General features: G+C 34.6%; 4 protein-coding genes across 5 annotated transcripts; 1 reads left to right on the plus strand and 3 right to left on the minus strand.

The window, feature by feature from the left end:
• Positions 1–5,430: 5,430 nt before the first annotated feature.
• LOC111504189 (protein O-mannosyl-transferase Tmtc3) lies at positions 5,431–217,353 on the plus strand. Of its 2 annotated transcripts, XM_074169908.1 has the most exons (10): positions 5,432–6,034; positions 57,503–57,639; positions 113,892–113,973; positions 119,100–119,199; positions 129,796–129,911; positions 142,866–143,291; positions 156,950–157,337; positions 157,890–158,254; positions 163,070–163,537; positions 215,221–217,353. In XM_074169908.1, the coding sequence occupies exons 1-10, from the start codon at positions 5,849–5,851 to the stop codon at positions 215,716–215,718; spliced, it is 2,766 nt and encodes a 921-aa protein (XP_074026009.1). In that variant the 5' UTR covers positions 5,432–5,848; the 3' UTR covers positions 215,719–217,353. The 2 variants fall into 2 exon arrangements, with proteins under 2 accessions (XP_074026010.1, XP_074026009.1); XM_074169909.1 differs by lacking the exon at positions 163,070–163,537 and having other exon boundaries at positions 5,431–6,034.
• On the minus strand, positions 145,453–147,210 carry LOC141480104 (uncharacterized). The gene is made up of 2 exons (XM_074169910.1): positions 146,776–147,210; positions 145,453–146,362 (listed from the first exon to the last, which is right to left on the minus strand). The coding sequence occupies exons 1-2, from the start codon at positions 147,055–147,057 to the stop codon at positions 146,117–146,119; spliced, it is 528 nt and encodes a 175-aa protein (XP_074026011.1). The 5' UTR covers positions 147,058–147,210; the 3' UTR covers positions 145,453–146,116.
• LOC141480103 (uncharacterized) lies at positions 190,138–191,174 on the minus strand. The gene is made up of 2 exons (XM_074169907.1): positions 191,011–191,174; positions 190,138–190,947 (listed from the first exon to the last, which is right to left on the minus strand). Exons 1-2 carry the CDS (start codon positions 191,160–191,162, stop codon positions 190,236–190,238), a joined length of 864 nt encoding a protein of 287 aa, XP_074026008.1. The 5' UTR covers positions 191,163–191,174; the 3' UTR covers positions 190,138–190,235.
• On the minus strand, positions 191,199–197,116 carry LOC141480102 (uncharacterized). The gene is made up of 2 exons (XM_074169906.1): positions 195,847–197,116; positions 191,199–195,785 (listed from the first exon to the last, which is right to left on the minus strand). Exons 1-2 carry the CDS (start codon positions 196,403–196,405, stop codon positions 192,502–192,504), a joined length of 3,843 nt encoding a protein of 1,280 aa, XP_074026007.1. The 5' UTR covers positions 196,406–197,116; the 3' UTR covers positions 191,199–192,501.
• Positions 217,354–279,460: the final 62,107 nt, after the last annotated feature.

Here is a 279,460-nt window from a genome sequence, read left to right on the forward strand (position 1 = left end):
AGATGAGACTCGCACCATACCACCAATGGAGAAGACGACAATCAGAACACGCAGGGCGCTCCACAGAATTAGGCCTCTGATGCCACAAGAACTGGCTTGTTTGGATGCGGAGGTTCATAGTGTTCTAACAGAAGAGGCTGACATCTGGTAAATCAACACCATCTTGTGTACGGCGTGTACACAAGATGGAGGCTAAGATCACGTCGGCGAGACAACACGCGTCTCGTATCTAATGTGTGATGGACTACAGGGCGGCCAATAGGCCTTTCACGCCCACAGTGCCGCGAATAGCCGCCAATCTACGACGTATCCATCACACTCTGAGCCAAGGCGTGCTGTTGACCACCAAACAGCACTGCCTTGATAGAATACAAATGCTAGTGGCTGCTAAGAAGTCACTAGTGAGATGAGCGAGAAGTATCGCGGAAAATCTTAGGTTCCGCGAGAAACCTTCTCGCCTATTCCAAGAGCCTCCACGTGTTGTGGATAATCCGCCGACTGCTGATCAGGTGGAATCCTTCTGGAAGGATATCTATGAACACCCGCAGCCACTCAACTTAGGCACTCCAGCCCTGTCGCAGTTCGAAGCTTTCAACAGAGAGCTTTGACAGCCTGAGCTGAATGAACTGCGCAACCCGATAACCCCGGATGAACTTCGACAGATCTGGTCATCGGAACTGTCGGGAAAGAACAAAGTTGTTGCAACAAATATGCTTGCCGTTCCAATCTTACTCTACTCATTTGGAGTAGTGAAGTGGACTCGGGAGGAGCTGTATCAACTCGACGTGAAAACCCAAAAAACTCTATAAGAGTTTGCATCCTAAATCGTCTGTTCCACGGTTGTACTTCCCCCGACAACAGGGAGGCCGTGGACTTTTGAGTTTGGAGTGTCTACATGACAGAATGGTGCTGGATACAGCCTGTAAAGTCATCAGGAGTTCGGATCCCCTTCTCTCATGCTCCGTGACCATGAGAGAGCAGGAATCGGAGCATTTCTCATTAGGGCAGCTGCTCGAGCAACTGATGAACTCGGTATAGTTTTCGACTCTGAACGAGGTGACTACAACTCTGTCACCGAGTTGGAACCCGTTCAGCAAAGAGCTCAGATAAATACCGCAGAGATCACCTTACTTCTGCGGAGACACAAGGATAAGCCAATGCATGGGGTCTTCTCCAATAACTTTGGAGACCTTGGCTTATCAAAGCGCCTGACCCTCGCTTTTCTCAGGTCGAGTGGGCTGAAGTCGGAAACTGAGGGGTTCATCATGGCTTGCCAGGATGGTGTCTTCAACACCTTAGTCTACCACAGTCGCGTGATGGGTATAGAGGTTCCTGACACAAGGTGCAGAGCCTGCCGCGAGGCGCTCGAGACCCTAATGCACTTGCTATCAGCATGTCCAGCATATGCGGTCTCGGCCTATATCCATCGACATAACGCGGCCCTAAGAGTGCTATATTACCATCTACGGCACTCTTACGGTATTGACGAGACACCGGTGTTGCCCTACGCTCCGGGGGATATTGAATCCGTTGTGAGGAACGAGAAGTGCCGAATTTATGGGGAACTACTCGTTCCCTACCCTCAGGCTCATACAAGCTAATAAGCCTGATGTAGTCCTTCTCGACCACCAGACCAAAACGATATTTGTCGTGGAGTTTTCAGCTCCTGGCGAGACGAATATCGTCAGAAAAGAAGATGAAAAACGGATAAAATATCGATATTTTCTCTTCGAACTCCGCAGACTCTATCCAGATCACTCTGTCAAGATGGTTGTTCTGATTATTGGAGTCCTTGGTGGAATGATGTCCTCTCTGCTCTCGAATCTCAAAATCATACCCGCTTGCCGCACTAAGGCAGAAATCTTAGCCGCACAGATGCAGAAGGCTGTCATTCTTGGTTCACTGCGCTTGCTCAGGGCACATGATTCTCGGACCCAATGATCACTTACCCCACGGTGTGGGGAGTGGTCATTGGTTGATAATGCTGGCGCGTCCTCTCGAATGTATCGGGGCTTCGGGGAATAGGGCCTGACCAGCGCACACTACGGTGAAAAAAAATACATACAGACACAGAGCTAATAGTACAGACAGACAAAATGACAGAGACAATAGGGATTACGATGACGAAAGAAAATGATGATATGTACAGACATAGGAGAAGTAGAAGCGTAGAAGAAATCAGACAGCTAAATAATTTACAACGAACACACGCTACGAATGAGGTACAGAATACTAGTGATGAGGTTGAAATTACAAATTGTTTTTCGGTATCACTCAATGAATTTTTTTTGTATCAATTTTCAGCTGTATTCAAATTCATTTAAGTTTCATTGAAAAATGTATCGTAATGAGTTTCTAATTATTTTTGATATACATACTCTCACGTAGGGTTCGAGCCATCCTCAAAAGTTGTAAAACCGACAATACCTATTGAATTTAATGCAATATTTTCATGGAGCCAAGTTCTCAACAATCACATCAGAACTCTCCATAATTACCAGCTCCTCAAAACAAATAAATTTAGCAAGCAGGGATCGTGTGTCAATATGTCACATTTTCATAAGTCCCTCAGAATGATTCAAAAGATAATACTTTATTGAAAAGAGTTTCTTGATCGTAATACAATGAAAAAAGAAACAAAATGAATGGAGAAATATCCAATTGACTCATATACGTGCATTTTACATATTTTTCTTATACATTTCCTTCTGCTAGCGTTTCATCTTTAGATTTTCCATTCTTCGATAATCTCAAATTGGACAAATTGAATTATTTCCCGCCAACGGAAAATTCTCCTAACCCGACTGTACACCTCCCGTCACTCCTCATTTCCGCTCTGAAGAGAACGCCGTGAAATGATAATGCATTCAGGTGAACTATGAAGAAATCCAACGACCGAAAGCCCGAGAGCGTTGAATAGCTCTTGAATGTAGCATAAAACCATTTCTGCATAATGTGACGGATTACGGACACATTTCTAAAAATCGCGACCTAAGCGTTCACGCAAAAATCCATTTTGCATATCTATACCTACATAACTTCAAGCACTTTTGGGAACTAAAGTAGGCCTGTCTTTCTCGCTTGCTGTAAGTGACGTAAACATTCGGGTGGATCTCTGGAAAAAATTGATAATTGAGGAAAACGACTGTTCCAGAAAAGGTGAATTGAAATATAAATTCAAATTCATTAGTAACTGTGCAATATTAAATAAATATGTGTAAATATAGAAAAAAATATTTTAATACAGTCTTTTGAGTGTAAACACTTGTGTTCGACTGGGTTACTTGAAAAATAAAGATTTTGAAAACTGTTAATAGATAAAGTTCATTATGAAAATAGAAATGAAAAGAAGAAATAATGTAAGTATCATCAATAGTAAGCAAATCTTCAAGTTTCAGTATTATTCAATATTCAATTGTGTATTTTTTTTTCTAAATATGTACTGTCAGTCTCAACTTTTTATTTTCATTATTGGAATTATACTGTAAATTTCACAAACAATACATATGGAGCGTTTATACCTTAAATGTAGAGTGAACTTCAATTTGCAAGTATTTATTGGTCTTTGAGCTTGTGCTCGAATTAATTTTCATATGCACCACTCCAGGCTATGATTCCTTAGGTCATAAAATTGGAAAAAATTGCACGATTGAACATTATTGAAGTTTTTACTTTGAATACATTTCACAGAAGTCTGAACTTATGACAAATTTATGTTAATTCAAATAAATGGGAATTTGCTATGAAATACTTAACATATCAGATATGCCTATCAAATAAGATCTACTTTGGTCTTCTTCCAAGACTCCTATTATTGCGTTCAGGGTCGGTATATCTTTCTATAAAAAAATTAAAGTAGTATTCTTCTTATTGCAAGTTGGTAGATTTCATCAACAGTCACAGATTCTCTTCCTGAAGATGATTTTGGTCATTTCACAGTTTTATATTTTCTTTCATTCTTGATTTTGAAACTCCCGTTATTTGAGAACCCAGTTCCACCAGAGTATCAACGGTGTACGAATAATTTTGGTGTATGAGAGCGTTATATACAATGACAATTATAAGGGAATCGATAAAAATAGCAGCTCATTTGCATTTTACTGGAAAGAAAACTCAAGTAGCAATTTCAATTCACACACTAACTATAATTCACTAATAACAACACTGACAAAGACACGAAGGCTCTATCAGTCATTCGTATTTTTCAAGTAATCAAAGGACAATTAGATGGGATCGAATTATGACGTCATTCTCTTTTTCAACCAGAACTGAAAATATCCCAGGAAGGTATGCCGGTAGTTTCTTGTTTCGTCGATTCGTGTTTCATCAACTAGGGAAATTTTACCTGTTATGTCACTTCATCTTTGCACCTGCGCTAGTGATTAAGAGGCTTCAATTATGCATTTTTTATTTTCATTTTAAAAATAATTAAATACGGTTTAAACAATTCGATTCCAAATAAAGTCTAGAAATTGGGAAAGTTTGCCTTCTTCAAACAAAAAATCAAATCTTCTCTCTTTATAATATTAGTGTAGATTATTGATTAATATAATATTATTTTAAATTAGCATTAAAAATAATTTAGGTTCACGGACATTTATGGCCCTAGTAGTCCCAGTTGACGAATGCGGAATAAATTATTACCTGCGGAAAGGTCAGAAAGGTACAGGTGACGAATCACGAATTGACGAAACAAGAACAAATCGGTATGCCTGATTCATTCGGGTAATCTCTGCAGGTATTGATAGTGAAAATTGCTTTCCATAGAAAGTATTGATAATTCATTTCGAAATCCCAGAGTGAAAACAATTATGGGTTATTGATCATTTGATAATTATCAATGCAAGTGTTTTCCATATTTTTTTTATTCACTGTATACGTACAACTATAAATAGACTTCAGGGTTTTTTGAACCAAATACTCATTTTTCACTTCCAATTCGACTCAATTATGTAAGCCTATGGAACAGAGACTTGAAAAAAATGTATTACGTATAATTTTATCATTTCATCATTTTCCTTTTATTTTTTCACCCATACATTTCAACGGTATTATTCTTTTATATATTGAAAGTTCGAACTTATGAAAAATCATCATTATTCGTCATTAGCACGAGTATCAACCGTTAAGAGTGCCACGAGAGAAAAAACCTTATGAAACTGAACAGCTTCTAACGGAACAAAAAGGCGGCAAACGTCAATATCTAGGAATTATTCCATCTCAAGAGCACATCGCATGCCTGCCGACCATACTTCCCGAAACTGTTATCCCATAAAACTCTCCTAATGAGCAAATACCCCCACACAATATCAGAATACACATTTTGATTCCCAATCCGGCATTTATCCGTAGGTGATCTCACATTGCCCGAGCGTTGCGCCTGTGCACTAGACTACCACCGACACGGGTCACGTGACGCACAGTCGCACTATGGCGGCAGAACAAGTCCAAACCTCTATCGAAACATTGCAAGAACTTCAGTATTGGTGCCACAATCCAAGCGAGTGGACGTGCGTTCAATCCGAGGATGTGCAAAGTGTCTCAACGAATGCATCACTAGCCGCAAATTGATCTGTACCCAGCGAATCGAAGACTGTTCATCGACCTTCAGCTGTTTCTGTCACCGGCTCGCGGAGATGTGAAATACGCGAGGTCAAGATCAAGCAGGTGAAGTGACTGACCCATTTGTCAAACATCATCCGTGAATAATGACATTACCAGCAGATATTCGTTTTCGCCTCGACAGAGCCAACTCGGAAGATGGGAGGGACTCGTTTTGATATGTTGCAGTCCAGTCTCCGATGAACTTGTGAATTCAGTGATCTTAATAGCTTAACATTGTGAGAAAATGGCACTTAATCACGCTCTCGGTGCTGTCATCGTATTAACTTGCTTTCTTTGTTATTACAATAGTTACTATTGCGGTTTCGTATTTGACGATATCAGTGCCATCAAAGAGAATCGGGATCTGAGACCACATTCTCCGTTGATGAATATTTTCGTCAATGACTTTTGGGGTACCCCAATGCACAAGGTAAGGAAAAGATCCGCCCCTCTCATACAATTATACCTAAACCAGTAAAAATAGCTTTGAAAAAGCATGCTCCAGCAGAATATTTATTATCATTATTTGTCACAACCTCAATATAAGCAAGTGAGTTTCAACACAAGTAGGTATTTAACCTTTGCCAAGAAAGTCTGCATTTCCCAGTAGTGAGCAGAAAAATACCTTAAACAGAACAAAAGTGGATTAATGAATGAATTATAAAATGATTGATCATATACATCACAGAAGAGCATGCTGAAAAGGAAAATAATTAGATACTCAGTTTGAATACACGCAGAAACTCAATTCCAAGTATAAACTATCTGTGTTAAATTATTGAATTTCCCAAATCTTACCCAGAAGTGAGATGGATACAAAGAACTTTCAAAACTGTCTTAGCGAAGTATAGTATGCTGTACAGCATTTTGCAGTGCCCTTCAAAAAATATGATTGATATTATACCTAAGTAAGGATGTTTTTTGATGCAGTTTGAAATATCTTTCAGCAATGTAGGTACTTCTTGACTCAAAGCATTGGATCAAATATCTATAATCACATAAAATGATAAATTTAAATTCTATATCATATACCTATATATCTATATTTAGAACAGATCAGGTAGTGATTATGAAAGGTATTATTGATAATGAAATAAATTAATAATAATAAGTGGTTATATCATAGTGTTAAACTGAGTGGACTGAAGAGTTTAGGAAATTCAACTTCAATATTCTTTGGAATTCTGTGGAAAGAATACATGTTCAAAACGTACTTATTACTTGATAGACAAGTTTTTCTATGACTACTCAAAAAGACGAAATACACCCTACTTGCAAAATAAGTATTTTCATGATACATTGATTTTTTTGTGAGTAATCTTCAGGCTTCCTACTCCTACACTGATTAAAAGAGTGAGACACATGCAATTCGAAAAAAATCCAAACGTGCAAGAATATTCAGTTTATGTGCAAAGTTTTACAAACAGTTGAGAGAAAATGTTCAGCAAATATTTGTAATAGAATGGAAACAAATGTCATTAAGTAATGAGAAACCCTACAGAACATAATAATTGAAGTAATAATTCAAAATTCATTCTCAGTAGGAAAAAATCTGAATATAATGTGATGAATTCCATGATTGAAAAATATGATGGAACTCGTGAATTGGGAAAAATTGTTGGCTACTAGACAACTTGGTGAAAACAACATTATATATATCCATATCTCAAAAACTTGAAACCGAGAATAACATTGTAGTTCCAAAATATTGACTGATAGCGAATCTCAAATATTCACTAACGATTGCTAATTGAATGAATGTCATATCAATAAACAACTCAAAAAAATATTCTTCACTCAACGAATGAACACGATAGATAGAGCAAAAATTCGAAAGAAAGATGATGAGCTCAATAATTACATTCGATAGAGAATTGGATGGAATCCTTGGATACTCAAATAACTCCAATTGACGCATGAGTACCATTTGAACTTTGTATTAAAAAAAATCGATTTACATGAATTCAAAGAGAAGATGACAGATAATCGTTAATTGAGAACTCTCACAAGATTTAGACAGGAATAATAACAACAGTCTCTTAACTCGATTGCAAGCAATTTTGTGAAATGACAACAAATTAATATACACCTTGTTGAAAATTGGAAGAAAAGAAAAGGAAAATTCAACGACATGGCTTATATTCATATCTAGATGATATGGGAATAAAAACTGAAAATGAATCTGACAAGCGTCGACAGTGAATACAATTTATAACGTTAGTCATATAAATATCGTACTCCTTGAATGTTGACTGATATTCTACTCATGAGTTGTATTTTGATTAATATGTCATATAGTTTCATTTCTGATTTCTAACCAATAACACCGTATCAATTGATATCAAAATTAGGTTTTTTTTTGTTTTCAAAAATATCACTACTCAGACATGCCAAAAGTTCAATGATCATCAGATTGAACATGGCCTCCATACGAAATAAAAGATTGAAACAGTACTGATTGGAAAAATGCTTATTGTAAAAATGGTATTTGTATTTCAACTGCTTCTGCTTCACCTAAAATATATCTTCCCTCTCAATTTTAGCCTGAATGTGTACGAACAATTTTTGACGATCAGAAGTCGCCATGGAATGAAAGTTATAAACTTTTTTAAGTAGGTAATGTCAGTTGTAGATCATACTCGTACACCTGTGGATCTACTTGAATATTCAATGAGACTCATGTAAATATGTGATGGAATTGGCCGATATTCGATAAAAATCCATAACGTATTCACAATACTTTGTGAGATTGCTACTGAATAATTCACAAAGCCACAAAAAGTATTTCGTATACAATAGCTCAACATTTTCATGTTGCGGTCTTGTGAACTGTTGCTGTTTTGTAAGCTCTCCGACCGCAACACGTGTTTTGCCATACAATAGCTTGAAAACGCTTGAGGAAGCTGTTGTATAACAAAACACGTGTTGTCGTTTTGTAAACTGCCTAGTGGAAATCTCACAATGAAGCATCACTTGAATACTCACAAAATCATTTGAAACGACAAAATGCAATAGTCTACCTAACCATACTACCCAATTCAATTATTATTGAAAGTTGAGATACATTCATAACGAAGTCTTTTTCATTATGTTCTCCTGATATTGACGTCTCAATTCTGAGTTTCAACTATAATACTCAATATGTGTGATTTATGACTTGTTTACTTTATGGTAATTCATTCTTTTAAATGAAATGAATAAAATTGTTTTGTCTAAATATCACTGGATTTATTACTTGATGATGGGGTCAAACCCGAAACCAGTCGTATAAATAAAATCTACCAGTAGTATTTAGACAAAAGTGTCATTTATATAATACTCAATACTGTTACTGTTCATGTGAATGATATGCATTGACTGGAACATTCAACTATTCGAGTGTTCCTTTTTGATACAATAATTTTTTGTTATAAACCAAACCAAAAAATGACATTAGTTGTCAGCATTAAAAATATGTGAATTCTTGGAGAGAAAGTTATAAGCTTTCTACTTATTCATCTTTTCACGAAAAAAATTAGGGAAACTAATATTTCCTGAAAATACACCCTCTGAATTCATTTGTGTATTCTGTTTTTCCAAAAATAATATCGTAACATTTTTTCTGATGAGTCTGTATACAATGATTGACTCACTAACAAGTAACTTTCGTACGTACATTTTTTTTTATTTTCAATTTTCAGTGCTAAGCTTGTTGAGTACTAGTTTTTAGTTCAGTGTTTATTGAAATCCCCGCATCTCCCCAAACGACATTTTCATTCATTAGTCTTTATCTGGATTACGGATGAGGCGACACGTGCTGGATATGACAAAAATATGGCAATGATAATATTTAACCAAGATTATCTATTCAAGAGTGGTATTATTGGTACAAACAATTCAATTTCGATAAAATACTAATTGGAATTCCACAATGACTTACTATAAGTCCCATGTGGATGATGCGGGAAAAAAATATAATAATTACTAAAGCTGTTTTGAAATTTATCCAAAGTTTCAAGGATAGTAACAAGAAGTTATAATTGTTTGTGTTCTTGTGAAATAGTTTGGAGGTAGTTAAACAGCTAATTGATAACCCACGTCGGGCCCATGAGAAAATAAAATGATTTAAGTAGGTACCATTTCTATGCTTTTCGGAAAGCAACCAACTTGATTCTAAAAATTTTCAAGGCAGATATGTTTTGTTTCATTATCACTCGATTTCATAATTCACTTTGAGTGTTTCGATTTGAAAACTTGTCGGGAAAGTCAAAGTAATGAGGTTGCCATATGGACAGAATTGAGTATCTTTGTTGCATCCATGGTGGAAAAATTTATCGAAATGAGTTTTCACATGACCACACAACGTTCAAGCTTGAAATTAACGTGGCGTTACTTTTAACATTCAACTCCTAGCACCGCTATAAATCGTGTTTCCAGATCAATGTCCATCTGCATTGTGAATCTATTCTAGAACAGATCTGAATTCCAGCAATAAAATAATGAAATCACTTTTCATTGAATAAATTGTGATATGTACTTGATATATTTACTATTTACCACACAAAAAAATAAGGTAGATGACTTTGTATCAATTCACTTCATTAGAATCTGTAAGTATTTGACAATATATTTATACCCATGAAAATTTGAACGACGTTATGGTCTCGATTTTGAATCTGATATGCGTAGGAAGAATACCAATACTCAGAAATATATTATCTGAAAGATAAAAATAATATAATATGATGGAATATCGAAAATTTGTATTTTTTTCAAAGACAAAACACAAGCACTACAGGAAAATTCTCGAAGCGCTGTAAGAGCGGTGCCTGTGCGAAAGTAGTGATTCATATTGGTATAGTGTCATCCCCAAAGAATGCACCATAAGGGAAACTTATTTATTAAGGGTTTTTCGACAAAAAGTTATTCTTGATAAAAATTTGTGCATCCCCTTAAACTGAACATGCACCAACAAAATACATTACAACACCCGTAATATACGAGGAGCCTTCAAATATTTAATTTTGTGACAAGAGTAAAAATAAATATCGGAAAATGTTATCTAAAAAAGTTATTCAGCATTGAAAATCACATTTAGATTTGAAGTAACGGTCATCTAAGTGAAGTTAAATTTTTTTACCCATTTTTTGAAATGGGGACTACGAAAAACTAATTTTTGCTAAAACGATAAATACACAGGATCCCGTAAACGACGGTTCATTTTGAAAGCTTGTAATATTACAATTTACCGTGTTAGTCACGGTGAATTTTTTTGAAAAGTAAATTAATTTTCAAAGTTTTTGGTGAAAAATTATTTTTATGTTTTGTTATCACTGAAAATTACTCAAAATTATAGAGTATTGTGACAAAAACTCAATATTCAATAATAGCAAATCACAAAACATCAAAATAAAATAGGTATTTCTGAACAAACTCATTGATTCCCTGGAGATTTTCTTGTCCAAAATAAGTGTTATAAGTTGAATCTCCAGAAAATCAATGAGTTTGTTCCGAACTGCCTATTTTATTTTAATGTTTTGTGATTTAATATTATTGAATTTTAAGTTCTTGTTGCAATACTCTATGATTTTGAGTAATTTTCGGTGTTAACAAAAAGTAAAAATAACTTTGCACCAGAAACTTTGAAAATTATTCAACTCTCGAAATAATTTGACCGTGGTTAACACCATAGTTGTGTATTTTGTAATAAATATTACAGGCCTCTGAAATGAACCATCGTTTACAGGATGCTGTCTATTTATCATTTGAGCAAATTTTATTTTCGTAGTCCCCACTAAAAATGTGTAAAAAAATGAAATTTCAGTTACATGGCCATGACTTCAAATCTAGATGCTGAACAACTTTTCTAAATAACATTCCCCGAGATTTTTCCAAATGAGGGTACTTTACTCCTGTCTCAAAATCAAATATTTATTACGTGTGTTTTGCTGTATTTTGTTGGTGTATTTTTAGTTTTATGGAATGCACAAACTTACTTGATGAACATCCATAAATAACGTATTCAAAAAACACTTCATTGTGAGATTTTCACTAAACGATTTTACAAAAACACAACACGTGTTTCGCATTACAATGGCTTCTTCGGGCGTGTACTTTATACCTGAAGAAGCCATTGTACGGCGAAACACGTGTTGCGTTTTTGTGGAAATGTTTAGTGGAAATCTCACAATGAAGTGTTTTTTGAATACGTTGATTCACATTGGATTTGAATCGCTGGAGATTAAATCCATTTGGAAACACGTTCTCAGGAAGTGTATTCCACATAAACGTGTATTCTCCAAATGAAAGAGTTCTCAAACAGTAAAGTTCGAGGTATGATGAGTTAAACCTCAAAGTGACAAGCAGCTATAGTCCGTCGCGTATTTCTGATATGTACCGCTCTTGGTTGACTCAAATGTGCCAAGTCACTTGAACACTTTCCGTAAAAGTATCTATAGGAGAGAAACATATCCTCAATCCTTCTTCGATGTTCCAGACTATCAAGGTTGCAAGTGATGTTCGCGTCTCCAGTCTGGCGGATGGTTCTTTTCTGGGTGGAATCCGGCAGCTTCGGGGTATGCTTAGAGGCGGAGCTCCATACATGAGAACAATACTCCAAAGAAGGTTTGATCTGAGCTTTATAAATCATCAAAAGTTGCTGAGGTGTCTACAGTTTTCTGTTTCTACACAGTGTTCTAAGCTTTTGAGAAGCAGGCTTTGCAATTCCAGCGACATGATTGTGACAAGACACATTGGTGTCTATTTCAACCCCCAATAGACTTATCGAAACAAAAAGCGGAATTGTATGACCGATGCCTGCGTTTTTGTGGAATTGAATTGAACCTCGTTAGTTTCACCCCAATTCGAAATTACTTATAGATCCTCATTAAGATAAGCAACCGCCTGCTGCCGATGAAGATGTGCATTCGCAGCCGATGTCCTTGAATCCAAATGGAATGACGTGATGAGTGTGCTGTTATCAGCAAAGCAATATATTGGATTCTTGTTTTTTTTTTCAATAAGTCGTTGATATACATTAAAAAAAGGGTTGTAGACATTATGGATCCTTGGGTAACATCAGCGTTGATGGTAAAAGTGTTCGAGAGATATCCATCGACGGTTACTTGCAGGGAACATTCTTTCAGGAAGCTGAAGAGCCACACAAAAATGATCCGACAACCCATAGAATTCGTGAAATGTACCATTAAAATTGCAGACCTGAGGAAATGTACTATGAAGTTGGGTTCATCACATACATACAAAATACTGGAAATGCTGGCATAAGAAAACATCCTAGATATTATCCAAATTACTCATTTTCTATTTCTTTATTCCAAATTGCCCGAAAATAAGCATTCACGATAATAAGCAAAATACCAAAATTTCTCCTGTCGAATATAAAACACCTGAATTGGTGTTCAATTATTCTAATGACACCAGCTTGCTGGAAGGAATATGAGTTAATAATATTGTCATAGAACTGCAAAAAAGTAATTATAAGGAACTTTGAATGAAATTCAATATTTATAATTTCATGATCATCAATTTCGGAGACTGAAATGAAACGGAGAGTATTATGCTTTCAATCCTGAGTATTCATTCTGGCTGTGAGAAAATATTGGAAAATGAAAACTTCAGAGTTTCCTTCCAGTCTCCACTCGTTTCTGCATCAACCACAATCACAACTTTTAATGAAATTGGGCGTTGATGAAAAATCACACTCCGTTTCCGAAATTTCAGCCACATTTGCTTTCCATCCACGCCAAATCAATCATCTCGAGGTCGATAGGTGAAAAGCAATTCATCATTGCCTGGACACGCTTATCTACCAAAACGCCACTAACTTTCCATAACAAAGTTCGGGAGAATAACAAAGCCGTAATGCCTATCGATTCCGATTTGATTTTGTTAGCGACATCACATGACGAGATTAGACTCGTTACATAGAATTAGATAGATTATTGGAGTACAGGATGAAATTGTTTTCAATTTTGTTAAAAAAAATGTTGAAAAATAAATGAAAAATATTTTTTTTTTTCGGTACGATAAGGTATAAAATATCGTGGTTGAGTTTTTGAATAGGATCGCAAACAAAAAGCTTTTATTCAAAAAAACATTTTTTTTGTTATGTTCTCTACAAAATATTTGAGTTGAGGTGAATGACACTTTAATAGAATTCCGCAATTTTCAGCATGCAACGATATTTAAGTGAAGAAATATTCACTGAACAGAACTGAAACCAAAAAAATAGTATTAAATTAAAAAAATCTCAGAACAAAAATGTCTCAATGTCATATTATATATGAGCTGAAGTAGGTGTCATGGCAAAACCGATATATACTACATTTATTTAATGCCCCTCCCATTTTATTTTTTGAACGGGTCAACTCAAAAAAATTGAAATTTGGATAATGAAATTAATGCACTGGGCGCCATCTGGGAAAAAAAAATTCAATGGAAAGAGGGATCTTGTGACACACCATTTTGAATCTTCTGACGAATATTTCACAATCCTAGAATATGAATTCAATATCTTCACCTACTATAAAATGGCGGAACATTGAATACTTTTCTAAAGACAAACACATCATATCGATATTTCTGGATTTTTTTTTATCTGTAATATGGTAATTCCAATAACCCGATAGGGTTTGTTAAGTTATTTTTTGTTCATAAAAACGACAAAAAATATCAATACGACAATGAACATCATTATTCAGCTAAAATATTCTCATTTAGTTTTCGGTTTTACTAGTAGAAAGGTACCACGTCAACAATATTTAAAATGGTCAATTCTCTTCCATTGGAAGAAAAAATTTAAGCGATTTTTATTTACGGTGCCACGCGTAACTTTCACGAGACCGAAAGGATTTTCAATGAACGTTTTTTGAATCGTCCTATCTGTAGAAAATATCTTAAGGAACTTGTAGCTAAATTCACAACTACCGGTAGTTTAGTTGTATATGACAAAAAGCCCCCAGGTCATTCGTCCATTACGGAAGAACAGCAAGTGCAAATAATTGGTGTGATGGTAGTAAGTCTTGAGCAGTCTAATTATTCCGTCGCGAATGTTTGTAAAGTATCTCCTTCTACTGTGTGGAGACTTTTGAAGAGAAATATGTATCATCCATACAAAATTGAAATGGTACACCAATTAACTGAAGATGACCCTGATCGAAGAACAGAATTCTGCGAAATCATGACGGAAACCATTGCAAGGCATCCTACCTATCTCCACAATATTTGTTTTTGAGACGAATGTACATTTTTTTCAAACAGCAATGTACACAGACAAAATTGACTTTATTGGAGTGACACCAACCCTCACGTTTTCCAGGACCTCTATTTATTGATCAAAATTCCACCGGAAAACTGTATGTGAATGTGCTGGAAACTACTGTTGACCCTCTCATTAATGAAATCATCGAGGCGACTCCTGATGAAATCGATATGGATATTGTATTCCAACGAGAAGGATCACCACTGCATTACTCCAGACAAGTGAGAAACCATTTGGATACTATTTTTCGCGTCTTCGAGGTCTTCGAGGTCCTACAGAATTTCCAGCCCGCTCACCAGATTTGACACGTTTGGATTTTTTTATGGGGCTATTTGAAGCAAAAGGTGTACGAAACTGAACCTGCTTTAATTTTAGATAAACGGCAGAGAATAATAAATATTTGTAGAGATATTGACTTCACTGTGTTCGAAAATGTTCGGTGTGAAATATCGAATAGGCTTTTCATATGTCAAGAAGTTCAAGGCAACCATTTCGAGCATCTTCTGAACAGACTTCAAGCTTATTACCTCATATTATGTAGTTAAATGCCAATGTATTCAGGCAATTATTAAAAGTTTCGCCGTTTTGTAATAGTTGAAGATATTGACATTATATCATTGGTTAGGAGCTTCAAAAAGATGTACCTTACCACATGTGTATTTATCACACTCTACTTAATATGATATATAAAATGATACTATTCAAAATTAATGAAAAGGTCACATCAGTTTGTTTCTCGATATCACAAAGGATTCTGAAATTTCATACAGATAAGATAAAAGTAAATAACTCGAAGATCTTTTTGAAGCTGCAACTGTTGGAAAAAGTTGACTCAGTTATATCCACAAATATTTCGAAACATACAAAAAGTTCCTTTCCGACAGATTTTCTTAATTTCTTTTCCATAGTAAGCTATTCGTACCGTTTCAATTATATTCAATCACATGCAATCAATCAGTGATGTCCATCCAGAACGCAATGTAATTTGCATCCGCAATAATCACAATCGCGGTAATAACGTCACACTCTCATTAGAATCTCATTAGCATGACGCGAATCAACAAAATATATCGAGGTCCTCAACATATGTTTATATAATGAATGAATGAATGATGTGTCAAATGTGTCAAAAAAAAAATTCAGTTCGTACATCAATTAACCTATCGTCGTTTTTTTGTGGTGTACAAAATGTGAAGAATATCGATTCTGCCAAATCTAAGCTAACATAATCCACTGGTTTGAAAACACTGCACAATGAAAATTGAAGGTAAGGGAAATAAGAACCAAACCAAACCTGAAATTAAGGTGTAGTCTAATCCAACAATAGTTTTTTCTTTGGTGGTTTTTTTCTATGGATACCTAAAGTGGTTTCACGAGTTCAACAAGAAGTCCATGAAGTAGCTAGGGGTAAAAGATCAATCACTTCGGAACCCTACTGTATCGTAATGAGGAAACTTTCGACGAGATGGTTCCCGCAACCACGAAGTTTCCGTTATTAACATTGAGATGACTCAGAGCCGACCTGCATTCGGAGCCAATCTATTAACTGAAAGTTGCTGATATTCTTGATAAATTTAAGTGTTGAAATGAAGAGACATGACTTTCTCACACGAAACCTGTAAGTGTTCATTGGGATTCGAAGATTTGGATAATGGTACTGTTTTCCATTTATTTTCTGAACGATTGACATTCTAATTTTGGTAGACGCTACCCGAACAGCGATTTTTTTTCCATTCTAGAAAATTTTTCAGCTGAATGTTATTTGGTGATCTCTTTGGCTTGCCTCTACTCAAGGCATTGATAACACCGTTCATTAGAACATCTTGTGTTCTGTATTCTTTGTCAGTTCATTTCAATTTCCAAAGCCAATAAACGATTGTCCTTTCAGAGGAAATTTCTAAATGCATTTTCAATTTTGGTTATCAGGAATTCATTTATGACTCCATTCTTAATAGAAACTAAAACAATATTGAAAAATGCTTTTCTGAAAGGACTTCTTCACAAAATATAAGCTGATTTCTGAAAATCAAAGCAGATTTTGTACTGTCATCCATGCAAAAATGCAGTTTTGTTCTATAAAAAATGAATTATCATAAAATGATATAATTTTCTCCAAAATGACTCACCTATATGACATGTGAAATGTAGCCTTAGTTTAGAAAAGTTTTTTCGTTAACCAGCTATTGCACCCCTACAAACGACAACCCTCAAAAGTCGAAACTTGCGTGAGCTAAGGACTAACGGGGTCTTATCTTTCAACATGTGATTCCTAACACGGGTTGGACGATAGCAAGTAAAAATAGAGCGTTCAGCCTGGGGCTTGAACCATCGACTCACGCATCAGCCGATTGACAGAGTGAATAAAGCACCCACGTTGAACCGCCCGGCTACCGACCTTCTTAGTTGTACCATTTATCAGTAATTTTTGTTTCACTCAGATAATGACTGACTAAGCACACTGTCATTTCCTCACAACTACTACCAGTCAGTAATAAATCATCTGTATCTATTTAAAAAGAGGTTTTCAATATTTCATCTGGATTGAATGCTGTTATCAATTATACCTCCATTTCAAATGATAATAACTGATTTTTTTTTCTGACATGAGGAAATAATTCATATTGGACCATGAATAAAACAAAGAAAATTTTTTCAGATTAACTGAAAAAACAATTGAATGTGATAGAATTACATAAAAATGAATCGAGTAGAATATAGGTCAGAAGCGCAGAACAATCCGTTGAGTTTTTGACAACAGAATGTATCTCCCAATAATCAATTTCAATAGAAGTAAGCTACGGCAAAACACCAACATTTACTACAAGTTATTTTCTCAACCAATGAGTGACGCTGCAGTTAATATTCATGGAATAATATGTGATGGAATCGGCTGATACTTCATGAACTAACTCAATTACTAATTTATGAGCTTATTTATAGTTTATGCGAATGGCATAAAACCCAAATAGTTACCGAACGTCGGCAGTTTCTCTGTATGGCAGTTGAAACTCATTAGTTCAAGTTATGAGTCGGTCTCAATCCAATATTTGGATGAATATGATATAGAAAAAATCTTGAGTGTGTTTTACTCGATGAGTGAAAACATAAAAAATTAACACACATGGTGGTACATATTTCACTTCTACCTTCAATCCCCTCTATCTCGTAAGTTTCAGATGTTTTTCAAATAGTTTTGATTATCAATAATTAGAAATAAATGGAAACGTAATTGTTGGAAGATTTTCGTTGAATTACCTATCGACTGATAAGTTTTCATAATTTTTTTTTCTGGAGTTTCCAAAGATACTGTGCAGTTATGTCCAAATCACCTTCTTCTATACCAACCATTCAAATATTTCGCTGTATCATAGAGAACTGCAACAGATAACAGATGGCATTTCAACAATGTAATATACTATAAGAACCATATTCTAAAACGAAAGCTTCCTAATAGAAGCAAAGACCGCAATATCCATCACAATGTTATTTACAATGAAGCCAGCGGAATGATTTAATCTTCCACAACAATGCCTTGATGCAATCAAACCGTAACGTTTTGCAAATCATTCTACTGCCAATGAAGAAAACATCGCATGCGAGAAATACCTGGACTACAGTTTTCCTGTTCTGGATTTCAAGCTACTGTCTGCGAGTTGAAAGCTGTTTCTACTCAGTTTATTTTCGATAATAATCTTCAAATGACTGTAAATAGTTGAAATTACCAAGTATCTATGAATTATATTTTCTACACGTTTTATTAGTTAAACGGTTTTATTCAGCTTGCCCTGTTTCTTTGTTTGGGTCAAATTTAGTAATTGCAGTTGGACCCTCTTCCTGTCGACAGATTGTCCTGAATTCGGAAGGTCCTAGGTAGTAGCATCACACTACTTTCCTCAGGAATCTACAATATTGATCAAATAAAAAAATTATGAAATCGTTGGGTGTAGTATTTACATATTTATTCAGATGATGCTACAGCCCTAACGGTTTTATCATTTTTTATCTGATGAACACCGTAGATTGTGAGGAGAGTGGTATGATGACTGCTACCTAGGACGTTCCGAATTAATTTTCAGTTTTCAGTAACTTATCTACATAATTATTTATTTTTTTCAAGAAAACCGTTCAACATGGATTTTTTTCACTAATTGTAACGAATCTGAAGCCGGCCCTGACCGATATCTCGGCCAGAGAATAAACGCATGACATCACCGCGAAAGAAGCAGTCTGACTCGCCGGGAAAATACTAGGCGAGTACAGAGAATACTAGATATATCTAGAACGATCGTTACCGATATATAAGCCCTGCTTCCCGTCCAGAGAGGCAGTATGAGTTCAGAAAGCGAATTAAGTGGAAAACAAGGAATTCAAAAAGTGAAGATAAATTAAGCGTTAGTTGCTAAGTATTGTAAATAAATTAGTTTGCGATAGTGAAATATTTTTAGAAATAAATTTGTTTAAGACAGTAAATTCTTTAATTCGTTATAATTGGTAATCAGAAGTGGATTTGTAAAACAAATTTGTGAGCGCGTGGTGGACAATCCTTGTATTACGGTGAAATTTACTATTAAGACTCATTTGTTCGCGCAGATAGACTGGTGATTCATTGAGTTTTGCGAAGTGGACAGTACCGGATTACGGAAACACAAACTGATAGACCTTTCTCGCGAAAAATAAACTTGTGAAAATAAATAAGTGTTTCGGACTCGATTAAAATAAGTGGACATTTTCAGTTTTGTGGAAAATAGATAATAAGAGACAAAATGTGTTCAAGGAAAGTGCGCCTAGGAGACTTGAAAGTTGCCGAATTGAAGCAAAAATTGGAGGACATAGAGCTAGATTGTTCTGGAAAGAAATTAGTACTCCAGAAGAGGCTGTGGGATAACTTGACGGAATCAGGAAAAGATCCCGAAACATATTCATTCGAAGTTTCTGGGGGTGATTTGAGTTCAATAATGAGCAAACTCGATGAGATTACCAAATCGCTGAAAGCTAAACTTCAACAAAATTTGAAGAGTTCAAAAGATGAACTTCAACAAAATTCGAAGTGCCTGGAGAAGTAGCTTCTGGAAAATTCGAAAATTTTGAAAGATAAATTTTTAGAGAATTCGAATAGTTTGAAGGAAGAACTTCTAGAAAATGCAGAAGGCTTGAAGAAAGAGCTTCGTAGTGTGGCGAGCCTACTCGAAGAAAGGATAGGAACCATCGAGACAGAGATCTAGATAAAATCAGAAAGGAAATGAACACATAAGTAGAGTAAATCAAAGGCGGAGTTCAATCAGAAATCAGCAAGATAAAAGAAACCATTAGCAATTTGCAAAACCAAATCATAAATTCTGCCCACACCACAGAAACTGTTACCGAAAACTCAATTCCGGAACTGAGTTTCAACATGGAAGAACTTCAAAAGGCAAAGAAAGATGTCAAAGTCAGTCCTGAATCAGGAAAGCTCTCCATGAAGCCGCCCCAGTTCGGGGCGGCTCCATATATTACGAGAACAGAATCCTGAAGTCGGTGGAGTGCTACAGTTGAAGAAGGTTCAGAGAAACATTTTCTACTTGGTGACCAAAAAGCATTCTCGAGATAAACCGTCCTAAGAAGATGTCTGGAGGAGTCTTACTAGACCGAAGGACACGACGCTCGACCAGAATCTCATGGCAATCCCGAAATTAGCCTCTGGGCTGAAAGGCTGGACTGGAGAGTTGTGAGAAGTATGTTGAAAACGATCTTCAGATCCAGCGGCATCCAGATTTTGGTGTGAGGTAACCATATTTCACGACCGAGCATGAAGACTGTGGAGTGTTACTTCCATCGAACTTCACAGTGCAGATATAGGGAGTCCTGCAGGTATCGACACATGCCAAGTATGACATTTCGGGGCGAAACGTCTTTAAGAAGGGGGCAATGTAACAAATGTGAAGCCAGCCCTGACCGATATCTCAGCCAGCGAATAAACGCATGACATCACCGCGAAAGGAGTAGTCTGACTCGCCGGTAAAATACTAGGCGAGTACAGAGACCACTAGATAAATCTAGAATGATCGTTACCGATATATAGGCCCTGCTTCCCGTCCAGAGAGGCAGTATGAGTTCAGAAAGCGAATCGAGCGGAAAACAAGAAATTCAAACATTGAAGATAAATTAGGCGTTAGTTGCTAAGTATTGTAAATGAATTAGTTTGCGATAGTTAAATATTGTTAGAAATAAAATTGTTTAAGGCAGTAAATTCTTTAATTCGTTATATTATTTTATTTTTTGTATCGATCTACAGCTTTTATGACACAAAATGTACTGCTCAACATCAAAATGATCTGATAACACTGATCGTGATAGTATGCTTTGACTTTGTGCTTCATAAACACAATATCAAAAAACTAAAATAACTCAGATGATAAGTTGACAAAACATTCAATAATACTGAGGTGACATGATGATTGATAGGTCACCCAGTACCTTGTGTCAAATTCTTTGACATATTCACCTCATTATTGAAATATAGATAATTGAGAAAAAAATGAAGAAGTGCTATTAGAATGTTTTCAACAGTGAGAAAATGAATTTCATTATGTGCAAGGCCGTTCGAGATAAACGTGATCATATGGAGATCATATAACTATACAAACAATAATTAGGATGTATGTCCCCCAATAGGGACACGACCTTGTATATTTTGAGAAATATATGGGAGGAAATGCTTGTGAAGAAATTCATTCTGTGGAATAGAATCTGTCCGAATTTGCCAGATGAAAACAATTTATATTTGATGAAGTGATTATGATTTTCCAGTGTTCAGTGTTCGATACTAAAAACCCACTCCTGAAGCGGCATTAGTTGACGAGATGAGTTGAATCCTAACTAGGTCGATCAGACAATCGGATCATGCCAAGATTTGAGACATTCCATATCAGTGTAATTCAATTTTCATGTCGATGGCATTCTGTAATTGAATCGCGAATCTATCTAACTGCATATCTGCATAATTACCATAACCTAGTTTTGATCTGAAGTGAATTATTTCCTACTCAATACAACCACAACGTGCCTTGTGTTGAACGCTTCACATAATTCCTTTTCCCTTCTCTGGCCTAGTCAAATTATTCAAACGTACTTTTCGCTCAACACAATATCGCTTATGTCAGGTTTTGGATCGTTGTAATGAGACTACACGGTGCAAAATGCACCAAAGTCGCATTATCACCTCATTAGATCCATGAAAATGGCATTGGAAGTTAACTGAGCTTTACGGAATAATGAAATTTCGTTATAAATTATTGATGTGGCAATTATGTGGATTTGTGTTTGATGCAATAGTTATGGTTACGGAAAATTTTTGTGGTCGGCGAACTGCTGGAGTTTGTTGTGGTGAAATATATGATGGTGAAGTTATTTTATTTAAATTCAGAGGACAACGCGGGAGTTATTCATTTATACAGTGATCATTCTGACAACCGCAGGTGATTACATTCAGTTGATATTTTTCGAACAGATGTGAAAAATCAAGAGTCATTTTCAATCACTTCCGTAACATACACCCTTCCTAACTTACCTAGGTAGTAGGATCTGGCAAATTTTAGCTGAAAAATAACCACTTCTCTGACTTACATATATGACAACATGACTTACATATAATTATAACCGATGAAATGACATACAATAATAGGCAAAAAATGAATCTGATTAAAATACTACCATTGTTGAATGACGTTATTGCCAAATGTGTAAGAAATCTTATCAATAGTGTTTCCAATGCTACTATTAGTGTTTTGTATCACTCTTGCTATTCTGAAAGACGCTAATTTTATCAACTTGCCTAGTTTGTTGAAAGCATTATTTTCGTGCGGCATACAAGACAAGAATGTTAAAACAAGTCTAGTCATCATGGTTGGTTCCAGCCCCTATGTTGTAAATACGTCTAGGCATCTTTTCTGTATGATAGTATGGTACTAGTACTTGTGTCATCTTTCCTCGCCAATCCCAAAGAAGCATATATTTTCATGAGTACAGTAACCATTGAGTATAACATCGTGTATGACTTCGGCCCCATAGCCTCAATGTAAGTACATCCAGATAATATATTTGTATCATCTCTTTTTGAAGTATCCAAATCCTGATACCAGGTCAGTCTGAAATGACTAGAAATTCTCGATAGTTGCATCTCTCTCCTTACTTTCAACATATATTCAATCCACATGCAGCTAGCATCGTCGATCACTCTTTTCATGACGCCTGGATGATTGATTCTAAGGAAGTGCATTCGAATTCTTTCTAAATATCTGATTGTTCTCATAAGCATATTCTGTTTCTCTGTGACAGAACATGAATCCGTTTTCCCTTATTGATTTCACGTATATTGATCTCGATACGGTAGTCTGTTAGCCGGTAATACGTCAACTTCAAATCAGTACCTAGTGCAAATAACACCAGACAAATTTCCAATGTTTCAGAATGAAGGTGGCCTCAATCAATTCCACAGACGCAATTACTCTGAGAATTACATATAATTTCCAAAGTAGAACTTCTAGAACTTCTGGTTCTTTATGAAGCATTTGATATTTTTCATATTCACGATTCCCTTTGCCACCAGCCTGGATGCTTTATTAGGGACCTCTAGTTTTGAATTTCGAGCTCTCGTTTGGACTTGAGGCTCCTTCCAGAATATGTTATATATTAGAATCTAGCACCTGCTTATGTTTGGGTTTACTTCACGTGCGTATCTATGATTTCCTTAGGCCTTTATTTTCTGCCTTCTTGGATGCTTTTTTATGCCAGATCATCATTTTACCAGAAAACGTTCGTGTTTGACCTGAGTCCCTGTTGGTGGTCGTCACCCAGTTTCCTCTCAATACAGGTAAGTGATATCGCGAACTCGTTTCAACCCTTGGTGCCTCTATCTTTATTCTGGGCTTGGGACTGTCTTCGCGACAGACTTTACTTTCATGATACTGGAATATCAGAGGCAGCTTTGAAGGTGTTTATTATGCTATTTCAGAAAGGAAAGCTACATATACATGTTCATGGAGCTATAATTAATCCGTCTGTTCAATACAGTTTTCCTTATCCCAAAGTCTGATTGAATCAATATAGTTTTATTCTATAAAGACGATTCCATATTGAAAAGTTCCGATCATAGGGTATCTCAAGTATGTAATAAAATAATACTTTTTCAATGAAACCTAATTCTGTCATATCGTTTTCAGATTACTGTTTTTCCTTTCAAGAAAATCTGGTTCTCAACATCAAGTTGTACACTTGAATACAATTATATCCATTACAGTAGATGCGCGTGTAAGCACTTCCTATGCGGATTATTATGTTGGAAAATGGAGTCAACCTATACATACTAATATTCATTAATGGGCTATTCCAAATTGCAATTTTCCGTCTGAATAAAATCGTTAACTGTTTGAAACAACTATCATATAATCCCATTAAGCCCAATTATTCGAGACTGTTAATATTATGTGGTCACGGAAGGTTCATTAGTGTTATCAGTGAAGATCACACTTGATTAAAACGATATGTGATGTACCTTGTTGCATATATAATTATTGAGAACGATATGGAGAAAACACAGCTATATAGCTCCTCCCTTTGTTAGTTGATTCAAGGAAAGCAGCTCTTTTATATTTCAAGACAGGCTGAATCAAGGGTCTCATCATATACGCAAAAGTGCAGCAGTTGAGTGATCATTGAACATTCAACACGAGCTGTTTTATGTTGAAGCTCCTGATGACCCATACATTATCTATGGGTCAATTGAAAACTTCAACGTTAGATGAGCCGAAGTTTGTATGATCATAGGCAGCAATATACTCAGCAATATATCCTCTATGGGATCAATATAAAACACAACTCCCTCAATATGTCCATACCAATAAAACTGGTTATCTTTCATTTTGTCTTCTATTTATTGATTTAGTGATGCTATTTTGTATATGCTATACGTTCGTACAGTTATTTCAACTTTCATAGACGTCGCCTTACAGCAAATACAAAAAACTCTCGAATGTTCGATAGGTGAAAAAGGCTTCAGACCTCAAATGCCAGTTGAGTAGTTAATTTTGTAGAGTATGATCATAAGTGCTTCATTAGAACCATCAAAAGGTGGTAGTTGGTTTCCCTAATATTTCAAAATTATTTCAAAACACAACAGAAATGGAAAAAAAAGTTTTTGGCTTTCTACTACTTCATCTTGATACAAAAATTAATCACTTCTAAAAATATAACTCCTTCATTTCAAACAACAGAAATATTCAGGAGATACAGAGAGAAACTAATCTTCATCAGAATTTCCAACAAATGAAGTTGGAATGTATAAGAATATTACCAATTCAGAAAACTTCAGGTGCTATGAAAATCAAATTTTCTGTTGTTGTCTTTTGTTATATCCCTGATAGTGTACCCGAAAATGTTTTCTTGTTTTTCAAATATGTTGAAATATAACTACTAAGTGATAGTTGATACTCACCTCTGTTTGTATATCACAATCCTCAATTGTTTATACAAAACCTTCAGATGCTGTTTGCTATACTTGAAATTCATAGAGTGAGATTCCATATTCAGCTTTTTCTCTTCTGTTGAAAGTATCTATATTTTTGTGTCGTGTTTTCGAACAGAATCCTGTGTGATTTCCTTCACTGAGTCCGTGCTCCGTCAACCTTGTTTCCATGGATCTTTTGGTGGTTCCGATGTATTCCTTCCCACAAGTGCATGCTATGCGATAGACCCCTGCTGTTGATAGTGGATCTTATTTGTCTTTAGATGACCTGAGTCTCTGTTGTAACTTCCTTGTAGGTATAGAAACAGTTTCAATATTGTGTTTCTCAGGAGTTTTCCAATTCTGTCTGTGACCCTAGAAATATATGAAAGATACGCATGTGCAACCTCCTCTCCGTTTTGAACCGTGTAACTCTTCAGTTCCATGGCCTTGTTGATCTCGGGTAAACTGACTACATTCGATCTCAAGGTCATTTGAATACGTGCCAATCCTTCCTCTAGATGCTCTGGTTCACTACTCAATGGAATAATTGCCCTATGCAATTATTCCATTTTTCAGCTTCACTAAAAATATTTTCAAGACCACAAAATTTGAAAGTAGCATTTTTTGGCTACTTAGTTTTTTATGGTCGCCCAAATGAGCTCTATTGGGTTGAGCTCGCAGTGGTAAGGGGGAAAACGTATTAATTATTCTATTGCTTCAGCAATTTCGTCAACAATGTTTTACTTATACCTATTTGGATTTATGTTCATCCACTATCCCTGAAAGTTCTGCTTTTACCATGTTATTCTCGAATGGTATACTTTTCAAACGCTTTTTTGTAGCTTTTTTGTAGCTGTAAGTCAGTTGAGAGACCATCTTAAAAGGCATGTCTTGAAGAAGATATTTAATCATCAACCCAAATATTGGATTCATTGAGGCCTGCGTTTACCCAAGTTTCATCCAGGTGAAATATTTTTCTATTCTCTCTTTGTCTCCATAATAGTATTTCTGGTTTCTCGAGCAACAAACAATTTTTTGTTGTTGTTTCCAATTCAAAACTAATTTTTTCAATAATTTGTGTAGTGCCGACCTTTTGAAAGTTGGTAGATCAGGATCATCGTTTAAAACTCTCAGAACTGAATTTATTGTTGGCATTTCGTTTCGAAAAAAATGATGTACTCTTCTTCTAATCGCATTTAAATCAAAATCTACTACCTCATCAATTATTTCCTTTCGTGTGGGATATGGTTTCGGTGTCAAAAAAGAATGCCTAGAAACATATCTGACCACTCCGACACTAAGCGATATATCCGAAATAATGAATTCCGACAGCCGATTGCAATTAAATCTGATTGGCCAGCATTAGGAGGCACATTTATTCAACTCATTAGATGCGAATGTGCGTGGTGACCATGCTTTGATCACGCACATATCGTTGTTAAGGTTGCTTTGCTTGTTGCATGAACAGTGTTCAGGAATGTTATTCGCTGATGCTGGGGTATTGAATTAGGATTGGACCGTTCCTTTCATGTTTCCAGATGACGAAAATGTCATCCACATAACGTAGCCACAAGGTCGGTGTCGAATGCTTTCTCTTCAAAACGTTCTATGAAGTAGTTGGCTATCACTGAGCTAAGTGGACTTCCCATCGCCACGCCATCTAGTTTTTTATAAAGTTACCCTTTCATTGAAAGAAACTTCTTGTGAAACATGCTCATAAGATCTCTCCCGATCTTAGATCTCAACCGAATATGGGATTATTCTAGGAAGTTCAAGAATACGAAACAGCATAACAGAAGGTAGAAAAGGGTCGAGAATTTTGTTGACAATTCACCTAATCCAGGTACAGGTATTAGAACACCAAACTATCGGAGTCAATAAATACACTTCACGCAGCCGCGATAAATTATTTGGAAAACTGGTGAAATCTTTTGGCATTTCGACATGATGGTTAAGGCTTTCGCGGCCGAAGTTTTCAGTATCACTATTATTCGGGTTCGGAGGCCGTGGAATTTCTTCTTGACGTTTCGCTGGCGCGAATGACCATCTTCTTCAAAGGTTCATGCATCCTGAGTTAATATCCGATGACTGGACCAGCAAACTTTAAAGCGACAATAAAAAATTTAATAATACAAAACTGTTTTTATTCGATTGACGAATATATGAGTACGCCAACTACTGAACTTTTGAAATGACTTGTATATTTTTTAAGTATTAGTTTTAGTTGTTTTACGACAGTGTATGTTCCTATATACATGTATATATGTGTGTATATGTGTATGTATATGTGTATATATGTGTGTGTGGGTATATTTATATGAATTTTTCAAGAACACGAGTGTGAATATGTTCCTATTTGACTTGCTACAAATATTTCATGTATATAACGTAGCCAATAAATATCTATCTATCTATCTATCTATCTATTACGGCTGTATAACAAGTATTCATGTTAACCCAGGTAGTTTGGTGTGCTAATCCCTGTACCAAGAACAGGTAAATTCCGTAAAGTGTATTCATGTTGACTCAGGTAGTTTGGTGTGCTAATACCTGTATCAAAATTAGGTAAATTCCGTAAAGCGTGTTCATGTTGACTCAGGTAGTTTGGTGTGCTAATACCTGACCAAGATCAGCTAAATTCCGTAAAGTGTGCTCATGTTGACTCAGGTAGTCTGGTATGATAATACATCTACCAAGATTTGGTGAATTGTCAATAACATTAATTGACCCGTTTCTACCTGCCGCCATGCGGTTGAATTCAAAATTCATTAGCTTTATCAAGCCTGAATATCTCAGACATATGACATATGCATTCTAGAACTCAAATTATTTAACATATGAGATTCAAGGAAAAGTTTTAAATCAGTGAATGTTATCACAATAATATTCAGTTGATTATATTGAAAAATTTCATTTTATGTTTTGTGATTTTAGATATCATAATCATCAACGACAAATTATCGTTTAAGATTTTTGGTACAGAAAATAAGTGAATACAGTGAGCATATAAGAATGAATATTCGATATGAATAATTACAATGAATAACCTCATATTCCCGTATCTCATCATGAACAAATATTATAGGGAAATTCATCAGTTAGTGAATAAATGCCTCCACAATAGATATAAATTGGAGCATTGCCTCAAATCCTGTCGCAACATAAATATGAAACCCTCTGAACGTAATTATATCCTTGTGGGAAACCTTACTGTCTATCTACACACAAATTAGTTGCTGAAACTGAATATCTTGTTAGATTCACTTCGTTGCGTTGAATTTTAGAGAAATATACTGTTAATTAAAACTTTTTTTGTATTATACAGGGAATTTTAATATATTTGTGCGATTCATATATTCAATTTGTAATGGATCTACAAACAAATTCAATAATGCAAATTCATATGCATCTTCAATGAATCACATGATCCAATATATGTATATATCCTAGACAGGAACATTTGTTCAGGTTGAATCCTAATGATTGAAATTAATTAAAATTCTTACTACATTTATTTTCAAATTCATAAATAGATGATAATTTGGATCTAGTTCTTTTAGAAAAACATGATCTCTACGGGCCATATTATGTACCGTTCAACTATGATATTTATAATTTATTGTGATTAACAGAAAAACATTTTTCAGAATGTTAGGATGAGAATAGAAAAATATTTCAAAATTTCTTTCGGTTAATTTTGTTGATCGAAATGAATATTCCCGGGGATGATGATAATAGAGATATAGTTAGTTTTTTCTTCATCTTCAATGAATATCAACTACAGTGTCCACGTGTGACTATCGCCAGTTTTTTCTTTTTATCTTTCTGAAATATCGTACAAAATGAAGTTTATTTTAATGTCAAAGACGCCTTTTCATAAAATTCTTCAGTGTTTTTTTATGAGTACTATTTGAATTTTTGGTGTAAAAAAAAGCTTTCGAAAATATTTTTCCCACATCAGAACAAAAATACTGTCTCTTGACGCGAGTTCCACTAACTAAATTGGCACTTACTGACTCAGTAGACCCAGTCATCTCCTTTTAATGCTAATGCTTCGAGGAAGAGTATTGTTATTTCCAATAGAGTCAAATCTCTTCAAAGGAAAATATTGATGTCCGTTTCATTTTTAAAATAGTTTTGAACAACAAACAATAAATTAATTCAAAAAAAAATTTGTTCATCGCATATGATTAATATATAGAAACACACATATGGTACATGTGGTGGTATGGTACCTGTAATTATTTTATGTATGAATTCCAAGTCAAATAAAGTTACTCATTTTTGAAGAGAGTGATTTTTTTCTACTGCTATAACAATTCTTTCCTTTCCAAGATATTTGTGAATTTCATGCAAAATAAACAAACATGCAGAACAAAACTTACATGTTCAGCTTGTTCATTTATAAAGAAATATCCGCACGTTCACATGATATATCCAAATGAAAAACACTTGCTTTGAATATTGTGTGAAAATCATAATGAAATTCAGATGTTTAATAAAATTTTAAGGGAACAAAGTGGAAATATTTGATTCATACATGTGATACAAGACGGGTAAAAAATCATGATGGGATACTAAAAAAGTGACATCACTTTTACAATCGATAACCTCCACACAAGTTTATTTTATTTTCGCATGCTACAAGCTGAAGAAAAATCCTCAAATATCATTTATGTGATCTATCATCAGCTTTATACCATTTGGATTTTATTTCAACCGGTGTCGAGAAAATGAGAACAAACTTTGATTTATGATTTGTAAAATGTTTACAAATTAGGTGTTACTTGAATATATTTTATCTCCAAATATTTGTCAATTTTCTGTAATACAGAAAAAACGTTTTCAATTCGTCAGCAAAAATGAAACTGTTCGTTGATTAGGAAAACGTGTATCTTCATCAGGTCAAAGAAAATGAAAAAATGTATATATGATATCCAATAACGAATGGCATCAACATAATGATCAATCATCTGTAATCATCTCATCAGGCAAATAATTGTGAAGAACTATTTTGGATGTCTCACGAAAGTTGTCATATGATCGATATTTTTTACCGGAATGATTATAGCGTTCAGGTATATATATTTGTTAGATCATCGAATGAAATCCCTTCAAAATACGATTCGCTGTTTTATCACCGAGATTGTAACCAACAATCACCTCATTTAATAAGCTCAACTCTTATATCCTGAAATTCTTATCATTTCAAGTGTGGCGTTCGATTTTGTGCCATTCAATTACGCACTCCTAAAAACCTCGACATCGCACAATTCGTTCGAGTTTATATCATAAATTGGGTGGTCCGCGGGGAGACTATAAAAGTTGCTTGATTATTTCGAGCTACCATTTTTCGGAAGAGCGATTTTAAGGGCGAAGGGTGCGCTACAAATCAGTATTCCTGATACGTTTTCTAAAACCCTTCGATGAAGGGACAAGTGAGCAAGGGAAAGCCGTGTACAGTTATAATCGACTTACGTTGTTCGTTTAGGTATTGGCATGAGAATATTTCGAAATATTATTTTTTTGATTTGTTCTGGTCTGGCTGAATTGTAAATTGACTGGAATTCATGAATTTGTTCAATTAATTCCCAGTAGATGTGGAAATAATATCTCAAAAGTATTACAAATCTAGGTTTCTTCTATATCAATTCAGAGCAGTGATTCCCAAAGTGATCCACATGGACCCCCAGGGGTCCACGAGAGAATCGACGGTGGTGTAAGTTGGCGTGACCAAAAGATAGTGATTCACAATTCGTAATTGGGGTTTCACGAAAATTCATCTGGTTTCGATAGTGAAGCACTAAAATGGTAACTTGACTTTACCTATTAATATAAGCAGATAATATTTAAAGCTAGCGACTGTTACATGTGAAAACTTGTTAATTACATATTCAGTTCAACGTGTAGAGACTTGCAAAACGCCTTCGCCGCCGACCGCAACGCTTGTTCAGACGTGCAGTGGGTACGAAATACAACTCGTGTGTATGCTCGCAATTGTGCATAAACTTGTCAGGTGAATCTTCACCAATATAAATATTAAGGAATGCCAAGGAAAAACTTCACTCATTTGTTTCCGGAATTTCCAAATGAAAATTAAAGTAAAGTGAATCGATTTTAGTGTTTGCTAGTGTCGGAAAAAGTAAGAATCCATCTGCCTGTTTATTATACATACTAGAACTTAGCACTAATGGGGAGCGGAAGGTGAAATTTAAAAAAGGGTATCAAACATTTTGGCTCCAGGCATAAATACACGAAAGCTTTTGATAGCATTTTCGTCGTCATATCTTATCGAAAAAGTTATAGTGTCGTTACAAACGTTTCAACAAAAAAAAAGGGGCAGATTGAACATCAGAGAACGGGAAAATTCGAGTCTATTCCTGACAAAACTGAAGCCAAATATTGATAATTTGCTGTCAAACCATCAACAAGTACATCCCTTCTATTGAAATTCAGTATAACTTCGTAACTGTCATTTTAGTCTCATATTCAATTTCAATTGCATTACGACTGGGTAATAGTGTATTAATTACATATTTGGATGAATATAAAAAAATTTACCATTTTCATTTTTACCACACCGAATGAGGAGTTTTCTAAATAAAATAAGTAAGATTTGATTGGTTTATTGTACTATGAGTAGATGTGAAAAAAAATAAAGTTGGACAGGAACAATTATTTGATTGCCCAACTTCACAATTTTCGACATCCATTCACAACAAAATCAATTAATCAATTTACCAATCAATTCTCACTTTCTATTCGAAAACTGATAATTATAATTCGTGATTGGAAGGCAGCCGTAACGCAAATTTCCATAGTTTGATCGAATTTTAACATTTTCTGTCGAGTTTCGGAAATATGGTAGAAATGTAGCTGCGCAGGGGATCCACCGGAACCCGCAAATTTTTGAAAGTGTTCTATGATAAAAAAATGGAAAGGAACCTCTGATTTGAAGTTATATGTTGGAAACAGCTAAAGAATGGTTTCAGACTGAATATATAATTTTTAATTTTCCATCTTTATGGTAATATGTGAGAAACTTCCAAAAAGGCAGAAAAAATCAAGAAAGATAAACCTCTCTTGAAACTACTACTCTCATTTTTTATTTTCATATATATCATAAAGTTTTCATATATAATATTGTGTATCTTTCCTGTATATGTATATTGGATTCAATTCCGCAACGAATGTTTGAAGAACAAACTGAATAGAAATTAATGATTTTTGTATCATGCCACTATTCACGTGGTGATTTCGAAAGTATTTCTTTTTCGAATAATTCAATTTCGAAAGAACTTCTTCTTCTAATCTGTATCTGAAAGTAAATTCTATGCAGTTTCATTGTAGTTTCTCACGTTTCTCGTATCAAGATGGAGAAGTAGAAAGCCAAAACTTCTCTTCCCCGACAACAACTAATCTCTCCTGAAATACACATCGTTTCAATTGGAATCATATTCATTATTGAAACTGAAATTCAATTAGGTTCACAACTAGGCAAGTTTTATAGTTCTCTGTGAAAATGAAATCAATTACTCAAACACCAACATTGAAGTTTCACTTCACTGTCGTGATAGCTTTATATTTGAATTGATTATAATTGACCTGATGGCATGATCGGAGAAGGAAGAGGCTATAGGACAACATGCAGAAATGTGCATGCCAGCGATTCTCGAAGACAGGTTTATGCGAAGAATACTATATCATTGACCGACACTGACACTGAAAGTAACAACATTTCATGAATGTCTTCCAATTTAAGGTCACCAACTTTCAACTGCCAACTGCCTTATATATACCTAATCTCAAGTAGAGATGATACTTCGTGAGGAGAAAATACTGAAACCAGAAAGCTGTTAGTGGTTCGCAGATAATATTACCTTTAGGTTTCAGTGCAGTTGTATATAGTTGTAGATCGAGAAATACCAACCTGCCTGAAACTATACGACTGCCAAACGGCTTTGAAAGCGCTTGTTCCTCAACGACCAATATCCTAATTAGTAGTGAACTGCTGAAAAAGACTACTTACTCATTAGCAATATTCGATAATTATCTCTGATCTGGATCCCTGGCACCACTGACTCGATAAAGGCAAGGCAATCGATGCCTTGCCTTTATCGAGTCAGTTTCATTTGATCAGAATTTGTCACTGTCACTGACGGTGAGAAAGTTATCGAAGTGCTTGAAGAGGTGGTAGTCGATTGGCAGGAAATCTGGAGAGTATGATGTGTGAGGCAGAACTTCGTCGCTCAATCCGTTTAATTTTCGGACTGAAATTTGTGAAAAGTGCGAACGGACGTTGTCTTGGAATAGGATATGACCCTTTCTGTTGACCAGTACCGGCTGCTGCTGACGCAATTTCCGTTACATTTCGTTGTCAAAATATGACTCAGCTGTGACGGTTTGGCCCGGTTGAAGAAAGTTACAGTGAATTACACCAGCCGCTGATCACCATACAGTAACTATGGGCCTTTTTTGCGCGAAAGCTAAGGAGAGCCGACCTCGAAACGTGACAATTTCCATTGATAGCTGAAATCGTAAGCCACGTTTCAAGCTTTCTGACCTCTCCAATAAATTTTAAACCATCAAAAATCGTATGAGGACTGGGTCTTTCTCCATCTCACAATATCAATTTATTCAGATATGGAGTTACCAAAACACATGACATCAAAACTGACGAAACTTTTGAAGCAACCTAATAATAACTCCTTCCGGAAATGTCAATTGAATAGTAATTGAATACCTGCTTGTTTTGAAAGCCCTATATTCTCAAATGTTAGGTTCGTGGATATTAGCATTTTAGTGTTTTTGCTGTATTGGATTTTCCATTTTTTCTTCGTTTTTCATATATTTAACACATCAGCATGTTTTTTGACCTTCCATTAGAAAGTCTCGAAATATTTCAACAAAACTTTCAGAAAGACTATACCGGGTGTCAACGAATCTATTAGACTAGACTATTAGGAGAATTGAAATGAGATTTGGTATAGTTGAATGGTATGTGGAGAGGAATGTTTTCACATATTTTTCACTTTCCAGTCACTTCCGATTTCAGCGGAAATGGCTCCGGTTCTGAATTTTTTCGGAAAGTGCTTGTCAAAAAATGGTCGCCATTTGAAAAATAATAGTTAGACACGAAAATGTTATTTTGTAAACTTGTCTCATTCATATTCAACACACTAATCACTAAAACTCCGCTATTGCAATTTTCTGATATCACCTGAGGTCCATAGATTAGTTTACGTCTGATCATGGCCACCTAGATGCAATTTTAAAAGTGACTCTGAAAAAATCAAGTAGGCTGAAAAACTTCCGGAAATGTCAGTTTCTGATCCAGAATTGTCTCAGAAATCCAAAAATGTTACAATATACAGGGTATTCCATTTAAAAATTCGAACCGGAGCCGTTTCCGCTGAAACCGGAAGTGACCGGAAAGTGAAAAATATGTGAAAACTCTCCTCTCCACATACCATTTATCTGTACCAAATCTCGTTTTGATACACCTAATAGTCTAGAAGTTATGACTTGTCTAATAGATTCGTTGACACCCGGTATAGAGACGTTTAAATTTGATAACTCTGTTATTTTATTTGCCGACAAAACGTGATAGATATTCGATAGCATTCACGACTGTCTAAGGGATATTACTTGAGACATTTTTCTTGCAAAGTACTATCGAACTTTACAGTTTCAGCTATGTGTTTGCTGGGCTGAACTGCAGGGTTTCAGACAATCTACCTATTTTAAAGCATCTGTAAATCCGTGAAAGTATGTTATTAAACAATTGTCAGACTTCAGCAGAGATAACGTCTACTTGCAGACAATTGTGTTCTGAATCGAGGTCTCAGCCATCATATGAGAGGATTGTCAGAAGACAGTGCGTTTCGCCTTCAAAAGATGATATAACAACAGATCACATATTCAATCTTGCCATTTGACCTGAAAGATCATTCAGCAAATACAGTTATTGATTTTGTTGAGAAGCTGTACTCACTTGGCTCAGTTTCGAAAGATATGAACCTGAATTGGGATTTTCTGGTTGCAGAGGACGATTAGATAGGTTCAAGTCTTTTTTCACCTACCTACCCTCCTGATGAGTTTTCCGTCACGAGTTGCTTGCTATACAGATGAATTCCTGATAGCTCAAAATTATCATTCATATGGTTTGACGAAACATATTTGCCATATTTCTATCTATGTATGTCATTAAAAATTATATGTGCAAATTGGAACAAGTATTCATTTCTAAACCTGTTCTGTAATTGATTCAGCAATGAATTACTATTCATTGAGTACTTGCTTGCTGCTTTCATTGCTGTACCCCTCACTTCAAAAATTGTTTACTCGCCAAAGTTTTCCTGCCGAAGGGTCGCAAATTGCATCATACCGTCCTTACGCAATAAAAGCTTTCCTTTCTCCGAATTCGCCCAAGAAAAACCGCCGACCTTTTAGATCTCTCTTCCGCACCAGTAAATCGCAGCTGATTAATCTATCAATCGCTCAATGTACCGATAACAAAGGAAACCTTCATTCGATTTGGGTTTCAGATTGCAGCGTAGACTTGTGCTTAATCTGAAAGTAATTGATGGCAGGAAACATTCGTCATGGCATGTGATACGTACAGCATGCGATCATCGTAATGGATAGTAATGCTTTCTGCAAAGTGCGATCAATATGAATGGGGAGGGGTGAGCGGCTGTCGGACAAGGGTGGTCGAGTTATTCGCGTATTGTGGAGTGAAAGATGCAAATGAAGATGTCATGAATGATGAAGTAACGACCAATTAGTTATATTCGCTGTATAATAGGTTATGATAGGTTCAGGGTGAGTAACCCCCCACTACGACTCAGGGTTTATAGTCCGGCATGATAGTTTTTTCATATAAATTATTAAAAGAAGTTGTATGTCGCGTTTTTCTGAACGCTATGAAACCAAATCTCATGGAACTCTGAAAAATGTCAAGAGCTGATCAAGTGGAAGGTTCATATCAACTGTTCTGGATAATCGGCAGACCCAAATAAACTTGTGATTTACTGTTTGGAACCTTTCGTATAGTAACGAATATTACTGGAGTTTTTTCCCAATAACAAACCGTTATTTTAACACCTCGACACATGTTTCGATCACCAAGTGATCATCATTAAGAGGAAGATCAAACTAATCATACTTACAAAGGTATCCTTATTTGTGATATTGACGACTTATTTATTTTGTGAAAATTCATCTTTGATTAAACGATATAGATACAGAAATAAAATATTTGAATTGTAGGGGTTATATTTTTAGGAGTGATTAATTTTTGAGAAAGAAAGTTTTTGGCTTTCTACTACTCCATCTTGATACAAACAAAAGGATGAGGGAATCTTCCAAAGAAAGGAAGGAAGTAATCAATTTGAAAATAAGTAACTCTATACATGGATGTGTAGATCATGCAAAGAAGTAACTTTCAGACACAAACTGAAAGAAAGTCCTCCTGAAACAGCTACGTTCATATAAACACTGAATTACACGAAAGAAAAAAAATATTTCGAAACAAATATTTCTATATGAACACTGAATTATACAGAAGATACTTTCCTCTACTCAGTTTGAGTTTCAAACATTCGTTGTGGAATAAAAATCAGATAGCATTCACATGAGTTCTACTTTAAATGAATGGTAACAAATTGCACTTACATGGAACACTGTCATCCTCACTGGTATAGATCGATGTTTTGCCTTAAGATACTTGCCATAAGGCTCTTCAGTACCAAATTGGATAACATTATAGAAAATACACACAACTCATTCATGAATTACGATTTTTGATGTCACGGAATAAGCTTGATCTGCTTATGTCATCGATGACATCGTAATGACATTCATTCATCTATTTGATTTAATCCCAGCCAGAAGGAATCTTATTTGAATTGAAGGGGTTATATTTTTAGGAGTGATTAATTTTTGGGAAAGAAAGTTTTTGGCTTTCTACCACTCCATCTTGATACAAAAAAAAGGATTAGAGAATCTTCCAAAGAAAGGAAGGGAGTATTCAATTTGAAAATAAGTAACTCTATACATGGATGTGTAGACCATGCAAAGAAGTAACTTTCAGACACAAACTGATAGAAAGTCCTCCTGAAACAGCTACTTTCATATAAACATTGAATTACACGAAAGAATAAAGAATTATTTCGAAACAAATACTTCTATATGAACACTGAATTATACAGAAGATACTTTTCTCTACTCAGTTTGTATTTCAAACATTCGTTGTGGAATAAAAATCAGATATCATTCACATGAGTTCTACTTTAAATGAATGTAACAAATTGCACTTACATGGAACACTGTCATCCTCACTGGTATACATCGATGTTTCCTCTTAAGACACTTGCCCCAAGGCTCTTCAGTACCAAATTGGATAACATGGAAAATACACACAACTCATTCATGAATTACGATTTTCAATGTCATGGAATAAGCTTGATCTGCTTATGTCATCGATGACATCGAAATGACATCCATTCATCTATTTGATTTAATCCCAGCCAAGAGGAATCTTATTTGAATTGAAGGGGTTATATTTTTAGGAGTGAATAATTTCTGGGAAAGAAAGTTTTTGGCTTTCTACTACTTCATCTTGATACAAAAAAAGGATGAGGGAATCTTCCAAAGAAAGGAAAGAAGTAATCTGTTAAAAAAAAATCTGTTTTTTCGTTAACCAGCTGTCGCACCCCTACGAACGACAACCCTCAGAAGTCGAAACTTGTGCGAGCTTAGGATTAACGAAGTCTTACCTTTTAAAAAGAACAATTTGAAAAATAAGTAATTCTATACATGGATGTGTAGATCATGCAAAGAAGTAGTTTTCAGACACAAATTGAAAGAAAGTCCTCCTGAAATAGCTACTTTCATATAAACATTGAATTACACGAAAGAAAAAAATTCTTTCGAAACAAATACTTCTATATGAACAGTAAATTATACAGAAGATACTTTTTTGTACTCAGTTTGTATTTCAAACATTCGTTGTGGAATAAAAATCAGATATCATTCACATGAGTTCTACTTTGAATGAATGGTAACAAATTGTCTGTTTTAAAAACCATCTTCATATCTATTTCCTTGAAAATCTTTTCAAAGTGCCAAGTGTTTCTTGTATCTTATTTTAATAGGTCTTTTTGTCTGTCCATATTATTTTGCATCGCAATCCTTACATTTAATTTCGTAAATTCCACACTTTTCCGCATTGTCGACTTTGTCTATTGGACTCCCCAAAAGGCTCTGTAGTGTATGACTTGTTTTAAAAACCACCTTCATACTTTTTCCTTTCCTTTTCGAAGAAATAGGTATCAAGGTGGTTGTCAAAATAAGTCATATATTACAGAGGCTTTTAGAAAGTCCAAAAGACAGTCGAGAATTCGAAAAATTCTGGAATTTACCAAAATGAATGTAAGAACTGTGATGCCAAATATTATGGACAGACAAAAAGATTTATTGAAATAATATAGAAGGAACATTCAGCATACTTAAAATATGGAAGAACTGAAAAATCAGCAGTCGCCAATCATATTTTGCAACAAAATCATTGCATAGACTTCAGTTCGTTAAGATCAGTTAGACAAGTTAACAGCAACACGCATCCAGATGCCTATGAGAGTTTAGAAATAAGTTAACATGATAATATTATGAATAACGATGGTGGACCAATACCTAATAGAATACTATACAGGGTGTAACATGAGTACATTAAAATATTCAAGTGACGTATTCCTGAGACAATTTCAAGAGAAAAAGTCTATTTCCAAGACAGATTTTCTTTCAATTTAATAAGGCTCACCTACATTTTTTGGAACACGAGCTTCCCCAACTTATGGAAGATGTTTCCATTGGTTTCCGAAATCACTCTTGGTTTATGCACAATGGAGCTCCTGCTCATTTTAGTGTGATAGCAAGAAGTTATTTAGACGTAGCATATTCCCAACGATGGATAGGAAGAGGAGGCACTGAGCATTGACCCCCGAGGTCACCGGACCTCAATCCCGTCGTTTTCTTCTTTTGGGGATACCTAAAATCACTAGTTTCTGCTAGCCCCATTGAAAACGAGGAAATGTTGAGGGATCTCATCATAGCTTGCTGCGAAACGATAAGAAACACTCCGGGCATTTTTCAACGGGTGCAGAATTTTTTGATGCGGAGAGCTGAAGCTTGTATCACTGTTGGGGGTAGTCACTTTCAACAGTTGTTGTGATGGTTGTTTCGTTCAATTTTTATATGTTTATTTTCCTAATAAATAACATGAATTGTTTTTTACACACTCCGAAATGTAGCACTTTCTAATTGAATAATTAAACCTGACAATTTTTTTAATTTGGATTGAATAGGCAGTTCGATAAAGCATGGTTTAGAAGGAGTCTGTACGGGTATACTGCGTATAAAGTTTGATGAAAATAACTATAATTGCAAAAAACTTGACAAAAACCTTGCATGTTTTGAAAAATTTCAACAATCTGTATTTAGAAAACGAATCATTATTCGTTAAACATTTTACAAGAATGAGTTGTTTATTTTGACGAGATTCACCACATACTTAGTTTTTATAATGTTCTCAGCAACTTCACTTAGCGCCCTAGGAGCTAAGTAATATGCATCGATATAGAAAATTGTAAATATCTCGAAAACAATCACCTCCAGCGTTGTTGAGGAAGTGTACTTGAAAAGTACCAAGAGTTCACTGTCAAAAAAGTTAGGGCAATTTGAAATAAATAATGACAGCGTACCTATTCAGTGCCCTCTAGATGTTACATGAAAATTAATACAAAATTACGATTTTACACGTCAAAAAAACCCCGGGTACCGAATTTAGTGCAAATAACTTATTTTTTGCAAGAATGATTTTTAAAAAGCGAACAAAAAAATTCAATTTCAACACCCAGTATCTCCGGAACGAAACATTTTCGGACGCAAGTTAATATGGACATTTTTTCTTAAAATTGTCTCACGAATACGTCACTTGAATATGTTAACGTACTTACCTGTATAGCTTGTTGAAATAATATTTTATTTATTAGATTTTACCTGACTGTTACATAAGGACACATTGTTAAATTAATTTAAGACTAGTAGATAGGACAATATCCTGAATATAATTTCATATAGCTTATAATATTTTAATTATTAGATTCACCTATCACATAAGGACACATTGTAAAATAATTTAAGACTAGTAGATACGGCAATATTCTGAAATTAATTCAAGACACTCAAGACGGAGGTACCTAAAATAGGTATCTATGGTATATAAGGATGGCTTTGTAAGTATGATGAGTTTGATCTTCCTCTTGAAGATGATCACTTAGTGATCGCAACACGTATAGAGGTGTTAAAATAACGGTTTGGTGTTGGGAAAAACTCCAGTAATATTCTAACCCTAATGAGTTTTCAACTGATATACGTTAGAGTTAGATGTTATAACTTCTCATTATGATAGTCTAGTTCAGAAGTGGCTAGATCACAATGAGTATCCAAACTGGTGGATAGGAAAAAGTGGTACTTCAGGAACATGTATGACGCATCTGATTGGAGAGGATACGTGACATCTGAAGTGTATAATACAGTTTGTTTCAGAATTCATGTATGATTAAAAATAACTTGCAACGAAATTATCACGAAGATATTTCTGATGTAAAAAATAAACTCATTCCACATACTTCATTATTGCCAGTCAGTGAATATTTTTTCATCAATTCACTGTATAATCTATTGCTCACAGATTTTCGACATGAATATATAAATGATAATTTGAGAAGGTGATATATCATTGGATAGGGAATTGAATCACCCAAGAAACGAGGTTTCTCAAGACGCCGCTTTTCATTCAAAAAGAGTTGGTAACATTATTAACTTTCTGATGAAAATCACCAAATATAATGAAAATCATGAAAATAAGTTAAGATACGTGGTTTTTGAAGAACAATTCGTGATTTGAATCCTCTCATAACTCACAATATTTTCTACATACTTACCATTTTGAACTTCATGTCTATCTGGAAAATATGAATGGAAATTTATAGTTTATGAATTTTGATGTGTGCATTTCTCGTTCTTCAAAAAATTTCAAAAATACTGAGAAGTTCATGTTATGTGCCAGTGAAAGAGTGAAAATCTCAAAGCTGCTCTACCTATGATGAATTAATTACTATTTATTTTTGAAATATTTCATAGTACAATAGGTACACTACAATGTTAAACTTTTGGAACTATAACTTCCTATTGAAAAGTTCATGAAAGATGAAATTTATAATGGCATTTCAAAAAAAAATATTGAAATGGACGCTTTTTAGTGAGAAACTCAATTTCTCGAAATTTTCATCAAAAACTAAGCGAACATATTTACATAGACACAGTCATAGTGCCGACATTTTGAACAGAAATTGCCTCTCGTGTTGAATCGTTTTTAGTAACAATTATTGACTTGGTTCAAATTCCGGTCAAACCGGAAGGGATTTTCAATCGTTTTATTGTCAGAAATATTGACTCGAGTGGCCTTCAACTTTATTTCAAACTTCAATTTCCTAGTCTCACAGACAACTGACTGTCGGAATGTGAAATGATTTCGTTGTCACTTGGTGTATAGATTATGATGAATTTTTGATAACTTGCTGTCTTCTGATTTTACTAGAGTTGAAAGTTCAAACTTATGAAAGAAATATCACCAACTCACTAAACGGCCATACTAAATTGATAACCAATTTTCACATTATACAACGGATTCAACAATGGAGAAGAATTCAATTATATTTGGTCATTCAGTGATTTTTTTGAATTCCTGAATCTATTAATTCCCAAGTATTAAGAAAGATTTGTGGATGTGGATGGTGGACAAATGTGGGTTTGTTATTTACATTCAAGGTATACTTCTGATCTATCCGAAATTGAAGCTTTCGCCTTCATTGTTTTCGATAAATTTGCTTGAATTATTATTCCATGTTATGTCTTGCTCATATGGTTTTCCCTTTGTCACACTTTTGTGTATGTTTCGGTATATATATATATTGCCTTATTTAAGCTGAATTGATTTTTAATAGTTACTTTAAAATTTATAGCCTTTGTTTTTTTCTTAGTTTCACAAAGATTTATGAACTACTCACTTACCAATGTATACTAGATAATTATTTTCATATTTCTATATAATACATGCTATATCATAGGCTAAGTTGTAAAACAGCCTCGGCTGAACTTCGCCCTTTTATTGATTTTTCTACCTACTTTCTCTTCATAAACAATGTATGTCAATGAATAAATCCCATTTATTATCATTATTATTATTGTCACTTGTTCTATCCGCGCCTAAGCCTTTAAAAGAGAAATCTAATAACTAGGTTCACCAACTTATATCATTGTCGTATGATGTTCATTATCGTTTGTTGAAGTGATATAGATCTGGTAAATGTGGTTGATAATATCAACCGTTGTTGACATCAATTTGTTTGATAAAACTCAGACCTCTTGGAAAAATTATTTTCGACCGTGGACTTTTCAATAGTGTGTGAAGCATATTGCTGAAATTTATTCCTTATGTTGATAGAAATGTGTTGAGGAACTAAGTATGACAATATCCACATAAGATGCTTCGTGAAAAATTATCAATCATATATTCCAGTGATAATCAAGTGAAGAAAATTTATTGGCGAATTTATGGATTTAACAAATTCGACTAGCGCAACTGCAATTCTGTTCATCTATCAATTGCGCCAGAGGAAACTGTAATAGTTATCATAAAATATAATATCTTTAACCTATTTTACAGAAACACATGTTGCGATTTTATAAACTGTTCAGTGAAAATCTTACAAAAAAAGTTCACTCCAATATATTTATTGTACTGTTTGTATAATTCATTACTCGGTTCTCACTTTCGTTATCTCCTGTAAATATCAATTCAATTATTCCTTATTCAACTTTTTGAAATCAAAAGTCTCCACAACACATCCATCAACATGAATAATGAGATTGTCACAAAACTTTCAATGGACCATCCGAAGTGACGGGACTCTAACCTCTCGCGAAATTCAAAGATAAAATGAAATGTTGCAGAAGTCATTTCAAAGAAAAATTGATATTGCAGGGTTTTGAGGCGGAAGTAATGCGAAAACTAAGAAGAGTAGAATACAAAGTTTCGAATCTCAAGACATATTTCCCGTTGGAAGTTTCAGAATAACACAGATATACATTGTAAGTATTGGAACAAGATTACACCGAAGTAATCCGATGTTACATGGAATTTCTATCACTTTCCGGAAATATTTCTTTGTTGAATTCAAACAAACTGAGCAGTGAATGAAAGCAAAATGATAAACATGAAAAGTTTAATATTCTCAGTTTTCTATCTCACTGTGATTCCTGTAATTTCCATTGATAGAATGCCAAAAAATTCACCATGCCCCAAAACATTTGAATTGGGTAATGATGATATATGGTATGGATGAGCATCAGAAAATTCAAGCGAGCCAATGTTGAATCCAGAGGGACACGTGAGTCTATAATATATTCAAGTACCACTCAATAGTGGGGTTTTCAATTAACAGTTTACAAAACCGTAACACGTGTTTTGCTATACAACAGCTTCATCAGGCATGTTTATTCTTACCGAATTCTATGTAACCTGTGCTTTGGATACTGTATTAATTTTTATAAAGTATTGGACAAGAACCATGAGCCAATTTATGAACTCCTGATCTATCCGACCCTGAAGTTATATTCGTTAAATCACATAGGAAAAATAATATACAACATATATGTTATTCATTTATTGCTTATTTATTGGTATAATGAAATATTGAGAAAAAATGCCAAATTTTGAAAAAGTACCTCTGTGAGATACATTAAATTCTATGTTTCGATACCCTGAATATAATACGCTATGTATGTTTAATTGCATTTGATGTCATTCCACCACTTACCATCAATCAGTTCTTGTTTGCAATTCCATTGGTGCTTCAAGTGTTCTCTGAGATTCCTGTGAATTACAAAAACGAGGCATAAATAACCTAACATTCTTATATTGAGTTCTTAAAAATATAAATTAACATCACTGCTGAATCATATTGGCAATCTGTGTCACTATATATCATTGAAAGGTTCCATCAAAAGGGTTCACCTGTGATGTCATTGGAGGTGCTTTTAGTCCAAACGGACCGTCTGTGACGTCAATACGCATGACGACCAGACAACCGCAACAATTAACCTATTTCGTGGAATTGAGAAATATAGTTGACATCAATTCAAAAGAAGGAAATTCTTTTCATCATCATGGCACATGGCTAGAGCTGAATTAAAGAATTGTGCTCACATCTTGGATGAATTTGCCATAGGGGGTGAATATAAGAGTTTCTTTATTCTTGAGAAAAAGAAAGAAATACTCAAGTGTATTGGATTTGAATTATTCTATATTCCTAAAATAGCCGTACACGTTGAATCCACTTCAAGCCACCCATCATCTACAAGTACATCTTTCGCTAGCTCAACTATTGATTGAGAGATATCTTAATAGACACTTCTTTCCAGTAAATCTAGAACTTGACGCTTTGTACGCTTACCCTTCGGTTACGTCTTGAAGTTTAACGATACTACAAAAAGTCTCTAGTAACTAAAATATCATCAATCACAACTGCACCACTAACCACAGAATCTCAAAGATCATGTATGAACACACCGGATCTCTATAGGGGGTCGAACGACGTCATCAGAATTTGTTTGGAATTATTGCCTTCATGGTTAGGAGTATATATTGACCAAAATTGTCCAAGTTCAGTGGAAACTTTTTTAAAATAACACCATCATACATTAATAAATATATTCTGGAAAATTCGGAAAAATTCATCTTATTCTGTTTTTCCGTTAATCAGTTGTCGCCCCCATATGAACGACAACTCTCAGAAGTTGAGAAACTTGTGCGAGCTAAGGACTAACGAGGTCTTATCTTTTAACGTGTGATTCTTAACACGGTTGCAGAATCATTCCAGCTTTAATCAGATACATTCTCTCGAGAATCATTTCGTAATATCCTGAATGAGAGTCTTTAGACTTTCAGATACATAGATGTCTTTTATGAGACTTCTGAAACATTCGATGTAGTCTAAGTTGTCTTCAAGACGAGTAGCCAATGATTCATTTCTAAGGAGCTTTTCGAAATACATTTTTCCTAAAAAGTCGTGCATAACCAATCTAGCATGTCTTCCAAAATGTGACTCTGAAGCTTTGGATAGGAAATTGCAAGTTATACAGACGTGCAAAAAGCTTTTGATCAAATAGATTTCTTCCTTTTTCTCAAGCGTCTATCAGAATTTGGTTTTTCAGTCAATTTGGTGAAACTGATGTCAAATTATCTACTTGATGAAAAACAGTATGTAGAGTATGAAGGTTTTGAATCTGCTTTGTATACTCTCAGTTCCGGAGTGCCCCAAGGCTCGAATTCATTACCTCTTTTGTTCTTGATTTTCATTACTGAATTAAGTAAAATAATAAACAATTCAAAAACTGCTCTACGCCGTAACTTTTCTCCAGAATGGAAAGTGAAATACAATGTACTTATGAAGTCGAGTTAATGAAATGAAAAACCTTGCCATTAACTTTGATCAAAAATTCACTTTTATTTGACATATAGACCAAGCTGTATCGTCCGCTAGTCGAATATTGGGCTTCGTAATGAGGAACACTAGACAATTTAGAAATATAAAGGTAATAATCACCCTATTTTGTGCAAATGTGTGAGGCCCAAACTAGAATATGGGGCGATGATCTGGTATCCCATTTATAATTCTCACATACAGCAAATTGAAGCTGTCCAAAGAAAATCCTTGAAATTCTTGTCTTCTCGAGCTTCAGTCTTTCTTCCAGAGGGGAATTGACTATTCTGTTCTTATGAGTCAGTTTGATATTATATCATTAAATACACGTAGACTCTTCGTTACGGTCACATTTCTATAGAATTCAATAAATAATAACATCTCCTGTGCTCTGCTCCTACAAAAAATAAATTTTTATGTACCACGCCTCAACTCAAGATACGAAAAAACATTTCTTTGTCAGAGTAGTCGAACGAATGTGATTCTCACAGCACCAGTGAATATAATGTGTTATAATTTTAATTTAGTATGTAACATTTGTGATATTAATGGAAACTTATAGAATGTTCAGTTGTTTTATGTCAACATTGTGAAGGCTAACTCACTTATAATAAGTCAATTCAATCGTTACAACTAACCGCCTGACGGTCGGTAGACGTGGGTGCTTTGTTCACTCATTCGAATTGACTGCCGTGTTGGTCGGTGCTCCAAGCCTTAGTCTGAACGATCGATTTTCACTTGCTATCGTCCAACCTGTGTTAGGAATCACACGTTAAAAGGTAAGACCCCGTTAATCCTCAGCTCGCACAAGTTTCGACTTCTGACGGTTGTCGTTCGTAGGAGTGCGACAGCTGATTAACGGAAAAAACAGATATCAAACAGATTTTTTTATTTTTTCAGCATGTTTCCTGTAATTAGGTGTATACCTGTTGGAAATAAAGTGCTATCTATCTATTTTTCTATTCAAGATATAAGTATATATGATGATTTTTTTGAGTTCACACCTGTCAGAGTGAGGTTCATTTGCAATTATTCCCGTCTTGTTCCATTCAATCCCATGTTCACCTCCTGATTTTGAAATATGTCTGACAATTTTGATCCTGTTAATTCCTCATTTCCGATAGTTTCCAAAATATAGCATTCACCACAAGAACACGGTATCTTATGAATTCAGTTTTTTGTTGTTTCTCATGCTTTGTTGGGTTTTTCATATGTGAGTACAAATATCAGTGTATTCATTACTTTGTAAAAAGTTCTGACGTCATATCTGCTTCTATTTGTCTTATCCTTTCAGATAGTCCTGAAATATATATGGTATGACACGTTTTTCGATTAAAATCAGAAAAGATCCTTGGAAACTCGCATACATTTTTTATACTTTACATTGCGATTAAAAAGATTGTGGTTTACGAAATGATACACGAAAACTGTCGAGTGAGGACGAACCCTGTCAGGACCTTAAAAAAGATCTCCCAAATCATAATAGGATCCCACACCATACTCAAAACCCAATCAGCAACACAAAGGAATTAATTTTGCAAGCTGATTAATTTTCCGTTTAATCCTATGTCGAATTTAGCGTTGAAACGAACAGACCAAGTAAATTGGTTTATTCAAAGCTAGAAATTGGATTGAAATCCGTTCAATACTATTTATTTGACCCCTTTCTGTCAGAAGCCTGTCTTCCTGTCTCGTGGGGTATTCTTCCCTGAGGACAACGGAATCTGAAGGACTCAGTGGGTGGTGGTGATCAGGGTTCAAGAAGATAATTGAAGTTTTCAAATTAGGATTCTGATATTCATTATTGTCTTAGATTAATAATTATCTTTGTTGAATGAAATTTTTGCTGAAATGAATGAGAATGAATCGACTCCCTCCTGTATCATTTCTAAAATAGATTTTTTTATGTTTCTGGAATATAATGAAGACTCGTGTTAGTTTGACCAATCATAGGTCAAGATTGTGTTGATCGATTTCCATGATTTTTGATATGTTGGATTCGTCCCTTGCTAGAATAGCATTCCAGCATAATATATTAACGATGCTCATTTTGTTGAGTTATGGCACTTATGGTGCACGCAAGGACAATTGAGGTTATCACATTCGTGATTGTGTTCACATAAATAATAACTATGTTCTAATGAAAACAAAGGCATCAATAAACATCAAAGGGTTATTAACAATGCAACGGACGAAGAGATCAAATTTTTCGCAACAAAGCCCTGATGCAATCAGACTGCAAAATATTGCGAAATAAGAATAAGAAATCGCAAAATATTGCGAAATAAGAATAAGAAATCGCAAATTATTCAGTGTTCACTTAGTTTATGATTCATGGTAGACGTGAGTGGTAAAAACAGTACAGAAGTACAGAAAAAAAAGAGAAAAACATAACTTCAATAAAACCTCTACACAAAAATTTGTGGATGAAGCACAGAAAATCATTTCAGATAGGTACAAGCTGAAAGGAAAAATCGTTTTGAAACAACTACTTTCACATGAATTACGATCTGAAAAAATAACTTTTTTCATGTGACTCAATGTTCATATTGAAGTATTAGTTTCGAAATTACGTTTTTCTGTCATATCATCAATATGATATCATATCACTGATTTTTTATTGGTCTTTTTCTATATAGAATACTCTTTTTCTCATGTGATTCTATGTTCATATGAAAGAAGTTGTTTCGAAATGACGTTTCTATTGTCATATCATCAATTTTTCACTGGTATTTTTCTGTATAGAAAAATCACTTTTTTTCATGGGATTCATTGTTCATATGAAAGCAGTTTGTTCGAAATGATATTTTGTTCTCATATCATGAATATGAATATTACCGGAGTTTTTTCCCAACACCAAACCGTTATTTTAACACCTCGACACGTGTTTCGTGTCAAGAGGAAGATGAGTTTGTTTTTCCTCTTGAAGAGTTTTCCCATTCATTTCATCAATTGATTAAATTTTTTTTATCAATATGTTACTCATTAATTTGAAACATTGTCAATCATTAACTATATATGATTTTGAAAATTGTGTCACTTCAAATTCTATCTCAAAATTTTAAAAATATCAAATTTATTTTCAGTAAATTCAAATAATCCGATTTCGAATAGCAAGATTTTGGGGCTCAAAGACCATTATTTTGTACAAATCCTGAGATTTCAGAATTAAAAAAATAATGATTGTTCTAGATTGTTTATAGAATTATCATTATTTCTATACCATATTAATTCACAAATATAAAATTATTTGTTATAGTGTAGTGAATACATGTGAAAAAAAAATTTGACGTATTACTACACATGGGACAAATATTGAATAATTTAACCCGTTATTTGTATCAGTGTTCACATATTATAACAAGTCCTTCTGCATAATGAATACGTAGCTAACTACAAAGATATATTGAAAAATGAGAATTGAAACTTCCTATGTTTTTATACCACTTGTATGTAGCTATTTTTATCCAGGGCTTTTCTTTAATTTTAATGTGGAACGGTTCATCTCAAACAAATTAAATTTGGAGTAATGAGATTAATGCATGAATACTTTATTTTGAGATGAAATTGACAGGTGAAACTTTCAAGATAGCGACTGGGCGCCATTCGGGAAAAAAATTTAATGTCAAGGGGGGTCTTGTGACAAATGCTCCTGACAAATGCTTCACAACCGTAGAATATGATTTCAATATCTTCAACTACTGCAAAATAGCGGAAATTTTAATAATTGTCTGAATACATTGATATTTAACTACATAATATGACGTAATAACCTTGAGGTCAGTCAGAAGATGCTCAAAATGTTTGCCTTGAACCTCATGACATATGAAGAACCTATCCGGTATTTCACGCCGAACATTTTCGAATACCAGTAACGTCAATATCTCTACAAATATTTAGTATTTTATGCCGTATATCCAATATTGAAGCAGGTTCAGTTTCGTACACCTTTTGCTTCAAAAAGCCCTATAAAAAAAATCAAAAGGTGTCAAATTTGGCTAGCAGGCTGGCCATTCTGTAGGACTTCGACGGCCAACCCAACGACCGGGAAAATTAGTATCCAAATAGTTTCTTACTTTTCTAGATTATTGCTCCATCTTGTTGGAATACAATATCTAAATCGAATTCATTAGGATTTGATTCGACGATTTCAGTGATGAGAGGGTCAACAGTAGTTTCCAGCATATTCAAATACAGTTCCCCTGTAAAATTTTGATTAATAAATAGAGGTTCTACAATATAGTTTCCCAATATTCCTGCTCAAACGTTGATTTTTTTCTGGATATTGGGTATCTGTTTCCCGGAAAACGTGAGGGTTGGTGTTACTTCAGTAACGGCAAGTTTGTCTGTGAACATCGCCGTTTGAAAAAATGTACATTCGTCATTAAAACAAATATTGTTGAGATAGGTAGGGTGCCTTGCAATAGTTTCCATCATTATTTCGCAGAATTCTGTTCTTCGATCAGGGTAATCTTCAGTCAATTGGTGTACCGGCCTTTTGTTATGTACAAATATTTTATCAGTGTGAAAGCAGCCACGAGTTCTAGCCATGGATTTGTCGATGCTAAGCGAGAGATCCGATAATCAGTGGCTCCCAAAATACGAACTCCCAAAATACGAACCAGATAGGGGTCTTTTCGAGTTCGCTAAAATGAATACAATTAAAGGAGAAATTCCCAATTGAAACAATATTTGAAAGAGTTATGTATTTTTTTCAAAAAATTATTTTATTCGGGGTTGGGGTTGATTTTCTGCCCGACAAAATATTTTGACATAGGCGTCTTTTCGAGTGCGCTAAAATGAATACACTTAAAGAAAAAATTCCCAATTAAAATAATATTTGAAAGGGTTATGAATTTTTCTTTGAAAATTATTTTATTCGGGGTGGGGGTTGATTTTCTGCTCGACAAAACATTTTGACATAGGAGTCTTTTCAAGTACGCTGAAATGAATACATTTCAATAAGAAAATCCCAATTGGAACAATATTTGAAAGAGTTATGTGTTTTTTTCAAAAAATTATTTTATTCGGGGTTGGGGTTGATTTTCTGCCCAAAAAAATATTTTGACATAGGGGTCTCTTCAAGTATGCTGAAATGAATCCATTTATAAACAAATTTCCCAATTCAAGCAGTATTTGAAAGAGTTATGGATTTTTTTTAGAAAATTATTTTATTCGGGGGTGGGGGTTGATTTTCTACCCGATAAAATATTTTGACATGAGGGTTTTTTTAAGTACGCTGAAATGAATACATTTCAAGGAAAAAATTCCTTTCCGAAAAATAATCGAAAGAGGTATGGATTTTTCTTTGAAAATTATTCAATTCGAGGTGGGGCTTGATTTTTCGCCCGACAAAATATTTTGACATAGTGGTCTCCTCAAGTACGCTAAAATCAATACATTCACAGAAAAAAATCGCAATCCAAACAATATTTAAAAGAGTGACGTGGAACCTTTCTACTAGTAAAACCGAAAACTAACTGAGAATATTCAAACTGAACAATGATGTTCAATGTCGTACTAACATTTTTTGTCGTTTTCATAAACAAAAAATAAATTAACAAATCTTATCGGGTTGTTGGAATTGCCATATGGCAAATAAAAAGGAATATTTCTAGAAATATCAATGTTAATGTCTTTGTCTTGAAGAAATTATTAAATGTTTCGCCATTTTGTATCAGGTGAAGATAGTGACTTCATTTCCTCGGATTGTGAAGTATTCGTCAGAATTTTCAAAATGATGTGTCACAGGACCCCCCTTTCCATTAGATTTTTTTTCCAGATGGCGCCCAGTCGCCGTCTTGAAAAAGTCATTTGTCAATTTTACTTCAAAATAAATTATTCATGCATCAATTTCATTATTTCAAATTTCAATTTTTTGCTTTGACCCGTTTAAAAAATAAAAGGGAGTGACATTAAAGAAATGCACTGTGTATTAATTTACACGAAAGAAAAATACTTGCGAAACAAATAATTTGGAAATTATACGAATTATACGAAAAACACTTTTTTCATTCCGTTTATTTGGAAAACAAACGGTATAGAGAAAATCTTCCAAATAAAAGTATTTGTTTGGAAAGTATTTTTCTTTCATGTAATTCAATGTGTATATGAAAATAGTTGCTTCAAAACGACTTTTTTTTCCATACTTTGTGTCTAAAAGATATTTCTTTGTATAGAGTTAATTTTTGAAACTGATTGCTTCCTTCCTTCCTGTGGAAGGTTCCCGTTTATTTTTTGTTTCTAGAAGAAAAAGTAGAAGACTAAAAACGTACATCTACACTAAAATGAAATTTATCAAAACCAGTCAATACAGTTCTCCCAAAATATCGAGCTAGAAATTCAAACTCATTTCATACCTTCTATGCCTCCACATCCGCCAGTGAAAGAGAGACTCGAATTTCTGAACGTGGAATCACATTCACTCTCTTCTTTCATTTCCTCTCATTCGATTCTTTCCATCTTCCCAAATATATGAATATTGCTCCAGCTCCTACTTCGATTTGACTTTACGATGATTCTTCCAATAGATATTCAAAACGGAAGTAATTCGAATATAGGAAATGAAAGTGAAATGGAAAAATAAATGGAATTGGAAACCCTTGAAATATAACGAGAAAATGCACTTTGGATATTGAACCGATGCACTGAAATTTTTCCAGCGATTTTCGGCGTTCGCATTGGAAAGTTATATCTGGAAAGCCTGTCATTTCCGAACAAGTATCTGTGTTTTGTTTGAGATAAAATCCAAACAATGGGCCACGTTCAATTGTTGTTTTGTCTCTGTGAATACACATAGCATTTCAAAGGTGAAAGAAGTAATTGAGTTGAATACCATTATCATTCAAAGTTTTCGTATAGTTTGTGAATGATTGGAAGCTTTCAGTGGAAGAGTAGAGCTGAGTGGAAGAAGATTTTTTAACTAATGTGTTTCATTATGGACGATGAAATTCGCCCTTTATTTCAATTGTAAATTTGAATATATGTTATGTTGAGTTCTCCTTTTGTTTATGACACAATGAAGGCGTTATTATTATACTACTATTATTATTGTTTGTTGATGTATCAAACGAAATATGTCCTCATTCCTATTCTAACTACTTGATACAATAAATAAAAATCATAATTCATATCACTTTTCTATTGTTCTATATCTCTGAAATATTAGTCTCTCTCAATAAATATGACCGTTTTAGAATTAATAACAAATCAAATATGTTTCACTTAGAATGTTGGTGATTTTAACTCCTATCGTTCAAAAATTCATTACCATCTTTTTAAATTTTGAAATTTGAAATTTGAATGTGATACTGAAAATACTTGGAAAGAAAAATTCCGAAGTATTCAAGGTCACACAATGAAATATAGAACATGAAAATCCGAAAGCTCTAAATGGTCAACATGGAGACTACAATATCACGATTTCACCTGCAGACTAAGTGAATGCAGAGGGGCGTTAGAAGAATATTGCACGAGATTCCTCTGCATTAATTTATGGATATGTGTACCAGACCTTTGAAAATCAATTTTTTTTTCTGAAAAATGAGGTCATCACCACTTTACAGCTAACTCCGTTACCTCTTTGGATCACTGATATCAGTTATATCACTACTTGTCCAGATTACTATTTACAATCATTTATTCACAACAACAAAATTTCCCGAGGAATTCACTTTTTTGAGTTATCAGAGTTATCGAATTCAAAATAAGTCATAGTCATCGTGCATATATAATAGAATAATCTGAGAATGTGAAGATATTTTCATTATATGAAATCATGGACTGTAGCTACTTCCATAACAGAATCTTCAATAACTTTGAGGAAGGTATCTCAACATGAATTTCGTTTCTATACAGTATATAATATGATGAAGGAGATCACATACAAAACTTGAATTGTGAATTCAATCACAACAAATTAATGAAGATAGCATGCATCCGAACAGTGGATTTTTAACTAAACTGGACGAAAAAATTGTGAAACAGAGCCAGAAGAGTTAGAGTCAGGAAGCAACAGTTATTCTGTGAGAAAAAAATTCCATCAAAACCAGTGCTGTTCTGATCTTATGTTGGAGATCCACCGAGAGGAATAAGAAAAATTGTGTCAAAATATAATCTCATAACTGACTTCAGATCAAATTAGACATACCGTCTATAGCAGCATCAAGAAAACTAAGAAACCAGAGACGTAAAATACTTGATTTGCGTTTACCACTTGAACGCAATTTGGGGTGATCAAAGGGACTTTCAAAGTCTTCATGGCAAGCGTTAATTAAACACTTTGTGGAGGTTAACGAACAAATAGGGAATAGTGAAAGATATTTGGATCGACTAACATAGTCCAAAGCTAAAATCACTTGCAGGGATAATACTAAGTTCAGGAGAATGTTTAAAGAAGATGCGACGCATTGAGCCAGACTGGTTCAAAAATCTCCAACAAATATGAATTTATCCAAGCGAAAAAACGATCTACGGTATGGTGAACCGAGGAGCTTGTGTGACAGGGGTGTTGTATAAGTGACCCACATATGATTTTGTTTTTTTACTGACAACCAAATAATCCTGAAGAATCTTGTTTTCAAGTTATTTTCAATTTTCATTATTAATTCTAACCAATAATTTTCATCTCCTGTATCATTTTCTATTATTTGTTAACATATTCATTATTTCATTTCCGGTTCAGATCACAATTGAATTGGATTTTTCATCTATCGTGTTATTTATCAGCTATTTTTCATAATCATGCCGCAAGGGCTCCTGAAAAATTGTAACTTCTACAGATATGGAATAATAGTATATTGAGAATTGTCAAACTGAAGTTATCTGGAAGTGAACATCTTTGATCACCCAGAGTTCATTTCTTGTAGAAATTACTGCGTTTGAAGAAAATGACTCGGGAAAATCGACAGAGGAGAATAATATTGAACCTGATCCTGCAACTAACTGAAAAAAAGAACGTGGAGAAACAAATCTCAATTCGATATGGAAGCGTGGTAGAAGTTCTTATCACAGTAGAATAATACAACCAGTAGGCTATCTTACCACGTGATCCGCATGAGTTGTCAGGGACCTCATCCAAAGCCATCAGTGCTGTAATGTTGAAGGATTTGACGGTACCACGGACATTGGATGAGTTATAATAAACGGTCGAAAATTGATATTGTGTTCAGTTTATTCGCTGTTGTTATTATTGTTTTCAGTTTTTGTAGTTGATTATAAGTAATTTACCACAAAATATTCTATTATAACCTTAAATTTCGTTTCCATATAAGCGCACGCCTATAGTAGTGGGAGTGTACTTACTGGTTGATTTTTAGTATGTTCTTATCATGTTGTTTCATGTAATCATTTCATATTTGAATACTTTTTCAATAACTATGAAACATTATGTATATTTGATTGTTATTTAACAAAATAGTTTGAATTGACAGTTCGTAACGGAATTTGATTCAGAAAGTGATAATGAAGTAATGTTTTTCAGTATGTTCCATTACTACTTTCTACTTACTTACTACTTTCAATCATATACGCAATAAATTAGTCAATTGCATTCTCTTTCATATGCATCTCGAAACATATCTGCAAATTGCATTGTATCTGTATCGTTCAAGTTTCATGAAGTAATCAAATAAATTTATCTGTCATTCAAACCGTTTATATTGTATCACGTGCCAAAAAAAAACAAAATCACTATGTATCAAAAGGTTAGAAAGTTTTTGAAGGGTCCGGTAACAGTCGCACAAGAGGCACGCTCAAAAAATTGCATGGCAGCTTAGTCGGGTATAAGTTGGGAGACTCGCGCTAGTTCTGTTTCCCAGAGCCAACAAGAATCAATTATAAGTGCAAACCTCAGTAAACCCTTGTTTCCTTTGCGATTTTGTGTATATTTGAGTTTTACGAAATAAGTTTAGACATATCTACTAGAAAAAATTCAAGAAGATTATACTACTCATCCCAGTCACTTTTCTTTAAGATCGTAGAAATGAATAACTCAAGTTGTATCGACCGTTATCACCCCTACGTGATCACTTTGAGTGTACACTTTCAATATTTTTCAAGGCCAAAGGCTCTTAAAGTTAAAACGAATGCAATAATCAAATAAATTTATTCTAAATATTTGTTTTTCAGAACAACAAATAAAAAGTAATAAAATCATGCAGCTTATCTGAGTAATTGATGAAAAGAATGGCTCCCCTGTCCTTTGGCACACGGTATATCAGTCACAGCCATCCGATCCGTGTCCACGTTACGAAGCTCGATCGCTTACAATTTCTCGGTACTGCCTCGAACGACCGGTAGTGGAAGATTGTAAATATAATCGTATGGAAGTCCTGTTGGAATCTAATGACCGAACGATCAAAAGAGTGAAATGGTAATGGTTTAGTAACTGACGGTAGTACTTAAGGACAGGACCAACACCAAGACCAGAATCCTAAAAAATAATCACCATGATAATACTCTGTAGAGTGAGGGTATTTTCGATTATCGAAGTTTTGCTGGATTACGTTAATCCTTCCCAAAGAAGATCACCACAAAGTGATGGAACGATATGCGATTAGCAAAAGTGCATTCATCCACAAGAACTAGCACTTCAACTTGGGAAATCCGACATTTTGATTTCTCCCTGTTTCGTACGGATTTTATAAATGAAGTTAAAATATCCACCTACCTTTCTTAACCTAATTCAATCCCATATTTGAAAAAAAAAAAACTGATAAGTAAATTATACTCGGCAACCGGTGAAACCTCATGAATACGACAATCTTAGCTGTTCCGCTATACACCAAGAATATGCAACCCACTTGGCGTTTTAATGTTGACATGTGGCTTCAATTCTGAAGTCAGTTATACAAACAATTTACGACTCCCAATGAAAATTAACTCAACTAAAACCGAATATGAGGTTAAATTTATTTTGAACCGTTTCAGTTGAAGTAATTGGAAAACTTCAAAATTCGGATGTGACAGAAATGTTCATGAATTTAAAAAAAAACACTCGGATGTGTTGAAAAACAATTTATGGATTTCACACCACGATAATGCACCTGCTCATACTTTATTGCTTGTATGTGAACTTCGTTCCAATACCCAAGCAATTGTTTTCGTCAGATATGGGCACCTGTGTGTTTTTCTTTTTCCAGCAATGAAGAGAACTTCAAAGAGCCGTCATTTCACAATCATGAACGATATTGAAAGGGCATCGTTATAGGCTATCTCAAAGATCGAGTGTGAGAAGTGTTTCGAGTCGAGTCGAAGATGCGCCAGCCTGAGTATATAATCATAATAGGGACTATTTTGAAGGCAACAACATCAATATAGACGAGAATTTTTTTTTGAAAAAAGTAAAATTGGAGAAATAGGTTTTTTGACACCAGTTATTCATCAATGAAACAATACCACTTTTTTCATTTTTCTCACAGCTTACCAATTATTTTGAAGTTACACCTTTCCTTTCCGTCATTAACAACTAGCTCTCAGACCCGAGTTTAATCTTCCAGAAAATACCCGCAATCGCAGAACAATTCCTCAAAAGTATTTCTGTTGTTTCAGGAACAAAGCCACAAATCGTATCGACCGCTGTGCGTTCTAACGTTCAGATGGAACTATTTGCTTTGGCAATTAGAGCCGATGGGATACCATCTGGTGAACATGCTTCTCCACTCTGTGGTCTGTCTGATGTATTTCAGGTAAGTGAACTGTCGAAATGCTCAACTCGAACTGAAATATATTTTCACATCAATCCAGTTGGGGTGAGTATTATTGGATTAGTTGCTGTGTTCGAAGTGTTCCAGTTACAGCATCGCCAAACTTACTTCGGGAGTTATTCATCGATGTTTTCAATGCAGTAGAAGATCCAATTCAGAAATGACCCTCACCCATCTGTTTAATCGCCGAAATTTAGTTGTTGGAAAATTAATAGCAAGTGGGTTAGTTGGAGAAAACTTGGCTTGATGATCAATAAAACATTCCAAAATGACTCTTTACTTAGGCTTTTTTCAAAACCTCATATTAATTGGTTGAATGGACAAGTTTTAACAATCATAGGTATAAACAGGTGCATGGATACTTGTGATTTACCCTGTTCAATAATTGTTTTTTTATTATTTATTTATTTACAGTCGCATCGACCTCTAAAGTCATTAGATATATTACATGTCCATGGAAGAAAACTTAGAGAGTATGTAACAAATTGGTATTTCCTAGTCGAGCTAATGAATTATTATTATCACATTTATCTCCTGATATTATGTCCTTTATTGATGGTGGGAAGCCAAAATCTTTCGTTGTGATATAGCACGCACTCGGTGAGAATATGAAGACTATCACACACTTCACATACTGGGGGTTCTTCTTCATATAGTAGATACCCATGTGTGAGACGAGTGTGACCTAGACGAAGACGTGATAAAATGACCTCGGCTTTTCTTTCTCATTGGGGGTATTTTGAAGTATTATGAAGTTTTGCTGATGAACTATTTCATTGGGATTTCCAACTGCTTGTATAGAGATTTCAGATCCGTATGAATGGCAAGTGACACAGTATCTGTTAGCGGGTTAGTAATTGCTTCTTCTACTGATTTGTCAGCTCTTTCATTTCCAACTATGCCATTGTGAGAAGAGATCCACATAAACTGAATGAGAATGTTTTTTGATGTAGTGAGTGGAGAGGCTGTTTTATAAGAAGCAAGATGGGATGATTGATGTATATTTGTGTAATTGCTTCGAGAGCGTTCAGTGAATCTGTGACAATCAAGCATTTTGGGATGTTCTTTTTCTCCATGTACCTTAATGCTCTCCAAATAGCGTATAATTCACCTGTGATTATTGTGTTTCCTTTCGATAATTTAAATGAACAGCTGAAATCAGAGCTGGTGTAAGCTGCCCCTACTCCATCTTCCGTTCTAGATGCATCAGTGTATAATAGAAAGGAGTCTTTCTGGAACAAGAAGTTTGTTGAATATTACATTGATCATTCTTTTTGTCAAATTGTAGCAGCCCATATTCAATTTTGGATCGAGAGATTATCCAGGGGGAGTATTGGGTGTATTGAGAATTGAGAATGTACTTGGTTGTTTGAGTTGGAGACTCTTAAGATACTGGTTTTTAAAGAAAAATTATAATTAAAATAAGAGCTGTTTTATTGTGATCAAGATAACATAGTTTTGTCTCGATGCCTCATATGCCTGAATAATGGAATAATGGTTGGCGACCTTTTGATGTCATGTATATAAGAAGAGGATTACGTGTATTACGTGCTATTAGTTGTTATTACTGACAGACTAGCAGTACTGTATTCCAAAAACACTTTATTGGGAGATTTTCACTAAATTGTTTTACAAAAACGCAACACGTGTTTCGCCATACAATGTCTTCATCTGGCGTGTCTTTGAAAGACACGCCAGATGAAGCCATTGTATGGCGAAACACGTGTTGCGTTTTTGTAAAACAATTTAGTGAAAATCTCCCAATAAAGTGTTTTTGGAATACGTTAGTTATGGATTTTCATCAAGTATCGGCCGATTCCATCATATAGCAGTACTGTATTCTGATATCAGATTCATTCAATAAACAGATGGGTGTGAATGTGAATTACTAGTATCAGTTCACTTATTCATACTCACTAAGCCATTAGTTATGCCAAAACAACGTTTGTATATTTTGTAGGCTCCATTTGTTATTTGTTATTTTTAAGAAATGAGTATGATATTTGGAAAGGGGTAATTTTGAATTTCCAGTCTATCGTATGATTTTTTTCAGCTAGTCTACTTGATATTCATTCTATAATAATGATTATAATTATTTTATTACTCATTATCGGTACATAATGTACATATGGTAAGTCAATAATTGTAATATATGTTATATACATATTAAGAATGAAATAATAGTCATACTTGAATAACAAATTAAAGAAAAAAGATAAAATATAAATATAAAAACATAAAACATATACATATAGAACACACATATGAAACATATAACACACTGAACTTCATATGAAATACTTTTCGTCGATTGAACTGATGAATGAAGATAAGTAGTTCCCAATTCGTTGGACTAATATATTTCACTTGATGAAGAGTGTATAACGTAAAATACTGTTAGTATCTTCACCAACTGTTAAACGCAACGAATCTGATATGTGAGAAGATTTATTCGAAAATTAAGTGGTGTTTTCCCATTTTTCCACTCTATTATATCCCATTCGAGAACAACACAAGGTGACAAGCTGAAAATCTCAGCCAACCGAATGCAATGTGATATTTGAGTTTTCAGTTGTTTTTTCTATTGCTTTTCGTCCAACAGTTTTCAAAAAACCGCGTTCCAGGGTTATCAGTAATATAAGTATACAAGAATTGCTTGCACTAATAATAACGCTTTCCAGAATATTATTCAAATAAGAATTACTGTATCGAGTCAACTTTCAATTGAAATGGTCGAACTGGTGAAAATAGTTTTAAGAGAAGTAATAAACTTTCAATGACGGTGTATTAAAATTAATGAAATGGTATATATTCAATCATGGAACTGGCTGTAACTTGAAGAAAATCCATATTTGAACGTTCTAATTCAGTTTATTGTAAGATTTTCACGAAAAAAAGGTGACTCGTGTTCCACTATACGATAGCTTTTTTAAGTTTTTCCATTCCTGCTTGGAACCTAAGACCGTATGATCTTAGTTTCCATCTTGTGTCCAGTATTTAAGAAGTCAATTCGAATGGCATAAAACTAAATAGTTACTGAACGTCGTCAATTTTTTGTATGGCATGGGCGGCGTGGTACGAAATTATTGTAATCTAATTATTATTTTCACATGGGAGATTTTATAAGGTATTAACAAGTGAATTTATCAGACCTGATCCATTGGTCTTTCATTTAGCTGTTCGGATTGACTTCGTATGGACATACTCATCGTTCAGTCTTTTGAATCGCTAGAATTGAAGATATTTCGAAAGACGTTGTTATCGGCGCTGTTGATTTGCCAGCCTCTTCTGTAAGAATAACACAAAACTTCGCATATAAACAAGCTAACTGTTGTGGTTTCAATGGTCTAATTTGGTGTGGCGCCCTGAGTTTTTCTAATATTTCAAATGATGCCATGATGGCATCCAGCCGCAGCAATATGTGGTGAAGCTGCCAGTTTTACCACTTTGTTAGCAGACTGGGCAGGAGCTGCATAGTCTTTCCACCGTAGATGCTCCCTTAGGATAAACCTACAGATTTCGTAGAGTTGTCAGTGAACTTGAACGTGGTGAAGCTGATGAAAAGAAGAACAAGAACATCCGGCGTGGAATAAATCCTAACCAAACAACGTTCCCAAATACCAGAACTGCAACACTCCTTGACGCATGTTCCACTGAACGAATTGGCGTCTTTTGGAGATGAAATAGATGAGTTTCAAATTTTAAAACTGGTGTCTGTTTATTTACTACCAGCATACCATTACACTTCCTGATGCACATCCATTATTTTGGGAAGACTATCGTGGAAAATTTGTACAGAGCGTTTCATATGTAGATGAACAATGAGCTGTTTGAATTGGGCTCTTTGTCACTGTTTATAGTTCTGATGCCGCTATTTCTAGACATGTGCTAGATGTTCTTTGGGACCAGTTTCAATAGCTTGCTTGGTCCGTCACAGTCTTCACAACTCATTTCAGCTCACAATTTCTAAAGCAAGCAATGAGTTTTGAAGGTACTTTCACGTTCAACTCTTTCAAAATGCGAACAATCCGTTGGTATTTCTTGGTTTGTGAGGGAGAACAAAGAACTAGGAATTTTCCGCTACGTGTTTTGAAGACACCAACTTGGTTGATGAAACTTGCGTCAAGAAAAGTGTTTGAATTCTAGTGTTTGGGAACAGTGCTCGTTACGGATGGTGAAGCTGGTTTGATGTTTGGTAGTGTATTCTGTAGGATTATATATCGTAAAAATGACAATGATCACCTCTAAAGCAGAAGATGTAGGTCACAGGAACTTGACACATCAACAAAGTATCGCCAGAAGAGGGTAATTTCTATGAGGCATTTTAGAGGGTTGAACCATGAAGGACCATGAAGTCGATGGCATTATCTATATTTATAAATGCGTAAATCACTCACTTAACACTCATCATTCATCTATGTTTCTTCGTACTTGTAAGTCCTAAGAAACTAAAATTTAGTATATAAGTGCTTCATAGATCTTAGATCCGTACTGAGAAAGGATTTTCAAATATTCCAACTGAAGCGCCCTAGTGAGGATTGTAGGGGAGTATTACATATGAAAATTACTTTTTCATCACTGTTTTGAAAATGTGCAATGAGAAAGGATTTTTGGATATTCAAACTGAGGCGCCCCTGGAAATAAATGAGGTGCTTTTACATATAAAAATTACCTTTTCATCACTATTCCTCCATACCGGTTGTAGGTTCGTTTTATATTTCAGATATACAAAAAAAGGATTTTTAAATATTCCAACTAAACTGCCAGCCGCATGGAAAAAGGCGAACTTCATAAAATTACATTTGATGTATCCTTCAACTTATATGTCCATAATATGATCAATATGCCCCTTACAACACGTAATTTGAATGAATATATTCGAAGATACTACAGATTGAAAATGCAGGGACAAATAGGTTGCGGCGGTACCGGGCCAATTATATGTCGCTCTTTCAAGAGTAACCTCTAAAGAAAACATGTTTGTATTGCCCACTCACAAAAAAGTTGTGAACGTTCTATATACATTCTGTAGTATATTCAGTATCAGCATCATACCCGTGCGGAGTCGGGGCGGTTCGTTAGTTTCAAATGAAGTAGACTCCTCTGATACTTTGATTTTGTATTGATTCATGTCAAATTCTTTGAAGATTAATGAATAATTCAGAACTTTCAGTTGCCCTCTACATTATGTCTAGCATGGTGTCAATCATGCTTGTCATCGGTTGACAGATTTTTTTGAAGGTTAACTCCGTAGATATCAGTAATTTTTCATATGAAATAAATCGACTCTTGAAAGCTTTGAATCTAAATCTTCTACGAACCTTGATTGTAGCATATCACAGTCTTTATATTTATAGTCTGACAATTTTCATGACCCCATTATATTATAAAATGTTATTTTCTCATAGTGAACATGCAAAAGCTTTCTTGGCGAATGTTTAATGTATTTCCTTCGAGTACTTAACCGAAGTTTTCCACTCGGGAGAAGAGTTATTGATTGTTTTAGGAAAGTTCTTCAAATATGAATGGCTGGGTAGCAACACGTAAATTAAAACCGCTTTAAAAGCCCTCGTTGCCACTTCCAGCGGGTGAAGTTTCTGCTAAAACTTATGGATGAGCCGTCATTGAAAATTTGTTGGGAATTGATAATGTTTGTGCATTCTGCTCTGCTGCTTTCCACCAATAAAGATTGATTATTTCCTTACGATCGGAAAATTTCAAAATAATGACCTTATTATAGCAAAACCTCTATAGTAACAAGACATTTTCAGTTGGATGATTATTATGATTTTTGTATTGATAGACCTAGATTCAGCCGACTATGTTCATTAGGAATCTCTGCGAGTTGGAAGTTGCTAGAAACTTGTTTGAAAAATTTTACGAAAACATTTTCTGGTCTATCAGTTGGTTAACTCTCCCTTGGAAAGAAAACAATATGATATATAGATTTTTTTCAGATACCTTTCCTCCTTCAATAGGTACATTTTCAGTCACACTAACCTAACGGAAGATGATGAAGCTGTTCCCTCACAAGGGAGGGCGGTTTCATCGTACAAACATATGTCTTTTGCATCACTTCATGTTTTGTCTAACGAACACTGAACTGATAATATCTACCAGGAATGGCCTATTTCAAGGCATTCATACATTCCACAAACTAGATCGGAAACGATTTTATCATTTCCAAACTATCACGACATATTTCGCTATCACAATAGCTTTTCAGTTGTGAATTACATATATACTACTACATATTCACCAAAGGCTATTGTGATAGCGAGACATATCGTGATAGTTTTGAAAATAAAGTTTGTGAAGATCAAATCGTTTTCGATTTAGTTTGTGAAATTTCTAGGTATCTTAATCGAGTAACGAGCGAATGAAACAGCAACTGATTTATATATCATAGTATAGAAAAATGTATAGTAAAGGAAATAAAATTATTTCAATCATGTAATTTACTTATGGTAAAATTCACGAGCACGACAAGTTACTGATTGAGTGAACTCATTGAAATATAGGTGTATCACGCAGTAACTTTCCAGAGCAAACTTTATTCTTCATTACATTTGGGTTAATTCTCTGTTGATGTATATTCATTTATTCTTCAGACTGTCGAAGGTTAGAGACCCAAAACCTATCAAGCAAAATTTCTATGTGCATATCCATATCCACCTTTCATATTTTGGAAAACAAAGTGAAAATGTGCTGAAATCTTCGAACCCTGCGAAAATTATTTCATGCATGAAATGAATCCTGACTTGCTTACATTGCAGAAAAACAACAAACTCAAATACACAGTCCGGAATAACTTCCGCAATTGCAAGTTTTTCTCGAACCATAAACTGAAACATTCACGTCTTTTTTCGGAGGTGTCGCGCTTTCTGCTTTATGAAGATTAAAATAAAAGAAGAACTGGAGTGTGAAATAATTTAGCAAGTGAACAAAATGCAAATGTGGCTGGTGTCGGGGAAGCGGTATCTTGATATCGCGCTGTAGGATTCCAGGACCGACGTAATTAACATATAATGATTTTATAAAGGACAAAAACTCTCATTTCGGTGTAATGGTGTTTGAAAAAAACAATTTTGTTTACAATTCCAGCTCAGGATTGCTTTGTAGAACGCTACCATTCTGAAAATGAATCTCAAAATACCCGCATTATTACATCGAGTCACTGTTCAATGAGTATTTCTCCTGTAAATGATAATACATTTCTAGAATATATGTCGAGGATTTTCATTACTTCACGAAAAACAAGTAACTTATAATTATTTCAAGGATTTATCATAAGGGAAAGTATTTCATAAACAAAATATTCAGGGAAACCACTTTTGAATGATTCTTCTGAACATGATTTAGAGCTGAATCAAGTTAATATAACCCTATGTCATATGGAGAAAATGTCGATGTCAGGAACTGTTTTGAATGATATTATGTATCATGATCAGAGATCGAAAACTTTTCAACCGATACGGCGTATCAATTCATATTATTCAAGATTTTATATACATCCCTATTGAGAAGGTAGAATTTTGTTTGAAAGTGAATGACAATATTTCATGATGAATTTCATTAGTTCGGACTTCCATTGTCTAATATTATTCAAAATGACTTGAAATCCCTGAAAGAAATAAAAAAAAATACGGAAGAATACCTGAAAATAACAATTGTATTGAGCAAAAAAAACTCTGAAATGAAATAAGAGTGGAATGAAATATAACTAAAAATAGAACAATTAAATCATGAATGAAAATGAAATAAAAAAACTAAGAGATTCCAAGCCAAGATACTTCGCGACGTTTCGAATGTTACTATCCACAATCGTCTTCGAGTGATGACTGGACTAATTCCTCCAAGAGATTACTATTCATGGGTCATTGGAGTACTTTCACTCATCTCCGTTTTCCTTTTTCCCCTTCACCGGTTTAGCGGGAGATGACCGTTTGGCGGGAATTGGCCATTTTTTGCCTGATAATGGGTTTCCATATGTCGCGTATCTTCACACTAGCTTGACTGAATACATTTTTGGACAACATGTATGCGGCTTCTGTATGCTATTCCTGATTTGCTGGTTTCCCCTCGCTGTGAGTGTTTCTTGTGCTTGGCAATGCGGACTTTCAATGACCTCTTAGTTTTACCGATATAGGATTTTCTGCACTCAAAGGGTATCCTGTAAATGAAATTCTTGGAATCGCAGTCCGCCTTTGGTGACCTGGTTTTCGTGAGGCTGCTACAAATAGTATTTCTTTCTGGAATCTTACAATAATTTTCAGACCATAATGTTAGGCTAAGTTTGTGCTCTGTTATTATTTTTTTGCTCAATGAGATATCAGGTTTTCTGCTACGGTTGGGTTGTTTCGGCTCGACGTTAAGCCAGTTGAACTCAACTACAGGAAAAATATTTCATATTAGCTGGTATAATACAAAGGAAATCCTTCAATTTTTAAAAATTCTGACTGATAATTACTTGAAGGTTAATTTTAGGAAAGGAAGTTTTTGACTTTCTACTACTCCATATTGAAAAAAAAAATCCAAAGAAAGAAAGGAAGTAATCAATTCTAAAATAAGCAACTCTATACATGGATGTTTAGATCATGCGAAAAAATAACTTTCACACACAAAATGGTTTCTTCGTCACCCTATTGAGCAATTTTGTACTTTCTGTTTGAATGAAATATATGGATTACAACGTCAGGCACACATGGCAAACTTTTTGCCAAATTTAATGAAGTTTGGCAAAGATGAAAATATAATACTACACTTTTGGAAAACTATGAACATTCAATAAAGTCATTCTTATTCCAGACCAGGGGTGAGCAACCTTTCTAATCAACGAGCCAATTTAATTTTTGAAATGGTTTGGTGGGCCGCACATGAAGTAACAGTTATCAACAATTTATATTTATTTATTCATTCATAATAAACATTAGAATAAAAATATATAGAATATAAACGAAAAGGAGATTTCATGTGAAAAATGTCATGCAAAAAAAAACAAACAAGAATAAAACAAGAAAAAAAATTTACTTGGAATTTTCAATGAGAAATGTGATATTATTTTTTCTATACAAGTTGATCAATATCAGCCAAACTTGATGAGGTAGCTACACGTACACAGCTTTGTGATCGTACATGCCTCAGTCTTGATCGGCAGTCTTTTTGATTAATTTCACCGTTGAAAATAATGTTTTCAAACATATAGGTCGGTAGCCGGGCGGTTCGACGTGGGTGCTTTGTTCACTCTCTCAATTGACCGATGTGTGAGTCGGTGGTTCCAGCCGCAAGTTAAATGATCAATTTTCTCTTGCTATCGTCCAACCCGTGTTAAGAATTACACGTTGAAAGGTAAGACCTCTTTATTCCTTAGCTGCCACAAGTTTCTACTTCTGAGGGACATCATTTGCTTTGCATTTTTCGTCAAGAGCGGAAATGTCTCAGAGCTCCCATAAAATTTGTAGAAAATTTCAATGTTTACTGAGAAAAATACATTTTTTAAATCGGTAATATTCTGCATGTCAACCACTTCCATTTGAAAGTTTATGGAACTGTATCCACATCGATATTAAATGGCAAGAAAAACATTTTCATTTGGAATCGTAATTGAAATTGGTTGATTGCAATGTCTTTATGTGTGCGTAGTTTTGGAAAGAAGTAACGTTTTCTTTTTCTGAATATGGAAAGTAAGACTCATTATTATGCAAAAGATGATGTTTTCACAATTTTAATTTGCCCTCAAAGCCCTGAATGTTATCATACAAATTGTGAATAAACTATCCTTGAGTTCCAGATGAAGATCATTGACATGCTGAGACATATCCATTGGAAACCCAAAACCGCACATCCATTTTTCATTACCAACACGGGCGACTCAATAAAATTGATTAGTTCAATTATTGGTTCTGTGACATTTGGCAAAATCAATCTCTTGGCACACAAATTTTCCTGGTAAATTCTGCAGTGGTTAACGAATATTTCCCTTCCTATGACCTTCTTAATGTCTTGAAATAGCCTTCCCGATACTCATAGATCAATGCTCCACATTGCTCGTGCTCCATCTGTCGCTATGCCAATAATCTTTTCTAATGAGATCGAATAATTTTCCAACACAGACTATAGTTCATCGTACAGGTCACTGCCGGTTGTAGTCCCTTGTATTGGAATCAATGAACACAATTCTTCAGTGATATTAAATTTGGTGTCAACATCATGTAAAAATATAGCCAGTTGTGCTGTATCCCTAATATCGTAACTCTCATCAAGTGCCAAAAAACTGTATTCGAATTTTGCAATGCGTTCACGAAGCATTGTTGCTATGTTCACGAACAAGTCTTCAGTTCTCCTTGCAATGGTGAATCTTGATAAACTAATGTTTTATCGGGAAATGCAAAAGTTTTCATTTTATGCCAGTATTTGACTGACAATAAAACTAGACTTCACTGCCGTAGATGATAAAATAACTTGATTTTATTAAAAGTAGCCTGTTGCTTTTCCAAGTCTTTCTCCATTTGAATAAATTTATCTATCCGGGGTTGTCCTGTGTGTTTTCAAATTGTTGTTGATATTTTGTATCTTAATGCCTTTTTATGTTATATACTTTTATTGTTGACCTATTCTCTGAACATATTAAGCATACAGCTTTATTTTTGACAAAAAAGAAAAATTAATCAAATTTTCACTTTTTTGGGAAATGCAGTTGCTTATCCACAACCTTTTGTATTTCTGTTCGATTATTCAACATGCTATTACGGATTCAAAATTTGACAGTTGAAAAATTTGTACGGGCACCTAATTTTGAATAGAAGAACTCTAATATTATCCTTTCCACAATAATATTGCACTTACGCCTTTCGAAAAACACAATAATTGATCACTTCAATGAAGTGCATCTGAAGCAAATGAACTTTAAATGTTCAAGCCAGTTTCGAATATACCTACACAGTAGGTTTAATGGACTGACGCCTATCAGAAAACAACTACCCCCCTTTCTGCATATGCAATTGGCAATACAACTGAAAGAGTCAACCTTCAATTCTGGAACGGGCACACTTGCAAACCGGTTTCGGGCTTATTATCCACTCATCAGTGCAAGATAGTGACCATCATCGACCTAAAGTCAATGATATTCCACGATTGAAAATCGCAGAATGTCATCTTCATTTCTTTCAGGTTTGGAGTCTAGCTCTCTCACCCTTTCGACTGATTGTTGGTCTCGAGAAGGACCAATGGATTCATGACTGATTGATGACGGCATGAAGTCCTTAGACATCAGTGCCGCTCTTCACGGGATTCCCCTACCTGGCTGGGGTGGGATGGATGAGAAAGTTATTCATCCGTTAACGGGGGACATGAGGGCCTCATTCGACAGAGTGTCGGGGCCTTCTATATCAGGAGGGGTCGTCTACAACATAATCTGTGGCTTCCCTAACTAACGGGTTTTCATGAGTTTCCGTTCTTTCAAAAACTCTCTCATTCCTCGACTGGATGGACTGCCGAATGGAAGACAGCTGCAAATCTCTGCGGATGGCTTCATTCCGCACGAACCAAGGAGCATTCACAATCATCCTAATTAGCTTATTTTGCAACCTTTCCAAAATGGAAATGTTGGACGGAGCCGCTTATCCCCAGACGCCTGAAGCATACATGATGACAGGCTTGAACATCGTGTTATAGAACATGATTTTGTTCTTCGTGCTCATTTTTGATTTTCTGTTGATCAGAGAGTACAGATTGGCTATCCGATCCTCGATCTTAGACTTAACGTACATGATGTGCGGGTTCCAAGTGAGCCTACGGTTTATTAGAAGGCCGAGGTACTTTACCCGCGCTTGCCAGTCAATCTCCCTTCCAGAGATTCTCACTTTTCAGGCCGGAGAAGATAGTAATCTTCCCATGGTTATCGCCTGAGTCTTTTCCGGGTTCACTCGGATCTTCCAATCGAGGTACCAGCGCTCGAATTCGACCAATGCACGTTGCATGTAGACGACGCCGAGCTCTCGACTCATGGAAGATGAGAGAAGAGCCGTATCATCGGCGTACAGGGATATCTTCACTCACTCGGACCTAGGCAGGTAGCTGGTGTAGAGTGAATACAGCGTCGGAGAGAGCACGGCCCCCTGTGGCACTCCAGCGAGGATCTCCAGAGAGCCCTCTACTCTGACCTGAAAAGTTCTGTCTTTCAGGAAAGACCCGATCCACCGGATCAGGCCCCGAGGTAGGTCGAACGCGTTCAGCTTGTACATAAGACCTCCGTGCCATACTCTGAGTGATCTCTCCTGAAGCCGAATTATTCGTTAGGCAGAACATTTCGGTCCGCGATAGTACGTAGGCTCATCTGGTCCGAGCACAAGATATTCATGCCTGTCAACATGCGCAAGGAGCGCTTGATCGTTTCGATTTGTGGCTCTGCTCCAAGGTCTGTGCTTGGCATTGAAGTCGCCAGCAGCAATTATCGGAATGTTGCTTCCCATCAGCAGTTCATCCAGAGATTCTGGGAGTAGATGAATGTTCGGAGGCTTGTAAACCGATATTATTCTGTGATAACCCCTGCTCAGTTGAATTTCGACCCCCCACGGCCTCAGTACCGTGTAATCGCGCACTGTCAATGCCGTATTGGACACACTGTAGGGATCGTTTGGCAAAAATACCAACTTCCCCTTCAGCACGTCCAACACGTTCTCTGTGAAAGAATCTGTAGTTTGGAATGACAATAGATTTGTTCCTCAGATGTGTCTCCTGGACTAGAGCCACATCTATGTTGTTCTCAGTTAAAAAATTTTCAAAGTCCAGCTTCTTTGAACGAATGCCATTAGCATTCCAAAAGACTATCTTCAGAGATCTAGGCAACGTTGGTTGTCTAGACATTGGCAGTTCCGGTCAACACGTTAGTATTCACCGTGAACATTGTCTGTAGCACGGGGAATTTGACGAATAACTTTTTCATCTGGTCCAGTGCGGCACAGATGTCTGAAACTCCCTGAGGCTGAGGTGAGGGTTCAGGTCGAGGGGAGGTGGGCTTTGCAGAAGTGCTTGCACCTTTGGATGCAACTTTTGCAAAGCTGACCCCCTCCTGGACGCGTCCAGACCCCGCAGGTCTCCCTGAGGAGGCTGGTTTTCTGGATGTAGCCTGCCCCTTTTTCTGTACCTTTGGGTACGCGGGGCAGTCGCGGTAGTTGGCTGTGTGAACCCCCTTACAGTTATTGCACTTCTGGGGGTCAGCCCTAGCCTTTTTGCAGGCACTAGTTAGGTGCCTGCCAGCGCATTTGACACAGATGGGCACTGCCAAGCAATTGCGTTGGCAGTGACCAAAGCGCTGACATCGGGGCGCTGACCCCAGAACAAGGACCAAAGGCTTAGGTTTGCCAGCGCGCTTCATGCGCGTGACGCTGGTGAGGTCAAAGCCCTTTTCTTCGAGCTCCTCATGCACATCGTCGAGGCACAGGGGAGTGCCAAGTGCTCTGGCACTCCCCTGAAAACGGCTCGTATTTGCCGTTCCTCAGGGAGCGAGTAGGTATGGTGAGGGATTTTTTTCTTCTTCTTGACAGTCGCCGATAGTCATCAGGAGACTCCAGCTGGACTTTAATACCATCATGTAGATTGACGGCTTTTGAGAACTTCATATTCTCTTGAGCCGTCAATTTCAACATCGATACCCATTTGTCCTTCTGTCGAACAACAATGGGTGGGATTCTGGCCTTTGAAGACCTTGTTTCGGAGGGATGGGGGGGTTGGCTCCTCGTCATGAACTGACCTGATGGGGCGTCCTGTAGTGGGGGCACCATCATTTGCATTTACATCGAGTGTTTCCATCTCGATTTCAATCTCATTTGAGCCGCTTTTAGCACTTTCGCTACGTGCGGCCATCTCGCTGCCTGACTTTGGGCCACTTGACGAGATGAGGTCTCAGACTCGGAATAGTAATTCCGAGTCTCGACCTTGACGTTCTCAAGAACTACCCTTTTTTAAGGTTTTTTTCCTTTTTTAATGGTACTTGTTTGTCTGACTTTTCTTGCCGTATCCACTCATCTATGCGGCGTTTAGATACAGATGGAAGCGGTGGAAATCCATCATTAAAACGTCTCTTCTTAGAGACCGAAGAAGAGAAGGAGGCTACACTATCAGTGTCACTGAAGTCACGTTCGGAGGCTGCTTTCCCACGGTTTGTCGGAGCCTTAGCCACTCCCTGGTTACAAGCTGTCATAGACTGGCAGTTGTCCCCAGGGCCTGGCGAAGCTCTGCCAAGCAGATCCGACTGGGACAGTCGGAAATTAGTTGGCTTATAAAACCAATAATTTCGCCCTTCTCCTTCTCTACCAGGCTGCATAGCAGTTCCTCCATACTGCTGTGGCTCAAATTAAGTTTTTGAAAAACCAGAAACAAGTTTGAGCACCAAAAACGTATCGGAAATGAAATATCTGAGCGTAACCATCAAAAGTGTAGTCGTCTGCTCACTAACAAAAACGAACACACTATCAAAAGCGGGAGAAATATCACACCACTGCACAACTGCAACATTCACAAGTAAAACCGGCAAAAACACAATCGATCGCTCGGACAGTTCTGCACACTACAAGGGTGAGCAATCGAATCTCATGTGTTTGAAAATCGAAATTCTTTCAGAGTATTTCATTCCTCTTCCGAAGTTGGAGCGAACATCACAAAATGTCACTCCATCTAGTGGACGAGGTACTAGCCAACTGCATATCCGGAATTTGACCGATTCCTCTGAATAAGGAAGAAAAACTTTCTTATTAGTCAGTGGGCTATCCTTGAAGACTGGCAGTAAACAAATCTAAGGCAAATGAACTTTAAACGTTCAGCCAGTCTCGATATAGCTACACAGTAGGTTTAATGGACTGACGCCTATCAGAAAACAACTACTCCCATGGCTATTACCACGAAGGGCGTTGGATTATATCCGACAGGCGTCAGTGCAGGAATCTTCTCAGAAAATTTCCTGCATACTGATTTCCTGATTCCTGACATTTTGTGATGTTCGCTCCAACTTCGGAAGAGGAATGAAATACTCTGAAAGAATTCCGATTTTCAATTGTGGAATATCATTGACTTTAAGTCGATGATGGTCACTATCTTGTACTGATGAGTGGCTAATAAGCCCGAAACTGGTCTGCAAGTGTGCCCGTTCCAGAATTAAAGGTCGACTCTTTCAGTTGTATTGCCGATTGCATATGCAGGAAATTTTCTGTGAAGATTCCTGCACTGACGCCTGTCGGATATAATCCAACGCCCTTCGTGGTATTATCCTGGGGAGTAGTTGTTTTCTGATAGGCGTCAGTCCATTAAATCTACTGTGTAGGTATATCGAGACTGGCTTGAACGTTTAAAGTTCTTTTGCTTTAGATTTGTTTACTGCCAGTCTTCAAGCATAACCCACTGACTAATAAGAAAGTCAATGATGTGAATTGAAACACTTTTGTCTAATTTCCACTAGGTATTTAATTTTTACGACCGTTTTGGGTTTAGCCCATTATCAAATACTATACTACTAATACTTTTGATATCTGAAAATGAGGTTATATGAGTAGTTTGTATGTACGCTGGAAAGAGATGTAGTTCAATCTATTTCGATTAGGTACTGCTGTGAAAAGAGATGCTTATAACATCCCATATTTTATTTCGATAAATTATTCTACTTATTGGTTTTTCTCTTTCATTCATATATTATTTTAATCAAAAACTTCTACCGCAAACTCCAAACACCATTCTATAAGTGGAAATTCAAACTGAAAACTTCATCCGCTTGTTCAAGCGCTAAAAATAACTTCACCAACTGGGTTATTTCAGCTTCGTGAAAATGACTATCCACATACCACCAGACTTTAAACTTGACGAAGAAACGCTGCCGCATCTGGCGAATAAAATCAACTGGGTATATCAAGCAACCTAACAGCCAACTTCGATTAAAGTTGAGACATCAAGGTTTATTATACATCTCAACTTCCGTTTTTAGTCCCTGTGAGCTCAGCTTGCCTTATTGTTCTTTTCCTCGTTATAAATTCCCAACTAGTAACACCTCGAGACAGTCGACTGTCTACTGAGACTGGATACGGCGTTGGACATTGTTTTAAGTTATTACAAAACGTCTTGCTCAACCTGGAAGTTATATTCCCTTGGTGCTTTTGGTAAGAGAACAATGCTTCTACGAGGGAAAAATGGACGGCGGATGTAGAAAACAAGGAGTCAACTGCAAGTTCATTTCAACAGTCCACAAGGGATGTGGAAATTCAACTTCGAAAAGGAAGAAAAGGCTGACGGTTTTACTCTGAAATAATTTGTATTTGTTATATAACAGTCATAGAGGTGGGTCGTGAAAATGACTTTGCTACACATCCTTAGTTTGGTGAAATTTCATCACTCATACCACAAATTTTTCTGCAATCCACAATATTGATTTTTTTTCCAGCCTTATGATATCTGGTAGGATTTTGGACAAAATGAAACCCCGTTTATCATGTGGTAAAATTGCTATATTCTAAACCGTAACAGAAACGAAGACGATTAAATGGCAGAAAAGGTAACTGTCATCGTGAACAATGGTCGAAAGAAATTTACGTGGACTCTCGCACTTCTCGAGTTATACGGGGAAAACCAAAAATGCTGTTTTTCGTTTTTTTTTTTTTTGAATGGAATTGTTATTTCGAAAAATATCAAAAAATGGAAAGGAAAATGAAAATGTCTGATAATAACTATTCGATAAAACGTTTCGTGTCCCCATGGCCACCATCAACTTTTTTTAAATACGAATCTTTTTTTTTACAGATATTGATAAAGCAATAAATTCACAATCCAAGGGTATATCACATATAATATTTTTATAGGGTTTCTTTTGAAATAATTCCATCATCAGTGACTACAGTCAACCAGAAAAACAATATATTTCATCGTGAACTTTTGGGAAAAGAAACCAATCCGGAAAATCAAAACTTTATGGTATTCTTCATTAAATGCTCGAATTGACGACCTTTTTTGTTGAATGCACATAAGTTGTCGGTCCAGACAATTTCTGTGGCAATTTTCTAGTATAATATAGGTGTAATACTAATACATGCTTCTCTTATTTTTCATTTGAGATGGTCGATATCTGTACTTAGTGTTGAAAAAAATGTATCTTTTATGTAGGTACCTATCCCCAGACAAACAAATCTGAAGGAGTAAGATCTGGGGATCGAGTTGGCCAGTTAATTGGTCCATTGTTTCCGATCTATTCTCTGGGGAATATTGCATGTAAATGTTCCCTTTGCTATATTATAGGGATGAGCGCCTTCCTGTTGAAAATATGGTATTTCATGGCTGATATTCAGGGCCAATTCATCTAGGTAGCCATCGGATTCATTGAATAGAAAATGAAGATACATTCCACTATTCAAATAATCACCGCAAAAAAAAGATCCAAGTATATTTGTTTCCACAATTCCCAACCAAACATTTATTCCGAATCTTTCTTGGGAATTGGTTTCCCTATGTGAATGTTCATTTGTATTATTCCACCTATAATGGATATTTCTGTCAAATCAACCATCGTTGGTGAATTTTGATTCGTCCATCCATATCATTTTTTTACAATTATTTCCAACTTCCGTATTTCTACGTCTCAACCACTTCGCAAATCGTACTCTCCTTCGGTAATCCATTTCATTGCGTATCCTGTAGCATTTATATTTTTTCTTTTTCAAATTAGTTATGGTGGATTTCACAGAAATCACCATTTCGTGGGCAATTTCTCGTAAATAACAATCTTGATTGGCATAATTTTTGTATCTTGCAATCCTAAATAAACAAAAAAAAAGATGTTCTCACTGTGTAAATTTTTATGTGGTGATATTTGCTTGCCCATTTATTTGATTCCTCACACTTCCAGTAATAACACATTTTCTTGTTTTCTTTCTGTCAAATGCACCATAGTCCCTCAAATTTCTTTCTAATCTTTTAAACATTTGGATGTCCGGAATACGACGATTGGGGTATATAGCTAAACATATATATTCCTTGCCAAAAGAAGATTTCTATTTGATTTTGCATAACTAAATAGCATATCAGTTCTTTCATCATATGAATACATCTTTGATATGTTCATGAACGTCTGACGGTTCTCAACAGATATAAAAAACGCACTCATTTTGCCTGCCATAGAAACCAAGCAAAGCCTACGCGTTTAAAATGGTAAATGAATTGAGATGCTATTTAATCATACCAAATCATGCAACAATCGAATTTTGACCAAAAACTGATATTTTCGTTACTTTCAGGATTGATGATTATAAAAATACATACTAGGAATTATAATTGATTAGGGAGAAATGAACCTTGAAAGAAGGGTTACTGCGATATAAAAATTTCCAAAACGTGAAATTACGAATTTTCATTGTGTTAGGGTACCTACCTGTCTAATTTATTGGGTTGTCTGAATTATATTTCAAAGAAATCGAAACAATTTACAAAAGAAGTAACGACAGGACCGTAATATAAAATTGCTGTCACTGATGATGGTAGTTAATTCAAATGAAACGCTAAAAAAAAATATCAAATGTGATACATCTTTGGATTGTGAAGTTATTGCTTTATCAATATCTGTAATTGAAAAGACCGGTCCGTATTTTAAAAAAGGTGATGGTAGCCTTGTTAACACGAAATGTTTTATCGAATATTTATTATTACATCGTTATAGTAGACTTCGAATATAATAACATTTTCCTTTTCCATTTTTTGATATTCTCCGAAATAACAATTACATTGGAAAAAACTATAAACAGCATTTTTGATTTTTCCCATATAACTCGAGAATGGCGAGAGTCTTCGTGAATTTTTTCCGACCATTTTATTGTTCCCGATGACAGTTACCTTGTTCCCTTTTAATCGTCTTCGTATCTGTTACGGTGTAGAATATAGCAATATTACCATATGATGAAACAAACGGCCTGTATATCGAATTTAACTTTTTGATCACATGTCATCAGATATGTTATCAGATCCAACCGACGATTAAATTTCCATCAGTTCCATCTTACTGAAGTTCATCTCATGAGTCACTTTATTTTCGATTGAGATCGGCAGGGAGCGTTGAAATGAAATCACTTGAAATTCGTTTCGAAAATGATTTCCAGAAACTTAGTCCTGAAAGAAGCCGCTCTCTAAATAATAGAGTTTAGGAAAAGTGTATTTCGAAGTGTATCGAGTCTAACTATGAAACGAAGAGCAGCGGTATTTTGTCACGTATTTCTCTCACATATCGCTTCCAGTGGATCCAAGTGAGTTAGGCCTGTAAAAACTTTTCGAAAAAGTAAATGTACAACCAAAACACCATACACTTTCACAAGATATACTTAATTTTTAAGACATTGTAAAAATTCTGATAGTTTGCCCCTATAACTTTGGCTTGGCTTATACAGGGTGTCCCTGGACTTCCTCTTTTCCTCTCGGGAATGTATAGATGGGGTCAAAATATCACCAGTACTTCATATAACTTTTTTTCCTAAAAGTCTTCGTAACCAAGTTACGGGCCCTCGAAGTTACAAAATGAAAAATGTTTTTCTTTGATAACTTTTCAAGTGAATATTCAAAATCATCCAAATTTTGGTAATTGACTGAACAAATGAATTCCGTCGATGGGCTTTCATGCAGGAGTCAGTTGTTTTGCTACAAAGTCAGGAACGGACTACCCCCGATGGTCCACACCCCAAAACTTTGAAATGACAGATATTTTTCAATATTTTTCAACAAAATAAGGTTACTTGGACAATTTTATGAATAAAAGTACTCGTGTGGAAAGTCGATCGGAGCAACGAGTCTTGATAAAAATGTAGTTCTACTCGACGACATCAAACCCGCTCGTCCACCATTATTTGAAATGAATAATTATCAAAGCAGAAATAATAATGATAACGTTAATTCAACAACATTTATAACAGGAATAATACAAAGTATGCTAAAATGAAGTCGTAAACAAAAAGTACAGTACCTATATGGAAGTTTAAGTCACAATTGTGATAGCAGATATTTTTTCAAAAGAAATATCAAGTTCTGTAGATTCGTGGTGTTTTTAAACTAACAAGCTACTCTACTATGAAATATCGAATTCATTCCATATTTTGTATGTACATAATACGTGTGGAATAATCACGTTTCGTGTTGATCAGTTATCTGAATCTCATGAAACTCAACATTCGAATGTTTCAAATTCTTCTTCACAGCTAAACTGTTGAGGAGTTTCACTGATAATTATAATTTTATGGGAGAAATTCTTTAACACGAATCTAAATTTAGCTGAAAAAACGCACATCGGAAAAAATATTTACTATACTAATAAAAAGCAAACGAATGAACTACAAAAACGGCTGCACATGATCAGGTGAAAAATATCCAGGGAATAATTATGTTCCATTTCTTTCACAGATGTTGACAAAAAAACCTTTTAGAAAGTTTTGATAAAAAATGAGAAACTGGAATGCGATTTTGTTTTGTTGAGTGGTGCGTTGTCATATGACTATCATTGTATTGTCAATATTCTATAGGATATTTTGAATTTTTTTGATATGGCCGAACAGTTTACATTCAATAAATATGCAGATATGCATGTATTCCGAGCATTTTCCCAATCGAACGGTACCGTCAAGAGAAACATTCGAGCGTGTCGATCGCAGCTTGAGGGAGACAGGTATGTAATAATTGATAATTAATTTGAGCACGTTGTTTTATTTCGATATTATTGTAGGTACAGTTTTGTCAAAACGAGGTGGTGAGGGCGCTCCTAGGACTGTACGTACCGTTGTATTGGAGGAAAATATTTTGGAAGCCGTCGCTGATGATCCTTCAATGAGCATCAGAAATCTATCAGAACAGTTCCATACATCCAAGTCCACTATTCATAGAATAATTAGGGAACAACTGCTCCACCCATTTCACATCCTGAAGGTACATGCCATGACACCTCAAGATTTTCCAGCACGACTGGAATATGCCAATTGGTTCATGGATAGGCAAAGAGAGGATATGACTTTTATTAATCGAGTTTTATTCACTGATGAAGCAGGTTTCAGTAGAGATGGAGTTATCAACTCTCATAATCTCCATATATGGGCCGAAGAAAATCCCCATGGGATATTGCAAACCAAACACCAACGGAAATTCAACGTGGATGTTTGGGCTGGTATCATAGGAAACCATCTTATAGGACCATTCGTTCTACAGGACCGATTGAATGGAGAACGTTATTTGGAGTTCATTCAAAACGATTTGAATGGACTTTTGTAACATGTTCCATTGCAAACCCGAAGAGATATGTGGTTTATGCATGATGGCGCTCCTCCTCATTTTAGTTTGATTGTGCGTGACCATCTGAACCATATTTTCCACAATAGATGGATTGGTAGAGGTGGACCATATTCATGGCCATCGCGGTCTCCGGATTTAAATCCATTGGATTTCTTTCTGTGGGGGCATCTAAAAAGCCTTGTTTACGCTACACCTATTCACACAAGAGATGCATTGTTGAATAGAATAACATTACATTGTGAAGCCATACGAAACGACCCTGGAATGCTATTTCAAGTACAGAGAGGGTGTCTTCGCAGACTAAGAAAATGTATAGAGAGAGAAGGTGGTCATATCGAGCAGTTTCTGTAGCGGATTCTTCATTTCTGTTTGCTCTTGAGGCTCTTGAGTTTCGTTAGTTAAACGTGTTTGCATTATAAAAATTCGTTATGAACATTTTACCTATCATTTCCATTTTCCTTAAAAACTAATATTTTCGAATAATGGTAGACATCTCAGGATAAATGTTGTTGAATTAACGTTATCATTATTATTTCTGTTTTGATAATTATTCATTTCAAATAATGGTGGACGAGCGGGTTTGATGTCGTCGAGTGAAACTACATTTTTATCAAGACTCGTTGCTCCGATCGACTTTCCACACGAGTACTTTTATTCATAAAATTGTCCAAGTAACCTTAATTTGTTGAAAAATATTGAAAAATATCTGTCATTTCAAAGTTTTGGGGTGTGGACCATCGGGGGTAGTCCGTTCCTGACTTTGTAGCAAAACAACTGACTCCTGCATGAAAGCTCATCGAAGGAATTCATTTGTTTAGTCAATTACCAAAATTTGGATGATTTTGAATATTCACTTGAAAAGTTATCAAAGAAAAACATTTTTCATTTTGTAACTTCGAGGGCCCGTTACTTGGTAACGAAGGATTTTAGGAAAAAAAGTTATATGAAGTACTGGTGATATTTTGACCCCATCTATACATTCCCGAGAGGAAAAGAGGAAGTCCAGGGACACCCTGTATATGCCTACATTAGAATCGTTACACGATATTTTCTGATATTTACTCTGTGGTATACTCTACAGCTTTTCTGTTTTTCTATATTAATTTATTAAATTTTTTATTTTCGGTCGTAATAACTTAGTTGAATTTTTTAAATGGTGTAAATGATAGGTTAAAGATAGGATTAAAATCAAAGAGCGGATTTGTTAAATTATGTGATTCTTTTTAGCTAGCTAAAAACAAGTTTCAGTGAGAACCCACCAGTTTCCGTAGAACTTCGAAAAAATTTCTCAGAGCTTCCATTAATGTATATAGCTCATACCTAGTCCACTTTTTGGATTGAAACTCGAATATAATTTAAATTGTGGCAGGCTAGTGGTTTTTAACCCTATCAACATTTCCTGGGCTATATTTCGGAACCGCCCACTGAAATGAACCGTGTAAAATATTTACGTTGAAAAACAGTTTCATTGAGGTTATATACGAATCTCAAAGAGAGAATTATTAATTTATTTTCAATACAAATCATGAAATTATAAAACAACAACAAAAATAAATTGGCGCTCCGGGGCGACTTCAATGATTCCAGCGGCGCATTTGCTTTTTCAGCTACAGGAAAACCGGAAAAAACCTGCAGCACCACATCATCTGAAGATCTTGATCTGTCAATGTCCTCTCTTTCATTAAACAAAATGTAGGGTGTCTCCAGAGGCTCCAATAACTTCAATACATCGCCAGGACACTTCGTGACACGACTATCATCAAACTCAAATCAGTCCGTTTCGTCCTTAACCAAAGCGTAATAATGGCCAAATTCAACGCCATAACCACAGTGAACAATGACTGCATGAATATTATTATAGTGGTCTGGTAAATTAAAGTGTTAATCTTTTTCGAACCTTCGTGAGAATTTGGTGCTTCCGTCAGAGGTTGAGTCATGATTCTTGAGATGTAGACATTGCAGTGGTTATTTCAGTCTAAGATTTAAACGTTCAGTTTGAGTATTGTAAGCAAATTAAATGACGGATGGTGCTCAAACTCTGAGTAAGTATATATGATAGTTGTACCAACCTAGCTACAAACATAATTTCGACAAACACTTCAGGCGATAATTTCGGATACTTTTTTGACAAAATATAAAAACGACAGATGGGAAAATTTGGTTCTGAATACTTCACTATTTTGTATCGCGGTTTTTTCCAGTAATTACTTCATTCATTTTCTTCGAATTTGTTCACACGTAGCATATCTCGCTAGACAGTTTCTGGAAATCATCCCCCACCCCTGTGAACAAACCCAGACAGAATTAATTTCGTCCCAAAGTGCGGTTTTTTGTCGGAATTATAAATTTTATGCCCTAAGGGATAAGTGGTTATGGGCAGAAGAGAATCCGTGGTAACACAGCTTCAAAGGGTAAAGAGTGTGTTGAGTGGCGATGAATCCGGGGTTGGATGGATGGAATGGAGTTGGCACAAAAGGGGTCCGGCGGAGATCGGAACAGCGAAAGTCACTTTAGAGTTTAGTCTGACAGATAATTCGAGCATGTTTGCACTATGTTTGGGTGTGATCTGGCTACGGAGTTCAGGAAAGTTCACAGCAACTTCCATTCGATTGCCTTGAGATTTGTTTCGGATATTAGAATTCGTATTCAGTTGTGGTCATCAAGAACTTGGTGGAGTGAAGAAGATTTATTGAGACGAGAAATAGTTATTATTGGTCAAGGAACTGAAAGTGATATTTTTCCATTTCTGTTTTTATAAAGCACCTCCATGATTTTATGAATTAAATCATAAACTACAGTCACAGATAAAACAAGATTTGCCAAACATACCTACATGTGTTTATACTACTTGTGCAGATAGTGGACAAGAAAAACAAAAATGTTGTTTGACTACCTTTTTCGCATTTTGTATTTAAATGTATGTATTGATATTGTTCATCGATTATTTACCCTGCATATATTGAGATGATTCAGTTCATGGAGTTGAATTTATATGAAAATGTACATTTTGTCATCCTATCCAATTTTAATCAGTTTTCAATTTTTTTTTCACCATTTCACTTTGAATAATTATGATTTTTATTCAATAGTTTGATACTGTTCTCTGAATTGTCAAAAACTACTGAAAGTGAAATTAAATCATAGGAAAAAAAATCCATTCACATGTTCGATTATTCACAATAGTTCACAATTTTCGAGAAAACTGATATATACTGATATGAAAAATCTGCATTTATCATTTTTATTTTGACTTTGTTTGACAAGTAGTGATTCATTTCGATAGTTCATTGAACTGAATTGATCATTTATTTTCAGTACAATTCTTTTTTATTTGAGGAACTGGGGGAAGGAATAACAAGTAGTTGATAAATGGCTGTCATACAGAAATGTTCATAAAAATATACTCATTCCAATTTTTACTTTCCACTGAAATGTCGATGAAATGACATGTTTTCATTCATATCATTTCATGTTTTTGTAATTGATATATATTTGTGATTATTATATCAAGAGAATAATTATTAGATATCAATTATTGCACCGTTCACAACCATATTGTCTCCAAACTTTATTTTATTGTATATCAATGACTTATTGGGAAAATCCAAGAATCCAGCATTGCTGGATTCTTGGATATGGTATTGTCGTCAGCATTGCTGACGACAGTACCTACACTTTCATTTGGATTCCTGGACATTGGCTTCGAAAATACATCTTCACCGGCAGCAGGAGGTTGCATATCTTGATGAGGATTTTGAAGTGATTTCGAAATGGGGTGAAAGTGACCAGGTTCCATTCAATGCTACAAAAACCTGGGCATCGGTTTCTCCAAACAGAAAACTGTTCCGAACCAGAAAACTGTACACACCTCAGCAACTTTTTATGCTTCATGAAGCTCAGATCGACCCTTTTTTGGAGTATTGTTCTCATGTATGGAGCTCTGCCTCCAAATATACCCTGTAGTTGCTGGATTTCATCCAGAAAAAAGCCATCCGCCTGATTGAAGACGTGAACATCATGTGCAACCTTGATAGCCTGGAATATCTAAGAGAAGTTGAAGATATATATATATATATATATATATATATATATATATATATATATATATATACATATGAAAAAAAAAATATATATATATACTTTCACGGAAGGTGTGCAAGTTACTTGGTACATTTAATTCCACCAAGAGCACTACCTATCAGAAATACGCGACGGACTGTGGCTGCTCATCGATTTGAGGTTCAACTAAGTACACCTCGAACTTCACTTCCTGAGAACGTTTTTCCAAATGGATTCAAATTCCAGCGATTCAAATCCAATGTGAATCGCACAGGCACTGCTCTGAGAGCGCCTTGAGGATTTTGGTGTAGTACTTTTGTTTTGTCCTCAAAAAAAGTGACAAACCTTGAAAATAAATAGTTTCTGAACATTCTACACTAATTACATGAGAAATATGACAAGTTGCATGGGCTGCTAGGGGCACGAAACCCTTATGCATCTTCTGTCGGCAAGTCCAGCTTAAGCGGTCTATACCTACCCATCAACATAACGCGTCTTTCAGTTGACCATCTTCTTCAGCACTCCCACGTTATTGATGAGATACACTTATGTTATCTTACGCTCCGAAGGGTATTCAATCCGTTGTGAGGGATAAAAATTACCGAACTTATTAGAGATATATAGTTCCCACCCTCAGACTGGTTTCAGCTCCGGATGAAATAAATATCGTTAAAAAATAGTGGCAAAAACGGATGAAATATCAAGATTTTCACTCTGAGAACACCGTAGATCATACCAACATGGTTGTTCTAATGATAGTCCTAGGTGAAATGATACCTCCGTCACTCTCTGATCTGCAGATCATACTGGTTCACCCCACATCCCAACACGGTGGAAATCCCAACCGTCACGTCTTCCTAGGACACACGATTTTCAGACATAATGTTGTTGTAAAATGTGTTGTTTTCGCAATTATGCCGCCTTGCTCTTCGAATGGATCAGAGCCTTGGGTACTAAAATGAGTGGGTCTATTCGACCCTCCACCGCAACCCGCAAGTGTTTATTGTGGCTCATACCACTTCACACTCGACCAAATAAACCCATCTCCTTGAGGAAGCCGATTAATTTGTATGGTGAGTGGTCTTTCAGGTCAGATGGTAAGAGTACGGCTCTATCGAACTCTAAAAACCTAATTCGGTCCTCAGCGGGGCAGGCACAAAGTATGTAACTTTGCCTGGTTTAGTGATCCAAAGTATTTTCAAATGAGGTTTTTTCTATTGGTTGGGAAAGGGAAATGTTCGTAAATAAACGATTCAGTTTTGAGCCCACGTTTCGGACTTTATTCAATCCATCATCAGGGCTCTATAATGAATAATTCAATAAGTGGACAGTATGTGACAATACATATTGCAAAATTTTTAAAGTTTATACAATCTCATATTATGTAAGAGAGAAACAAACAGGTGTACTTACCAAACATTAGTTACCCATGTCAAATAAACGTTTGAAATATATGTGTCAGACAATATAGGTACAAATGAAAATGAGGTACAAATGAAAACACATACACCACAGACACATTGAAAATTAAAACGATATCAAGAGGGACAAACTGATTAGAAATGAACGTTTTTGTTTGCCTTTTAAAAAAATAAAATTTATAAACAATAGAAGGATATCAGATTACACAGGATGGTAGAAACTAATTTGTATTAAAATATCAAGGAATACGATTTAGTAAATTGAAATAAGCACTATTCTGTCTTTCTATGTCCCTTCTAGTGTTAACACTTTTTTGTTTGAAAATGTGGATCATCTTACTAAATAGTCGTTTACCTAATAGAGGTTGAATATCTAAAACCTTGGGGTTTGCAAATTCAAAACTGTAGTTGTTTTCTCTTGTGTGAATGTTTTTTTGGCAAAGCCTAAAGCGATGCCAATGACAGGTTCTGATCCTCATTTCCTTCCAGGCCAGTATGGCCAGGAATCCAGACCAGATACAATCTGTTAAGTCTTCCTATCGAGAAGAGTCGTTTTTGGCAATTTGCGGTTGTGAAAAGTGATGTTTTTGCCAATTATGCTGCCTTGCTCTTCGAATGAATCAGTGCCTTGGGTACATGGTCCGAACTAAAACTTTATTTTTGGTTGAAAAATGAAAACAATATATGATGAATGTCTATTCAAAAATATAGAAAAATAAGTACCTCTGAATTGTGATTTGACTCCAGGCAATTCATCAATTTTTTGCCAAATATCGCTCGCTGGCTTGCTAAAACATCGACTTGATATCGTAAAATTACAAACTCAGGTGAAAAGAGAAAGCCAAAAAGCCCATAAACATTACTCTTGCCAGGCGAACGCCCCCATCCATATACGTAATTAATGCCTTCATTACTGAGGGGTTTTTCGATTGCATAATGTATGTCTGCCGCCCGGAGGTAACAACCTACAATTTAAATAATCTGATTTAATTGTGGCCCACGAAAGTGAATAAACTCTCACATGCCTTTCTAATGTTTGTTCTATTAGGCTGTTATAACATTGTTAACTAACGTGATAGCCTCAATGTGATTAAATATACATATCTGTTGTTATGTGATCTCTGTTTACGTTCCGGCAAAATATAATAAAATGGTTTAATTACTTCTAGCTAGAACCACGAATCTGCTTGTGGCGTTTACGGGCTGGCCACGGGATCGGCGGTGTGAACGTCGAAGCGGGGCGGAGGGGGCGACCATTCGCGCCACATTGTTTGCAGTAGTCCGACAGCGAAATGTCTATCGAAATTATCTGGATCTTGCTCAGAAAGTAATAGTTTTTGATTCAAGACCTGATATTTGGAAGATATTGTGGAGTACACCATTTGAATAGAAATCGGGGTATAGTGGAGAATTCCACAAGAAGTATGAGAAATACATATTATATCCAGAAAATTTTTTGAGTATACCAGAATGAGTATTGAAGCCTTCGATTATATTCTTATGAATATTCAACCAGATTTGGAGAAAAAAGTTAATGCAAATAGAATTTTAATTGCCGCTTAAAAATTGTTTTTGACAATAAGGTATGTACTTAACCATCTATACATAGCCATCTATAATAATCTACATTACGTATTTATCTACAAACTTATGTATAAAGGTAATATTTAATTAGCTGATCATGCTTTGGAGAATTACCTATAGTATCCATGAGTATGAACAATTTTTCCCAAGAAAGAAATAGTCGCAAACGAAATTTATTTGGAATTATCTTTGCACAAAATCATATCAGCTGATTAAATGTTACCCTGTATATCATTATTTCATGAAATGAAAACACTTTCAGATAATTATGTTAACTATTGCAAAAATCTAAATTATATGACAGTAATTTTTCGTACAACTAAATCAAAAAACAACTTTCAACTTGTAGTTGGCGGTAGAATGAATAATGAATTTCTAACTTTTCAATCAGTCTTTTAGTCAGCAATAAAAGTCTTGTTGTTCATTTTTCGCGGCGGAAACAACTAAACTAGTTTGATCACTGCACTGTTCGCCGCGACTACCGCTCGATTCCGTGGCTAGCGCCATACAGATTCATATCTTTGTTTTGCTCGCCCGACGGGCCACTAGTCGCCCACGCGGTTCGCCGGCCGCTTCGCCGGTCGCCGTTGCGCGTGGCTCTGCGTTTATTTCAGTCGCTAGACGCTTAGCCTTTCGCACTGCGTGAATATTCGCATCGGCGAATGTCCCGTGGCCAAGTTGTTACAAATACAAAGGATCAGAGACAAAATCCAGGCTGGACGAAGGTAGTCTAATGGAACCTATAATGCCAAACGTTTTCTCTGCTACTGCGTCACAAATATCATAATATAATTTTAAGGATCCTATGATTTTTTTGATTTAAAATTTTTGACCTTCGGGTCAAATTGTAATTTCGAAGTGTTTATTGTACCCATTTCTCCTAATTTGAAATTGGACACTTTCACGCTATTGCAACTTAACCCTCAATAAAAGGCCTATATCTATACTTCTATTATTAACTTTCAAGACCATTTATTTATTTTTCATGGCTATCTTAGTTCAGTTCAAATACCGAGATATCTAAAGATAACGTGCTGCATTCTCATCTTTTTGAAATTATGGCAGCTATTATCTACAAACTTTACTAATTTCTCTGTTTGACGAATTTCGACCCTGACTTGACAATAATTCCAGCCTATCCTTATAAATTACCCTCTCTCTCAAAAGACATTTTTGGGAAGTAGCTCCAAGTGAAAATAATATTCAGTCTTCTTTCGAACTTACTAGTAACAAGACATACCGTCTTACCGCGTATCACATCGTTTGCAAGTACCGCAGAAACATCTTGTTGCTGTCCCAACTAGCAATTTCGTATTTTATAATAGTTGCGGAAACGTTTCGGAGACAAAAATTATAAAACTACATTTCTCCCAGATATGTTTTCAATGTGTTTATAAAACTGCTATAAATAGGAAATTGGCACCGTTTTATAAAACCTTATAGCTATTATCAATATTTTGTAAGGCCTTTTACAAACACTACAAAACAGTTTTATAAACATTTCGGCAGTTACTATAAAATTTGTCTGATACTCTTAAAAAGTAATTTTATAAAGACTTCCCTTACTGCACTTTTTCAACATACTCAAGCGATACCTATGAAATAATCAGAAAACAGTTTTATTAGAGTTTTTTAGTAGTTCCAAGTAGACGTTATGAAATATAATATAGCCGAAAACGATAACAATAAAATAAAAAAGTGTTAAAAATATTTCCTTGAAGACGCAAGAAGTAATTTTGTATTGGACACTAGGAAAATGTCACCAACTGAAAACTAAGAAATAGAGAGATTGAAGCCATTTTAAAATTTCACTTTTGCACTCATAAAACTGTTAAAGACATTGTTTGTGTTTCGAAGATTGATATTTTTACTGCAAATGAAATTTTATTGACAAATATATAGCCTATTATTAGCAAAATTTAAGCGCGCCACTCATTTATAAATGTTTTCGGTAAAATTATTAATTATACAAAAATTCACTCCGTCGAGGTACTCATTTTCTAGTCACGAACTTAACTCACTTTATTCTGAATAATATAATGTTATAATATTTATGTATTTTTCAGCTGTAAATATCACTATATGTGCGGTATTTCCATATTTTCAACTCATATCTAATTTCAGTATCCCGGATCGCTATCAGTTAAAATGACGTCGTTTCATAAAATAAATTGGTATCAATAGCAAACATTTCAATGTATTTTAGCTACTATTTTTCCCCTATAAAACTGTTTTAAGAAACACTTAGTTCTGGGAGTGATGGTATTGCGGCAGAGTCGGACTACATTTAAAGCTGTAGGTTTCTACAAAAGTGCTTGTATGAATAAAGGATTTCTCACATACAGTTTGGATAAATATTATCTGTCGGGATGTTGTGGCTAAAAAATTTCTTTAATCGATTATAAAGGCTAAACGACGGGTTTTAACCATTATAATAACTTTTTCCGGTTTTTCGCAGAAAAAATTGAAGCACTAGGTTAGATGAGATAGTTTCAAGTGTTTTTTAGTATTTCCAATATACAGGGCGACTCAAAGCTTCCAGGAAGTTTTTTTATGGAAAACCAAGTCATTTCTTCGTCTATTTGAAGCACCTCGAACTGAATCTGAAACTATTATATACCCCACAATAAATGTTCAAAATGGTCGCCATTGAGTTATCATTTATTCTTATTTAAATATTCGGGATACATACAGAAAAATTAACTACATCATCCACACAAAAAAATTATTATCAAATTAAAAGTATAACATATATATATATACACATATATATGCATATCATAGTGTCTAAAATTAGGGATGAATTAAAAATATTGAATTTACTTATGAGGTACCTATTCTCAATAAAAATCAAATATTTAGAAGTTGCTGAAGAATTAATTTCCACCACGATATCGATGGTGTCCCACTAGAATAACTAAACAAAAATATTCTTACTAAACATAACTAAAATTTTGAAAAATTTTTTCAAAGCTGTGATTAGGAATTGACGTCAGCTGATTGTTCTCAAATGCTGCATTTTATAATTGGTGGCAGCAAAAATATATTAGCAAAAGAAATTTGATTTTATAACAGTTATATTGGTGTTTTTGAATTGTAGTTAATATACCATACTATAAAATAGTTGGGAAATTATCATTGAAGTGATAATATGGTAATGAAAATAAAACAGTATCTGAAAGCATTCCAATAAAATAATTTCATTAAAGGTACAGGAAACAGTTATAAAATAAGTTTGAAATAGTTTTATAACTATCATAAAAATCTCGCAGAAAAGTGTTAAAAAACTGCCACATAACAATTTACTTTTATAGGAAAATAAGTTTCATAAGTTAGTTGCAAAAACGTTTCTGTGAAAACTTCCTGACTATTTTATAATGGTTTTTCAATTTTATTTCATAAGCGATTCTATGACAAATTTATAAAATACTTTTATTGCCTACAACTGTACTGTGTTCACCGATCATCTAATATAATCAATTAACATTTTGGAAGTAATCATAAAAAACTAATGAAATAAAACTGTTGCAACACCATGGAATTATAAAACAACTTTGCTGGTTGGGGTTGTTGTTATCAGAAACCGTTAACAATACCAATCTTGTCTAAGTTTTTCACCACATACTTTTTTGTTTTTCCACAATCATGTTTATACTTTGAACTCATAGTAAATAAAATATTGATTAGATATTGATTTATCTGGTCAAAAATTATTGGTGAAACCTGATAACTTTTTTAAATTGTAAAATTTGTATAAAACCAATAATTAAGAAACAAAATGTATTCACATATATCGCTTCAAAATTATTCAATCTCTTTCCGTCTGAAATAAAAACGTTGAACAGTTCTAACACAAAAAACACCGAAAAAAATGGAATCATGGTGAACGTCGTCAGGATCCCAGTCTTTGTCTCCAACATCTTCACTGTATTTGAAAATTTGCTCTTAAGAAAAAAAATACCATACCTATTGTAGCTATTCGCTTGAACTTTCGAGAAAACAGTTAGCTGATCAATATAGTGAAGAAATCAAAAAAATAAGTGACGAAACTTAAGAAATTTCTGTTTCTCATTTTTCATGATGATCTCCTACCACTTAGTGTAGACTACATCAATCAATTTATTCTGCTAATAATAATTATCATAGGTAGGTTTATGAGAGATGTTTGTGAAATTGCAAAAAAATAAACCATCTTTAAAATTGAAGCCCGCACTGAAAATGTTCACACAAAAATAACTGAAAAATACATATTTTTCAATAAACTGCATCAAAAATTATTTCATAGAAATAATGTGCCATGTGAACAATCAGGGTGCAGTATTTTACATGTGTTGGATATTTAAATGTTGCCATTTTCGACAGTCGTATTCAGATTTTCATCTTTTCATATATATGCAAACATTGTATTTACGTTTTTCACCTACTTCTATCTCTTTCGAACCGCAATTATCAAAAGCATTCTTTCAGAAACAGGAAATGATTCGCTCTTGCTTTCAGCTAACTCTAGCAAATGAAAAAAAAACCATCACAGTAGGTATCAGGTTTATCAACAACTGTTTATCCCAAACTTGTTCACCATCTTTCTCGTTGAATGATAGAATTTAAGTCTGTGATTGCTCGACAGGTCCATCAAAAGACATGTATCTTTTATAGCTCTTTTCTCCAGAAATCAGATCAATCATCACTGCTGTCATTATCACCTTCAATCTCATCAAAGAGAAACTAGGATGTTTCTGTTTTCTCTCCGTAAAGATCTAAAATTCACCTAAAGATACAGTGTATTCCATTTATAACGAGCCATTTATAATGATTTGCAGAAAAAATAAAAAAACACTCAACCATAGTATACAGGGGGCACATTTTGACATATTCACATTTGATGTTTCTTCCCCTATCGCACCCCCAGAGCATGTCACCAAATTTTTTTAATGGATCACCCTATATTGTAGCTCATTTTAAATGGAAAGCATTGTATATTTCAATGAATGTTAGATCGATTCGGAGAATGAACAGATACGTCTTTAGTTTCTTTTTGATGAAAATGAAGGTGATAATGACACCACTGATGACTGATCTGATTTCGAAAAGTGGTTTCTGGAGAAAAGAGCTATGAAAACACTAATATACATTTCTGCCTTTTTTTAAATTTTTCCTGAAAATCATTGTACCAAAAGTTATTCAGGGTGGCTCGTTTTAAATGAAATTCACTGTATTTACAGTATTTTGTGCCAACTAATCCAAACAAAAATTTAGTTTTGAAATGTATAGAAAACAGATCAACAATAAAAATATCGCAAGTCAAAAGACAAACGCAAGTTTCACCGTGAGTCTATGAGGCACAAACGCCTAACAACTCAAAAAGTGTTCAACTCTTTTTGACACAATTCACAAGAGCCACAGTAGAACTGGAGTTAGAAAGAATTGAAATGTAAACTATGTCAAAGTTATCAATTGACTTATATCAGTTCGTTCCCATTCCGCCATTTCCTAAGACTTTTCTCAGAAAGAGTAGCCAAGTAGTATCTATTTGAAAAGAACTGTTTGATTCGCAGTTATGATCAGATATGAAATCGGATTTAATCAGATCATGAAAATGATGGTTGTTTGAGGTTACACCCGGTAGCAAGTGGTTTGTTTATTGGTTTCATAGTAGGAATTTGCCACGAAAAAATAATTAACAGCAGCTGAAGCATGCTCAATTATAGGCCTATTTGTCGATTTAAACAAAAATACCTAAACCAAAATTTAGTTTTTTGGAACTTTCAAAACTGTTATCGCTTTATCTCAGAAAACATTGTATTAGAATTGATCTCTTCAGGAACGGAGCTACCTTATCATCAATTTTCGTTACCAATTTTCAACCGAATAGTCCCACTGGAGCCGAGTGATGATGTAGTCATTAACATCGAAAAACACCTCCCTCTTCAAATTTGTAAAGCTTCTTATATCCCATAATTAATAGTCACGAAAGCTTGCCTAATAAAAACAAATGACAGCAACCCTTTCACGAGCGTAAACACATCAAGAATCCATTACGCTTTAAAAGAATATGGCAGAAACCCTTCGACGCCTGTGGTGATATATTATTTGCCGAAATGGGCTGTAGCAGTTTGGGAAATATCTACAGGCAATATTTATCCTGGAGACCCCTCGCAGAAACGTATGATGGTCGTTTTCCACCCTCAAATTTTCTTCCTTCCAGTATAATCAATAACGCGGGGGTCCTTCTGATAACTCAATATATAGAACGTGAAAGGGCATTGTGTTTTCGATTTATCTCGAGGAAAATGTTCTTTTAATAATACAGAGCAGCTGGAGGATGCTGCAGTGAATGGATTTCGCGGAAAATGAAAACACCTCTCATGAAAAAACTCGTTCTTGGGGCAAAATTTGTCGGTGACGGGATTTTTCGAGAAGGGACTCGAGATTATAATCTGAAGCATTTAGGAACAACAAACAGGAAGTCATTCGTAAAATGAATTCACCACTGGGTTTAACATTTTTGTAATGGTTAAAGATTTTGAATGTGAAAACACAAATTTCAAAAAATAATCGGAATTTTACACAAGAAGTAACATTTTTGTTCTGAGTTTCTCGAACATCATGAAGAGATTTTCATGTGGAGTTTCGAACTCTTCATGAATATCAATATAATTTTTTTTGTGAAAGGTAGTATCAGTTATGAACTGAAATGAAATGGAAGTCAACCAACTGAGATATATTTTCAAAATATTTGTTTTCTCTCTATTGCAACTAACAATGCTATATCGTAGAGAACATATTTCATGGGATGACAAAAATTATAGTTTTCAACTCTGGATGATCAAAGGAGAGTATATCTGGGAAATAATATTAATAAAATCTGTTTAAAACCTGTTTTTCCGTTAACCAGCTGTCGCACTCCTAAGAACGACAATCCTCAGAAGTCGAAACTTGTGCGAGCTAAGGATTAACGAGGTCTTACCTTTTAACGTGTGATTCCTAACACGTTAAAACAATGATAAAATAAAACGTTCATTGTTGTTAGACATAATCTATGAATTCCAGAACATATACAATAGAAACACGATGCGAGTAGTACAATTCTCAATTCAAAATGATATGATTGTTTATAGTCTATACTAAGAATTGATGAAAAGGAGCAAGTTCCATCATAAAAAGTAGTACACAATTGAAGATGAAAGTTAATCCTCGTTCTCGAAATTATTCTAAAACCAACATAAACATAAACTGGTTAATTGTTTTATTACATAGGACATTGCAATTCCGATAATATCATCAGAAATATAATATCCACTATCCATTATTGTCAATACCATTGGTATTTTTTCTAAAGAGTATCTGGGTTCAGCCATACCTCATTTCGTAATACATTCTGATGCAATAATCACTACTGTGCTATCTATTTCTGATTCGTATCAGTATATGTTTATGTTGGATACCTTGAGCTATTCCAACATATTCTTCACTTCTGCTCTCAGTAACAGCAGTTGGTAGTATGTATAAAATCATTGTTACATCTGGTCTCTTCAATTGACGATGCATTAGAGATTCTAGCATAGATAAACAAATATTGTCTGACCCTTATAGTTTTATATTTTGGAATAATTTAACTTCATATAGCTTTCACCCCACATATCTGGCGTTTCAGAGTTGTGGCTACTTTTAGTTCCTTGTCAGAATTAGTTGGTACTTGTATTAATTGAAAGCATCATCATATCAAACCCTACTTTCTATTGAAAAATTATCACTAATAAAGAACCTACATCAGGATTGCTACACTGTTTCAAAATCATTCGTAAACACCGTCAATAATAGGGAGAAAATATGTGCGTCTCAGGTACCCGACAACAGTGATAGCTTAAAATAATCCAATATTGAAATTGTTCAGGGTTATTTATTAATGAAATTATTTATTGATTTTTTTGAGAACAAAAGCTCCACAGGAAAATCTTTAAGACGCTCTAGGAGCTGTGCCTGTGCAAAAGTTGGATTTGAATCGCTGAAGATTAAATCCATTTGGAAAAACGTTCTCAGGAAGTTTATTCCACATCAACACAGTTCTCCAAATGAAAGAGTTCTTGAACAGTGAAGTTCAAGGTGAACTGAGTTGAACCTCAAAACGATGAGCAGCTACAGTCCGTCGCGTATTTCTGATATGTACCGCTCTTGGTGGAATCAAATGTGCCAAGTCGCTTGAACACTTCCTGTGAAATTATCTATAGAATAGAGACAAATCCCCAACCTTTCTTCGATGTTCCAGACTATCAAGGTCGCAAGTGATATTCGCGTCCCCAATTAGGTGGATGGCTCTTTTCTTGATGGAATCCAGCAGCTTTAGGGTATGCTTAGGGGCGGGGCTCCATACATATGTATGGACATATAGGTTGTTCACATTAAGAAGAGAATGTCGTCACAAGATGACAAGTTACAGCGTTGCCAACATGTGCACCATTTCGAACTTTCAAATTTTTTGTACTATTGATATGTTTTATTGCTATTATCCTCACTTACTTTCAGTATTTGTTGGGACTTTTTCGACAATGCTTTAGGCATATCGAATATACGCAGATCTTGTCAAAATAAATTATTAGTTCTGAAAAGAAAAGAAAGACTGACAGTTTTAGAGTTTTTTTCGATTCGGCAACATCTGAAATTATACTATCAGTTGAGCAACCTACAAAATGAAATGTTACTAGTTTCATTGCTGTTGAACGCATTTCAGTGGGAATTTTAACGTTGTTATGTTGGATATACAAAATTACCAAAAATGACGTCATTCTCTTCTTAACGTGAACAGCCTATATATTATAACTATCATAGGCCAACTGTTACTTTTGTATCATTAAATAATGATACTGATAATATAAATACACAAAATTAGTACTTATCATAATTTTTAAGCATGATAAATTACGTGATTGCCGATTAGACTTTTATAATATCGTCAACAATATTTATCCATGGCACATTGAACACTGAGCGCCTGTCCGAAGAGAGAAAAGGAGCCTGCCTTCCGTTGACATATACGTTAGAGAAACGGTAGCCAGACAGCCTGGCAACGTAACGCGTTACGTAACGAAGCGGTTTACCCTCCCATAAGAAGTTATCACTTCAAAAATATTTTGCTGTTCAGATTTTGGAATTCACATCTCTGACGATTTGAAAAAATTCGACAAGTTTTTCTCTTTGGTATCAGATGTGTAGAGAATTTATTTGTACTAGTGAAAAAAATAAATTGGCAAAGATTTACATTGCAGCTGAGTAGAATCTGTTAAATAACTGTTAAAATCTGTTTTTCTCATCAATCAGCTATCACCCCCCTACGAACGAAGTCCCAAAAGGCGAAACTTGTGCGACCTAAGAACTAACGAGGTATTAACTTTCAACGTGTGATTTCTAATACAGCTATGATACATCTTCTTTCGAAAATACTATATATGGGATCGACAGAAAAGTCGATACACGCATATAGAATTACAAAGCCACTCTTTGTATTCTGTTACGATTTGTCTTTTGTGTTTCATTGCGGCTCTCACTTCGAGGCAACTGCAGCCAATACCCAAAAACCAAGAAATTGTAATACAACACCAGACAGCACTGTTTTTATCCAACATAGGTCTCATCAGTGGTGCTACGCTGAATCAAGAATAAATTGATGGTTGGACTCAACTATCCTTGGAGAACAATCCTGATGTTATCTCTACGTATGTTGATGCAATCTCTAGGATTGCATCCAATTCACAAATATGAAAGATAAATGAAACTCTCCATGACCTGCAAAGCTCCAAATGCTTCGTTTTTGAGCTCTTGTTTTGTCGCTTTGCAGTGAAATATGTCTGCAATGAAAGACAGTTTCATTTGGCGATCGATATCGAAGTTTGGCTTCGTAACTAACCACAATTAACATTTTTTTTTATTCATGAGTTTAGTGAATCTTCTGTCGATTCCAAAGAAAGATGCCCTCACCATTCACTCAGGCTTATATTTTGAGGACAGCTGAGTCCAGCAATGCATCAGTAGTTCAGCCGTGCACCACTATGGCGAATCGAAATAGTGCTTCCTCTTATTGGATCACATGCTTTCTTTTTGTTTTCTGGTTTCATCTGGATGATTTGCAGTGAAAGCCACAGTAAAAGCGGGAGATAAAATTGTAACTGACAAGTAGATCCTTGTTCATCTCGAATATTTGAGGATTGAGTCTCCAAGGGGAGATGCCATATTCTCTACAAATTCAGGTTTGTTTTTCAAGAACAGTTCAATGCACCCTTTCATTCATGTATTATAATTCTCCAATGAAATTTAATAAAAAATATTGTAGTCTGAGGAGCTTTATTACCTTTTGTATCACATTTTCAATTTCATCCATTTCAACAATTTTCATTTCTTCACTAGTTCGTCAGGTCTCTTGTTGGTTGTTGATAATATTTTTCTGAATATTATTTAGAATGATCGTAAAACATCACTACCTGCATTGCCTGCTGTAATGTATGCGTTATACAGCCCTATTTTGTTCAGGTGTTCCCTAAATAGATAGTGTTCATTGATTAGTCACGTTATTATTATGGGTCGGTTTCCGCTGTGTTGAGGCAGTTCTTCAGTTTGTTCTTCAATTAGTTCCTTTTCAAAAGTTTTCCTACGTATGTTTTCTAGTATTCATCATTTTACTTATTATCTTTCATTATCTTCTGTGATATCAATGCATGAGTACATAGAAACTTCAGAAGAGTTCAGCATCACTCGTGACTTAGGACCTTGAAAATCTTATATTTTGTTAAACTCCGCACATGTGAAAGTCCTTTGCTTTCCATTATTAACTCACCAACAGCAATCAAACACATTCAATTATTATTTGCATACTGTGAAAATACGCACTGTGACATTGAAAAGGATTAATCCAAAACTGTAAAATGAACAGAAACATCTAAAATATCCAGATTCAACACAATAGTTTTTTTGCATCACCGTTACTGACCCCCTTTCACTGCACTGAGCAAGAGTCATTATGTTTTAAAAATTTGTCTATTGAGAAACATATTTTCAACATAAACGAGACAAATGACTAAATTATATCCAAATGGGTTAATAGTGTTTGCAATACCATCAACGTTGCCAGAGGCTTCATCCATATAAGGAACACTTCATACAGACGACATCAGCGCAATATAATTTATCTTTCGAATTATTCGAACAAAAAGATTATCGGGATCAGCTTCAGTATTTCATTGAAATGTAAGCATCTCAATAGAAAAAGGTTATTCAGGTCAGTTTGCATTGTGAATAATAGTATATTACTCACTACTCCCTTCAAAACAGCCTAGACACTTTTTCGTGAGTAACACAACTAATGGTTCTTTGAATTTCTTGACAAGAAATGATTATACCTGATCACTTATGTTGAATATATATGTTGGATAAATATAATGAATGTTGTACTTTTTCGAACACTTAATGTATAAATAATTTGGTTAGTTACATTTATCCTTCAGTCAGGCAAGAAAGCGATATAAGTATATGTTTTTCCGTTAACCAGCTGTTGCACCCCTACGAACAATAACCCTCAGAAGTCGAAACTTGTTCGAGCTAAGGACTAACGAGGTCTTACCTTTCACCGTGTAATTCCTAACACACGTTAAAAGTCAAGATCTTACAAACATATTTCTTTTGGGTGAGTTTTCGAAAAGATCCTGTATACACCTCGACCATCCTATCGATCCGCAAATGTCAACGTCTCCTTTCATCATGCCCCATTCAAGCCCTGTTTGAAAGCAATCCCATTATCCACTTTTATCTACGCCACCCCGGTTCATTCTGACCAAGCCTAAGCCTCTTTGTCTTTAACTCGGCATCCCCGCTCATACTCAAAGTATTCCATATAGCGGAAGTGGGGGCGAGAACTAATCCCCAGGTGACATATGCCGTCAGCAGGTATCCGATAGCGAAATATAAACACACTGAGATATTTGTGTTTGTGAATCTAGGCAGGTGAACTTTGTTGGGTTCAGGCGATATCATTCAGTCTACTAACCGACCTCACGTTGTAGGAGATGAACATCAGTCGTACGTACCCTAATGATATCACAGAGATTAGCGAGGGAGTTATCTTTTCTCGGGAAATGGGGACTGTAATGAAGGGATCAGATCAAAGATTGGCGTGATGGGTTTGGAAAATTATGAACAGGGTGTATGGATCTGGGATCACGCTTTGATCGAGTTTTGTATTTAAATTTGGTTGTTCAAAAAGGTATGAGGCCTGATTGATGCACTCAAATGGAACACACAATCAGTGGGGCTACTCATACTTTTTTTCCTGGTTAGTTCCCAAATATATAAAGAATATAGAGGTAAACATACATAATTTCAACAGACTATTTCAGTTTATTTGCAAAAGTTCCATTGATCGAAAAAATTGAATGAACTGTAAGTAATCTTACATCTTACAAAAGAAAGTTTGTTTTGTCAAATCGAATTGATCCGTATCCACAGATATTAGAGTCGCGTTGAAAGTATCTTGAATGAGAAAGTGTAAAAATGTGTTCACATTTACATTTCTACTTGTGATGCACTGTTTGGAACCTTTTCAGAAAATTTAGACGTGATGAGGATAGATTTGAATTCCAACGTTTGCGTGCTTTGATTAAAAGCCAAATAAAAATCGCACATGATAACTATCTTGCAAACATACAAACAATGTTGTCTAGAGATCCTAGCATATTCTGGTTATCTGTGCACTCCAAGAATAACAGCACAGGATCAGTAACCTACTTAGTAAACAAACTCGAGAATCCTCAAGATATAGTTGATGCCTTCAGTAATTTTTTCAGTGAGGTGTATTCAAAATCTGGCTCACTTTTGAACAAAGTTGGTACAGTGAATAATAAAGTTCATATTCATGTTTACCCCATTCAAGAAAATGAGGTTATATCTGCAACTAAAAAACTAAAGGACAAACTGACATTAGGCCCATCATTTTTGTTGAAGGATTGTGCAGGAGCATTGGCAAAACATTTAACGAGAATTTTCAATTAATATCTGGTGTCTGGAACATTCCCAGATATTTGGAAATTATCTAAAGTATGTCCTGTATACAAAAGTGGTAAAAAATCATATATAGAGAATTACACACCCATATCTATTTTATGTATGTTTTCTAAAATTTTTGAGATTATTTTATATAACCGCATATATGCTTCTGTTCAACGGCAACTATCTCAACATCAACATGGATTTGTTACTAAGCGTTCTACTGTTACAAATCTAGTCATTATTACTCAATTTATTTCCGAGACATTCGATAACAATGGCCAAGTTGATGTTATATGCACGGATTTCTCTAAAGCATTTGATAAAATTGTTCATGGTATCTTGCTCAATAAACTGATGAGTTTTGGTTTTTCGAATACTGCCTGTCAGCTAATGCAATCCTATCTGACATGTAGAAAACAATTCGTCTCCTATAACGGTTATGAATCTAGAACATATATTGCTTCTTCTGGCGTGCCTCAGGGCTCCAACCTAGGTCCTCTTTTGTTTTTATTGTTTATTAATGACTTATATGAAAGTTTAGCTTGTGAGCGGTTATGCATCGCGGATGAAATTATTTTCTATAATTAAGGAAATAGGTGATTGTGTAAATCTTCAATCTCAATTAGAATTTCTTGTTGCTTGGTGTAGCAATAATAAATTGAAACTCAATGTGGAGAAATGTGAAGTAGTAAGTTTTAGTCGAAAAAAAGAGGTAATACAGGATTCAGATCTGCTAAGATGTGATGAGATCAAAAACGTAGGGGTAATATTCGATCATAAATTAACATTTGGTAGACAAAAAAGTTTCAGAATCTCTCATAGTTTATGGTTTTATTGTTAGAAATTGCAGAAACTTTCATAATATAAAAGCCATGAAGCTGTTGTATTTCACCTACGTACGTTCGAAGATAGAATATGCAAATATCGTCTGGAGTCCATTCTATGAGGTTGATAACATAGCCATTCAAAGAGTTCAAAGAAAGTTTTGTAATTTTCTAATTTTCAGAATAGATGGTTCTTACCCTGAGAGAGGTATCAGTAATGATGTCATATAAGAACGTTTGGAACTTTTTCGTTTAGAGCATCGCAGAAAATGTGCGCTGCTCATATTTTTATTCAAGTTAGTGAATGAGAGAGTTGAATGTCATAAAATTCTTGAATAAATTAACTTCAATGTACCACGGCCAGCTTCACGATCTCAATCCATTTTTAGACCTCTCAGAGCAAGAACTAACATCATACTCAATTCTCCAATATTTGTTATGTGCACAAATTTCAATAGCATTTGTGCCCATGGTGATTTATTCTTTACTAACCTTCACAACATTATTAGAATTGATAACATGTACTTGGAGTAGGTAATTAGAAAAAGTTTTTCTTTTTTGTTCATTTTATTTTTCGTCTATGGTTATGTATTGTGAATAAAATTTTATATTGTCCTGTAAATGGGTAACTGTTGAACTGATCTTTCTCTTGAAGATGATCACCTAATGATCACCAAGATCAAACTGATCTTCATCTTGAAAATGATCACTTGGTGATCTAAACACCTGTCGAGATGTTAAAATAACGGTTCCGTGTTAGAGAAAAACCTAATTACTCCAGTTTTCAGCAGTAATAGACGAAACAGCTTTACTAAAAATATTTTTAAGCTCAAAAAATTCAAAAGTTGTGTTTTTTTCCGGCAACATAGTTATTTATTTCCCCCAAATGTGCTCTATTGGGTTGAGCTCGCATGAAGCGTTGTCTGAAATAATTATACAATTCTCTTACAGTTACTATTCTTTTATTTGCTTCAGCAGTTTCGTCCTGGTTTTATGTTCATTCACTATCCTCAAAAGTTCTGCTTTCACCATGGTTATCTTCAAATGATGTATTTTTCAAACGCATCCAGTCTTGAATTACAGCTTTTTCTGTGGTTGTAGTAGGAATTTTTTCCTTTTTTTCTGGAATGGTATGAAGCGTTATCTGAAATATTAACGCAATACTCTTCTAATTTAGGAACTTGGTTCCTAAACAAGAAATATGCCATGCATTTCCTCATGAGAGTCGCCTATTTTCTTTGACTTGAAGGCCCACAAGTCGTCAGGGACTAACCAGTCTCGTTTACTATGTGAATACTATCCACTTTTTTCTTTTCCTGGAAAAGGATTCATTATATTTCAGTTTGAAGCAGGAGAAGCGTTCCTATTCATACGAATAATATCACATGACAATAACAAGTTATCTTCACAAACATACGCATTTTCTTGAGAGTATAATAAGGTGATTTTTACTCAAAGGGTTCTTCAAGCCAAACCATCTAAAAAGGCTTGTAAGAAGTTATTCATTTATCAACCCAAATTTTGCACTCAGTGTAGCCTGCGTTTACCCAAGTTTCATCCAGGTGATCGATTTTTTTCTATCCCCACAGTAATATTTCTGGTTTCTTGAGCAACAAACTATTTTTTTTTTCATTCAAAACTTGAGTTTTTCAATGATTTGTGGAATGTCGACCTTTGGAAATTTGATATATCAGGATCATCGTTTACACCTTTCAGAACTGTATCTATTGCAAGCATTTCGTTTAAAAAAAAACTGCAATCAAATGAAAATCATCTACCTTGTCAATAATTTTCTTTCGTGAGAGATTTGCTTATGGAGATGAAAGACAATACTTTCATTTGTATTCTCAGACAATTGAAGGAGCATTGTTTTCTACATCTTTTACCATTTCATCAACAGACACTAAAGGATTTGCTTCAATTTGATTTTTGTAAGTGTTTATAATTACATTTTTTTCATTAATATCAAGGTGGTTTGTTTTTTTTTTGTAGAATGTAGCAGTTTCTTCAGCCGTATCGGTACTTGACATTTCAAAAATTTGAAACTTTAAAATCCGTATGTGTACACACTACAGACGTTAAAACGTAACTGATGACTCCGACCCTGAAACAATGAATCTCGCCAGCCGATTGCAGTTTAATCTGATTGACTGGTGTAAAGAGGCTTGTTTATTCAACCCATAAGCTGCAAATGCGCGTGGTGATCATGCTTTGTTCACGCATCTATCCTTATTTGGGTTGCTCTGTTTGTTGGATGGACAGAGTTCAGTTTATGCCTCTAACATTCATTACTTAGTTGAATCATAACTACTTTTACTACCATTTCATAACCAATAATTTCATATTTTAAAAAGCGCATTTGAATGAACATTTGAATGAAATAAATGTACATAACAATATTGCAATATTCCACTAATTACAAATTCCATCTCATTTTTTCAATTCAAATGAAAAATTTCATTTCATATTTTAAGACAAGAAACATTTTGGTGGAATTTTTGTATTCCGGAATAATATCGCTAATGGTCAGGAAACTGGAAAGAGTCTCTCTGCGATTCGATAAAATTCACGAAAACAAATTAAATCGATTCCAAGGAAATTCTATATATTTTCAACAGTTTTAACCGTTTGAAATTTTTTGAAGAAAATGTGTATTTTTCAACAGAAGCCGTGAAGTTTCACAAATCCGTTGTTATAATATTTACAGATATTTTCAGTCGTTTCCCGACAATGTTCATGGAAAATTTGGCCAAAGAGAAAACCTGTTATATTTTTGAACATCAAAGTTTTTGCACAATATTTTTGATATACATACATTCATTGAATAATTACTATGCATAACTGATACGAAGAAAAATGCTATTTTGTCGAAAAAATCATTTCGTCTAAAGTTATTGGTCTATTTCATCAAACAAAAAAAGTGGAGATGCCGCCTCCAGAATCGATAAATACTATTTGAATTCGAAAACTTTTTGTAGTATCAATAAAATGAAGCTCTTTCAGGCCTGTTCATTAGTAATATTGAGTTTAGCTTTCAATATGCCTAAAGGTGGTGGTGTTTTATAAACTATCAGTTGAAAACCTCACGATACAGTTTAACGTTATGAATTTTGAAGCACAAAAAATTGGCCAGTTTCAACATACATCTTTAAAATGTTCCCATTCCGTGTTTTTTGAATCTTTGGTACTAGTATTTATGGTTTATTCTTTCAATACAAAAAATCATGGATGTTGATGAAACATTATTGTCCTTCAAATCAGTGACAGGTCATACCGAATCATATTTATCGATGAAAGTGAATTGTATTATTGTGCTCTCATCATCTAAGTTGGCGTGATGTCTTGTTGTAGCGGATGAATCTATCGCAAAGCTCTCAAGACACATGATCGCGAACTTCCGAAATTACATCCTCGTTGCAGGATATTACTGGAGAAGTTCTGATGAAATCGGTTTAGTGTATTTTCGATCTCAGTCTATCTATCCTGACGACAGCCGAGTTGGAAAATACAGAGTAGCTTCGATAATTTAATACTCTCATGAAAATGTTACTATGGAATCACACGTTGAAAGTTAAGACCTCGTTAGTTCTTAGCTCGCACAAGTTTCTCAACTTTTGAGAGTTGTCGTTCGTATGGGGGCGGCAGCTGATTAACGGAAAAACAGATTTTAAACAGATTTTTTTAAACAGATATTTAACTCCATGTAATGACAATATCTACCATATACTCCATTTTTTTCTAAATAAAAACTGTATATGTTCTCATGGTGTTTTACTATGAAAAATTACTATGTAAATAATTTTCAGTAAAGAATTATGGGCAATTTTCGGAAGGTCACGAATACAGAGTTATTAAATTATTTTTGGCTACGATATCCCTCAGGTTGTAAAATTTATTCATTAGCAATTGTATCCTTTTGGTAGATGGTAGATGCTGGTTCCACCCGGAATCGCCCGGTGAGATACCATCGCAACGGCTTAGGTAGCGGAAAGTTGCTTTCGGGCTACCGTTTCGTTGCTATGCCGATGTTTCCGGTTCCAACGTTGGCAATATAAAGAAAAATGCATGATAGCGCTCCTAGAGTCAAACTAATCCACAGGTAAAATAGCTCCCCAATCGGATCTCTGGTTGAGAGCTAATTGAAGGGCACCATCCTGCAGAAATTATTCGAAAACCACTACCAACATCGAAAACCACTAGTAACATCAGTCCACGGGGAAAGAGTATAGTAACTGCAATTGCTAAGAGGTCCACTAGCAACTTTAAAATTGATTTCTGCAACATCAGAGGCTTCCACTCAAATATAAACTCAATGCACCCACATTTGCAATCAAATAGTCCTCATATTCTTGCACTCACAGAAATGAAAGTCAGTGCTTCAACAAACCCCATTTATTTTTTATATCTCGACTATTATTTCCCCTTTCGATTCTGGCGCAACTTTGGAACATCTCTTTTCATCAGAAGCGATCTCTCCTGTCAACGAGCGGAAATGCTGGAACCCCGAAACTTTGATGTTATGTGGTTCAAAATAATATCACAGATCACCAAATTCATATGTTGCGTTTATCGACCGCCTAGCGATGCACAATATAGGGAATTATTCTTATCACTTGCAAACATCAATGACTTTCTGCAAATCAATCATCACAGTGCAGAAATTTCCATATTCGGTGACTTCAATGTTCACAATATTGAAGTCACCGAATATTGAATTTAATTTCAACTATAAACAAGGTCGCGAAGCTGAGCCTTTTGAAATAAACAGCGGGCTTACTCAGATTATAAATGAGCCAACCAGGATTCCTGACCGTGATGGAGAGTATGCTATTCTTCTGAATCTATACCTAACAACCAATCCAGAAATCTACACAGTCACCGTAAGGTCTCCATTGGGATCTTCTGACCACAAACTCATTTCAGAGTTGAGTGAATTACCGATAATTGTTGGGAAACAATCCAAGCCGCAAGTTTGGCACCACAGATCAGCTGAATGGGAGGATCTTCAAGACCTTTTTTAAAATTTTCCCTGGCTAGATGTTTGTTTCAGCTCTAAAGACCCATCAACTTGTGCTTCTGAAGTCACCGAAATTATTCTATCATCCATGGATGCATATATTCGTGGTCGGTAGCTGAAGCTGTCATTCAGCACTTTACAAAATCCACAGTTCCCCCACTAACACAGGCGGATGGTTCAATTGCAACCATAGCCATAGAAAAAGCAAATCTACTAGCTGAACAATTTGCGTCCCACTCCACATTCGTTTTTCTGGAAGAGGCACCACCAACTATTCTCACACTAGAATCCACAATGCCAAATATTACTTTCCGACAGCGTCTAGTCAGGTGAATTTTGAAACAGCTGATTATCAATAAGGTGACTGGTCCTGTGGAAAAGCCCGTCATCATACTTGAAAAGTGCGCAAATAAACTCCCACCAGTATTTTGCAGACTTTTCAACCTTGTTTACAAAAAAAAAGGGTTTTCCCTTCTTGTTGTAAGATTACTATTCCCAAAAACGGTAAAAAAACTCTTTCAAATAACTATGGAATAACGCAGTCGTTAAGGCCTTCTAAGGCCTTTGACCATGTGTGGCATGAGGGTTTGCTGGCTAAACTTCGATGCTATGGTTTGTCGGATCATTTTTGTGTATGTTTCTTCAGCTTCCTGAAAGAACATTTCCTGTAAGTGACTGTCGATGGATATCTCTCGAATACTTTTACCATCCAAGCTACATGGAAACATATGGATCCCCAGGGATCTATATCGTTTTCAACCCTCTTTTTATTCTATACCCAATAGACATTACCCAATTACCCAATAGACAATTACCCAATAGACATTTGTGAAATAATATCTAGCCTGAAAAACACAAATGCTGTGGGAATTGATTGCATTTCTACAAAACTTATAAAACATATCATGAACTGCATTTGTGAACCTCTAGCATACATGATAAATATTTCAATAGAAACTGGAATATTTCCTCACAAATTGAAAATTGGAACGGTTACGTCGATATTTAAGAAAGGGGATCCAACTATGATTGAGAACTACAGGCCTGTAACAGTCCCAACAGTATTGTGTAAAATTTTCGAAAGGTGTATCTATAATAAAATGCTGGCTTTTCTAGATAGATTTGGAATTATTTCCAAATTTCAACATGGTTACTGCCCAGGTAGGTAAACGGAAAGTGCATTTTACACTTTTTTCAAGTATGTCTATGATTCACTTGATAAACGAAAATATGTTGGTGCCCTTTTCTTTGATTTATCGAAAGCTTTTGACATTATTGATCCAGCTATTATTTGCAGTAAACTATATTCACTTGGCTTTAGAGGTAATTTTCTATCGTGGCTTAAGTCCTACCTGAATCTAAGAAAAATACATGTTAAAATCGATAATTGTCATTCTCAATCGTATGGCATGGATTTAGGAGTTCCTCAAGGATCTATTTTGGGACCTCTAATTTTTTTACTTTACATTAATGACATGCCAGACTATGTTAGCACGAATTGTATTGTCTTATATGCGGATGATACAACTCTAGCAACTAATGCTGAAAGTCCCGAGGAACTTCAAGATAAACTGAACTTATTGTCATTTGAATTCACGAATTGGTGCAAGAAGAATTCATTAGTAGTTAATTCAAGTAAAACAGTATTGATGCAATTTTACTCTAGAATAACCAGAAAAATTGAAGAATTTGTTGTTAGGGTAGGAAATGAGAACATTGAGTCATCAGATAAAACCAAATTTCTTGGTACCTTGATAGATAGTAATATGGCATGGGAATCAAGTATAGCACAAGTGAGTAAAAAAGTTAATTCAGGTTACTTTGCTATTAGACAGTTAAAATCATTATTTAACAGAAAACAGCTGCTCAATGTTTATTTTGCCCTGGTATATTCCCACATTTCCTATAATATAGCTGTATGGGGTTGTTCCACCAAGCTACATAAAATATTTGTTTTCCAGAAAAGAGTTATGCGCTTAATATTCAAATTAGACTACCAGGAGTCATGTAAAACATATTTTATTGAAAATGGAATTATGTGTATACCATGTATATACATCTACAAGTGCATACTATTTTTTAAGAAATACATACATGATAATCACCGAAATTCTGAAATGCATTCGTACCCAACGAGACATGGTGATTTGATAAGACTTCAACAACATTCAACCTCGTTTTTTGAAAACTGCCCGTCTTTTGCTGGTGCAAAATTTTTTAATAATCTACCTCTCATAATTAGAAGTGAAAAAAGCGATATTATCTTCAAAGCCAAACTTAAAAAGTTTCTGATTAGCGGTTGCTTTTACAGTATTGCAGAATATTTGAGTCAATGTGAGGACTAATAATTAATAGATGCTATGTTAAGTTCTATTTGCCAACTAGTTTATCTATACCTATATATGTATGTACGTTTATTTGCGTTCATTTATACTTATGTGTATGTATTATCTTTATCGTTGCATTTACACTTATATTTATAATTATATGTATGTATATTCATATTTATGTTTGTATGTATATATTTTATTTTCTATAAGACGTATCCTATATCATTTTTTGTGATCTTAAAGAATGTAATAAATATAATATAATATAATAATATATCTTATTGGAAAAAAACAAAAATCCAATATATTGCTTCACTGATGACAGCACACTTATCTCGTTATTATATTTGGATCCCAGGACATCGGCTGCGTAAGCGTATCTTCACTGGCATCAGGAGGTTGAATATCTTAATGAGGATCTAGAAGTAATTTCAAATTGGGGTGAAAATAACCAGGTTCTATGCAAAACCACAAAAACCCACGCATCGGTTTTCTCCATGAATATAAATATCTCCGAACCGCATATAATAACGTCAGGTCAGACAATTCCGCTTTCTGCTTCAATAAGTTTGTTGGGAGTCAAAATGGACACCAATATATCTTGGCACAATAATGTCGCTGGAATTGTAAAGGCTGTTTCTCAAAAGCTTGAAACACTGTTCTGAACCTGAAACACACCTCAGCAACTTTTGATGCTTTATAAAGCTCGAATCAAACCTTCTTTGGAGTATTGTTCTCATGTATGGAGCTGCGCCCCCAAAGATACCCTGAAACTGCTGGATTCCATCCAGAAAAGATCCATCCGCCTGATAAGAGACGCGAACTTCACTTGCAACCTTGATATTGTGGAACATCGAAGAAAGGTCGGAGTTTTATCTCTCTTCTATAGATACTTTCACGGAAACTGTTTAAGTGTCAATCTTCAGCGATTCATTTCCAATGTGAATAATACTTTTTGCACAGGTACCGCTCTAAGAGCGTCTAAGGATTTTTCTGTTGTTTTGTCCTCAAAATAAAAGTTATTAACATGTTTACCCCACCTCATATGCTGGTCGAGAACAATTCCCATTTATTCAATCGACGATGTCTTTGTTATTTCGGGGCGTTGGCACTGTAGACTTGGGCAATCAGCTTTATGAATTTCAGTTGGTTTTTTCGTTGGATTGGTCATTAGATCTGAGAGAAAAGGTGATAAATTTTGTTTTTCGTATATTTATGCCTAATTTGTTATTATTTACCCATAGTCCAATTTTTCTCGAATCTCGCTCAGTTGTGGAAATAGTTTCATTACAGTCGTTGCCTTTGAAAATCAATGCAGTTTCATCGGCATAACATATCATGTGACCTTGAAAATTATTAATGTAATAATTTTAACGTAATAGTTGATAAAATTGCTAATTATCTGAAACTACATATTTTTCAATAATTGATAAAATTCATACGGTGTTTAGGGAACGAGATATTTGCAATATAGCAGACTATCTCTCATTCCAAGGTGAAACTCCTAATACTCCTAGTGTAGGCACTACTAACACTAGGAGTACACTCGGCGACAAGTGATGCCACTCAATTATTTCATTTTTTCATGTAAAGTTTCCCAACTTTGTTATCTTATCTCATTCAGGAGTTGAGAGGGGCAAGGACTTTTTTCGTCTGCACTGTATAATCCATCAATTTTTATGTCCTATTTCGTCAAAACAAATTCCAGTTGGTGGAAATTTGGAACAAATGCATGCATTGTATATGAGTCAAACATACATTATCAAAATTTAATTTTCGCTACAATAATTATTCTCCAGGATGCCGTACGAGAAATTTATGAGCGCAGGCATATCTCGTTTTGTTTGTGGATGGGTTAATTTTGAATTCGCATACAATATTCCTGTAGTGGGCTGTAACATGAGAATTATACTGCTGCTGAACTGAAACAGGGCTGACGGTTGGTAACAAAAGGGAGCCTAGTGGTTTTTAATTTACGAGATTTTTGCTGTCCTGATTATTCTAGAAATTTGTTGGAATTTTGTGAAACGTATGTTTTGTATATGTTATCCAAATAATTATGGGGAATAATTCGAATGAATTCCAGAGCTTTAGAAATCCTCGAAAATATATGATGTTTGGGCAGTATGAAATGAAAGAAACCATATTCTTCGAAAGATATTTCATGTAATGAAGTCAAATATTCTACCACTGCTGTTATACACTTGGGGGTAGAAAAAGCACAAAACAGACGAGATACGCTCAGGTGTATTCTACCCCATTCTGGAAGGAGCAATATTAATGTTGCACAGGGTGAGTCAACAAGATTTCGTTGGTCCATTGCTATCACAAGAAACAATTTTTTGAACCGTCCATTTTTTGCAGTCATATCGATAAATACTATATTTTGAAAATAATTTTTTCGCATGCTGGGTGACTTAGCCGAGCATGGCCAACCAAAGTTATACTTTTTTCAAAGACCCAGTATATGAATACGTCATTCGATTCCATATTTTTTTATCTCTCTAAGGATGTTTTTTTTTTTTGAATTTCCATTGCGGCGTTGCCAAATTATTCCAGAAAATCTTATTTTGCAGACAATATTTTTTTTAATTCACCACCCGCATGTCTACAGCAATAAAGTGGATTTTTTCAGGAATAGTTAGTCAACATCACTTTGATGATTTCTGAAATATCAACTGTAGGAAACAATATATAGGGTGCTCAATGAAACCGGTTAAGTTTCATTCATTTTCAAATAGACATAATTCAACTTTTTCAAATGGAGCACCCTGTATTTTTTCAGTTGTATGAAATGTCTCAACATTCCACCACATTCTTTATTAGAGGTATACCATTTTTAGATATTTCACAAATCATACCAAGTTTTAATAATTGTTGTAATAAAAAAAATTATTTTCTTACGTTCACTTACTCAAATTTGTTTTTCGAATATTGCATGTAATCGCTAATATATTAGCTTTTTTTATACCATTTATTGATAGTTATCAGCGGTTTCAACGGTTTCAACGGTAAGAAATGCGTATAAAGCCTTAAGAATATTTGTACTGCTTTTTCCTCTTTATAAACCCAGTTATTGATGAATGGCATAAAAAAATTAATTTCGGAATTTGTCAATAACACCATGTGTTGAAGTTACTTTCGCGTATAGATTGAATCATATTCATTACGAATTATGTATTGGAACATATTTTGCACATGGTCTATGCTTTGGGGGAAAGTGACGGAAACTGCCTCCTTGCTCCTAGGATTTACAAAGAGAAGTTCCGCGAAAGAGGACAAGAGGATCTCACTGGAAGAAAATATGTAATATTTCTTCGGTATGAGTTTTCGAATTCATTGGACTGGGTTCCACATGGAACATGACTTAGAATGTGGCTACAAGATGGTGCACCACCACATTTTAAAATTTTGTTACGGAAATACCACAACGATCATTTCCATTAAAAATTGGACCTGTGGCGTCGTCACCCAGATCACCTGACCTAACCAAAACGCATTTTTATGGGGGTATATCAAATGGATTGTCTACCAAACTCCTCCAACATCTATGAAAGACATGAAACGAAAAATCACTAGAGCTTCCAGGGTAATCCCAGAGGATATGATGGAACGTGTAATGGATTCATTTAAAAACTTGACATTATGTATTGCAGAAAATGATCACCATTTCGAACATCTTTTGGACTCCTCTATTCAATAAAAAATTTAGGATATAGAATAAAGAAAATACTTTTGTCTAGTTTCTACTGTGTTTATTTATTCGTTACGACCGGTTTCGGCTTATAAGGCCATTTTCAAGTAACTACCACAAATTGTCAAGTTGCGTCTTAAATAGTGTGGACAGGTATCTGCTCTAGGTACCTGACCTAACACGTTACCAATATCACAATTTGTCACGATTACCAACTATTGGATGGATCCTAAAATTCCTAAATTCAAAAGGGGCGAGCTGCATAGATCTAATTGGTTGTTGAGCATTATGAACTTGGGGTCCTTGTACAATTTATTCATTTCCAACGCTTCCAATAAATTCATCTCCCTTCCTTTGTTACATGTATGAGGAATTTTCATGTTTCCTTTATTTATTGCATGGTTTGTTTCTTTTAGATGTCCATTAGATTAGATTAGATTTCAACAAAGTAGAATATATTATGGTCTAAAGCTCATAGTTTGGAAGCTAAAAATCATTTGAGGTAAAAACGACCCACCTTTAATGAATTTCTGTACAATTTGATACATAGGTTTCATATGTGTTTTTGTGAAGTGTACTTCAAAAAGTCTAATTTTGCCTAGTTGAGTTTGAATTCTATATTTTCTTCATTTTGTATTCGTCTCATTCTACAATAACTATTACCAACCAGATGAAGCAATGGTTTGTACTCTTCGAGAACGGATTGAAATAGTGAGTTTCAACTACCAGAATGGAAATAGTGCTAGATCTACTGCCCGTATATTCATTGATGATCATCCAGAAAGAAATGTACGTCATAAAGACGTTTTGGAGTTATTGAACAAATTTATGGAAACTGGATCTGAACAATAAAAAGCATAACCGTTCAGGAGTTGTCAACGATGAAGTTATTTGTTCTGCAGTTTCAGGGCACGTTGGACTAATGTAAAATTCGCAATCTCTCACTAAGTTATCTCGAGAATCAGGAATCAGTCGTACGAATGTTTTCGAGATCCTTCATAAGTACAAATTTCATCCATATATGATTAGACTAGTTCATGAATTGAACGAAGATGATTTCGCCAGACGTATGGAGTTCTGTGAAAGTCTCATTGTACGAATCAATTTGCATCAGAATTTCTTGTATAAAATTAGTATTTCGGATGAATGTACGTTTAGTTTGAATGAAGAGGTGAATCGCAGAATCGTCAATATTGGAGTGATAGGAATCTTCTATACCGTCAAGTTTATACCTAACGACCTTAAAAACTGAATGTTTGGGCAGGAATTTTACGTGACCACATCATAGGACCTTGTTTGATCAATGATAATTTGTCTAGCGATAAATATTTGGATGTGTGGGGCAATTGAGGAGGATATAAATTTATTCGAAAACGAAATAGTTTTTCAGCAGGATGATGCATCTCCTCATTATGCAGCTCCAGTGCGACAATTTTTGGATGATCAATTTCCTGGTCGCTGGATTGGCGGAAGAGGTCCAATAGAATGGCTACCAAGGTCTCTGGATTTTACTCGTATAGATATTTTCTATGGGATCATTTGAAGTCTGAAGGGTATGAGATAGGATCAACAACATTAGAAGATTTGAGAGAGAATATCATGAGGCATTGCAGAGAAATAACTCCCAAAATTCTCAAGCATGAGAAAATGGCAATGTTTGTACCGTTGTATGGAAGTTGGTGAGAACGTTTTTGAACATTTACTATAGAAATTTTTTTTCTTCTCATTGTCCAGTCATCCGATTCTGATTGAAGAATAAATGATTTTTTTTTTCTGATTCATTGCTTCCATATTTGTGTATAGAACGAATTTTTCAAAATGTGGCCTACTGTGTAATTTGTTGACCTGTTTGTTATTTTTCTTGCAAATAATTATTTCAAAAAAATTGTTCAGGGTGGCTCGTTTTCAAATCAAGTAATTTGTAGCTCCCGAACCATAAGCTCAGACCATATGTTTTATACTTTGTTGAAGTCTACTCATAATGGAGCATCTAATAATGCGAAACAATATAGGGTGATCCATTAAAAAAATAGTGACTTGCTCTGGGGGTGCGATAGGGGAAGTAACATCAAATATAAATATGTCAAAATATGTCCCCTTGTGAACTATTTTTGACGTGTTTTTTAATTTTCCTGAAAATCATTGTACCAAAAGTTATTCAAGGTAGCTTGTTTTAAATGGAATGCACTATATAAGGAATTCATATTTATTATCGGTGTATTGTTGTAGAGTAACGTGGTTGAAAATCGGTTTCCTTTTTTGTGAATAATTTTCAGCAAAGAATTTGAGGAATTTTTAGAAAGTACAGAATATTATTAAAGGCCCTATCTACCCCATGCTGTAATGCAGTAACTTAGGACAGATTCAGCCAAACTATAATGCAGTGATATAAAATTATTTTTGGATACGATGTCTCAGATTGTGGAATGTATTCATTAGCAATCGTATAATTTTGATCAAGTGATTAATATGTTCATCTCACCTCATTCCTTCCATGAAGTAAAGTTTCTTTACATCTCATACTATTCCTCCAGTCGGAAAACCCTCTACTGGAAATGATAAAAGTTTCAAGTTCTTCCAAATATTGTTGTTCTAAAGATTTATGATATAATGGGCAAGTATAAACGATTTCTATCAGAAAGCACCGTATAAATTTCATTATGAATATGAAGTGAAAACAGACGATTTTGTAGAAATTCAGAGCGTTAAAATATTGTTTTTGGGAAACCCCTGGATCTCATGTATGCTTTCAAGTCAGCATGAGAACAAATAATCTTTGAATTTAATAATACAGTTAAGTCTAAAATAGGTGCAAACTTGCTGAAACCACTTTCCAAACCTAACTGAGAATTAAATCTGTTCTAAAATAATTTATTCGGAATGAAAACTATATAATTCCAAACTTATACTTGTATGCAAGTTTCTCCCATGCCGTGCTCCTCTATGACGCCTCAAGTTGTATCCTCTCTAATATAGTTTATGAATTTTCAGGATGTGCTCCATGTTCCTCCCCGAATTGTCGAGCTTTGTGGCGGCCATGTTGTTCGCTGTACACCCCATTCATACCGAGGCGGTAAGTAATGAATTCAGATATCTCATTGTTGCAGTGTAATTAATTTTACCAACTCGAGATGAGTTTATTATCGTCTGTGTTTGGTTAATAACTAGTGAAATAACGTAGCAACCCTAACCCAGATAGAAGAGTAAAATAAACCCAGTATTATTTGAATGGGATGGAAAATTCTGAATCTTGACGTTATTGACGTGTATGTAAATTTCCAAAATGTTCAGGCCCAAAATAATATATTGAAATTTTTCAGTGCACAATGTACTGGTATACTTTTCAAAAATTGTGACATAACATGCATTCAATAAACCAAATAATATTTGAAAAAAAACGATTGAAACAACATAATATGAATGTTCCGACAGAAAAAATTATAAAACAGGTTTTTGTGTACACTACGTTGATTTGAGTGACGCCTTTGATTAAAACTCAACGAAAATCATAGATAAGGAAAAAGTTTCAGCGGTAAGACTATTTTTGAGACAGCTCACATCATCCTCCTTTTTCGCTAGAAATAAAAAATGTTAGTGGAAATTGTTTAATCGTTATCATGAATAAATTTATAATTTTTCATCATTAGTCCATTCATAATATATATATATATATATATATATATATATATATATATATATATATATATATATATATATATATATATATATATAAAATCTAGAAAGGTTAATGCAGTCAAGCTGCTGGAAAATAATTCCATGAAAATCAAAAAATAAATAGATAAGTACTCTTTGATCATTCCCATATTGATTTCAATTTAAGAGCCACCGGTATACAGCTGTTTCAGCCTATTGGGCATCGTCAGTACCGGGCAGGCGGTCCTCGATTGAAGACAAAATGAGAAAAAACCAAGAAAGTACTTGATAAAAATAGCTGCGTAAACGCAAACGAAACATAAGTGGAACCACCTATTGGTGTGACACCCAAGTCAACTTGCCAAGTTTTTATGTCAGTGTTGGTGGTTTGACCAATCAACCGACAACTGCGGTAGCAGAAATTTGGGAAGCTAACCTGAAATGCCATCGGAAAACGAATCCACATGTTTCTAGAAATGATATGAAATCTAGAAAGGTTAATGCAGTCAAGCTGCTGGAAAATAATTCCATGAAAATCAAAAAATAAATAGATAAGTACTCTTTGATCATTCCCATATTGATTTCAATTTAAGAGCCACCGGTATACAGCTGTTTCAGCCTATTGGGCATCGTCAGTACCGGGCAGGCGGTCCTCGATTGAAGACAAAATGAGAAAAAACCAAGAAAGTACTTGATAGAAATAGCTGCGTAAACGCAAACGAAACATAAGTGGAACCACCTATTGGTGTGACACCCAAATCAACTTGTCATATCATTTCTAGAAACATGTGGATTCGTTTTCCGATGGCATTTCAGGTTAGCTTCCCAAATTTCTGCTACCGCAGTTGTCGGTTGATTGGTCAAACCACCAACACTGACATAAAAACTTGGCAAGTTGACTTGGGTGTCACACCAATAGGTGGTTCCACTTATGTTTCGTTTGCGTTTACGCAGCTATTTTTATCAAGTACTTTCTTGGTTTTTTCTCATTTTGTCTTCAATCGAGGACCGCCTGCCCGGTACTGACGATGCCCAATAGGCTGAAACAGCTGTATACCGGTGGCTCTTAAATTGAAATCAATATGGGAATGATCAAAGAGTACTTATCTATTTATTTTATATATATATATATATATATATATATATATATATATATATATATATATATATATATATATATATATATATATATATATATATATATATATATATATATATATATATATATATATATATATATATATATATATATATATATATATATATATATATATATATAGAATTATTTTGTTGACACTCAAAAACCACCTTTAGAAATCGATTCTCCATAATCTGTGCAGCAGCAGATCGTTTCGATATTCTAACGGGTATTTCAATGTGTGATTTTAATAATTTATTTTCAGTAGTTTTCATCAGATTTGATATTGCCAATCATACAAAAACTTTTACTTTTACTTTCCATATATTATTATTATGACTATTTCGTAACTGGATGTATGGTTTATTCACTTTCTTTGATAAGTTAGAAATTTCAGGAGGTACCCAGGATTTTCTCCTTTCATCCACATTTATTTTAACTTTTTCACTATGATTCGCAATATATCTCTGCAATGTACTTATATAGTTTTCCATCATTTGGTCTATGTCTGAAGAGTTGTAAATGTCGAACCAATGTTCATTTTCAATATCAGATTTCTAGAATATTGTAGTTGATGTATGTTTTGTATTCGTTTCGTCTTAGAATTTCTGTTATTTTTTTATTATAAATGTATTCGAAAGCTATGGGAAGGTGATCCTTTATATCACAGTTGAAGACAAATGAGTCACAGTTGTTTTGACTTATAGTATTTTTTACAAAAATATGATCCAAACATGTTTTACTGGTTGGTCTTATTACCCTGTTGATGAAAGAAATTAAATTAAATGAATTGAGTATATTTTTGTACTCTTCCCCATCACTATTGCTGTCTTGGAGTAAATATATATTCATGTCACCAAGAGAAATATGTAATTTGTCAAATTTTTCTCATATTCAGATAATTGTATAGAGCTCTGTATTAAATATATTTTTGTCAGACGAAGGTGATCTATCTGGTATCTGTAGAGTAGGGAGGGTGAATGTAGACTCACAGCACTCACGCCATATGTGACCCATTGTACATCCTCCCGAGGAGGTGTTCTCATAGGTCATCGTCCATCCTGTCCTTTTCAGGAAGGTGAATAGGTCACTAGGAGACATCTCTCTAATATTGGCAGGTGTAGGCCAAGACTCGCCAAACACACACTCTCTTTGGCACTTCCGTCCAACCTCGGGATTGGTTTTTGTTGTTTCTGTTGTTTCATTCATGTGTGTTCCCACGAATAGCAGCGGAAGAGTTGGTCACCTCTGGCAGAGCCCCGCATTACCAGAGGTAGGCTGATTACAATGAGGTTTCGCCCAGTTCCTCAAGGGGATCGTTCGTGACCGCATATCACTCTGCGGCCATTCAGCTGTCGGCACGATTCCTTACATCTTAGCTTGGGTAGGCTGGTCCACGGTGGCATGTTTTGCAGAGGCTTTTGGGGAGTTTTAGTTCCCCTCACCCTCAAACTTAGAGTGTTTTTTATAAAAATTTGATCCAAATATGAATTACTGGTTTGTCTAATTACCCTGTCAATGAAAGATATTGAATTAAATGAATTGAGTATACTTTTGTATTCTTCCACATCACTGTTGCTGTCTTGGAGTAAATATATATTTATGTCACAAGGAAAAATATGTAATTTGTTATTTTTTTTTCATATTCATATAATTGTAAAGCTCTGTATCGAATATATTTTTGTCAGACGAAGATGATCTATATCAAGCCGTAAGGAAAATTTTATCCTGCTTCATGGTAACTTGTAGCTTCAAATTCCAAATTGATACTGGAGGCGAGAATGCATGAATATGAACATTACATCGTTTCTATTCTATGTTCCTTGACTGTAAATATCGTTATAACCTGGTATCTTTTACGTAACACTGCAAGACATATTAAGAGTTTCGGTTGGGACAATGTTATCAAATTGTTATAGAAATTGAGTGAAGAAATTCGAAAGTTCATTAAAATATCTGCTTCGCTACGGATATTCATATGTAAAATTGTGAGTTCAAGTTCATCATTATTTTCAGAATTTTCATTGAAGTCGTTAATACTATTAACTAATTACTTTCTTTCCATAATTTTTAATGTATGGGTCCATCTCCATGACTAGTTTTCGTTTTTCTGGTTTCACTCTGATTTATTTTGTTACTTTGGGGATGTCTTTCACTATTTTTATTGACCTAGAGTGGAAATTTTATCCTTATCTGATTTTTTTACTTTTTTTTTTCTTGTTTGGTACTTCTTTTTTGTGTTCTTCTATCATTTTCCTCTTTGTATCTTTCTTGTCGATTAAAGTGTTGCTTGGTAATTCCTGTGTTCATAAAATATTGAGATGGTTCTTGGAGGTGTTTGAGATTCACTTGAAGCTTCTTTTAAAAACTACACCTGACGATTCGATCTCCACAAATTTTATTTGAAAAATGTTGTGATATATATTTTTCAAATAAAGTTTGTAGAGATCAAATCGTCAGGTGTAGTTTTATATACCCAAGACATGATATTCGAACTCTTTCAATTCTGAAAATGTCTTTTCTATCCAGGCATGAACCATACAAAACATCACAATATGCAAAATGAATCAACACAAGCGCATTTGTTAACTTTATTTACAAACTTATTTATAATAAATGACGATGAGGATGAAGCATTTTCAAACTCATGTAACTTCTTTGAACCCATTTTGTGATATTATTTGTGAACCTTAAATTCACATCCATTTCGATACCTAAAATTTTTGTCACGTTTGTGGGGAATATTACTGTATCACCAATAACAATATTAATATATCCATTCTTTGTTCTTCTTACATTATCTTCCTAACTTTTCCAACTACTCTTTCAACGGTATATTCTCTCCTTCCAATTTCCTGATTTTTTGTTCAATTTTTCTCCAATCTTCAATTTCATATTCACTTCACTGGCTAGTATATTTTGTTGAACTTTTTTTCACTATTCACAAAATTTCTTCTCTTAGGAGTTCCATACTATTAAACTAATTTGGCAACTATGGAGTAGAACTTCAATTTGTTTACTCATGTCGAATGGCTAACTGATACTTTTATCTCTAGATTTTGTATCGGGATTTTGTCACTCCACTTACATGGATACTTGACAAACTCATCATATGATAACTGATGAATATTCGATTTTTTTCAAAGATATACACAGATTTTATGAATTACCTATGAAAGTTCAATGAAACAGAGCGCATTGAAACTATGTTTCAACACGACGCGTGCCTCCAAAGGAAACATCTCCCTGAGCAACCCCTTCCTCCAATTCCTTATACTCGTGCCGCAGAACACCCCTCACTCCGTTACAGTCGAATGTATTTTAAAATTTCAAACTCCACTTCAACCGCTAACAGCTCAAACGATCGCTTTGAGTTCGCAACTTAATTGTTCGTGTTTTATTTTCAGGTAACGGGAGTTGTTGGAAGAGCGGAAACACTTTCATCGGTCTTCTTTCTGGCAGCTTTCATCCTGTACAGCAAGGCGACCAGGAGTAAAAAGTATACAGGTAGGATTTTGTTTTGAGTTTTTTGTTTGTTGGGCGACCATCCAAGACGCAGTGATTTAATTTTTGTTAGGCGAAAAATAACGAAATCTTTAGTGGATGTGTGTACTGCTGTTGAAGCTGTGAAAGACACTGATGGATAGATAGTAATATAAAATAGACAAGGAAAGTATCAACATCTGTGATTATATTTCTAGAATTTGACGAAAATAAAACACATAAATGAATATCTCCATTGATATTCATTTAATAACCGTCAAAGGAAAACTCACTTACTGAGTTTTGAATAAAAATATTTTTAAACCGGTTTAGTTCTACGTTTCGGCCGACCCTTTACGTCTCTACTACTAACTGTACAAGTTTCTACTTTGTTGGGGAAACAAGATGTCGAATTAATTTTTCCAGAGTATCTACTAGAACCAGATTTCAATTTCATGTTAATTTAAAGTTTTTTCAGAAATTATTCATTCTTAACTATGCTAACAGTATCCCAGTCACTAGTATTACACATCATTTCCGTTTTCATTTAAATTAGTTATAATATCTTTCTAAATCATATCATGAAGTAGCTATGATTAAACTTTTTTTTTAAATGTATGCATTGCGATTTACATTTATGGAATTTTTCGTGGAAATATGACTTTAAGATAAAATAGCTTTCTATATTTTTTAAAATAATCAGTATTTTTTGAGACTATCCATAACGAAACATACAAAACTTTGAAATCAATTATACCACTTTAGATGGTATAATTTCATTTATACCATCTAAACATCTAATTAACATTTACAAATATTGAAGAATGAAATTTATCTCTTAAATATTCGATTTGTTAATGATAAAAACCACATGTATTTACATTTTTAGATAATATTTCCTTATTTCAAAATCATCATAAACATATGCACTTTATATGAAAAGGAATTCTGAGCATCAATGCACCGAATGACTTTTAGAAAAAATCATTTTGAAAAATCCCTTCAAATATACTATCATAATACGAATACAAAGTATGAAATAACAACAACAAAAATTAATAGGCGCTCCGGGGCAACTTGATTGATTCCAGTGGCGTATTTGCTTTTTCAGCTGCAGGAGAACGCGGAAAAACCTTCATTTCCAAATCATCTGAAGATCTTGATCTGCCAATGTCCTCTGTTTCATAGATTAAATGTAAGGTGTCTCTAGAGACTCCAATAAAGTCAAGATGTTGCCAAAATATTTAGTGACATAACTATCGTTAAACTTAAACCAGTTAATTTTGTCTTTGACCAACCACAGTGAACAATGACTGCATGAAGATTATAATGGTGGTCTGCTAGATTGAAGTATTCATCTATTTCGAACCTTCGTAAGAGTTTGGTGATTTCGTCAGAGGTTGAGTCATGTTTGAAGATCATCAATGTTATTATTAGATTGATTGGTGTCTCAGCTGTACTAGTTGTCTTTCAATATTCAGCTAGTTTGGCACATATTTGGCAACAAAGTTGATTATCATCACCCGATGAAAGTTCTATTTCCAGATTATTTAACAATAAGCTTTGCACCGATTGGTTATCAGTCATATTAGGAAACGCTAGTTTAAGTTCCAGAAAGTCACATATATTTTTGCTAACTCTTGAACATGTACTACAAAGTAAACTAGTGAGGATTTTCCCAGCAAAAAGTCTACAAACAGACGACGAGATAGACTATTTGAAATCATTCAATCCAGTGTGGTTAGGAGTATTGATTCTGCTATTTTCCTGCTCACGAAGAGTATTCAACAAGAACCCCAAGAATTCGGAACAATCTTGTTATCCTTACGAGTTTCTAGTGGACTTCAATAACTGTATAAAATCGGTTGTTGAAAAAGTGATACATTCTTACGAAACTGCATCTGTATGAATAGGAGTTTGAGTTTGGTGAATGAGTAGAAAATATTCGCGTTCTCGTTCATCATTAAAACCTCGTTCTTGAAATTCTTCTTCAAGAACAACACTTGTGAAAGTATTTCCTAAATTATCTAATCCCATTTTCTCTGCAAGATTTTTTGGACAACTGACTACTGATTCGTAAGGAAGGAAATATTAATATTACAAAAATATTTTTCGTATTTGTATTGATAGAAATAGCGAAGTATCCATTAGTGAAATTGTTTCATATATTTCCATTCAATTCCTTCTCATCTAATCATACATGGATATTTTCCATTTCTTTTTTTTTCACTGCCCAATAGAAATCGAATGCGAAAATTCATTTGTTCAAAACACATTTCTGTTCAATAAATAACGGCGATCGAAACAAAATATTCGTTACACAGAAACGGGTACAATAAGAGTAATAATGCGTCATGAAATTGATCCCCTGGTATTGATTTTTTGTGTCAAAACAAAAAGTATATTGACGAATACATTTCATAAATAAAATTCTGGAAACGATTATTTTTCAGAAACTAAGTAATAAGAATTCAATAAATTTCAATTATTTCATGAAAAATGTAGATATGTTCATAACAACTTTTCAAACAATGAATGTGAAAAGTAAAAAATATATATTCATGTAGCTTCTATCAGATTGGAATTTAATAAATCGGCACACCAGATAAAAAAGGTTTAATCCTCTATTAATGTTTTCCAATTTTTTAGCGTAAATCTTTTGTTAATCCTTCAAAAAAAATATCCTAACTTTTCTTTTAGAAAATTTGAAAAAAAAAATTTAATTACCCAAATAACAATTATTGTTTGATTTTTCATTCCATTCGAACGATTTGGAATTCGTTCAATATCTGAGTTGAATAGTACATACAGTGGTAAGTATTTATTAGAAGAATGTCTCATTAAAGTTGAAATTGGTTGAATTGGCCATGTGGGTATTTTACTATTTCGAAAGATGAATCAGGATATGGGTGAAGAAAGTTAACTAGATTCATTCAGTCACTTTATTCTGCTTTCCGAAAAATGCTAAATAACATGAAATTTATCATAAAAGTAAATGCAGAAAGTGAGCTCTTTGCTACTTCGTTGATCTAAGTAGAGCAAATACTCAGTTGTAACAACTCTACATATCAAATATAGACATATAGGAATCTCTTTCGATATTTCAATTCCTACTTGGAGGAAGTCTCAACGAGCCATGAAGTGTTCGAGTCGAGACTGCGCCTATAAAACATACATATAACCCGATAGCAGGTGGTAGTTTCCCAGATTGAAATCTGTTTATATCGTTATGACAATGAAAATGGATTTTTCATTTAGTATTGAGATCAGTATTATCAGAGTATGGAAAAATATGAGTACTTGAGCTACATTCTCTGATGAAATCACGTTTCGGCACTCATGAATAAGTATTCAAACCCAGTGAAACATCCAAGGAAACAGTTTCAAGAATTATTCTATGTAGCAGAGTTGGGTCGGATACAGGAAAAATGAATACGAATACCAGATACGGATACTTTCAATGTATCCAGATACTTTTTGAAAAATTACGGATACTTTCACCTGAAAATGTACTCGGATACAAGTATTTGGATACTTTTTTCGGATACTTTTAGAGTTAGTTAAAATAGTGTTTTATAGTATACAAGTAAAAATACTAGGCATGAATATCAAAAAGTGATAAAAAAAGATAGGAAATGAAAGAAACTAAAAAACTGTTTATATTTATTTTGTAAACAAAGAACATTTCAGTAAAAAAAAAATTTTTAGCTTTCATCACATTATTCGCTAGATGTGACATTTATATCTATAATAGTACCTTTGAGTTTGAATTTGCCTTCGTCAGTACCAATACCTCGAAGTGTTCATCACTTGAATTTTTTCTCTTTGGCGTATTAATCATAGTTGCAAGAGAGAAAAGTGTCTCTACTGGTGCTGCCGAAGGTAAGCATGTATTACACTTGCGTGACACTTTTTTAAATATTGGGTATTCATGTAATACTTGTAAATTGGTTCTTTTGTCTTCCAGATATCTTAATAATTCCAGCTGAATTTTTGTAGTTTTATTGCTACTTTCACTGGTACTCTCAGTACCCTGTTCGTTCATAGTACTACTACTGCCTACAGTGCCTACTTCTTGGTTATCTTGGGAATCCGTGAAATCAAAAAAATTGTCCACATTTTGGTCCCCGCTTTCATCTGATTTGTTGTAAGATTCATATTCCATCTGTTTTTTTGCAACATTTATTATACATTTTTTAATATCTTCCAAAGATTTTTTTGGATTTTTCACAATGTTATACCACTTTAGTTTAAATTTGGGAAGCAGAACTGCTGCTATAATTGGATCTTCACATTCCAAATTTAAAATTTCATCAAAACAAGTATTGAAACTTTTCATGCACATTTTTGCTAAATGTTCTGCTCAATATTTCAATTCATTTTGGGTTTGGGCAATGAGTTTTTCATACTTGTTAATTAAAGAAATTAGACTGGGCAACAAGTATCCAAAAGATACATTGTCTTCACCTTGTAACAAATCTAACGTTAAAATCTAACCAATATTTAATTTTCAATTGTACAGAGTTATTAAAAATTGGATTCAAAAAATTTTCACAAATGAAATGAATTTTATCAGGGTTCTTTATAAGGAATGGATAATTGATATGAGAATTACGAAATGGCCACGCACATACGACATAGATTCTGATTCAACGAGATTGATTGGTACTTGGTATATTTTAGTGATGTAAGGCGGTAAGAGATTTTACCGCCTTACCCCGTTTTCGAAGATGCTGAACTTCGAGTTTGGGTGTCCCAACCCCGTAAACGGAAGAAAACAAGCCCCAAGTGGGGTCTACTGTACATTTTTGATATATATGAGGCACTCTAATAACTCATTTTTCGAGGTGGCAAAGTGCTAAAATTGTGTTTCACAGTTTTCGAAGATGCCCGGCAAAATGCGACAAGATACGCCTGCATAAAATGGTGCTGTTTGGTCTGGTTCTCATTCATCAAATAATTTAAAAGTATCCGAAGATCGAAAAAAATAATCGGTATTCGGATTTACAAATTTGGCCACGGATACGGATACTGAATACAAAATTTGAAAAATATCCGAATACAGCTTTCGAATACATATAAAGTATCCGGATACTGTATCCGAATACTTTCTGTATTCGGATACTACCCAACTCTGCTATGAAGCTATGATATTTGAGTGCTGTATTGTTTCAACGAAAAAATTTGAATAGATCAGATTGGTATACTGGAACTAATAATAGTAATGAGTTAATTTAGACTAAAAATTGCTGAATACAATGAATTTGAAAGTGTTGCTCATAATTGAAATCATAATATTTTTTTTTTTTCAGAAATGGAAAATAATATTTTGATTAGTTTAAAAGTCATAATTTTGGAGAAGATCTAGAACATATTTCATATTATTTCAAAATCCAATAAGTATTGCTTTTGCTGGAAAGTTTACAAGTGTTTTAAGTATGTATTCTACAGAAATTCAACAAATCTCATTTGGTGAGGTATTATGAGTTTTCAGATTTTTATGAAATACGCTGTCTGTTCAAACAATATAAATTTATTCAACAATTTCAATTCTGTTTCCTGGAAAGTAGTAGTAGTTGGAAGATTCTCCATAACAAATTTCTTCACTTTCTCAACATTTTCATCGATTATTGATGTGCTGGGGCGTCCAGGGCGAGCGTCGTCATTCACATTTTCTCGACCTTCTGTGAAAAGCTTGTAACCATTTTTCTGACTCAGAGTACAATCACCATTTGCCATTGTCGATATTTCAAATGTTTTTGAGTAATTAGTTCCAATTTTTACATAAAATTTGATGCTGATTATTAGATCCTTTTTTTTTTCAATAGCAGAACACTTTCAACTTTTATGTATCTCACTAACAAACTAAACATGACATCTGACATCTGAAACTAGTAAAAAACTTATGCCCGAAACGAGTGTACGAACATATAAAAAAATCGCTAATCGAATGAACATTCACCTTTTTTTTTAACAGTCTACGTATATGTAAACTTCTGTTGAAAAATCTGTTTTTGTTAAACAGCTCTCGCTCCTCTACCAACGTCAACTCTCTGAATTCGAAACTTATGCGAAGTGAGGATCAACGAGGTTTCACCGTTCAACGTGCGATTCCCAACAAAGAACTATATTTATCAGGAAATAAATATTCCGAAACATTAAACTCTTCCAACTACCTACACAGTAGAGTGTGGTAAACGTGTGTCGAAAAACAACTACTTCCCCGGCTAATACCACGCTGGATATTGAATTATATCCGACAGACATGTACGCAAGATTTACTTCCTGCATGCGTATGTATCTCTCCTCGATAGTTGTCACTTCTGATCTCTGTTAGATTTTTAATATATGTGATGTTTTTTTTTCCGCTTGGGGCTTTGTTCACGAGGAGTTGTTACTAGCTAACAATCTCTTTCTCTCAGACGAAGGTTTCATATGTAGCGGAGCCGTGTTGAAATCAATCGAGCGCCAGACACTTTGCTGTCTGCGTAGGATCTTTTCTGTACTGACGAGAACGAAACTGCGGTCTGCAGGTGATCTACTTAAATAATTTCAGCATGGTTCTGCTGCTGGATGAACGAGGAACATCTGCGAGACTAGACTCTGTGAGGAATCTTGCATATAGGATATAATTCAATATCTAGCGTGGTATTAGCCGGGAAAGTACTTGTTTTTCGACAGATGTTTACCACACTCTACTGTATAGGTAGTTGGGAGAGATTATTATTGTTTCGATACTTATGTATCTCTCTTCGATATTTGTCACTTTTGATTTCTGTAAAGGAATTATATTGTATCATGGTTATATACAGCAACAATTGAAAATATATTGATAAGAGTTTTTCAAAAATTGAAATATGAAGGTTTGAATAAATAATGTATGCCAGAATACAAAACAGAAAAATCTAAATGCCACATATTCATCTTTTTACGTGATATATTTTTTTGAATAAACAATGCAAATTTCACTAGTTCGGACTTCCATTGTCTACTATATAAAATGATTTGAAATCCCTGAAACAAGTAAAAAAGAATAATTAAACAAGAATAGTTGAAAATAACAATTATATTAAGCAACAATAAACCTGAAATGAAATGATAGTGAAATAACCTACAAGTAAAAATATATTAGTTGAATAAATAAAAAATTAAAGGAATGCAAAAAAGAAAATAATAAAAATAAAGTGTTGAGATTCCAAGTCACGTTAGTTCACGACGTTTCGATTGTTGGTATCTACAATCGTCTTCGGGTGATGACTGGACTGATTCCTCCGAGAGATGACTATTTTATAGGTCGTTGAAATACTAAAATAGTCATCTCTCGGAGGAATCAGTCCAGTCATCACCCGAAGATGATTGTAGATACCAACAATCGAAACGTCGTGAACTAACGTGACTTGGAATCTCAACACTTTATTTTTATTATTTTCTTTTTTGCATTCCTTTAATTTTTTATTTATTCAACTGATATATTTTTACTTGTAGGTTATTTCACTATCATTTCATTTCAGGTTTATTGTTGCTTAATATAATTGTTATTTTCAACTATTCTTGTTTAATTATTCTTTTTTACTTGTTTCAGGGATTTCAAATCATTTTATATAGTAGACAATGAAAGTCCGAACTAGTGAAATTTATCACGAAACATTGTCAATCACCTTCAAACAAACAATGCAAATATTCATAAGTTCAAATTACAAACAATTTTCAACAGATAGTAAATAATAGTGTTTTTCAACAATTACACAGCCAAAAAATAGATTTCGGCAATACGAAAACGTTGATTTCCTAACTAGTGACATAAAGCATTTAATGATTCAGTGTAATTATGTTAAATTTTCCAAATGTTGTCATTTGTTATCAACAGATGGTTCAAATTGTATTTTCATTCGTCATAAATTATGATTTTCAAAATTCAAGTCATCACAAATACACAACCAGAAATTGAAAACATTTCCAGTGAATACCAAAACATAAATGCGAAGAAAGAAGAAAGGCAGACCTATTCAACATATTCATTTGGCATATTTCAAAAATATGCCCCAGAAGATTTGAAGTCACGGATATTATGCATTCATTGCTCAAAACTACAATATCTCAGTTATATGCTTACCGTATAAAAATGCAGTAATCATATTTCACAGTAAATATCAAATAACGAAGGTTATGAATACTCTGACCCATTACTTGATGAAAATTGATGACACTATATATTATAATAAGATAATTTATACAATAGATTTTATTTAAAACGCGTTTCATTACAAGGTAACTTCATCAGTATGAGTAATTGATAAAGCCACCTTGTAGCGAAACGCGTTTTGAAAAAAATTAATTGAGGAAATTCCATGATTATCATCATGGATACTAACGAAGGTATTTGTTCTGAAATGTATTTTAATAACTAAATTCTGATAGAAAGACAGTAATACAGACTAAAATTCGCTTATTTTGACAGTGTCTTTCACTCCACTTTTCGGTATGTACGAAAATATTCCTCAGATAACAAAAAGAAGAGGTAATACAAATTTTTTATTTTTCTTAATTCCTGTTGATATTCACAGTTTCAAAGACGTATATTGAAGGTTATGATTTTCAGAGGCAGTTTGGAAATGTTCAGAAAAGAACGCACATTAAAATAATTGGATTATAGCATAGTTCACAATATTACTTGGCAGATAATTCGGTAATCATTGAATTGCTCAAAAGGGTATAATTATGGAAGTGGAAAGCACGCAAGGGGGTGGAGTTTCGACCCCTTTGATTTCCAACAATATTCAACCGGATTTCGAATAATCATTGGTGTGAACTGTTGATGAATTTTTTCCAGAAGTAAACATAAAAATGAAAAACAATGAATGAAATAATTATTTAGTTTTCATTACATTCGTTTCGAACTACAACACATTAGAATGCGTCTTAGAGGTTATTTCAGTGGAATATTGATATCAGACATTTTCGTCTTCATAGATAAAAAAGTCACAACTCCCGTCACATTATACAAGATCGTTATTTTTTTGAAAATCATTAATACTGAATCTAGGATATAGCCAAGCCATCTCTAGCTGAAGTCTGATTTATGAAAGAAGTGTCAACTTGGAGACTGATAAATGGGGACTGATTATTTGGTTCATTATTTTTCCCTATAGTATAAAGGAGCTTCCATAGAAGCAGTATGAATAATTAAATAGCAATCATTGAATTGCTCAAAAGGGTATAATTATGGAAGTGGAAAGCACGCAAGGGGGTGGAGTTTCGACCCCTTTGATTTCCAACAATATTCGCCCGGATTTCGAATAATCATTGGTGTGAACTGTTGATGAATTTTTTCCAGAAGTAAACATAAAAATGAAAAACAATGAATGAAATAATTATTTAGTTTTCATTACATTCGTTTCGAACTACAACACATTAGAATGCGTCTTAGAGGTTATTTCAGTGGAATATTGATATCAGACATTTTCGTCTTCATAGATAAAAAAGTCACAACTCCCGTCACATTATACAAGATCGTTATTTTTTTGAAAATCAATAATACTGAATCTAGGATATAGCCAAGCCATCTCTAGCTGAAGTCTGATTTATGAAAGAAGTGTCAACTTGGAGACTGATAAATGGGGACTGATTATTTGGTTCATTATTTTTCCCTATAGTATAAAGGAGCTTCCATAGAAGCAGTATGAATAATTAAATAGCAATCTCAACGAAATTATTCATATCATACACAACAGTTCATCTAAGATACAAACCACAAAGAACTATGTGAAATAACTTCTCTTGAAGGCGCAAGGAGTAATTTTCTATTGGACACTAGAAAATTATAAAAGATATGATACCAACTGAAAACTAACAAATAGAAAGTTGAGGTGCATTTTAATAATTTCACTTTTGTACTCATAAAACTGTTAAAGACATTGTTTGTGCTTCAAAGATTGATATTTTAACTGACAATGAAATTTTGTTGACAAAATATAGCCTTTTATTAGTAAAATTTGAGGGCGCCGCTCTTTTACTAATATTTTTGAAAAAAATATTAAATTTACAAAAATTCACTGTGTCGACGTATTGATTTTATAGTCGCAAATTAACTCTGCTCTGAATATTATAATCTTATAATATCTATGTACTTTTCATCTGTAAATGTCACTTTATGTGCAATATTTCATATTTTCAACTCATCTACTGAGATATCACACGCTACCTATTTCCTTTCAAAATTTTTATAAGCTTCTATAGTATCTAGAGGGGTTTGATGGGGCAGTTGAATAATTTTCAAATATATAAATTTACTTGTTTCAGGATTTTTCAATTGCATTCATAAACACGATGAAAATTAATTTATTCGATACTTTAGGACCGCACTGTATAAGCAATGGAACGTGAAATGGAAATACAATTGAACGAATAAAATGAAATAATCAAGATGAAAGATGAAAATGATTACAGAATGAAAAGAAATAAAAAAATGAACGAATCTCAAATTTGAAATGATTGAATTTGTACCTATATTTTTGCTATAAAACTTGATTCAACTTCAATAATTATATATTGGCATCATCCCCAATTATTAAAACCTTCTTCGGAAAAGATCCCAAAATAACGAGATACATTTCGTTTCAGGATGGAAGTATCTACTGTTTTCGATGGTTTCCATAGCTACGGCCATGCTGTGCAAAGAGCAAGGAATCACAGTAGCTGGAGTTTGTGCTGCATATGAAATATTCTTCGCACAGAAGGTGAGTTTCAAGTAATTGCTTTGGCTATATTGCCAGGGGTGCCTAAAGGGAGAATTCTAGTGGAATGGAAGAAATATTGTGTTTGAATCGTTGCGTTGTAGCATCAGAATGAATAATTTGTCATAACTTCTTATTATATTCACTTTTGATACTTTGAATACAGTGAAAAAATTGAAATATGGTAACGATTCTTCAACTCAATCTGTACAAATTGTTTCTGCAGTAACTATTCATTGGAAATCTGAGAAAATATATATTATTGTTCCATTGAATGTAACCATATTGATCAATCCAAATTTTGTTGTGAACAACACACGAAAGAGGAACTGATCCAAAGGACATTCAAAATATTTATCTGAATTCAACGTTTATCATTATGAACTATGTGATAACTATATCCTAAATAGCATCCTAGAAAAATATTCAAAGAGGGTACATGCAAATTTATAACTTATTATTCAGCTTCATAGTATACTAGCGTGCCGCCCCGTCTCCGCAAGGGTGCAATGCTGATATATGTCTTAAAAAAAATATGTTTTTCCGTCACACCCCTACGAACGATAACCCTCAGAAGTCGAAACTTGTGTGAGCTAATAACTAACGAGGTTTCACCCCTTACCACTTTTATTTGTAACTACCACCACGACACGTGTTCCAATCACCAAGTGATCATCTTTAACTGGAAGATCAAACTTCTTGAAGGGCGGGATTCTGCATCAGTAACTCATGAATCTGTTACTAGAAAGTGGAAGTTCCAGAAAAATGCAGGACTGTGGAAATACAACTTATATACTTTTTGTTGGCATGTAAGGGTGCAAGATCTGGTAATTATATTTTAATTTGAAACTTTGAAACTTCCCAAGAAACGTATGAGATTGCTCTGAGATTGCTCATGTAACTGGGACAAACATCAATACATTATATTATATCATTATAGTGATATTCATGAGCTGTTTGGAAAAAGAGTGTATAGGAAATCAAATCAGACTACGTTTTTCTGTAAGATATAAGTGAATGAGCAACCAAAAAGAGTTTTTGCTGAACCATTATTTGGTACATCAGTTTTCGATGAGACAAATCAGTGTTATTGAACTTCAAATATGAGAGTCAGTGTGTTTTTAAATAACGGAACATTTTGGTATCTGACAGACATAACTTCACCATGCATTATTACATCTTATTTTTTGATAGTATCGAATGAATTAATTCTTCTGCAAGTAATTAGTTTTAGTTTTAGTTTAGTTTTTTTATTGGTCACAAGTACACCATGGTGTCTGGACAAGTCACATAAAATACACATATATGACATATATAAAATTGTAAATTATAAAGCATTTACATTGTAAAATTACAACATGATTACTAACACATGACATATGAACAAATTTAAAAGTGAAACATAAACATATTAAGATCCATATAGATTATTAACAAATCTGTAAGTCATATTTATAAATAAGAGTTAGGAGTATTATGTAATAATTTGAAACAAATTTAACCAAAAGAATGAAAAAATAACAGGAACTGTAATTCAAATTAACTTAGGACAATTCGAAATCATTTACTTCGTAGTAGGCTTTCCTCAACAGAATACTCTTCAGTTTCTTTTTGAATATTTCCAGGTGTGTATCTTTCATTTCAATAGTTAATTTATTGAACAGTCTCATTCCTAGATAATTGCGACTAGTACTTGCTAATTTATGTTGTGGAATCAGCAGGTTGAGTAGGGAGTGTTATTCGACATATCGAAGATGCACTTTGATGAACTGAATGCTTTTACAAATGGTTTGAAAGTGGTGTGTGAGCTAATAACTAACGAGGTCTTACCTCTTACCACTTTTATTTGTAACTAACGTTACTGCAGTTTCGTCCTATATAGACATTCTCAAAATTAAACAATTAAGTATTGTATTAGTATTGTATGGGGTATACAATAAAGCATTGTAAGTATTGTATAAAGTATTGTATAAGATTTAGAATGTCCATATAGGACGAAACTACAGTAACGTTAGTTACAAATAAAAGTGGTAAAAAACATGGAAATTTTCATTTCTCTTTTCATGAGAACAATATTGTTTAATTGTATTATTTTAACTTCATTGACAATACTTTTACTTCCAGTAGGGTTGATAATACGATCGTGGCTCTTTGAATACAAACTGACTCTAGATAATGATTCAATTTTATTATCCATGAGCATGTTATTCTCTTCAGGTATATCAAAATCTATTGAAACCTGTTTTCCCTTAACTAGCTGTCGCACCCCTACAAACAGCAACTCTCGAAAGTCGAAACTTGTGCGAACAGATGATAATCATAATAATAATAATAATATGCTTTATCATCATAACACATAATCTTGTAGACGAAGCTTGGGTAGTACATACTTAAAAAATGCAATACATACCAACTGAAATAAAAATTAAAATATAAATGGTGCATGGGTACAAACTTTGTTAAAATGGAGGATATAAAAGATATGTATATATAAAAAAGTAAAAGTCAAGTTTATAAAAGAGTAGACATAAAAAGTAACAACTTAAGAGCTCCTTGATAAGTAAAGATAAAAAATATGTGTGAGTCAGTTGAAAGCTATCGTTAAAATATTCATCCAAAGTATAATAGGGTCTATCAGATAGAAATTGTTTGACTAACTTCCTGAATTGGAAGTCATTTGTTATGGCAGATGATTGTACATTTTTCCACCATTGTAAAATATGGAGTCTCTGGTAATGTTTTTAGTTGGCACAGTGAGTTTCAGAGTGTGTCTGCAGTTTCAAGTGTTATAATGGGAAGAGAATGCAGCCAAATTCAATATATGCTTATTTATTAAACACACAGATTCCAGTATAAATAATGCAGTTACCGTTAGATAATTATGTTTTTTGAAGAAGGTTCTACAGGAGTCTCTTGGTTCAAGGTTTCCGAGGTCTTACTTTTTAATGTATGACTGTTAACATAGGGTGGACGAAAAGAAGTGAAAATCGATCGTCCGGCCTTGCGGTTCGAACCATCGGTTCATGCAGCCATCGATTGAGGGAATGAATCAAACAATTCACACCAACCCAACCGGCTATCGTCCCATAGATTTGAATAACGTCGGAGTACATGTGTATTTTTAGCCGAGGTGATACATCTTCGATGATATCAGCTCTGAATAGAATTGGTCAAGTAGAATAACTGGTATTTTTATCTTGGGTGATAGGCATTATCAAAAAATACAAAAAAAATCATAATTATATTTGACGGATCGGATCAACTCCTGACTTAACTACTATCATTCATGTGTTGTTCACTATTGTACTTAATTTTTTTATTCAACCACCTGTTTCTGTATCATCCATAGTTTATTTCCTATGTTGTACTATCTCTTCAGCTGCAACTATTTTCCAGGTTTGAAGTTTGAATATTTCATCGGAGATATTAAATCAGGATAAATAAAGCTCTGAGAAAGCTAGTCACTCACGCCAGAGAAAGGCCAGGAAAAAATTCCAAAAATACGCGACCTTCAAACCTGGAAAATAGTTGCACTGAAAATCTCGGCGGCGAAAGCTTTAACTATTTTGTCTATATCTTCAGCTGTTGAATAGTACTGATGAATATATAAAGAAATGCCACAAGACCTTTTAATTTCCCTTATGAGGTGAAATTTCTCAATTTTGTTATTTGACCATTGATAGAATTAGATTAGGACAGTGATAGTCGTTGAAACTAGGCCCTGAAAGTCACGTGATGATGATGTTAATGTTAATTGTTGGATGATAATTTCCTAGCTGTTAATTTTATCGCTGTCGGAAAGTCGCAGGTAATACTAGAACACCTCAAAATTGTATTAAAACGTTCCTATTTTTGAAAGAAAACTGTTATTTATCGTGATGAAACCACGATTTCGTAAAAGAACGACTGATTTGTTCGAATATATAAACACAATAATCAAATATCTAGACTATTTGTCAACAATAGTCGACCTACCTGATGCTGCTAGTTGCATCACCACAACATCGCGTATTATTTTCAATTTCAATAAAAGAGTTACGTTTCCATGTCTCATAGTCAGAATTAGTTTTGATCATGATCTTGAGATTTTTGGATATCATATATACATTCAGTATTCAGGAAGTTTCAATTCAAGGATTGTTGTTTTATTCCTTCGGGGTTATGTGAATCAGTCCTTATTGTGTGTGAAATAATTTTTGGTGTTGAAATCTATTTTTTTCGCACTCTACAGGCTTAAATCGAATTCATTATATTATTTTTTTTCTCAAAATAACTCATTTTATATCCTACACAATAGTATCACCCGTTACAAAGCATTTGAACATTTTGAAAACGTCTTTTTTTAAGAAGAGCCTACACTCACACTGTATTGTGGAAAAAGTCGATATCGGAGGCATCATTTAGTTCACTCAAATTTCTATGTAATGATGGATGAAGCCACGTTGAATTGAATATATTTATGGGTATTCAATGCAGGTTAATTACAGGAGAAGCGATAATTACACAATACGTTTGAAGTGAAAAAAACACATCATTAGTATACCCTTTCATTATAAGCAAATAATGGCTTTCAAAACATGGAAATTGAGTTTTAATTGGAAGTATAGTCATAACTTGTATGATGATATATGAATACTGTTGTCGAATGTATCATAATGATATATTGAAATCGATTTTTCAGTTCCACAAAATGATAATTTCTGAAGAATTTTCAATTCCATAGCATCATTACTAACCAACCTAACCTTACCATAATGAAGTGCCCGTCATCGTACTTAAAAAGTGTGCAAATGAACTCGCACCAGTATTTTCCAGACTTTTCAACCTGTTTTATAAGAAAAGGGTTTTTCATTCTTGTTGGAAAGATGCTCGCGTTCAGCCTATTCCCAAACATGACCACTTTGATATCAGTGATACAAAAAATCATGGAGAAAGTCGTAAACCACTATAACCTCAAATATTTGAAAGACTTCAACATATTGAGCGATCATCAATATGGATTTCGGAAACAAAGATCACCAGGCGACCTTCTATCGTATGTCACCCATATATGGAATAATGCAATCAAGAAATATGAAGAATCAAGAGCTGTTGCGCTTGATATTTCTAAGGTTTTTGACCGTGTGTTGCATGAGGATTTGCTGGCCAAACTTCGATGCTATGGCTTGTCAAATCACTTTTGTGTATGTCTCTTCAGCTTTCTGAAAGAACGTTTCCTGCAAGTGGCCATCGATGGATATCTCTCGAATACTTTCACTATCAACGCACACTTGTCTTGTCATTCCATTTGGATTCCAGGACATCGGCAATGGAGGCACATCTTCACCGGCAGCAGGAAGTGGCATATCTCAATGAGGATCTAGAAGTGATTTCAAATTGGAGTGAAAGTAACCAGGTTCAATTCAATGCCACAAAAATCCAGGCATCGGTTTTCTCCAAGAAGATAAATGACTCTGAAGCGAATATAAAAATGTCAGGTCAGAAAATTCCGCTTTCTGATTCGATAAGTTCATCGGGGGTTAAAATGGATACTAATATGTCTTGGCACAATCATGTCGCTGAAATTGCGAAGGCTGCTTCTCAAAAGCTTGGAACACTGTTCCGAACAAGAAAACCGTACACACCTCAGCAACTTTTGATGCTTCATAAATCTCAGATCAGACCTTCTTTGGAGAATTGTTCTCATTTATGAAGCTCTGCCCTCAAACATACCCTGAACTTACTGAATTCCATCCAGAAAAGAGTCATCAGCCTGGAACATCGATGAATGGTTGAAGATTCGTCTCTCTCTCTCTCTCATAGATACTTTCACAAGAAGTGTTCAAGTGACTTGGCACACTTCGAGCTTCACAGTTTTAGTACTCTTCCATTTTTAGAACTGCGTTTGGGTGGAATAAACTTCTTGAGAACGTTTTCATGAATGGATTTAATCTACAGCGATTCAAATCCAACATTCATCTTATTGGTTCCAATGTAGACTGACCTACAGTACCCTAGTATTGCAGAAGGTCTTTTGAGGTACCTAGTTGATCTGAGACTATATCAGAAGGTTCTCTCCGTCGTGAATATCATTGAGCCTCTTTTCAACATAGGGCACAAAAGCTCTCCCATTTTCCGGTTTATCTGAAATTACTTCGACATTTTCTTCCTTGGGTCGTATTATTTGCTCGAATTCGTATTTGCACCAATTTCTATTCGAAGCATCTTCAGATGCTTGAGTTCCTCAAGGACACAGATACTACGGTCTTTCTCAACTGAAGTTCAGATTTTTTTGTGATGTGGCTGGTAATCATCTTCACAAATTTTATGACAGGGATTGGATACTTCCCAATGTGCCAACCCTATCTTGAATACCAAGCTTACTCCTATCATTGTATCTGAAGTAGAAAATTGAATGTTTTTTCAATTTGCTTGGCAACAGCTTTCATAAATGAAAAATATCCGATAAAAAATGTAATAATGTTATTTCAAGAGTGGTAAGAATATTTGAGTTAGGGAGATAAAAGTACTGAAAAATGAGTCAAGTCCATTACAATGTATATTCGAAATTGTGTTTTAAAATACTTAACTTGAGCCTACAACAATTCGAATTTGATAAAGTAAGTGTGAAACTTCTGACAGTTATCTCTGGAAAAGAGACAGTGCCACGTCGGAATGAACTAAACTTCATTATTCAAGTCTGAATCCATTGAAATTTGGAAAATATACTGATAACGTCACATGAACCAAGCACCGGCAAACCATTTGCGAGAGTTGATTATCCAGGAAAATAGCCATCAATATGAATTACTCACGTATCCATTATTTCTGGAATAAAGAGAATGCCCAACCGATCATCATTTCAACGTCGGAACGAATTAAACCCCATGTACTAGGTTTTCCCCTGCGGGTTTCGCCCTATTATCTGATCCCGATATGATTATTGGTTCGTAATTGAAAATCCATTAACTCTCATCTGCATAAATCTGCATAACGCTGCGGATCGGGTGGAAGCTATGTTGAGAAACTTCTGCTTTTATCGGTGATGTTAAACTAATACGATTCTAACACGAATTCTATCAGTAATGGTAATACGCTTACAGCTTGAGTTTTGATCGGTTTCATTTCTTATAGGGCGAACACCCCAAATTCTTTTGTTTCTGGTAACGGGTTCGTTATTTATAGACTAATTAGTAAATTGATGAAAACTCATCATGACGTAGCAATCGAGCAAATCGTTTTCTTTGAACTCTTAATTCTGAACCCTTCCAGATCACTAGATAATTCCGTTTTCAATTTCAGGTTCTTCTCGACGTAAGGGATTGAAAGCTACATAAAAATATGTATGCTGTGTGGAACGCAAAATGATTCGATATTTCACTCCATAGAAATGAACTATGTTTATCTGAACGTGATAATCTCAAAAACAACAGAGATGATCTTGGAATCACCACATGGGTGAAAACATTTTTGTCAGTTTTTTCTAAATCGGGTGAAAACGATGGTCGTGACGTCACTAACATTTGATATGAACTATAGCAACACTGTAAATCTCATTCATATTGCATATTTCAATTTTCTCCTTCCTCTCGTACTTATTCTTGTTATTCTGACTGTCTGCGACATTTAATATTTTTTTCTTTCGTGGTCGATTTGAATATCAGTTCCAAAATTAGGAAGCAATTCATATCAGGAAACGACTTCATATTTGGAATTTTATTGAATTGGTACTAATTAGATAGTTATATCGTATATTAATTCATGTACTTTCTATTGCTTCTCAAAAATAATTTACACCTTGAAACGTGGTTCGAAAGGGAGATAAGTCTGAAGGTCGGGACGTCTCATTCATTTTGGAGTAATTTTTCGAATTGGAAAAATTTGTGTGTTACTTAATGAACTATTGTAACGAATCTGAATCCACCCCTGACCAATATGTCGGCCATCGAACAAACAAATGACATCACCGCAAAAGGAATGCATTCCACAACCGCCGGTTAAACTCTAGTTGAGTACTGAAACGAATTCTAGAACGATCGTTACCGATATATAAGGCCGGCTTCTTGTGCCAAGAGGGCAGAGAAGTTCAGAAAGTGAATCGAGCCGTTAAACAAGTAATTCAAATAGTGGAAATAAATTAAGCGTTAGTTGCTAAGTGTTGTGAATAAATTAGTTTGTGATAGTGAAATATTGTTTGAAATAAATTTGTTTAAGACAGTTAATTCTTTAATCTGTTACAAGTGGTGATCAGAAGTGAATTTGTTAAATAAATCTGTGAGCGCTTGGTGCACAATTTTTGTATTGCGGTGAAATTGACTATAAGACTTATTTGTTCGCGCACAGAGGCTGGTGATTCGTTGTGTTTCGAGAAGTGGACATTACCGGACTATGGAAACATAAATTGAAAGACCTTTCTTGCGAAAAATAGACTTGTGGAAGTGAATAAGTGTTTTTCGGACTCGATTAAAATAAGTGGACATATACAAGTTTTCGGAAAATAGACAATAAGAGACAAAATGTGTTCCAGGAAAGTGCGTCTAGTGGACTTGGAAGTTGCCGAATTGGAAGAGAGGGAGCTAGATTGTTCTGGAAAGAAATCATTACTACAGAAGAAACTGTGGGATAACTGGGGGTGATTTGAGTTCAATAATGAGCAAACTCGATGGACAGGCAAAGTTCAGGAAGAAATCAGCAAGATAAAGGAAACAATTAGCAATTGGCAAAACCAAATCGTTGATTCTGCCCACATTGCAGAAACTGTAACCGAGAACTCAATCCCGGAACTGAAAGATGCCGAAGTCAGTTCTGCACCAGGAAAGTTCTCCATGAAGCCGCCGTGTAGCAAATGTCCAGCATTCAAAGAACCAATAACGAATCAGGAAACCTAGAGGGGGTCGATGAGAAGGGGCATTCGTCGGCCTGTAACCAGCAAGTCTCCATAAAAAACGCGCCAACAACGAGCCTTGCACCATGCTGCTAAATACAGGGGCGACGGGAACCATTCTTGGGCCAATACATCGGCAAGAATTGAACCGTCAAGTTGGAAGCTACGCACCACAACAGGGGAGCCAACCACTGTACTTGGAGAACTACCAATTGAATTGGTGTTGGGTAGCATTAAATTGAACCACCGTGCATTGGGGGCGGACATCGATGACGATGCGATTATAGGAATGGACATAATGAATTCCAGAGGGTTAGAGCTGAATTTTCAAGACGGCGTCCTACGTGTCGGCGGAGAAGAGCTGGTGCTTCATGAAAGAAGCGAAGAGATGGTCAGGGTCCTGCTGGCTGAAGACGTGTGCGTACCTGAGAGGGCTGAAACCATCCTGGAGGCTCGCTTGGACGGAAGTGCGAGCAACGGAAAGGTGGTAATGTTCGAGCCCAAGATACAGAAGAGTAATCGCATTGGGAAAGACCCTGTTGCGTGTTGATGAAGTAGTGCCGGTTAGGGTCATGAATGTCAACTACTTTCCCGTTACCTTGAAGGAAGGAACAATGCTGGGGCATTGTTCGTCTACTTCCTCAGTAATACGGGGTGTACACAGTTCGGTTAGCCAAGATAACAACTTGCCTAAAGAGTTGAAGAAGTTCATTTACATTTCCTTCAAGGACATACCACCAACTCACCGATCAAAATTGAGGGAGTTAGTCAAGAAGTACCAGGAAATCTTCGATACTGGAGAAGGAAAATGCGGAAGAACGAATGTGGTTCAGCATAAAATCGACGCTGGGAATGCCCGACCAATTCGGCAATCAGCTAGAACACTCCCTCTTGCGAAGAAAGAAGAGGCAGACAAAATAGTCAGCGATATGGAAAAAGAGGGAGTCATCGAAACTTCTGACAGCCCCTGGTCTTCCCCAGTCGTATTATTGAAGAAGAAGGACGGGTCGACAAGGTTCTGCGTGGATTATTGCCAACTAAATAACGTGACGAAGAAAGACAGCTACCCTCCTCCAAGAATCGACGACACCCTAGACACGCTAGCCGGCTCCACAATTTTCTCGACTTTGGATTCAAAGGGTGGATATTGGCAAGTTGGATTGGCCACAGAATATCGAGAAAAGACAGCTTTCACCATCGGCTCAGGATTGTGGCAGTTCACGGTAATGTCATTCGGGCTTTGTAATGCTCAAGCGACCTTCGAGAGATTGATGGAGACGGTTCTCAAGGGGCTCTCATGGAAGAGGTGTCTAGTGTATCTCGGAGATATGAACGTAGTCGGAAAATAGTTCGACGATCACTTGCGGTCGGGCCTTGTCGTGGAGTAGGATCGGACCTCTTAAATTTACCAGTACCCAGTTCTTCCACCGTTTGTGATGGGTCAGTATCCACCAGGGTCCTCTAATGCTCGTCTTAGATGATTATTGTAGGTCAGGGCTCATATTTGAAGCTAAAATCTGTGAAGCGAAATTTCCCAAACCAACGTCGAACAGTGCGTTCATTAACACCATCATTGCCAAATAATTGGTTGACTTCTTGGGCGGTTTTGGTTCAATTAGAATTCGTAAAGAAATTTGCTGAAAATCGCCTAACAACTATCATATAGTAATGAGCTGAAAAGACGCAAAAATTATAATTTGAAAAAGAATAACAGCTTCATTGTATAGAGTATTAATTTTTCTATTGATCAGTGTATATTACAACATAGTAGAATTAACATTTATTGAGATAGGGCGTTACAAAAGCACATGACAACAAAACGGACAAAACTTCTGAAACAACCTAATATAAAAACAATATAGTTTCTCGTACCAGGATATCCATTATATAATTTTTTCACAGCAACGTATTATTTCATTTCAAATCAGAATAATATGGATGTAGTTTCAATACGTTGTGGCCAGTTAGCATTTTAAAGTTTGTTTTCATTCTGCATTTCATAATTTTTGTACTCTAATTTGTGTATTTTTTTTATCAGGTAGTATCTGATATTTTCGTATCGAATGAAATATCTACCTTCAATCAGAAAAAAATATTATAATTCTGCTTTCAAGGACAATAAGTAACTTCAAAACTCATGTTGTTGGTTATTATTTCACCAAAAACCAAGATTGTTAATTGTTTTACACAAAATTTCCATATAACCTTGATAGGCAATATTTTAGGATGATTTTCTGTACCGTCCTTTATGTGGAAAAATAGTCTTTGTAATGATCAACAGAAAAATAACTTTTATGTTTATTTTCGTTCAATCATCGGTTTATTGTCGTTGGTAAACAATTTCAACTCTTCACTTTCAATGTGTCGAATATTTCATTGCTGCACATGATACTTTCTTGGACCTAGAAGAAATTTTTAGAATGAGAGTCTGTCTAAATATACAACTTTCACATCATAACTATAAATATATAAATTTATGTTTAAATTCAAATTTTTCATTTATCTAATACTTTGTTTTCTACTGTGAAGTTTTAAGGAATTTTGAATTTAGGAATTTCCATATCGGAAGTTTCGATATTTCCCTAGGAACTGTACTGGGGAAATTTGAATCTCACGGAATATTAGCTTGAAGTTAGTTTTTGGGCATTATCGTAATGCTCTTCGAAACTCCAGATGCCAAGAGAAATAGTCGACCTGTTAATTTGAACATAAATTTGTTAACTGAAAAATTTCTGTCTGCTTCGTTGTCAAATATGTTGAAATGTTTTTGAAGCAAGTATGAACGCGTTTCTTGTAAGTAATCAGTACTCTTTATTCGATTATTTTGTGTAGATGGTTTTGGGCTCACATCGCTGATTGGACACAGATATCTTTCATTGGTGTTCATCATTCTGCGATGTTTGTGTCCAAGGTGTATAACGTTTCATTGATGTTTTTTAATTTTGCTATATATTTTCTCTAGTGACGAGACTAGAATTATTGTGGGATTTTCTCAGTACTATTCGGTGAATGCTCAACTATTATGAATTTTACTGCAAATCAAACCCAAACAGTATTTTCAACACGCTTTTATTAGCTTCACGTGTATGTATGTACATATGTTTCTTTGTTTATAACTCTCAAGCTCGAGATCTGTATTTGACAGAATGATCAACATTATTGCTTGATCTATTCGCGGGCATATGGCGCTGTACGTAACTTCCTTGATATATCGACATTATTGCTTGATCTACTCGCGGGCTGATGGCGCTGTAAGTAACCACCTTGATATAATTCGAACTCACTTTACATGTATTTATTCATTTGAAAAAAGTATATGTTTTCATTAACGTGCGCGCCTGCTGCCTTATTTGTAACCCTCCTTTGCGCGTATGCTGCCTTGGGCTTGGTAGCTGATTTTTAGGCTCCCTCTCCGGAAAATATCAGTTGTCATTTTTCTAAACAATATACGCCTAATTGATTCCAAAGTTTAGATAAAATAAATATAGTTTGAAAATACTAAAAAACACGTTTTAATAGCATACGAAACTATCAAATGAAAAATGAATACTTATAGTTTAAAAAACTAAAAAACGCGCTTTCAAAGAACATCGATCTAAAAAGTGGAAAATATCTTTTCATGTAAGCTTAAAACAATAACGAACGAAAAATAGTAGTATTATTGTGAAAAAAGCGTGGGCACTTTGTGCCATATTTCTTGTATAACAAGCGCCCGTCGCTTTTTTCACAATAATAATAGTATTTTTCGTTTGTTATTGTTTTAAGCTTACTTGAAAAAAACTTAACTTTATAGTTCGATATTCTTTAAAAGCGTGTTTTTTAGTTTTTCCAACTATATTCATTCAAATCTCATACATACCTTTGTTATGAAGATTTCAAAGAAGAATAATTATGGATTTGAGACTGGGGTTCAGAAATAGTTGAATTGGTGATATTCCAAGATGCTATATCAAGTTTCTATATGAACGCCTCACGAACACGTTACTATTAGTCAAATTTTGCCACGAAATTTGTAATCATACAAGCAAATTTCCCATCCCTCGCACATTACCAGACACAACATATAAATTAACCCTTCTCATTCATATTTCCAGGTCCGCCTTCCGGAACTAAAATACATGCTGAGAACCGCAATCATCTCGAAATCCCCCTACCCGTGGTCTGGCAAAGCCACCAAGAGACTGGCCCTTCTTGCCTCGACCACATTCTGTCTACTCTTGGCGAGACTTCAAATTATGGGCTCCCAACTGCCGGTTTTTACAAGATTCGATAATCCTGCATCTGTTGCTGCTACGCCCACCAGACAATTGACCTACCACTACTTGATTAGCGTAAACTTGTGGTTGCTGCTGTTTCCCTGCAATTTGTGCTGTGATTGGACAATGGGAACGGTGCCTCTAGTGACGTCGTTTTTTGATATCAGGAATTTGGCAACTGTCGCTGCCTACGGATTCTTGATCGCATTGCTGATCAGGGCGTTCACCACGGAGAATAAGCAACAGAGTATGGTCATTATTATGGTAAGTGATTCTTTCAGAGAAAATTTTATAAGAAAAGAAAATTGCAGTCGATTGAAAACAGTTCATGGAACACCGAAATATGTTTTGATGTTTCACTATACGAAATCTTTTTCAGGAGCCTCTGAAGCTGAACTAAAATACACACCGTGTTTTCCGAATAAGTCAATGATCTAATAATTGGTAGCAATCAGCAAGTCGAATATTCAATTTTTTCATTTATTTAGTATGAACCAAAATACACCAATGCTTTGATTCAAAATGTAAAAGTTACTATTGTAACTGTTGGGTTACCTTAAATTCACGGAAACGAAGCTATCGAGATTGCGACAAAAAGTATATTGGTTAAACTAAGTGGACCGTGGATATTACCAAAGATTTATCCCAACACCAAACCGTTGTATTTAACACCTCGACATGCATTTCAATCACCAAGTGAACATCTTCAAGAGGTAGTTTAATCTTCCACTTGAAGATGATGACTTGGTGATTGAAACACGTGTCGAGGTGTTTAAAATAGCGGTTTAGTGTTGGGATAGAACTCCGGTTATGCAAAGTTTCCTAAATGTGCATCACAAGTATATGAGTAAACCATAATAACTAATTTCATATAACATGGTTCATATATCCGATTTCGTAAACGTAAAACGCCTAGTATCGCTCAATGAATATAAACGGCCCCAAAATGAATAAAAACAGTATATTACATTTGGTTGAAAATGGTTGACAATGTTTAATAGTGCATTTCATTATTTCAGACTTCCATTATCTAATATGATATAAATTGATTTGAAATTTCTGAAAGAATCTGTAAAAAAATTAAAAAGGTCAGCTGAAAAAATAACAATTATATTAAGCAAAAAAACTGAAATAACAATGAAATAAAATATAAGCAACAATCAAAAAATGAAAAAAATTGAAACTATCAACACGATATGAAAATTAAAAAATTATTAAGAAGAAAAGGAAATTGAAATGAAAAGATTCCAAACCAAGTTACTTCAAAGACGTTTCGATTGTTAGTATCCACAATCGTCTTCATGTGATCACTGGACTTATTCCTCAGAGATCTGACTATTTATAGGTCATTCGAGTGCTTTCATCTATCCTCTCTTTTATCTCACACCTTCATCGGTTTTAGCGGGAACTGAACTTTGGGCGGAAATTTGTCGTGTTCCGCTTGATTGGCTAAATGCGTTGTTGGGCAATATATATGCAGCTTTTTTGAATTTTCTCTTAAACCAGTGTTCCTCTTTGTGGATGATGTCAGCTTGATCCCACTAGATATTATGTTGATGAGTTCAAACATGCTCCGCTATTCCTGATTTGCTGGTTTCTCCTCGCTGTGTGTTTCTTGTGCTTGACAATGCGAACATTCAATGGCCTCTTAGGTTCACCGATGTATAATTCTCCGCACTCGCAGGGTATCCGGTAAATGCAATTCTTGGAATCACAGTCCGCATTTGGTGGCCGTGAGGCTGCTACGGATAGTGTTCCCAGATCTGAAACAGGTTCTGATGTTTCACTTGAACCCAATCCTTCTTATCCTTTCCGACAATCCTCTGATGTAGGGAAGTACAAGTACTGGTTGTAGCGGCTTCTCTTCCTTGTGGAGCGCTTGCAGTCTTCTAGCTAAAGCATGTTCTACCATCACTTTGGAGTCACCATTCCGTTGAAGGTCATTTTTGATGATGCCCAGTTCCTATTGTAAAGCCCGAAAGCACGATCTAGAGTAGTTTGATGATTCCTCTCTTAGTCGATTATTGGTGGTTGGATTCCTGGTTCAGATACTGTCCTGTGTGAGTGGGTTTTCGATATACAGATGTTTCCTATTCAGTGTCGGTTCTCTTCACCAATACGTCTAAGAATGGCAATTCGTTGTGGACTTCTCCATCGTGAAATCAATGGAATGACTTACGTTGTTGATGTGCTTCAGGAAGTAACTTGCTTTGGAATCATTTAATTTTCATTTCTTGGTAATATTGTTTTTTAATTTTCATCTTGTATTTTTGTTTTTTTGGTTGTTGCTGGTATTTTATTTCATTGTAATTTCAGTTTTTTGCTTGATATAATTTTTATTTTCCCATCTAACCTTTTTAATTTTTTACTGATTCCTTCAGGGATTTCAAATCAATTTGTATCATATTAGACAATGGTAGTCCGAACTTATGAAAAGTATATTACGTACCAAGTAGGATAAGAAACCTATTACCCACGAGCGAAAAATTGTAAGCACGAGGCGTTAGCCGGGTGCGATAATTCGCGAGTGGACGCAATTGACCTAATCCTCGAGATGTGTAATATACTTTTTCTACGACTGACTGTATAAAGAAATGGTACAATATATTCGTTTGAGATTGTGGCTTTGGATAATAAGATTCATTCAGTCAGTCAGTCAGAACAAAATAAAATGATTAAAAAATTGGTGACAATATTTCCTACAAATTACTTTATTAGGGTTCATTTTTGTTACATTTATAGTCACATTATTACATTTATTTAATGATATTGCGCCGTCGATATGGGTGGAAGACAGTCTTATTCGGTTTTGTTGAGAATTTGAAACAGTGGGAATACAAATGTTTTCAATAATATTTATAAATACATTTGATGTGTTTCTCATGGATGCCATAGAATTATCTACATAACTTTCGGCCACGGTCTGACTTTTCCAGTCACCATAGCGCTTTAATGCTATAAGGTCACCCCCTCCATCAACTAGGATGGTAGCTGATGATCTTCTGAAGCAGTGTCCAGTATATATTTCTTGATTTTCCAAATGTAAAAATTTGGCAATAATTTTTGGTTGGTCACCCAACTTATCAAGTCTAACAACCTGACCAAAGCATTTCCCATTTTGATAATGAAAAAAAATGGTACTTGTCAACATTTTTGTTCTCAGGTTCTTGTAATATTATGAAATTGTCAGAAACAATAAATGACTTTTCGGTTTTAGTTTTGGTGTCCGGTACTTTGATGTATAGTTCTTTGTCCATATCTTTAATATGATCTATTTGCATATCTTTCAGTTCTGTTTTTCGGCATGCTCCAGAAATTGCAATAATCACTGCAACCTAGAAATCAATTTAAATTGTTATATCATTCATTTTACCACTACCCTACTCTGGCGATTACCGATATTTTGTCTGATAGTGATGAGTACTGAACAAAATTGGTATTCACTTTGTGAGTGAATAAATTAATTCGAAGAGTTTTAAATAATATAATAATATCAAAAACGAATGCAAACAGGTATTTTTTGGTCTGAAGAATATTTTTATATCCTGTTGTTTGGCTAGTATAGTTCATAGAATTAACGGCAGTAGGCTTTGCTTTAGAGGCGTCTGGCAAATGGAATATGATTGACTGTTGGCTGGTGAGGCTGAATAATTCAATTTTAACCTTCATGTTGTATCTCAGTATTTCAAAAATTGTTGCAAAAGTTTCATAAAAAATTAATAGAAGAAAAAACGCGGAGTTGTGTTACCTTCGAAAACAAATATTTGCTATCTGGAGCTTCCTTAATGAATTGATTAATTTGTTCACTGGTGAGCGTCGACGATTTCTTCGATTTATAACCATCAGATTTGTGTTTTAGCGAGGCACGTAATTTGGAATATTTGCTGATGTCCAAATTTTTCTTGACATTCAGGGTTTTTCTCAGCATTGAGTAAATTGCCCATATTGACGATGGTTTCGAAGTTTTTGCTAAATCTTCGAAATAAACTTGTCGGAAAACGAAGAAGTTTTTCATCTCTCTCCAATTCATATAATTTTCGAAATTAAATTATTATTTTTCTCTTGATTTTGCTGGCATCAAATTATTCATAGTAATATTTGCTTGCTCGGTAATATCTGGTGGGTTAGCACAAATTTCTTGATCGTTATCACTCATTTTGAATTTTTACGAGATACTGTATGACAGCTATAATTAAAACAAAGAGGTGTTGATACACGGATATAACTAGATCCATTACCAACCCACAAACTGTTGAACAATAATTTCACTGAAATTATGATTTTTATTTTGATTTTACAGAGAATTTGGAGAGAAAATTTAAAACAGACGTGTATTCTGAATGAGCCATTACCAATGTGCTGTCAAACTTGTAATGATTGGTTCAAAGTGAATGAAGTAGAAAAACATTTGAAATCGTTGGTACAACATGCTTTTAGACGCCTGAAGAGGTCATATTTCAAAAATTCCGCTGTTTATGATCTTACGTAATAAGTCGAACCCAGGGATGTATTGAAATAATAACAAGTAGTTAGCAATATAACAATAAGGAATATGGCCATAATAACACAATAATATAATAGTACTGAGAACTGTAAGTACTCATTGACTAACAATCGCTCAATGAGCCTCATTATTGAAATTATCGTCTTTCAGATGTGTATAAAAGGTCCTCATTTGGGTGTAAGGACTTATTTGAAGTCATCTTTCAATGACTATTTGATAGGAGTTTGAAAAACAGTTGTGGTATTGTTTTCATTTCACTCAAGAGGTTTCAAGTCTACTTGGGAATTATCCCAACTGATTATCAGCTATAATATCCCAAGGATATTGATAACTAACGAAATAATTTTATCACAGTTTTCGAAAGCACGTTATTTGGTAACATCCCGACGCCGAATACGGAGGGATGTTACCTAAAATAACGTGCTTGAGGAAGTTGTGATAAAATTATGAGTTATTTATCAATGTTCGAGGGATATTCGTTGAGAAAATTTTTTGCAATTCGAACAAAATTATTTATTGAACACACAGTTATTAAAAGAACAATTCGTATAATGATATTCCGTTGATCTTGCTGTATTTGCCTCGGTTACTGCATAGGTGTTTCCACGCATACTATTGATTATTTGGTTATGATGTTCCTGATCAATATTCAAATAAGGTTTTATGGAATTTCCATTATTGTGCCCAGTAATTTTCAACAATTGCTGTTCTTGAACTCCACTCTTAGCTAGTTGACTGACTGCAGTTGCTCTATTAGAGTGATTGGTTATTTTCCTCTGTTTCGTATCCAGTGACGATTTGGCCTTAAAAATAGTCTATTTGTCTTGATATTTGTGCCTCGTTTTGATAATAATTTAATGAATAATCTGACAGGACAAGCATTGTTATCACTATTTTGAACTAACCATTTGCTAGAGGCGCAGTTCTTTGAACCTCCTTGGCAGGTTCTACTGAAAATTGGATTATATTCTATCCTATTAGTTGGAGATCCATTGTTGTCCTTTTTGATATGAAAATAATCAACTAAGCAAGCAGCACCTTCACCACCTCTCCAAGCCAATTCCACCGCTGCTATGTGATAAAATTTGCGTAGGAGTCCTATAGGGGTATTTTCATCCCAAAAGTTTATAATTTTACTCATTTCATTTGAAGTTAATGGTACTGAGCTTGTTTTGCGTTTAGTGGAATCTGTTTGTAAATTTCTTCGTGCTGCGTCGCGTGCATTCCGCGCTTGTTTGAATGCAACACTTTTAAAGGGGTCTAGCATGATATCATACTCCTTGTAATACTTTTCTTGTAATAATTTGCTTGTTATATTCCATACGGTTTTAACAGTAGCCTCCTTAAACTCTGTGCTATCCTTTTTTCTCATATTAATCGCCCAATCCTTGAGTATTAATGCAAGCTCTTCGAGAGTACGATTTCCATCCAATTCATATTTTCTGGCGTCACAAAACTCCATAAATATTTTCCAAGTGTATTTTTTACTATTGACAGTATTTTTTGGTGTATTTTCTTCAATGATTTTGTCAATTGCCGCATCATTTTGAACACCAAAGCGAGGAAGTGACATTTTCGAAATAAATTGAATTAATGAAATGTCAAACAACTTTATTGTGTTGGTTGCTTAGCAATGTCATGACATAAGTGATAACTACCCGTGAAAACTATCCATGGGTAGTTATCAGTGTAATGATGGTTTTATTGGTTATTTCGACACACATGACTAGAAATAGACAAATTTGATAGAATAATTTTTTTGGCAAAAAATTTTCAACTATATCATGAAAAAACAAATGAAACAAGTTAGAATCGTTAAATTATATCCAAGGAACCTGTTGTTGTTAATTTTCGAAAATGAAGCATTCTGAAAAATTAAGAATCATTTATTTTTATTGGCCTTCCGCTGAAATATCCTTCAAATGAATTGAAATAAGTCTCATCATAAAAGAGACTAGAATATTGCCAATCTACGTCGTTAGATTCAGTATCGAAGCGGAAAATTTCAAAATGTATCGACTTAACCCTTACAGCAGAGCTGTGGTGAGATATACTAAGTTGTATGTTATATCTACGTGTGTTTTGAAGAAAACAGAGACAAACTACGAACGAGGTTTATCCAACTCCAAATAATATCCCACTTTGGCGAACATATAAAAAAATATCACTTTGATTTTGGGAAATGAAATTTAGTTCAAGATCAAAAAACTCATTTTAATTCCAGCAAACTGATTTAAAACATGAAGTCGAAATATCTGATAGATCAGAAATGAGTGATAACTAATATGTTGGTTTTTGATGTCAACTTTTCCATTGGTCAATCTAACAGACATTTCGATAATAGAATAAAAGACTGGATTTTCAATTAAAAAAACATCTCTTGTCTTCAGCGCATGAATTGAATTATGACATCGATAGATTACATTTGGGAAATAAAATTCCAATGAAATATTCAATTAACGTTTACTGATCCCAAGAAACATACAATTTCAACATAGGAACAGTATTTAATAAACAAATAATTGAGTTTAAAAGTAAATGGATATTTCATCGAGTAAACTAATACAAATTTTCAGCCAATGCAAATTCAGTTTCCATTTTTGCAATTTTCAAATAACTGATTTACCTATAAAGTACCATTCGTAGAGTATCTGAATCAGCGACATAAGATATTGAGGAATTTCTAGGTTCTGAAAGAACTGATAAAAAATTAGAATCAATAATGAATACTGAAAATAAAAATTATATTCAGCAAAAAACCTGAAACGAAATAATAGTGATATAAAATAAAAGTAAAAATGGAACAATTAAGAAAAAAATAAAAAGTTAAGAGATTTCAAGTCAAGTTACGAAGTTTCGATTGTTAGTATCCACAATCATCTTCGTGTGATTGTGGATACTAACAATCAAAACGTCGTGAAGTAACTTTTCTTGGAATGTCTTGAGTTTTTATTTTAATTTTTTGTTCAATTGTTTTATTTTCTCTTATATTTTATTTCACGATTATTTCATTTCATGCTTTTTTTTGCTCAATATAATTGTTATTTTCAGCTGTTCTTTTTCAATTCTCCTTTCATTTTATGTAACATCAGACAATAGGAGTCCGAACTAATGAAATATTGAGGAATGCTTGGTCAAGGTGAGTATTCATTTTAAATAAAAAGTCAAAGTTTTTCGAAACAGGTAGCTTGAAAATACACTCAATCACGTAATTTTGCAAAGAATTGTGGTATTTGAATAAAACAGACTGGAATATATAATTCTCAGATATTTGACAGATACAAATATTCTGAATTCAGAGAAATTTGATACATAAAGTAAGTGAGCATACTTGGGACTGGCTATAAATCAAATCATCTATGAGATCAATTCGTTCAGAACAGTCTCCACTCACCTACTCTGTAGGTTAATCGACTGACACCTAGAGAAAACTACTACTCCCCTGGGCGAGAGGTGTTGTATTACATCCGACAGGTGTGAGTGCAAGAAGTTGGCGATAGTACTGCCGGAATCGATTTTCAATTATTGGAACACAGTTGCAGAACGGTTTTGGGCTGTTTGGCCACTCGTCAGTGAAAGGTAGTGTCTGTCATTAACATAAAGTTGATGATTACCCATAATTGAAAATCAAATTCTTCCAAAGTATCTTTTCTCGAACTAGGCTGAAGTGACTGACAAACAACATATTTGTCATCGCCTCATATGCCTGTGAACGAGGTAACCAACTCCGAATTTGCCCAACTTCCTCATATGAGGAAAGAATAGAAAGAATACTGTATATAAAGTAAGTGGGCATACTTTGAGACTGCCTGAATCAAATTATCTACAAGAACAATTCATTCAGGATATAATCCAACGCCCAACATGGTATTAGCCAGGGGAGTAGTTGTTTTTTGATAGGTGTCAGTCCATCAATAACGATGAGATTGGAACCTTTGGTGTGAAAGTTGAATAACTTTTTTCGAGAACAATTGGCCTAACACCAAACTGATATTTTTGCACTATATTGATCAATAAACCCCACTGAAAATTTCATATATTTTTCATCATTCATTCTCCAAAATGGTCAAAGCTCATTTATATCGAATATGTTGTTGAATATGTTTTTAATGCTGAGCGTGGTAATTATTCGTAAGATTTTGAGGTTGGTACCTGAACTCAAACTAATTAACAAGTTTGGACAACAGAAAAACAGTTGAACTACTTAAAAAAGGAGTCGATAGACAACATATTCCAGGGGACCATCTTTATTCTTTTTTAAATAACAGTTCAGAACTAAAATTACAATGAAAATAAAAAACAGCACCTTTTTTCGATCTCAGATATTCGAAATAGTGAATCATGTCGGAATTTCATATTACATCAAATAGATGCGGAACTCAAAATCATCTACGAGTTTATGAAATATTCAACTTCTGTCTAGTTCGGAGAATTCATCATCAGCATACCGAATATACCAGCTTGGTATTATTACCATGTATTTCGTTCAGATCGTTCGATAGGAACGAAAACAGTCGAATAATTTCCATATACCGTGCACGATAATGAAGAATAAAAAAAACGGCCTTGTGAAAAAATAAGTAATAGCCCAGCGCTGAAAACATTTTCAGTAATAAGTTTCATAATTTCTCATAGTTCTATTAATTTTTACCCTGTTGCCGTTTAATACATCTACAGACGCGATATTATTGAAGGATGAAAAATTCGAAGCATATTGAATGAACAGAAAATAATAATAAAAGTGACATTATCAAAAATTCATTGGATATAAAACTTTAAAGTATTGAGTTTTGAAAATAATACTTACCATTTTGCCCATGACTATGATAAAAGGTAAAACCTCGTTAGTCCTTAGCTCGCATAAGTTTCGACTTCTGAGGGTTGTCGTTCGTAGGGGTGCGAGAGCTGGTTGACCAAAAAAACATATTTTAAACATATTTTATTCTGAACATAAGTAATTCGCCAAATTATTGCACTAAGAAAACGAAATACAGAATAACATCAATTAGTCCCAACTGTCCAACGCATTAACCAAAAGTCTTTCAGAATAAGTACTTCGGTCATATTGAAATTTCGTTCGACAAGTTTTCTAGTGGAGTGGAAAAGATTGTTATTTTCAAGTTATATATTTTCTTATGAGATGGAGCTGGCTATGAACTGCATAATTTTTCGACAAATATGATGATTTAATGAATCTAGGATGCACACCAGATCTGAGTTGATGAACTGATACACCAAATGCACTTTCTAGGTTATCATCCTTGGTATTAGTTACATTTTCCAATTCTTTGATTGTAAAATAGTTAGGAGAGCAATATTTGTTCTGATGTAACTGCGTCAATGTATACGTGGAAAGATCAAAAAATATTTTTCAACTGAATCACAATCAAATGACAAAAGAACTTTGTCAATACCTTTTTCTTTTTTTGTTGGAAAAATCCTTTTCTGTCTGTGGATTCTAATCAAAAGTTTCTGCCCTGAATGTATTTCGTCTTGTTCAGAATCAGTACAATACGGGTATCAATTACGAAGTGAATGACAACATGTGTGTTGTTTTTCCAAAATTATTTTCAATGGGAAAGGTAGTGAAATGTTGGTCAATTTGGAAAGTTTGTCGAATCTGCGTCCTAAAATATATTGTCAAGTCCATTCTCATCTCATTGAATATGGTAGAAAATCAATATTACATTGATTAATATCAAATGAATAATGTCGTCTTCTATTTTGTTCTAAATGTGTTGTATGGAGCTGTATCTACCAGTAACACTAAAAACTTTGATGAATATCTGAAGTTGATACAAACTGGAAACATTATAGAGTATGATTGAAATTATGTGGAATGGAAAAGCAAGTTCATTGATATGAAGTATAGAATACACTAGTCTAAAAACACGTGTAAGTCAGACCTCCGCTATTTATAGGAGTTTGAACTTTTTTTAATTATGTTCCTTTTGGCGCGTTAGGGAAAAATTCGTCACGAAAAACCGACAACCTGAAGTTAGCTTCTTCTTCTTTGATTTATATGGCCGTTGCTTCTCAGTTAAGCTCATTTGGTCAGACTCCTAGTATTCATAGTGAACAGAATCTTCGTTGAGGGGCGCAGCTGTCTTGATCGAGACAAGGCTGCCCCTCTAAGTTTTCTCAGTCACTTTTCTTATAAAAACACTTTATTTCTCTACTAAGGGGCCGCCAGTCTTCTCAAGGAGGGCCCTGAAGCTAGCTAGTTAACGAATAATCAAATAAATCACAGCGAGAAATAAAAAAAAACGAAGTATAACTTCTCACATGCGTACATTAGTACACACACACTATTTTTTTGGCTTCATCATTGATCGATATGATCTATTATGAAGTTTGGGTCAAAGTGGCTTTGGCAGGTAACAGATACCAAATATATTTCACTAGTTCGGACTTCCATTGTCTAATATATAAAATCATTTGAAATCCCTGAAACAACTAAAAAAGGAAAATTTAAAATGAATAGCTAAAAATAACAATTATGTTAAGCAAACCTGAAATGAAATAAAAGTGAAATAAAATACTAGTGAAAATAGAACGATTCAACAACAAAAAAAAGGAAATAAAAATGAAAATAAAAATAAAGAGTTAAGAGATTCCAAGCCACGTTAGTTCACGACGTTTCGATTGTTAGTATCTACAATCGTCTTCGGGTGATGACTGCTCTGATTCATCCGAGAGATGACTATTTATGGGTGATTCGAGTACTTTCACTTATCCCCGCATTCCATTTTTTTCCGCTTCACTGGTTCAGTGAGAGATGACCGTTTGGCGGGAGTTGGCTATTTTTTGCTTGATGATGGGTTTCCATATGTTGCATATCTCTAAGCTAGCTTGGCTGAGTAAGTTGTTGGACAACATGTATGCGGCTTCCTTGAATTTTCCCCTAAGCCAGTGTTCCTCTCTGTGTATGATCTCAGCTTGTTACCACTCGATGTTGTGTTGATGGGTCCAAACATGGTCTGCTATTCCTGATTTGCTGGTTTCCCCTCGCTGTGTGTGTTTCTTGTGCTTGGCAATACGAACATTCAATAGCCTTTTAGTTTTACCAATATAGGATTTTCCGTAATCACAGGGTATCCGGTAAATGCAATTCTTTGAATCGCAGTCCGCGTTTGGTGTCCTGGTTTTCCTGAGGCTGCTACGGATAGTGTTACCGAATCTGAAGGAGGTTCTGATATTGTACTTGGAACCAATTCTTTCTATCCTTTTCGATAATCCTCTGATGTAGGGAAGTACAAGCACTGGTTGTGACGGCTTCTCTTCCTTGCGAGGATAAGCAGAATTGGTTCCATGTACAACATCACAACCTGCTTCAGATCCGGTAACACTATCCGTAGCAGCCTCACGAAAACCAGGCCACCAAACGCGGACTGCCATTCCAAGAATTGCATTTACTGGGTACCCTGTGAGTGCGGAAAATCCTATATTGGTGAAACTAAGAGAAACATACACAGCGAAGGGAAACCAGCAAATCAGGAATAGCAGACTATGTTTGGACCCATCAACACAACATCGAGTGGTCCCAAGCTGAGATCTCACACAGAGAGGAACATTGGTTTAGGAGAAAATTCAAGGAAGCCGCATACATGTTGTCCAACAACGTATTCAGCCGAGCCAGCCTAGAAATACGCAACATATGGAAACTCATCATCAAGCGAAAAATGGTCAACTTTCGCCAAACGGTCATCTCCCACTGAACCAGTGAAGGGAAAAAAATGGAGAGCGGGGATGAGTGAAAGTACTCGAACGACCCATAAATAGTAATCAGGAGGAATCGGTGCAGTCATGACCCGAAGATGATTGTAGATACTAACAATCGAAACATCGTGAACTAACGTAGCTTGGAATCTCTTAACTTTTCAGTTTTATTTTCATTTTTATTTCTTTGTTTCTTTATTTTTTGTTGAATCGTTTTATTTTTACTTGTATTTTATATCACTATACTTACATTTCAGGTTATTTTTGCTCAATATAATTGTTACTTTCAGCTATTCATTTTTTATTCTTCTTTTTTAGTTGTTCCAGGGATTTCAAATCATTTTATATATTAGACAATGGGAGTCCAAACTAGTGAAATTCATCATGAAACATTGTCACCTTCAAACAAAAGATACCAAATGTGTAAAACCTCTCCGACGGATACTCTTAAACTGGAATAAATTTGATCTGTATTTACGATATAGTTTCAAAACCAAAATCGTATATGTTATTTGGATAATTATTAGAGGGGATTTCCTCAGTAGCCAGATAGTTTCTGACAGTTCTCATGCGTGGCAAGACAAACTTGAGGTAACCTCAATTCTTGTTGCTGTTCAATGTGTATTGGATGAATATTTTCCAATCCGTTGAATAGACAGGAGGGGTGTTGTATTGTGAGAAATTTATTCTCACAATGGCTTTACAATATTCGACAGACATTTGAATTCCGTCATATCTCAGAAAGAAAGTGAATTATCGTCATTTTGAGCCGTTTTCTTGATAACTGCACAGTTTCCCACCTTTCGTAAGTGAATAATTCTCTATTCTCTTTCACTACCCTAACAGAAAAAAAAATGAGAAAATATTGAAATGGAAATTCAAATAAACTATCAGTTGATCCTCCTTCTGTTTGTTATCCGTTTAAACCAAAAGTGATAATTTTTGAACTCTCAATGTCATAGAACTAGATGATGAATATATGGAGTAAGAACTTTCCAACAAGCGGCACTAACAAGTCATTCCAAAACTATGGTGGAAGAAATTTCAGCAATTCAAATGATACAAAACATCTATTCATACCAAGAAGGGTTGAAAACGAGAAATAAAATTACAAATGAATAAGAAAATGTTGAGGGAGGTAGTTCATCAAATTTTCAAAATGATTGTGATGAATGCTGATATGTGATAATAACTGAAACTATATCTGGATTGTTTGGGTTCTTACCGATACATCTGCCTTTCGAAAGTTGATGGTTGTCATTATCAATAATATTAAAAACTCATTCTTTCACATTACTGTGCTAAGTATCAAAAACGTGAATACTACTACTGCTACTCGAAATCGAATGCATGCATAAAAGAGAGTTTCGCTTATATTACCGTGATACTTGGAATATAGATACTGATACTGCCGTTATACAGCACCAGTATCTGAATATCCAACGTGTTCAATGAAATAACTTAGTTTAGACATTTTTTGTAGAACTCATAAAATCTGATACATTCACACAAATTAGATTCTTTGGAATACAATTATTTGTTGAATCACATTTCTGCATCCCAGTATCTCCAGAAGATGACATTCAGTGATCCAAAAAATACTGGTCTTTTCCCAACTCCATCTTTCTCCAAAAAAATTACAAAAAATATCAGCAATCAACATAATTGTTTATTACTAAAACCATTTTTTCATTTCTAGGGAACCTCGATGATGGTACTACCCTTCATTCCAGCCTCGAATCTCTTTTTTCCTGTAGGTTTCGTCGTAGCAGAAAGAGTCCTCTACATGCCCTCCATGGGCTTCTGTATGCTGGTAGGATACGGTTTTCACCTTTTGTCTCAAACTAAAGGAAAACAGCTGGTTTACCTGTTCCTCTGCCTGCTTCTTTTGTGCCACGGCAGCAAGACGTACTTGAGGAATTGGGACTGGGAAAACGAGTATACAATATTCATGTCGGGACTCAGGGTCAACCAGAAAAACGCTAAGTTGTTCAATAATGTAGGGCATGCCTTAGAAAGTCAGGGAAATTTTCAGGAGGCGCTGAAGTTTTTCAAGACTGCCGTTAGCGTTCAAGAAGATGACGTTGGTGAGTTAAAGGGTTCGAAATTCTTTTGAAACAATACTTTTGTAACTCTAAATTTTTTGGATTGATAAGAAAGAGAATCAAAAATTGATATTTAGCAGAACCAACACCTAGATCAAATCTTCCTGCCTGCAATACGATAAATATTCATACCCGTTAATGAGGGAAGAAGTAAATTAAATTGTTTTATGTTCAAGTTTTGTGTGGCTCATTGGCCCTAAAGTGTAATGAGATATTTACGAAAAGTTAAAATTGCTTTTCTCAATATGTTATTGAATCTAAAGGACATAAGAACACTCGTGAAGTTTAAAATCACGGAAACAATCGTACATAGAAAAAACAGAAAGATGACTCAAATAAAATTAAAATAATTGTTTTAAATTTTTAAAAATATCACACTGTTTCTCATATTAGGTGGTTGAGCCAGTCTGAAAATCAATTAAGACCACAACAATACAACTTATACCACCATATAATGAATCCACATTTTTCTGTAGTGAACTTTTCATTTCTTTATAAGTTTTATCGATGTTCCTTTGATAATCCTCTTTCCAGGAGCTCACATCAACGTAGGCCGCACCTACAACCATCTCAAGATGTTCAAAGAAGCCGAAGAGGCCTACTTGAAGGCGAAATCTCTCCTCCCGAAGGCAAAGCCGGGGGAGTCATATCAAGCGAGAATAGCCCCGAATCACTTAAACGTTTTCCTGAACTTGGCCAACTTGATCTCGAAAAACTCTACCCGGCTGGAAGAAGCGGATATGTTGTACCGACAGGCGATTAGTATGAGGGCAGATTACACTCAAGCATATATTAACAGAGGGGATATATTGATAAAGCTGAACAGGACAAAGGAAGCACAAGAGGTTTACGAAAGAGCTCTTTTGTATGATAGCAACAATCCGGATATTTATTACAATGTGAGTCGTAGGCTTATGAGTTTACGTTCTTCTTTTAGAGGCGATTTTTATCGAGGGTGAAGGTTCACGAAGAATATAGCGATTGAGTGCTTCAGATAATATTTTTTTTTGTGATTTAAGAATCACACCATCTTGTGGGTGCAAAATGTTCACCGTTTTTTCGCAAATAAACTTGATGAAAACTAAAAATATTGGTTGGTTTACGGAGTCAGTAGACCCAATTAAATTGCAGTAATACTTTATTGAAATTTGGTTTTTATTCATCAGACGTCAAAATTGGAAATTTCAATAGGGTAACAAAAAACATGCCTTTTTTGAATGAAAGTCATAAAACTTTTTCTGAAGTGCTTGAAAAATCTCTACTTATGTTTTTTTCTGTATAATCCTGTATAATGAGCATTTTCGTAATGTTGCAGAAAATGGTCCTCTTTTAATAACTTTGCGTATAGTCAATGGATTTTGAGTTATTCTGTGAAGAAAGCAATTGTTTGTCAATTTCCAAAAAAAGCTTTCTTCACATCAAGTTTTTTTCACAACCAAGCACTTCGAAACATTCAAATTCCGAAAGTAATTTACAAATACAAGAATACGGTGAATTGTGAAGTGATAATGATTGTTTTCAATTGGGGTGGTAATTTGTGGCGATTTTCACATTTTTGTTTCCGGAAAGATAGGATCAACATTATTTTCACATAACTTGTATAGTTTTATTTCAAGGTGGTTAACAATGTTACATGTTGAATTTCTTCAGTTCGGACTTCCATTGTCTAATATGGTATAATTTCAAATGTCTGAAATAACAAATGAAAATTAAAATTGAAAAGATTAGCTGGAAATAACAATTATATTAGGCAAAAAACCCTGAAGAGAAACTACAGTAAAATGAAAAATAAAGCAAATAATTGAAAATTGAATAATCGTGTCTGGGTTATAACTGGGTCAATTTCATTAGTTCGGACTTTCATTAATGATATGATATGATTCGCAATCTCTGAAATAACAAATGAAAATCAAAATTGAAAAGAATAACTGAAAATAACAATTATACTAAGCAAAAAACCCTGAAAATAAATTGGAAAAGAAAAAAGAATTGAACAATTCATTGAACAGAACTGACCGATACTTGATGAAAATCTATATTATAACGTATTATTACAGTTTATTGTATGATTTTCACTATGAAGGATTTCACAAAAACCGCAACACGTGTTTTGCTATACAATAGCTTTCTCAAGCGTTAATAATAATGCGAACGCTCGAAAAAGCTATTGTATAGAGAAACACGTTGTAGATCGGGTGATGACTGTTTCTTCAGTCGTCACTCGGAGACGATGGTGGATACTAACAATCGAAACGTCGTGAAATAACTTGGCTTGAATTCGTTGGATTTTCAATTTCTCATTTCATTTCAATTTTCAATTTTTTGCTTGATTTTTCATTTTATTGTAATTCATTTTCAGTGTTTTTTGCTTGATATAATTGTTATTTTCAACTATTATTTTCAATTTAAAATTTCATTTGTTATTTCATAGATTTTATATCATCTCCCAAGAAAAGAAGGTCCTCAATTCGATACAAATATATCTGATATCATCAAAACTGCAATATTTTCACATACAGTGTGGACGTGAAATGTCCCCACTACTTCATAATAAGATTTTAGATTGGACAAAATTCACATAAAACGGCATCATTTTCAAAATGTTAACAACCTACCTATCTGCAAGTGACACAAAAATTTTTAATTTTTTGAAGGATATGCTAATTCATATTTGAATTTCAGAATTCGCCAACAAACGACTTATACAATTTATCTGGAATTATTATTCAAAACTCTTTTCAGTTTCACTCATTGACAATGATGAAATATGTTCATAGATTCAACACATTTTGAAATGCTTCATAGATAATTTCGTGAGTTATGCCAATGGTCTGCTCATTTATGTTATGAAGAGGATAAGTATCTGTAAATGTATCTGTAGAGTAGGTGAGTGTAGGCCCACAGCACTTAGGTCACATGTGACCCATTGTACATCCTCATGAGGAGTTGTCCTCCTAGGTCATCGTCCATCGTGTTCTTTCCAGAAAAGTGGACAGGTCACTGGGAGACATCTCTTTTATATCGGCAGGTGTAGGCCAAGACTCGCCGAACACACACTCTTATTGACGATAACTCCAGACACTCGCATAGGACATGCCTGACAGGCTCATCTTCCTGTTCACACTTCCCGCATAGAGGTGTGTCCACTAGTCTACTATGGAGGTGTCCAATCAGAAATCCTACTGTTAAACATATATTTTTCCTGGTCATCACCAGATATATCTTCGGCGCCACATTCCCAGGTTCGCCCAGGGTGATTCTGGCAAGATTGCATCCTTTGATTCCATCACATCATTTAAGGGTGTAACATTTGGCTAGTTCCGCAATTGTCGAAGTCATCAGGCCGTAGGTGCCACTGGGACCTAAAACCCTTATTCAAGCCGCTTCCTTGGCTAAATAGTCGGCAATGCGATTACCTTTACTCCTGTCGTGTCCTTTAACCCACCTCAGGATAATGTTATTATCTACCGAGGCTTTGGCTAAATGTTGGTGGCACTCTAGTACTAGCCCTAAGGTAACAAGTTCTGTTGCCTAATAGGGCTTGTCTGCTGTCAGTGCAGATTGTTATGTTTTTGCCAGAAATTCTTTTCCTGGTTATTTCTCTTGTGGCGATTGAGATACCAGACAGTTCTGTTTGAACCACGCTGGTATTTTTCCCATTCTCTACTCAATACTTAGGCTTAGTGATCTGGAGTATACTCCACATTCAGAACCTTCTTTGGTTTTTAGGATTTGTGTATATATTCGTATTCTATTTGTAGCATCTGACTCTGTGTTCTATTTCATTTGTATTTTGTAGGGTTTATTAAACACAAACCTGGGTTCAATTGCACCTCTGGTTGCCTGCAGCCGTGCGCAATCGTAACATGGCCATTAACGCAACCTCCTCAACGTACAAGTCGAAAGGGGTCAGACCCGTAATCAATTCCATAACCGCAGTTGGTGTTGTTCTCATAGCTCCTGTGATGTTTAAACAAGCCAGTCGCTGTGTTTGATATAATTTTTGGATGGCCGTTGCTCACAGAATTTTCGGTCCCCATGCAATGGCTCCGTACGTTAACTTAGGTCTTATTATTGGCAGTATAGATCCAGGTGACAATATGGGGTGAAAGACGCCATGCGCGTCCCACTGTCCACCGACATTGCTCATAAGCCACATATTGTCTTTTTGCCGTTGAGTATCCATTTTCCTACTACTAGGGGTACATTCCTGGAGTGTAGTTGCTGGGTAATTGTTGGAAAGATTGTTTCATCAAACACATCCTCGATATCAGTGAATATATCCAGGGTGGATTCTTTGTTGTCCAATGATCTCTCGATTCTGTCAACCACATGGTGAAAGTCCGAATCAGTAGACCTTCCCGGAGTGTATGCATGCTGATTTGGATGAAGTGGGTTGTGAACTAGTACTTCATCTCTTATGTACCGCTCACATATCCTTTCCATAGGCTTTAAGAAGGACGATGTGAGATTTATTGGTCGGAATGCTTTTTATGAGGTGTAGTCCATCCTACCTGGTTTGGGTATAAATACTTCTCGTACTTTTCTCCACTTAGTGGGGATCTACCTCAAAGCTAGAGAGTCTCTGAATATTCCAACCAGGTGCGGCATAAGAATATCCAGTCCCCATTGAAGTCTTATACCGTCAGGTCCTGGTGAAGGATTAGCATAAAAACACCTTAGAATAATTCAACATATTGTCAGACAGTATTGTCTTTCTGATCAATCAAAAAAAAAAAAGATGGTACTGAAAAAAATTAGGTAATATTATAATAAATTTTCTATCCATATCGGTAGATAGAAATGGTTTGCTTGTTCGCCTGATATGATGTCGTTGGATATTTTGTGTTGATATGGTGAAATATAAAGTGAAAGTTACATAAATTGCACTTCATTATAGAACTCATAGATGGGATGACAAAAGTTACCAACGAAATTACCCCAGGGACGTTCCATAATGTGAGAAATCAATTGATAAACAAACTGAAATGGAAATTATGTTATTTTTCGTTTGTTTCCAGAATCCTTAAATGAAAATACAATTGATATTTTCTGAAGTTACCTACTTTTTTGACAAAACTCGAATATGGAAAACAAAATAACTTTTTGACTTTAATAAGCCATGCTCCTACAGTGTATCCTGTATATCAGATAATTTTTTGAGAAAACCATTATGCTTAACATTTTCTCACATATTTTCTGCTCCATCTTGAAGTTCTAGTGGAAGCAAATATAATATGAATTAATATAGCAAATAATTTTGTGAGCCAATTTGAATTTTGTTGCATTGGAAAATCGCCCAATGTCGTTTGGTATTTCATTATGACCAAGTAGTTCTTTTTGAAATACAGATTTTCCGAAAAATGCAGATTTGAAAGTCCATTCCAACAGATTATTGAGTTGTTCTGTTTTATAATAATGTAAATATCTATGTTCTGTGAATTTTATACTGGAATGTTTTTAATTTTTATAATAGACTGGGAATAGATGCATTTCTGTAATTCATAAATTGATATATGAGCACGTATGTTATAGTCAGTGTCACGGTCTAAGAGTCAAGAAAAATTTAACAATTTTATTCATTTTCATAAATGATGCTAAATATTTCTTTCCGAAATATATTTTACGGAAAACGGTATGAATACATTATAATCTCTCCATCACCATATGGACTTGTTTCATACTAACAAATCAGTTGTGTAATATTCCTACAGCTCGGTGTAGTTTTTCTGGAACAAGGCAAAGCCTCTCAAGCCCTTGCCTACCTAGACAAGGCCCTGGAATTCGATCCTGAGCATGAGCAAGCACTCCTGAACTCAGCCATCCTCCTGCAAGAGTTTGGAAGACCAGAACTGCGAAAAATCGCCAAGGAACGCCTCCTGAAGCTATTAGGCAAGGACCCTGACAATGAGAGGGTGCACTTCAACCTGGGGATGCTCGCCATGGATGAGAAGGACATTCAGGAGGCCGAACACTGGTTCAGGCGGGCTGTCCATCTGAAGGCAGACTTCCGTAGCGCCCTCTTCAATCTGGCTTTGCTGCTGGCCGATGATCAGCGCCCCCTGGAGGCAGCGCCTTTTTTGAATCAGCTCGTCAAGTATCATCCGGACCACGTCAAGGGGTTGATTCTACTCGGAGATATTTATATAAATAACATCAAAGACTTGGATGCTGCTGAAAATGTGAGTAATGTTTTCAAGATTGGATTAGATGTTCAGAATCTGTTTTGTTTCACATTTGCCTTCATTATGGAATGAACGAACTTGTTTGAGATGTATTTTATTTCATCGTGGTCGGGTGTCAAAGGAAGAGAATTTAATTAAATTCCTTATGTAGATTCTGATTATTCATTCGTTACTTCCAATGGTTTGATGCTGTTAAAAGTATTGTTCTGCTTTTGTTAATTATTTCAGAATACGAGAGTTTTTTGGGGGAATCCAGATCAATGAAATATTTTTTTGTGAAAACTTTTCATCTGGAACGTTTTTCATAGTGAAAATATATTGCTAATTTTTGTGCTCTACTATTTTGAATACAAACGTGCAATTCAATTCCAAAAGTAGTTTGATAACATTGGAAGGGATATATTTATAGAAAGATTTAGTTTTTGAAAAAAAAATGTTTTGGCTTTCTACTTCGCTGTTGGAGAAGTAGAAAGTTGAAAACTTCTGTAGGAAAAAAGAAAGCAAATATTTCTAAATCAACTCTACACAAAAATGTGTTGATAATTCTCAGAAGGTACTTTCAGATATAAACTGAAAGAAGAAACCCCCACTGTACTGTATTCTCGCGAAAACAGTACGACAAAAATACAATATTTTTTTAAGAATATTGAATGATACAAAAAATCTTTTTTCTTCATCACGTTCGTATTCCAAACATTCGTTGGGAAATTGAATCAGAATTATAAGAACGTTACACAATATAGTATACGAAAGAAATAAAGATTCACTCACATGAAACACAGTCACCCTCAATGGTAGACATCGATATTTCAGAATTAGACATTTTCCTCATGACCTCTCCACCATAAATGTGGATGATTACTATTTCCACTTTTTCCGTCATTATCTTCAGTAATGCTGAAATAATGAAAACAGATGAAAATCTAGTGTCATTGCTTTTCGACTTTGAAAGCCGTGGATTTTTGGAATTTCTTCCTAACGTTTCGCTGGCGCGAGTGGCTAGCTTCTTCGGAGGTTTAACCATCATGGCTTGCTGTTCGATGACTACCTTTTAGGCTTCGTAAGCGTATTTATGCCTTGTCAGGTAATCAGTTGTATTTATACCTGCATTTGTACCTGAATTCGTACCTGCACTTGAACCTGGAACATCAATGATCTTGCTGCCTGTTGTCCTGTTCGTTATCCTAAAATTCCTTAAAATGGGGTTCCATATTTGACTGAGGTTCACCGCTTCTTTTTTTCTATCAAAATTATCCGTGTGTTTGTGGATCTCTATTGCCTCCCGTACCAGTCGGCTTTGGTATCCCTGGTTGGAGGCAATTAGTTTTGTGTTTTCAAACAAAATTCTGTGGTCTTCTTCACTCAGTGCGTGTTCTGTCACAGCTGACTTGTCTGTTTGGCCTAGTCTGTAGTTCCTTTTATGCTGTTTCAGTTTAGTTCCCATAGATCGTTTAGTGGTTCCGATATATACCTTTCCACCAGGGCACGGAATGCGATAGACACCTGCTGCTGATAATGGGTCTCTTTTGTCTTTAGCCGACCTGAGGCTTTGTTATATCTTCCTCGTCGGTTTGAAGACTGTTTTGATGTCGTGTTTGCCCAATAGTTTTCCAATTCTATCCGTGACCCTAGGGACAAACGGTAGATATGCACATCTGTTCCTTTTTCGCTTTCTGAACCGTGGTGCCCTTCGGTCTCATGGCTCTTCTGGTCTCGTAGGCACTGTACCCATTCGATCTCAAGGTAACTTCCAGGTATTTCAGTTCCCTCTCCAGATGTTCTGGTTCACATATTTTCCGAGCCCGTTCCGTTAGAGTGGAGATAACTCCTCTCTTTTGGCTAGGATGGTGGTTCGATAGTGCGTTCAAGTATCTATCTGTGTGTGTGGGTTTTCGATACACTTTGTGGGTTAGTCTGGTACCAAATCGTTCTACTAGTACATCTAGGAATGCTATCCGTTGGTCTTGCTCAATCTCCTTGGTGCATTCTATGCTCGGGTGTTGGGCGTTCAAGTGGTTCAGGAAACGGTTTAGGGTGTCTCTTCCATGTTTCCAGATGACGAAGGTCTCATCCACGTAACGTAGCCATAAGGTCAGGAAGAAATTCCAAAAATCCACGGCTTTCAAATTCGAAAAGCAATGACACTGAAAACCTCAGCCGTGAAAGTCTAAACCATGTTGTCAGATGAAAAGCTAGTAAAAAATTAGGTGTAAAAAAAAATGTATTATATGACTTCTTCGCAGGGACATGAAAAAATGAATTACCGTTCATATGAACAACAAATATAACAAACAGGAAAAAATCACCATGGTAAAACTTGATGAGTCTAGGAATACCTGTTTGGCTGGCATCTTGAATTTTCTCAATTCTGATTCTGATTGAATCGAAAAATGGAGTAGCAGGTGTAAACCAGAAGATATCGATTCTAAATGAGGATAACGCTGATCAAAAATTGTAGTATATTGCGAAATCCTTCGATAATAATCTGGCATTCAATTCAAATATGAACTTCAGCGCGGCTCGCCTACATGTATAAAACCTTCATCTCAGAGTAAAATTGTTAACTAGTAACAGGTCCATCTCGTAAACAAAGTTCCAAGCGAGGACATTGAATTTCATAAGACAATTATGTCATACCTCACAGAGGTTAGTCTTGCAGATGTTTCTCGTTTATCCAGCAGCAGGACCACGCTGAAATCATTCGAGTAGATCACTTACATACCGGTTTTGTGTGTCCAGGACTCGATTGATCTAAAGGCGCCTCGGCGGCATGTTTCAAATTTTCTTCTGAAAGGAAAATTGTTGACTAGTGACAGTTCTGTCCCAAGAGGAAAAGGAACATACTATGTACCAATATTCAAATAGAAATCAAAAGAGACGCCCCTGTCCTTACCAAAGAAATCAGCAAGCCACCATCCCCTTCTGATCTGAGGCCTATTACCATCTTACCATACATTTCCAAAGTAGTTGAGATGTTGATGAAGAACTAAATTTTCAACTTCATAAAACCAAATCATCACCTTCGTGCAGTCCGATTTTAGAACCCGACAGAATACAAACACAGCTTCACTTTCCATAATCGATGACGTTTTCAAAACTATCGACGAACTGATCTCACTTGTTCAGTCTTCTTGACCACAGTGAAGCTATCCTGTGAACATTCTGTGCAATAAACTCAGCTTTTTTTATTTTTCTGTGAATTCGTTATTTCAAAATCTCTACCCGTAATTGGAAGCATTTCCCAAGGATCCATCCTTGGTCCTTTACTCTTCAATTTGTATATTTGCAACATTTATCATTATGCAGATGATACTGAACTTCACTTCTCTTGTCAATTTCCTGACGTTGATTCTGTTCAATATCTAATCAATCGTGATCAACAAACTATCTTCGACATTTCATCAGCTTAAAAACTGAAGTTGAACTGAAAATTTGGCAGGGATGATTTTTGAACCAGAAAGATTTTGAGATAGTTTTAACAACTACACAAATAACAACTGTAACTATAACTGTATGTTTGTACTGTATTATTTGTCATTATTAGGGTTGAATTCAACAACAAGGCTGATGCTCCTGCCCATTCACCTGAATATTCTTCATATATTATCTCTTTGTGCCGGTTACATTGGTTGACTGCATCAAAAATGTCAATTAATTAGTTTTTTAAAACTCACAATCGACACGTATATGCAGCTCTCCCCATTTCAATTTGTGAATTTTGGAAACAAGTTTAGAATCCACAGGTAGTTGGAGGAATCCACTAGTAGGTTTTTGGATCAATAGTTGGTAATTTTGATATGTTATTAAAGTTAAATGGTTATTGTTTTAGCATTGGCATTTTTTTGTACCTTGGGAGCTGTCTGACTTGTCCATTTAGTCCAAATCTCCAGAAAACACTGCAGCCCCTGTACTAGTTTGTACAGGTTCCGTGTTGGATGTTAGTCATATTCTTCTGGGCGTAATTTTGTACGTCCATATAGTGCCTGCTTCCTGTGATTCAGTGCCTCACATTCGCATAGGATGTATAGAGCTGTTTCTATCCCTTCGTTGCATAATCAGCTGAGGTCTCCGTTGTACAGCCTCATTTTATTCAGGTGTCCTCTAAGCGAACAATGACCGGTTAGCAACCCTGTAATTATTCTGAGCCGATCCCTACTATATTGAAGTGGTTCTTCGGTTCTTTTCTCGGACGGTTCAGTAATGAAGGTTCTCTGTGTTTGTTGCCAGTACTCTGTGTGATTCTTATTGGTACATGACCTAATCTGGTTTCCCCAGAGCTGGTTCAGGACCTATTCCTGAAGTCGATGATTTGCGTCTAGCGCATTCATCAGCTTAATCAATACCTGTGATTCCTGAATGCCCTGGCACCCAGTATATAATTAATTTGTTCCAGTTTGCAAGTTCATTCAGTTCTTCCAAAACTGGTCTGGCATTCCCAGACCAGTTTTGATGTCATCTTCGGCTTTGTCAGAGCTCCAAGTGTGCTCTTGCTGTCTGTAAAAATCTTGATCCGCTCATTTCTCTGAGGTCTAAATTCAATAAGCCTTGCACACTGCATGATAGCATACACTTCCGCCTGTAAGGCGGATGTGAATAGTCCTAGCGGATAGCTGTTGTTTATATTTTTATCCGCTCGGTATATTCCAGCTCCTGTATACCAGATGTATTTTCCAAACATGTTTTCGGGATGACTAATGGCCTTTCACTCTTCACGGCTTATGCTTTTGGCCGTGAAGTTTGTGTTAAAGGTGTACTTCGGTGTCATGTGGTCCGTGCACAAATTCAATATGTGCTCCTCTTCTTGTTCCGAAATTTCTGTTCGGTCCGATCTTTTGTAGTTCGGTGAGTTTTCCAGTCTGAATTGACCCATCCTGGCGTCCCCCATTATTACAAAGTGTGAAGGAGGTAGATTCAGGAGTGTCTCCAATGCAGCTGTTGGAGTAGTTCTCATTGCTCCCGTCATTTCCAAATATGCAAGTCTTTGCACATTGCCTAGTTTGTTAATGGCGGTCGCCTGCTTCATCTTTGGCCACCAGACCAGAGATGCGTATGTTATCATGGATTTAACCACCATCGTGTATAGCCAATATACCATGTCTGGTTTTAGCCCCTATGTTTTTCCATAGGTGAGACTGGCGAGCATCAGTGCTACCTCGGTTTTCCTCTTCATCCTGTCCAAGTGTTGGTTCCAGGTCAGTTTGGAATCTAGGATTACTCCCAGATATTTAACCTCCCTCGATTCTTGTATTTTTTCACCTCGAAGTTTTTGAGGTCCGAGACCCTCCGTATTAGTCCTCTTGGTGAATGCTACTATGGTCGATTTGGATGGGCGTATGTTAAGCCCTTTTTCTTCGGTCCATCTTGTTATAATGTTCAGGGCCTGCTGAATACATCCCTTTACTACATTATTGTTTTTACCCCGGACTAAGATGACTTAGTCGTCTGCATAGCCCAGTGCTTTATACCCATTATGGCCCAAGAGACATACATTACATACGTTCATTACAAGGTTCCATAACAGAGGGGATAGAACCCCCCTGAGGACAGCCCTTTGCTAGCCGTGCCACGACTGTTTCCCCCATAATGGTTGTATATACCAATCTTCCCCTAACCATGCAGTCTATCCACCTACAGCTTGTCTTGTCGATCCCTCTTCTCCTCGACGCCTGAATGATTGGTTCCAACGACGTATTATCAAATGCGCCCTCAATGTCCAAGAAAGCAGATAAAAGTACTTCCTTGTTTATGTATGTATATTCCACTTTTTTTGTTTCCCGACAGCCGTTTCTGTTGACATACCTGACCTGTATGCATATTGGTCTCGATGAAATAGTCTGATAGCCAGTGATACATCCCTGATATGCCTGTCAAGTAGTTTTTCTAGCGTTTTCAACGCAAATGGCATCAGACTAATTGGTCTCAAAACCGTCGTCGAGTCCTGTCCGATTTTCCTAGATTTCGGAATGAAGGTTGCCCTGATCAGTTTCCAAGTTTTTGGTATGTGTCTCAAAGCTTGTCCTGAGCTAAGCTTGTCCTGAGAATTATACACAATTTTTTGAAAAGTATTTCCGGTCCCTTCTGAAACATTACTGGGTATATGCCATCAGGTCCCGGCGACTTATAGGGTTGAAATGAGTTTTCAGCCTATTTAATTTTTCCCATATCTTTCACCTTCTTTATCATTTGCCAGTCCTCCCTGGATACCCTTTTCGGGGTCTCCAGTTCTGAATTCGCTCAGGACTCCAGTGTTAGATTTGTGATTTCTGACCGGGAAAGTGTAGGTACCCGGAAAAGCTCTCTGATAGTCTCTTCTCCGGTTTTTGTATACTCCCCCGTATTTATTTTCAGATTATTCATTGATACCTGAGGTTCCTTCGAGATAATTTTGTAGAGCCTGGCACATGCTTGGGTCTGTTCGACCTCCTCACATTGCCTTCTCCACGTATCTCTATTGGATTTTCTCAAGACTTTGTTATACTCAGTTAGGGACCTTCTGTATTGGTCCCATGAACCTGGTTTCCCTGCACATTTGAAGGCTTTTCTGATTTTTTGTCTCATCCTTGCCATATCTTCATTTCACCAGGGCACATTTCTGTTTGATCTCTGATTTACTATGGAACAATATCCGTTGTACGTAGAGATGATAGCTCCCTGTAATCGATCTGCTGCCAACTCTAGGTCTATGGAATCTCTGATGTCAAAATCCAATCAGTCTGAACAGGTTTCCAGGTCCACCGTATAGGCTCCCCAGTTTGTTTTCCGGGGATTTTAATATGTTAGGATCGAGGTCCGAATCCCTCCGATTTCAAAGTTTATGTGTCGATGGTCTGAAAAACTTTCCTCATCGGACACATTCCATTTCCGAACATAGTTACTTACAAATGTAGTTCCTATCGGTACGTCTATCACTTGACTACGTCTCGCATTCACGAAAGTAGGTTTATTGCCTATGTTTGAAATGTCCAAGTTATTTGCCATGATGAACTGTAGTAAGTGCTCACCTCTCTCGTTGGTGTTGGTGCTTCCCCAGGTTAGGTGGTGTGCATTGGCATCACAAGCAATTATAAGTTGTAGTCCCTCTGCTTGACAGGCCCTCCTCCACTTCCCTGTTTAGTGGTGGTTCCGGATTGTCGTAAGGGAGGTATGCTGATCCAATGATGATTTCCTCAGGTCCGCTCCCGTCAGCCGTCTTTATTTTGACTGCCGTCAATTCTCTGGAACACAAATTACTCAACGGCAGTTTATTTATTCCCTTACGGATAATTATGCATGTTCTTGGGGTCTCTGAGGTTCTGTTATAAATTAACTCCCCTCTGATGCCCCCAATCCCATTATTTTTCCCCTGTACACCCAGGGTTCTTGAATGAGAGCAATATCAAACCCCCCCCATCACTTTGGTAAGAACAGCCGAGGACCCCTTACTGTGTTGCAGGTTTGTTTGTATTACTCTCAACATTGCTGTTGAGACCCTTCAGGATCTTGAAGGTGACCATGCCCAGCTTATAGTAGGCTTTAAACATGTTCCTCTCCAAGGCCCTGAAGAAACTTTCATTCATGGAGTAGGCCAGGATTTGTCCTTCCTCTTTCACTTTTCTGCTCAGGAGTATCCAGTTTTCCACTCCCAGGGCAGGATTCTGCTCACTGAGACGTGTCCTAACTGTAGCCTTCTCGTCTTTTTGGCCCGGAATGAAGGCTAGGTTATTGTCCTCTCCAAGGCCCTGAAGAAACTTTCATTCATGGAGTAGGCCAGGATTTGTCCTTCCTCTTCCACTTTTCTGCTCAGGAGTATCCAGTTTTCCACTCCCAGGGCAGGATTCTGCTCACTGAGACGTGTCCTAACTGTAGCCTTCTCGTCTTTTTGGCCCGGAATGAAGGCTAGGTTATTGTTTTAGCATTGGCATTGATAATTCAGGTAACATTTGATAACATTTTTCATTTCATTTATCTATTCCAGGTAACAGAAACACATTGACTTTATCATTGTATGTTCAAGGCCTTGTTTGTCAAAGTGCATCAGTTTACTTGAAAATTGTTTAACAAATCTAAACCATTTGCGGATGAAAAACTCAATAGAAATCAGTCAAAATTTATTTTCATCATCCTATATTCAGTTATAATATCGCTTTTCCAACTTTATTACACAAAGTAATTAACATTTTCCAATTCCTAAACTGTTACAATTTCATTTTGTTTCGTGTATGCGAATCTGAAATTTTCAGCTTTTATGTTATTCATTTCATACATTCCTTTGTTCTCTCTCGTGGCGTGATTTTATAAAGTATCCAGTATCGAGTTCTTTCGTTGTACTACTGAAGAGTTTTCCAGATCATAGTCTGGAACATTATTTCCACAACAATAGTTTTTAATGAAATATCAGCACCGAAAGCAGAAATCTATCCAAAAACGAGAAATTTAAGATAAAATATTGTTCTTTGGTACACAGTGTGCCCTGGAGAATTTGAGTAAATTGACTTGGCAATGTAGTATCTGGCATTTGACAATATCTCTGCTAACATACTAAATCATCAGCTTGTACTCAAGAAACTCTTCATTGTGAGATTTTCGTTAAACAGTTTTATAAAAACTGTACACCATAGCTTGTGAGACTATTTCAGAATGTCAATATACCATAACGGATAATCATTTTGCATTTCTATGTATTTTTTGTAAGTGTTAATTATATTCCTACACACGGTACGAAGGTGATTCGTTGAGTACTTTCAGTAAAAAAAATTCTCATGAACATGTGTCTGGAGTTGCTTCCTTTCTGAGATACAGAATATTTATGGATTAGCAAATGGAAATGCGGAATAAGCACGAATAATTCATCAGGACGGATATCTTGTCAGAGTAATTCCATATGCTGAAACATTTAGAATGCTACATGTAAGATTATGTGAAACTGGGGGTTTTAATAAAAATGCAAGTGGTGGAAGACCAGAATCTGTAACAACGCTTGAACTAGAAGAAGCTATTCTTGGGATGACTTTCAGCTGCACTGTAGCTGGAAGTCAGCCTAACACTGTATGGACAGTTCTAAAAGAAACTTCCTATACCCGTTTCACATACAGTGGGTCGAAGCTCTACTGCCTCGGAAGTTTTACCCAGGTGGTTGATTCATACGATGACACACAATAATAATTTTTCACAATATATTTTATTCACGGACGAAGCTAACTTTTCACGACATGCTATCATGAACTTCCACAATGACCAATTTCCACGTTATTGAAGGAAGTCATTTTTACCAACAATTTTTGCTGAACGTTTCGGTAGGAATGATTGGTAACTACCCAATTGGCCCATCTTGTCTACCAGCAAAATTAGCAGGTGAATCCACGGACTTTTGCGGGATCATTCACCCATTTAACCCATTTTGTTAGAAGAAGAGCCGGTACTTGTAAGAGGCAACAGGTGGTTAATGCACGACGGGGCTCCAGCTCATTTTAATGTTCTGCTCGACAGTATCTCGACGTCACCTACACTAATCGCTGGATAGCATAAGGAATACTGTAGGTATTTTTGAACGTGTCAGACAATCAATGACAAATCGATTGCAGTCTTGTATTTTTTCAGAAGTTGAACATTTTTCTCATCCACTGCAAGGTCAAAATTGTTTATTATATACTTTTTGTTTTTATTTTATGTTGTCCGTGAATAGTTTTTGGAGTGATTTTTTTCTTAAACGGAGCTTGATATAAAGAAAACACAAGCGATCAAAAAATTATAATGTTGGTTGCCTGATTTCAAAAAATAAAAAAAGTCAGTGGCGTTTTTTTTACAATATTGTTAACTGTGGTGCCCACTGATGCGCCACTGGTCCTAATAATTTCAATCTAGTTCAAGCTAAATGAACATCATTTTACATCAAATAATTGCAGCTAATTTCAATCAAATTGGTGTAAGGGTATTTATGATATTTTATAAAAACTCTTCTTTTTAAACTTGAAGCCCTGTATCTCAGAAACGAATCAAGTCCAGACATATGTTCATCGGAATGTTTTTTCTTAAAAGTAATCACTCTCTAAAGTTTCGTACAGTAGTAAGGAAACACCCTGTAAATAGATGATGTTTGTAGTGTCCAGTTACGAGTTTCATCGGCTTTCTGAAAATCGTTTCCGTTGCATTCATTCTATTTATTTTTTGGAGCACTTATTGACTACAATGTGTTTTGTCATTAGTTTCGGTTGTCATAAGCAATTGATGTTTGTATTACCATTTTTTAGTTTTATTTGCTGTTTTCATTCATTTCCCATTCAGTTTCCTCAAGATTTAGTTGAAATAAATCGTGCTCTTATCTAGTTTGTCCTCGATGGAGTTGGCAATACATTGACCAGTTCGAAAAACAATTTCAGTTTTATCCAAAACAACTAAGTATTTTCGCTGCGAACAGGGAAATCTATAAATTGAATTTCATTCAATATAATTTTCATGAGTAGGAATGATTCCAAAAACCATTCACTAAACATGAATTTCCGATAGAATTAGACCTATTTCCGTGAAATACTATTGGTTCTAGTGCTTAATGACACTGTCAGTTGAGCTGGTGAAATAGTAGTTGACAAATAAAATATCTTTCAATTCGCGAAACATAACAGAATGAAATTGGTCACGACCTCTCGATACATTTTGGTTCAAAATGTTCTTGAATGAGAATATTCAAGTAGTAAGTGTTATCGTCAAGATACATAAATAACTTTAACTGAGATTCTCCTACTTGGAGCCCTATAAATTGTTTCTGTTTCAGTTATAAACTTGTGGATTCGAAAAAAAAATTGTGAGCAGGTGAATGGAACAAAGTTAGATGAATAGAAAAAGCATTTCTTGCGGAGGATATAAAGATCTAATTGAGAAATAGAAGCAGAAAAATTTTAATTTTCAAAGCAATACTGTCTCTGTCATTATAAATGTAGATGGTGAATTTTGAAGACGATATATACCAAAAGTTTCGAAAACAAAGAAGGATGAATGTTGAATTTTACCAAGATTTGAATATTTCTGAGTATCCTTTTTTTTCACTGCTGATGTTGGAATGGTGTTAAACTTGCAGTATACGTGAATTCCTGCACAGAAACTTTGTATCACTTCAGAGAAGTCAAATCATCACATCTGGAGGTTCAAGAATAGCCAGATTTCAAACAACAATCAAATAATTTTCCATGCTATTGTTAACTTCGACCAGTAACTACTTGCTTGTCCGGTAACTAACTGACCCTAATACAATAAGCCATCCTGTGCTATTCCTTTATTCCGATAAATATATCTTGTCCTCTTCGTCACAAACACGATGTCTGTTATAGAGAATATTTCTTTGCAATTTCTCAAAGAGACAGTATCGCGATAAAACGAGTAATCCAATTCTAACGAGGGAGTCTGCCTCTAGCGTTTTCCAGTAATTTCTCGTGTGTTATGCCCCGATGGCACTGCCATAAATCAGCTGCAGCACACTAACCCAGTACCCGGGAGAGCTGCTGCAGTGAGAACGTAACACCACGGACACGAGTGTTTTCATTGATCTGTTTTCGGCGTAGTCATTTGCCCCAACATCACCTTTCGAACGGCAGAGCGAAGCAATGGGATTGTTTTCGATTTTGTTGTGCACTGATAATATTGGGATTGGATCTGAATGAAATTTCCAGCAGGATAAATTTTGTCAGATTTAATCAGTACTCTAGTGTACTTTCAAAGATCGTAGCAGTGAATACATAGATATACGTTTGATATCGGAATATTGTAAACAACATCTTGTAGATAAACATTTTACCAATCTATGAAAAAAATTAAAAAGACTAATTCAATAAAAATTTGATATGAAGCAAAAGATGATAAATACTAGTGACATTGACAAAAACACACAAGAAATACGATTATATACAATCGCACGCTGAGATGTAAGACCTCGCATTTATTCTTAGTCCGTATACGTTTTGTCCTTTGAGAGTTGTCGTTCATGTGAGGGGTGATAGCTGGTAACCAGATTTTTCAACAGAAAATACAAAACAATGAGACAATGAAACAACATCCAACCAAAACCAAAGTTTTAGGTCATACAATTATGTATAAATGTATGACTAGTTGTTGCCCGCGGCTTCGCCCGCCTAGAATTTTGTATGTCTCATTAAGTTTCGTGACAGATCATTTTGAACAATTAGTTACAATATTTTTTCATTAACCCAAAACTTCAGGTTTCCAACTTCAAAACTGACAAAATTCAACAAAATCTTTGAACCCCTAATTTTCCCCCTGAGGATGGAAATTCCGGATTTCCTTTCTGGATACTTATTTTCGCTATACAAAGAACCTACCTGCATATTCCAAGATTATTGGTTCAGTAGCTTCGACTGTACGTTAATATAAGAATGTCAACTGCACTGAGTACTGAATAGCTTCAAAAATTGAATTAAATTACCTATAAAGAAATTCGTAAAACTAACACAACCGTCAACGACGTCTGCCCGCCTGCGTCTGCCCGCGTCTGCCCGCGTTCGGGTCACGTTCTCAGCGATAGCGCTTTATTGCTTAGACCGCCCCTCTAACCCCGCGCATCGCCACCCGTCGTCTTATAGTAGACGCGACACGTAATGGCTTACTGCGTTGCGTCAATTTATATTATCGTGATTATTTTGAAACAATTCATACACATAACTTAGTTTATCTGTATAAAATACTTTAAACGACAATTGTATCAATTTTCATAAAAATTTGATAAACATTCTAAAATGTGCATTGTAAAAAGTATCCAATTGAATTTTATTTATGGCTCAGTTTTTTGCATATAGTGACTACCAAGTGAGGTAGATATGTGCTATCGCGGACCGGCAGTGGCACACAAATTCCAATGCCGAAAACCAAACTAGGTTCGTTAATGCTCGCAACAGCTACAAATTTAGGATAAATCAAAGCAAAGAACTTCATAATCAGAGAAATAGGGATAAACTGCTTGCCAATTCCAACAGGTCTAGATCCTTCTGGTCGGTAGCTAATGCTGTTAATCAGAACTTTGCTAAATCCTCTGTTCCACCTCTAACAAAAGCAGTAGTTGTTTACAGCTGATTCTCGGCCTCCCCCACCACTATGACGTATTAATTGCTTTTTTTATTGGTTGTTGTTTGGTGAAGTTTTTTTTGTTGTGCAGTGAAGTCAAGGCGTTGTGACCTTGAAGTGTCTGGTGCATGGATCGTTCAGATTTTTTTTTCATATGAGATTTTGTGTGTTTATGTGTGTGTGTAGGAGAATGCACGGTACAGGGTTTCATCATGTGCTTGTTTGTCTATGTACAAACATACGTCTGCATACTTCGAAGATCCTCCAAGTAATAAATGCTCCATCGGTGTTAGGGCACCAAGTTAGTAGTGGAGTGACGTCACAGCAATAACCGTTCAACGGCTAGAGAGCGACATGTTCACTCCACGACGTGTGGCAGAGTAATGCGTATTCATCGGTCTGCCCTCACCTCTCCTGAAGCGATGAAGGTTCGCTCTAGCCCCGCTATCCATGGTGACACAACGGCAGCCGAGGACTGTTTGCCTAGCGTCTACCCTCTCCGAGACCGCAACGACCACTGCTTGCTCGTACCGGCAACTGTTATCGCATCAAGTTGGGAGATGGGCTTGGCTGTGACGTCAGGCATCTCTAGTGGATAGCAACTAGCAATGTGAATCTTTCACGGTTTCATGGTGGGGGTGACTCACATTGTTTAATATAAAAGAAATGCCTGGCACACTATGAAATCAGTAGACGAATATATCTGCAGCAGTTAGCAATTGGTAGAGTGTTATTCAGTTCGTAATAGAAGGAAGACGGTGAGTGTATTTGTCTGTTGGAAATTGTTTATATTTTCATATATATTTTCATCATGTCCGTTTCAAAAGTAGACTTGAATAAAATTAATAATTTGATTGTACAGGAGGTTGAAATACTAGAGCAAAAGGCCTTATCATCATTGCCAATTGATGAAGTGTACATAATTAAAAATATGTCAACTTATTCTACACGATTTGGTAAATCAATTTTATTAACTTTGCAAGATGTGAGCAATGATAAATTATTTAAAACATGGCTACCAAAACGTATTTCGTTGCAATTCAGTGATGACGATATATCTTGTATCAACTCATCAGGTGGTAAATATACGATGATGTATTTAGGACAGAGCCAACAAAGTTTTGCTGGCATGAAAACGCGATCTCTAGTCAAATTCAATATGATTGAATAATAGTAATAATTTATAGTGAATTTCTTTAGGTCATAGCTTACAAAGTTTTTTTTGGTGTGAAAACGATAACTCTAGTCAAATTCAATATGATTGAATAATAATAGTAATTATAATGAATTTCTTATTGTTTTATTAATATTCATATATTAGATGATAATTATATGGAAATATAAACATTACTAACTTAGTTGAATACACTCACTTTGTAACTACAAGTAAAATGGGAATGTGAGTATTATATCACTGAAAAATTGGAGGTTGCTTATTGTTTTTTTTTTTTGTTCGATTTCAGTTCCACCATTTAAAGATGTGGATGCAGTACGCAAGTCAAGATTGGGTCGATATTGTAGATCTCAAATCATCGGTTCAACATTTGTCGTCTAAATTGAAGGTGTTGGGTGATGGAGCCGAACATGCAAGCGTTTATGATATGAGTGTATGCTATGATGAAAAACAAATCGAATTATGCCTTCGTGATGCTGAGAACTATTGGAGTGGTGCAGAAGTTTGCAACAAATTTTTGGATAATGAATTGGAATTGTGGCAACTTTGTGAGGTTATGATTGAACTGAACCTAAGAAGATTCCTGTATAGCCTCCAACCATACTTGCCAGAATGGATTATTCATCACTTTGAATTGAATGATGAAAATCGAGAGGAAATTGAAGATGGTCGCGAAAATGATGATTATGAGGAAGAAGTTATTTTAGATAGTCTGTATGTTCCTGTGAATCATAAATAATGTCAAATAAAAAACTTTGTATTATTTTCATGTTTTATTTATTTAAATCTGATGAAATACAATAGAAAATGATTACAAAACAATAAATATGATATAAAATACAATACATGATATAAGTCAGTTACAATATAAAAAAAAAAAGATCATAAAACAGTACATGATAGAGTGAAAAAAAAGTGTCAATATCTGCTATGAACTGAACCATCCAATGCATTGTATGTTAAAACTGTATCATGCAAAATTAATGCATATACTTTAGTGTTGTCTGGAAACTTGGTCTTCCTCGTCTCAAACTCAATCTTTATATCAATAGTTGATGATTTTGTTGCATTCGGTTGATGGGAACAATCGATGACGAATAGTGGATTCTCTCTAAATTGTCCAATGTCCATCAGAGGTTCACTCATATCTTTATCATAATAACTTCGCTGGAAACTCTCAAAAGCATAATAAGCAGGAGCATCAAGTTTTTTATCGAAATTCAAATTCCAACGCTCATATGGATAAACTTCAGAATTCAAGTATACTCGAATACTATTGATATCAGCAGTTGTGAATTTTGTAATATCTTGTGTTCTATCTTCAGATGTGGTAGTACTTTGGAATGCGATGATGACAAAACGAGGAGTTTCCAATGCGTTAGTTGTTTTGATGGCCCATATGTCTGAAGAAGTCCCACGTAATGATGGTAGTTCATAGAGGTCCCACATACGATACGCCAACTTGATTTTGGCATTCAGACCGCTTTTGTTTATTCTACTCAAAAGTTTGAGCTTGTGTTTATCATCTGGTACAATATGCCTTATTTTCCATTCGATTTTATTTATTTCCAAATCAGCATCAACCTCACCTATATATGAGTTTTTGAATGATCGAGCGATAATCAAAATCAATTCCTGTTTGGCATTCAAGATACTTTTGTTGTAATCTTCAGCAAAACCCATCAAATATTTCAGTGGTAGTTTTCCACTAAAAACATGACTGTTTGTATCCAAGATATCTTGCTTCAATTGTGAAAGTCCCCAACCAGATGTCAATAATGTGTTAGCATGAGATTGTCCAAATGATATCATGGTTTTCATTGTAGATGTTATCCCAGGTTTTCTAACAACAGCCACTTGTTCACCTCCCATTTCATAACGAATTTCGTCAAAGAGAAATGCAATTGCATTATTCGAGAGATAGCATGTTTTCGCTACATCTTTGGGGGTGAATTTACCTTCTATGTAAATGAAGCTCTCGGCAATATCTAGTATAACATCTTGATTATTGATTGCAATTCTGATTTCATCCGAATTCCTGAATAGCGGTGATCCATAGGGCTTATATGTGTGCTCATGTAAACTTATGAGAGAATGATCGAGCACTGGTTCATTGAATATATTCAACTTTTCATTGTTTGTTTCGAGCACCATTGTTATTTTCTCACTTTCAATCCAATCGATTTCAAAAATTTAAGATCACTCACAGACAGAGCGTTATGTGCTAACTGTTTAGCATACACTTGTGGAATGAGCTTCTTTTTATGCACACCTTTCTTTTTGATAGTGCAACTCGTTTGGGATTGTTCAATGCGATTTTGTCTATTATAAATGAAACCCATAACAACAGTTATTCGATTTTCTTCAATTCCAAAATAATGAAAATCTCTTCTTCACTTCCAAAATCGATAAGGTTATTTTTTTCATCCAAAATACGCACTGTAATGTTGTGAATCAATTGACGACCTTCTGGACTGACAGGCATATATATAATACTGTGTGGTTCTTTAGTAAGATTGTAGCCAGGTTCAACATCAATATCGAATGAGAAAAGAATGTGGGATTCTTCACCATTTATATATGAACCAGATATTATATTGCAATCTAAGCGGATAAGTCTCACAGTTGTAATGTTTATTGGTAATGATGATTCATGTATCTGATTTGGTGGAAATATTTCATGAGCGAACCCCATCATTTCTGCTATTGAATTTGGATGTGTCAGATCAATTTCATATTTGGATCGCATTTCACATTTGAATGTATTATTATTGGCGTGTAGATAGAAAATATCATCTGCAACGACATCATTTGGTTTTTTATCATGAAACAATCTGAACATGATATGTTTCTGTATGACGGCATTGATCTCTTCTATTTCATAAGCACCACATGGAATTTCAATTGTCAACTTTTGGGGTATCGATGAGTTGTCATTACTGATTCTAAAACTAACTAAGTTATTAGCTTCAGTTATATTATTGATTGTATTGCATCCATAGAATCCCAAAAGTCCTAATCCATAACGACTGTTCCTATCCAATTCAATTGGTGGAAAAAAATCCGCACTCAAGACACTTGTCCCGACAGCTTGTAGCTCGAACTTTCGTGACATGACTGATGAATATTTTGAAACACATTTCAATTTATTATTGTACACAGCAACAGCACATTTGAGACAATTTACACTTTTTGGAAGGTGTTGTATTGTAATAAGTATCATTTTTATTGATACCAATATTCACATCCTCTATATTACAAATACAACACATAGATTTCCGAGGTATAGGACCGTCATTAACATCCGATTCTGAATTTTGATCGTGGTGGTGGTGCTCATAACAATATCTATGTTTCATTATATCGATGTCATCTTGCAGATGCTTAGGCAACTTTTCCCAAACATATGCAATCTCATGTGCAACACATGCAAGTATCACTTCCTTAGGCATATTTGCAAGCATCACTTTATCCATTTTTTTCAAGGTACCATATTTTGAAAACATTCTAAGTGAAAACCCCATTCCCTTGATAGCCTCCCGATCCAGTTTTGGTGTTGAATCCATTTTTATTTGGAAAATTATTTAGAGAGAAACTGCAAGCACAAGTGACCACAGAGAACTGTATTAAATTTCTGTTGTCGATCATAGTTATATTTGATTTTTACATTCGAACATTTTCGAAAGAATCGAGTCAATTCCAATGGTGGGGGTAGATCTCCAAAACTATCGAAATATGTGACTTCTTTCCCACATTTTTTATATGCCACCCAATGTGTTCCTGGTCCACTTATTCCATCTAAATTAACAATAGCTGTCTCGTTTTGTTTTGGACCTGAAGATGGTAATCTATCACGCATAAAAACACCACGAAAATGTGGAATTTTCATTTTTTGTGCATAATAACTGAGATCGAGATCAGTAAGAGGCCTCTGAGGTAGGGGTTCAATTAGTTTTTTGTTTTGTTTGTGGCTTTGTATGGTTTTAAATATAGTCCTAAACCTTTACGGTATGGTTTGAGATATATTCCACTTCCGCGTTTGCCTAATGCTACAGCCTCCATGGTTTTATTGTGACGATTGGCTTCCATTAAAGCCGCTCTGCTGGCTTTTGCCGAATTCACGGCCTTGGTAATACCAGCAGCAGCTCCCGCCAAACTTCCTAGTGCGGATAGTCCAGCAAAAATTGGTATCAATGGTAAAAGTCCACCGATCTTGGGAACAGGAATTATGCGTGGTGTGCGGATTTTCTTCTTTCCACCGGCAGCTTTAAGGTATTTACGTGCCGCCTGCAATGCCACAGTGATAGCTTTTTTGCTATTATTCGTCACAAATTGATTCCCACCAGCTTTCTTCAATACATTTCGCACTTTATGGACTATCCCAGCACCAAATGCAACTTTTTTAATTTTATTTTTCTTCGTTTGTTTCCTCTTACATTTTTTCTTATTGGTACTACAACCCATGCCCATATGTCTTTTCGCTTTCATAATGTTGGTGACAAGTAATGCAGCTGCTCTTTCCCCAATACTCGCGTCCTTCGATTTAACCCTATCCCAAGCGCTGTATTCAAGTTCTTTGTCGGCTAAATGTCTTGCTGCAAGATCGGATGGATGCTTAGAATATTGAATATCGTGTTTTTTGCATTCAATATCTAATTTATTGATTCCAGGGTCGTTACGAGCTAAACGTTGTTTCAATTTTGTACCCGGTCCACAGTATTGATAACCTCCGGTAGATGTAATTCGAAAGGAAGTTTGTTTATTAAATCATTAACAAAACCACAACCTCTTTTAATTTTACGATCACTTTCAATACGTCCGTATCGTTTGATGGTACACATTGAAATGAATAAGCTAATAACATTTATATAGTCTCCAACCACGGCACGATGCGCATTGTAAAACAGAAAGAAAAGTTTGCTGTAGATAATCTAGATGAGAAATTTGGTTGTGGATTGAATGGACAAAGGGTATTCAGACATGGTCCACTACTTCCATCATCAGTTCGAGGACTCATTATAGGACCTTCAAATTGTGGAAAGACGAATGCAATGATATCACTATTAACACATCCACAAGGACTGAGATTTAGAAATGTGTATCTCTATTCGAAATCACTCAATCAACCTAAATATCAGTACTTGCGAAGTGTTTTGGAACCTATAAAAGGATTAGGTTTTTATACATTCAGCAATAATGCAGAAATAGTGGAACCCTCCGACGCTAAGCCTAATTCTGTTTTCATTTTCGATGATGTAATATGTGAAAAGCAAGATATTATTAGATCATATTTCTGTATGGGACGTCATAAGGATGTTGATTGTTTTTATCTAGCACAGACATATTCACGGGTACCCAAACAGTTAGTGCGTGACAAAACCAATTTCATTATAATGTTCAAACAAGATGAGACGAATTTACATCACATTTATTCAGATCATGTTTCACCCGATGTAACATTCAAACAATTCCAATTGATGTGTGTTAAATGCTGGGAGGACCAATATGGATTTCTAGTCATTGATAAGGATAGAAAAATAGATGAAGGTAGATATCGCAAAGGATTCGATAGTTTTATATACCCATGATCTTGTTTTTGGAACTTATTCGATCACTGAATATTGTAGTGGTCACTTCACCAACGAATTAAGCTTTAATTCAAAAAAAAGGGCATTATGAATACAAAAAAAGATCCTGAAAATAAAAACAATGAAATAAATTTGAAACGTCAACTAGTAGAGACAACAGAAGCTGTCAGGCAGAAATTCAACTCTATCAAGAATGATAATATTGAAAATCGTACGACACTTGAAAGATTGTATGAGCCCATAATGAAACCATTGAATGTTTTATCATCAAACGCTACTTCTAAATCACCAGTGTTATCACCAAATCATGGAACTGTTCAATCTACTTCAAATTATCCCATGAGTACTCCAATAGGAAGAAAACAATCTTTTGGTAGTGTATCATCTGTGAATAGTGACACGAGCACACTTCAAGACGATATGAGAACAACTCTATTCGAAACACCATCATCGTCCCACATCGATTCCTCGGATCCTGACATCTCACCTGTTATGAATGAAAGTGGTGAAGATGTTTTGATGAAACATTTGAATAATATAAAATCTAGAAATCCAGCATATGATGGAACATTTGGCGTACGTATGGATCCAATTACACAAAAGCTGAAAATGGGAAGTCTAGTGGTAAATTTCAAAGATGGAAACATTTCATTTTGGGATGCTAATAAAGTGAAAAAATATGAATGCGCAGGTAGTCCAGAATTGTATGATATGATTTTTTTGAAGAATCCACAAGATGTTGATAATGAAGAAACTCGTCAAGTATATTCCAAAATATTGAAAATAACGAATGCTCCATATAAACAATATCATCTGAAGAATGGTTTTAAAAATACAAATTCTAAAAAATTTCGTGAAGTTATCAAACCTCTATTAGACTCACGACAATATCCAATAAGAAGTAGAAGTAAAATTGGTGGAGCACTCAAACGAGTGAAAATGGAGAAAATATATAATTCTAAACCTGTGAATTATGTGTACTGGAATTCACCGAAAGAGTTAGTTGCTCGCCTACGACTATTGGTAGCTTCAAAGTCAGCCGGACATACCGGACATGATAATGAAATAATTTCAATAATTGAAGAATTACGTGAAGAAGGTATAATATATTAACATATTCACATGTAATGATCACTGTCACATCATCATTCAATGCAGTAACATTATCACCTTTTCTCTTTAATCATATTGAAATAGAATGACTAATGAAATAAGTGATGTCAAACGACAAGTTGTTAATGAATTACATAAACCTGCAAGACGTAATTTTCGTAGAAGAATAACCACCATCAAAGGTTTTGCAGATCTATGGCAAATAGATTTAGCTGAACTGCAACCTTATGCAAAAAGTAATGAAGGATACCGATATATACTTGTAGTGATAGATTGTTACTCCAAATATCTGTGGACTGTAGCAGTTAAAGATAAAACAGGTAGTACAGTAACTAATGCAATGAAACATGTACTGAAAGAAGCCAAATACTCCCCCAAACACATACAAAGCGATCAAGGGAAAGAATTTTTCAATAAAAGCTTCTCATCTCTCATGCGAGAATATAATATCAATCATTATTCAACATTTAGCACAAAGAAGGCAGCTATAGCAGAAAGAGTGATTCGTACAATAAAGGCATGGCTCTACAAGGAATTTTCGATGAGAGGTCACCACAAATGGCTTGATATTCTTCCAATTATAACTAGTAGATATAATAATAAAGTTCATCGTACAATAGGTATGGCACCCATCAATGTTGATTCAACAACAAAATTAAAATTCAAGGGTATCAATGGAATTGGAGGAAGACAAAGTAAACCCAAATTCCAATTAAATGATATTGTACGTATAAGTAAATACAAACATATTTTTGAAAAGTCTTACACTGCGAATTTTACCACGGAGCTATTCAAGATTGTTAAAATTAATAAAACCATCCCAACGACTTATAATCTTGAAGATATGAATGAACAGCCGATTAGAGGATGTTTTTACGAAGAAGAGTTATTACGAACCGAGAATCCTGACGTATATCTGATTGAGAAGGTGTTGAAGAGAAGAAAAAATAAAGTATATGTAAAGTGGTTAGGCCTTCCTAGCGAACAAAATTCTTGGATTGATGAATCAAATATGGTTTAAATGTATATAATAGTGACTTTTATGAATAAAGTAATATTAAAGTTCATTATTGTTTTCATTTCAATTATAAGTATGTGAACTGAAAAATATTGCAGCGGTAAACATTGCCCCAGCCATTCGCAATGTTCTGTGTATACCAAACCAAATTAATTGTATACTCCATTCCCGCTTATATTTTTCAACTCACGATATTGAAAACACATTATCATTCCCAAAACTAATCGCCGTCACTTTGAAATGCAGTATCCAACTCTTTTTGCCAATTATCTCTCACTGATAATGCTGTCTCATAAAGCTTAGTCGACTCCTCAAGCTCAGCCTGAGCTTGCATTCTCGAACGTTGATGGAATTGCTTATCTTTACCAATTTTTGAACGGAGTTCATCAGCATCTTTAGACATTCTAGCCAATTCAACCTTCGCTAATGCAATCTTGGCATCTAATGCTTCAAGAGTTTCATTATTAGCATTAATAGCTCGCTCACTCTTTTCAAGTTCAGCAATAGTCATCTGTGCCTTTACAAGACGGCATTTTGCTTTCCTTTTCATTTCCCCAAACCGATGGAGGGGGCTGAAAGAAGATAGCGGTTCAGCTTTCAAATCACTCTTCATTTCTTTAGGAGTACCTTTTGGCTTCCTCTTCGATCTGTCACTTTTCGTTGCGGGTTTTTTCTGTCGCACAACACTTTTGGATTCTTTCTTTTCTTTAAAGTCAGTGACAATCGATGAAGATGCCTTAGTAACCTTCCTCTTGATTGTTCTAGATTTCTTATCAACACCAAGAGGAAGGGTAGATGAAGAGTGTTTGAGTGATGATAATTGCGAAACGATCGGATTTTCAATAATAATTTGCTCATTTGGTTCTGGCACATCTGCAAAGTTAACGAAGTCGTTAATATCAAAATCATTTATCGAATCTTGACTCGATAAATGTAATACTGGAATATTTTCAAAATCAGTCTGATCGATATCAACAAGTGGTGAACCATCTTCAGCAATCAATAGCGGCATAGAGCTCATGATTATTAAGGTCTGAGGAATGATATGTGATAGCAATAGAATGTGGATAGGAAAGGTGATGATGTTACTGAGACCTCACCATTTATAGAAGAAAATAAACTAGCGCATGCGCTCTTTCATCAACTGGCACATGCGCTCTCTCACTAAACTATTCACGCATGTAACAATCTTTGTCATTTAAGAGGAAAACTTTGTGTTGCATGCATGTATTTTTAAATGTTAGAAAATAATACAAATAAATTCAAAATATATATATATTTATTAATAATAGAGGACAATAACGATAATAAAAAATGAAAAATGTTAATATGTCTCTGTGGATGTGGAACGTTCTTTGACTCTATTCCTCAATAGTTGTTGCTCGTGCGTCAAACACCAACATTGAAAAAAATGGATTCTCCTATTGGGGTAGAGTTGACCAACCTTCTCACACAGATCCCAAGTACTTCTACATGCATTGCATACATGATTCCAACAATTCATGGAATATGTATCACAACGCAAACAACGTTGCAGTGGAGTTGGAACGGCAGCACAGATACCACAAATATTTCTACAGATACCTATATTGTTAAATATTATAGGTTCGGAACACTTCAGACACTGTAACTGTTGTTGACGATAATCCGATTTTGTTCGCTTCGGTGGATGAGAAGGAGGCGATAGTTGAATCCGCAACACGCAATCACTACACATACCAGTACATGGATTGATTGAATCCTTAGGTCTACTTATTTGACAAAAGTAGCACACAATAGCCCCTGCAATCATCATTGGGTAGACACACACTTTTGGTTTTTCATTCCACTCTTTTGGAAACGGCATTTTACTAATTCGATTAGAAATATAAAGAGATGACTTACAGAAACTCTGAATGCTCTCTCCTATACCTACGATCTCTATTTATACAAATCAACATCATGTGGAAGTATAGTGGGATAACTTCTCCTACTATTCCACTCTAAACGAGTCAAGTGGGAGTCGCATCACCTCCTATATAAGTTGACTTGCAAACCTAGAGTTCATTCATTCACTCTCTACAACTGTGAGCAAACAACAACAAGATGAATTCTGCAAAAATAAATGCTGCATTAAATAGAATAGCTGCTGTTGATGAAAACAATTGGATAGACGAATCAGATGATGAGGATGTCAATGTTCCGCTAGAGGAAGTAATAGTTGAAGCAGAAGATGTTGGAGTCGATGAAGATGAGATAGACGAAGTTGAAAACGAGGCCAACCAAAGCGACGAAGATGATGACGTGATGGAGTTTGAGAGGGTCATGGATGAAGAAGGAGATGATGAAGGGATAGAAGCTGACACAACTGAAGGTGATGGTGCTATGAGGATCGGTATGCGAACACTCAATGTCAGTGAGACACTGGAAGATCCCTTGGATTTGTATTGTGCATTGGATGCATACGTATTGATCAGCACAATAGATGGAGAGAACAAAAAACTATGTTGGTGCTGCTTTCGGTTTTATTCGCATAGAAACAATAATGGAGGGTGGTATGCCCATGTCAACACCCACAACACTGTCTCAATTATGGAAATGGGACAGAATTGGTGTGAAGCTTGCGAGAGGCCACTAACAAACTTCACCCGAGTATCTACATGTATTATATGTAATAATGTCCAACCTGTGGCACAATAACCGTGGACCTACTGGTCAAAAAAAAAACAACAGCCCTTTTCAGGGCTACATTATTCACACAAACAGTAGTTAGTTGTATTAGTATTCATAGATTATGTGACAAATGAATACTTTGATTAATAAAAGTCTAAGTTGGAAATTTGTTAGTCTTTGAATATCTATACATTATATGACAAATAAATTACTACTTTGACTGAAAAGTCGAAATTTGGAATTTGATAGTCATTGAATATCTATGCATATGATGAGTACTACTTTAAATGAAAGTTGAAGTTGGCATTTGTCAATCATTCATATGCATATAATGATGAATACTTTCACATACATATATTTCGTTTGAGATTATAATGTTAACATAATGTTAACAATGGTATGAATCTGTTTCTGTTTGAAAGTATAATGGTAGCTCTGAAAAGAGCTATTTTTTTTATTGTTTCAGTCTTTAATTGTAGCCCTGAAAAGGGCTGTTATTTTTTTATTAATCCATGCAATGATATGGACTAACGCTCCTCATCATCAGAAACAATAATTATGGTATCGTCATCTGAATCAGATGATATACTAATGATATCATCCTCATAGTAGTCATCTGAATCAGATGATATACTCATGATGTCGTCGTCGTCATAATCAGCTGAATCAGATGATATACTAATCACATCATCCGCATTATTATCGTCAACAGCATCTATGTCGTCCTGAATACCTTGTTCCACTCGTTCTGCGAAATCATCAGGAAGATCATAGATTCGCTGCAGAAATTGAGCGAAGGTTGTACTCAAATGATCAGACGTTGAATCTATTTCATGTACTTGGATGGGTCCTGTACTCGACATTGTGGAAGAATGATATAGAACTGGGATTGTTGCTATATTTATATTGGAAGAAATGAAATGGAGGGGGTGAAATGTAGAACAGTGTTTGAGATTCGAAAACATCAAGAATGAAACTCTGAGCGATTATTAGGAGAAATTCTAGTGATTATTATGAAAAAAAAACTAATAAGAGGGAGAGGAAGGGAGGAAGACACTGCCCCAGCCTCGCAGTGCCTCGTGTACACCAACCAAAAAGTGTGTACTCCGTGGAAGGAAAGGAAAGGAAATGATGGACGAGTAGATGATTATATGTCATCATCGGAATTGAGGACATCATCATCGATTAGGATTGGGGATGGCGGAGGACTATCCTCGATGAGGATAGGGGATGGTGGAGGACGTCTAACGTCAAGCTCGTCATCAGCATCATCACCAGAGTCGTCGTCGTCATCATCGTCGTCGTCGCTACTCATTGGGACAATGTCATCATAAGCAGGGTCCCACCATCCGTCAGGATCTGGATATTCCGAGTCATCCAAGTGTCCTTCGTCACTGCCAGTGACATGCTGAACTTGCATCCTGATGTCGTGATCCCGGTATTCGTATGGCGGACTGTGGGGTTCCGTGGTGGAAGAGACAACCTGTACCTGGCTGTTATCCCAGTAATTGAAGTTGTACCCCTGATCCGGGCAGCTATAGGGTTCGGAGGTTGAATCGGGTTCCATCTCGATGCTAGCTGATCAACTGAATGTTTCATCAGATGATTTCTACTTTTATACTTTCGAGAGGGAGTGGGAGAGGAGTGGAACATTGAGTAGGGGTAAATTGTAGTGTGACATAAGACATATTCAATGAGTAGGGGTAAATTGCAAAGTGACATAAGACATATTCAATGAAAGAGATACTTGAATGGATAAAATACAAATGAAATATACTTGTCGATTTCACTATGAAACATGTCTATTTTTTTATTTTTTAAATTTTCTTCACATGAAATTATTTACAAGTGATTAGAGAACACAAAAATTGATGTGAGGTATTTGTCTAGAAGAACTTGGAATTGAAATAAAAAAATAATAATGATAATAAGAGGAAGTGAAGAAAAATGCTCCAACCATCGCATTGTTCAATGTGTACCAAACCAAAAAACAGTGTACACCCTTTATTTCACTTCCTTTTCCTTTATTCAATATAAACTTAACAAATATAAACTTAAAACTACCATAATTAAATACTCCTAACTAACCTAAAACTAATCTTACATTTACACTTCATCTACAAAAAGAGTGTCCATAACTGTCACTACTTTTTTGTACAGCTCTATCGAAGAGGTCTTTGCTTTACACCTTTCCTGCAGAGATGCATAATTCCGATCTATTTCGGCCATTTCCTTTTGGAGTTCCCTCCGTCGGTTATCCATTTCAGCCATTTGTCGCTTCATGGTAACCAACTCGGCCTCGCTAGATCGGGCAGCTCGTTCTGCTTTCTTGCATCTCTGCAGAAAAACACTCATCTTTTCACTAACCTCTCCGATAGGCTGTGGCACCAACACCTCAGGATCCGCCGGTGTCGCTGGCAGCGGTGGTAGTCGCGTCACCAACGGCGACAATATCACCAACTCCGGAGAAGGACTCCTCGGAATTTCCACTGCTGCTGGTGCTGCTGCTGGTGTGGAGGCCCTCTTACGAGAGGTCGAAAAACTACCTGCATAAGGATTAGTCCTATTGCAAGTAGCTCGGTACTTTGAAATAGGACCAACCTTTGCTGCAGGTCGTTGGCAAACCTTCTTCACAGCCCTGACTTCCTCCTCCTCCTCGAATAAGTCAGGGCTAGAAGATCTGCACCTAACTCGCGAACGCGAAGTGGTTGGCTGGTCAACCGTCACCGCTCTCGAAGATGCTGCCTCCTCCTGGTCAGCGGACACCGGCAGAATAGACGCCACAGCATTATTCACCTCCTGTGTATTGGTTGCCATTCTGAAAAAGAAGAAATAATACAAAGTTAGTTGATATAAAAAATAACATTCCTAATTTACTTACTCAAATATCAAGTTGGTCGTTGGAACGTACTGCCTTGTTGTGGAGTGGACTGCTCTCGATGAGATGACTTCTCGAACTGAATGTTGTGGAGTGCTCTCCGGAGGGTATCGACTTCGATGCGTGAGCGGTGGGAAAATGGTGGGAGCGCACATGCGCGATGAGGGGGGGGGGGGGGGGGGGGGGGGGGGGGGGCCTAACGGGCCCCGCCCACTGCCTGGGCTCCGCCCAGGTGGGTGGGGCCTCCGGCCCCAGGTAGGCGGGACATCTGGAGAGACATCTACGCCCTCTTCGCGCGCGCGTTCGTAACATAATATGCAACCGAACACCTAACCTAACGTATTAACGTATTAACGTAACCTAACCTAGTACGCTAACCTACCGCTATGCAACCGAACACCTAACCTATCGTATGTATTAACGTAACCTAACCTAGTACGCTAACCTACCGCTATGCAACCGAACACCTAACCTAACCTAACCTAACCTAACCTAACCTAACCTACAGTAACTATTAACCTAACCTAACGAGGGAATACTAACCTAACACCTAACCTAACGTAAGTATGCAGCTAACCTAACGTAGCTATTAACCTAACCTAACGAGGGAATACATTCACCATGTTGGTTCCATTAATACATCATCAGTTGGTTTTGGTTTTGGTTGTATTATTCTATGATTTGGATTAATGTTCAGTCCTGGATATCCCAGTCCACCTGATGATGATGGCCTGACTTTATAGTTTCTCTCCAAAACTTCTTTATGGTTTTTCTCCAATACTTCAACTCTCTGTTCCAGTACATCATACTTTTTCATTGTAGTCCCTGTTATGTTTGACATAGCATCAAATTTTTTATTTGTAGACGCTGTTATGTCAGACATTTTTATGTCTACATCACTTGTAAGTTTGTCAAATTTACGAGTGAAAGTTATCCGAGCCTCTGCAATTTTATCGTTAAATGCTTGCCGGGCGTCCCGAGCAATATTGCCTATTGTGGATTGTATTGCAGCTTGTAGGGCTAGAAGTATAACTTCCTTTGCTCCATTAATTTCCCCCTCAAGATATGATACAGTTACACAATCACTCTTGTCAATTGGTTCACTTGTATTTTTCAATATTTTCCTTTGCATGTCATAATGACCATCTTTTGTTAATTTAAAACCATTCCCAGGAGGACCTCGAATGACATTACCACCCCATTTTCTTTTTCTACCAAACTTATCGATTGTTTTAGACATTGTGCACTCTACGATGATTCTCTTCAAACTGATATTTCTGTCATTTACATTATACTATATATTGCAGTAATTGATTAGGGAAATAGAAATAATACAAATAAAATTTTAATCATTTTATATTCATTACAGTAATACATATACATACATACATAATACATTAATATCACATTACTTCTATCATATATTATTAATTATAAATGGCTACATAAATATCAATATTGAATTTTCCGGTTTTGAAGATATTGAATGATATTTCAATCATTGATCTCGGCAGATAATAAATTAATCAATTGATCCAATGGAGTCTCCTGAGATTGTGATTGTTGAATAATATTACTTATCCAACGAATGTTCTCATTTGGATCGTTTTCATAAAATTCAATATCATTATGACCCCAAGGAAGAGTGTGGGTAGTATTCGGAATGATAAATCGTTTATCGTCGTGATATGATAATGCAACTTTATTTTTTAATTCAGTATACATATCATGTAACACGCTTCTAAATGAATTCATCTTTCTGAATATCATACCACCTTGTTCGACGATTTTTTGATAATCTTCGCATGTCAATTCATTCTTTATTACAGATCGTTTAACCCCTTTGGCTTTCTTAAATTCACCATCAACAGATTTCACATAATATGCTTTAGCACCTGTACCATAAAAACTCATGATTGGATCATTTGGAAATTCATCTTTGAAGTTACCCAAGACTGAACTTGTTACTGGAATATTGAATTGGTTAACTATACTGTAATTGGATGTATCAAATCTACTTATGTTAGTTTTTATGAATTCATAAAAATTTTCTGTGTTTACTTTAAGAATGAGCGAGTCGGTATCTGTGTAAAGTAAAGAGACATTTTCATCAAAGTGTTGTTTGATGCATCCATAGAAAAAGTCATACATGACTGTTTTAGATAATTCTAATATGGAAAATCCCAAATATAATGGTTTATCGTAATGAACCTTCACTCTACCCAATTGAATGGCAACGAAATTATCAGTGAAAATTGAACAATTTTTGAAATTTGGTTTGGCTATGAGAGTGCTGGCACCTATATTTTTCTTTATATTTTCCCAATGTGTAACGAGTCTAACATCAATTCGATTATCTACATTCTCCATTGTCTTTCCATACACCGCATTATTCATTAGTTTATAGAAATCTTTAACAGATTTGTTGTTAGACCTATTACGCATTTCAGTATTAAGATCTATATAGGGTTTCATCCAGCATGATTGTTTGAATTTCAATACTCTATGTGTATTCATTACAATCAATCCATTTTTGACAGCTTGCTGTAGATTCCTATAATGAACAATATATTTTCTTTTATCATTCAAATTTGGAATTAATTTGGGAATTTTCGATTGTGTACGAGGTGGTATTATTTTTTCGACTAAAAATGGAAGGTCAGAATGTTTATCATGCAACTCTTGTGGATAATGAATGTCCACTTCAAATACATACCCATACGGACTATCAGTACTCACATCCATCACATCGAGATTAAGAATTTCATTTGGTGTCAACCATGTAAATTCACTTGTTGGTAGAGGTTGTGACATACTGTGACCGTATAGATTTGTTGCATCTAAATATGTAATGAATGTGGAAGGTTCGTTGGGATTATAATTGGGTAAAAATCTATTATTTGCTATATGTTTCCTCTCGCTACATTGACTAATTCCACCTCGTATACCTTTTTGAAAAAAGTGAATCATATCAATGTCAGTTAGTAATTCCAATTCAACATTAGTGAACTTCAACATGGCATCCCATGATAATCCAGGTGCAGTGTAATATTGTGCCGGATCTAAGTTATATATCTCTAAACTTGTGGTGCGGAAGTTTTCAAAAATATCACATAGTAGCAATACATCCGACTTCAAATACAAATCAGAGTATTCCCCCAAATTCTGACACTCGAATAAATTCCAAACTTTTCTAGCCCTATCATAATCAGTTTCCGATATATGTTCACAATTGAGTGTGTCATAAAACTGATTTTTTGTCGGAAGTAATGGATAATTCAATTTGTCAATGTCATCAACAAAACTATATGGAAATACACCTTTCTGTCTCATCAAATTGAATTTCTCAATTTGTGGGAAATGTTTGTGCATCTCCAAACATTGATCGGAGGTCAAGTTTGCACCCAACTTCTCCAACGAATTAGTCATAAATTTATAACTATCGATAAATCTCATTTTGAGATAATTCTTCCTAACCACACCATCTTTATCGGTATAGCTGTGTGTGAAGAGATGCTTCGTGAAAGATATATATTTCTCTTTAGTTTGCGGGATAACATCAACTTTCTCTTTATTCCTATACAATTCTTTTATGAATAAATGACAATCATAACCACTTAAATTATGAAAAATGATAGGTATGAAGTTTGGTATTTTGAAATTTAAATTACATTTCGAGTGAGCGGCATGTGATCTTTTCTTTCCTGTGACATGACAATGATCTCTTACTTTGACTTCACCATCAGTAAATGCTTTATTACATATACCACAAGTTCTGGCTGCAGCAAACTGTTCTTCTTCTTCGTCAGTTTGTGTATCCATCGGTTTAGGGTTTCTGAGATGATTTTCATGTATCTCTTTCAAATCATCTTCAATGCTACTCACAAATTTCTGAGCTGCATCTACACCCCTATATGTAACAAATTTTGACAAATCATCATTATATGAACACTTTATCAAATAAGCAAATGAATATGGGGCATGTTTGAATGTTTTAATCGTGTATGAACTTTCAGGATTTGGCTCATTCACATGAATCGGTTTAAGCACTGATTCAAAATCAGCATACACTACAAATGGCACCCTCATTTGCCTCTCAAAGTTTTCAAACATTAGTTTATTTTCCGCAACCATTCTACCATATTTATTGATCTTTAAATTAGTAGTTGGTGTTGTGGTACTAATGTGATTACAATCATACATATTATGACGTAAAAGCAATCTCTCATCAGAAAAATATATCAAACATCCGTCACAAAAATATTTTTTCTGTCTATGAGCTGATAGTTGATTAGAAACTAATCTTGAAAGATCTTTGATCCAACAATAGTGACCATTACCGGAGTCATCAGTTATAAACAACAAATTGACATGTCTCCGGAGTCTTCTCTGTGAGTATCGCAATGGACCAATCACTTCATACTTCATTTTACCCTTCTCAAATGTACTCTCTAAACCGTAAACATTAATTGAAATATCATTCCTATCTTCGAATATTTCGATACTCTTATTATTAACTTTAACCGGAAAATCCATACCTGTGACATCTAAAACAGTGGAAAAATGTGGATATGACGTAAGTTCGGACACTCGACTATCTGCAGGATATAATGCTGATGTTATAGCCCAAGCAAAACAATATTGATCTTCATTACGAACATTCACAACAGCTTTCTTCCATTGAATACATTGAGGCAGCTTCACATATGAACGTCCTTCCAGTGGACTGTATTTATTAATGTTGACCTCGAGAAACAATATTTTTTCACAAGTCCAACCTGAATTATAAAAAAAAAATATTACTATTCAATCTTATTGAAATTTTTAAAAAATAAATACCTGAGTCGCGATCCTGGAACTCAGTCGTTTGAGCCACAATTACATCACGGAATCCATCAAAAACAGCATTCAAATCTGAAGATTGGTCCACTATTTTATTTTGGGAATTAAATGACTTCGTGTCCCTCGAATCATCAGTCTGAAGAATATAATTCCCAAAAACTTCCATATTCACCTTGATGCTTTTATGGATCCTGATGGCTGATTCCAGTAATTCAATGACCTTCTGCCTAATCTTATTGAAAAATGACATGTAGTCACTGGTTACAATCGAACTCTCCACCCTGTATGTAGCAATGCGGCAATTGAATGCATTCGTTATAATTTGAACACCGTCAGACAATTGAACACATGCATTATTTTTATGACTCATGGTTCTTCGGTGAGAATTCACTTGGCTCATAGGAATTGTCACATTACAACAATTGCACGTATACATAGGTGTTGCATTATCCACTCTCACCCGTTTCACTGCAGGCCCTCCTTGGCAACTCTGGAGCTGATGCCGACGAAGATTATCACTACGAGTGAAAGATTTACCACAGTCACAGGAATACATTTTATATAATAGTTCTCACTAACTCACTTGATGTAAACTGACATAGCCAACACTCGTACGCTTCTTAAATACACTCTGATAGGACCCGTCAAGACGTCATAGCCAACCCCACTTCTCAACTACATGCGCCAAGATTACCTCCCAACTGAATGCGATAACAGATGTCGATATACGAGCAAGCAGTGGTCGTTGCGGTCTCGGAGAGGGTAGACGCTAGGCAAACAGTCCTCGGCTGCCGTTGTGTCACCATGGATAGCGGGGCTAGAGCGAACCTTCATCGCTTCAGGAGAGGTGAGGGCAGACCGATGAATACGCATTACTCTGCCACACGTCGTGGAGTGAACATGTCGCTCTCTAGCCGTTGAACGGTTATTGCTGTGACGTCACTCCACTACTAACTTGGTGCCCTAACACCGATGGAGCATTTATTACTTGGAGGATCTTCGAAGTATGCAGACGTATGTTTGTACATAGACAAACAAGCACATGATGAAACCCTGTACCGTGCATTCTCCTACACACACACATAAACACACAAAATCTCATATGAAAAAAAAAATCTGAACGATCCATGCACCAGACACTTCAAGGTCACAACGCCTTGACTTCACTGCACAACAAAAAAAACTTCACCAAACAACAACCAATAAAAAAAGCAATTAATACGTCATAGTGGTGGGGGGAGGCCGAGAATCAGCTGTAAACAACTACTAAAAGCGGATGGTTCAATTGCAACAGCAGCCATAAAAAAGCAAATTTACTAGCTGAACAATTTGCGTCTCAATCCACAGCTGATTTCCTGGGAAAGGCACCACCCACTATTACCATACTAGGATTCATAATGCCGAAAATTACTTTTCGACGGCATCTAGTCAGGCGAATTTTGAAATAGCTCTATATCAATAAGGCGTCTGGTCCTGATGATGTGCACGTCGTCATACTTAAAAAGTGCGCAAATGAACTCACACTAGTATTTTGCAGACTTTTCAACCTGTCTCACAAGAAAGGGGTTTTTCCTTCTTGTTGGAAGATTGATCGCGTTCAGCCTATTTCCAAAAAGGGCAAGAAAACTCTTTCAATTAATTATAGACCGGACCTATCACTGATATCAAGAATCATGGAGAAAGTCGTAAACCACCATATTCTCATCCTATGGCTTTCGGGAACAAAGATCAACAGGCGAAATTCTATCATATGTCACCTATATTTAAAATTACTCAATTGAGCATCATGGAGAATGAAAAGCTGTTGCGCTTGATATTTCTGAAGCCTTTGACCATGTGTGGCATGAGGATTTGCTGGCCAAAGTCCGATGCTATGGTTTATCGGATCATTTTTGTGTATGACTCTCCAGCTTCCTGAAAGAACGTTTCCAGCAAGTGGCCGTCGATGGTGTTTCCCAGGGATCCATATTGTCTCCAAGCGTCTTTTTATTGTATACCAACGACTTATTGGAAAAAAACCAAGATTCCAATATATTGCTTTGCTGATGACAGCACACTTGTCATTTCATTTGGATTCCAAGACATCGGCTACGGAGCCACATATTCACCTTCTTTGGAGTATGGAGCTCTACCTCCAAACATTCCACGAAGTTGCTGGATTCCATCCAAAAAAGAGCCTTATGCCTGATTGGAGATGCGAACATCACGTGCAACCTTGATAGTGTGGAACATTGAAGAAAGGTTGGACAGTTGTCTCCCTTCTATAGATACTTTCACGGGAAGTTTTCGAATTATTTGGTACATTTTATTCCACCAAGAACGGTACATATTAGAAATACGCGACGAGCTGTGGCTGCTCATCGTTTTGAGGTTCAACTCAGTACACCTCGAACCTGTTTAGGAAGTCTTTCATCTGGAAAACTGCGTTTATGTGGAATAAACTTGCTGAGAACGCCAATGTGAATCGCCACTTTCGCATAGGCACCGCTCCGAGAGCGCCTTAAGAATTTTCCTGTAGTGCTCGTGTTTTGTACTTGATAAAAACGGTACATTATCTGCATTAAACTCCAACGGTACAGGCATCGCACTCTAGGATAGATCTCAGGGAGCTTGGATTTTTCCGACTTAGTTGATACTTATCGTTATATTATGACCAAAATTACACAAAACCTCTGTAAGTTGTGAGCTATATGTTATTCTGATGTATAAGCTGTATTTATGTGAAGTTTCATTTACATCCGTTCAGTTGTTTAAGCGTGAAAGAGCCACATACATACATACATACATACAAAGATACATACATACGTACATACATACATACATACATACATACATACATACATACATACATACATACATACATACATACATACATACATACATACATACATACATACATACATACATACATACATACATACATACATACATACATACATACATATATTCATATGAGTATAGACAGATATAAAAACCTATATATGGGATAAAAGTGTGGTAAATTTAATGGATAAACCAGCAAGCAATGAACGTGTACGTACTTTCATAACTCTTAATAACATAATATTTCAACAGTACTTACTTCTTCAGCGAGAAGTATGAGAATATTATGAAAATTAGATTTATGATATGATTCAAGTAGAATTTTGTCAGTATGAAACGAAACATGTGTTGTGATACTGTGAACTGTCCACTGAAAATCTCAGAATGAAGTATTTCTTGAATACGCTAAGGATTTTCATCCCATTTCATCCCATACAAATCCAAAACACATACAAGCAGTACTTATAGAAGTCAAAAACAGTAAAATTCTAATGCTGATACTAATCTCTCATATTATTCAACTTTATATAAACTTTTTCATCATATCATAGCTGGCATTGTGAATCAACATATTATATTCCTTTGACCATGAAGATGCATGACAAAAAGAAATTGACATGAACCATTAGAGTTGATTTTTAATTTATGAAACACTAAAAGACACTTCACCACTCGCTTCTCACTGTTGCCAATCATCATCCTTCCTGTGTAGAAAGAAGGATACAGAGTAACTTGATATTTACATGAGTAATTCTAAGGGAAAAAAGTATTTCAATAAAATAGGTAAATCTTGCGACAAGATTCCATATCATATAAATTGTGTAATGTAATAAATTGATATATCCGTGGGATAACATATCAAAATCTGCACAACATTATCTCAATATCTATGAATGAACTCAAGGAAAATGAAAATAATGCATACTTATGGAGACATTAGAACACTGAAGAAACAAATTGTTTTCATCCACAACTTCATCTTTCTAGCACCATTTTCACAAAGTCGATTAAAATTGCTCAGAGCCGCCAGATTCTCGGTATCATCTTAAATCTATTGGGAAACATTTAATTATGTGGTGGAGTTTGGCATACCTTATCGGACAGATGTAAGCGAAGAATTGTTTGTTTTTAGTTATATGAACATTTGGTATTCAGGGGATATCATAACTGAATCGCTCATTGTTTCAAAAATCGACTGAAAACATTGTATTTACAGAAGATTCTGTAAATACAATTGTTTGCAGTCCTTTTGGTAACTGCAGCTGGAGTCCACTGCACTGCTTCGAATAATGCGATATATAGGTATTTCAAGCTGAACCAATTCTAAAAGCCGATATAAATCACCAACATATAGCGATATTTTTGGAATGCAATATATTTTCAATTTCCGATGAATCACTCATATATCGGAAAAACTCCGATTTTTTGTTGCATCTTTTTGCTCCAAGAATTTCATAATATCTCTGAAATCAACCCCATGGGCTATTATCGACGTCACAAATAGATTCTGGGATGAAACTTTTATTAAACGTTGATACGAAATGCTGGAATGGTTGTATTAGAGAGGGATGTAAGGAATGTATCCATGTTACCGAAGGAAAATAAGGAAACGGTCTTTTACGATGAATTATCAGAGTGTCGTCTTTTATATAACTCTTGAGAGTAGTGCGAGGTTGATTTGGTGATTTCAACATGTTATTTCAAAAAATGTATTCATTTCCACTTTCTAATGTACAACAGATACAAAAGTTTTCATTAGAAATTCATTTTCTCCTTCTATTATTTTTCCGAAAGGCCCGCAGGTACAAAATTCAGAAACAAAGATTGATTTGAATTTTATTGTACGATATTTTGTTTATTATTTCCATATTTTTAATTCACTGTTAATTTCAGATTGTCTGTTATGGAAAAAACAAACTTTAAAACTGAAATATTCTTTGCAGAAATTTCATCTTGAAAACTGAGAATTACTCAATAAGAAGTTTTCGACTTGATTTATTGAATACACAATACGAATTTCATTGTATATGAATGAGGTAAATAAGGACACAAGATGATAGAAACATTGTATTCCAAAATCAGTCAATGCAATAATGATAGCACCATTGAATCTATCCATGAATTTTCGCCTCCCTTCATAAACACGAATGAGCACTGGTCCAAACGAAAAACTTGAAAACTGGTTTGTTTCAGTTTCCGTTGAATCATTTGCATCGTCATTGACAATCTTCCCTTATCTTTTTGAAAAATTGTAAATTTGAGAATCCTGAAAATTAATTATTTCAAACGAGACACCATTGGAAATGATGTCATGTATCTGCAGGCATGAATAATAAATATATGATCAAACAATGCGAATATTTGAAAGTGTCATCGTCCTTTGAAATACAGCACAGTATTCTACACTTTCACAAGTTCAAAAAAACTCCACAGGATTTCAAAACACACTTTGGCACTGACAATATATAGAATGTACATCATTTTTGGAAACGTCAATAACAATGAATCAAATATGATATTTTTGTCCGATATTTCTTTTTTCTCAGCACGTATCATACAGCAAAAACATTTATGTTTATTGAACCAAGTTCAAATAAATAGTTTTGCAACGTAACGATCCGTGAGAGCTCGAACAGTACAAATGATAGTCTAGTAACATTATATATTTGCAGGTCTTCTGCCTCTCATGAAATTGCTGCGGGAAAACCCACAAATTCTGGAAACTCGGGTGGATGAAACCCTTTACCCGTTTTCATTATCCATACTTCCACAATACGACTGTCTAACGGTTCTATGATGTTTGAAATTCAGTTTAGGAAGTTTTAGTTTCGTAAAAAGTAGCCAGGTTTGGTTTCTGTTTGATTTTCCACTGATGGTGAGCAAATAATTGGTTTATATTTTGAAAATTGTGGGATCCCAAATCAAGGATTTTTTTCTCTCACTTTCAGTTCTTCATTGAATTTCAATTGTTTGCAATATGTTGCTTCAACGTGATGTTCAAATAATATAATTTCTGCATAGCTTCAGCAAAAAAAATTACTAATACACAAAAGTATAAATCTGTTGAAAATCTGTTTTATATATGAGGGTAGCCGGTCGGTTCGACGTGGGTGCTTTGTTTACTCACTCAAATCGACCGCCGTGTTGGTCGCTGGTTCAAGCCCCAAGCTAAACGATCGATTTTCACTTGCTATCGTTCAACCAGTGTTAGGAATCATACGTTCAAAGGTAAGACCTCGTTAGTCCTTAGCTCGCACAAGTTTCGACTTCTGAGGGTTGTTTACATCGCTCAACCGATCGTGATGAAACTTGACATGTATGAGTAATTTTTCATAGAGAAGGTTTTTAGGCTATCAATTTTTCTGTAACTCGCCACTAGATGGCGCTGTAGATCAATTTTTTGAAAGCACTGTTCTATAACGCTGCGCATGCCTAAGTTCGTTGATTCCAATTCTGTCACAACATTGGAACAGCAGAACAGTATAATAAAAAATATTACAAGCTGTTCACAAAATACTTTTAATCAGTTATAGTAATAATTGTTAGTTCAACACTCTGCCTCACAATACAATTGAACAGTCCTTGAATTTCCCCTGTCTTATCCATCCAAGTCACAAAGCTGAACGAAATTTATGAAGTTGTCTTCAACCGCATAATAATAATAATAATAATAATTTATTTTCGCCAATTAAGTGCAATTTGTAGATATCGGAAGTCAACCAAAAACATAAAGCATGTCATAATTCTGATTAGACTTGCTAGAAAAGAACGAAAGACGTTAAATTATCGTTCGGGTATTCCTGAATGATATCTTTGAGCGTAATATTTACATATTTACTCAGTTTATGCTACGCCCAATGATTATATTTTTTTTCTGATCAATACCCTAGATTCCCGAAAAGAGTGTTGTGAAGACTGCTACCTACTACCTTCTGAATTATTTTTCAGTTTCAAGTACATAATGTAAATCATCATTTTATTTTTTATTTATTAAAATTATTCAGAATGAAATTATAATTTTACTCATTTTTATGTATAAATATGTTCTTGGTTTCCTGTTTTTTCGGTTTTGATATATTTCTTAAATTTTTGTATAAATATTATTCTAATATCATTCTAATTTCCACCTCAGTCGTTTCTCTTGAGTCTCACCTAGTAAGGATTTCAGCAGCTCTTTTCTTGTTCCTCAACTTGTTCATTGCAATTTCTCAGTTTATTTTCGAAGAATTTAATACTCATTGTTTTCATTAAATTTTCACGTTTTCCCTGTATACTCGCATAAGTTACTGTCTTTATGAACTTTGAATTTCATCCTTCTTTTTTCACTTGTTTGTTGATTTCTTTCCTGTTCATTTTTTATTCAATATTTCGAGGCCAATTTTTACATATTTCTTTCTATTTATAGAATTCGTTTCACTATCCTATTTTCAATTTTGACTGTCAAATATCATTCCCGTTCATCATTATTACTTCGCTTCCGCCTTCGTTCGTAAATCAATGAAGTTAATTTGTAATAACTATTGAGATCAGTTTGTCAGTATCTTCAGCGTATTCATATGTATTCAGTCCTGTATGTTTTCTTTCCGTATATTCTTCACCTATCTACAGATAATTATCATAAATAATGAAAGGATCAAGTTATACCCACGTTTCATACCTGTTTAGCTTCATACATTGGTTCCTCAGCAGGAATTGCGGAGTGGAATGAAGGTTTTTCATCAATTGTATTATTTTCTGAAACTCTGAGATTGATTATTACAAAGACAAATAAATTAATTTCAAATTAGAAACAGATTGATTTGTTATTTTGAAGCAACTACCTCTTTCTTTAATGTATCCGGCTAATGTGGATATGCAACTATCGGCTGTTATAGAAAATACTCTCAGACATATTTTTTCACACACTTCATCTGTTCCCTCTGGAAAAAAATTGAAAAACAACTGTTCCTTTCCTTGAAAACAAACCTGCATGTGAGGTAATAAACGAAGCAGATGGGTGTGCTGAAGAGATAATAAAAGTTTCAAAAAAGTATACAATACATTTTGTAAGTTTTTTATAATTTGTTCGATGGTTACCTACCATATCTTTTCAGGAGATAACCAATGGCTCGACCGATAAAACGTTGTGTTTTTCGATACATATTGAAACTACCTTATTCACTTGTGAATCAGAAATGGAAAGCATTTTTTTCTTGACATACAGGCAATCTATTTTTTCACTAGTTATATATATTTTATGTATTGATTTTGTATTTTTCTTCTTTATTCCTCCATCTTGTACGTCGACTCCTTCCTTTCCCAACCAGATTGTGATTATATGAGATATTATATTTGTTAACATCTAGTATTATCTTAAGAGAAAATAACTTGGTTGATAACTATTACTTATATTTTGATCGAATTTAAACCAGACTACTATTATCAGGATGATATATCTCGATGAGATTTCTGAATAAATAAGTAGATGATGAGTATATGATACTACTTCATCAACTTTCGTTTAGTTTCCTGATTGAATCGACTGAAACGGTTGAAATGTCAATTACTTGCTACGTCCTAACTCCAAATCAACGAAATCCGCCATGACAATCTAGTTTTAATTCCGTTGGCAGATTACGGAAACTCCTACAATACTACTGACCTACTTTCTCTAACAAAATCGTCAGTCCGTCACATTGGCCTGCCGTGTTTTTATTCTTTTCCACGATTACTAACTCGTTCTCCGAACTTCTAATTTACTTTATAGCAAAGACATTGTTTTTTTGTTCATTCTTCCGGATTTCATTTCAGATTGAAGACAAAGAATTCCGGGAATTGCATTTTTCCTGACTGAATATTCTCGTTAGATGTTCATGCACAGTTATTCATGAACTGTGTCTCCAAAACATGATCACAATTAGTAGTTCATATGTACAAAATGAAGCAAATCCACACATGATGTTTCAAGATAATTGGTTGTTCCGTTGGCGACAAAGATATTCCAAACGCTGAAAAATAGCGTCAGAGAATTGAGATCAGCTCGTAACTGAATCGGTGGCCAGATTCCTTGAACTCCTTTGAAAGTTGTAGCTTCACAGCAGTTTAGTATAAAACATAAATACTCAGATTCTTCAAGCATATTCAAAGTTTAATTAGCAGAATTGTCATCATAAAAATGGAATGTGTTCTAAAAAGCAAGAAGAATTCGAATCTATTATATTTTCAAAAAGTTTTGTTTTGTTGAAAAAATAAGTCCTAGCTTTTGAAAAAACCAAAGAAAACATTTTGAATGGTCCCATTTTATAGTCATGTCAAGTCAGTAGATTTTCCAGGACTCTGATAATTCATTGAGCAGAAAGAATGAGAGAACCCAAAAACACTGTTCGAGAATTATCATCACAACATATAGTAGGCCGCAATCAATTTTTCTGATTTTGCGGCAGACATCATCAGTGATATGTGCCATGACTGCGAGGACAAAAACTCCATCTTGAAGTCGTTACTGATGCCTTTATAAAACTACATCATTTCTACTCCATCAGACATAGTCATTTCATTGTACGTGTTTTCAACAATTGACTTTCAGAAAGACTTTCCATAGCGATGATCTCATTAAAACTGCCCTTCAGAACTGGTTCGAATTCCGCTTCTAATCTCCATAGTTCACACTGATAAATTAACCACTCAGTTCACGCTGAATAAAAGGGACAATCAGAAAGTACATTTCAAACCATTTTCTATCAGGGAAATAGAAAAATCATTGAGCGAAGAAAATTGATAGTAAACAGAACAGGCACTCAATTACATAGTATTAGCTTCCATTTCGCCTTCCAGAAAATGAATAATGACTGCAAAGAACAGTTATCAAGTCTAGCAATCCTAATTCAATTAAAGCCACTACGATCTACTCTCATTAGCGGAGAATTTAATGAATAGGTCCTACAAAAGGAAACTTCAAAAGTGCAGTAACAACCTTAGATGGTTATTATTCATTCAACGTGACCTCGTTAGCGGTGCTTCTGGTATGAGAAATTGTGGTTGTAACGATTATAATATGTATTTTTAATAGGGTTTTCTTTCTTCAATATTGAATAACTTGAAAAATTTGTCAAAGATTGGAAACTACTTTTACACGATCTATAAAACAAGCTTCAAAAGAAATATACATTGGGTTTGATGCGAGTCATAGGGATAACTTCAAATAAGACTTCAACGAGATTGAATAAATATAACCATTGCTCTCAAAAATTGCTTTGAATTTTGATAATTCAATCTTGATTCGTTCGTATTAATTCACATTTAATGGGTGATTGAGTGTGAACAATTTTGTGAATTTACATTGAGGAGTAATAATGTGCAATAATGTCGTTTTCGTACATCAACATGAATTTTAAACATTTGATCAGCATATTTCCATCATGAGTGTCCAAAAACTCGTATACCACCACAAATAACATTCAAACAATATCTATATTTTTTGCGATTTCACTGTAAAATGAAAGTATGTACATGAAGAGGATATTTTCGTGTCCCTTTTATTTTATGATATTTTTGTCAACTCATCGACCCTTCAGATGCGACATCAAAACGTTGAAAAAACATTTTATACGAAATTGTATATTTAATACCGACATTTTTTCAGTCATTTCAATTTGACTCAGTAAGACAACTCAGGTTTATAGCTACTACAGTGAAATTGGTATTGTAAATGATAAGAAGTTTCACGGCACGCTGGATTGAAGCATTAAAAATATTCTTTAGTGAAGTATTGGAAAGTTGGGGATTATAAAGTAGTCATTTTTTCGAAATTTCATTTCTCTCCGAAAGTTGAAGAAACTTTGAACACCATGGATGTACCGACTATACGTGAATTCATGTTAATTTATCATATTAATTTTTTATATTTTCGGCATCGTCAACTGTGAGTATTATCATTTTATTCTTGATGGGGTTTGTTAATGATTTTCTCATCCACCCAAAGATTAACGTGGCCATTCGGAGACCCGTCAGTTGTGGAATGTAGCTGGATCAATCCAAAATCCACCAGATCATATCTCAAAAGAAAAAATATCTCTCATATATTACATAATTTCTTGAGTATCCACTTTTTGGAATATTGCATTCTCATCTTGGATTGCATCAAATGTTCAATCTGTTGAAATTATTATTGAAATGAATGATTTTTTATGTTGAACGGTTTTATTGTAAAAAAAAAGGTAATGAAAATAGAAAATGTATATAATGTAGGTAAATAATGTACAAATAACTGAAAAATTATTCGGAATATCCTAGGAAGCAGCCATCACACCACTTTCCTTAGCAATCTACGGTATTGATCAGATGAAAAAAATTGAATCGTTGGGAGTAGCGTAACCTAAATAAATATGTAAAAACTACGCCCAACGATTCTATCATGTTTAATCTCGTCAATACCGTAGTCTGCTGAGGAGAGTGGTGTGATGACTGCTACCTAGAACCTTCCGAATTATTTTTAAATTTTCAATACATTATCCTCATCATTACTATATATATTTTTTTGAAAAAAAAAACCGTTTTGTTTTACTCATTTTATTTTTTTTTTATTTCAATTTAGTTTTTAATTCTGTTACTCAATTTTTCTCATTCTGGTTAGTTCCTTTGGTGCCTCAGTATTGCAGGGTAATATGTAATCTGTCATTTTGTAGCTGTGGCCATCTTGAATTTGCATTTTTTCCAAAGTGTACTACTATTCTTCGTGTCAAACTATGTCATTTGATACCCATATTGAGGTTATTGTGAAAAAAATTGTAATCCGCCATTTTGTAGATGCTGTCATCTTGAATTTGCATCTTCATCAAAGTGTAAGAATAATCTACTAGTCAAGCCCTACCATTTGGTGCCCATATTCAGGTAGTTGTGAAAATATATGTAATACGCAATTTTGTAACAGCGGCAATCTTGGGCTTACAATTATACAGAATGGTCTTGTTTCATGATTTTTTGTTTAGAGTTCACTTGATAGAAATTTCAAATTGAAAAACAGTGCACTTTGTTTCATCTCTCTAAGTACCATAGTTTTCCCGTAATTAATTATTGAAAATCGAATATGATAGGGTGGTGACGTCACGACCCTATTCCCGCTTCTTGTTCGATTGACCTATAGGAACAATACAAATAATCAACATTGCCAAAATTTACGGAGCTTATAATTATCAATTTAATTATGGAAGTGTATATGAACCTGTTAACGTTTCAATTAATGAAAAATTCTCTACATGGAATAAAATGTACAAGAGAAATCATGTTTGGGAATAAGGTCTACATCTAAAATCAGTACACAAAGTCAATAGATCACAAAATATATACCTAAACTATGATTTTATGCATTATTTAATAATATACAATTATGAAAATCAAAAAATATTGCAAACTGGATCAAAACATCATTTCAAATATTCAATTTATTCTACAATCCTCAATCTGTACAAGTGCAATTTATTATAAAAAAACGATTCCTACATACGTACCTCTTTCTAATATAGCTACTGAATTCAAGTTATAGGCTCGCTTGGGTAATCTGTTGAATCTTCCAAAAAGAGGAAGGTTGAATGAGGTCAAGTATAGACAGAATTGATTTTACTCAAACTGATCCAACAAAAGCTTCTGAGGTAATAATACCATTATTTAAATGATAAAATTTAATCAATTTTTTTTCATACTTTCAGTAACAGGATTAACTCCAGATAATACTTTCTGTGGAGAATACTTGAAAGTTGAAATGAAAAACTGTGTCATCAAATTCAATATTTTTGTTCCCCTTTCATTTATAGTCACTTTTTGAATGATTTCTTTAAAGTCTTGGAAGAGTAGAAGGATTGTAGTTCTTTCTTTTCAATACTTCCACCCCCTTTTTTTTCTCATCATTTTATCCTTCAGGAACCTAAACTCATTATATGAAATAACTCACCTATAAACCAATGCGCTTTCTGTTTTCCTATGCCTTTCCGCACAATTAAAATCAGCACAAGAATGCACCATAATAATATTCAATTATATCTCTAAAACACTTTTGAAACATACACAAACTAAACTCGATAGGAACGAACTGTTCCTACGCGAGCTGTCAGCTAAGAAAAAGTTGAAACTCAACGTTGCAAAAACAAGCAGAATGGATCCGATACGTTTTCAATGCCGAATAAACCAATAAATTGTGATATGGGTAGGTACTACATTTTCCTGAGAAAATGAACGATCAATTGAAATTTTCTGTAATTATTCATGCATTTTTTTCAAGAATAAAGCCAGCACACAAATAAATATTCAATGATATGATCGCTCGAATCCACGAATTAAGCATAAAAATGGACAATAATATTTGCCTTGATAACTGATAAAGTACAATTTATATCTAGATATGATTCTAAATAGAATTAAACGAGCTGTTTATTCAAATGGTTTTCGAATGCTCATGAACCCTAATAAAATAAATCAATTATGCCTTCATGCCATCCACTAAAAATAAGAAATTCAACGTTACTGATATATTAGCCATATTGTCATCCAGTTAGCCAGCGCCCTCTGTAGTGCATGTACTCTTTCTGTCAATGGTTTCCACAAACTTCGTATTTTTGTTAAAATAATTTCGAAATGAATGTTGAGCCTAGTTTTGTTAAAGCTGACTCCCGACAACTTACCAAGAGTCGATTTTTGAATGATCGATGAATTTCACTTGAAAAATTTGCAATACTTTGGTACCGAACGGAAGAATGAAAAATTGAAACGGTACGTGATATATTTAGTAGGTCACTTTTATTTATATGACATTCATTTCAGACTTTGTCTTTTATCGAAGGATGGAAAATTTTGATTTAATTTTTATTTTATCTCGGTCAAGGAGCAGTATGGTGACTGAAAAGAGAAACAAAAATATGTACAGTGAAATGTAGAATTTCTCCAGAACATATCAATCCAAAAATAAACTGAAAAAATATTTTTCGGAACGTAAACTAATGACAAGGAATATGAAGCAAAATAGGCACCCGCCGAGACCTACCTTTTACAAAAAAAAACGTTTTTTAATTAGATAATTGTAACAGGTATATTCACACCGAGTTGACAACAATAACAAAAAAAATGGCGTCTGTCAAATTGGATCATCAGATCTGTGATTCGATATTAAAAACCAATACATTTGGCAACTCCGCTCCAGACAAGATCAATATTATTGATCAACAGACACGCGGCCAATATAAATTATTCCTTTTCGAATTATTCTTTTTTCTGCAAATATAAAGAGATTTTGGGATCGATTAGGCTTGATAAGTATAATATACCCCTAACTTGATCAGTCTATAAGCAAACCCGTATCATTTTCCATAGCATGAAACCAGCCCATTAATTTAGTTGTATCGTCATCAAAGCTAACTGTGTGTATTGGATCTGTCATTAGGAAGGGAGTCAAACTTCAGTGATTGAATTCGATCTGAACAAATGAATAAACAAATAAACAAACAGGGCAAGCTAAATAAAACCGTTTAAATATCTCAGGGTTTATTTTGAAATATTTTCAGTTACCTATTTCGGAACATTGCTTGAGTGGCCTATTCCATGAATTCGGAACGTGCGATGCATTTTTCATACCGGCAATGGGATTTCGAAGGCATTAGTTTAACTGGGGAAACAGCTCATATTTCACGTTCTTCAGATACATACGAATTCATCTTGTTAGGTGTTCGTTATAGAAAACGTGCTTAGACTGCTCACTCATGAATGACCAGTACGAGAAATTGGGTTTGATCATATTCCAAAGGGATTTTGTTTTCTTTGAAATTATTCTACACCAATTTTTTGTATCTTCGGCTGGAATATTGTAGCATCATGTTTGTTTGAAAAAGTAGAATCGTCAAAGTAATGCTCTCAACTGTAAAGAAACCCAACATTTTCATAAAATTTCCAAGATATTATGTTATATACATGATATTACTGGAGTTGCTCGTGTCTCAGGAAATTTTATATTCATTTATTTCTCAGTAGTATGTCCAACATGACTATAATGTAAATGAATGTAATTCAGTTATGAAATAAATTTACAGATTGATATATCACGCTTTTTAGGGTTAGGTTAGGTTAGGTCCAAAGTTAGTGGGTTTATTCGGCCCTCCACCGCAACCCGCAAGGATTTATTGTGACTTACACCTCTTCATACTCGACCAAATAAACCCAGCTTCTTAACGAAGCCGATTAGTTTGTATGGTGAGTGGTCTTTCACGTCAGATGGTAAGAGAACGGTTCTGCCGATCAGCGGGGTAGGCAGAAAGTTAATGCTCTGCTGTGTCATCGTTAATGAGGTAGTCGGATAGTCAAGGTGCAAGATTTCCACCTTGATACCCGCAACAACCTTCCTATATGAGGGTTTTTGCACGTCAGCTACACCTGACGATGCATTAGATTCAACCGTGCAGAGCTTTTTCGCCTCTTGTTTTGGTGAGCACAAACGTCAGCTAAGCTGCTCATGTGGGGTTTGTTTCTCCACCTGAGATAGATTCTGCGTACGCCGCTCAAGAATTTGGTGCAAGGTGGTTTCATAAGGTACCCTGCTCTTGAGGAGACGACTCAGTCGGTTCCTGGCTGCACCACCAAACATTTTTTAGGTTCAGTTATTGGATCAGAAGTTGGAGAGTTGAGAAGCTTCCGCTTCTGATCTAAATTTACAGGGAGATCAGTTGGAGTCGTAAGCTCGACATCCATCTCCTCTGTGGACTCAGCGTTAGAAATAATTTTTGAGTTTTGTCCATAAAGTCCCCCGAGTAGCTAGGCAAAGAAGGTCAATCACGGCAGAGCCCTGCATTACATTACATTCCAAGGCGATGCTACGACGAGAGGGCGCATGGTATATCGAAGGTTCCGTAGATACAGCTGATGGGCTCAGTGTCATTCATCCTCTCGGCACAGATACACACACCTTAGGATTAAGCCATCCTTGGGATGCCATTCAGTTAGGGAATAACAGAACCACAAGTGATTCTGTCATTCCCGTATCCAGCGGGGCTAGGCAGGCATCCGATGGTCGGTTTGGTCATCCCAAGCCAATGCACTCGCCAAAAACACATGCACAGTGTTTCAGGCAGTGAAAGATGAACAAGGACAGCCAGCCCGCCGCCTTTTGGGGTACTCGACTGAGGTTTGATTTTGATTTTTCTAATCAGATAATCAGTATGACATGAAAAACAATAATATGTATGGATTTCAGTTCAATAATGATATGAATTCGAATATTTCAGTGAAATATTTATTTTTCTCACTCAAAATTAAATAATTTCTTATTTTATTTTGATGTGAAAACAATTTTGGGTTACTGAATAGTTATAGAAAAATAATTGTCAATTATCAATTGTTACCTCCTTCAGCTAGTCCCCACATTGTTTCTAGGAGTGTGTATTGATTTGTTCAATATATTGAAACAGTAAACCTAGAAACAGTAAATCTAGAGAAGATCCAACACAAAGAATAGTACCTGATGTAACCCAAATACAGGCAAATTTACCTAAAGAACCTGGAGTACCTGCATTGAGGCGTTCGGACCGTATAGAAGGACATACAACAGGATGAAACGTTTAGTTTGAGTAGAGCCTAGATGATGATAGCACGACCAGCTGTCGAAAGCGCTCGCAGATAATTAAATAGAAGTTATAAAGCTTCAAATACTTTTTGTGACTCAGTTGTGAAAATTTATTCATCATTCAAAATATATACAGTGTGTCCCACTTCTCATGGAAACACCTTCGTATCTTCCGTAATATTCGAGGTAGAACGATGAAACTCTCAGGATTGATGGAAATGCTCAAAATGTACCTACGATCTGAATGGGGTTGGCCAAAGTGATATACACTGTCCGTCCACAGTAAAAATAGGGTGTTCCGTCGCGAGTGGCGGACAGTGTATATCACTTTGGCCAACCTCATTCAGGTTGTAGGTGCATTTTGAGCATTTCCATCAGTCCTGAGAGTTTCATCGTTTCACCTCGAATATAACGGAAGATACGGGGGTGTTTCCATGAGAAGTGAGACACACTGTATATATGTATGTATATATATATATATATATATATATATACCGGGTGTCCTACATTTTATTTGACAGGCAATATCTGGTTTGTTGAAGGTGATACACAAAAATGTTTCATACAAAAGTTTTAGGAGTTCATGATATAATTGATATAATATGATGATATAATTGATATAATTTTTAAATATACAGGGTGTTTGGTGTAGGTGCTACAGACCAAAATTCCATTTTTTTAAATAGCACGCCCTGTATATCATTACATATTCAGATGCTACGTTAAATTCTGATATCATTTCATGTTTGGTTTTTGAAATTCGGTTACGGCGTTGTTGAGTAATTGCTTAAAATGTAAAGTCTTGAGAACGACTATTATTTTTTTAAATATCTCATACAATTATTCTCTCTGCATCAGATCACATGAAAATTAGTCAAAATTTTGGGTGTTCGAAGTTATGGTTTCAATTTTGAGTTGTGGAATTCAGTCAGGAATCATTTTGAATTTGAAACAATTGCGAAATTGAAAGAGGTGTATTCGAAAACAAATCTTTTATTAATGACAATGTAAATAATATAACTTGATAAATCATTTCATAAGAATGGTAGGTACCTAGAAGTAAGTCATAAAAATTGTTCAAAGTGATGCCCATTAGATATTATACAGGCTTCGAAACGTCGAATCACTTCTCTCGTACAAGTCGCTCTTATAATATCAGGCGTAATATCACTGCACGCTAGTCGAATTTTCATTTTCAGATCATCCACATTCAAAGGGGGAGTAAAGAAAAACAATATCTTTCAAATAACCCCATAGGAAAAAATCAAGCGGTGATAAATCTGGGGAACGAGCCGGCCACCGAATTGGACCCTCATTACCAATCCATCTATTTGGGTACGTTCTATCCAGGTATTCAGTAACAACCTGTGAATTGTGAGGAGAAGCACCATCTTGTTGCCACCAAATTCCTTGTCGTTCTGCTATGGGAATATCTTCCATCAACTGGAGCAAATCATTTTCTAGAAAATGTAAATATCGCAATCCATTGAGATTTTCATTGAAAAAGTAAGGTCCTATGATGCGGCCATTGAACAATCCACACCATACATTAATACCCCAAGTAGTTTGAAAATTACTTTCGCGGACCCAGTGGGGATTTTCTTGAGACCAATAGTGACTGTTATGTCGATTCACAACTTCATTACTGTGGAATCGCGATTCATCGCTCCACAAAATTTGACTGAATATGTTAGGACTTTCATGTAATATTACCTGAATACAAGCAATGAATTCAAGTCGTCGTTCAAAGTCCGTGGGTTTCAAACCTTGTAACAACTGAATTTTGAATGGGTGGTATTTATTTTCTTTCAGAATTCTCTGTACATTAGATTTACTCACACCGACTTCTTCTGCAAGAGTACGGATAGAAACATGTGGATGAGTAATAATATTAGCCAACACATTGATCTCTAAATCTTCAGTTCTAACAGATCTCGTATGATGACGATGCTTTATAGTAGAAGGAAATGACCCAGTTCGCAATTTTTCTACAACTCTCGAAAAAGTCATTCGTGACGGAATGGGTCTGTCTGGAAAACGTTCTTGGTATAGACGTTGTGCTTGACGGCAGTTTTTCTGACATTCCCCAAAAATTAATAACATATCATTCCAATCACTTGGACTAAACGCGAAAGGCATACTGGAGTTTTCGCACAAAGAACACAGTTACTGTTTTGCAAAGAATCACTGAATCGAACTGACAAGTAGATACAATTCAACAACATTTGTTACTATGGCATCAACAAGCATAAGCTACTTGATGAAATTGTGCAATATAAAGCAATTCACCCTCAAGTTAGTCACATTCTCAAGAATTTCAATATTATATTCAACTGATATCGATATCGTATCGTATAGGTGAGAATAATGGTTTGTATTCAGTTCAATTTAATAAAAGATATAGACTGGATTCGTGTACGAGTAAATAAGTTTTTTGATACTTTATATTTAAGGAAAAGTGCAATAACTCAACAACGCCGTAACCGAATTTCAAAAACCAAACATGAAATGATATCAGAATTTGACGTAGCATCTGAATATGTAATGATATACAGGGCGTTCTATTTTAAAAAATGGAATTTTGGTCTGTAGCACCTACACCAAACACCCTGTATATTTAAGAATTATATCAAAATATAGCTCTCATGAACTCCTAAAACTTTTGTATGAAACATTTTTGTGTATCTCCTTCAACAAACCAGATATTGCCTGTCACATTAAATGTGGGACACCCGGTATATATATATATATATATATATATATATATATATATATATATATATATATAAAATTCCAGTTTTATTTATGTTTCCCTTTGTCCCAATGTCTATTCTAATACCGTTTTATAAATTTTGCTCCCTCCATAGCTTGTTCAGGTGCCATTTACCAGAACATTTTTCAGATTTGAATGTAAAATACTGAATATGTTTATTATTCGCATACATTTACTAATTCTCATTCATTCCTTCCAGTGCTACCGAAGAATCCTAGAGCTAGACCCCGAAAATATACAAGGTCTTCATAACCTCTGCGTGGTTCACGTAGAAAGAGGCAAACTCTTGGAAGCCCAATCCTGCTTACTGGAAGCCCACAAACTAGCTCCCGCAGAAGACTATGTCTTAAAACATCTCCATATCGTCCAAAACCGCATCTCAAAAATATCTCTGGACTCCAGGGATCACACCGAGTCAGACGCAAGTCCAAAGGAGAAAAGCAAAGTCGTTTCTAATAAGAGCATCGATGAAACCGACAAGGAGACAAAACCGGTAGTGTCTGGTGACTCAGAAGAGCAGAGATATAGCAGCAGAGTAGTGAATACTGAACCGATGTTCGTGAAGAACGTAGACAGTATTGATTACGTGGATTACTCGGTGAATGAAGCGCCATTTGTGGAAAGTTCCGACTCCAATAGAAGCGAATGGGGAGATATCGGCACCGACAGGGATGACCCGTCTTCTGGCATGTCCTAAAAACCCTCGTTGAATCTTAAAAATTCGTTGTATAAAAATCTCGATTGAGAAATTTTTATACCAGCCACTAGGTGTAGTGTTCATTCTGTGATACTCAGAATAATCGTTTTGATTTATATTTTTATCCTTATTCTGAATAAGTCTACTTTAACTTTTATATTAACAGCATGCAAAAACTACACTAACGTGACTTAAGGTTCACAATCATTTTAATTTTTTATGTAGAAATAGTGTCTATATTATGAAATGAGAAGAGATTCTGTATTTTTGTGATTATCACGAAAACAGGAGAAAGATGATCAAATCAAGAATCTGGAATCGGAATCTACTGACTTTGTGAAGTCATTTTATGAATTGATGGTCCACAGATTGATCAGCTGTCTCCTCGGAATATTATTTTTTGTTGAATTCGTTTGTGATCAATTTGTGATTAAATAGGCTATTTTTGTGAAAATATTTCGAGGCTTCATTTGAATTTAGGTTCAATTTTTATATTTTAAACATTTTAGCATATCTGTGCTTACTATACGTTTTGAGTATACTGTAGAGAAGGAGTACCTATGTTGAACTGAGTCAACAGCATTTTTTGTAGCGAATATTTACTTATGAAGCTTGGCATTCGCGATTCTTCATACGGAAATGGTGATGACGAATCAATGAAGTTTTGGTAATTACTGAAAAAAAAATTCAATGTTTTTTGTCTCATGTGTGACATTCACGACGGTAACTTCTATTGTTAATAGAATGTGGAAGAAAAATAAAAATAAAATCAGATGCTGAAATGGAAAGTTTGTTGAGTTATTTAAAACTATATTTGTACCTATAATAATTTGAAGAAAAAATGGAAATAATTTTTCTACCCTCCAATATCAGGAAGGATATGTGATTAACACACTGACAGTATTCACGAAATACTCTATTCAGTTGAATTGAAAAAGTATTATTTTCAGTTGTGATTAGGTTTTCGGGAAATTTTTTTTTGATTTTTGACTTCCTCATCAACAAACAAATATTTCGTGAAACTTTCAAAAAAAAGGACACTACAATGAAATGTGTTTTAAGATGTAAAGATCATGAACAAAAGTGTTCCACATTCTCTGTTTGATAACAGAGGATTTGAAAGTCAGAAAAAATTTAATTCGCATTATTGACTCTTCATCACCAAAGTTTTAAGCGTGTTTGATAATTTCATAACTATTTTCATTTCTGAAACACCAATTCTTTTCAATTCATTCTAAAGTACAGCGCTTGAGATGTATTATAATGAGTGTATTGATGTAAGGCTTCTTAGCCTCTAGTTTAGATACGATCCACGTGGCCAAATTATATTATAGCTCTCCTTAGCATTTATGCGATTTTTTCAAGACTTACTTTCTGCTATCGTGGATTTTGATTTATTTTGTATTATGTAAAGGTGCCTTGAAAAACTTTAATTAAGGCAAATGATTTTGTAATATAGAATATAAATATTTTTCTATGTTGTCAAACTGTTCATAGTTATAAAAAATGTGAATCTAATGTGAGAGGTATATTTATCCTATGACTGAGTTTTGTGTTTTCCTTTCTAAATTTTCTAAAGTTGTTACCCCAAAAATATACACTTTTTTTAATAAAAACAGTTGTGGTATACCAAAACGGTTGTTTTATTTTCTATCAAGTTTTCAGTAAATTTCCTCTGAAACACGTTGATTTCGTCAGACTTCATTGTCTATGTGTTGATATATTTCGAAAAAATCCTTTCACTTTGCCTTCAATTCATTTGAAAGTTGAGGAGTTGTCATACGAGTGATATGAATATTGCCATCATTACTTCTTTGTTATAATACCCAGACTTCGTTTTGAATATATGTGTTTCAGCTAGAAATGAGGCACTAAACAGAAATCTAACACAATATTGTATAATATTGATACACGCAAAATGAAATAAACATAATGCTTCTCAAGGAACACATTCATATAATATTTCTTTGAAAGTAGTTGACAATGTTTCTTGAAGCATTTCATTAGTTCGGACTTCCATTGTCTGATATGATATAAATTGATTTGAAATACCTAAAAAATCTGGAATGATTGCTGGAATGATTTTTAGAAAAAACGAATGACATGTTGTTTTGAATGCTGATATGCAAATAATGACAACTTATCAAGAAGATTCTAGAAGATGTTGAAACAGTACAGACATTTTCCGAAGCTCCAACTGAAGTTTTGGTACCTCTGAATTGTTGTATTCGTTTGATATCATAGAATGATGATTTATAGAAATGTAGAGCAAAAATATGAACGTAAAAACTGCCCAGATATAGAATAAATTGTAAATGAAAGTTTCATATTTTCATCTATTCCCGAGTTTTTTTGAAAATAGTATAGTGATATAGTGATGTGGTAAAAACTCTCAAGTATCAGTCAATCAATATATACGAAAATTGATATTTCAACGAAAAAATACAATGATTTGTTGTCAGTTTCGAAATAAGCATCATTAATTTAATACTTAAGGGTAAAATAAGGTTTATGCAATTAGCAGAAATCATCAATAACTTCTATATGCCTTCCACATGCATTGGCTCTATTTCAATTAATGAAATTAATTTTTCATCATCTAACGTAGCATCAAACTGCTACGTTAGAAATATTCGTATATTGAAAGAAACGGTTGTCAAACAAATCCATGGTAATATACCTTCAATAAATCTATAGAAAGAATTTTTTTCTTGTTCTCAAAACTGAATAATAAAAGTTATTCAGATCAAACTCAGTTCTGTCGATTTTTTCAACGTGAATATTTTTTGAAGTCGAACTCATCGAATTCTTCACAAATGATCAGTGTATTTATGGACTGTATTTATATTACTGGAGTTTTTTCCCAACACCAAACCTTTATTTTAACACCTCGACATGTTTTTCGATCACCTAGTGATTATCTTCAAGAGGAAGTTTGATCTTTCTCTTGAAGATGATCACTTGGTGATCGGAACACGTGTCGAGTTGGTGAAATAATGGTTTGGCGTTGGAAAAATAAAACTCCAGTAATATTCATTACTACATCAAAGGTTCCAAACAATGCATAATTAACAAGTGTATTCGTAAGAGAAATAAGTCAACAATGAAAGCTATCATTTCATTATGCACAGAATTATGAAAGCAATCGATGAAAACCTATATCCAAGTATCGTGCAAAACTATTTTTATAACAGATTAGAATTTTTATAGTGGCATACCATTACAATCGATGGCCTCCTACTGAAACGAAAAATATCAAGAGCTTGTTTCAACTTGAGCTGAATGGTCATTCATTTCTATTACAACGATTGAAGTACTAGATGAAGCCAGAACCCTACGACATAGCATTCTTAATCTAATATCAAACAGATCTGTTCAGACCCTCTATAAGGCCCATCAGTTGTGTTAGATTGAACCACAATGCATTGTTAAACCTAACTGTCTTTGAAAGATAACCTTAAATATATTGAGGTGATCACATCTTCCCTTATGTAAACGACATCTATGGGATCGACAGGAGACTCACTTCACGAATATCAAAGATAAAAGAGGTTCTTCTAGGCCATCACATTCAAAGCCAAGTTTCGACGTCGACAGCTGACACACATTATATTTCGTCTTCCACTGCAAGCCAACTAGACGAAACCATTCGGAAAATGAAAACTCAGAATCTAACACCACCGTGGATAAGGCTTCTGTCGATACCATATTTTTCCTGAAGAATAATGTCATCGCCTCTACCATCTCAGCCTTACAATGCTGGACAGTCCAGCAATTCATTTGTGGTTTAGTCTGGTACCACTAATAAGACCTATGACGGGGCGAAACAGCAATGTCTCGTGTAGAATCACTAATACTGTGTCTCTGGGTTTTGGTTTCATCTAGTTGCTTTGCAGTGATAGCTACAGTGGAAGACAGAAGAGGAACCTCGTTCGGCGGTCGATGTCGAAGCTTCGCTTCGCAACTAACCACTTCAAGAGCTTTGTTTACTTTCCATAGTCGATCCCATAAATGATGTTTCCTTAAGAGGGAGGACACTTCCTTTTCTCAATTGGAGTATCATGAAGATACATTCTGTTGTCTATATTTTAAAGGCAATTCATTTATCTTCCATGCAAAGGAACAATAATCTGAAACAAGTGACTTGGCACTCTTGAATCAGAGATGGCATCAGAGTATTGAACTCAAGAACATTCAAATAAATTGAATACGGTTGTGCATCAAAATAATTTCCTGATAGAATTTCACATTCAGAGAGAAAACATTCAAATCACAATACATGGTCGTTCAGACTTCAGTAAGAACACTCGAAAATAATAACACTAGCCTCAGCTTTTAATCTTCATTGTTTAATGTATTTTGAAAGAAATGAAAATGTTATCTTGTCAAATTTAACATATCTTTTGATCACAGCAACCAGTCACACTGCTCTGAAATCATTGTAATGTTTTGAAATTATTGTTGAAATGTAAACGAATACGATGAAAAATGAAACCAGCAAGGAGCTTACAACTTTCTACTTCTCTCATTTCTAAATAAATTGTTTGTATTGTTATTTCATTGTTTGAATAACTTTGTAATGGCAGGGTTTACATGCAGCCTATGAATTTCTTTGTCAATTTCAAATATAGTAACACATAACAGGGACTAATAGATCATTCATAAAAGTTAACTGCTTGAATTAGAAGGGAGATTTTTAACGGGAGATTAATTGTTGAGTTAGAAAGGTTTTGGCCTTCTACTTCTTCGTTCAAAAAAATATGGGAATCGTTTTTCTTCCAGTTTTGTCTAAAAGTAACTTTTTTTCATAATCTACACATTCTTGTATATAGTTAATGTTTTGAAAATGGCTGCTTTTTTCCTTTCTTTAAAAGATTTCACAAAACGTTTCTCTCGCAAGTTAACTGCTACTTCATATATATTCGAAGTTTGTATTTGAAATTCACTAAGGTTGGTGAAGGTGGTATGATTTCAACAAAACTGGAAATAAAACCACTTTCTCATTGTCTAACTATGAAATATATGTATGAAAGCTTATATATGTATATATTGTAAACTTGATTTGAAATCTTGGTAAATAAATATTATTATTATTATTATACTTCTATTACAATATAATCCAAATGAATGAGAATCTTCAAAAATAAGAAAGAATCAATAATGGAATTTATGAATGAAAACAGAAGAATACCGTTGAAAAAAGAATAACTTATTACCTGAATATTGAATATATGATATTAGAAAATGGCACAAATGAAAATATCAAAATACCTCAAAATTTAAATCATTGTTTATCTGTGGAATATACAAAAAAGAGGTTGGAATAAATGAACACTTTCAATTGTTTGATCAACCAAAATAAAATTCACTTTCGAAAATATACCTGCGATGGAAGATAAACTTTGAATTGAAAGGGTACATTGATTTTTGGAAAAGAAAGCTTAGTCCCTGTACTTCTTCATCTTGATACAAAAAAGTGGGAATCTGCTATAGAAAGGAAGGAAGCAATCAATTTCAAAAATTATCTCTATAAAAATTTTTGTGAAGCATGCAAAAGAAGGAACTTTCAGACACAAACTGGAAGAAAACGCCCTATCAAAACAGCTATTCACATTGAATTACACAAAAAAATACTTTTGAAACAAATACTGAATACCGCTGAGTTCTCATTCACAATATATATAATTGTTGAAAGAATTGAAATTTCACCTACATGGAACACCGTCATCCTCACTGCTAGACAATAGGTTCGAATTATTACAGCAAGCGCCAAAAGTGATGGAGAGCAATCGGGCAGGTATATACTCTCCCAACTCAATTACTACTGGATTACGTACCTATGATTTCTTTAAATTAGGGTTGCAAATGAAACATGACTTCTTTGTAATTTACTTTTCATATTTCATTTAGTATTATAGATAGTAGAACAGTTCATTAAAATGCTGGTATTCTGTAAGGCGATGACATTTTCTCAGATACAACAAAAATCATTCAGACAATGCCAAACGCTAACAGCATTGGGGACAAGTAATGATACGCCTCTGTAGAGAGCTTTTGTATTTCTTGCAAGAGCTCTAGTGGTGGTTATAATGAAAATTTGTTTGTGCTCATAGGGGCGGGCTTGCCATCACATTTGGCGCTATAACTATCTGTAGAATGTATAGCGAAACATACAAGTACATGAAAATCTAAAAGAAATAAATACCAAGAGTGAAGTTCGTGAAAGAAAATGTGAAAAATAAACTTATGGTCTATCTATGGAGCGGAATCCAATGAGCGGAGTCCATGATTATTGTGAATATCTACCGAATGAAAAATACTAATAAATACAGTTCATTGTGAAACCCTTTATAGTGAAAATCATACAATAAACTGTATTTATTAGTTTTTTAATATGAATTTTCATCAAGCATCGGCCAGTTCTATTGAATCTACCGATTGATTTGAGTTATACCTATATTTGTAATTTTCACTACTTATAAGACACTTCTAAATCTTCAGGAGATAAGTTTTCGAAAAGAAGCTGAAAACGAGAATGCTGTCTTTTTGGAATAGTATTTGTACATGGAAGGAATACTTGAGAAAGCCTTGAAACATTTTTCAAAGAGAAATTGAAATTCAAAGTACGATATCTTCGAGAATTGGGTGAGAACTGCATCAAAATGTTTCGAACTCATCTGCGCCGGCTAATGAGATAGAAATCTGCTACAAAAAGGAATATGAGTATGATAAGAATGAATATTACTGACATATTAACGTCAATTCATTGAAAATATGAATCAGTTTAACAATGAAATGAAAAAACGAGATGAACTTTGCAACAAAAAAAACAATTTCTGGACGTTCATTCGATTTTTTATTCTGGTAACAGGCCAATGCGGGAATTTTCTTAACAAAATATTACATTGAAATCTCGTATTCATCGAAATTATGAAATTAGGAGACTCCAAATTCTGTGCAAGGGTATGAAGTTGGAAACTAAGAAACTGTTTTCTTTAGCATTTTTCAAAATTTACAAAAAATAACTTATTTTTTGGAGATTTTCGAAAAAAATGTGAAATTTTACAGGTTTCGAGTAGCACATGACGAAAGAAAATGGGCTGTTTTTTACTAATTTTTTCAGCACAAACTTACTGCGGAGTCAAATTTCTATTATATCCATTGATAAAAGGAGTTCAATATTATGTCTCGAACTTTATGTGTGACACTGTATGTAGCAAGATAACAAATATCAGGAATTGAGTTTTGAAATTTCAGTCTCACCTTTTGATGTTCTAATGAAGTATAACCTGATACATTTCTGTTGAAAAACCACTTTCCTGGCTAATACCGACACTACATTTGGGACTTTTTCATTCCACTTAGAACAACATATCTCAGGAAGATTTCCTATTCGTTGTGGAGAATCGATAAATCAGTCATATGTAATTGTTTGAATAATTGCAGTGAAGTTCTGGTAACGAACGGAAATCATCTGAAAGAATTTTCTCCATGAGGAACTTTACACTAATATCTATCGGATATGATCCAATGATTGTCATATATAATTAACCAGCAAAGTCGTTGTTTTTCGATAGGAATTTGTTGGATTCTACTATTTGAATTCGAAATAATTATTTTTTTATCTTCAACCACTTGTCAACAGATGAACTAAATCCATCCTCTTCACGTCGTAAAAAAACCAATTACGAGACTACGACACCATAGTCAGTGTCATTTGTCTCAATGAATTTGTCTCGGCAGATTGCTAATTACGAGAAATTAGTTACGTGCCCAGACTCAGAAAAAGAGCAGCGAAAAGAAATTTGCTACAAAAGTCCTTATTGTCATTCTTTAGTTGTTCTGGCGGCATGCGGTACAAGAAAACCACAAAAGGAAAAGTTTACAAGTGGGGTTGAAATGACTAAAAGATTAAGTAGCGCCGGGAATGTTCATTTTTTCTATAACAAGAACGTTCTGTACGGAATGAGGGAGCAGTTTGCTGGAGTTTTGTTGCGATGGAGATACAAACTGAACTTTTTTCTCTAATAGAGGGAGAACGAAAAATAGATAAAAGAAAACGTCATTGCAGATATCTATTATTTATCAAGGAATGACAGTTATCAATCAGAGGAGAACCAATCCATGGAGAATGACGAGAATGAACTTATTAAAAAACAAGTTATGAAATTTGGAAGCAATTTACTTTGAACAACACCCACGTTTTTTCTAATTCACAAAATATTGTGATTTCATTGGTTTCTTGCAGTGCTTTCTACACGAAAATGCGATGATTTCAACTCAAAACACTATTTCAAACGAAAAAGTAGGCTACATTTTTTTCTTCACCTCTAGTAGGTATCTTTCAAATTGCAAACATGAATCTTTCCAAAACGAAAAATCAAGAAACTAAAGTATCTGTCAACTTCCTTTCAAGATTACATGACAGATTGAGGCTACGTTTTTGAATTCTTGTATTTATCTCCCACATAATAGAATAAATGAGTACAGTTTTCCGATACTTCGGAATGTATTCTTTCTACTAGAGAAATTTGAAATGAGCATACATTGGAAAATTGAATGCTCAGTAAGATAAACTATGTGAGAAGCTCCAATGTGTTTCTTGAATTATTTGCACATTCTAAAAAAATGTGATTTAAATTTCCAACTGATACACCACCACATGAACATATCAGAATTAGTAATGCCAATTTTGGCTAGGTGTGAAGGAAAGCAAACATGATTTAAATTTAATATACTGATAATGGAAAAATAGAATTTAGGTATCCTGAATTTTGAAATGTGAGGAATATCCTCTTGTAGTAAGATGTATGAGTTTATACTGGTTGTTGCTCTAACGAACAATAGTCAGTGATCTTTTTTTCACTGTTCTTTTGGAAAGTTTATACATTACTGATTTGATTTTCATTTGCGAAATCATGGTTGACGTCATTGAGTGAATTTGCATGTTTAGCTGCTTCATCAGCTATTCCATTACTCCTGATACCTGCATCTCCTTTGGTCGAGATGTAGAAAACATTGTCTCGATAGTATGATAATCTACTCAAAGTTTTTCCAATGTTGCATATCAGTTTTTGTTTGAGGTTTATTTGAAAGTCAATCAATAATGAATAAAGATCCGATTTCGAGTCCGTTTTCAATTCGACACTTTCAATAGTTAATATAGCGATCCACAGCAAAGCTCTCTCCATAGCTACCGCTTTTGATATATAGACATAGCACTTGTTCTGAATTCAAATTTTGTGCATTTTTTTGGTGATTGAGAAGTAGAATGCACAGCCTGTACCAACAGTACTTATTTTAGAACCATCTGTGTAGAAAATTGTATCACTTATCTAATTGCTCTCTATTGAATTCAAAAGCATTTTATTGTTTGAAAATCTGTTTGAAATATGTTTTTCCGTCAATCAACTGTCGCCCCCATACGAACGACAACTCTCATAAGTTGAGAAACTTGTGCGAGCTGAGGACTAACGAGGTCTCACCTTTCAACGTGTGATTCCTAACACGGTAATGTTATGTTAATATTATGTAATGTTATGTCAATGTTAATGGGATTATGCTATAACTAGGGAATATGAATGTCAGTCTGAATATAAGAGTATCAAAACTGAAAATTGACGATTTACTGAGTTGGTGGATATCTAATGAACTAGTTGCAATGAATTTATTTGCTGAAGGAGGGTCCTGTCTTTTATGTATATCTATTAGTTAGGTATTCATTATTGAGTTCGGCTGTATGTGCTACTGTCACGGTTTTACATGACCTGATTTCAATCATCATTTTGTTTGCCAAGTAGTGTCTTCGGAGATCTAGCAGTGCTCCTTCGACAGTATAGCGAGACATGCAGAATAGTTCATTAAGCCAGGACTTAATCGAATTGCCTTGTAATGAACGCGATCTAGTTAGAGTTATCAGTTTCACTTGCTGAACCATAGAGCATACATCCTTAATTCAAGATTGAGCGAATGTACGTATGGTAAAACATGAGTGATATTTCAGGACCTGCTCCCCATCTCTTTTTCGATGCACACCTGATCATATTGATACCTCCATTTCACATAAACGCAGTTCTCTAATTGAAAGAGTTCTTGAACAGGGAAGTTCGAGGTTTACTGAGTTAAACCGAAATATATCCGAAATTAAAAAACAAAACAAATAATTTGCGGATCAGGTTGAAGACCTGAAACACGAAGTAAAAACATATTGAGAAGTAGTTTATACACAAATTAGTGAAATAAAAGAGGAAAATAAGATCCTGAAAGAAGAAAATAAGAACCTGAAACTTAGACTAGAGATATACGAACGGAAAACAAGAAAATACAATTTAGTAGTATACGGCCTGAAAGAAGAAAGGGACGAAGAAATCATTAAAAAAGTTGGTTCCACTCTCACTCAACTGCTTGAACGCCCTCTCAAAGATGACGAAATAAGAGATGCCTATATACTGGGAAAACTAGATGAGAATGAAGAACGACCAATATTAGTAGAGATAGGACATGTAAAAACACAAAATTATTTCTCCTAAACAATATGGTTTCAGAGAAAATATATCCTATATAAGAGGAGTTGCCCTTGATCTTTTTTACTTGGAACGATACTTTTTAATATTTATATAAATGAGCTCCTTAGCCTAAATACTGTTGGTTCTATAATATCGTTCGGTGATGATACTGTCATCAATATGAGGACAAAAACTGGTTGAATGTGAAAGATGCGGCAGAAAGAGACCTGAAACAGATAATAGAGTGGTTTAAAGATAACTGGCTTACAGTTAATCTCAGTAAAACAAATGTAATTTATTTTACATCATATGAGGAGTACTAACCCCCAATAAAAATTAATAATCAAGATGTCAAAATAGTAATGTCAGTAAAGTATCTAGGTATTTTTCTAGATTCTGTATTGAGATGGGATATACACATCGAAAAGTTGAAAAATAAACTCCGAGGACTAATGTTCAAGTTTTATAAATTACGAAAAATACTGTCTGTTACACAGCTCAGGATCCTCTATTATGCACTAGTGGAATCCTTGCTGCAATATGAAATACTTAGTTGGGGTGGAGCACATAAAACAATTGTCAAAACCCTTGAAAATGTGCAAAAACGAATCTTGAAAATAATATATCACAAATAATTTCGATTTTCTTCTGATCCATTATATATCGAGTTACAAATTCTCGACATCAGACAGTCGTTTTACAAAACGGCAATATTTTTTTCCTTCAGCGTAAACAGTATACAAGTAAATTAAGTCATCCATTCTATACAAGGGCCAGTAGGTCAGAAATGTTTTACATACTTTCAGAAAATAGACATATTTTCCATGAACTGATTGATACTCTCAAATGATTCATCCCATTTCTTCCAATGAAATTTTTTTCCCTTTGCTAAAGATAGTTAATGTTTAATGTCTATGTTTTTCCGAGTAGATTGGAAATCAAGGAACCATTACTATAGTTATTCGTTTTTCTTTTCTCTGTGTGTGTTTGTTATTATTAGGAATATTTCTACTTTCAAAAATTCGAAAAATTATACTGGAATATGAGCAGTGTGTATCTTTTAAGGTTGTATTTATTGTTGCGTATATGTATGATTAAGTATACTCATGGACAGGGTTTTCAAGAGCCTATATGGGAAAATATATTTCTGAAATATTTGTTTACAATGTAATACTTTTGATATTCTACAATCCAGTAGAAATTGTTTTTTTGTAAATAATAATAATAATAATTATTATTATTACAACCTCAAAACGATGAGTAGCCAGAGTGCATCGTGTATTCCTGATGTGTACCGCTCTTGGTGGAATTAAATGTGCCAAGTCACTTAAACACTTGCCTTGAATATATCTATAGAAGAGAGACAAATCCCCAACTTTTTTTCTATGCTCCATACTATCAAGGTTGCAAGTGATATTCGCGTCTGGCGAATGGCTGCTGGATGAAATCCAGCAGCTTCAGGGTATGCTTAGGAGCAGAGCTCCATATATGAGAACAATACTCTAAAGAAGATCTGATCCATGCTTAAAAAAGAATCAGAAGTTGCTGAGGTGGACTAATGTTCCGAACTTTTGAAAAACTTCACCTGTAAACGCGATGAATTGTTGGTGATAAGAGGATGTTTTTTAATTCTTGTAGACCCGTTCTTTCTCATGAATGTTTTTAATTATATTTGGTGTGAACCAGGGCGGGTATCTACGGGGACAATTAACTTTCGGGAAACGGTTACATCAAAAACATAATAAAGCGTACTGTTTGGATGATAGCATGGATCATCAACATGTGTTCGTTCTAAATTATGAAACCAATGTATATCAGAATTGATTTGATAAATAGAGCGAAATTTGCTTTCCTGAACTTGTAATTTTTGGATATGTCGTTGGTTTTTGAATAATTATTGAAATGATTATGTGAGATTCTGATTTCTTATAACAAAGAAGGGTGATGACTATCCTGCTTCACCAGTGGTTCCATGTCCCTATTCATATCACAAGTTATTGTTGATAAAACAAGATCTAAAGTACGGTTGTTGGTATTATTTATATATTTATACTGTTATAGCCCGGCAATTTTCATGATATTTTTCAGATTTTCTTTTTACTGTCGCTCGCATTCATGTTCCAAAAAGGGATATCAAAATCTACAACAAGCGGAACATAATTATCATAGAGGTAGTCGAGCAATATGAAACTATTGTAAAACTCTTTGAACCCTTCAGCAGACACATATGATGGAATGTGAATTAGAAATTATATTAGGTCAACTATGTCTATAAAACGTGTTGCGGAGATCAAACCCACAGACTTGACCTATGGGTTGGAATTTTAAATGATTTTGAAGAACTAAATCAACCCCTGCTACTTTGATTATGTTTGTTCAAAAAAAATTATGTTTTTCCGCTAACCAGCTGTCACACCCCTACGAACGACAACCCTCAAAAATTGACACTTGTGCGAGCTAAAGATTAACGAGGTCTTACCTTTCAACGTGTGATTTCTAACACGAATTGGACGATAGCAAGTGAAAATCGATCGTTCAGACTGGGACTTGAACCAGGGACTTGAAGGAGGGACTGGGTGTAGTGTATGAAAATTCACTATTTTTGAAGAGCCGTTGAAGTGCTTGATTCTGATATTAGTTTCGCCGTTATTTTTTCCAGCTTCTTTTTAAGCTGTTTATAGATTTGCTGCTGTTTGGGTGTTTTGTCTGAAGATAGTTAAATTTGCTTGAATGCTGAATTTTTCAGGTTTGGTGCCTTCTTTAGTACCTCTTTACTATTAGTGAGAGTAAGTTTCAGTGGACTAGGGGGACTCCGGTTCTTATAAAATTTACCGAACCTATGAATATATGTGATAGGTAAGTCAGTCCCAGGAGAAAAGTGTGATAGTTACTTTGATACCCCACTTTTTTCATAAAACACTAGTTCTTCTTTGGAGACAGTTAATAATTGTTCTTTCATGCCAGAATTAAGCAAATTCCGTTGTCGGATTTGTCTTTCGAAAACCCTGATTTCCTTGAACTTATTATTATCCAGTGTTGCGTTCTCAACAGAATCTAATTGAAGAGCAATTAAAGCCGTTGATATCATTACCAATTTGGTCGCATTTTTGGCATGTCCAAGTTATCGATTTTTTGGAATTGATCAGTCTGACAAACACAGTATTTCAGTAACAAATGTGGTTGAACCGCTTTGTTACAATAGCTATATATATTTCCATTTTATCAATACCAAAATAATGGCCACAAATCTATGTTCAGATTAACAGATAAAATTTGGAATTTATTTCAACTTTTAACACACAAAAACTCCTCACTGAGCAGGAGCACACTGTGAACACAGTTGATCAGAAGGTACCCACGCTTCTTCAGGTGCACGGTTTCTTGGCTGTTTGTTGGGGTGAATAATACAAAAAATCTCGAATACTTTCAATTACTGTACAAAATAGAAAAAAATTATAAATTATACACAATATAATTATCAAGTAATGGAGGTAATTCATAACCTAAATGAAATCATGTATTGTGGCATAAAAATAAATTGACTTTTTTGGGGACATTTTCACGTTCCACAATTGAAGAAAAGTTTTTCTCCAACTATATAAAATAAGTAATGATGCCAGAGCAGGAGAGTTATGATAGTTATCAACCCTTCATCAGCAAAAATACGTTCGACAAACTACTGGAAAGACACTTCCGAAAGCTTTATTATTATATTAATACGCCTTGGTCAAAGACGAAACAAACTGCTTTAAGTTTGATGATAGTCGTGTTCTGGCGATGTATTGAATTTATTGAAGCCTCTGGAAACACCCTACATTTTGTTTTATGAAAGAGAGGACATTAACAGATCAAGATCTTCAGATGATGTGGTGCTGCAGTTTTTTTCGGGTTTTCCTGCAGCTGAAAAAGCAAATGCGCCACTGGAATTAATTTTTGTTGTTGTTTTATAATTTCATGATTTGCATTGAAAAGTTATTTACAAAATAGATACTCAACATTTTAAATCTTTGTATGTAATGTTTTTTGGTTTTTTCAAAATTCTCATGAAATGAAATATTGAAATTATATAAGTATGCACAAACCATAAACTGAGTCTGAGGAGTAAGAGTGAAATTGTTGAAAAACAAAAATGAATCATGGATCAAAGAGTCAAATTATGTCGGCCGTAGAGGTGAAATTCCATTCATAACAAAGACAAAAAAGTAATACTTGCATAATTACTCCTGAAGAAGTGCGGTTTGGGAAAGTGAAAACAAAATATCGAATATATGGAACAATAATTGTTAGTGAAGCATCCTCCACTAATGTATTGATTTTTCAAATTGGGAGAATCGACATGCGAGCTTCAACAAAACTTCATTAATCAAATAGCGCCATCTTGACAAGAAACATAAAATCGATTTGAAATGTGCAGATTCCATTGCGAGACCCTCTGCTAGTTCAGTTTACTGACTAACAGATGACTCTGACCGCGGTTGATAGAACTAGAAAATTCAAATCTAGTCTTTTTAGTTTAATGCATAACTTAGTTGCTGATTAATTCAACCATTTTCTTTATTATTTCGTGGTAAAATATTCTATATTATACAATGAAGTTGAAAGTTGTTTCAAACGATCGGTCATCTATTCAGTATCTGAACTGGAAATATCACGGAAGAATATTATATTGAGGTCTCATTTTTGAGCTGCATTTCGTCTTCTCATCGGGAGATGGCGATACATATTTCGAAGAATTATTCTGGAGATGAAGGTCTGTATATATATATATTGAAGGACTCAAATTCATGGAATCTTTCCTTCTTACATAAAATTTCTATACTTTGAGCGTTTTTATGAGAAACCTATTTGCAAACTTTCCTCACAAATTTTGGTGTACCTACCATAGTTTGAGCATATTTACAGAAAAAATGTGGTTTTCAATGCATGAGGGTGTTTGAAATCCGGAATGACTTTTGTACTGGATTCATTTGTAATGAAAGTCAAATAAATTAGATTTATCTCATCCTGAAGGACTGAAATCATTTCCTTATATATTTGTGATGAGCTTGATTAAATGGTTCACAAGAAAACTATATTCATTAGGATTTATAGTGTTTTTCAGGGAAACATACTTTCTGCAGATGTTACATTCCTCACCAGTTTTGGAATACCAGATATTTTCCTCCACAATCATAAAAAAATCAAGTGTTCAATTGATTCAATCGATTTTTTTCTTCATATTTTTGTGTCAAGCCTAATTCAGTGATTCGAACAATAGCTATATCCATATAGCTATATCCATAGCTATAGTGTTTGAGACCTTTTTTTATTACATTCTCCTTGAACTTTCGTGCAACTTCGTGGGTAAAGATGTGAAGCACTATTCAGACTCACTTCTGATTAGAAAATCATATATATTACACGTTACGGAAAGATCAATTATGTACAACAAAATATCATTTCAATATTCCCTTCTTTCTATACACGACCCTAATCCATTACAATAGCAAATGTTTTCATTCAATTTCTTTTTTTGCATGAATCTCGGGACTCCTCTTACAAATTCCAATAGTTCAGTTTCAATTCACCCAATAGGAATTCCGACACAAATACGAAGTGTATCCTTCAAAGCACACATTCTTTTACGATTTGAGCCACTGCATACGTTCGAAGGAATATTGGTTTCATGTTTTTTCTTCTTTGCCTATTGAGGGGGCGATTTCAATCTATAACCGAGCCTCAAACAAATATTTACCTCTTCGCTAGAATGTGTACTTATTTGCGTGCCCTTGGGGTTCGCTTACATTGTAAATTATTGAAATGTGTGGAAAGTTGACAAAATCGATCTCTTAAAGTGGAGGCCTCAGGAAAATCTTGCAACTAGAAATGCAGTTCTGAGGAGAATTGTCACTTTGGTTTATGCCTGGAGATGAAAATTCAAATTATAATGTTGATTTTGGAGTACGTGTTTTCACGGTACAGTGTTGATAGTAACTATTTATTGAAAGAAATGATAAATAAATGTTTTATCGACAAGATAAATAGTTCACAAGTCGGTGAAGCATTTTGTAGTCAAATGTGATGTTTAATATTTTCTATATAGCACACTTTATGTAGGAAAATAATTCAAGAAAACTTCTTCAACTCTGAATCGTTTCAAAGATATGGTCTGCTATGGGTTTTTAGGGGGCTGCGATGTGAAAATGCAAAATGGTGGTTTTGTCTCGAAAATCTGGAAGAAATGCGAGAAATGCAGTTCTGAGAGATTTTAAATGAAGTCTATAAATAAAAAACCAACTTATAATCTTGATTTGGGGTACATTTGTCCACGATATGGGTGAATAATAATTTCTTCAATTATTCATCATGTGGAATAGTTTACAAATCGATAACAGTATATTATATACCTAGGGTGAGAAGTGAGCTATTATTTACCGAACATTTTTATATCGTGAGGCGCGTAGCGCCGAGGGATATAATGTGCGAGGTGAATAATAGCTTTCTCAGCCGAATTATATGATTGATATATTAACAATTTTAATTTTGGCATTAGTAATTTTTTAACAATTTGTTGAATATATCGGAATATCAAGTAGAGAGGAGCGTGTTTCTGATCAAACTGGCTTTATTTATGTATAAATTTGGCATGTGTCAAATTTTGATATAAATATCTAGGAATCTATATTTCAATGTTCCACTTCTCTCATCGCTTCTGTATGTTCAGAACTTAGATTTTCTCAATTCTGCATTATAGTGAGAAAAAAATTTCCTTGGTTATATGATAACCCAAGGCAGCTATGAATTCCATGTTGAATATGCGTTGTCGATGATAAGCGCGCAACATCTATACTTATGCCATGAAAACGTTTGCCGGCGTTTACATGACAACCAAACACTGTACAATGATTATTATTGCTGTCAGTTTGCCAAATGTGGTTTTAATTCAAACTGAGATGTCATTTTGAAGAAGTTAAAAGATCTATATAAGTAAAACGTCAATATAATTAATTGAAAAAGGGGTGGAAATTCAAGTAACGATGATTTAGAGATGATGTGTACCCCGCCTGAAGTTGAGTGGTGGCAGCTAGTACAAGTAGTGATTTATTGCCAGAAAAATCAAAGAGACTGTAAATGAATGCATATGACCAACTGAAATCATGATGTGAAGAAATGAAAGTTGTTAAAGTAACAGAAAATGTTTTATTAGCGTATTTCAAAGAGAAATCTGAAGGCAAAAAGGTATCGACATTGTGGGCAAATTATATTATTATTATCGACACTTGCAATAAAAGAGAATATTGACATTTCAAAGTTTTTCAAGCTTGTAGCATTTTTAAAACGAAAAAACAGTAATACACATGATTTGTCACAATTGTATAATTAATTATAATTTCAAATAATTTTCAAGCGTATTTCCAATGTTCAATTTTCTACTTCTAGGTGATTATTGAGTTAACAAAAGTTTTTGTGAATATCTTTAAAATTATAGAATTGTTCTCATTATTTACCTAGGTGTTTTTTTATTATCATTATTTACCAAGGGTGGGAAATATTAATTCTCGTTAGGGGAATGGAGTAAGTAATAGCAATTTCTCAGGTTAGTAGTGAAAAAAACATTTTATCGTCGAATGTCATATTCTATTTGTAACAATAGCACACGCAGAAAAATTTGAGGAAAACAATTCAAACGCAAAAAATGGAATGATAAATGGAGGTTGTTACCTGTCAAAATTTCGTCACGTAACATATTGGCCAATTGTCATTCGTTTCCATATAAGTAGGCAATCAACTAATAGCAGGGGAGCCCACGATGCAAAATGGGGATTTACTCGAGCGTCATTGAGACATATTAGGTTGCAAAGTTTAGAAGATAGACAGAAAAAATGTTATATAATATATACCTTTTCATCGGTGGGGGAAGCAGCTATAGATTTTTAAATATGTAAAAAAATACTGTTGCATGGACATACTCGAGCGCGTCAGATGTTGATAGCATCAATGTCCTACGTATTTTCAATAATGTTAGTATGTTAATCTGATCATGGCATTATGTGGTACGTAACGGTTAAAAGTGAAAAGAAAAAAATCAATCGAGCGTGTCAGATTTTCTAAGGGGGTGTTAAGTGCAACAAAAAAAGCTCTCATTCAATAATCTGACTATTTCGATCTGACGGAAACTCGCGGCCATCATTATAATGTGCAAAAAAAATTCGACATTTTGAAATATTCAAGCGCGTCAGATTAAGATATATATGGTTCATCTTTATGTTTTAGACGTGCTGTCTCTTAATCTGAAGATTATCTAGAGTGATTCGCTTAATCTGACAAAAACGATATTTTTTTTCTATTTTTTTCAATTTATTGAAATCAATCAATTGAAAAGCTCAGGAAATAGCATGCAAATAAATAAGTGTATGGTTTTCAAGTAGAATACTTGTATTTATTAGAAAATAATTTTAAAAACTGCTCAAAAAAATTAATTTTTTTATGATCAATTGAATAATTAATGAAGAAAAGAGAAATGAAACTTTCTATGTTTTTTACCACTTTTATTTGTAACTAACGTTACTGCAAGTTTCGTCCTATAGGGACATTTTCAAACTTATATATTGTATACATTTGAGAATGTTCTTATATATCGTATAAGTTTAAAAATGTCCTTATAGGATGGAACTGCAGTAACGTTAGTTACAAATAAAAGTGGTAAAAACATAGAAAGTTCAATTTCTCTTTTCTTTATCATGATTTCCTACCACGTAGTAATGGCTACATCCATCACTTAATTGATTAATTAATCATCATCTTCATCTTCATCACGAACGAGTCTCTGTGATCAGCTGTGATGGCGTCAGAGTGTGGTCGGAGTGAGAGAGTAATAGATAGAGAAAAAGTGAATAGAGAATAGTGAAATAGAAACTCGGAGAGGGAAATATAGGTATCACACAGCTGCACCCATTAAACTTTATCGACGAATTTTTCTTATTTCGGCTTGCGGAAATCGTCTGATTATATATTTTTCGTTATCCTTGAATTAGTTCTTTCAAAATAAAAAAAAAATAGCTACGCTCGAGAATGTCGAAATGACGTTATTGTTTTACAACTTTACTGCCCTCCCCTTTCTTTAGGTCACTCTCAAATTGTCAGATTAATGGAATATACACTTTTCGGCAAGTAATTAACTCACCCCACCTCAATCTGACGCATTCGAGAATTTCTGATGATCAATATTTTTTAATTTTATAATGGGGGTTCATATTTGGTGGAGGTATTTAACCGGGTACAAGGTATCCCCCTGTATAATAATCTGCCGCGCTTTAGTAAATTGTGAAATCCCCGCTTGGGCTCCCCTATTATAAAACCCCAGCTTGAATTTTATCAGTATATATTATAGTTGGGCAGTAATGTTCGTGACAGGCAACTAATATGTCATCGAAGTGTATAGTGGGTTGCATATCACGAAAAATAAATATGAGGCAAAATAATAGAAACAATAATTTGTCCGACAAATAAAACAAGTTGAAATTATTTTTTCATATAATATATTTAGCGTTTAAAACGAATTCAATAAAAGTAATATATCTATAAGTGCCAAGAATCATAGCAGAACACCAAACATGCACTTTTATGATCAAATCGTTTCTCATTGAAAACGTTAAAATTAAGAATAATGAGTTGGACACTAGTCATACCAATCTTGGATGATGAATGGTTATAGGACGTCTCGTCTGTTCTACATGAATATTCGAGACATTTATTTAATTGATTACTCGTAGCCGTTATTACGAAAAACTGACCCAGTTTCAAGGTTTGTTCATTTTGTTCCTCGTCAAATATTGTTCGTTAGTTTGACTTTGGTAACAAACACTGTGGCACGTGAATTCTATATATTAGATATATATAAAGTTGGGAATCTTAGCGACTGGAGATATGTACAGTGAAATTAATTAACGGGGTCTCTCAGTCAAAAAATTAAAACTCTGCTTTACTTTGCCAAGCTTTCGCTTCTAATGGGAAGCTTCTTCGGGGCAGTAAAAATGGGTAAAAAACAAAGAATTGAACATAAATCGACGAAAGAAAGTTAAACATTAAAATGTAATGTTTTAAAATTGAAATAATGTTTAATGGCAAAGTAAAGCAGAGTTTCGATTTTCGATTTTTTGACTGAGATACCCCGGTAATTTATTTTACAGTGTCACACAGAAAGTGCGCATCAAATGGGATTTTTTTTGTTCATCTCTTCAAGCAACTGTTGATATCTCCATTAGGTTGTGCTTTGAAAATGATGCCAAATGACATGCATATGACCGATCAAGTGATTTTTCTTCCCTGTCAAATTTGACATTTTTTCCAAAAATTGTTCGGAAAGGAATTTTTTGCTCGAAATTTCGAAAATCGGTAAAGGGAAAAGATGATTGTTTTTTTATTTTTGACCCATATACCAATTTTTAGCTCTCTAGTTCAAATTTAGTTTTTTACAGTTTTTCGAAAATTTTACATTTGCCGATTTCTCAAATTTAGCCAAACCTCAACAAAGTCAGTGCTTTATGCCTAACTTATCTTTCCAACGCATTTTTATTACCAATTGCAATTCTAAATACAACTTATTTCGCAAAAATTTAAAACACCAGAAAAAATTATGCCAAAAATGATGCAAAGTTGATACAGTTTTTAAAAACAGATAAATATTTCACTTCATTTCTACTTTTTGCGAAATAGCTTGATACATAAGCATAATTAAAAAACAATATCAATGAAAAGTCAATAATTTATTCTTTACTGCACTTTTCGAACAGTTAAACTTTGATTCACTAATTACGAGGTTGTTAATCTCAGTCTTTTTGTTCATGTTGTTTGTATTCCTTTTGATAAAGAACATTTCTTTAAACAGCCGTTTCTATAATTTACTTTCAGTACACAATACTCTAACTTCGGTGTAATTCATTGTGTGTTTTGTGTTGATGACATGTTCAACAAATGCACAGGTAGCTTTATTCATATTACTATCACTTTTATGTGACGTTATACGTCCGGATAAAATTCTAGATGTTTGACCAACATATGTCTTATCACATGTATGACAAGGAATTTCATATACTACATTGGACTTTTCTAAAGTTTTCAAAGTAGTTTTAATTTTGGAAAACAGACTATTCGTAGTGGTGACAATGTATTGAGCAAATTTAATATTTTCACTCTTGAAAACGTTCAAGAGCTTGGGTGTTAAAGACTGAAAATATGGTAATGTTTTGAAAAATAATGAAGTTGGAGGTATATCTCCACTGTTTGATAAATTTAAATTATTATTATTTATGGGGTTAACTAAATTATTTGAAACAGTAGTCACTGTGGAAAAAGAGCTGAAAAGTAATTTATTCAAAAGTTTGCTAGGATATGAATTTTCAAGAAAAATACCTTTTAGTTCTTTGATACAATCATCTAGATATTTTCACAAGCGATGTTCAATCTGTCAAAGTACCTGATATTTAATTGCTTTTCATTCAGTTTTAATCAACTTGTGGAATATATTGCTTGAAATTTTTCAACATTGATGATCTTCAAATAGTTTGAGATAACTCTTCTCCTTCTCTTCTTCCGATAGTATGATACACCATTTTCAAGACATAGTTCAGTGTGTTTCAAAAAATATAATACTCACGGTACGATATAAATCCTCTCCCCACTGGAGGAATAACGATATTGCATTAAAGGTCTACAAGTTGACAGATGCAAAACTGTTTATAATAAAAATACTCAGCCAGTATCACGCTACAGTGGATATCAAAGAACTTCCGTTATGAGCATTCAAAATCACAAATTGAAACATTCAATATTTATGACATATAAATCAAAATTCGTAAATGAATTCTACTTGTCACTCTTCCGGCAATATTAATTATTCAAGTAGTGTAAATTTCGAGTACAACTCCATATTCCATAAATAAATGCATTATAAATTATAAAATACGAATTTTCAATATGTTCATTTTCAGAGGAATCATAATTCAGCCCACTATATTTGCTAGGTAATATTAATTATGAACGGGTCACATTTTCAATATTAATATCATGTTCAAAACAGTTATTTGTTTTGTCGTTACCATAATAATCAACAATGTTTCATAGTTAGTCTCTGGATATTAAGGTAGAGAAACAATAAATATATCGTTTCAGAGGGATAATAGAAAATGTGTCAGTCTAATGCATTTCCGGCTAAAAAGGTTTTCAATATATTTCAAAATATTAAAACGTCTTTGTTGTACCATGAAGTTGAGAAATCCATCAGACGTGATGAAATTGAATTGAAATTGAAACTTTCTTCTGTTTTGGAAATCAATATGTTCATAAATTCATTGTCCCCATGAGAGCATATTAAGCACAATCTATGAGATTTCGCTGAGTTTCAGCATATCAGGTGCAATTCTTTTGCTGCCATCAGAATGAGGAAAAGGAGTATAAGAAATATCAAGGTATTGGTAGAGATTACTTCTTCTCTGCTCTTGCTATTGAATGTTGTTAACTTTCAACTTTCATTATTGATATCTAGAGATTTCCTTACTCACTTTCATTTTTCGAGTGAATTCCTATTCCAAATACTGAACCTCTTTGACTTCTGTATATTTTCTGGAAAGTTGCCTTAAAGTAACAAAAGGAAATATTATGATGATGTTAGTGAAAAATGTAATTGAAAATCTATTTAATGGTTTGGAAAACATTGGTAAAATTGTAATATCTGAATCAATGAAACTGAACAAACTTTGATGAACATGCACAAACTGTGAAATGATTCATGAACAATTTAGTCTTATTCTACGAGTGACGCTGTAGTGCCTCTCCTCTTGCGAGTCTGGAGTCTGGCCTACCATCCCTGCGCGCGCGTCCTTATCTTCCCTTTGTGCCCACATATGTAGACACATTACAAAACAACAGTCTATTGATGGACAGGATCATCTTCAACTAATTAAAGCCCATTCGACTTGAAAATTGTCTATGCCAGCCGCCTTGAAAGGCTTAAGTATTTCAAAATAAAAGTCAAATAAAACTAAACATAGTTCATGAACCTATGGGTAGCTTGGCTATTCGGGTAATAGCTCGCTTAGATGTTCCACTAGCCATTTTTACTGTTATCACCCTAATTGAATTATCTTTACCTGAGTGTTCCTCTATTATCCTTCCTAGGGGCTACTTATTGTTTATGGAATTGTCTATCACTAACACTAGATCGCCCACCGTAATGTTAGCTGAGTATGTCTTCCATTTTGTTCGTTGCTGGAGAGTTGAGAGATATTCCTTTTATCATCGTATTTTATATATACCTAAAGTAGGCCGGAGAGACCCACACCTCAGGTCGGTACTCAGATCCTTCCTGCTGAAAGGACTTGGGAGGATACTGGACGGACATATCAGGAGGGTACCATTATATGCATCCCCCCTGAAAAACCACCAGTATGCTTATCAAACCGGAAAATCGACAGATTCAGCATTGAAAAACCTCGTTGAGAAAATCTCCCAATGCCTTGACAACAAAGAGATTTCGGTTGCTATATTTCTTGATATTGAAGGAGCATTTGACAATGCAGTACCTATCTATAGGATTGTTTCTGGCTAGAAAGGGTATAGAATCGATCATAACTGGCTGGATCTATGCCATGCTAGTGAACAAAACTGCAACTACGACTCTTCAAGGCGAGGCTATCAGGTTCAGGGTCACCACGGGCTGCCCTCGAGGTGGGGGTACTATCTCCCCTTTTGTGGTCGCTCCTGGTGGATAGTCTGCTTGATGCCGTTGACAGGAGAAAAGTTAATCTGCAAGCTTATGCAGATGACATTGTCATCCTGGCAAGGTTCACGTCGGGAAGGGTAGCTTGTAATATCCTCCAAAGCGCGTTGGACGTTGATCACAGTTAGTGCCTGAGGGAGCAGATGTCTGTCAACCCCAGCAAAACTGTGTTAATCCCTTTCACGAAGAGAGGGAAATTGGACGATCTAACGCCACTTTCCCTCAATGGTGTGGTCATTCCATTTGGAACGGAGGTGAAATATCTTGGCATTGTCCTTGATAAAAGATTCACCTGGAACGCTCACTCGGAAAAAGTTTTACACAAAGCCAGACTGTCTCTATGGACATGGATTTGTAGTGAAACTTGGGGTTTGGGTCCCAAACTAATCCATTGGGTGTGTAATGACTGTCAGACCAATGATCCCTTATGGTGCAATTGTTGATGGCCGAAGGCCTTACAGAAAACGGCCCAAGCGAAGCTCTCTGACTCACAGAGACAGGCTTGTCTGGCTATCAATGGTGCCATCAGTACCACATCGTCAACGGCCATGAAGATCCTTCTAGACCTACCTCCCCTCCACATTTTTCCGAAAAGAGAGGCTAGATGGACTGCATACAGACTTGTGCACATTGTCAATTGCACAAATCAATTCAATGCAGAGTGCAACAGACTTTTGTTTGACATTGAAAGTCACAGCATTCTAGAAATGACCTCTGACTTTATGCCTCCAACTGTCAACTACGAACTGCCTCATAAAGTACTATTCCCGAGTAGAGAGGACTGGATCCTGCGGGAGAAGGAAATATTAGGAGCAAATAGTTGTTGGTTCACAGATGGATCAAAAACAACTTTCGGTTCTGGTGCAGGTGTTTTCAGTCGCAGACCCAGGACAGAGTTATCTACCTGCCTAGGAAGTTATGTGACTGTATTTCAAGCGGATATTCACGGTATTGAGAGATTGGATAAATCCAACCTCACTCACAAGTCAATAAAAATATTCACTGACTGTCAAGTGGCGTTGGAAGCTCTTGGTTCCTACCGAGCAACGTCTAAATTGGTAGCAAACTGCCAAAAAAGACTCTCCTCGATAGGAAGACTTAACAGATTGTCTCTGGTCTGGATTCCTGGCCATACTGACCTGGAAGGCAATGAAGCTGCTGACTCCCTTGCAAAGGAGGGTGCTGCAAGCGGCTTCATTGAATCAGAACCTATCATTGGCATCGCTTTGAGCTTTGCCAAACAAACACTGAATACCTGGATGACAAGAAGAGTTATGGACTTCAGGCAGTATCTTCCAGGATTGGCTCACTCCAAGGCGTTTATTCACCCTTCGAAGCTTGATTCCAAACAGTTGTTGGACTCCAACAACTACGATGTCTAACAGGCCTTCTAACAGGTCACTGTCATTTGAATCATGACATGAAGAGACTTGGACTATCGGAAGACATTGTGTGTCGCCTCTGTCTGGAAAATGATTAAATTGCAGAGCATATACTTTGTGCCTGCCCCGGTGTGGACCGAATTAGGTTCATTGAGTCCGGCAGATCCGTACTCTCATCATCTGACCTGAAAGACCACTCACCATACAAACTAATCGGCTTCGTTAAGAAGCTGGGTTTATTTGGCCGAGTGTGAATAGGTGTGAGCCACAATAAATCCTCATGGGTTCAGATCTACCTACCTACCATCGATTCCATATATCCTGTTTAATTTTTTGAAGATGCTGCCAACAAGAAAGGGTATTCGCCGTGACGTTGGAAAAATCTGCTTCTTCAATTCCTTTAAATGAGTCTTCAAACAGGAAATGGTTTGAGGTGAGAGGATTCAGGTCTGATAGATCATTAGAAAGTGAGGTTAATGGTCTGGAATTGATACACAACTCAATTTATGACAAAATGGTAGCATACTCTTCAAATGTCAACAGATTGTCACCTATTAACTTTTTGATGTGGTTTTTCACGGATTTAATGGATGATTCCCATAATCCAACAAAATGAAAACTTCTGGGGAGAATGAAATGCCAAGTTGTTTATTGGTTAGATAATGCATTAGCAATGACTTCAATGTTTGTTTGATTCAGGAGAAATTGATATAACTCCCTCAATTCATTGTTGGCTCCTTGGAAATTTGTGGCATTATCACTGTACAAATGCCTACAGCTTCTGTTCCAGCAGTAAAACGACGAAAAGCTGACGAAAAAGCTTATGTACATAGATTTGACGAGAGCTCGATATGGACTGCTTTTGTCACAAAGCAAATGAAAACTGCTATGTTACATTTGTATTTTTGTACCTTTCCTCGTCTATGGCTTTCTTTGATGTACATTGGCCACCTTAATCTACTCCTGTAGTGCTGAATGGTGTGATTTTTTGGAGCTGCGCTCAGGTAAATTTCCCATTTGATGCCAATGTGTTTTTGGGGATGTGCGGAAACATCTGACACATGATCTAATAACCTTCTTCACGGCGTTTTTTCCTGAGATAATCCAATATCTGAGACGCAAGTTGCAAAGAGTAGTTTGTATTCCCGCATGGAGTTGTTTTTCGTATTCATGCTTGATGAGAAGTTTTGTGAGAGGATGCCTGGGAGATGAAAATACGGCATGTTTTTGTAAAGGAGAAACGTTCGCATTTTGAATTTTTCCATCTACTCGCAGGAGATGCTTTTCATCAATGAATGGATTTATCGCTAGAATCTTGTTTGTGTTTTTTGAAGTTGTTTGCCGTTTAACAAATGTGCGATTTTATGAAAGAAATCTGCTTGATGTGCAATTTTTATTAACTGTATAGTTGCTAGTTCCAGCTCTTCTACGGAAAGTCTTCCTGGGACTTTATTTTCTTTATACTTCACATTCGAAATAAATCTTAAGCACTATGCTGTAATATACTACAATCGAGTGAATGACAATAATTTTTGAAATATGAATGACTCAATCGTGACTGAATGAGCAAAAGATTTTTCTTTTTTTTTCTAGGTCTGTTATATTGAAAAAATCATCTGAATGATATTTTAGAGGCTTTGGCCTATAACCTTCATCTTTGCTCAACTAAGAAGGTCCATTCCACCACAATCATTTGTGAATTATTTCACTGGCATATTTTCCTCTGGATATTAAGTCAGCTGGATTATCTGTTCCTGCTACATGCTGCCATACATTATTGACGTCAAATTCTGAATTCCACTTATTCCATTGCCCACAAATGTTTGGCATTCACTTGGAGTCATAGCGATTCAGGTCAATGCAATTTTTGAGTCAGTCCAGAGGTCAATTGCGTGTAATGATATTTTTAATGCATTTTTTACTTTATGTAGGAGTTGTGAGAGAAGTATCGCACTAGAAAGCTCCAGTCTTGGAAGAGTGATAAGCTTCAAAGGCGCTACTCTCTATTTTGAAGAGAGTAGGTGAACAGAATTATTTCCTTTAGCAATAAATGCAAGCACCATATGCCAATTGTGATGCGTCGCAAAACCCATGTAGCTCAATTCTGGTAAATGATTGGAAACTCGAGAATTTTCTCGGAATGTGTAATTTATAAATAATAATAATAATATTAATAAATGCTTCTATTGAAAGGTTACTCAGTACAGGAGATACTAATCTACCCTAACAAGTGGCAGAACTCAACGTCTGCTCATGATAAATCAAGGCAGAAATTGCTCTTCCATCCGACCAGTAAAAGATAACTTATATCAATACATATTATTTGCAATCGAACCTAATGAAAAATAAAAAAAATAAAAGAAAGGAGAGAAGCAAAAGAAAAAGAAAGAAAAGCAGAAAAGAGATGCAAAAAACGAATAAATTAGAATTTGATCTTTCATATGTGAAGAAACCATGTCACAAACATAATGATGAATTTGATGATTTCTACATATTTATGGTGAAAATATATTATGTATAGGTGTCAACTGATCAAAATCATGAAAGAAGAGAACTGGATTGTAGCATGAATCTCTTCAGATTTCTCTTGGAACTAAGTGGTGGTAGGGATTTCAATTCAATGGTTAGCCGATTATATAAGCTATAGGAAAAAGATCCTTGAAAAAGAGAAGGTGCAGTCAAAAAATGTTTAAATCTCAAATTTAGATTATGTATATTGGTTCTAAAGGACAGTTTCGTGAATAGGAAGGCATGTTCGCAGTGGATATGACTTTATGAAATAAACTAGTAGAATACAGTGTGCGCCTAGCATTCATGTTCAGCCATCCGAGTTGTTCCAAGTATTGAGACACATGCTCACGTTACCTTACGCCCGTGACAAGGCTTATTCACGAATTCTGCAGTTTTTGAAGTCTCTGCCTGTCAGATTTCAAGGGTCCTGGACTATAAACAGTATCAGCATAATCGGCATGTGATAGTACCAGTCGCAGAGTAATATTTAATTTTTTTTTGTTCAAAAGATTTTTACTCGAGTATACTAATTTTAGATTCATATAACCCTTCTTAAGAATCTGAGAAACATGTCTAGTGAAACGCAGAGAATTATCGGGATAAAGGCCTAAATTTTTCGTGACGTCACTTTTTGGTAATTGAACCCCATCGATGGAAATAGTAATCAATTCGCTGCAACGATTCTTTGCATTTAGCCTACCGAAGAGCATGACACAAGATTCAGATGGGTTTACAGAGAGATAATATTTACTTGATTCAGTTATCAGAGAGTGCAGATCATGACTCATTTGCTCGAGCGCAATATTGAGAGAATTGTAAATAGAAATATATCGTCGACATAACAATGTATGGAAGTGTGAAGAAGGCAGTGTGAGAATTGAGAAGTATATGAAACAAAAAGAAGTGGACCTTAAATCAATCATTGATGGATCACATTATTTATTTCAAGGGTATTCGATTTTTTGTTATTGAGTATGACACACTAAAAACGGTTCAGCAGATAATTTCCATGCGAAGTGACCACGCCAGAGGCAAAACCCAGGTACTTCAGTATTGCCAGAAGTAGAGAGTGATTAATGTGATCAAATGCTTTAGAGTACTCCAGCAATACTAGAAGACAAAGTGTATTATTGTCGTCAGAACAATGTAAATCATCAACAACTTTCAAAAGAGCTGTTGTGCAGCTGTGGTTCGGCCTGAAATCTGATTGGCATGTAGGTAATATATTGAAATCATTCAAGTAGTTACGTATCTGCAGGTTTACACATTTTTCGAATGCTTTAGATATGTCACACAAAATACTAATTGGGCGAAGGTCAGTCAGACTCTCTGCATTGCTTATTTTGGCTAACGGAATAATATGCGAATGTTTCCAGATTGCTATAAATATTTTTTTGAATACAATCGTTGAGTAAGTGGCATATGTGAGGTGAAATAATTAGACAACAATATAATAACATTTGTATGCTGCTATTATCAGGTCCAACAGCATTGATCATGTGGAGTTCTTTAACATATTTTTTCCATGAAACCCGTATTTCTGTAGTGACTGGCTCATCCCAAGTGCTTACATGATTGTTTTGGAATTTGTAATAATAGGTCCAACTAGACCCAATACATCATAAAGCTCAGCTATTGCAGATAAAATAGATCTCTTTGTGATGTTGTTGGAAACTTCTGCATTTGATATAATGAACTGGAAGATATCCTGTTGGGAGTTCCAATATAAACCCAATGTTTTTATCATAGCATCTAGATTAACTTTCATCACGAATTCATTTGATTTTTCATTTATAACTCTTTCTAATACCTTGTTACTGTAACTTCGTCATTTCCTTGGCTGAAATTGTGCTTTGTTGAGCATATCGATCATTTGCTTGGTTTTCTCAATTGCCTCTGATTCAGTTGCAAATCCGGTTCGAAGGACCATGAACAAACTTTGATGAACATGCACAAACTGTGGAATAATGTAAGTATTATACTTTTGATGAATTATTAATAAACAATTTCGTATTATTCTACGAGTGACGTTGTACTGCCTCTTCTCTTGCGAGTCTAGCCTACCATCCCTGCGCGCGTGTCCTTGTCTTCCCTTCGTGTCCACATGTGTGGACATATTACAAAACAATAACCTATTGATGGACAGAATCGTCTCCAATTAAATAAAGCCCATTTGACTTGAAAATTGTCCAGAAACGAAAACAATTTTTCTAGAAACCAGAACTGCCACAAATTTTTTTTTTCACATAAATGAAGTCATGAATATCAGGGAACTGTCATAACTATTCAGATCATCCTTTGCTGATTACATCAAGTCGTTTAACGGAAATCTCTCCGATTGAATGATTGCCACAATTTGCCACAATCACTATTTTGTTCCATCGATTCCCGAAAAGTTTCTACAATATAACTATAATATAAAATTCAACGAGCAAATATTGAATAGCTTATTTGGTAAATATTTTTCTTCTATTCTATTTGTGATATTATTTCATTGTGCATTTCATTTTAAAGCACCCGACTTCTTTTAATGGCAACCATTTTCGTTTTTCTATTAGATATTTTGTACCTCCTGATGATTATTTTGTTTATAGAACTTTGGAATCGTATCATTCATAATTTAGCAAAAAAATTATAACAGAATTATTTTTCTTTTTCCTTATGACGTTTGTGAATGAAATTTCTATTGTGGAATGGACTGATATATTACCAATTCTGCCAATTATGTAGAAAAACATTTTTCCAAGAGTCAATACACTTGGAATATACTCATAAAAGCATATGGAAATCTGACCCACTTTTGAAGATCCCTAAAAATGAGTCACCATTGAGTTCTATGGGTTCAGTAATAACACTATGACGTCGATGCCTGATTCATGTACAGTAATAAAGTCACAAATTTCAACCCACTTATTAAAATTTTATATATAACAAATTCTCCGGTTATTATCTGGACCGGTTCCAACACCATAGAAAGTTGTGTCACTTTTTACATTGGGAAAATGCACTTAAGTTTCAAGGAAGCAGTTAGAATTTTATGTGTTTTCCTTGGCAAAGTGAACATTTTTCAAGATTATATTATAATAGACTACGACACTGCATGGTATAGACGGAAAAGTTCCATTTTTACATACACATTATGCTGGGGGCCGCTTTCAAGGAAACTCAACACGCTTAGAAGGGATAAGCAGGATATATTGTGGTGGTTGAATATTTTGTATTGTCAACTTCAGTTTATTCACGATAAAGAGAGCGCTCTTACTTCGTGTGAGTTATTCCTTGTTCGAAGAGGCAATCGAACATGCCATGAGCTCGAAGCATTACAGATAATATTTATTGATTCTTCAAAATTCACCACAAGTTCAGTGTTCTGGAAGTTTTCGCGACTTTCAAAAAAAGACAATGTATTCTATACAAATATTCTGTATATCAAAAGAATAAAATGGATAGGAAAAAGACGAGACTCATTTTAGGTGAATCAAAAGTAATAATGTACATTGATATCCAAATGATGACTCCTTCTGTACGATTTCGATAACTTCATTTGGCAGTCTTGGTAATTTCTATAAAATAAAGAAAATCACTTTTTCTATAATAATAAACTTGATTTCAGATCAGAAATTACCAAATTTTGATAACTCACAATACTTTCATAGACACTGATATTTTGGAATCAAAAACCATTTCGAGGTATTTTTCCAACTGAATAATTAACTGAAGTAAGGTTGTTGGGGGACAGGATCAATTTTTTCTTAAATAAAACAATTGTTTTCTTTCCGGTATCTTGAAACGGAATCTTAAAACAAGAGTTTCATAACATATGGGAGACTCTAAGAAACTGAATATAAAAAACCCCACAGTCCTCGTCGAACATGAAAGAGAATATGAACACCTTTTTGATTTCAATCATCCAACTATTCTAGATATTCAACCATATTTATTCAAGATACTTTTGGGCGATATGATATATATTCTAAAATGCGATAGTGTTAGCACTAGGAGAGATGTCGGTGGCCTTACTACTGTATATTGCAATTTTCAGAATAACAGATAAAGCCATTAGTGTGTTTCATGTCGTTCTGTGTATGTTGTTTCAAAAACTTGGTTGCTGCAAAGTTTTTAAGTTTTCTTCAAATGTATATAATATATTTTTTGGAAAAGAAAGTTTTCGGCTTTTTACTACTCCATCTTGATACAAAAAAATGTGTGAATCTTCCAAAAAAGGAAGGAACCAATCAATTTTTTAAGTAGTAACTCTATATATAGAGAGCTACTTTCATATAAACATTGAAGTATACGAAAGAAAAATCCTTTGGAAACAAATACTTTCAGTTTGTACTTCAAACATTCGTTTGGAGTACAAACTGAGTAGAAAAAAATGTTTTTTGTATAATTCATGGTTCATATTTGTTTAGAAAGAATTTTTTTCCTGTAATAATTATAATAATAACTTTATTCATAACGTATACAGATTACAGTACAATTGAAACAAAGTATGTGAACGAAGTGGTTTGGTGATGAGAGCAGAGCTCTTGTTTCGCAAAAAGTTACAAAGAATATGTAAGTATATAAATATTTGTAAAAAAATAAGTATGGCGTTTATCGAGTAGAAACTACGCAATATTTTAGTAAATTTTGTGAATTTGGTATTATAGTTAAACAAATTATATTTCGAGTTGAGGTAAAATATGCTGATTTGAATACTAGACAAACAAAAATTAAGAAAAGATAAAAAAAAAATTCGGATAAATATTACACATTCTATAAGAATAAAATATTAATGTACAAATAGATGAAATCTTAGGCAATATAGATGAGATTATGCTACTTACAATACAGTATGACACAAATTTGGGATAAATTTGACTAAGTCTTACTTATTTCACTTGAACAGATTTAAAAAAAAAATGTCTATCTTTTTCGAGAATGTGTTTTCTTATTTGTTTTAGGAATATTGGTTTGAAATAAGAATTTTGTATTTTTTTAGGTACAGTGTTATATAATTTAGTTACTTTGAAAAAATATGCTTTTTGTGAAATTGACTTTATAACAGAAGGATAGGTTAGTTGGTCGCGATGTCACGAGTTATAGTCGTGCTGAAATGATACTCCACGTTTGTACAATAGTAATATGATTGTCTCATAGCCATAACTTCACACCCTTTATACAGGAGATCTGACGAGAAACGCGAATTTTTAGACATAATCAACTTCATCAATCGCCTTTGTAATACCTCTAAGGGATTGGGGTGTACACGCAGAGCTGATCCCTATGCTGTTATACCATATCTCAAATGGCTCTCCACCAGGGAACTATATAATTGTTTAAGAGTAATTTTTCAATAAATGGAAGTTGTGAAGCATCTTAAGTTTCTATCTATGTAGACGCCCAAGTATTTGATTTCTCTATTTTTAGTATTTTTCCATGTTCGCCGATATCAAGAGTTTCAAATGGACAATCATTGGATAGATTGCAGCTGAAAGGAAGAAAATTAGTTTTTTCCAGATTCACTGTTAGGAGTGGAAATCTGTTTTTACGTTCTTTTTCAAATCAAGCCAAGTGTCTGCCTCATAGAATATTGCAGTATCGTCTGCGTATCTGGGTACTTTTCATCTGTAAATGTGCATTATTTCATATTTTCAACTCATCTAATGTCAGTATTCCGAATTGCTATCATTTCAAAATGGCATCGTTCTATAAAATAATTTGGTATCAATAGCAAGATTTTTAATGTATTTTAGCTTATATGTTACCCCCCATAAAACTGTTGAGAAACACTTCTAGGAGTGATGGTATTGCGGCAGAGTCGGACTACTTTTGAAGCTATAGATTTCTATAAAAATGAAGATAGTATTTCTCACGTACTGTTTGGATAAATATTAACGGATGTTTACGCTAAGAAGCTTATTCCATCGATTATAAAGGCTGAATTTCGAAGGAGTTTAAAGCTAGTGATTTCAGTGTATACAAACATGGTGCTTCAGTTAAATCGACGGATTTTAATCATCAATAACCTTTTTCTGTTTTCAGTAAGAACAAATTTGAAGCTCTAGGTTACGTGGGTCTTCGTCTAAAACGAACCACTTTTCTTATTTTTTTTTTCAGTGACTAATATTACACGACGTTATTAGGTATATAGTTATTGGGACGCTAGTGGAATAAAACTGACAAAGTATACTTCATTACATGACCTATAAAATTAATGTCAGCTGGTTTTTCTCAAATGCTGCATTTTATTCTTGGTGACAGCAAATATATATTAGTGAAAGCAATTTGATTTTATAAAAGTTATTTTATTATTTTGGGATTGTAGTAAATATACCATACTATGAAATAGTTAGGAAATTATCATCATTGTGACAATATGTTAATGAAAACAAAATTGTGTCTGAAAGCATTCCAATAGAATAATTCCATTGGAGCTACAGGAATCAGATATAGAATAATCTTGAAATAGTTTTATAAATTATTTTGTAGCAGTTTATAAAACTGCTACAAATCAATTTACTTTCATAGGAAAATATGTTTTATAAGTTAATTGTAAAAACGTTTCTGTGATAATTTCGTGACTATTTCATAACGGATTTTTAATTTTATTTTATAAACGTTTCTATAACACTTTTATTGCTTACAACTGTATTATGTTCGAGACTCGTTTAATATATTCAATTAGCATTTAAGAAGTAATTATGAAATACCAACAGAATAAAACTATTGCAGCACCATGAATATATAAAATAATTTTGCTGGTTGGGATGTATAGAGTTACTACTTTGAAAATTGAATCTTTTCTTTATTTCAAAGATTCCCACATTTTTTTGTATCAAGATGAAGTAGTAGAAAGCCAAAAACTTTTTTTCTTGAAAATCAATCACTCCTAAATACATCACCGCTTATATATATATATATATATATATATATATATATATATATATATATATATATATATATATATATATATATATATATATATATATATATATATTGTTTTTTGTTTGTTTTTTTGAGAAAAAAATGATCCTATATAACTGAATAATTATTGACTGCAAATAAAAAAATATGTTTTTGTTTCAATTCTGTTTTTACGTTAACCAGCTGTCGCACTCGTACGAACTACAACCCTCAGAAGTCGTAACTTGTGCTAGCTAAGGATTAATGAGTTCTTACCTTTCAACGTGTGATTCCTAAATAGATCTTGAACATTTATATTTTGATATTTGGTTATCTTCAATAGTGAGTTGAGTTGGTTTTCAGAAAATGAGTTTCTGAAAAGTTTATTCCATTCAAAAACAAGTGTTACAAGTAAGAGGTATCAAGTCAGACTAAATATAAAAAAATTCTCATAAGAGTGAAAGAGTTTCATCTCAGTCGGCTGAATGAGTGTCGCTGACCTACCATGAATATCGTCGATTCTCCGTGGATTTAGATTGATACTAGTATTTCAATTTCAATATCCAAATGTGTATTTCCAAAAGTGTGAATCTTTTCAGTATGGAACAGGAACTCGAGAAATGTCAAAACGAAAAAACCTTTTTTTGAGGTGAATGTGGGAATGGATATTGAACATGGAAAAAACAAAAACAAATTGATGATGATTTCAATAATGGAATTTTCGAAATGATCATCTATGGTGACCTGTCATATTTACCAATGAGCGTGGTATTCTCCAGGAAGCAAGGCTGCCAGAAATAGTATATTATTCAATGGATAAGGATGTCTGTTTGTCACGAAGTAAATCACCGAAAGAATAATAGCCATTAACGCGAGTAGAATACTATACAGGGTCTGTCACGACGAGCGTTCGTTAGGAAAATATAGGGAACGATTCAAAATGAAAACTTGAAATTTTGAAGTAGAGGGTATTACAAAATGGCCGTATCAACTGATATATTTTCAACTTCAGGTCTCTTTCCGTTATACCGGAAGTTGAGGACAACTTCCTTATTTCAAATAGAACACCCTATATTTCATTACATTTTTTTGATTTCTCAGCACATTTTAGACCCACTTTGTATAGCAATGCCTATAACCAAATTTGTTAGTTTTCGAGATATTGATTTTTTTCTGAAAAATTTGACAGTTACAGCACCACTCCAAAAAAAGTCATAATTCATAGACTGTAACAGTTGAAAATGTGAAATTTCATGAAACCACACCTGAAGCATCAAGTTATGAACGGATCCATCGAATTTTCGAAAATAATCTACAGGGGGGTCAAAATTTCCACCTAAACCATAACATCCAACAAACTGATGAAACACGATTTTTTTGAATGGAAACCATACTCTATCCTATTATTTTTGAATACTATGAAAAAAAAGGTATCAAATTCATGAAGAATGTTCTATACCTAAAATACACCCCTAGCAAGATATATCCGATTTTGGGAAATATTTGAAATGTAAATCATTCGAAGCAATACCAAACCAAGAAAGCTTTGAAAACAAATTAAGTTACAACAAAAATGTCAAAATTTGATGCGATATAATTGACGTGTATTTCTTAGTTTTCTATTTGTGTGCAAAATATCTCGTTTGGGGTATTCTAATGAAGATTTCCTGAATTTGATAGTCATTTATGGTGAATGCAATAAGATAATTGGCAGAACTTGTTGTGTTTTCCCAGAGAGATTTCCAAATCTACACAGACCCAATAAAAATATTCTGAGAATCTGTAATCAACAAAAAAAAAATACTCGTAAACAATGAGGACATCAAAATTGTAGTTTTGGCCTACTTCACAGCCTATCCAGAAAATTCATTGTAAGACGCATAAAAGTCACTTTGAATTTCATGTTCGTCAATAAACTGGATTTTAATCTCGCGACTTACCTGCACGAGTGGAATTCTGCGAATGGTTTTTTATCAAGATACAGGAGGACCATGAGTTCATGAAGAACATGATAAGGACAGATGAAGCCAGATTTGCCAAGAATGGTATGTACAACCGCCATAATAGTAATTTTTGCGCAGCAGAAAATCCAAAGCTCGTTCGCCAGCGCAACTTCTAGGATTCATGGAGTTTTAATGTTTTTTGGACTATAGAAGAAGACCAAATTTATTGTTTATATCTTTATGAAAACAATTTGAATAGCGATACATATTCGCACATAATTAGGATTGTGGTTGGTGAATCCATAAGGCACGTTTCTGAACAATACCGTTTCAAGTTATGGTATCAGATAGATGGAGCTCCGGCACATAGTGTTGATACTGTTGCTGGGTTGTTGAATGGGATGTTCGAAGATCAGTGGCTTTGCTACAATAGACCATTTAAATTTTCTCCTCGCTCTCCAAACCAGACGCCACTGGGTTTCTTCATCTGGTATTATATCTAAGAAAATGTTCATACAGATCCTGTGAGTGATGAAGAAAACATGAAACGGAGGGTTCTGAAAGCTTTCAATAATTTGATTCCTGATTCCATACAGAAAGCTACAAATAGTGGTATGCAAAAAATAATATATTCTTGTTTAGAACAAAACGGTAATGTTTTTGAACATCTGTTGAAATGAACCACAATATTATTTGAGTTTAAAAAAATTAAGTTGAATTCTAAAATTAAAGTAAAATCTAACCTTAAAAAATATAAACAAAATAAAATAACTAAATTCGATATCAATAAACAAAGATATAATTCATCTCTCTGATAGTATTTTATTTCAATCCATCCATTTTCATGTTGAGCCACCTTTCACCAACGACAGAGTTGATATTAGTTCCATTGTTTTCAAAGCTTTCTTGTTTTGTGTTTGTTGTATTGCTTGGAATTATTTACATTTCCAATATTTTCCAAAATCGGACATATCTTGCCAGGGGTATATTTTAGGTATAGGCATTTTTCATGAATTTGATATTTTCTTTTTCGTAGTATCCAAAAATAATAGAATAGTGTATGGTTTCCTTAAGAAAAAATCTTGTTTCATCAGTTTTCTCGATGTTATGTTTTAGGTGGAAATTTCGACCACTCTGTAAATTATTTTCAATAATTCGATGGACCTGTTCATGGCTTGGTGCTTAAGGTGTGATTCTGTGAAATTTCACATTTTTAACTGTTACTGTCTATGAGTTATGATTTTTTCGGAGTGGTGCTGTAACTATCAAATTTTTCAGAAAAATTAATATCTCGAAAACTAACAAATTTGGGTATAGGCAATTGTTATACAAAGTGGGCCTAAAATATGCTGAGAAATTCAAAAGTGTAATAAATACAGGGTATTCTATTTGAAATAAGTAAGTTGCCCTCAATTTCTAGTATAATGGAAAGAGACCGGAAGTAGAAAATATTTTAGTTGAGAAGGCCATTTCGTAAAACCCACTACCACAAAATTTCAAGTTTTTATTTTGAATCATTCTCCATATATTCCTAACGAACGCTCCTCGTGAAAGACCCTGTACTGCATCCACTACTAATAAAAATTTTTGTTGTAGTTTTTTGCTGGAAAATTTTGTTACATTACATATATATTTTTAGAAACACTATTCTAACGTATATTTCATATAATACATTACTTTTGAGCTATACACAGTACAACATAGTTATGGAAAATTATATTAATTAACTGAAGCATATTAAATTACAGAATGCAATGAAATAACTATCTTAAAAATTCACCAAATATCCTACCTTTGTTGCTAGCTATTTATCGTCAGATGCTTCGCCAGAAAAAATTTTCCTTTTTTACACTGCAAATCTTCTAATTTTCCTTGATATAAGGTGATCGTATTTCTAAGCATTGAATAATAGGTTCATATTATTGAAGATTTATATTTTGCGGATGATTCAGTAAAGTATACTGACAACGTCGATTCATAAAATGAAGTGTTTTTCTTCCGATTTTGCCAGTTTACAAAATATTCATAGGCCATATTATATACTTTCTTTATTGTTTCCGGCAATAAATTGGGTGAGGCAACCTTGGCAGATTTTCTAATTCCATTTCATCTTTAATAAACATTTTTAGTTCGTTTTTTAACACAATTTAACACAAAAAATCAAAAAAACTGAGAAATCTACGCACACAAACAATTATGTGGATACGCAAATTCAAAGTCGCTGATAGCTAAGTGCAGAGGCCTTCCGACCACGGGTCCCGGGTTCGAATCTGGTTTAGGAAAAGTCACTTTCTTATTTTTTTTCATATGTAGGTAAAGAATTAAATTGAGAATATTTGGTGGTTTACATGATGAAATTTTCATCATTGGCGTGCATAAGGGTAGTGATCTCGATGTTTTTAAATAAATGAATGGTAGTACGCCTCTGATACATTTCAAATTGAAAATCATTTCTGGATTCCTCTTTCAATTCATTACAAACAATTTTTCTATCTTCTTTTCACAGAAACAGAAAATGAAACATTTCAAGGAGTATTTTTCATTACTTCAATATATTATTAAGAACAATCTTATGCAAAGGAAATACACCAGAACGATGAGAGAAAATAACACCTATGAATAAATAGGCGCAAAAGTATAACAAACGTTCAAAATGGCCCCCCAAATTATTACTGATTATATGAGTTACGTTTCTCAGATAGAAAAGAATGTAAGTGATATAGAAAAACCCATTATGTTCTTTATATATGGCCACTACAGACATTTCCAAACAATAAACACCAATGCTCTTCAATTATCTTTTTATATTTCACTGTGAAACTGAAATAACCAACACATCATCAAATTGGACCTCCTCTCACTCAGAGCTGGTACTTAAAGAACGGAAATAAAAATAAATCTCCCAACAATAGCCTCCCCGGATGTAATTGAGGTTCTTACTAGGCCACCAAAAAAGAATACAACAGGAAACTCGACCCGCAAAATACTTGAACTTGATTTAAGGAAAGAAACACCATTAGAAAGATTAACCATTGGAGTGTAACTGTTAACCTCGAAGTTGGGATTGGAAAAAATCTAATTCGTAATATAGATCGGGGAGGTGGAATTGAGGGTGTCCGTATTGCGACGCCCAGCTCAACAAATATTTCTATCCGTATGTGCTTCGGAATTTCCGGGCAAAATCTAATACTGTTCTCATTCTGGTAGTTTTATGTGGAGTTCCGGGTCATAACCTTTGGAACATGATGGTGGAAAGCAATCTGTTGAAGAGGATGTTTATCGAAAATTTCACACGTTGCATTGGTGAATTGTCATTATTGATATAAATCACTCCCATTTACAGCATCATAAATAATTTCATATATTGAATGGAATATTCCATTTAGTAGAAATAGAGATTTCTTGAGAAGGAATGATTGAGAAAAAATGAGAAAGACTCTTGGTTTTCTATTTCTCCAATATATAGAGAGAATAAAATTTCCATGAAATGAATGAAGAAATATCATAATAATGAGATCTTTTAACACTCGTTTCAGATATGTACCAAAAGAAAAATTTCATCTGAAGCAACTATTTTCAGTCGCTAACTTTTCCATGTCATTCCAGAATTGAGACGAAGTCATCAAATTTCATGAATATTTTCATTCGGAGAATACTCAACACGATGAATTTGGGTCGAATATCGAAGTGAACGATTTTATTTTCAGTTCAGTTAAATTCTGATGCAGTTTTATCTAAAATTCAGCTTCGTTAAAAATAATACACCATATTTCTACAGAAAAAGTGGGAATCTATACTAATTTTATTAATGTGAAAGTATGTGAGGATGTATGTACGGATTTACATAAAACTTTACATAAATACAGCTCATACATCAGAATAACATAATATACGCTACAATTTATAAGAGTTTTATATGATTTTGGTCATGATATAACGATAAGTATTAAGTGAGTAGAAATAATTCTTGCTCCCTGAGAGCTATCTTGACGTGCGCTGCCTATACCGTTGGAGTTACATACAGGTAATATACCGTAAGATTGTTTACCTTACATAGTTCTGAATAAAGGTTCGCGATAGCATATATCTACCTCAAGTAGTCACTATATGGAAAAAACTGAGCCATAAATACAATTAAATTGAATATTTTTTTACAATGCACATAACAGAATATCTGTCAAATTCTTACAAAAATTGATACAATTGTCGTTTAAAGTATTTAATATGTAGATAAATTTTGTCTTTCACACTGAGTAATTTGAGAGAATCGCTTAAAAGTTATAAAGATAACCTTGACGCAGTAAGCGATTACGGGTCGCGTCTACTGTAAGGCGACAGGGGACGATGCGCGTTGGTAGAGGGGCAGTCTGAGCAATGAAGCGCCATCGCCGAGGAACCGGGCAGACGCGTGAGGAAAGATGTCGTTGGCGGTTGTATTAGTTTTGCGAATTTCTTTATGGGTAACACAATTCGACTTTTGAAGATGTTCATTACTTAGTGCAGTTGGCATATTTTTTATTCAATGTATTTTGTACAAAGTTCTTTTATTAACGTACAGTCGAAGCTACTGAAACTAAAATCTTGAAATATGCAGATTGGTTCTTTGTATAGCGTAAATAAGCATCAGGAAAGGAAATCAGGAATTACTACCCCCAAGAGGGTTATAAATTGAAGTTTTGGGTTGATAAAAAATATTGTGACTGTTTCTTTGAAATGGTCTGTCACGGAACTCAATGTGACAAAATAAATTCTACGCGGGCAAAGCCGCGGGCAACAACTAGTCTCCCATATGAAAGTACCTATTTGGAAAGTAATTTTCTTTCTTGTAATTCAATGATCATATGAAAGTTGCTCTTTCGAGTGGGCTTTTCTTCCAGTTCGTGTCTGAAAGTCACTTCTTTGCATGATCTACACATCTTCATATGAAGTTGCCTCTCTGAAATTGATTGCTTTCTTCCATAGTCGGATTCGCAGATGACACTGCTATCTTTTACAAAGCAGATAACTGGAATTCCTTGAAAATAAAAGTTGAATCAGAATTCTTCCTCATAAAATGTCAGCTAGATAAGAAACAAAACGCATCACCTACCATTCTGTCGTAATGCAGCTGGAGCACCCCCGTTCGATCAATTAACAATAAAAACTGATACACCTTTTCACATCTTTCCTGAAAAGAGAATAAAATACCTAGGAATAATTCTAGAGACCAATTTGAAATGGAACCTCCCTATTAAATATACCGTCAATAAATTGAGGACAATTCTATTCAAATTTAGGAAACTCAAAGAAATCTCACCTCTGAAATATCTCAAAACTTTATACTACCTACTTGTGGAAAGTCATATCCGCTATAGAATAGTAATTTGGTTTGAATTGGCATTAAATATTCATATTTCTCAAATTGAAATTATGCAGAGGCGTTTTCTTGAAATTATATTCTCTAAAAATGGTAGGTATCCCTCTGATAGATTATACATCGTTACTCGTCTATTGAACATACGACGGTTGTATTTGTTATGCTCTAGCACAAAATATCGTACAAATAGACATACGGCATCGCTTTCTTCACACCCGCCAAAGAAATCAGTCTACTACACCCCTAATGGTTAGAGTCGTACACAAGGATCATTTACTTACTTTGCGCCTAAACTTTACAACCGAATTCCTGAAAATATAATATCTGTCTCAAATATCAATCGCTTCAAAAAAGAGTTGAAAGAGCATATTCTTCAAAGTCAGAGACTTGAACTTCTACGTCTATTTGAGTAGATGGGAAAAAACCATACGTACCTTTGCTATATTGTCCACTTACAATTATGTAATATATATGTGTTCATATATGTATGTATATATGTGTATATATGGGCACTATCGTTCTGTGATATATATATATATATATATATATATATATATATATATATATATATATATATATATATATATATATATATATATATATATATATATATATATATATATATCACATCCATTTTCAACAACATCCATATCGATTTCAACATGTTTTTATATATTATTACTAGTATTCAGTAATAAATATTCGTATATCCAGTTTTATGTCTGTATGCTTTTATATTATTTATCAAAACTAACAACTTTTTATATTTATACTTATATTTGTGATTCTATATTATCTTATGTGTTTTCAATTATATATAGTTTATTTTCATATGCAAATCCCTTTTATTTTTTTCCTTTGGATCTCCTTTTCACCATATACAAGCAACATCTGATGATGCTGTGGTTTCTACGATGTTCGCTCAACTGTATGTATTACTTTAGTTATTTCTTTTTGTGATTTGAATCTGAATGAACATTATTATTATTATATTATTCTTTGGAGATTTCCATTTTTTTGTATGAAGATGGAGAATAGAAAGTCAGAACTTTTCTTTCCCAAAAATTATTCTCTTCTGAGAATATACCCCCTTCAATTCTATAAAATATAATTCACAACTCCTTCGTATATTACTGACATGATAATAGATAAGTATTCAGCTCTTAAAATGGAAAGAGGTTATTATTTATATAGTTATGGTATTTTTATTGGCAATATCTCTTTGTCTGAATAAGCTATTTTTGTTTCTGAATATATAATTAATTTACCAGACAACAGAGTCCTTGTAATGTTGTTATTTGAATAACGTCATTTCTATACGAGCAGTCTGACTTCATCATCTGAGAATTTAGATAATTATAAATTCCATAAGCAAATTTCTCTAATATTCAATTTTTAATAATAGAAAGACTCAGGTATCTATGATATGAATAAAATGTGATTTTACAAGAATTCTGCCTAATTTTTGCTAACAGAAAACCTTGTCTCGAGTTATTCGACCAAAAATATCAAAGATGAAATGATGCAAATTATTAAAAACCTCAAAATAAAAGCTTTTGGTCATGATAATATGAACAGTCAAATCATTATACTTTGTGTCCATTTATCATACCCTTTCTGACGGATATTTTCAATGCCTGTATACCTATATGAAAATTATTTTCCTATCGCTTGGGAAAGAGCATTCGTTTGACCTTTGCCTAAAGTACCTAATGCAATCGATTTAAGCGATCTAAAATTTTAGAAAAAAATTTACTAAAACAAATCCGTACATATGTTTCAAATAGAAAACTACTTCCCGTGCCTTTGATACGATTAACCATGAGTTACTATTATCAATTATACATCACCTTGGATTCAGCAGGACGTCAGAGGAACTCCTCAAATCATATTTAACATTTCGTCAACAACATGTGGAGATTGATGATGGAATTTTAGATAGTCTAACCATTCAACGAGGTGTACTACAAGGTAGTATTCTTGGTCCTCTTTTATATACTCTATATACTTCAAACTTTCATTATCATTTTTCCCATTGCAATTAGCATTTATATGTCGATGATACTCAAGTGTACTTTTCTTTCAATATGGTCGAAATGTTATAATTGATGCAGACATGTCGCGACTCGTGACATTCTCGAAAAAACATTTTCTAAAAATCAATTCTTCGAAATTTTTCGCCATTTCATTCGGAAATGAAATTAATAAAATAGAAGCTACGAATAGATTACGAATCTGTATCAATGATGATGTTATCAATTTCAGCGATCATGTGAAATGTCTTGGTTTACATTTGGACTCAAAATTACGATTCAACAAACTGAAAACGGCATACGCAGCTCAGAAAATTTCATCGAAATGAAATGAATTTAAAAACAAAAAAAAATGTTATCTGACTCGATGGTTTTATCACATTTCAACCATTGTGACACAGTTTATGGTCCTTTTCTTCGAAAATTTGATGCCTTTCGTATCCAAAAGGTACAAAATTCATGTCTACGTTTAATTTATAATCTCAAAAGAAGAGATAGGATTTCACATAAGCTTAAGGAAATGGGCTGGTTAAATATGTCTAATCGTCGTTCACTACATTTACGTTGTTTTTTTAATAAAATCCTTAAAACTGATACACCTGAATATCTGTGCAGGAGAGTCACATACAGGACATATGTTCATAATCTCAACTTGAGAAGAAAGAATCTTATTGATATACCAATGCATAATAAAGAAATATTTAAATCCTCCTTTTCTTATCAGATTGCTATAATTTCCTCTTTACTGGATATTCCCGATTTTGCATTGTCCCTGAATTCCTTCAAAAAAAACAAAAAAAAATCTTGTTGACTCACCAATGATATAACCTAGTTAATAAAGTGCATCCTTTCAGTTTACATTTTCTAAATCAGTGGTATATTTTGAGTATTAGTTATTTTTGTTAATATTTGTTTAACTAGTGGTATATATAAGTATTAATTATTTATATAGGTTATAGGTACTCACTTTATCAAAACTAGTTAGATTTTCAGTAATGGTTCAGTATATATTTTGTGGGGAGAGTGGAAGAATCGATCAACTGACCTAACACTACTCCGTTTGCTTTGCTGTGTTCTTTAGGTTAAGTTTTACAGTTCTGTAATTATTTTACCGGCAAACAATAAACAATTTATTATTAAAATTATTTTCTGATTGTATGATGTCGTTTGGAAGAAATTGATTTTGAGATTTTTTTTAGGTTTTTTCACTTATCACAGAATGAAAAAATAATATGTTGTAACTGAGAACATTATAGAGATACAGATCTGCAAATTCTCTGGTTGGCTGCAACAATTCACTGAGTGCTTATACTTCTTTGATGAATCAGGATCTGATCTAGATATTCGTCAAATATCAATGGAATTTGTAGAATGCAAATACATTTTTCTCTCGTAATTGAGCGTATATCAGGCTAATGGTTATCAATAAATCGGATCGCAAAAGTACCGACTTGTTTATCTGAAACTTCTAACTGCTGCAAATAGTCTCACGACTATTCACTGCGTGAATCGTAGAGATTTTCAGAAACATTTTCCAGAGTTTGCTGAGTAAACGTAGATTGAACATTATCTAAACGCGTAGTTTGCACAAGGCGTAAGTACTTTCGAGAAATTGAGCGATAATAGAAACATTCTGTGTAAATTCACAACAAATTAATTAATTGTATGGATTCATACCGGTACACAATTGCGATCAGGAAAGCCATATAGGAATGTTTTTCAAAAGAAGTAATTGAACCACTTCAATACAATCAGAAGAAGTTTGAAGATAACATGTGGATTCTATTTTTTCCCGATTTTCTAATTACTGTATGTTTTGTTTCATTGGAAGACACTTCATTTTTCGAAGCTTCAACTTGACCACCAAGATTGTTAGTTATCTTCCAACGATGAAGCTGAAATTCCAGACACACGTTCGGTTCTCGTCCGTTTTACCAAATGTCCATGCGGTTTCCCGCATGGACATACATATATATATATATATATATATATATATATATATATATATATATATATATATACTTATATAATGTACCACTGGGCATCCGGTCCAGCTTCGTTGCAGTGGGCTTCTGGCATATGTACGGAGTATATAAGTGAGTTCTCCAAAACAGGTTACATGGAATCCGTGACACATAACAGGTTTACTAGGCGTCTGCAAAAACTACATACGCTTAGGTACATCTAAAGGATTACACAACTTCCAATATAATTATTTGCTTTGTTCGTTTTTATTTCGTTTCTAAGGTTTTGAGTTCGCATTCCTGACTTTCGGGTGATACACTCAGCGTCCATTTTATGATTATTATTTCACTGTTTCGAGTATCTCGAGAAATTTTAAAATATTCAATGACATACGATGTTATTTTAAAATTTTTTTTTATTAAAAATTAAACTAAAATGTGGTGATCAATGAAATGAAATGATAATTTGTTAGCAAATATAAAGTGCACTTATTGATTAACAAAACAAACATGGTAATCCAAATCAGAAAATATTTCTAAGGGAAGGGCGAAAATACAACCTGAACTAACAAAATTATTTTTATGCAGTTTAGGACGGCATAGTTCCCTTACCCCCTTAGCCCTTCATTTATTTATTTTTATTATATTTGTTACAAATATATACTTTAATGGAGTCCCACTTTCTGTCCTGAAAAACTCCAGGGTGCTGTTGCATCAGAGATAGGACTTCATCTTTTCTAGGTGCTCTACATTTCCTCAGATGATCATTGAAAAAATTTTCAGTGAGTTTCTTTTCCTGTTCAGACCATTGTTTCCTTAAAATTTTTGGCTTTCTCGGACAACAGACAGTCTCCATTTGTAGTTGTTCATTGGTCGATGTTGTAGCAACGGATGTAGTGGGCAAGTTCTGGGGCCTGCCATCCTCAACTACATTTTCTTCATTGTCACTTTCCAATTCTAGAATGCTATCATCAACATACAGCTGAGAAAGGCTTTTGCCTTTATATTGTTGAATTGATGTCTTTTGAGACATCAGAAGAATTTTAGAGACTTTTGCAGTCTGGTATATGTCAGATGGCAGTCTATACCACTCTTGATGGGTTTTAGTGGTATGGCCCATAAAACTTGCTAATTGCTCTAAATCTTCCTGATCCATCCTCAGTATCTGCGAAATCGTGGCCAAGTGCTTCCGCAACTTTGTTGAAGTTAAGGAAGCAACTTTTTTTGGATCTCCCAATGCTTTCGTTACATGTTTTCGAAAAACATGATAGCCACTTATAGGTCCATCTGTACCACATATACTGAATAAATATGGATTATTGGCTAGACAGAAATTGCTTCTAAATCCGACAGCGATATCCAAGGCCTCTTTAATGTTTTTCTCAAAGAGCACTGGTACACCTCTGTCGTGACGGTCTCTCGCACTCATACAGATCCACATTGTGCAAGTGCTTTCACAAAAGCTTACAATAACAATGACTTCTGAAACGCTTTGGGCTTTTGTTAAAGAATGTTAAAGAAAATTTTGGAAAATTAAAACCAATAAAGTCAATTCTTTATATATAGGGTGTTCCGGGAGGAAATGGACATAGTAACACGGTAGGTACCTAGTATGAAATGAGGCCATTTTGTCTTCGAAAACAAAGATGCATATAATAAAAGTATCTAATTCAAACCTAAAACTATTCGGACAGTTAAAATATTCAGAGCCGCACTTTTTCACTTTCACTTTGATATTTTTCAAAATCAACATCTTTCAAGTAATATATTGAAATCTATGACTATCCACAAAAAGTCAATGAATGGAAGTTATTATATATAATATATATAATAAAGCACCCTTCTAGTAAACAATGGTGTAGGGAAGTTATTAATGGCAAAAAAGATTGACTGCACCTTTTTGGCCTTTCAGTAAAAAGGTATTATTTATTCAAATTATATTAATATCTATTCGTATGGAAGAGCAGGAGGTTGTATGGAAGAGCAACTAAGTTGAATACCGCCTCCTTGTTGCGATTATGTGGTATGTTATATGGATTTCAAAATAACACATTATTATTATTATCTGTTAATTTCGAAATAAAATTCCCACAAATTGAGACGTTATTAACTTGATTTCATCACAGTATTTTAGAATGATGGAAAGTTTTGAACTGAAAATGTTTTATCACCTCAAAATTCTAGGGTTGGATTCCATTTTTTCGCAGCACCCTTTAACTCTTGCTCCTCATTTATTATTGTTTTTAAGAACTATATCCTACCAACTGAAGCTGTTCAGTAAGACTTAGTAGAGGGGAAATGGTTGGAAATTATTATGAAAATTCTCGAAATTTGACGTCCTATATCATCTCAAGATTAATTGAAATATGTTAACAAAGCTAACACATATTCAGATTCAAAAACTGGTTGGTACATTTATGTGGTTTAACCAAGTTCTACCACTAAATTCTGACATAATAAAATTTTAAGTTCGACCCTGCACACTACTCGAATTGAGTAAAATTGCGTTATAAAGGTCATTTCTCCTCTACATCCGAAGTCATGATATACAAAATCAAATAGTAGGAAAAAATGTTTGAAAAATCACTCAGAAAAATAAATGGGATGCATGAAATTACTTTTGCCTCTTATTTATATATATTTTTGTTGATTTTTTGGTGATACAATAGTAGTAAAAGTTACAGAATGTTGTACTTGACAAAGTATAGTTCAATAACGACCATCATTCTGCAAAACTATGTTTAAAGCTGAAAAAAATCAACTCTGGCCCTGGAGTTTCGACCCGTTTGATTTAGCTTTAGCTCAGTCCCAGATAGTTTTATTATTGTGCAAATATCATTTAAATCGGTTAAATAATTCTAAAGATATGTGATACTTAAGATTCGGTACGTTTTGATAAATTACTTTGTATATCAGAAAAAAATAGGTTTAGATTATTTTTGTTTTCAGATACAAAAAGGGTCACAGTCAATTTGAACTTACTATTTCCATTTCCTTCTACCCGTATAATGTTTGTCCGCTTATATCAACAAAAAAATTTCTTTTAAAAAAGCTTGTATGGACTTTTCTTTCTCAAACTTGTCCAAAGAAACTAAAAGAATTGTTCGGAGCGGAAAAAGCAATTTTCGGAATTAGTGGTAGAATTTATTAAAATATTTAGTACACGGAAAATGTACTTACCCATATTTTTTGCCTCTGCCACCATGGCATGTGTTCGTTTCCTAAACGAGTACATTGCAAATCACAACAAAGTACCACTCACTAGGTACGGACGCTGAGTAACAAATAAGGAAAAAACCACGAATTTTTCTACACTAAACACGTGCAGTGTTGTCTATGGGTATATAATATAGAAGCTCGGTGAGACTGTACAATGAAAAATTCCTTATGCGGATATCCAAAACATGTGATTGTGCATCTTATTTTATTTTGTACGTAAAAACACTTGTAGTAAACGTTTCTCGAATTTACTAGAGGCGTACGGCAGTGTTCGAAAAGTACCTCCCTCCTCAGCCCTAGTCATCCTAATGACTTTTTTTATTCCCCAATATTTTTGAGATCAAAGTTTCCCTCCTACCTTGTTGATAAAGTTTTGGTGATTTTGGCGTTTTAATATAATATTGTTACCATTTCTTAGTACATATTTCAATTTTATTAATTAGGTTCCTAAATCTCAGAAGAGTTTCGTTGATTTTCCTAACATTATTTGTTACCCATTTATTATTCTGATTATTCGTACAAATTCGTTTTATCAATTTTAATTTTATTTTACAAATTTCAGAATTGATAATGTTTATTATCAACTAGTACGATATGAAGATAAACGAAATTAGGTTTCATAAAAATAAATTCTACAATAAATGTTCAAAATGACTTCCATTGACTTTTATCATATTTTTGATCTCTTGTATTTAAATATGTTAATTTCAAAATCATTTTTTTAAAAATAAATCTTCCTTTATCTCGGTTAGGAGGAATATTTGGTTCAACTATATATTATTTACACACCTGTTATACATTTTAAAAACAATCACGTTAACATACAGGTCTGCAATAAGCAAAAGCTTCTGTTTTACGTAGATTCAATATTAAACTATCTTTTGTCTCTGTCATAAACAGTAATAGTAACAAATTAATATAAAATATAAATTAATTCTATATATTTTAATTCCGAAATTCCAATTATTCAACTTGATTTAACAGTTCAATTTGAAATAATCCAAACCCACCGTTAGTACGTCCTTATCTGTAAATATATCTTATGGTCGCAGGTATACAATACTTGATTTCTAAAACTTCAATTGCATATAAAAAAAGGATGCTGAGATGTCCGCTAGAGTATTACATACGATAAGTGTTTATTGTTCCCACCAACAATAAAAACAGATTTCCAATTTCATTACCTGCGTTCAAAAAGAGATGCCGAGTTAGCCGGTATATCAATGGCGACAACAACTGTTTGTATGGACGCACAGTGAAACCACGCCATGGATTATTATATACACCTGTATAAACTGCAGCGCCACTGCGGTCGATGCGTCAACCCGAATTTATACGGATGTCTTGGTTCCGGCTCAGATAACGTCCATCGAGATTTTTATATTTTCGGACTCTGGATGCTATCATGATGCCTTCTGTGATGTTTATTCGGGGAGGTCACTGGGCGTCCGTACATCGGACGCAGGGTGACAGCGGACGCCAGGTGAACCTACAATTTTACACATAGGATGCACGATTGCACCGTATATATATATATATATATATATATATATATATATATATATATATATATATATATATATATATATATATATATATATATATCATATATATATATATATATATATATATATATATATATATATATATATATATATATATATATATATCAATATGGGAATGATCAAAAAGTACCAATCTATTTATCTTTTGATTTTCATGGAATTATTTTCCAGCAGCTTGACTGCATTAACATTTCTCGATTTCATATCATTTCTAGAAACATGTGGATTCGTTTTCCGATGACATTTCAGGTTAGCTTCCCAAATTTCTGCCAGCGCAGTTGTCGGTTGATTGGTCAAACCACCAACACTGACATAAAAACTTGGCAAGTTGACTTGGGTGTCACACCAATAGGTGGTTCCACTCATGTTTCGCTTGCGTTTACGCAGCTATTTTTATCAAGTACTTTTTTGGTTTTTCTCATTTTGTCTTCAATCGAGGACCGCCTGCCCGGTACTGACGATGCCCAACAGGCTGAAACAGCTGTATACCGGTGGCTTTCAAATTGAAATCAATATGGGAATGATCAAAAAGTACTAATACAAGCAAATAAGAGTGGAAAATTCAAATATTAACATTCTCACACGGAAAAAAAAGATTTGTTACTTCAAAGAAATTTATTTAGTCTAATTTATTTCATCACTTTGATTAAATATCATTCATTCCAAACAACGTGTGTATTGTATCGATTAGATGATGATTTTGCGGAGACAAAATGAAATTTTCATTTTATTTCTCTAATATTTCAATTCAAGAGCTCTTTTACTTAGTCAAATGAATTGTAGATCATTTCAAGGATAACATTTATTGAGTTCTCAAAATAAATCGGTTGAGTCAAACAATATAATTTCATCAAATGAAAAGTACGTCTGTTTAATGAAAACTTTCCAATTCAGTTTAGCATTATGGGGTGCTGTTTTGACACTAATATACAGGGTGTCCCTGGACTTCCTCTTTTCCTCTCGGGAATGTATAGATGGGGTCAAAATATCACCAGTACTTCATATAACTTTTTTTCCTAAAAGTCTTCGTAACCAAGTTACGGGCCCTCGAAATTACAAAATGAAAAATGTTTTTCTTTGATAACTTTTCAAGTGAATATTCAAAATCATCCAAATTTTGGTAATTGACTAAACAAATGAATTCCGTCGATGAGCTTTCATGCAGGAGTCAGTTGTTTTGCTACAAAGTCAGGAACGGACTACCCCCGATGGTCCACACCCCAAAACTTTGAAATGACAGATATTTTTCAATATTTTTCAACAAAATAAGGTTACTTGGACAATTTTATGAATAAAAGTACTCGTGTGGAAAGTCGATCGGAACAACGAGTCTTGATAAAAATGTAGTTCTACTCGACGACATCAAACCCGCTCGTCCACCATTATTTGAAATGAATAATTATCGAAGCAGAAATAATAATGATAACGTTAATTCAACAACATTTATAACAGGAATAATACAAAGTATGCTAAAATGAAGTCGTAAACAAAAAGTACACTACCTATATGGAAGTTTAAGTCACAATTGTGATAGCAGATATTTTTTCAAAAGAAATATCAAGTTCTGTAGATTCGTGGTGTTTTTAAACTAACAAGCTACTCTACTATGAAATATCGAATTCATTCCATATTTTGTATGCACATAATACGTGTGGAATAATCACGTTTCGTGTTGATCAGTTATCTGAATCTCATGAAACTCAACATTCGAATGTTTCAAATTCTTCTTCACAGCTAAACTGTTGAGGAGTTTCACTGATAATTATAATTTTATGGGAGAAATTCTTTAACACGAATCTAAATTTAGCTGAAAAAACGCACATCGGAAAAAATATTTACTATACTAATAAAAAGCAAACGAATGAACTACAAAAACGGCTGCACATGATCAGGTGAAAAATATCCAGGGAATAATTATGTTCCATTTCTTTCACAGATGTTGACAAAAAAACCTTTTAGAAAGTTTTGATAAAAAATGAGAAACTGGAATGCGATTTTGTTTTGTTGAGTAGTGCGTTGTCATATGACTATCATTGTATTGTCAATATTCTATAGGATATTTTGAATATTTTTGATATGGCCGAACAGTTTACATTCAATGAATATGCAGATATGCATGTATTTTATGGACGAGCATTTTGTAATGCTGCAGAAGCTCGTCGTCTGTATTCCGAGCATTTTCCCAATCGAACGGTACCGTCAAGAGAAACATTCGAGCGTGTCGATCGCAGCTTGAGGGAGACAGGTATGTAATAATTGATAATTAATTTGAGCACGTTGTTTTATTTCGATATTATTGTAGGTACAGTTTTGCCAAAACGAGGTGGTGAGGGCGCTCCTAGGACTGTACGTACGTTGTATTGGAGGAAAATATTTTGGAAGACGTCGCTGATGATCCTTCAATGAGCATCAGAAATCTATCAGAACAGTTCCATACATCCAAGTCCACTATTCATAGAATAATTAGGGAACAACTGCTCCACCCATTTCACATCCAGAAGGTACATGCTATGACACCTCAAGATATTTCAGCACGACTGGAATATGCCAATTGGTTCATGGATAGGCAAAAAGAGGATATGACTTTTATTAATCGAGTTTTATTCACTGATGAAGCAGGTTTCAGTAGAGATGGAGTTATCAACTCTCATAATCTCCGAAGAAAATCCCCATGGGATATTGCAAACCAAACACCAACGGAAATTCAACGTGAATGTTTGGGCTGGTATCATAGGAAACCATCTTATAGGACCATTCGTTCTACAGGACCGATTGAATGGAGAACGTTATTTGGAGTTCATTCAGAACGATTTGAATGGACTTTTGGAACATGTTCCATTGCAAACCCGAAGAGATATGTGGTTTATGCATGATGGCGCTCCTCCTCATTTTAGTTTGATTGTGCGTGACCATCTGAACCATATTTTCCACAATAGATGGATTGGTAGAGGTGGGCCATATTCATGGCCATCGCGGTCTCCGGATTTAAATCCATTGGATTTCTTTCTGTGGGGGCATCTAAAAAGCCTTGTTTACGCTACACCTATCCACACAAGAGATGCATTGTTGAATAGAATAACATTACATTGTGAAGCCATACGAAACGACCCTGGAATGCTATTTCAAGTACAGAGAGGGTGTCTTCGCAGACTAAGAAAATGTATAGAGAGAGAAGGTGGTCATATCGAGCAGTTTCTGTAGCGGATTTTTCATTTCTGTTTGCTCTTGAGGCTCTTGAGTTTCGTTAGTTAAACGTTTTTGCATTATAAAAATTCGTTATGAACATTTTACCTATCATTTCCATTTCCCTTAAAAACTAATATTTTCGAATAATGGTAGACATCTCAGGATAAATGTTGTTGAATTAACGTTATCATTATTATTTCTGCTTTGATAATTATTCATTTCAAATAATGGTGGACGAGCGGGTTTGATGTCGTCGAGTGAAACTACATTTTTATCAAGACTCGTTGCTCCGATCGACTTTCCACACGAGTACTTTTATTCATAAAATTGTCCAAGTAACCTTAATTTGTTGAAAAAAATTGAAAAATATCTGTCATTTCAAAGTTTTGGGGTGTGGACCATCGGGGGTAGTCCGTTCCTGACTTTGTAGCAAAACAACTGACTCCTGCATGAGAGCTCATCGAAGGAATTCATTTGTTTAGTCAATTACCAAAATTTGGATGATTTTGAATATTCACTTGAAAAGTTATCAAAGAAAAACATTTTTCATTTTGTAACTTCGAGGGCCCGTTACTTGGTAACGAAGGATTTTAGGAAAAAAAGTTATATGAAGTACTGGTGATATTTTGACCCCATCTATACATTCCCGAGAGGAAAAGAGGAAGTCCAGGGACACCCTGTATAATTGAATCAACTGAATATTTATTTTCACTTCAACAATACATATCAATACCTTTAACTAATTTTGGAAATAATTTCAAGACTATGGATAATTTCATTTCAATATTTTTATTATTTGTTGGTTTAAAAAATTAAGTTGTTTCCTTGAAAGAAATGGTATAGTTGAAATACTTCTAAGGAATAGAGTGCCGGTCGACACCATTTGCGTTTTCGCAAGAACCGTAAACTAATCACGAATGGAATGAGAATTAAAAATGTGTTTTGTGTTTTTCAAGGAAATGACGAAGAGGTTTACAGTTTCTTTTTGATTATACGTGGATTGAAGTTTTTCAGTGTTTTCACAGGTATGTTGATGATATACTTTTTTTAATTCCATATTTTGAAATAATTATGAATAGCATGTATTGGATTAACGGACATCGTTTCTCGATAGCTATCTATAAAAGTGGCTTGAAGTTCTTATTGTTCAATGTAATGACTGAAGAAACGCTTCCATGTTTTCAATTCTGTTTTTAAGAAACTAGAAGGTGTGTCGAGTGAAATGATTATCATTGAGAGGTAGGTAGGTATGCATAGACGGGGTACCTAGTTGACCTTTGATCTTTGGATACGGAGGAATTGGACATTTTCAGAGTAAATTCAACCACAGAAATAGGTGTAGGTAATATACAATGTCAGCGAAGAGCTGTACATTTACTTCGAATTCTAAATTTCTTGCATCATAAATAATTTAATGGTGCCGTAAACAATGATATCATTTTCATCATGATAGTATATACTGAATCCTTGAAGGAGGAACCTCTTTTTAAGATTTTTCTTTCAAACAACATTGTGAAATAATCACAGTTTTCTCTTGTATTACTTCATTAAAATCAGTAATACCCAAAAAGAAAAGTTATTTGTAATCTATTTACAGAAATGATGACATCCAACAAAACTGCAAGAACTCAAAACATGCAATATAATCTCTTTAATTTTTAGACATGGAGGAATTTCTTAATAACTTGGGAGTAGATGATCTAATTGGCATTTTTGAAGGTGAAAAAATACACATATTATTTTTCTCCTATAATATACTTAAAACACATACTTTTCAAACAGAAAATGATGTAACCTTAGACATAGCTAAAAGGCTCACTGACGAAGAAATGAAAGAAATGATTCTCCCAATTGGCAAAAGAAAAATATTCAATCCAGGAAGCAATTGATGGAATAAATTGAGAATCATATATAACAGAGGTATGTCTTTCATTCATAACTTTAATAATGAATATGTACACCATTACAATTAAAAACATATTCAGTTTTCTCAAATAACTATATATTTTTGCGATTTGCTGCAGATACTTATTATTATTCAAGTCTGTACCTAAGTAATTAAATGCTAGAATTCTCGAATTTAATAGATTTGAAGGCCTGAAAGTTATGATTGGAGACCTAGGGAAATTTTGTCATCACAGTCATATTTCTAATCAAATTTTTCTGTGATGAAGTACGTCATTGTTTTTTTTCCTATTATCAAAAAATAAGGATATCTCCGTTTGTTAAATTGAATTTGTACAAAAAAAAATATTATATTTTTATATTTCTATGAGATAATTGATATCCAAGCTAGTTAGTAGAAATTGATCCAATAGTATTATTGCGAAAATGTAGACTATCACTAATCTCTGTTCTCTTTCATTTTAGATCATTACTTCAGTGAAAGGTTTCGAAATCAACTCTAATTGTTTTTCAGTAGATATCACCAATAATAATAAATAATAAAATATGTTAATGTTTTAGATTAGGATTAACCATTTGTGAAAAATTTATATTTTTATTTAAATATTTGTAGAAGTCTATTATAATTTATTAATTGTTTGAATAAATTTGTTACAAAAATATCTCGATTTTCATTTATATTTTGCTCATTCTCACGTTGAACAATTTTCCATGACATTTACATAATTCGTATTGAATATGAAATATTATCCGTAAGACTCTCATCAGCAGCTGATTAAAAAATCGTGATACGTAAGTAGATCAATAATCCAGTTGAGAAAATGATGCCAAGTGTATTTCATGAATTGAGAAATCGGGTAGTTGAACAAACTATAATATATTCAATAAATTGATTTATTATGATTGGAGATGCATGTAAATTCAATCGCTGACTCTGTATTTCTGATTCTGCCGAAAAGTACTTTTCTCAATATACTAAAACTATACGTAATGCTTTTTATCTACAAACTTAAAAAACATATTGAAGTTTTAGAGAAGAGAAAAGTAAATTTCAGTAGAACTGATCTGAAACTCCATTACTATCGACAAGATGCTGGTACTCAGATTAGTATGATATTTGGTTAATTGAATCCAATAACCAAATTCAAACAAGAGGTCAGGATTTTGATTTGTAACTTTATTTCATTTGGTTCATCATTATTCATACTTATTTTGAACTTTCGAAATGCTTTACTCTATCAGCAAGATACTCACAATGAGGTATAAACATTGTTCGTTCAACTACTATTCATTATTTGTTCAACAAAATCATTACTTTAGTGGAAATTTTCCCATTATCAAAACAAGCAAAGTTCTCCATCATCCTGCAGATATATTATGTTTCTTCAACATAACTTTCACTCAAATAGAAAATACATTTGGTTATTTCAATCAGATCCACTATTTCACCCATCTTAAAATTTTGTTTGTTCAATAGAATATTCGAATTACTCTAAATCATTCTTGCTATCAATCAGACAAAATATTACTTGAATTCAATTCTTCTTTGAATTGAAATAATTAATAGATGTGATTGTTTCAATCAAATATTTGTTTGATATAATGAACATATGCTTGAAGAAATAGTCGTGAGTCAAAAATCTTTTTACTTGCATCAACAAAATATTTTGTCGTGCATATATGACACTTTTATTTCTTTGAATGAAGTGAATTTTCTTTCATTCAACAAATCTTTTTTTTCCGTGTACATTGAAACACATCGAAATACGAAAAACTGATAACCGATATAGGTTAGAAAGAAATGTCAGATAAAATTAAATTAACATTTGTGATGTAAAAACGAAAAAGGCATGATAAACTAATTGTTATTATTTAGGAATGATGTAAAATTCAAAATTTATTATTGTGAAACACTTCCTTAGAATCTGACATGAAGTAATGCTTTTGAAAAATATTTATATTTACATAAAAGTGAGGTTAACTATGTTTGTACGAAACTATAAAATGAAAATGTATCTAAATTCAAGAGCCAATGTTGAATTAGTAGAATATATAATTTTCTTTATAAAGAAGTTGAAAATTTGTATATGTGAAAATTGATTGATGGTAACTAGGGGAACGAGATAGATTTTCAATCCACGCCACGCTAAATTTTTCTCTCCGTAAAATTTGAATTATATAGTATATGAATTAAGAATTGAACAGAATAGTAGTGAATACTGATTAGTAATAATAAATTCAGTGGAAAAACCTACCTGTCCAGCCAAGTCGAGTAAGAAATCCATGAGTTCCAGGTTAACTGAAATATCACACCACACACACACCAGCGTTGAAGGAAAGTAAGGTATTTACTTAAACCATTTATAAACAATATATGCATACATCAATGAAAAGACCTACGAGCTGAATAAGACAATAAAAAGTACTTGAAATCAGAACCAGAAATTGGAGGTTGAGCAAAATCTCTATACACTGAGGTATAGAGGATTGAAACTCAACATAAGAGTCGAGCCGAGTGAAATTTTCATCACTAGTAATAATAATAAAAAATGAAAAAAAATTGAAATTTTTTAAAATCCAATATGAAATTCAAAATCATTCAACATCATCATTTTTCATATTATAATATATATATATATATATATATATATATATATATATATATATATATATATATATATATATATATATATATATATATATATATATATATATATATATATATATATATATATATATATATATATATATATATATTAAATTGAAATCAATATGGGAATGATCAAAGAGTACTTATCTATTTATTTTTTGATTTTCATGGAATTATTTTCCAGCAGCTTGACTGCATTAACCTTTCTAGATTTCATATCATTTCTAGAAACATGTGGATTCGTTTTCCGATGGCATTTCAGGTTAGCTTCCCAAATTTCTGCTACCGCAGTTGTCGGTTGATTGGTCAAACCACCAACACTGACATAAAAACTTGGCAAGTTGACTTGGGTGTCACACCAATAGGTGGTTCCACTTATGTTTCGCTTGCGTTTACGCAGCTATTTTTATCAAGTACTTTCTTGGTTTTTTCTCATTTTGTCTTCAATCGAGGACCGCCTGCCCGGTACTGACGATGCCCAATAGGCTGAAACAGCTGTATACCGGTGGCTCTTAAATTGAAATCAATATGGGAATGATCAAAGAGTACTTATCTATTTATTTTTTGATTTTCATGGAATTATTTTCCAGCAGCTTGACTGCATTAACCTTTCTAGATTTCATATATATATATATATATATATATATATATATATATATATATATATATATATATATATATATATATATATATATATATATATATGATGAATTGACTCTAACTGGCAACTCAATAGTAAAATACGCATAATGCAGAGGTAAGCCTATTTTCCAAAGATGAAATCTCGAATTCGTTACTTGAAACAGTTGTTTATACTGTATAATAATCTGCCCCAGTGTGAAACTTTTCAAAATACATGTGTCAGAAATTCGTTTTCTATTTTTTCAACCTTCTGAAGTATTGTTCAAGTTTCTCCTGACCATATTATTGAAGCAAATTTTAATTCAGGTCTGACCTGTGTATAGTAAAGATTGAGTGTATTTATATTTTCGAAGTTTTCAATTTGTCTTATTAAGTATTCCAACATATGATTTGAAGAACTAGTTATTCAATGAATATGATTTGCAAACGACGAGACCTTATATGTTTCACCTGAATCCTTAAACTTTCAACAGTTCTCAGGAGTTTCTTCATTTATTGTTTATTCAAATTCAATAGGGTCTTTCATGCGTGATATGGTCATTGTGGTGTATTGTGGTACATCATGGTGTCTTTAAAAATCTTCAAGTCATCTGCGAACAATAAGCAATCTGAGTTATGAAGTACCGAAGATAAACTTGTATGTTTTCGAATATTTTAGCCCAATTTTTCATTTCTTAAAAGATTGTTCATCTCCCAATATGAACACTTGATTTTAAGTGCATCCTTTATAATGGTTAATACATTTACTGAAAGATTATCATTCTCATCCCCACCAATCTTACATTGTTCGTCTCAGTTTTAGTTTCCAAATGATTGATTTGATTTTTAAGTGACGTTATTTTCGTCTCTGTTATTAGTTTTTCCAGTTTTGTAAGTTTGTTAACCACATCAATTTTCTGAATATTTTTTGTAATTTTATAGAGCTGATCTTCTCTTTCTGTTGTTAATTTCGGTGCAAGCTTGAGTATGACTGCTTCTAAAACATTTTCATCTAGCATACCTGAGATACTATTACTTCGTGCTTTGGTCGTCATTGCTTGATCAGGTGAGTTGGCAACCTTGTATATATTACAGTTGGGAGATTACTTCTTCAATCAAATTCACCTCTTCTGAATACTTTGACGATGAATTTACACTACAGTGATGTTATTTCATATCCCTAACTCAAAGATATCAGCATTTTTAGAGGTCATGATTTCTGAAAAAAAAAATGAAATTACTTCATATTTCGAAAACGGTAACGGATAGGTATAGAAAAAAATAGAGAAAAGTTGTCGGGTAATTGTTGTTGATTTCGAAAACGATAATATATACACGGTGTTCCATTTGAAAAATAAAAATTGTTACTACCCTCTAATGGAAGTGGCCAACCCCGCATTGTCGAAATCATTTCATTTGATTAGAGGATGTCCGAATACGCTCTTCATTGAATTTTAAAAGTGATTTGTTATCTGGTTCCCCAGAATCGTTCAATGTGCCATCCACCGTGAATCAGCCGGTATAGTATCATTTTCCTCCTCACAAAGGAAAAGTTACGAGCTTATGGATAAGACCTGCCATTTCATGTTGTAGACAATGGTATATGCTATCTGAAATATATCAAAAATTAGTGTAGACCCTTTGTCATCTCACAAACCACTAAATTATCTGTCGGTAACAAATGAGACAGATGGGTATCCGCGGTTAAGCCAAACAGTAGAGACGGGAGGGGTTCAACGAATTAATAAATTTAAAATTGGATGTAAATGGGCGCCAGGTAAATTCAACCCACCAGATACCCTAAGTGACTTACAACATCAATAACTTACCAATTAATATTGGATATAAAAGATAAAGATTCTCAATATGATTTATTCAGTAAACTTAACTCCACATGGGTTTATCGACAACGCTTCTGAAACAACAATGTGATATTCAAACTACACAAATATCCAAATGAACTAATTATAACTTGCGTGCTTTATTTGGGCCACCCGGTATATGGTGTTAGACTACCCTGTGGTACGGCGAAGGTGAATCACCCTGTAATACAGCGGAGATGGATTATGCTGTAGCACCGCATAGGTGGATCGCCCCGTAGTTCGACAAAGGTGGATCACCCTGTAGCACCACCAAGATAGATCACCCTGTAGGGCACAACAAGATGGACCAGTGATGGATCACCAAATAGGACACCAAAGGTAGCTGAACACCTCCAAGTCTGGAGAGTTTGTCAACAAGGTGTTCTACACCCCGAGAAGAAAAATGGTTCCCCTCCCAGTTTGAAATGAACTTTACTGACAACCCCATGTGTGTGGAGATCCAATATTTCAAGGGAGCACTCCTTACCATCTAATCAAATGAATCTTCGGGACAACCTGTATGTCTCTGAATCAATAAAATATTTACACCCCTATATACAACAATTATCATAAAGAAGTCCCAGTTAATGTGTCAATTGACTAAATAATTTCCTTATGAAGCGTTTTGGGACAGCCTGTATCATTTCATTACCGAACAGTAACTGAAAGTTCTCGTAAAACGCTAGCTTTGGAACTCTTTTCAGTCTTCAATAGCTAGGTAACAATATGGCATGGATTTTCATGCATGGAACAGAATGCCAGATGGGACACTCTATACCCAACGTGAATCAAATAGTTGATAAGAGTATAAAATAATTGACACAGGAGTAGAAGAACTTTGAGAATCTGCCTCGCCAAGACATCACTATGAAAATTCTACAAGTATTCAACTTCTACTTGAATCTAGTTCTGAATGGGAATTTAAAATAGTCGATGTTATCGGTTCAAATGGTTAGATGACTGGACGAGTCGAATTGACTTGAATGAAACACATAGGGGTCTTTTCATCTACAGGAATAACCAGTGAATGTGGGAAAAATACACTTATCCTGAAAAAGGGGTTTTTTTCTACAAGTTGGGACTAAACGATTCTTATCATGGATGCCTCAGCCTGCCTTTTATTAGGTTCTACAGGGCCCAATAATTATATCCACAAGAATAGCCTATCTTTGGGATGGAAATCAGTAAAAACCGAGATGGAAGGTAGTAGGACTTATCTCTCATTTATGACAAACAAACTGACAAATATATTTGTGTTTTTAGGGTAGAGTGTACGATGGAGTCAGGTGTTTTATCGTATCGAAGCTGTGTAAATAGAATAACCTTTTTTGAAAAGTGTACCTTGACATATTGCAATAATAAAGAATTACAGCGTTTATACCAAGTGTTGTGTTAACTAGGTGACTTGTGCTCAGGTGAAATTTACAACGTAACACCTTGTTACCCTTATCACTAAGACATCCAAGAATGGTAAAAATGTTCAATACCACTTCACTAAAATCAAAACCAATACATTTCTCAACAAACTACCTACAATTAAATCACAGACAGTCACACGTAATGTTGAATCACTAAACTCTGCATTTGATCAGAAGGATGTAATTCCCGAAAACAACTCGGTCCCATTTTTGAACTCGAAGTACTCTCCTGCTTCGAAGTGCAAATAAGTCGAGACCGAATTCAGAAGATTGGCTGCTACATTAAAAGCAAATTCCAACGTGATGCCGGGAGGACTGAATCGTCAACAATCTCTTCGTATTCGCGATAATCCCATTTACATGAAAAAGATTTTATTTTATGGAAACGAGCAGAGGTCTTTGTGTTGGAGTATGAGATATCAAAGTGTCTGTTTTAATTTGAACTTTTATGATAATATCTCGATTTGAATATTAGAGTTGGCTACTGTCACTAATTCGGATTACTGGAAAAAAAGGTTATATAAAATTCAAAATCATATTGAAGGTTCTAGTATAGTCGGAGAGAAAGCAATAAAAAAAAAACGGGAAAAATATTCGCTTTCCATAAATATGTAGATCTGACCCTCTGTCGCGTCAACGAACATTTTCATTTCTCCAAGAAGAAAAATCATAATTTTGAAAAACTTCATAAGTTATTTTGAATTTGAAATTTCTCCGTCATTTTTGTGGATATTTCGAAAAAATTATTTTGAAATATGACATTTTTGCTGTAGTTCATCATCATTATCATTTCTGAAGAAGAAACCGTTGAAAATATTAGATGAGTGTATCTTTTTCATCAACTCCTTCATTCATGAAAGACAATTTCAATTCTGATGTATGCTCTCCTATATAGGAAAATATGGGCTCAATATAAGAACTCAAGTACAGTTGGACCAATTTTTATGATTTGTGAGTTTTTGAATTTGTCTTCTT

The sequence above is a fragment of the Leptinotarsa decemlineata genome, unplaced genomic scaffold (assembly GCF_025532065.1).
Source record: "Leptinotarsa decemlineata unplaced genomic scaffold, Ldec_3_MD MMD2_P_RNA_scaffold_6, whole genome shotgun sequence".
In the NCBI taxonomy this organism is placed as follows: domain Eukaryota; kingdom Metazoa; phylum Arthropoda; class Insecta; order Coleoptera; family Chrysomelidae; genus Leptinotarsa; species Leptinotarsa decemlineata.

Bases quoted from the DNA above. Each gene is read 5' to 3' on its own strand.
- LOC141480103 (XM_074169907.1), bottom strand. From the start codon at position 191,162: ATGTGCGCTCCCACCATTTTCCCACCGCTCACGCATCGAAGTCGATAC. The intron at 190,948-191,010 runs GTAAGTAAATTA...CTTCTTTTTCAG, and splicing joins ACGACCAACTTGATATTTGA to AATGGCAACCAATACACAGG.
- LOC111504189 (XM_074169908.1), top strand. From the start codon at position 5,849: ATGGCACTTAATCACGCTCTCGGTGCTGTCATCGTATTAACTTGCTTT. The intron at 57,640-113,891 runs GTAAGTGAACTG...ATGAATTTTCAG, and splicing joins GTCTGTCTGATGTATTTCAG to GATGTGCTCCATGTTCCTCC. The intron at 143,292-156,949 runs GTAAGTGATTCT...TTTCATTTCTAG, and splicing joins AGAGTATGGTCATTATTATG to GGAACCTCGATGATGGTACT.
- LOC141480102 (XM_074169906.1), bottom strand. From the start codon at position 196,405: ATGTATTCCTGTGACTGTGGTAAATCTTTCACTCGTAGTGATAATCTT. The intron at 195,786-195,846 runs GTATTTATTTTT...TTTATAATTCAG, and splicing joins GTTCCAGGATCGCGACTCAG to GTTGGACTTGTGAAAAAATA.
- LOC141480104 (XM_074169910.1), bottom strand. From the start codon at position 147,057: ATGAATTGGAGAGAGATGAAAAACTTCTTCGTTTTCCGACAAGTTTAT. The intron at 146,363-146,775 runs GTAACACAACTC...ATTGATTTCTAG, and splicing joins GCAAATATTTGTTTTCGAAG to GTTGCAGTGATTATTGCAAT.